At 37.0% G+C, this 288,358-nt stretch overlaps 2 protein-coding genes and 1 pseudogene across 8 annotated transcripts in view; all 3 read right to left on the reverse strand.

Moving 5' to 3' along the window:
• Positions 1–11,883: 11,883 nt before the first annotated feature.
• LOC137249768 (zinc finger protein 34-like) lies at positions 11,884–167,275 on the reverse strand. 7 transcript variants are annotated; one of them, XM_067781655.1, is made up of 6 exons: positions 167,094–167,275; positions 166,804–167,030; positions 166,635–166,742; positions 123,458–123,568; positions 116,253–117,238; positions 11,884–12,324 (listed from the first exon to the last, which is right to left on the reverse strand). In XM_067781655.1, exons 1-5 carry the CDS (start codon positions 167,101–167,103, stop codon positions 116,258–116,260), a joined length of 1,437 nt encoding a protein of 478 aa, XP_067637756.1. In that variant the 5' UTR covers positions 167,104–167,275; the 3' UTR covers positions 11,884–12,324; positions 116,253–116,257. The 7 variants fall into 7 exon arrangements, with proteins under 7 accessions (XP_067637756.1, XP_067637754.1, XP_067637751.1 ...); XM_067781653.1 differs by having other exon boundaries at positions 116,262–117,238; positions 166,804–167,275; XM_067781650.1 differs by having other exon boundaries at positions 166,804–167,275.
• Positions 149,532–152,492, reverse strand: LOC137247589 (uncharacterized; annotated as a pseudogene).
• Positions 167,276–232,050: 64,775 nt separating the features above from the next.
• The window catches only part of LOC137248501 (zinc finger protein 11-like), a 151,691-nt gene continuing 95,383 nt past the window's right edge, over positions 232,051–288,358 (reverse strand). The window contains exons 12-13 of the mRNA XM_067779455.1: positions 243,718–243,780; positions 232,051–240,651 (exon numbers count right to left, since the gene is read on the reverse strand). Of these exons, the coding sequence (XP_067635556.1) occupies positions 239,698–240,651; positions 243,718–243,780 (1,017 nt within the window). The 3' untranslated portion in view covers positions 232,051–239,697. The remainder of the gene's footprint in view (positions 240,652–243,717; positions 243,781–288,358) is intronic.

Below are 288,358 nucleotides of genomic sequence, written 5' to 3' on the forward strand. Positions count from 1 at the left end.
CAAAATTATTGACTAAACATTTGTAAGTTTACATGAAGACTTTTAAAAACTGCGAATTTTTTCGAAATTCGTTTTGGTTATTCAAGTTTTGTTTTTAGGTTTTAAATAAACGAAAACCAAATTAATTATAAATAAATTCTTGTAACAATGGGAATGCTGGCGTCCTCTTTTATTTAGAAGGCACTTAGGCACACATGTAAGGGACCACCGAAATACAGGTGCGTCGGTGGCCATGGATTTGAGGGTGGGTTAAAGCACCGGGCGTCGCAACAACACCCGCGGCGCCCCTCTATATATTCGGCCCATTTCCGTTTCTTTTCCTTTTCATTTTCAGCTTTTTTTTGTATTTAGTAACCGGTCATGTCCGTTTCGGTAATTTTTTTTGCGTTTCGTTTTTTTGAAGGTCCTTTTTTTTGAATTTTAAATTTTTGAATGTTTAACGGTCTGTCCGTGGCATCCGGTTCGACCTTAATTTGAATTTCAAGCGTTTTGAGTCGTCTCTGCGCTTTTTTGTCAGTTTTTGACGGTTGTTGTAAAGGCATGATATGACTTTTTTTTTGTTATGGCGCAGGAACAGTAAGGTTGGCAAGGACCCCGCCCAGCCGACATGACTAGCCACAGAGCACCCCAAGATCATGCCGACTGCCTTCCTTACTGCTCCATCATAGATGCGAATCCATAACAGCATACCAATCATATTAAGTTCGTTATTAGATAGTTGCGATATTTCAACTGTGGTATGCTGAGTGCCAAATAATCCGCATTCTACATTTTCGAATGCTGTTGTTTCCATATTATATTTTTTTATTATTTATTATGTTTTATTAAATATTATATTACAAAAATTCATGAAATAAATGATGTAAAAGGGGAATGAGTATAAACTTATCTTCGTTTGAAATTGAAAAAAATTTATAACAAATTTCATCTTTTTCAACTGTGGAAATAGCCGTATCAATGCAACGGCAGCATATTATTCCTAGTGCTCTATCCGATTCTACTGGACTTACAAAGAAATCTTCTACCTGTTGGAAAAAGTGCCCTGTAATAACCTTTTTTCTGCTATTTCTTCCTCTCCCATGCATTTGAAAGCTCCTCTATTTCGAATATAGCAAAACGAATTTTTTTCTTTTTTATGATTCACTTCAAATGATCCCAGTTTCTTAAATAAAAAAATAAATATAAGGCGCGATAACCTCCGAAGAGATCTAAGGCCGAGCTTCTCTTCCAATTTGCGTCGTGCTCCTCTTGATTTTGCCTATAAATTGGCCGGACGGGACCTACATGTTTTATGCCGACTCCGAACGACATATGCAAGGCAGATGAGTTTTCACTGAGAGCTTTTCATGGCAGAAATACACCCGGAGCGCTTGCCAAACACTGCCGAGGGCGACTCCGCTAAGAACATTTTCTTCTAATTGAAAAACCTTATTTCTAAAATTTTGATGTTGCTTTGCCCGTGGTGTGAACCCATGGCATACGGTGTGGTAGGCGGAGCACGCTGCCATCACACCACGGTGGCCCAGCTTCTTATGACTTTTTAAATTGAAAGGAACTTCATTTCTTTCATATATCCTGGCTAATAATTGTTGAAGTATATGATTGGGCTTTTTTCAATTTTTTGATGTGCTGCATATACGTAGTTCTCAAACTTATATGCCGAAAAGCTGTCAAGTGGACCATATTGTTCAGCGCAACCACTTATATGCAACAAGCATGCATATTAAATGTAATCGCATGGTCGCCAAATATCTCAGACACCTTCTTCACAAATTCATGTAACATTTCATTTGCAATTATTGCTTCACGCTTATAATCTTTTTCGCAAGACAATAATTTTGTGAAGCAAGAGGAAAACATAGTAAATGTCCTCGTCTACATAACCTTTAAGAACGAATATACCAAGATAAAGTAAAAATTGCCTGAAGTCCGTAGCTTTCCACAATTTAACATATTCTAGAGATCTACATGATCGGCCAAACTCTGAGGGAGTATATTTTGCTACAAGTTTTAATTTTTCGTTTAAAGCACTCTCATTGCCCTTGTTAATCACATCGAAGATGAATCTTTTTACCACGCCGAGGTCGATAAGATATATCGGATCAAGTGGAAATTGAGATACCATTCCTATATTACGTGTTTCCAGTATGTGAGCTTCATTATGAAACTTTAAGCTATGATGCACCTTCTCTCTTCTTGCCTGGAATGTCAAGTCAGTCCTCAGCTCACACACTTCTTGCTGAAAATAAATTTTCCTATATGGATGCGAGTAACCTGCTACTTGTGTATACTTAGGACAGTTTTTTTTTCCCCAGAATGTGATTGTACGCCAGTAACGAAAGCCCCTGCTGGTGAATTGCAATCACCGAATACTGAATTTTTTAGAGATTTGGATGAACCGACTTCAATCCCAGTTTCCAAAAGAGATGAAACTTCTTTGCAAAATTCTCCCAAATACTCTTCAATGTTGCTCGGTTTTCCTTCTCCACTAAAACAACCTATTAAAAAAGGACTAATATTTGGAAACCCAACAATTGCTCGTAAAATCGGCCAAAGAACCTTTTTTGAGCTTTTAAAAATACCGAGCCCATCTATTCCAATGTCAAGTGAAACTTCTTGCGAGGATGATAAAAAAGCAAACGACTGACAACTAAGCCAATTTTGTATGCCTAGATATGCAAGCTTGGCGGCCACCGTGGTGTGATGGTAGCGTAGTCCGCCTACCACACCGTATGCCCTGGGTTCACACCCCGGGCAACGGGACATCAAAATTTTAGAAATAAGGTTTTTCAATTAGCAGAAAATTTTTCTAAGCGGGGTCGCCACTCGAAGTGTTTGGCAAGCGCTCCGGGTGTATTTCTGCCATGAAAAGCTCTCAGTGAAAACTCATCTGCCTTGCAGATACCGTTCGAAGTCGGCATAAAACATGTGGTCCCGTCCGGCCAATTTGTAGGGAAAGTCAAGAGGAGCACGACGCAAATTGGAAGAGAAGCTCGGCCTTAGATCTCTTCGGAGGTTACCGCGCTTTACATTTATTTTTTATTTTTTTTAGATATGCAAGCTCGCCAGATTCAATTTTGGTTATTTTAATTTTGTCCAAATGATTTTTTGTCTGTAATAATTACCGAGCAGTTATGGGCAAACCATCAACACCTAAGAATTTAAGCAACCCTAACAAGTCGTCGAACTGGCTTTGAGGAATATTGTTACGCATTGCGTACAATATAACTTGTCGAATATTGAAGTCAGTTTTTTCTGAACTTTCATTTTCAAAATTTTCAAGTGACATAACTGAGGAGTCTTCTATTTCCAGAGGTCTATCTGAACATGTTTCCTCTTCAAAATCTCCTAACTTCCCTGTTTTGATTTTCAAATTTAAATCTGCTCTTGATAAAGCTCTTTTTTTTTTAAACTAAATTTTGTATTGTCTTATTATTCATTATACTGTATTATTTTATATATTTTAACGTTTATATCCTGCAATATGGAACTTTATCAAAACTTTTTATTTTTTGATGCATCTTAACCATTGTCAGGGCACAGTACTTTAAATGTTTAGAGCATTGAGCATTTCACTACCTCTAATCAAAGTTATTTATTATAACTTTTAACGCTCACAATATGTAGCTACCAAAATCTAATGAAAAGCTTCTTCAAAAAACCGCACACTTTAAAAAATGTTTATGCGGATTGAGTAACTTCTAAGTAGACACAGTGCCAAATTTTAAGATAAAAGCTGCATTGGGTACTGAAAAAACATTAAAAAATTTAATGGTAACATGTGAAAATATAATATGTGCCCAACTATGGTATTAACTTACGAATACAAAGAACGAAATAGATTGATCACGCCTTTTGCTGAAGTAGAGAACATTTTTTAAACGGTTTTATTTAGGTTGACTTGACAGGCTGCACGGCTGCACCGCCGTTGTGAACGAATTTTGTAATTAACATTTAAGTAACTTCCCGATAAGCTACAAGCTTGAAACTTAGAATATAGTTCAGAATCCGATGACAATGCAATAATAAGAAAACAAATCACCGCTAGGTGGCGCAAGGATCGAGATATTCACAAAAATCTTATTTGTGGTCCGATTTGACTCATATTTGGAACACATAATACATACAAGAATAGAAAGCGACCTATGAAAAAAATTCTCCGCTAGGTGGCGTAAGGATCGAGATATTCACAAAAATCGTATTTGTGGTCCGATTTGGCTCATATTTGAAACACATAATACATACAAGAATAGAAAGCGACCTATGGGAAAAAATGCCGCTATGTGGCGCAAAGATTGAGATATTCAAAAAATCGTATTTGTGGTCCGATTCGGCCCATATTTGGAACACATAATACATACATGAATAGAAAGCGACCTATGATGTCCGATTTGGCTCATATTTGGAACAAATATTACATACACTCCGGTAGAATTGACATCAAAATATTTTGGATTTGGAGGAGGGGCAAGCATACGTGGCGCAGAGTCGAGTAAAGTCTTTGGAAGGATTATATATTGAGGACTTAGATTGTAACAAGTTGTCAGGAGAGAGTCCTTGTAATAACGAGTCACTAAATGAACTAAATTGAATGAGAAATAATAAGTAATTAAATAAAGACTAAAAACTTGAAAATAAAATAATTTAAAAAAAATTTTAAGTTAAACGGTTTTATTGAAAACAATATTTACATGAAGTAATAATAATACTAAAAGCTAGAAAATAATTAGGTAGGTTCTAGGTACTAGTCATCACACTCCTCATCAACCTAGGGCGTTGATGAGACAATTAAATAAAAGCGTTGGGCGCGTGAAATTTCTATTGATAGTCATAAGTAAGACCAACTGAACCTTAATCAGGTTATGCTACGCCTCACATTTTTAAAAATTTCACGCTCCCAACGCTTTTATTTAATTGTCTGATCAACGCCCTAGATTGATGAGGAGTGTGATGACTAGTACCTAGAACCTACCTAATTATTTTCTAGCTTTTAGTATTATTATTACTTCATGTAAATATTATTTTCAATAAAACCGTTTAGCTTAAAAAAATTTTTTTTATTATTTTATTTTTAATATTAATTTTATTTCGCGCACTGATTAAATGACTTGAACACTATACATACCTCTTTAATTAGTCCACGTTAAACAATCTGTATTACTCTTCACAAGTGAATGAAAATGTATGAAAGGCAAATTGATCGTTTTTCATATAGCCTACTACTATGTAATATATGTTTCCAAATATTCTTGTAATTACAAGTAAAATACTTGAAAAATATCGACTTTGTGATACGTATTTTTTGTCGTATTTATTATGGAAAGGTACCGAAACTTTACCTAAAACTTCTTATTCACAGCTCACAGTATAAATTGAAGAAAACCAGTAAAATACTTGTAAGATTCCTAAAAATTACTGAAAACATACCTCAATTGTAATTTGGTAATTATAATGGATGGCTACTAAAAGTTTACCAAATGCTTATTTACTTTCTTTTCATTGGTGTTAGTCAATTAGAAATTTTTATGATTTCATTGGTAGTTTCATTAGTCGATGTTTGCAGGGAAATGCTTTTTGATGTCTGTTTTTCATTTCGTTTCAGACATTTTTCCTTTTGTTAGGTTTTAATACCATTTCTCTGCTTGAGTCTGGATTTGACTATTTTGGCAACATTTCTAATTGGGGATGGAACATTTTTCTCCAACTGGGCGCTTGATGATTCCTTCGGGCCTCGATTTCTTGGCTTGTCCTTCAATAAGCCTTCCTTGAAGTTTAAAACCGTGCTTGGGGCATTGTCATATGATAATCCTGTGAGCTTTGTCAACTTTTCTAACTTTGGGATTATTCGTCCAAATTTACATTTCTTTACTTACGTAGCTCCTCCTTACTCATTGTTGAAGGTGTGACTTCAGAAGCTAATATATTTTTAATGTATGAAACACCAATTCATAAATAATTAATTCAAAACCCACTATGTGATTACTAAAGAACTTATTGTTTTTATTTCCTTGATACCTATCTTTGACATTTCTGTTAAGTAAATTACAAAAACAGATATCGCTCCTTTAGGAGCATAGGGAAAAAACGAGTTCTCTCCACAGAGTTCTGTAATGGGCTAGTTTCTTGACCTCTCTCCACGACCCTTCCCATCGACATTCGGCGTGAACAGTTCTAATCCATGTCGTCCGTGGTCGTCCCCTTTAGGGAGTTCTAAATTTGCAGAACTTTCTGAACAGTCCTTATATGCCATTTTTTAATTGGTGTACTTTTAGCGACCATCGGGAAGAAAAATGTCTGTTTCCTTTGAAGTCGAATCATTGAGATTTGCAACGTCTAAAGAAGGCTGTACTTTACCAGGAAAAGAGGATTTCCTGTGGCTTGAAATTGATACTTTAAAGCCGTTTACATTGATCAATTTTTGAAAATTGAATGGTATAAACGGTCGTGCGATAATTGCATGCAACAGAGTTGGTAGGCAGCCTACTTTTAAATTCATTGAATTTTTTTTGGTATAATCCTGCATTTGCTTTCGTTTGAACATTCGTAAACACTATTTTATCAAATTAAAATCAAAATAATTTTTTCAAACTCTTACATAAACTCTGTAAAAAACTTTATTCAAAGTAATAAAACTTCAATATTTGGACTTAAATTTTAGCATATTTATTTCATTAAATATTGATTTGTACAGAAAAGCATGATACAAAAAATGGAGGTAGTTCCATTAAGTTTGACGTTAATTTAATTTAATTTATTTATTTATTTACGATCTTGAATATCTATATAATTTAATAAGGTACAAAGTATTTTTAATGTTTACATATTTGTTTCAATTCATTTAATTTCTTTGACTTCAACTATATAATAATCTATAAAATTATTTACTAAAAAAATTTAACTACTTTACAGGTAGCGCCTTACAGTAGCTGTATAATAACTTTCTGAATTTTTTGGTATTATTACAGTTTTTAATATCAATTGGCAGATCATTATATTCTCTAATTCCTTCGTAGTATATACTTTTTTTATCGAATTCGGATCTCACTACCGGCAAGTAAAAGTTGTTATTGTGTCTTGTTTGATAGCTATGGACCTCTCTGTTTAGTCTGACACGTTCATTTAGGTAATTCGGCAAGTTTCCCAACTTGATGTTGTGTATAAACTTCAATGTGTAGTAAGTGATGTTCTGTTTTACACTAAGCCAGTTTAAGCTGTCTAGTAAATCTTTAATTGGGGTATCATACCGTTTTCTTAATATGAAACGCAAAACTTTGTTTTGCTTAATTTGTAGCCTGGATTTTTGCGAATCAGCTAATGCGAATAGGATTGTAGGACAGTAAATAAAATGCGGCTCGATAATGGATCTATAGACCATTATTTTGTATTGCATACTAATATGCCTGCATGATCGAAACATGAACCCTATTTTTTTGGAAATTTTCCCTTCGATGTATTTTAGATGTTCATCAAATTTTAATTTGTCATCTATAATTATTCCCAGGTATTTTATTCGGGTTACTCTTTCTATAGGGGATTTGCTATTTTTAGCGACACATCATCTTGAGTCACTCTAGACCCCATTATCATCCATTTTGTTTTTCTATGTTTATTTTAAGCATATTTTGGCACAACCACTTATATATTGCTTGTAGGTCCGATTGTATTTTTGAGGCTGCCTCATCAATTGTGTTACCACTTATAGTCAAAAGTGCATCATCAGCGAATAATCTTATTTTGCAGTATTTGATACAGTTTTTAATATCATTTATGTAAATTATAAAAAGAATTGCTGCAAGCACCGATCCCTGTGGCAATCCTATTTCAATGTCCACTTCGGGGGAAATCTTATTTCTTATTACAATTTTCTGCTTTCTTCCACTAAGGTAACTTTTGAACCAGTTAAGCGCTATGTCTCTAATGCCAATTTTATACAGTTTTCTTATAAGAATATCTCTGTCTACTGTTTCGAAAGCTCTTTTTAGGTCGAGGAAAACTGAAATTGTAAATTGTTTCTTCGTTCTACTTTCTTTCCATTCTGCAATTACCAGGTTAAGTGCAGTTTCACACGAGTGTTTTGATCTAAACCCCGACTGCTTCTTTATAATAATTTCGTATTTATTTAAGTAATCCAGCAATTGGTTCTTAACTACAGTTTCTATTATTTTCTCATCGCTAGGTAAGGTATTTATAGGTCGTATCTCCTCTGGTTTAATTGTTCCCTTTACTTTTTCCACAGGTACAATTACTGAGGTCTTCCAGCAGTCTGGAAATACATCAAATTGGAAACTTTCATTAATTACACATGTGTAGGTATATCCTAAGTACTCCATGCTGTCTTTTAATACACCTTCCGTTACTAATTTTTTTCCTCCGTACTTGTTTTTTAATTTCGTTGTAACTCTCATAATTTCTTCAACATCTATTTCCTTCAATTTAAACAAGCTTCTGCTTATCTCCATTTGATTTCCACCTGCTTCGAAGATTTCAATGCTATCTCTGATTCCGATTATGCTCTCATTAAAGTAACGGTTTAATTCAGTTGCTATTTCATAATCATCTTCAATAAGTGCACCATTTATAGAAATTTTTTGAATTTGTGTTACCTCACTACTCAAATTTATGGCGTCTTTTAGACATTTCCACATTAACTTTTGGTTATTAGTATTTCTTGAGATTTTGTTTTCCATAAATGTTTTCTTTTTTATTTTAACTGCTTTTTTGTAATATCGTTTTATTGTAATATAGTTATCCCAATTATTGGTTCTCTCTGCTATTTTAAATTGTTCATACTTCAGCTTATTCAACTCTGTTAGTTCATGGTCGTACCATTTATTAATGAATTTAACATGTACTCGCTTTTTATATGTTAAAGTGGCCATTACGTCATTAAGGATGTTGTTTATTCTTTGGACCTTTAGGCTAACTTCGCAGTTGTTTAGTTCAGCTAAGTTGTAAGTTCTAAGGATATTTACTAAGTGGTCTTTTGCATAGTTATTCCAACACACGCGGTTTTCATAGATTCTCATTTGGTACTTCTTTTGAATTGGTAGTTTGAATGAAATAGTTTCATGATCCGATATTTTATGCGAATCCAAATTCGATTCTATTCTCGTTTGCGTTGTTTCTGTTATTCTTGTATTGAAATTAATTAATTGATACATTGCTAGTGATTCGAATGTCCTAATTAGCTGTCTCGAGTATGTTGTGTGTGTATTGACATTTATATTAAAGTCGCCAATAACGATATTGTTGCCGCTTTCAGAAAAGCAATCTCCCATCACCTCATTAATATGTCTTATGAATTCGGCATCACTGGTGTTTGGTGAGTGATATAACGCACAAACCCTCCACTTAGTTATACATCGTATTGTTTCAAACACAATACACCATATATTATTACCTATGCTCCTATTGAATATAACTTTGAAATCAATTTTCTTATGAATATAGGTTAAGACACCACAGGTGTGACGACTATGCGAGTCGCATCTAATATGATTGAACCCAGCAATCTCCAGTTCCGAGTCATATACATCCTCCGTAGTATGTGTTTCTGCACAAAGTACAATATCTGGATTTTCTTCCTCGATCATTATTTCAACTTCATTTTTGTTAGCTGTGATACTATTTGTGTTAAGATATATACATTTTAGTTTATTTTTGGGTTTCTTGAATTTGTCATTATATATTTTTTGTGAGCTTTCTGCATCTTCATTTAGTTGCTAATATCCTAATTTTTGTTTTTTTATCTCTAGTTTATTATTGTAGCAGTGACAGTTCCTGTCAAATGTATCATGATTTATGTCTAAAGCTAGGTTTAAGTTTGTGTTCGCTTTTATGCAATGTAGACACTTGTTAATTGGATTTTCTTCACATGTTTTATCGTTGTGTTTTCCGTGGCATTTGTGGCAAGCTTCTTCGTTTTTACAGTCGGCTGATTTATGATTAAATCCTTTGCATTTGTAGCACATTAGTACATTAATAGCATCGAAGACTTTACATCTATCCCACCCGATATTTATTCGCTCTGCGGCAAGAACCTTTGTAAAATCCTCTTTATCTATTTCGATGATTGCATTATACACCTTTATGTTGCCTCGATTTCTTTCAAACTGCTTCAATACTTTTAATGAGCCTTGGATCAGGTTGATATTTTGCTTCTTTATTGATTCTATTAAATCGCTGTTTTCGTATTTAAAATTCATTCCTGCAATTAAAAAGCTTGGACGAATTGAATTTGGCACTTTTATTTCATATTCCTTGCCAATGTTTTTTTCAATGGCATCTTTGATTTTTTTGCGTTCATCATTATTTTGACTATGAATCACCATTACACCATTATTTTTTGATACAATTTTCGAAATATTCAAATCTTTGGGATCAACTTTGCTGTTCAGGTCTATTTTCGTTTTTTCAACCGCTTGCTTCACTTTGGGTTTCACAATTATTGCAACATCGTTTTTTAACTCTGGCAATGCCATTTTCTTTATATTGTTTTTAATAGTTTCTGCATATGACATTTGTATTTCATTAGTGTTGTTGTTCAGCTTTTTGATTTCACTATGCACCTTTTCGTTGTCTTTGCCGATTGTTTCAGTTTTGTTTTTTACTTCTTCAACCATTTCATATAAGTTTTTTACTTCTCCAATTTTTTTTTCAAATAATTTCTGAGATTTTTCCATCATTGCAATACGCTGTGTATACCGCGTTTCAACTGTTTCCAATAATGACTTTATCTCATTTTGGCTTTTTTTCATAGTTTCTTCGAATTCGCTCTTGTATTCATTTAATATAGAGTTATTTTTTTTTACACTCATCTGCATATCTTGTAGCACCAGGTCGACGTTTTGTATGTATGTTATACATTCGTCACACATAAATCGTATCATGTTGTTTTTTTCACCAATAATTTTTGCGCTATATTTATCTACTCCTGAGCATTGTAGGGTCTCATGGTACACTTTCCTACACACTCCTTCACATGCTATTCCACTTTCCCCTCTTATTGTGGAATTGCATTTTGCACACACACCCATTATTGCCGTTTATTTATCCGTGTATATGATCTATGTTTATAGTTTGTATAAATCTGAAAAAATTTATTTTTTTTCAATATAAAATAGTTAATTTTGGAGTTTTGTTCACTTTATTTGTGATTACTAGAACACAAATTCGCTTATTGAGTCTCTACCTCGCATTTGACTTTTGCGGGGACAATGACAATTTCACCAAAAACAAGCTACCAGACTGAAAAATGTTACGAATTTTTCTAATTTTGATGGATTTCATCTTAAAGGATACGATTAAATTACTTTCAGTTATTTTAAATAAAAAGAACAAAAAAATGAGCCGCATACCTTGGAAATATTTAAATACGGAACATCAGCCTAGAAAAGAAAGTTTGTAATAAGATTTTCGAGCTCCCGAAAATTGCTTTGGTGGAAGAAACTTGGATCGAAGCATGATACAAAAAATGGAGGTAGTTCCATTTAGTGTGACGTTAGCCACTTGACTTTTGCGGGGACAATGACAACCCTACAAGACAGGTACCCGTTACCTAATCGATTACTTAATCGTCACCAATAACTTGGTCTTAATGACTTTTACATTGCTGTCGTAAAAAGGGTAACGCACGCGCTCTCTCAAAATAGTGTACGTGTGACTCTCTTTCTCGCTCTTACCTATTGTGTTTTCGACATTCCTTCTCGCTCGATGTTATTTACATTTTTAAGTTACTTCATTAGGTATGTTTTCGTTATCGCTAACCAAGGCATATGCAACAACAACAACACAGGTAACTGGCCTATCGGTTACCCGTACCGGTTACCTTCTGTCAAATCGCTTTTTGGATGAATGAAACGCGTCCTTTTTGTTTAAATAATATTTAATTATTAATAATTCATATTTACAATGTTTTTTTACAATTTAAATTATTTCCTTATTACTCTAGTAAGCTTTACATATGTGTATAATGATATGTACAAGCTACATAAACACATTAACGTCTATTTATAGTCGTGCCCTTTTTGAAACCTTTTTTCGAAGCTCAGAGTGATGCTGCTCAATTTTCCCTGCGCTGGTGGTGTCATTCAACATCAGTTTGCAGAACAATATGAGTTTTGTAGGTATAATACCGGTAATGTTGAGCCTTTGGTCTTGACCCTTTCCCATAATATACTTGTTACGGCCTTATATGTGGTACTAAAAAGTCGGATGGATAGTTGTCGCAGTTTTCGTGTAATTTGAGCAAATGTATGTTCTTCTTACAGCCACAGCTTGAATATTTGGGATATTGCTATGCGCACATCGTCAAAATCAAATTAACTAGAATGAGGAAGAAACTAATATCAGTAAGGATAGATTAAAAGTTTTTAATATACATATGTAAACTGAAAAGTTTCCTATAAATAGGGCTCGACAATTAGGTATTTGCTGAGAGGCCAATGGCACAAGGGACTCAAGGAGATTTCAGATAACCAGAATCAGGGGTACCCGAAGATACTTCGCTATTGCATTTATAGAGAACATAAAATTCTAACAAGGGATAATTGATTGATGTTACGAAGTAAATTAGACGTGCTACAAAAACAAATAAATGCAGATGACGACTGTTTAATAAATTATCTGAAGTCCTTGAATGGATATTCAATTTTAAAAAGGGCAGAGTACCGCTAAAACTGCTTTCCCCGAGTAACACGGGAACGAATTGATATGACTACGCCTATCCTTCTTTAGTAGCAGGGTCGAGCACCAGTTCCGTGTTGGACATGAAAATAAACGTTTGGTTGTCTCCAAGTTGATCATATCCTAGTACAGAATATACTTGTTTGGTGCACCACCGAAAGGATTCAAGGGCTACTAGCGCAATTTATAGCTTCTCTTTTCTGTTTCTTTGGCAGACCAGGCTCTGGCGACCCCAGGTTCCTGATGGAACTAGGGGGTGGTCGGGATGGCTAAGAAAGTTCAATGTGGCCATGTTAAATCGCTCTCGAGATGGTTGAGATTGCTTCTCAATGGTGCTTGTTACTGGGACGGACCAGATATATATCTGGCAAAGGATCATCAACATCGATAAAACTTGAACCTTCTATATTATCCCACCCTAGGTTATCCAACTAAATCCAGGCGGCAGGCCACGGGGCGCGCACATTACCATTATATACCGTCTCCCATTACCATCATCGGCAAAGAGGTTGAAAAAGCCATCAAACTTGCTAACCATCTAAAAAATAGTGGCTAAAGGGGATCCAGTTGTTGTTGTTGTTGTTCGGGACTATTGTTGTGGTGCTGGTCTACCTTCCGATATTAAAAGTCGTTGAATAGTGTAATCACGTAGTTAGTTACTCCCACGACTACTCCCGCATCTAGTGCCACGATTACTGAAATCAGCGAAGTGTAATTATTACATTTGAAACGCTCATTACCACATACAAAGCAATTGGCCAGCCGTTTGCGTGCTACGCGTCCCCTATATGGTCGCCAAGCCTAAAAACCACCCACTGGAAGAAGCTACAGGACTACCAAAATACTGCGCTCAGAACTGCCACGGGCTGTCTTCTTATGTCCCCAGAACACCATCTACATAATGAGGCGAGAATACTCCCCATCAGGGAGAGAAATGAGATGCTAACCAAACAGTTCCTGTTGAATACCCAGAAACCTGGGCATCCCAACAGACATCTGATTGATGAGCCAACACCGCCTAGGGACTTAAGGAAGCATGTTGAGGAAATACGGCACCTGAGAACTCAGCCATATGAAGCAAAAAAACACAAGCAGGTCCTTGGTGAACTCCACAAACAGGCGTCGGACCTTTATGCCGGGAATTGCCCGGTGAATCCAGTACTCAGGGAACAGTACCCAAAACTTGCGGAAGAGGAACGCATACTCCCCAAGGAAACGCGAGTCACTCTGGCTCAACTTCGTTCTGGATACTGTAACAGGTTAAACTCTTACATATCCACAATCAACCCCGAGATACAAAATGTATGCCCCGCTTGCAATGTGTCCCACATCACACCAACCATCTCTTTAATTGTAATGTGGAACCAACGCCTCTAACACCCCTTTCATTATGGTCCACCCCTGTCGAAACAGCTAGTTTCCTTGGACTCCTGTTAGAGGATATTGATGACAATTTGTGATCGGTCGCAGCTTTTAAGTGGGGCGAAACATTGCTAAAATAACAGCAACAAGGCGCTTAAGTTACATTTTTCAAGCGGAGAGCCATAAGTCAGTGCGCTAAGATGAACCTTCAGCGCGGGTACTCCCATAAAACAATTGTCAAACTCAATTGGGGCGTTCGAAATAAATTCAGCACTGGTCCTTGAGTGCATAGAAAAGCTGAATCAATTAGGAGCACACAACGTAGTACTGTTGGCCTGGGTCCCAGGCCATAGGGGAATAGAGGGTAATGAGCAGGCGGAAAACCTGGACAGAGAGGCAGCAACTGCACGACCCATCTATTCCGGGCCGTTCCTAGTTGTTGGCTCACATGTGCATTTATTAGTAGAGGAGAGGGAAAGAGAAAAGAACACTGGCGCAATACTGTTAGGAGCTTATAGCACAAGTCGTTACACGGAAATAATAGGCCTCTCGAAGGAAAACGAAAGAATCCTAACAGTTATTTTACAGGACATTGTAGAACTGAACGTATGCAGAAACTGGGCATACTATCGAATAGTACATGCTGATTTTGTGATCCATATCCTCCTGGAATGCGACGCAATCTCAAGACGTAGGGCTAAGTTTATGGGCCCACCATGGCCAGATCATTTCCACATTCAATCCCTCAAGACAAGAAAACTTCTAGGGTCCATCAAGGAAGTAGGCTTGGATGAGGTACTGTGAAGGAGATGAGGGCTTAATAGACGAGTGGTTGTTGTTGTTGTTGTTGTTGCAAAGTGCTTCGCCCTATCCAATAGGTGCGACCAATCTCAAATTGTCATCAATGTCCTCTAACGGGAGTTCAAGGAACTTGGTGTTTCAACAGGGGTGGACTATAATGAGACGTGTTAGAGGCGTTGGTTCGACAATACAGTTGAAAAGATGGTTAGTGTCATGTGGGGCCACATTGCAAGCGGGACATACATATTGTATGACGGGGTTGATTCTGAATAGGTAAGAGTTTAATATTTTACAGTATCCACATCGAAGTTGAGCTAGAGTGACTCGCGTTTCCCTAGGGAGAGGGCGTCCTCTTCTGGAGTTCTTGGTATTTTCTTTAAGAACTGGATTCGCCGGCCAATTCCGGCATAGAGGTTCGACGCCTGTTTGTGGATATCACTGAGGACGTGCTCGTTCTGTTTTGCACCGCTCTGGATTTTCGGTACAATTGCGGTTGCATCCTCTCCAAAATGAAGATCCTAATCGAACATCACACCCACATTTTCCTTGACTTGGACAATTAAGTTAATTGTTCATCATCATCATCATCCTCCTCAACTCCTATTGGAGCACCTCGACCACCGACTTAAATCTTATTCTGTTAGGTGCAGTTCTTGTGATGTCATTCCTCGTATATCCTGCGTCTTCGAGTTCTTTATCCACAGTTCTGCGCCAAGTTTTCGCAGGTGCACCAGGTCGTCGGCTTCCTTGTGGATTCCATCGCAATGCTTGTCTGGCTATATTTACTGGAGGTCTTCTGAGAGTGTGACCAATCCACGACCATTTACGCTTGGTTATTTCTGTGGTAGCCTTAGGTTGATTTGTTCTAGACCATAAGTCGTCATTTGAAATTCTTTCCGGCCATCGAATTTTCAGGATTCGGCGCAGACATTTATTAATAAAAACTTGTAGACGTTTCTGAATTGAAGTTGAGCTTTTCCACGTCTCGCAAGCATAAAACAGTACTGATTTAACATTCGAATTAAACAGTCGAAGCTTCGTTTTTAAAGATATTTGGCTGGACCTCCACACGTTTGCCAGTTGCCCAAAAACCATTCTTGCTTTGTTTATGCGAGACTGAACGTCCTCATCTGCACCGATCTTATTTGAGACAATACTACCAAGATAAACAACGGACTCTACACCTTCGATTTCATTTTCGTCAACCGTAAGCGTCAATGGCCTTGATGAAATACTATAGCCGCATCTTATGACTTTGGTTTTCGCTGTATTGATGCTTAGTCCGGCCTCCTTTGCATGTGTGTTGACAGCTTCTAAATTGTGTTGAAGGTCAGTACTTCTGTGGCTTAGCAGACAGACATCGTCTGCATATTCTAAATCCCCTAGCTGAGTAAAAGGCGTCCACTGTACACCGTGTCCACCATTTTCTGCGTTCCTCATAATCTCGTCTAATGCCAAGATAAACAAGAGCGGCGAGAGTATGTATCCCTGTCGCACCCCGCTTTTAATTTCGAAGGGTTCTGAGAGGCGCCCATCGTGACTGACCCGGCACTTAAATTCGGCATACATTGCCTTTATAATGTTGATTATTTTATTGGGCATCCCTCGTTTTCGTAGTATTTCCCAAATATATTTCCTGTCGAGACTATCAAAAGCCTTTTTAAAGTCGATAAAAAGTAAATAAGCTGATGTTCTGTATTCACAGCATTGTTCAACAATGATTCGGACGGTATTTATTAGATCAACACAGGATCGGTTTTGTCTAAAGCCAAACTGATTTTCTCTTAGAGTTCCATACACCGCCTCTTGAATTCGGGACAGTAAGATCGTGGAGAACACTTTGCTAGGAATCGAGAGTAAGGTGATACCTCTGTAGTTGTTACAATCAGAGGTATCTCCCTTTTTTGCGACTTTTACAAGTATGCCTTCATTCCACTGACGAGGGTAGGATTCTTCTTCCCATACCTGACGGAAGATTGGAAGTAAGGTTTCAGCTGCGGTATCTGGATCTGCTATGAGGTATTCAGCATATATGTCATCAGTTCCTGGGGCCTTGCCCTTTTTTAAGGACTTGATTGCTGAAATTATTTCATTTTTCGTAGGGGGCGCGCTGTTTACCCCATTGAAGTGGGGTTGGCTGTTGTAGTTTGCAGCAATAGTGTTGGAATTTAAGGTCGCTTCACCTACAGGATTATTTAATACTTTCTTGAAGTGTTCCACCCATACACTCATTTGTTGTTCGCTTTCAGTAATAAGATTTCCGTTTAAGTCTTTTACTGGTTTTTGACCACTCCTGTATTTTCCGGTGAGTTCCCTACTAATCTCATAGAGTTCCCTCATATTATTTAATCTGGCTGCCGTTTCAGCTCGACTTGCTAATGTGTCAGCCCATTCCCTCTTGTCTTTTCTAGCAGACTTCTTAATTTGCTTGCATTTTTCTTTATACCTTGCGGATAACTGCCTTGCTTCCTCCGTGTCATTGTTAATAAAGTTTTAATTGTTTTACAGTCGAATAGTCGAGGAAACGATCTTGACTAAAAAACTAATCGTGACATTATTTAATTCTTAGTCACAAAATAGGTTAAGTGATTATGTTGCTATCTCGGTATTAAATATAATATGCAACTTTTTTACTTTCACCAACGATATGCATATGCGATAGATGTTTAGACTCACCAGTCAATTGTTAGTATAACATCACCATCTGAAAATTTCTCTTGTACAGAGTAACTAATAGCTTCGGCCGCTTTTCCAATTTGATTTTCTACGTACGTATTCATGATCTTGCATACATTCTCTTTCAACTGTAAGTACAAGTATAATAACCACGTTATTTACGTTATTACCAGATATTTACGCTTACATCAGATTCCCATTGATCAGTTGGCACATAGTGTACTTATGCACAATGAGCTGGCAGCTGTGTCAATATATTCAGTCGACGGTCTTGTAAATGTTCAACACTATTTGTTTTCATGAATGATGAATGCGTGTTCTTTACTCCTGAATACCTTATTATGATGATTAGTTCTTATACTACACAATCATAAAAATTTTGAAGGCAGCTACATATCTTTTTTTGATTTCGAATTCAAAACTCATTGCCTGCATAATATGGCGGTATGGTCTAGAAGGTTTAATATGCTCATGCTAATCTTTCCCGAGATGGTTGGGCTGGTACCTTAATGGTGCTTTATTCCCGGAACATACCGGATTTGTATTCGGCAAAGGCCATCAACATCGATAACACTCCCTAAAAGGTTCGGCTAGCTTCAAAGCAAAGTGAACGTTGGATAGCTGATCAGGAAGAAGAGTTTAAAGCTTCTTTCTCTAGGGAATGTAGTAAATCGAAAAACATATGAAGATTTAAAACGTCAAGAATTGCTGTAAACATTCAAGATTTTACTTTAATGATTTTGCTTTTATGTTATCTATAATACGAGTATTAAATTCACCGTTCTAAGGTTTTTAGTTAAATTGCTCTAAATTCAGTTTCAATCCTAAGGTATCCAAACAGGTAAGTGGTAGCGTTGCGTTGTTGCGTTTCTTTCTGCTTTCTCTTTGAACACATTTCATATCCAAGGGAAATTCTGGAATGAACAGCATTAGACTTTGCCATAAATGCTAATATTCACTATTTCATACCTGATAATGTGAACTTGGCCTAAGCGTACAAACGCCTGTTGTTGTTGTTGTGGCGATAAGGTTGCTCCCCGAAGGCTTTGAGGAGTGTTATCGATGTGATGGTCCTTTGCCGGATACAGATCCGGCACGCTCCGGTAACACATTAAGGTGCTAGCCCGACCATCTCGGGAACGATTTGGTAATTCTTTACGACAGCGTGACACTGCTAATACGCTTCCAAAAATATTGAAAGAGGTATCAAAGGACGCGTCTTGGTAATTGTTTACTTTAGCTCACAACTGCAAAAATCCGACCAAAAATATCGGGAGATGTGTCAAAAGACGCGTTTTGATCCCAGGACCTCGAATCCGAGAGCGGAAATTCAAAGTTTTATTTCTGTCACAAGTTATTTCCAAAAAAACGAAAAATGGCCCGCAGCGCTCCGAAACCGGGGATGGTATATATAGTATTTTTGCGCAGAACACCTTTCTGCGTTGGTGGCCTTCGACCGCGCTTATAAAAAATGGTAATAGTCTAGTTGAGAGGTCGACTGCTAATACGCTACCAAGAAAAATTTTATCTATGTCCGGAGATATTTGCAGTCGAAGTTGGCGATTTTCATGTGGTTGTTGCTGTGTTTGTACCCACAAAGAAAATTGTGCATCACCAGTACCACGGTTATACCACATAGTCGGACTTGGCATGGCGTAGCCCAGGGTTATTTTTTATAAGCGCGGCCGCGGGTCTTTTTTCGGTTTTTCGTTAATATCTTTTGAACGAGTTAATATTTTTATTTTCCGCCTTCGGATTATTAATACTGATGTCAAAACGTGTCTTTTGACACCTCTCTCGATATTTTTGGTAGCGTATTAGCAGTCGACCCCTCAACCAGGCATGCTTAACCAACGAACCGATATCATTTCGTTACGATAATTAACGTTAGTAAACGAAACAAAGTCATTTCGTTTCGTTTATTAACGTTAAGAACGTCAAATTAACGAAATGATTTTGTTTCGTTTTCTGCCATATCAAAACGAAATCAAATCGTTTATGTTGATTATTAATTTCAAACTATGCTGGCAATGCTATATTATCCATTTTGATGGCGTAGTCATTAAAGGTGAAAGCATTGGCCAAGCTGATTGCAACTTTTCTCATGAATTTTGACAGTACGAACATTTCTCAGAGTATTTTTGACATTACCACAAACGAATTACACAAACAAATTGTATGGAGTTTGTGTGTATGTCCGCTCGCTGTTACCACCTTACGGCTTCACCATTGGCTATAGCATTGCCAGCACAATTCAAATATAAAGTATCACGTTTTTGTTAACGTTTTTAACCTTAACGAAAGGTTTTTGTTTCGGTTAAAAACGAGATACAATTTATCTTGATAATTTCTTTATCGATAATATTTAGAAGTGTTTCAACGGAAACGGTGGAAATTTTTTGATAAACGATTAGCTTAACGTTAAGGTGCATCCCTGCCCTCAACTAGCCTATTACCGATTTTTGTGGCCACATTAAACCTTCAGGACATCGCTCCCTCTCCACCACCAAGTTCCATGAGGAGCTTGGGGTCACCAGATCCTCGTCTATTAGTGAAACAGACACACAGAATTTTTTCTTTTATAGTCAAGGGATGCTTGCAAATCCCTTAACACACCAGGTTAAGAGAGAGCTGCCGATCTATACAATGGGTCTGAACTTCTTTTTTATCTTATTAAATTTATAATCGAAAATTACGCGTGTATAGTAGTTTAAAATGAGATAAAACAATATAAATTCACACAAAATAAAATAAAGGTTTTGCGGAATAACTTCTGAACTGTCATTAAAAATTACACTGTCATTTCGATGACAGTATGGAATGTTACATGTGTTAGTGGAGAGCGAAAAAAGCTTTGAATGTGTGGGTGAACTAGTTACCACCGTCTTGTAGGGAATTAAACCAAAAACAAGCTATCAGATTGAAAAATGTTACGAATTTTTCTAATTTTGATAGATTTCATATTAACGAATACGACTAAATAACTTTCATAGTTATTTTAAATAAAAAAAATAAAAAAAATGAGCCCCATGCCTTGGGAATATTTTAATACGAAATATCAGCCTAGAAAAGAAGGTTTTTAATAAGTTTTTCGAGGTCCCGCAAATTGTTTTGGTGGAAGAAACATGGATCGAAGTATACAAAGCAAAAGATATAGCCTTAAGTGTCCGTACTATAGTGTTAACTATTTTGTACTCTTTACTTTAATTTTTAAAATAATTTTTAATTGAGTTTTCGTGTTAACTTAAAATTTTTGAATAACTTCAAAAAATGAAAATTCTAATTAGTTGGAAAATATTTAAACTCAAAAATAAATAACATAATATTTTTAAAAAATAAAATAAATATTTGGCTTATTACCAAATATACTGGCGATTCTACCAACGGACCTAAATTTTTATATAAGGCTATATGTGAACAATTACTGAATGTGACGCTTTAGTATCGCAAAGCTATTGACCAATAAAATACCGCAAATAAAAGTGCAACTAAGTGACGTGCTATCAAAGAAAATTTGTTTTAGTTACCTGAACCAAATTCAGAAGATAATATTTAATTGGATGTACATATATATTACGTCTGATGGGTCAAGTAAAAACACCATCATCACAATACATCAGTGCTATGACAAAAACCCTCACCACTAACAAAGCTCTAACAAACAAATGTGTGATTTGTAAATTAATATACTAAAAAATAAAATAAAGCAGATTTAATATCTATAAGAATTATTCAATGCAAAACTCAATGAATTTAAATTAAACTGCCACTTAATTTTAATAAAAGAGACCAAGAAATTGTGTACCTAAACGAAAATCGTGTTTATTAATAACAAAACTAAGAAGCTTAAAATAATTTTAAAGAACCGCTGACCCATTGACATTATATTTTCACGTCCTATCTGATATTTAAATCAATATTGAAGAACTGAAAGAATATGCGAAAATGTTTGAATTAGATTAACATCATTTGCTGTCGTATATATTAAACTTAAAATTCATTAAGATAATACCGCTAATTCCTCCCTACAATTCATTCATATATCGAAGTATTTTAATACTCAACGAAACATCGTCATTTTGTATACCATTTGTTGGAATCACTCGTAACCTTTAACGTCCTCTTCACTAATTACAACGCCATTGCATAACAAAGCCATTGCATAGACAGCAACAACGATGTATTTAATTGTCATCACGTCAAAAAAACGCAATTGATTCACTTAAAATCTTTGCAATCATCAATCAACTACTTATTAATTTTAATATTTTTTTTTATTAAATTTAATTTTATGTAAGTATAATTTTTATTTTAATATTAAATTTAAAATTTTCAATTATAATTCAAATTAAAATTTTAAACCCTTTAAATTTTCAATTTATTTTAAGACTATTTTTATATCTTAAAAATTTTAATATAAGTTATTTAAATTTACTTATTTTTTATATAAAATTAAATATTGTATTTAAATTTTTAGCTCCCTTTCCAAAAAAATTCTTAAATATTTTCTAATTTTCAAATTTTTCATTTAAATTTTTTTTTTCATATGGTTCTACGTTCACCAATACGAACCCGTAATTTTACAAATTCGGAAAATCGAAACAACAACTATACAAATAACACAATGACTCAGAATACAGCTCAAAATTCTAACATTAATACAACACAAAACAACATCTCTAATATAACACGAGATACTTCAACACAAAATAACTTTACAAATGTTTCTTCTACTAAATCTATTAAATTACCACAATTTTGGCAAGAATCTCCCTATGCCTGGTTTTTACTTGTTGAAGGACAATTTGAAATTAATAATATCACTGATGATAATTTAAAATTTCAAAATGTTCTAATTACCCTTCAACGAGATACTATTTCTAAAATTTTTGACATCATTAACCCTCCTCCTCTTTTCAATAAATATGATACAATCAAAAAAATTTTATGTGAAAGATTTTCTCTTAGCGAAGAAAAACGATTAGAACAATTATTTTCAAAAACTGAACTTGGTGATCGTTCACCATCTGAATTATTCAGATTTACGAAATCACTTTTAGGTACTGACTTCAATGTAAGTCAAGAATTACTTTTCAAATTATGGATTCGTACATTGCCACAAGAAATACAAATCCATTTAACTTCTAGTAACAATAAAAATAAAGATGAAGTAATTATTTTAGCTGACAAACTTTTTGATTTAATCAACAAACCTCATTCTTCTAAATCTCCTATAGTTTCGAGTATAAATAATAATATTTTAGAACAATGCGTTAAAAATTTAACTGAATTAACTACGGCTATTTATCAAAATTTAAATAAAATTTCTAATGATATTAATCAATTACAAATCCGTTCAAGATCTAAAGATAGAAATAGATCTAAATCTCGAAATTTTTCAAGATCAAGAAATTTTTCAAACAATAGTAATTTTACTTCACAAACAAATATTTGTTGGTATCTCAAAAAATTTAAGAATAACGCTCTTAAATGTATATCCCCATGCAATTTTAATCAAAATCACAATTCAAATTCCGAACAAAATTTAAACTGAAACGATCCATTAGACGGTGACGGATAATGGAACTATTATTAAACCTACTCGTCGCCTATTCATATTTGATAAATTCAATAAACTTAATTTTGTTATCGACACCGGCGCAGTTGTATCAGTTATTCCTTTTTCTAAATTTAAAATTTATAAAAGAAATTCGGATCTTACTTTGACTGCAGCAAACGGTTCTTCAATTGAAACTTTCGGTACAAAACTACTTAAAATTGATTTAGGTTTAAGAAGAGATTTTGAATTTCCATTCATTATTGCGAACATTGATACAGCAATTTTAGGAGCAAACTTTTTAGAAAAATTCGGAATTATTGTCAATATAAAAAATAAAGAAATAATGGATTCCACTACAAAAATTAAAGTTGCTGGATCTTCTGGATTTTCTGATATTTTCTCACTCAAAATTCCTATTGTCGAAAATAAGTTTTCAAAATTACTTAATGAATTTCCATCTATTACCTGCGAACCAGATTATACTAAAAAAGTTAAACACCATACGGTTCACAGGATAGAAACAAAAGGTATATTTTACCATTTTCGAAACCCAGACGTCTTGATCCAATCAAACTTAAAATTGCTAAAACTGAATTTGAATTTTTAGTTAAAACTGGTATATGCAGACCCTCAAATTCTCCTATTGCATCTCCACTTCATCTCGTTCATAAAAAAGAACCAAATGATTGGAGACCTTGCGGAGACTATCGAAGACTTAATTTTATTACTACACCAGATCGGTATCCTTTACCACATATCCACGATTTAACAATTGATTTAAAAAACAAAAAATTTTTTTCCAAAATTGATCTTGTGCGTGCTTACCACCAAATTACAATGGCAGAAGAAGACATTCATAAAACTGCAATAACTACCCCTTTTGGAATGTTTGAATTTGTAAGAATGCCTTTCGGTTTACGAAACAGTGCTCAAACTTTCCAACGCTTTATTAATGAAGTGTTTTCTGATTTCGATTTTGTATTTACATACATTGATGACATTCTTATTGCCAGTGATAATGAAGATCAACATATAAAACATTTGAAATCAGTTTTCAAAAGACTTGAAGAATATAATTTAAATATCAAACCTTCAAAATGTACTCTCGGTGTAAATAAATTAAATTTCTTAAGTTACGAAATTTCAGGCGAAGGTATTAAACCATCTTTAGATAGAATTGAAATCATAACAAATTTTGAAAAACCAATTTCTATAAATAAATTACAAAAATTTTTAGGTATGATAAATTACTATCACAGATATATTAAAATGTTAGCAACAGAACTTAGTCCTCTGCATGAAATGTTAACACATGCAATTAAAAACAAACTCAAACAATTAAATTGGACAAATGAAACCACAACAGCTTTCGAAAATGTTAAAAGCTTTTTGCTAAAAATACTTTACTTACACATTTCGACAAAAATGGTACTTTATCATTGGCAGTAGATGCATCAAATGTTGCTATTGGAGCAGTTCTTCAACAAACTAGCAATAATATACTAGAACCCTTAGCTTATTTTTCAAGAAAATTAACCACAACAGAAACTAAATATTCCACATTTGATCGTGAACTTTTGGCAATTTATAATTCAATTAAACATTTTAAACATTTTCTTGAAGGTAGAACTTTTACAATTTATACTGATCATAAACCTTTAATTCATGTTCTAAATTCTAAAGTAGATAGATCTCCTCGTCAACTACGTCATCTTGAATATATTGCTCAATTTACAAATGATATTCAATATATACGTGGAAAAGAAAACATAGTTGCCGACACACTTTCCCGTATTCCAGAAATAAATGCAATTTCAACTCAAGATATAAATTTAGAAACTTTATATAAAGAACAACAAACTGATATATTTTTACAAAAAACCATTTCTGATCAAAATTCTAAAAATAATTTGAAAGAAATTCATATTCCAGTTACTAATTTAAACATATGGTGTGATGTTTCTCTACAACCTTTTCGACCTTATGTTCCACATTCTATGAGAAGAATTATATTTGACAAAATTCACTCATTATCTCACCCAAGTATAAGAACAACTAGAAAATTAATTCAAAATAAATATTATTGGCCTAACATGCGTAAAGTAATTAACGATTGGACTTCATCTTGCATCAATTGTCAAAAATCCAAAATTTCAAGACATACTAAATCTCCTATTCAAAAAATTCAAATACCATCAGGTCGTTTTGAACATATTCATATGGATATTGTTGGACCTCTTCCAGTTTCAAATGAAAATTGTTATATTTTAACAATTATTGATAGATTTTCACGTTGGCCTGAAGCTTATCCACTTAAAGATATTTCAACAAATACTATAGTAAAAACGTTTATTCAAAATTATATAGCACGATTTGGTATACCATTAAATATTACAGTAGATCAAGGTTCACAATTCACTTCAAAATTTTTTTACGGAATTAACTAAACTTTTAGGTTCTCATAAAATTCATACATCTCCTTACCATCCCCAAGCAAATGGCATGATAGAGAGATTTCATCGAACTTTAAAAGCAGCAATTATAGCATCAAACGACTCGGTTCATTGGTCTGACATTTTACCATTCATTCTACTTGGTTTACGAACTTGTATTAAAGAAGATTTAAAATGTTCATCTGCTGAACTTGTTTATGGCCAAACACTTAGAATACCTGGTGAATTAATTATTTCAAATAGTAATAAAGAGTATGATTTTTCTAATGACGCTCTTCATAAAATAAGAGAATATTTTTCGCTTGTTCGTTCAAAGTTTTTCATCATAACAAAGAAAATTTTTTCGTTCCTAAACAATTAGAAAATTGTGAGTATGTTTTTGTTAAAGTTCTTCGTAAATCTAATTTAGAATCACCTTATGAAGGACCTTTTAAAATTATCTCTAAGAAACATAAAACATTTACAATTCAATACAAAAATACTATTAAAAATATTTCAATTGATTTACTTAAACCAGCAAACATACTTATTAACACTAATTTAAATACAAATACATTAAACAACAAAAAACAAAAAAGGTTACATTTAATATTAATTAATAATTTGTTTGTTTCAAATTTTCTTGGAGGGGGAGTAAATATAGTGTTTACTATTTTGTACTCTTTACTTTAATTTTTAAAATAATTTTTAATTGAGTTTTCGTGTTAACTTAAAATTTTTGAATAACTTCAAAAAATGAAAATTCTAATTAGTTGGAAAATATTTAAACTCAAAAATAAATAACATAATATTTTTAAAAAATAAAATAAATATTTGGCTTATTACCAAACGTACGTTTGCTCAGAACATTTTGACAAAACATACAAATTTGTCAATTGCTTGCTCAAAGGAGGTCCTTATAAACCGACAACGCAATTGCTTGATAAATTGGCTACAAAGCCACATTTTTTATTTTTTTATTTATTGTATAATTCAAGCGTTGCGCTTTAGGAAGGAATTGTTAAACCATTTCTTAGGGAGAATATTACCCTGTAGCTCTGCAGGTTAGCCACTAGTTATTGCCCGTTGTACCAGGGGTCACCTTGGGGCAGCCCCGCCTATACACATTCTGAGCCCTTTTAGCATTGACATAGATGTGCAGACTTATGCACTTTTTCTGAACATGCCTTGAGAAATATCCACTGTAGGGGCATGATAATAGGGCCATGCTAGAATAACAGGATTTTTCGTGTATTTTTTTTTCTGTCTAGGGGTCAAGCTACCATAAAGATATGAGTCGTTAACCAATGTATGAGTAATTATCCACTATTTTTCAATTAAATTGCATGTTTTACTGTATTCTCAATCGATATATATGCACATAAATGGTGCTAAAGCATATTATTATTGTCTCAGATGACCATTGCGATTTCGTCCTAAAGGAAATTTCCACCTCGAAAAACCACAATTTCGCCTTAAACACTAGCGGTATGGCAACGCTTTTGGCAAAACAACAAACATTATGAAACTTTAAAAATCCCCAAATACGTCAAAATTTTTTGAGTGGAACTACCTTCTTTTCATGGATCGAAGTATACAAAGCAAGGAAATATAGCCTGCTTAAGTGCCTGTACTTTTGCTCAGAACATGTTGACAAAACATACACGTTTGTCAATTGATTGCCCAAAGGAGGTCCTTATAAACCGATACCGCAATTTCTAAACAGTTTATCATACATAAACGCAATTTTTATGAAATGGTGATAAATTGGCTACAAGTCCACATTTTTTATTTGCTGTATTATTTAAGCGTAGCGCTTGAGGAGGGAATTGTTAAACCATTTTTTAGGGAGAAAGTTGCCCTGTAGCTCTCCACTAGTTATGAGAGTTTGTTTGCCCGTTGTACCAGGGGTCACCGTGGGGCAAGCCCCGCTTATATACATGCTATGTCCTTTTAGCATTGACATGGATGTGGCGTCCCACAAACGTAACAAATTAAACACCTACTACTCACTGCAGACTTTGGAGGTACACTTTTTCTCAACATGCCTTCGGAAATATCAAGTGTATAGGCATGATAATAGGGCTATGGTAGAAAAACAGGATTTTTCTTGTATTTTTTCCTGTTTAGGGATCAAGCTGCCATATATATGTGAGTCATTAACCAATGTATGAGTCATTATACACTATTTTTCAATAAAATTGCATGTTTTACTGTATTCTCAGTAGATATGTATGCAAATTAATCGTCCTAAAGCATATTATTATTGTCTGAGATGACCATTGCGTTTTCATCCTGAAGGAAATTTCCATCCCGAAAAACTACAATTTCGCCTTAAACTGTAACGGTATGGCGACGCTTCTTGCAAAACAACAAACATTAAAACTTCAAAAATCTTCAAATATGTCACAACATTTTGAGTGGAACTACCTTCTTGTTTATACCATGCAGAAAAGTATACAAATTTCCATTGAAGCGTGCACACACATATCTAGTTCTGCTGTGTGAAGGAATATATACAGTGGCTCACAGCTTATTTTGTGCAGCTACAAAACAAACATTTTGAACATGGTAGCAAAAATATTAAGCATGGTATGGAAATAATTTGAATGTAAATTTCAACTTTATACTTATGGAATTACATACTTAATAAAGTTTAAAATATTAAGGCTCCTTTTTAAAAATTGTCAAAAAAGTATTTCTAAGAAAAAAAGCTCACAGCTTATTTAGTGCAGTTTCCTTAAAACTTATTTCGGTGGGACACGCTGTAGGGTACTGTATTGTTCTTGTTATTTTAACTTTAATACAACTTAACTCATGTTTCACTTTGAATTGTTTTAATATTTATCAAGGTGTTTAAATATATGTCGAATCTTCCATAGTAATTATTTTTCTCTATATATCAGATATATAGCGATACGCCGGTGGTTACACTTTTTTTATTATTCTCCGCGTATACGACTTGTGTACGCACTTTTAATTTAGAAACTGTCCTAAAACACATTTTGCTTTTCAAAGCTTCCTATTCACTTTTCCTAGCTCACTATGATTTTAATTTACAATATTGCGTAGTTTCTTTTCTCCAACAGGTATTATTTGACAAGTGTTTTTCCGAACAAGTGTTTTTCCAAACAAGTGTACCACCATTGTTCCGTACTGGCAATACATTATTGCCAGACATATCATTAAGGATTCCGACACGGCCATTCTGACAAGTCACACGTCCTCGTGTGGCTCTGTTCGCACTCGGTCAGTCTTGACCGAGGTATCTAAACTAAGAAGCCGTCCAATTTCTTGCGGCCATCCTACCATGTCACACGTCCTCGTGTGACGCCCTTTGTCTTCACACGCCTCCATCCAGCAATAGTGGATCCAATGCATTTTTTTGTATACTTACTCATAACTAATAACTCATATTCAACGCTTTTTCTCAAATATATTCTTATGAGATGCTTCCTTCCAGCATATACACGCATAACACTGGTCGACGGCCAAAATTTACCAGAGACGCCGTTATGAAATTCGTATGTAAAACCACCCCCTGATTTCGAAAATCGAGTTCATTTTTGATTCTATGGTACCGTTTTTGAGATATTAGCAATTTACCGTTATTCGAAAAAACCAAAAAGATGGCTCCCTTTAATTACGTATGTCTCACGAACGGGTCAAGCAATTGCAAAAAAGTTTACAGAATCGGAAAGACGATAAAATTTGCTATTAATGCATTATACATATATTTTTGCTCAACCAGATAGTTTTCGAGATATTAGCTTATCATTTCAGATTTTTGTTTTTTTTTTATGAAAAAATATGAAAAAATACTCTTTGCGAGGGCAGCATTCCAAAACCACAACTTTTTTTCCAGATATTTTTTAAATTTTTTGTGTTATATCGGCCTACTGATTTGTAAGATCGCGATATCAGATATTTTTTCTTTACGTAAAGCTCTGTTTGATTAGAAAAAAGATAAGCTATCATCGAAGAAAATCGATGCAAAACTACGTAAGCTGTAAGCGATCAAATAAAAATACCCAGGTTGCGCAATTTCAACGTATACCTCAAAACGTATGTATGGTATAAAGAAGAGTGAAATATCTAGCTATGCTCTGTTTCTATTTAGTTAAAAGTTCAATTTATGAATGAAATAACCTATATTTTTAACTTTTTTTAAAATTTATTTATGTTTGTACTATATTCTAACAATCTTTATCATAATTTGATTTTGCTATGTAGTCGAAATAATTATGTGTTCTACTTTGACGCTTATTCAGTTTAGGATCGGTTTCTCTTATGAGAAACCAGCAGTAATCACCCATCATTGCGACGTCCCAGAATCCTTGATATCGATTCTCAATTAATTTCATTTGCTGATGAACCTTTCGCCATGTTCGTCACTTTCGTCGCCAAGATTTGCCGGAAAAAAGCTCAAATGTGAGTGCAGAAAGTGAATTTTTAAGGACATATATACGCCTGGAAAGAAAATATTAGTTATGTTTAAGCCGCCTACATTATCAAATTAAACGGCGGCACGCGCCACCCTCACGCGCAGCCGTACGCGGCGAACTGGAAGGCGCCAACACCGACGAGGGGCCATCACTATCAACCAATGCACGAATCGGACAGTCTTGTACTATCAACGGACAATCGCGGACGCGCTCCTTTATACATGAATATACTTTTATATAACTGCTTCGAGTTATCCAAAGTCTAAAATTAAATTTTTGAAGCTGAAGTTTTAAAACTTTTTACTGCGGATTCCCACAAGCCGCCCATATGAGGGGGCTGGGTGGAATATATTGCCAGTTTATTCCCTGGGGGCATATTTCTGCACAATGTCCGCAGAGCATTCGTTAAGAAATTTAACGAAGTCGCGTTCGAGTGCGCGCTGAGCGCCAATGAACGTTTTACCATTGTCGCTCATCATGTTTGAGGGATAACCTCGTCTGCTAACGAATCGGGCGAATGCTGCGAGAAAGGCTTCGGTGGTAAGGTCGGAGCATACCTCGAGGTGTACAGCCTTTGTGGAAAAATAGACGAATACAGCCACGTACCCTTTTATGATAGTGGTCGACCTCAAAACCGATGCTTTTATTTGGAATGGACCTGCAAAGTCTACTCCTGTTGTGGAAAAGGGGAGTGAGAAATTGCAGCGCTCAGGTGGTAGAGCTGCCATTATTTGCGTGCGCGTTTTCTGTTTGAAAAGCGTGCAAGATTTGCATTGAAAAATGCATTTCTTTATAAGAGGCTTTAGTTTTGGTACGAAGTACTCTTGCCTCACCATTTGGAGCATTAACCGCATTTCTGCATGAAGAAGCAGGCGGTGTAAAAACTGCAGATACAACTGGCAGAGCCTTGAATCCGGAGGAAGGATTACTGGATGCTTCTCGTTGTATTGCATTGTAGAATGTTCCAATCGGCCACCGATACGTATCCGTATCCATCCAGAAATGGATCAAGAGCCAGAAGGGAACTCTTATTGCTTATTGGCATTTTGTTTTGTAAGGCGCTCTTTTCCGCCCCGAAATGGCGAGATTGTGCCATTGCCACAAGCCGCGTTTTCACATGTTGCAACTCTTTGTATGTCAGATGGGGATTATGTGTTGTTGCCACCGATTTGGATTTGTTGCAGGCATTGTTCGCAAAGCGGAACACGTATGCAATCACACGGAGAGCTCGAGAGTATGAGGAGAAGCGTTGGAGAATATCGTCCTCTTCCTCGAGTGCGTGATATGCTTCGACCTTGCGTTTCTCGGGTGGAGAAGCGCTACCTGCTTTCGGCTTTGGCCATGCCGAAATGTGGCGAGAAAGCCATTGTCCGTGCCACCAAAGTGAAGAGCCTATCAAATCATGCGGCTTGCAACCACGTGTGCCAAGATCAGCAGGGTTGTCTTGGCTAGATACATGGCGCCAGGTGCCGCTGGGAAGATATTCTCGAATTTGAGAGTTGGCCACATAAGTCTTCCAGGTCGATGGAGATTTCTCTAGCCAGGCTAGTACAATCTCAGAATCTGACCATAAGAATATGTTGCATGCTTGTAAGTCGAGCTGTTTTCGAACAGTTGAAGCCAGTCTTGCGAGTAGGACTGCACCACATAGCTCTAAGCGGGGTAAGCTTACAGTTTTTATGGGGGCAACTTTGCCTTTCGCAACCAAAAGAGAAGATTTTATTTGGTTGCCCACATGTGTGCGGATGTAAATCGCTGCGCAATATGCTTTTTCCGGGGCATCACAGAACCCGTGGATTTGGGTGTCTTGCCCTGGAGCGACATTAACCCATCGAGGGATTTCGATGTGGCAAATATCTGGCAGATTTTCTGCGAAATGTTGCCATTTTGATAATGTCGCGGTTTCATCCCAATCGCTTCCATCCAGCCAGATTTCTTGGAGAAGCATCTTGGCCTGTATCATAACTGGCGACAGCCAAGTTAGGTAAACAAGTTATAGAATTTTGGGAAATTAATTTTAATAAGCCTTTAATATTTACCCATTTTCGCATAATTATTTATTAAGTCGTTCACTATCTGCTCGTAGTTAGGGCTTTTGTGTTTACCGAGAAAAGAAGCAACGACCTTTTCAAAGGATTCCCACGCTGCTGCCTCAACTGATGAGAGTAGTCCTTTGAATTGATTATTGTTGATCAACTTTTTTATTTGTGGTCCAACAAAAATACCTTCCTTTATCTTGGCTTGAGAAATATCTGGAAAAATTGTTTTCAAATAGTCGAATGCTTCGCCTTCTTTGTCCAAAGCCTTAACAAAGTTTTTAATGAGACCGAGCTTGATGTGTAAGGGTGGAAGTATGATTTTCTCTTTCTTGACAAGAGGGGTGTATTTGATGTTATCCACACCAACGGTAAACTCGACTCTTTCCGGCCAATCCTTTGTGTCGTAGTGGTTCTTACGAGCTCGGCTATCCCACTTGCAGAGGAAGCAGCAGTGGTTGGTGTAGCCACTTGGTAGACCGCATAGCATTGCAACGACTTTGAGATCAGAACATATTTTCCAATCATGTCCTTCATATTTTATAAATTTGAGTAGTTTTTGCATTTCCTTGTAGGTTTCCTTTGATTTACTGCATGTGCGATCGGCATAGAAGGCTTTTTGTTACCAATATGCAATAATACAGCCTCAAACTCAGTTTATTGCTGTCTATGAACAATCGCCACTCTTTTGAATCATATGTTTGACCAAACTCTTTGAATAAACCAGGAATGTCGTTGCAGTAGCATATACTGTCTTTCTTGGTATAGTGTTTGGAAAATGGTTCGTGACGAGTTCTACAATATATCATCTTAACATCGGATGACACAAATTTAAATTGTTGCATACGAGAAGTGTGGATCTCGGCCTTTTCCTTGGATAGTACCAAATCTCTTATCCAATTATTAAGTTGTGTTTGTGACAGAACGTTTCTCTCGTTCCCATGCGAAATTCAGTCCAACTTGATTCCCCGCACTCAGTTATTACTGTTGACAATGGAACTGGATCCGCAACTGCCGTTGAATGTAGTACTGGTAATGTCACTGTAGGTACGCTGGCATAGGTTACTCTTCTTGATCTTCCAACGCCAAGTACTTTTGTTTGACAAATATAACACTCTATTGAATGGCAAGTAGGTTCTCTCCATATCATTGGTGTATCAAATTTTATTTGTTGTCCTGATTCCGACTGAATCCATTCTACTCGACACGATGTACACAAAGTGTTCGGTGTCCATGGTTTTTCAGCATTTTTAGGCTCAATGCCAAAATACTTGGAGTATAAAGTTTTCATATGATCTGAGAACACATGAAACAGAACATATCTGAATCGTTATTACACTCAAATTCTCGCGTCCTTTTACTCATTTTATTTTTTTTAATAAATCACGGTTTTGAAATTTGACTTATGAACTGAACTATCTCCGGCGAGCCCATTAACTCATATTTATACTCGGCACAAGAATAAAATTGAAAAAATCAAATCTTACCTAGACAGAAAGGTTCCTTTTTATACGAAGCCGGGAAAAGAAAATACTACCTGCTTTAGATGTAGGCTTTAAAAATTTTCTGTGTCTTATAATTTAAAAAAATCTACCTGCATACTTACCCATAAGTGACGGAAATACATGTTTATAACTACATGCCTACAGCAGGTTTCGAACACAACCACTCTTCCTTTCGATGCAACCACTCTACCTACTATAAAACAATTCGAGTATTAAAAGTACTATTTGATTTATTTAAAGAAAAAGTATTATCATTGTTATGGTGTTATTCGTTTATCCGGATAATATCCCATTTGCACTTTATACATTTAATATATGTATGTATACATACATTGAAGTTGCGCAACCTGGGTATTTTTATTTGATCGCTTATAACTTACGTAGTTTTGCATCCATTTTCTTCGACGACAGCTTATCTTTTTTCTAATTAAACAGAGTTTTACGTAAAGAAAAAATATCTGGAAAAAAATTGTGGTTTTGGAATGCTGCCCTCGCAGAGTAATTTTTTTTCATATTTTTTTATAAAAAAAAAAAAAAAAAAATTTGAAATGATAAGCTAATATCTCGAAAACTATCTGGTTGAGAAAAAAACAATGTATGATGGATATGCAATTGCTTGACCCGTTCGTGAGATATACGTAATTAAAGGGAGCCATCTTTTTGGTTTTTTCGAATAACGGTAAATTGTAAATATCTCAAAAACGGTACCATAGAATCAAAACTGCTCAATTTTCGAAATCAGGGAGTGATTTTACATACGAATTTCATAACGGCGTTTCTGGTAAAGAGAAAAAGTTGAAATTCGTGGTCCTATGAGATGCTTCCTTCCAGCATATACACGCATAACTAATAACTCATATTCAACGCTTTTTCTCAAATATATTCTTATGAGATACTTCCTTCCAGCATATACACGCATAACTAATAACTCATATTCAACGCTTTTTCTCAAATATATTCTTATGAGATGCTTCCTTCCAGCATATACACGCATAACTAATAACTCGTATTCAACGTTTTTCTCAAATATATTCTTATGAGATGCTTCCTTCCAGCATATACACGCATAACTAATAACTCATATTCAACGCTTTTTCTCAAATATATTCTTATGAGATGCTTCCTTCCAGCATATACACGCATAACTAATAACTCATATTCAACGTTTTTTCTCAAATATATTCTTATGAGATGCTTCCTTCCAGCATATACAGGCATAACTATTTTTTCTTTGATTTTTAAGGTTTTTTCATGACCTACTTAAAAAAATTTCATGTATACCCTGTCCGACTCAAAATTGTCCGCTAAAAACTTTGGCGATAACAGTTTTTTGAAAAAAAAAAATATATATTTTTTGGGTTTTGAAGAGTGTTTTGGTGAAAAAAATTTTTTTTTCGCCATTTTTTTTAAAGGGTTTCTTCAGAAACGTGCAAAAGTGTTGCCGATGAAAACAAATTTGTCTCATTGTTCCTATCCCACTTAAAATTATGCGATAAAAACGTTGGCATTAACAGTTTAAAAAAGAAAAAAAATTTCGGTTTTTGGACCTTGTTTTGGTCGAAATCGATTTTTTTCATTTTCAAGGCTCCAAATCATTTTTTATGTATATGTTTCCGTTAGATTTTTTCAGACAACAATCTATGCCCAGTACGTAAGCTTGTGGTAAAATTTGTTGTTGCTAGGTGTTAAAATGAGGCAGAAATGGCGAAAACCCTCTTATTGAACAATCGATTATATGGGAGGTATATGCTATAGTGGTCAGATCCGGTCGATTCCGACAAATGTCAAATAATCAAAATTAAAATATGCCTGCTTACCAAATTTCATCAAGATATCTCAAAAATTTAGGGACTAGTTTGCGTTCAAACAAACGGACAGACGGACGGACGGAAAGACGGACATGGCTAAATCAACTTACATAGCTCGTCCCCTGATCATTTTGGTATACTTATTGGTGGGTCTAACGGAAACATATACATAAAATGATTTGGAGCCTTGAAAATGAAAAAAATCGATTTCGACCAAAACAAGTCCCAAAAACAAAAAAAAAAAATTTTTTTAAACTGTTAATGCCAACGTTTTTATCGCATAATTTTAAGTGGGATAAGAACTATGAGACAAATTCGTTTTCATCGGCAACACTTTTGCACGTTTCTGAAGAAACCCTTAAAAAAATGGCGAAAAAATAAATTTTTTCACCAAAACACTCCTCAAAACCCAAAAAAATATTTTTTTTTTCAAAAAACTGTTATCGCCAAAGTGTTTAGCGGACAATTTTGAGTCGGACAGGGTATACATGAAAATTTTAAAATCAAATGAAAATTTTTTAAGTAGGTCATGAAAAAAACCTTAAAAATCAAAGAAAAAAAGTTAAAAAACTCAAATTTTGCAGGCTCGAAAATATTATTTTTTTTGGTATGCTTAGTTGAACTTTTTTCCTGAGCCCAAAACCTATCGAAAAATCGATGGCGCGATATAGGTTAATAAATCGACCCAGCTTAATATACACGCATAACTAATAACTTATATTCAACGCTTTTCCCAAATATATTCCTATGATATGCTTCCTTCTAGCATACACACTCATAACTCATATTTACTCATATTTTAATATATTCTTATGAGATAAATAAACATATTAAAATTGTTTTTTTTTTTATTGTAATCTTTATTAATCGCTTACATCTTCTATTTCCATTTCACCATCAGGCATTTTGCGTAGACGGTCATGGGAGTATTTATAACTTCTCTTCGAGTTCAGAGCAGAAAGAATATATCTATCGCCATCTGAAATTTCAATAATTTTAAGGACCTTTATATTTAGCGTCAAGTCTCGTGTTTTCAGTCCTCATTTTGAAGCAAAACCAAATCACCAATAGCAAATTTATTAACTTTAGATTTACTTTGATCAAATTTAATTTTATCACTATTAGCATCATTTTGAATATTAATTGAGGCATTTTGCCTTACTTCGTAAATGTCAATGTCTTGTTCAGGTCCATTAAATAACATTAGATCGGACGGTCTAGCAACTTTACTATCATGAGTTCAAGCGGACTAGATTTTACTACGCGGTTCATAGTACAATTCAATGCAAGTTGTACATCAAGTATTGCATCCTGCCATGTTCGTTCTTTGCTTGTTTCCACGGCAGTATGTATATTTTTTAATGTACTCATCACCCTCTCAACTTGCCCATTAGCCCGTGAACTACCGGTTGCTATTAGATGGAGGTTTATACCCATCATTTTACAAAAATCACAAAATTCGGAAGACGCGAAACATCTACCTTGATCGACTATGATACGAACAGGTGCACCGAATAAAGATAAACTATATTTTAAGGCCTGAATACTGTTAGTGGTGTCAATATGTGATGCATGGTGCAGTATGACATATTCTTTAAATGCATCAATTAATACGAATACATACTCTTTATCGTTTTTGCCGCTGAGCTTTCCGGTCGCATCCATATGCACTGTATGCCAAGGTGTGGGAATTTTCGGTATTGGATGAAGCTCTGCTTGTATTTTCCCACTATGGGATTTAGAAATTTTGCATGTGATACAATTATCAATAAACTTTTTTTTGTAAATTTCGACATATTCTCGAACCAATACATTTCATATAACTGTTCGAGGGTCTTTTCCCACCCAAGATGAATCAAGGACTTATGTGTTGTATTTATTAAAAACCACCTAAGAGCTCTAGGGAAAATGGGTAAACACATTGTCCTACCATGGCGTTGTATCCTACGGTACAAAATTCCGAAGCGCAACTCATACGTTTTAGACAAATCTTTGTTGAGTTTATCGTCTTTCAAGTCGGATATCAATTTTGAGATTTCAGGATCACGATGTTGCTCAGCTAACAGCCAATTTTTAGAAATATCTGTAAAATTGACCTCTTTCTGTTCCACCTTTACTATATTTGGTGGTGGTGGATTCCTCGAAAAAAAATCTACATGGCGCATTCGATTTCCGTTTCTGTGAACAATATCGAAGTCAAACGAGTGTAAAAATGCCCACCATCTATATACCCTAGGTGTCAGATCCAATTTAGTGCGAGATGACTTCAATGAGTTACAATCCGTTACTACCGTAAACCTACGACCATGCAAATAGTGTCTGAAATGTTTAATTGCATTAACTACTGCCAGAGTTTCCAATTCATAAGAATGGTATTTTGCTTCGGTTGCTGTAGTACTCTTACTAAAATATGCAACTACAAAAAGTTTACCATTATTTTTTGCATAAGCAGTGCACCATATCCTATCGAACTTGCGTCAGTATACAGTTCAATTAGGATCGGATTAAGTAAGAACCGGTGAACTTGTGAGTACAGAAATTATTTTATTTCTAATTGTCTCATGAGAAGGTTTCCAATCAAAATGTGTCTTGTGACTACTTGTTAAACTATATTTATTTATTTTAACAACTTATTAGCAACTGCCAATCCAATAAATTGTCTCAATTGAGTGACCGATTGCGGGGGAGGTAAGGCAACCAATGCTTCAATTTTCCTCGGTTTCGGTCTAATTTCACCTTTGCTCACTTCGAAACCTGGATACTCAACCTTCTGTTTCATAAAAGCACAATTTTTGTTATGGCCTTGGCAAGCGTATTCAAGACTATATCTAACCTACGTAAGCTTTCATCTATATCTTCAGTACCTAAACCAAGAATATCATCCATATAAACTACTACATACGTGTAAGCAAGTTCACCGAGAACTTTCATAATACTACGTTGGAAAACCGCGGGAGCATTGCGTAACCCGAATTGCATTGCGAGATATTCAAAATGACCTTCAGGCGTTACAAATGCAGTCTTTTTTTCGGGATGAACTGGTATTTGATGGTATCCACTAGCCATATATAGCGTTGTAAAATAATGGCATCCATGAAGTCTGTTAATTAGATCCGAAATTAAAGGTAAACTGTATTATCATTTAGTTCGCGATAATCGACACACATTCGGTCAGATCCATCCTTTTTCTTAACTAGAAGAATAGGACTCGAAAATGGTGAACAACTGGGTCGAATTACATTTGTCTGCAAGAGTTCATCAATTTTATTTCGTACGATCTTTCTTTCTTCTGGACTTAATCGATAAGGCCTTCTTGAAACTATTTTGTTTGGATCTTTGAGCCGTATTTCCATGGCTTCTACATTGGATGCACTACAAGGAACGCTTTCGGTGAATCTATCTTTAAATGCTTCTAATATTTTCAACAATTTAGGTTTGAACTCAGTGGGGATATCTGTGTCAATGTCTTCAAAACTGAAATCGGTACGCGTAACCAACCGTACATGAACTTACTTCGACACAATCTTCCTTACAAATTGTAACGTTTTTGAAGACATTTTTACACATATATTTTGTGCCAAAATTTCACAGCCTATCATAATGTCATGTTTTAAAAAATTGTCACTAAAATATGAAAAATAATTTCTAATTTAATTTCGTCAATCACTACAATTGTACAAATTTGTAAAACACTATTTACACTCGCTCGACCTATTCCCGACATTGTTACAACACTATGTATTCGTTTACCACAAAATTTAGAACTTATTGACTCTTTCATTAACGAGCATTCTGCCCCTGAGTCATAATAAAACAAGTATCGCTCACCTGAATGTTGCAAAACACCTGAAGGTGCGTTCAATACACAAATATCTACACGCCGACTTGAAGAACTATTCGGCATTATTTGATTCCTTCTCCTTTGAAACTGTTGGGCATCGTGAAGCATAGGGACCAATTTGACGACAACGAAAGCATGTAACACCCACTGGAGACGATGAGAAGTTCTATCAGCAGATTTCTTGATTGTTGTATTTTTTTGGGGATTTTAATTATTGTTGAGTCGACACACTTCGGCCTTATGACCATACTTTCCACAATTATAGTACTTGAAATTATTGTAGGCAATTTTTTGTCGCTTATAATTTACGCCATCGTAGTCGTTCACAACTGGTGCAAGCTTCCTTTTGATCGACGACATCGCTTTCAATTTCCGTGTTAACTGATTTCTCGAAGAAATATTTGTAGTAAAAGCAACACGTTGAATCCGTGATTCGAACTGCGCTTAATGTGCTAAAACTTCTGAGACTGCGATTTGCTCCGTTGTTAACTTGTCTAACTTCAACATTAGATACGTCATTAGACCAGCTGCATAAGATGACAAGCATTCACCATCTTTTGGTTTACTGTTTCGCATATTAGTCACAAAAGCAGCTGGAGTTTCTGAGATAGTGAATCTCGAAATGAATAACTCCTTAAAATCATGCCACTTCATTTGGGGAAATGCAACTTGCGATAGCCATGTTGCTGCTGGCCCTTTCAAAGCTTGGCTAAGCGATGCCATTAAAGAAGAACCGTTTAAAGTATGGTCTTCCATGACTATATCTGCTGTTGATATCCATGCGCGTGCGTCCACATCTACTACATCTGGGTTATATTCAGGTAATCGCATTTTTTCTTTGTTAGGAGTCTTGAGAATTTTCACCAAACTGTTTATTTTGTTATTCAAACAGCATCTTCCAATTTTCGTTATTTTTTTCAGATTCATCCATTTGTAAGGCGCTGGTATTCTCCACTTCTGATGTCGAATCTTCCATTGTAATTATTTTCCTCTTCTGATATGTAGCGATTCGCCAGTGGTTACACTTTTTTTATTATTCTCCGCGTATACGACTTGTCTACGCACTTTTAATTTAGAAACTGTCCACACATTTTGCTTTTCAAAGCTTCCTATTCACTTTTCTTAGCTCACTATGATTTTAATTTACAATATTGCGTAGTTACTTTTCTCCAACAGGTATTATTTGACAAGTGTTTTTCCGAACAAGTGTTTTTCCAAACAAGTGTTTTTCCAAACAAGTGTTTTTCCAAACAAGTGTACCACCATTGTTCTGCTCTGGCAATACATTATTGCCAGATATATCATTAAGGATTCCGACATACTATATATTTTCAAATTTTTCTTCAAACAGGTATTATTTGACAATTGTTTTTCCGAACAAGTGTCTTTCCAAACAAGTGTTTTTACAAACAAGTGTACCACCATTGTTCTGCTCTGGCAATACATTATTGCCAGATATATCATTAAGGATTCCGACATACTATATATTTTCAAATTTTTCTTCAAAAATTTTCATTCTGTGGCGAAACTCAAAAAAAACATAATTTTAGGAGTTGTAAAAATAAAATTACTTTTTATTAAAATAAAATAGTGGTAAATTTAATAACCACTAAGTACACACGCTCATATAGATTAGAGATTATTTCGAGCAAATTATTTACATTAAATTTAACGTGAATAGCGCATCAAAAAAAGTAGGGCATCATTTTTGGAAGATGGGCAAACGTGAAAGCATAGAAAAGCGTGAATTGCTTTTAAATCGTTTCATAAAGGGGGAAAGCCAACGAAAAATCGCCGAGGTGGTAGGACTGAGTTCCAGTACCGTTCAATACATTATACAGCGATTTGTGAGTGAAAATCGAGTCGTGGATAAAGCGCGAGTTGCACCAAATAAAATCTCCACAGACGCTCACAAAAGAAAAATAGTGCGGAAAATTAAGAATAACCCAAAACTTCTCAGTCGTCTGTTGATAGCCGATCGTGTATCACGTACTCTATTATCTCGCAGTGACAATAAATTAAAGCTACATTACTAATAATTAAAAGCAGCAAAATTCTAAAACGGCACGCGACTTTAGAAGATGTAGACACAATGTCCTCATCCAAATCTCGTAAAACTGGTGCGGATAGCAGCCGCAATTATTGGACACCTCTCCAGGCGCTAGCCGATAATGATGGCTCCGACTCAGAAGCCACTATGGAAAGTGAAAAAGTGAAAGAGTTGATATCTCCTATTAAAGTTATTGCTAAAACTGGCGAATTCATTCATAATATTCCAGCCAAAAAGGCAATAAATCATTATTGTGTTAAAAAATTATCAATTGGAACTAAAATAGTTTGTGAAGACATGGAAACTTTCAATGCTATAAAGGTGATTCTCACCGAAAACAAGTGTCAATTCTATACACATGATCAAAAAGAAGACCGCGTGTTCAAAGCAGTGTTGTTGGGACTCGATAACAAAACACCGGAGAGCGTTAAAAATGAACTCTTATCTCTTGGGCTAAAATGCAAAGAAGTTAAAATCGTCACAAGAACATATGGCAACTTTACAGACTACATGTATATTGTAAGTTTCGAAATTGGCTCGTTAAGACTAAATGATCTTCGGAAAAATGTGAAATCCATGTTTCGTACAAATTTTAAATGGGAGTATCAAAAAAGGCTGAAGTCCAGACTATTACAGTGCAGAAATTGCCAAATGTATAGACATGGCGAACGCGGTTGTAATATAACAACAAAATGTATGAATTGTGCAGGTATACACAAAACAAGCGAGTCACCTGATAAAATTCGCTGTGCAAATTGCAACGGGATTCACAAATCATCCGATTCTGCATGTCCAAGCCGTGCTGCTTTTGTACAAATTAAAGAGAAACTAAGCAAAACACCACGTCATCTGAACTCGCCAAAGAGATCATTTGCTTACGAATCAAATCATTTTCCCTCGTTGCCAATGAGAAAAGCAAATGTAAACCCGCATAACTCTATAAATACCGAAACTCCTACTCGTGTTTGGCCAGCGACGCGGGCAGAGGAACAACAACGCCCTATCAAAAATAATAACACCAAAACACCATGTACAATAGGTACAACCAGTCATCACAACTCTTCATTATTTCCCGAAGATGAATTTGCGAAACTAACAATGGAAATGTTAACTAGATTAAGAGAATTCAACTCTAAAGAGCAGCAATTTAATGTCATAGCTCAATTAGCTATTAAATATTTGTATTCTAAGTAGTGTCAGTAGCACATCTTAACATAATATTTTGGAACTGTAGAAGTATCCGTAGTAAATATATAGAATTATTCACTCTTCATACAAGAGAGAATATACACATCTGTTTGCTCTCAGAGACTTGGTTAAACAACCGTATTAGAGTATCACACCCGGTTTATCATTGTGTAAGACTTGACCGAGAAGGCACTGTTGGTGGTGGAGTAGCAATTCTAATCAGAAAAAGCTTACTTTTTAATAAACTGCCGAAAATAAATACCGATGTCATCGAAAACGTTGGAATCGAGATAAATATAAACGATAACGTAAAGCTTAAAATAATTAGTGTATATTTCCCAGGTGGTCGAAGTACGCCCATCATTCGAAATAAATACAAAAGCGACCTTCGTAAATTGACAAATACGAACGGAAAAGTTATTATTTGTGGCGATCTGAACAGTAGACACAGCTATTGGGGATGCACACGTGCTAATGCTTGGGGAAATATATTATCAGATTTCTCATCTCGGTTACCTTTTACCATTAGCCATACAACTACTCCAACCTACATCCCGAAAACCGTCTCAGCAAATCCGTCAACTCTCGATTTAATTATTTCAAACGTCCCTTCGCATATTAGTCAACCAATAACGTTGAACGAGCTTAGTTCTGATCATTTTCCAATAAAGTTTGGTCTGAAAGCCCATGCTGGTCAATTAGATGAATCAATTCTTGATTTTAACAGAACCGACTGGAACAAATATAAAACTAGTTTAAAGCTTTCACTACAAAAAACGCCCATGGTACTTGCCAAGGTGACCAACACAAATCAAACAGACGAAAGCATTGAATTTTTAACAAAAAATGCTTTAAAATCGGCCACGTTATCCACTCCTAGAATTTTCCTAATAAAAACTATCTAACGCTCCCTCCCTTTATTATAAATATGATAAAAACCAGAAACCATCAGCGCAACTGGGTAAGGTTTCGACAAATTGGAGACTTTAGGTTATTAAGTTCCTTAAATGTAATAATTCGCAATGAAATCTTCAACTTTAAAAACAGGAACTGGAATCAAAAGCTTTTCAAATTTGAAAAGTGTTCGAACCCCTTCTGGAATATAACTAAGATTGTGAAAAACAAAGCAAAACTGATTCCCCCGATTAAATTCAACAACGATATACTTTATTCCACAGTGGACAAAGCTGACGCATTTGCTAGCAAATTTCTTAAATACTACGTGGGCTCAGATAATTTAAGCTCGCCAACACATCAAGCTACGGTCAGCTCGGCGGTTATACAGCTCGACTCAATATCCAGTCAAACCGAGGAGTCGGCTTATGTTACTTCAGAGTATATACAGGAGCAAATTCATGATTCGTACCAAAAATGCCGTCGGGCTTGATCTTTTAACAAATGCAATGCTTAAAAAATTTCCCAAAATTGCTATAAATTTCTTGACATTCGTATTAAACTCTTGTTTAAAGCATCAGTATTTTCCTAGGTCTTGGAAATCACCGCGAGTAATACCAATTCTAAAACCAGGCAAGCCTAATAACGAATGCAGCAGCTATCGTCCTATTAGCCTGCTTAGTACTTTGAGTAAAATCTTAGCGCAAGTGCTGAAGGACAAATTATGGCGTTTTATAAATCAAAAAAATGTGATTCCCGACGAACAGTTCGGCTTCAGGAAATTCCATAGCACAACTCATCATGTCAAACGAATACATAACCACGTTAAAAGTAATTTTCATTCTAAGAAATCCACTGGCTTACTGCTAGTGGACATTGAAAAGGCGTTTGATACCGTTTGCATTACGGCCTGATTTTTAAACTAATGAACAACAATTTCCCACAATTTCTCATTAAAATTATTAAAAGTTACATTTCGGATCGCTATTTTTGTGTCGCCATAAACAATGACTATTCAGATCTTAAACAAATTCCAGCCGGAGTGCCTCAAGGATCGAAAATTGCTCCAATTCTCTAGATAATTTATTGTTCTGATATACCTAAAGTAAGTACTTGCGAATACGCATTCTATGCAGATGATACCGTAATTTTCTGCTCACATATATTTGCCCAAAATATAATAAATGAATTGCAGAAATCGCTCCACAGTATCATAGCCTTTTTCCACAAATGGACAATCAAAATAAGTACTGGAAAAACCCAAGCTATCTTTTTCACGAAAAAAAGAAGTCCTTGCTTTTTGCCAGCTTCCAAACTATCCATTAATGGAGTAGAAATTCCCTGGTGTGATAATGTTAAATATCTTGGAGTATACTTGAATCGTAGTTTGACCTTTGAGGACATCATTAATAAAGTCAACATCGCTATAAGAATGTTATATCCCTTAATAAACAGACAGTCAGATCCAAGTCCTGACAATAAAATAATAATATTGAAAGTAAAATATCACGCAATAATACTCTATGCATGTCCTGCATGGGGAAACTGCGCGAAAACGCATATTAAAAAACTACAAGTTTGTCAAAATAAACTTTTGAAAATGATGTTGAAGCTTCCATGGTTCTTCTCAACCAAAGTTAGCCAGGTTGAAGATCGTATCTCAACAATAACAGCCCAGTTCCAACTATTATGTGGAATGTCCGATAACGAGCTAATTTCTGCACTTTCTTTAAATTAGTTAAAATTAGAAAATCTAGTCACTATGTATAAAATTTAGGCTAAGCTAATCATTGAAGGTTTTTTCTATTGGTATGTTTTTCCTTCTATATATCTATATTCACAAAGTCATCTTTTTTCCCCACAATATGTATATTCCAGTAGTAAGGTACTTAGTTACCATCTCTGCTAAAAAATTTATATTTTAAGAATTATTGTACGAATTTAAATTTTCATACCTCAATAAATGCAAATTACTACTAAAACAAAAACCCAAAACTTTCGGCTCCGAAATAGGTGGTGGAGATTGAAAATTAAATGGGGAAAATATGTTGTGCCGAAACTGTCCGCAGTGTCCTGCGAGAGCATGATTGCAATGGCCGAGAAGTTCGGAAAAGGCCGTTCATATCAAAAAAAAAAAAAATATATATATATATATATAAGTCGGATATGCCCAGGAACATGTGGCTAACCCTTTCAATTCTGGGAAGACATATTTTTTGCTGTTGAATCAAAATTTAATATCTTTGGCTCGTATGGCATGAATTATGTGTGGAGTAAACATATATCATATCAAAAAAAAAAAAAATATATATATATATATAAGTCGGATATGCCCAGGAACATGTGGCTAACCCTTTCAATTCTGGGAAGACGTATTTTTTGCTGTTGAATCAAAATTTAATATCTTTGGCTCGTATGGCATGAATTATGTGTGGAGTAAACATATATGTAATACTCCTATATTGCTATAAAAGGCTAGGTACATTCCCAAACATCAGTGTGTGTTGTTTAAACGTTTCTGTTTTTGTATTCCATAATCGAATGTATGTACATAAATTTAAAATTTTTCTTGTCTTGTTTTGATTTTGAATTCAAAACACATTGCGAGCATTTTTTATTAGCAATATAGGAGTATTACATGATTCAATCACAAGAGGTTTGCTCGACAGACACATTTTTTGACAATTGCAGCCATTTTGCTCCCAAATCGAATTGAAATCCATTAACTGTGTTGTTTCTTTGCGAATTTTCGAAAAATATTAGTAGTAGAAATAGGAAGCAATCAGTTTACAAATACCGGATAAGTACTAAACTGCTTAGTTCCTTAGAACATTTTTTTTAATTTTAAAGCGAATTTATTAACTATGCCTCGATCCATTAGTATGGCTGAACATTGAACATAGGTAATTTTATGAAAAGTGATTCTATGAATATACGAAACCTAAACCAATTCAAAATTCATCGTTCAACGTCAAAACCTCGACTATTAAATCGATTCACGTAAAAATCGCATTAGTAAATAATGGAGATGCCATAACGAAATGTACTCATTGGGCATGTTAACTTATTCAGGTAAAAGTCTAGAACAGAAGTCTACTGCTAATACGCGTCCAAAAATATCGAGAGAGGTGACCTCGACAACAATAATCCGAAGGCGGAAAAACAAAAGTTGTACCTCTGTCCGAAGATATATGCAGTTGAAGTTGGCAATTTTCATGTAGTTGTTGTAATGTTTTTGTGCACTGAAAAAGATTTTGCGTACAAAAGGATTTTGCACGCATTTAATTTTGATCCCACCTCATTGGTGGACCGGCCAGGGTAATTTTTTATAAGCTCGACTGAAGGCCGCCAACGCAAGCATGGGTCAGTTTTCGTTTTTTCGTCAATATCTTTTGAACGAGCTTAATATTTTATTTCCGCCTTCGAATTATTGTCACCGAGGTCAATACGCGTCTTTTGACACTTCTCTCGGTATTTTTGGGTGCGTATTAAAAGTCGACCTTCTGTTCTATTAATTCCGTATGTTCTGAACATTCGTCTCCATTTAAGAATTTGGAGAATCGGTTTACATTTGGAATGTTATGTATATACTTATTTGATATATTCGGACCTCGTGAGGTAGTATCAAATGAACGTATTCCGGATATTCTAAATTAACGGTTTATCCGGAACGCTTCCATGAATACTTTAACGGAAAAGAGCGTTCTAAGACAATAAGCCATTTTTTATATTTGTTTTTGTCAGTTCATCGCGTCTGCGTATCACCCCATGTCGGCTGCCTGTTCAAAATCATGCTATCTCAAAATATTTTTCAAAAATTTCCCAATTCAGGATTTGTCACAAAACCGCCATTAGAGTTACAGCTGAATTCAGTAAGCCGTCTGTAGTCACTATTAGAGACTATTTGGGGTGAAAATCACTTTTGGGACAATTTGCCATTCTGTAAGCTGTCTCGCGTCTCCAGCCTCACAAAGGCAATCACTAATTTGTGAGCTGGGCCGGGGCAGATCACAAACGTGAAAATTTCAGAAAAAGTTATGTTGACAAAATGCAATGCTATATTATTTGTTCAATGTATGAGTAAATTGTCATTTTGGTGAATTTCGTTGATATGGTGAATTGTTTTTGTGACTTTCGTTTACTGAATACCGAAATCATCTCAAGTCACAAAAATTGTCTCTAAAGGAAAATCTCAAATTTAGAGACTTGAGATGAGACTGAATTACAGAATTCAGCCGTTAGATTGAAGAGCGCTTCATCTCAGAATGCTTTTCATTAACTTCCTCTTATGTCCAAATGCATTGAACTTATGCTCAGATGGGAGTTTTTGAAACAAATTTTGGGATAGTGCATTTTTGAATAAAATTCTAACGTACGGCGTTTTTCAAACAATTTCTGAAAGAATGACCAAACCAACCAAACTTTATCAATTCACGAAATATTTAGTAGAAAATGAGTTATTTCCCCAAAAACTTTTGGCATTTACAAATTTATTATCACTACTAATATACTACCAAAGATACTTTTCTACTACAATTTTCACTGAAGGGGATTGAATTATTCCCCGTTTTTAGTACTTCGTAAAAGCAACCCGACCAGATTTTTCAATTTGGGAGTGTCAAAGATCTGTCATGGTTGGAGAACAAACCTCTAGCAAAGAGGATAGATATAATAAGAGCCGTCGCTCGTTATTTTTTAGGCATTTACTCGATGTAAACTGTGAGGTAGTCGCTACTTTTTGTTTGGGCGAGATGTTTATAAATGTCTTCTATACATTTTCGTGGGGTATTTGTGTATATTTTTCCGACTGTATTTAATTAATTATTTAATTCTCTTTCCAAAAATCACGTTTGCATAAAGTGCCTACACCGCATGGATAAATGGGAGGCAATTCAAAAATATCCCTCATAGAAAAAAGTAGCGACTACCTCACAGTTTACATCGAGTAAATGCCTAAAAAATAACGAGTGACGGCTCTTATTATATCTATCCTCTTTGCCTCTAGTAATTGAATCATGGGAGTATTACATATATGGGAGTAAAGCAAATACAGAGCACCAAAATAAAAATTTGAAGGCACTGCGGTGGAAGTGTGATGGTTTGGGCCTGCATGGCTGCCTCTGGAGTTTTCAAAATTTTCATTGACTTTCATTAATGGTACAATGGACAAATATTTGTATTTGACCTTACTAAAGGTTACAAAGTGCCTCTGATTTAGGAATACGTGATCGATTTCGCTTTTACCAAGATAATGACCCTAAACACAATTCCGGGATCGTGTAATCATGGGATATATGGAACTGTCCACACATCGTGAATCCGCCTCCACAATCACCCGACTTGAATATAATTGAAAATTTGTCGGCAATTTTGGACTCGAAGATACGGAAAAGGCAGATTACTAACATTAACGAACTTAAAACTGCTCTTGTCGAAAAATGGCATAAGATACCCCTCGAAACGACTCATAAAATTAGTTGCATCTATGGAACATCGTCTCAAAGATGTTATTTAGCAAAAGGGTGGTCATACAAAATATTAAATTAAATAACTATACAATTTTTTCTAAAGCAGGGGCCAGTGCACGAAAAAAAGCTGTGGCCTTAGTTTTTGATTTAATTTCAGTTTTAATTAAATAATTAACTCAAACATGTAAAGATATGAAATTCAAAGTGTATTTAACAAAGTGTGATTGGTTTTGACAGTTCTCTCATTAAGAACCGGACTATAATGTAAAAAAAAATGTTTAAACCTTTCAGAAGATTCTTTTAAATTTTTAAATTTGTGAAATTTAAAATTTCTTAATAAAAAACACCACCATTTGCGATTAGAACATGCCAATAACAGTGTACACTTATAATATTTCGCGGCTTACAAACCCATGTTGTTGTTGTTATAGCGATAAAGACACTCCCGGAACGAAAATCGACACTAATGATGGCACAACACCGAAACCGGTTTGTCTCAAAGCCAAATTTGACAAGGGATGACAGAAAATCGTTCAAACATACATCACACTCCCGAAGGTTTTGTGGCATGGGCCAGCACACTAATTCTAAACGATGGCGACGGGATTTAGCCGTACATCTGTTGATCTCAGCCTCCACGAACTAACATACTTAACTGGACGATTATGTTCAGCTAAGCTGCAAGGAGCTACAGCATTTTTGCTGACGTTAGCAAGTTATGTAAGATTATCTCTGTGTAGAGGTTAGCAGGCGGAGGAAGACTTGGTCCCCTTGTTGCTCCCAATGTGCGTTAGTTATCGCGAAACACAAAAATCGATTTTAAAACAATTCGTAACAACATTCCAACTTTCGGCTTTGAATTTTGAAGCAAGGTGGATCGTTAAAAAATTAAATTTTCATTGCGGAGAAAAAAAAATATAAGAAATTGAATAAATTGAAATTGTTTTTTATTTGTTCTTCTTTTGTGATATACATATGACCGATTTTCTGGGAAAGTAAACCAAGTATTTTTTTTTTTTTTTGTCAAATATTGCAAGCACTGGGGTCTTGCGGGGTTCATGACATATTATAGTAGCTGTTGAAAATAGTGTCATTAAATTTTAGTCGTTTTAAATTAAACTTTTCGCTCTTTTTATAAAACCTTGTTAATAAAAAAAAATATGGTCGGAAGTAGTTCAGCAAACAAAAAGGTAAATATAACGTGTTTGTTGCGACTAAATTTAGCCGTTCACGTTTTATCTATTGGAAAATTAGCTATAATATCATAACACGTAAAGTTTTAAAAAAGTTATGTTCCAACTAGCAGTTACGTGAAAAATAAATGTGCCGCAAAAATCGTATGTAACGTTAGCAGTGCAAAACCAAAAAAGTTTTTTTAAAACATGTTAAAATACGTTTTAATTTAATTTGTTTATATATTTTCTTAATACTATACGTATATCTCACGTTCCAATTAAAAAAAGTTAAATTTCCAAAGATTTGAAGACATTGTTAGCTTAAATAATATGTAACGTTAGCAGTGATTTTTTATTTAAAATAAAATTGTTCCTTTCCGTTCTCTTACACAGGAGAGGAAAGCTCAGCAAAATAAAAAATATAAAGAAAACCTGAAGAACTTGCCTCAATATGGGGACTACGAAAAAAAAGCAAGCGGCATTAATGAAGACATATAGGGAAAAAAGAGAGCAGATGTGAAAAAATTACCACTGAAAGCCATGAATGAAATTCAAAAAGCAAATCGAGAAGCTGTTCGTGAGAGGGTAAGAAAGTGTCGGGCAAGAATGAGATTGGCTAAAGTCAATCATGAAAATGTAGCTGTTAGCGACGATGATAATAGAGTGAACGGCACACGGCCTACAAATCTGTGCAGTCGCCGGGAAAGGCTGTCTCTAAAGCAGTTCAAGCCCTTCCACGTTCGCCAACGAAAAAAACAGAAGTTCTTTCGAGAATAATTTAAAGTTTGGAAAACTGGGAAAAAAATAAATTGTCGAGTGAGCTGATTCCTCAAAGAAAACCTATTCTCCAAACGTGGAAATCATATAGAAGCCGTTACAACTTTATGTAAAAAAGTTCAAAACATACCTAATTATAACAATGGTTTTGTTAACCACTTTCTGTGCAAAGAGTCCTCGATAGCGTGCTGGTATGGTAATTGTGAAAAATGCTCTGGAAAAAGATGTTTCAACGAAGCGTGAGAAGAGCGGAACTATGGATGAGTTAATTAATTATTTAAATAAGTTATGGCCACAGTTTTTAAAACATAGCTTTAACAAACGTGAGCAGGCGTTAATATTCAATGAATTTGATCGGCCGAGAGCTTTAAGCACGGCGTTAGTTGGCGAAGGTCTTTTTCAAATAGATTTCGCCGAAAATTATGTTTTTGAAGCACAGGACGAAGTACAAAACGCTCATTGGAATCAGCGTCAACTTACTTTATTTACAAGTGGTTTTTACTATAACAACGCCTTTCAGGCAAAAGTTTACGTTTCTGATAACCTAAGTCGTACCAAAGATACTATAATTACTTATCTAGGGAAATTACTTTCAAGTCTACCACCATCGCTTAAAATTTTAAAAATTTGGAATGATGACCCCTCTTCTCAGTTCAAAAACAAGTTCATTCCGTACTTGGAAATAAAATTTGGAATAAAAATATTTTGGAATTATTTTGCTACCTCGCATGGCAAAGGCTGTGTGGATGGAATAGGGGCTACAGTAAAAACCGTTGTAAGAAAACATGTCATAGCCCGAAATATAATCGTTAACTGTGCAATAGATTTTGTAAATCTTTTTTAATTGACGACATCCAAAATCGTGGTTGAAGCAGTAAAGAACGGCGAATTTGTTAGTTAATATAAATAATGATATCGAAGAAGCTCAGTTGTTTTCAAAAGCCAAAAATGTACAAAATATTTCAAACGCCCACCAAATTCAAGCAATAAATCGCAAAGTTCGTACTTTTCCTACATCCAAACAAGGGTATATAAAAAGAATTATAACTATTTCATACACTTTTATTTATAACCAAATAATATATATAATCAGCAATAAAATTAAATTTCCAAAAGCTATAAAATTATTTATCTTTATTTTTTTTTTACTCAATTTTCGTAACTGTAACGTTCCATGCTTTGTGTAATGCAATCACAACCAGCCTTGTCACACCCTTGCGATATATCATAAAGTAAAATTAGGATGGAGGTCTCAATGAATCTTCCAAACATTATCCATTTCCCTCTAGTATTTAAAGAGATATCTCCGAAACCATTCGAGATATTGAATTTAATAGAATTACTTATTGCAGCACTCTTCAGCACCTTTTATTTAATACCCATATTGTACTACACATTTTGGATCACCTTTGGTCCACATATTAGTCGATAACTCCAAAACTGGTTGAGCTATCGAAATAAGGGATATCTTAAATCTTAAAGTAGACATCTAGTAATGCAATTACTATTCCATCATTCCAATTTGTAGTGACCCGCGCACAAACATAAGGACAAACAGACAGTCAAACCAACAGAAATTTTAAAAACTGTTCATTTGGATTCCACTGGGTCCTTTTTTTTATTTTCTGTATATCTGCGATGTACAGAGATTAACGGTTACAATTTTATTATGTGTAGAGATACTCAGTTTTCGCACGTGTAATACGTTTGATAAAGCGGTATGCGATGACCTTGTGACATCCAAACATGATCTGTATATTGATCTCACTTCCAAATGATGTAACGTTAGCAGTGCGTTTCACGCGCTTATAACTTTTACGGTATGGTAGCCATCAAACTAATTTTACTCTTAAAATGAAGGTTTAGGTCTACCTGATAGCATAAGTAGCAGAACCTTGGACGTTTCTAACATTTGTGTTATTATTTAGTATAAACTAAATAAAAACTTCATGCGAATGTAACGTTAGCAGCCGGAAAATTGGCCATATGTATACTGATTTTTTAGTGTTTCTTTGCATTGATATCATTTACTAAACTAATTTTCGCGATTTGTGTGTTGATTTGGTGAGTTATATGGTGTATTTTTTATTGAAGGCTTATCCTCATTCTGTGGATATCCTTGGTAATTTCTATATTGTTTTTTGTTACATTTTTTGTTTGATTTGTTTTAGAAATTAAAAATTTTTGATATTACAAATTTTTAAAATTAGTTTTTAAAGCCCCTAAAAAGGGCAAACGTGTTATGACGTCGCCGTCTCTAAAGTCGATGGCGTCCGTTGCTGATGTAGTAGATGGTGCTAGTCAGTCAAAAAAAATTTAAATTAATAATGTCACAAATGTGTAAAATTTTTATGAATTATCAAAAAATGGTCTAATAAAATTTGGTAATAATACTGATTTACAGCCAAAATGCACCGGACACACCATTATGAAATTCCTATGTAAAATCACCCCCTGATTCCGAAAATCAAGGTTATTTTTAATTCTATGGTAATTAAATTGGGTCCACTTAATCATATATATCTCAAGAACGAATTTAGCAAACACGGTTTGAAGCTTTTAGAAGGCAATAAAATTTGTTATAAACTGTGCATACAACACTTTTTGCTAGACCCTGGAGATTCAAAGATAACGAACAATCATTACGGATTTTTTCAATTTTTTTTGTAAAAATATAAAAAAATTTGTACTTTGCGAGGAAGGATCTGGAAAATTTTTTATTTTTTTGCAGATTTTCTAAGCTCTGTTTTAATAAAAAAAAAAAAATAAGCTTTCATTCAACAAATTCGATGAACTAATACAAAAGTTATAAGCATTCAAATATATATATCCATATAGTAAAACTTAAGTACCCTACACATAATAGCATATGTACATATGATTCTGTCTTAACTCTATAATTTTATTTTATAATTGAAAAAGTTATGTGTCTTGTTTTGACGCTTATTTAGATTAGGATCGGTTTCTCTTATGAGAAACCAACAGTAGTCACCCATCATAGCGACATCCCAGAATCCTTGATACCGGCTTTCAATCATTTTCATTTGCTTGTGAAACCTTTCGCCATGCTCGTCACTTTCGTCGCCAAGATTTTGTGGGAAAAATTTAAATGGGAGTGTAGAAAATGAATTTTTAAAGACATATTTACTCCTGAAAGAAAATAAAAAAGTATATTAGATAAATAAATTAGTGACACATTAGTATATAATTTTCTTAGGCTGGATTTATCTTTCATTAGAACAAATTTTTTGTTTACATTTTTCTCGTTCTTGTTTGTTCGGAACTGGACGATGGATTCAGATTTAAGGCTATATATACTCATGTAAATTAAAAATTTTCATACACATTTTTTGTTTATCGGGCAGATAGGTTTTAAAGTTGACTGAGAAAACGGTCTTAAATACGTTTTTTTATTTACCCATTTCCGCATAGTTTTTGATTAAGTCGATCAAAATCATCTCGTAGTTAGGACTTTTGTGTTTGCCTAAAAAAGAAGTAACGACTTTTTCAAAAGAATCCCACGCTGCTGCCTCCACTGGTGACAATAGTTCATTGAAATGGTTATTGTACATCATTTTCCTTATTTGCGGTCCCAAAAAAAACCCTCCCTTTGCTTCTGAAATCTCTGGAAAGATTGTCTTCAAATGATGAAACGCTCCGCCTTCTTTGTCCAAAGCCTTGACAAAATTTTTTATAAGGCCGATCTTGATGTGGAGCGGAGGTAGAATTATTTTTTCCTTCTTTATAAGTGGGGAGTATTTTATGTTATCCACCCCAACTTGAAACTTGATTCGTTCTGGCCAATCCTTTATGATATAGTGGTCTTGACGAGCTCGGCTATCCCATTTGCATAGAAAGCAACAGTATTTTGTGTATCCACATAGCATTCCAACGACTTTAAGATCGGCACATATTTTCAATCATGTTCTTCGTACTTGATTAATTTGAGCAATTTTTGTATTATCTCATACGTTTCCTTCGTATTTACTGCATGCGCGATCGGGATAGATGGCTTTTGGTTGCCAATATACAATAATACGGCCTTTAAACTTAATTTATTGCCGTCTATGAACAATCGCCACTCTTTTGACTCATATGGTTCACATAACTGTTTGAATAGACCAGCAATGCCTTTGCAGTAACAAACACTGTCCTCCTTCGTATAGTACTTGGAAAATTGTTCGTGACGAGTTCTATATTATGTTACCTTAACATCGGATGAAACAAATTTAAATTTTTGCATATGAGAGGCGTGTAGTTCGGCCTTTTCCTTTGACAATTCCAAATCCCTTATCCAATCATTGAGTTGTGCTTGTGACAAAGAGTTTCTTTCTTTTTCCGTTTGAAATCCAGTACAACATGATGCCACGTAATCAGATACTGCTGTTGACAATGAAACTGGAGCCGGAACTAAAATTAAATTTGATTGTGGCAATGTAGCTTCTGTTGAATTTAGTTCTGGTAATGACATTGTAGATACGCTCGCATAGGTTACTTTTTTGACTTTCCAGCCCCAAGTACTTTTGTAGTACAACTATAGCAGTCCGTTGAATGGCAAGTTGGTTCCCTCCACTTCATTGGTGTAATAAATTTCATTTGCCGCCTAAATAGATAGTTTCAGAAATTAGTCAGCTATGCATTAAAAGGGAGCATATTCCTAATTTTTACAACGCACCTTTATGTTTCGGTTTCCGAAAAAAACAATTCGACTCGACATGTGGTGCACACAGTATTCGGTGTCCATTTTCATTGTTTTTAGGCTCAATTCCAGAATACTTATAGTATGTAACTTTCAAAGGATTTGAAAACACACGTCGCATCCTTTTAACCATAAATTGACCGAAGATGAAACAGAACATATCTGGATCATTTGTACACTCAAACTCTCGCGCCTTTTATTCATATTATATTTTTAAGTAAATGACGGGGGTTATAAATTGCTATTATAAACTGAACAGTATCCGGCGGGCCTTGCAGATATTATGAAGGAACAAGGCGCATGTACTATTATTTATACTTAGATCAAGTAAAAATGCAAGCCTACCTAGACAAAAATGTTCCCTAGTTCTACAAAGAAAACCCTACCTGCCTTAAAAATATGCTCTTGCTTGAAATGTACCTAGGTTTGAGAAAACGACACTAACAGTTTTTTATATCTAATAACCCTTCGAAAATCTACCTGCTAACTAACTGATATACGTATACTAAACACATATGTACCAGTAGAGTACTTAAGTAAAAAAAGGATATATTTACTTGAATGCTTATAACTTTTGTATTAGTCCATCGATTTTATTGAATTAAAGCTTATTTTTTTGTTTTAAAAAAAAACAGAGATTAGAGACAAAAAAAATCTGCAAAAAAATAAAGTTTCGAGATCCTTCATCGCAAAGTACAATTTTTTTTACATTTTTACAAAAAAAATTGAAAAAATCCGTAGTGATTGTTCGTTATCTTTGAATATGCAGGGCGTAGCAAAAAGTGTTGTATGCACAGTTTATAGCAAATTTTATTACCATTTTGGAATTGCTCAATTCGTTCTTGAGATATATATGATTAAGTGGACCCAATTTTTTTTTTTGGAAAAAACCCGTTATTCGTAAATATCTCGAAAACGTTACTATAGAATTAAAAATAACCTTGATTTTTGGAATAAGGGGGTGATTTTACATAGGAATTTAATAATTACGCCTCTGGTGCAGAAAAAAATTGGAATTTGTGATCCAGTGTAATCATATATGTGATTCACTGAGGAATTCAGCAGCTATGGAGAATAATATCTATGAAAAAGATATTGATATTGATATTGATGTAGCTAGTCCTATCAATTCTGTTTATGATAACTCTGCAATTAACAATACTGTTATTGATGTTAATGAAACTACTTTTGTTGATAATAATATTTCTAATTTACCTGGTGAAGAAGTAATTAGTAATGATGATGTTCCCTTATTAATTTTATATCCTCCATCTTTTAAAAGAGATGTTTTTGTTTTAGTGGACAACTGAAAATTGTCAAATTAAAAGTCTGAGGTTTTCAGATATAGAAACTATTACTGCAGTAGGGAAATCTTTGCATAAGGTTTTCTTCAAAGATACGTATGCTGCTAATACTTTTGTAAAGGATAAAAGACTATTGAAGAAAGATTTAAAGCCCTTTATTCCAAAATCAGCATTAGAGCTTTATGGTGATATTAGTGGTGTTCCATACTGTTATAATGAAATGGACATTTTAAAGGATGCTATTTCTGCAGTTCCGATAGTTTCTGTTCAATGATTTTTGCGCAAAAATTAGAAGAATGAAAATTGTCCTACTACCTCTGTTAAGATAGGTTTTTCGGGAGATCAGCTACCCAAATTCATAATTTTTGAATACACAAAATTTGAGGTTGATTTTTATAATCCTCCTTTGAGACAATGCTTAAATTGTGGCAGGTGAAGACATACTCAACTAAGATGCAAAGCTAAAAAAGATGTATTATTTGTGGCAATAATGAATGTAATAGTTCTACATGTCAAGCCAATGTTTACATATTATGTGGAAAGTGCGATCATAATGCAAAAAATAAAGATAAATGTGAAACTTGGTCGAAAGAAGTTATGATTAATCAAGTCAGAACCATGAAGAAGCTTTCTAGAAAGGAGGTTTTAGATATTTATTATCCAAAGTCTAATAGGTCTAAAATTTTAACTGTTGATGAAGAAGTTTTTCCAGCTCTAACCACAGAAAATGTTATGATAATATTAATAACTCCAGAGGTAATCATTTTTTTGATTTAGTTCAACAATCATTTCAAATTCTGAATGATGGTAACTTTACTTTTTTTAAAGCTTTTAAATCAACTACTGGTTCTATTCTGGATCTTGATTTTTCAAATAGTAATATAAACTTCAAATTTTTTGTTGATGGTATAAGAATTAGTGGTAGTCATCATATGCAAATTATAAGTGAAAATAATATTGCCAATAACTTGAATACATTTTTGGCTAGTAACAAACTTTTAAATTGTCTTAGTAAGCTTGAAATTGATTTTAATATAGATGATTTTGAAAGTAAAATAAATAATGAAATTAACTGTGCTACTTATACAGTTAGTCATTTGAAAATTCCAAAAGCTTGGTGGACTGATGAAACTGCTGAAGCTTTTAGATTTTTAAAATTGCTTATGAGAAAGTGAAACTTATTCCTAGTCCTTCAAATTTTTATGAGTTGCTTCAACAACAAAAAAATTGGAAACAGGTTGTTAAAAAAGCTAAGAAAAATCATTTTAATAGTAAAATTGATGACATTAATAAAGGTATTGGTAAAAGTGCTTGGCGATTTGTTAATTCATTAAAGGGTGAGTTCAGTGTTAATAGAAACTCTGTATGGTGTAATGATAATAATTTAAGTTTTTTGAATATTGTTACGAATATTAGCAAAACTAAGGAGTGCTGCCAGCTCTAAGCCGATCTAAGCAGTGACGTGAATGCACATCAATAATTCAATCATTATGTATCTACATAAACGAATCAATAATTGCGTCTACACATATGTACACATTCCGACGAGCAACATTTACATACAAGGCAGCGAGAGATGAGATGTCACACACCGATGAATTTACTTATACGCTTATGTGTGTGCGGGAGACTGTAAACTACAAACACATGCATATACCTTATCTGAGTTGTCACAAGAGAGAGCAATAATTTGTGCACGTAGTTGTGGCTGGCGATTTTGTAGCCGAAACAACTAGTAACTTCTGGAAATCGAACAGCCTAGAAGTATGCAGCGTAAACTATAAAAGCGATGCAGGCGAGTAAGAAGTAATTCAGTTTGATTTGAGTTGTCAAGCAGTTGCGATTAAGACGATATCTAGCGAGCAATAGCAGTATTATTTTGAATAGTAGAGTTTCATTGAGCTATCAATCAGTGTGGTTATTAAGGAAGCTATTCGTTGCATAGTTGAGTGTATTGTGAAGTACTTTAATAAAGGCCATTTTGCATTATTACAAATTGGAGTTATTTATTCAACAGTTTAGCGATACGATCCTAGCAAAAGGGCAAATAAGAGGATTTGCAAATAAAAATTCGTTACAATTGGTGTCAGAAGAGGAATTGTTGAATAAATTCCAAAGATTGGGAATACAACTTGGACATGGCAAAGTTCAGTGAATTGAAGATCCAGCAACTGAAAAAGGAGTTGGAGAACCGTGGATTAAATACAACCGGCAATAAGATCGAACTTCAAGCACGGCTACGAGAGGTAATGGAGTCGCAAGGAATTGATGTGGACGAGTTTGTCTTTTATCCTGATGGGGACGAAACAACGACAAAAATTGAGGAGAAAGGCGAAACATCGCAGACAGTTACGAGCACGGACTTGAACGTGTTATTGGCTGCAATAACTGCTCAAACATCGACAGTGGCATCTCAGCTGGAATCGCAGGAGACACGTTTAACATCGAAGATGGAAGAACAGAAGACATATATGGCATCCCAACTGGAATCACAGGAGGCAAGCATTTCAGAAATGTCGTCACAAATGTCATCTCAACTGGAATCGCAGGAGACACGCATAACATCCAAGATTGAAGCACAAGAAACGCGTATGTCAGAAATGTCGACACAGATTACATCAAAAATGGAGACACAACTGAAAGCACAAGAGGCACGCATAACAGTACAACTCGAAGCACAAGAGGCGCGTATATCATCAAAACTCGAAGCACGTATGGACGAGAAAATAACGCAGTTTGAGGAAAAAATCGAAGCCGAGGTGGATGCTTTGAGAGGTCGTATACAAGAGTTGCAATTAAACCGCCCAGCTGTTTCAGCAAGCAATACAAAGGTAAAAACACCATCCTTTGACGGTTCTGTTCCTTTCCAGGTCTTTAAGCTACAGTTTGAGAAGACCGCAGCAGTGAACAACTGGAATTCGGAAGATAAAGTTGCTGCACTATTCGTGGCATTGAAGGGGCCAGCAGCGGAAATTCTACAGACGATTCCCGAAGGAGAGCGGAACAATTATGAAGCATTGATGGCTGCTGTAGAACGACGTTATGGAAGCGAGCATAGGAAACAGATATTCCAAATTGAGTTGCAAAACCGCTACCAAAAAGCAAATGAAACATTGCAGGAGTTTGCTTCAGATATTGAAAGATTGGCTCATCTTGCAAATGCGGACGCACCCGTGGAATACACTGAAAGGGTAAAAATCCAGAGTTTCATAAATGGCATACGGGACGTGGAAACGAAGCGAGCTACATACGCAAACCCAAAGCTGACATTTTCTGAAACGGTATCACATGCATTGACTCAGGAAACGGCCTCACTATTGAGTAAACCAGCATACAAAGCTCATCGTGTAGAAGTGGAAAGACCAGATTGGGTAGACACTATTTTGGAAGCACTGAAGGGATCACAACAGAAAAATGCCGGAGTTATTAAATGTTTCAAGTGCGGCAGCCCAGGTCATATTGCACGACATTGCAGCAGCGGTCCCAATAGCTCCAACAATGTGGGTGGTCGTAAACGCAGAGCAGAAGGTGATGAGCAAATATCCAAGACCACTCAATCGTTAAACTAAATCGAGTCAGCCGCAAGGGGCGACAGCTGGCTCCCGCAATTGAATGCCCCATAATCTCTATCTCGCAGATTGGAAGAAGATCGAGCAACCTTACTGTTGGAGGACATGTGGACGGAAAGGAACGGTTATTGACTGTAGATACGGGTGCATCTCATTCCATCATTCGAGCGGATTTAGTCAACAAAAAGATAAGGCCATTGCTTGGAGCAAGATTACGTACAGCCACGGGAGAGGACACCCAGGTAATTGGAGAAGTAGAATGTGAAGTCGCAATTGGGAACGTCATGGTAGTACACAATTTTATAGTGGCAGAAATTGTTGATGAAATCATAATTGGAGTGGACTTCTTAACCGACCAGGGCATCAAGATCGACATGCAAAGCAAGACGATGCGATATAAAAACATGGATGTACCACTTAATTTCGGCTACGAGAGAGGCTACAGCAGTAAACGAGTGCTGGTGGAAGAGAGTCAGCAAATACCACCAAAATCCGAAGCAGTCATCTGGGCAAAGGTTGATGGAGATTGTGGGACAAACAAATTGTGGGTTGTCGAAGCAGCAAACAAATCAGCACTAAACATACTTGTAGGAAAAACCCTGGCTATGACAAAACAAGATGGACGTATTCCGGTAAGAGTACTCAATGAGTTCAAGTCACCACTCAAACTGACTAAAGGAGCTATTTTGGGAAGATGCCAAGAGGCTGAAGTGGTTATTAACTGTGAACAGCTCCAGGAACACGTTTCACCTAGTAATACTGATCTTTCAAATAACATCACGGCATGGATGCAGGGACTAGAGGAAGCATATCAGAGTAAGGCAAAACAACTGCTCCTAAAGTACGCGAACATATTTGACCAGGATGATTCTAAACCAGGCCGCACCAACGTTGTGAAACATCAAATTGACACTGGAGATGCGAGACCGATCCGTCAAGCTCCACGTAGTGTTCCACTGGCGAAGCGGGAAGTTGTGAGTCAAATCATTCAAGAAATGAACGACAGCGGCGTCATCGAACCATCAGCTAGTCCATGGAGCTCACCGGTAGTACTTGTAAAAAAGAAGGATGGAAAAATGAGGTTTTGCGTGGACTACCGGAAGTTGAATGACGTAACGAAAAAGGATAGCTACCCATTGCCAAGAATTGACGACACTCTGGACTCGCTATCTGGTACGAAATGGTTTTCCACGCTGGACTTGAAAAGCGGCTACTGGCAAGTGGAGGTGAAGGAGGAAGATAAAGAGAAAACAGCCTTCAGTGTCGGTGATGGTCTTTGGCAATTTACAGTGATGCCTTTTGGACTTTGTAATGCACCAGCTACTTTTGAGAGACTCATGGACCAGGTACTGAAAGGACTACATTGGAAGACATGCTTGGTGTACCTGGACGACATCATCGTATTGGGCAAGAACTTTGATGAACATCTTAAGAACTTGGAGGAAGTTTTCCAGAGAATAGCTGGCGCTGGTCTGAAGTTAAGTCCCAAAAAGTGTGCGCTGTTTAAAAAGGAAGTCAATTATTTGGGTCACAAGGTAACGACAGAGGGCATCTGCACTGCGAAGGAAAAAATAGAGGCTGTACAGGATTGGCCAAGACCACAGAATCTACATGAATTGAGAAGTTTTCTTGGGCTGTGCACATATTACCGCCGATTTGTACCAAATTTTTCCAGCGTAGCCCATAGCCTCCATGAGCTTACAAGAAAAAACAAAGCTTTTGAATGGAAGAAGGAGCAAGAAGTGGCTTTCCAAACATTGAAGGAGCGTTTGTGCACTGCCCCAATGTTAGCATATCCGATTCCAGGAGCAACATTTATTCTAGATACAGATGCAAGTGGATATGCTATAGGAGGCGTTTTATCACAACTGGTCGATGGACAGGAGAAGGTAGTTGCATATTACAGCCGTTCGATTGGAAAACCAGAGAGGAACTACTGTGTTACGCGGAGAGAGCTGTTGGCATTGGTAGATTGCATTAAACATTTTCACAAATACCTCTACGGCCAGCGATTCCATGTCAGGACAGATCACGCAGCATTGAAATGGCTTCTGCAGTTCCGTAATCCGGAAGGACAATTGGCACGGTGGATCGAGCGACTTCAAAGCTATGACTTTTCCATTGAGCATCGAAAAGGTAGTACCCATGGAAATGCCGATGCAATGTCACGAAGGCCATGTAGTTTGGAATGCAAGCACTGTTCAAAGGCCGAGGCTAAAGAAGACATTATAGATGTCCGGCTAATGACTATAACGTGTACGGATGAATGGGACAAGGAACAACTAAGAAAGTGTCAGCTAGAAGATACAGATCTGTCACATGTTATGCAAGGGCTCGAACGAAACGAAAGACCAAGCAGAGAGGATATGTCAGCAGAGAGTCCCATTGCGAAGTCATATTGGGCACAGTGGAACAGTTTGGAATTGATATCCGGTTGCTTGAATCGAGTATGGGAGAGTGAGGATGGTCAGTGCAAGAAGAAACTTATAGTTGTTCCCAGAAAGAGGATTCCTGACGTGCTCAGCGAGTTGCACAATGGTCCAAGTGGAGGCCATCTTGGAATCACGAAGACACTCGAGAAAATTAAGCAGAGATTCTATTGGGTTGGTTGCCGTCAGTCGGTCACCGAGTGGATTGCCAATTGCGAGGTATGCAACAGAGCGAAAGGGCCCAAAACCCGAAGTCGTGGCCAGATGAAGCAGTATATTTCAGGAGCACCATTTGAAAGGATCGCCATGGATGTCGCAGGTCCATTTCCTACTAGCAACCGCGGAAACAAATACGTACTGGTGGTTATGGATTATTTCAGTAAATGGCCAGAGGTATACCCAATCCCAAACCAAGAAGCAGAAACAGTAGCAGAAGTGGTTAAAAACGAATGGGTTGCAAGGTATGGTGTACCAATGGAGTTACATTCTGACCAAGGCAGGAATTTTGAATCAGCTGTGTTCCAAGAACTGTGCAAGAAGTTGGGCATTCGAAAAACACGGACAACTGCATTGCATCCTCAGTCCGATGGTATGGTGGAACGTTTCAATAGAACATTGGAGGAGCATTTAAGGAAAGTAGTCGACAAGTACCATAAGGACTGGGATACACACATATCATTATTCTTGATGGCCTACCGATCGGCAGTACATGACACAACGGGCCAAACTCCCGCAAAGGTAATTTTTGGCAATGACCTTCGACTGCCAGCTGATTTGAAGTATGGGATAGATGCCGATGCGGAGAGGAATGTCAAGAAATCCACTGATGTCTTAGAAGAAGAGCTGAGAGAGATACACGATCTGGTAAGGCAACGAGCAAAGATTATGAGTGACAAGATGAAAGCGAGGTACGATAAAGCAATTAATTCGGAAGGGTTTCAGGAAGGAGATTTGGTGCTGCTATACAACCCACAACGAAAAAAAGGTTTGTCCCCGAAATTGCAGTGTAACTGGGAAGGCCCATACAAAGTTGTAAAACGGATCAACGATGTAGTGTACCGCATACAAACCACTACCAAACCACGAACCAAAATGAAAGTGGTTCATTTGGAGAGATTAGCAGCGTTTAGATCGAGAGATTTGTCTGATCGGGACGATCAGACTTAGGTGGAGGGCAGTGTTACGAATATTAGCAAAACTAAGGAGTGCTGCCAGCTCTAAGCCGATCTAAGCAGTGACGTGAATGCACATCAATAATTCAATCATTATGTATCTACATAAACGAATCAATAATTGCGTCTACACATATGTACACATTCCGACGAGCAACATTTACATACAAGGCAGCGAGAGATGAGATGTCACACACCGATGAATTTACTTATACGCTTATGTGTGTGCGGGAGACTGTAAACTACAAACACATGCATATACCTTATCTGAGTTGTCACAAGAGAGAGCAATAATTTGTGCACGTAGTTGTGGCTGGCGATTTTGTAGCCGAAACAACTAGTAACTTCTGGAAATCGAAGAGCCTAGAAGTATGCAGCGTAAACTATAAAAGCGATGCAGGCGAGTAAGAAGTAATTCAGTTTGATTTGAGTTGTCAAGCAGTTGCGATTAAGACGATATCTAGCGAGCAATAGCAGTATTATTTTGAATAGTAGAGTTTCATTGAGCTATCAATCAGTGTGGTTATTAAGGAAGCTATTCGTTGCATAGTTGAGTGTATTGTGAAGTACTTTAATAAAGGCCATTTTGCATTATTACAAATTGGAGTTATTTATTCAACAGTTTAGCGATACGATCCTAGCAAAAGGGCAAATAAGAGGATTTGCAAATAAAAATTCGTTACAATATGTTAAAAGATCAAGTGCCTCAAAATTCTGCGAGTATGTCTTTAAATTAATGTGTTGAAATTGATATCAATTTGGCTTTTTCTTATGATGATATAGTTGATGTTTTAAATAAGAAAACTAAAGATTCTGCTGCTGGTTTAGATAGATTTTTCTGATAACACTTTAAATAATTTTAAAACTGCACTTTCTGATATTTTTCTCAGTAATAATATTCCAGATAATTGGAGAAACATTAAAATAGTCCCTATTCCAAAAAACAATAATATACTAGTAATTTTCGTAATTTTAGACGTATAGCTCTTATTTCTATTCCACTTAAAATAATTAATGCTTGTGTTAAAAATAAAATATATAATTTTCTTGAGGTAAATTCTAAATTTCCAAGTACTTCTTTTGTTTACGGGAGCTTCCATGAGAAAGAGAACCTCAGATCAAAAATTTGTTTTTTATTAAAACTAATAAACCCTTGCAAAAAACGCTGTTAAATATATTAACGCATCCGAAAAGTAACAAATTTTAACATTAAATACACTTTTAATGACTTTTTAAAGTAAAGTATTTGGCCCGCATTTTTTGTAAGGATGAATAAGGTAGTTTTTTGAAATAGCTGTCAAAACTGTGTGTGGAGCTCGTCTTTATTTAATAAAATTTAGATTTATCTCACATTGGGTAAGTTATTACTATTTTTTGTACAATAAATAAAACAGCATCGGCCTTGTCACCTCCGTGACAAAAAAAAAAACAAAATTTCTTTTTTTCCTTAATTAGTGATGAACCGTTTTTTTTTTGTGTTTATTGCCTAAAACTAGAATTATATTGCGAATGTATACCCCAATTGGAATTTCGTTTCTACAAAGTTATTTAAGAGATATACAGTAGTGAAATATGTCCCACCCGTGACAGATATGGGTGGGACAGATTTTACTGAAAACTATAGCGTAATAATGCAAGATGAGATTCAGTCTGCACATTGGTGGTATTTTTTCGCCATTTCCCATGGAAAATGAGCAGTGGATGGAGTTGGCGCCGTTGTGAAGAGGTCGGTGTGGAGTCAAGTACGGCAACGTAAGGCTGATATCAATAATGCTGTAGATTTCATGTTAACTGCTAGAAAGGTTATAAAGAATATTGAGACTATGCATTTATCTGAAGAAGAGGTTGGAGCTAACATGCTTGACCGAAGATGGAACGATGTACTCGCTATTAACAAGGTTCGGTCACACCATTTCTTGAAAAGATGTAGTTAAGAGGATCATTCTATGGGACTTACATTCAAGGCAAAACTTACTAGTCTTAAAGTATTAAAACTTAACGTAAATAAAATTGATTCCGACGATGATGAAAGTTCATGGAACGAGTACGACTCTGAACCTTTGGTATCTTTAATTTATGGTAAATCATCGAACGAGTTCGATTCTGAACCTTTGGCATCTATAAATTATGGTAAATAAGCTTTCAAAGTACTTTCAGTTCGAACGTGTCCCACCCGTGACACTACAATTTTGAATTATTATAAAAGTAGAAACTGAAAGTAAGCTATTTTTATGTTATTATATTCCGCATATGTCAGTGCAAATGGAGATATTTAAATAAAATTAATTACTTTTGTAAATTCGCAGTTTAACTAATACTTTATGTGACTAGAGAATAGCTTCTTTTTTCTGTCCCACCCGTGACAATTTTTAAAATTAAATTTTTTCCAAATTCGTGGTAATTTTACGGTTCGTTTTTTAATTTGTGCGTTAACAATTGACGATATTTTCCAAAATCTATATTTAAACTAGGAATAACTTGTAAAATTTATTGAAATCCTTTAACAAACATATAATTATGCGTACAAGTGTCCCACCCGTGACGATGGAATACTCCTTACAGGAAAAATATGGCAAAAATAAGTCAGTAACAATGTGTACTAATCATATATGGTATATTTAAAAGTCAAAATAAAATTATCGTTGGCTTAATCTGAAAATGTGCTAAGTCACTTTTTACGAATTTTACAGGAGACGAAAAAAACTGAATAATTTTTGAAATAACCTTTTTTTCAAAACTGTGAATGAAGATACCTTAGTTGCAATACTTTTGAGTGTAGAAGCTTTGAAAAAGATAAATAAAAATCTTGTATGCTAACCCAGCAGCTATTTTATGACTTAGCACAATTTCCTCAATCAAAACAAATTTTTTCACCTGACTTAGCACTTTTTACTCAATATGTTTCCCCATCACTCCTCCCCTTTAATGATTGAAATATAACATTAAAACTATATATTTCACAAAAAATACTATTTATTTGTCAAACTATTTCTAACTATTGGCGGCCACCGTGGTGTGATGGTAGCGTGCTCCGCCTACCACACCGAATGGCCTGGGTTCACACCCCGGGCAAAGGAATATCAAAATTTTAGAAATAAGGTTTTTCAATTAGAACATTTTTCTAAGCGGGGTTGTTGTTGTTGTTGTAGCAATGTAAGCGGGGTCACCCTCGGCAGTCTTTGGCAAGCAGTCCGAGTGTATTTCTGCCATGAAAGGCTCTCAGTGAAAACTCATCTGCCTCGCATATGCCGTTCGGAGTCGGCATAAAACAAGTAGGTCCCGTCCCGCCAATTTGTAGGAAAAATTAAAAAAAGGAGCACAACGTAAATTGGAAGAGAAGCTCGGCCTAAAATCTCTTCGGAGGTTATCGCGCCTCACATTTATTTATTTATTTTATTTCTAACGGTTCTGATCTGGACTCTTTTGCCGGATGGTGCGCAGACAATAACTTATTTTTTAATTCAAACAAATGCTGTGTTGTGTCTTATTCCATAAAGACAACTGTCACATACTTTATCTACAAACTTAATGCTAAATCTTTTAATTGTTGTCAAGAGAGTAAAGACTTGGGTGTAATTTTTGACTCTAAACTCTCTATTTCTAGTCACATTGATTTCGTTGTTTCAAAATTTGTTGCAATTGTTGGGTTCAGTAGACGAAACACCAGTGACTTTAAGGATAGGGTCCTTGAGGACTTTAAGGGTGGGGACGTTGAAGGCACTTTATATATCCTTGGTCAGAAGTGGTGTTGAATATTGCTCAATAATATGGAACCCTTTCTATGAATCTAACTCCTATAAAATTGAGAGTTTCAAAAAATTTTACAAAATTGCTTTACGTATGCTTCACTGGCCAGACGGCCTGCCATCATATACCAGCAGTCACAAATTGCTTGGTCTTCAGGCTTTGTATGACAGAAGAACTTTTATCTCACTCATGCTTGCCTATAATGTAATAAACTTTAGCAAGAATTGCTCTGATTATCTACTATGTTCATTCCATATATTCCACTGCGTGATCTTCGGCATAGTAGATTATTTATCGAAATAACTCATAAAACGAATTATGCTATGAATGAACCTATAACTAGGACTATATATCTAGCAAATCGATTCAGTAGTTTTCTTAATTTTAATAACAGCTTATATAAGTTTAGGCTTGAATTGTTTTCTATTTTTAACTAGTCTGTAAGAAAACATGTAGTTATCGACATGTAAGAATTGAAGTAGATTATAGTCAGCGCAAAGCATTTATCATACACCAAAGGCATGTCTCAATTGGGTAAATCCAATTTCAAGGGGTTGTGTTCGCAACTCTCTCAAGGGGTTTCCAGCACAAAATATAGCTTCTCCAACCCAATTGTCAACTCACCTTACCGTGGCGAATCCTGTTTCTTTGACAGCCGAGGCTCTGGTGACCCCAAGTTCCTCATGGAACTAGGGGGTGGGGAGGGCGGGATGGCCTAGAAGGTTTAATGTGATCATATAAATCGTTCCCGAGATGGTCGAGCTAGTAGTACCTTAATAGTGCTTTGTTACCGGAACGTACCGGATCTATATCCGGCAAAGGGCCATCAACATCGGTAACACTCCCCAAAGCCTTCGGGGAGTGTCTTTATTGTTAATACAACAGCAACAACAAAGCATGTACTTTTAGACTGAATGAATTAAATAAATAAATAAAATGCGCGCACAAAGAAATAACTAGTAATTCAGATTAATATTATTGACAGGTTGACTTTTCACATCATTGCCCACAGCACGTAAAAATGAAAAATTTAAATATTTTTTTTGTGATCGATGTATTTTGAATTCAGTTTTAAAACTGCATTAAAATACAATTTTTCAAAAAAAGTGACTTAGCACATTTTCACATTAAGCTAACGATATTATTCTTTGTTCGACTGATTCTAGTAATGCCTATAATTGTGTTGATATTAGTATTCTTAAAAATTTATTGTTTGAGTTTGATATTGAGGTAGGATATATTAATTGGATTACTAACTTCTAAGCTTTCAAAAGACTTAAAATTAATAATATTGGTGTTGAAATTTTTGATGGTTTACCACAGGGTAGTTGTTTATCTCCTATTTTATTTAACATATACACTGCTAAATTTTATGATTTAAATGAATCTAATACTTCCGTTTTTCAATTTGTTGATGATTTCTTTATTTTACCTGCTGGTAACAAATTCGAAAATGCTAATTTAAATCTTCAAGATAAATTAAATAAATTTCCAAATTTACGTTCGTATAAGTAAAGGTTGTAAAAAGGATATTAATGTTGTGGTTACTGGTACTACTGTATCTCAAGTCAATTCTATTAAAATTCTTGGTCGTATTTTAAATGAGTCTCTTTCTGTAAATGATCATTATGATAAGATAATAGTCAAAAATTCAAGTGCAAATATAAATTTATTCAAATATTTAACTAATATTAAGTCTGATCCTCAGAAGGCGCTGAATTTATACAAATCTCTAGTTAGATCACTCCTTCTACGCCTATTCATACTATTTATGCTTAATCAAATGAATTACCGCCTATTGAACGTTCTAAGTTCAATATAAGTAAATTTTTGATAATATTGATATGATTATTCATGATTTCTCTCGATCGAGTTTGTTAATTATTGATAAAACTTTACCTAAGAAAAAATCGTTATTGCCAAATAATATTATTAAATATCATTATAATGCAATTTTAAATGATTTTTAAAATTTTTATACTGATGCTTATCTTACTGATGATAATACTGGTTGTGGAATTTTTTAATTTAATACTAGGTTCAAACAGAAAAATAAATTGAGGCAATTTCGATTTAAATGTTCATAGAACTCAATTTAGCTTAGACAATAGTAGTTTTATAGCTGGCTGGCTCGTCTCTTCAGCAACAACATAACTATGTTGAGACTGTCAAAATGTGCGTGTTGGTATTAGGCGAATGTAATGGAATGAAAACAAAACTTTGAAATTTTTGTATGTTGTAAGAAAATGTGTTCCAATGTTTTGGTTTCATTTTGAGTTTGCCATCTTCTTTTGACAATCCATACTCCAGGGAAATGAAAATACATAATCAAATCAGCTGATGAGATGAGTCAGCCATACAGTTGAGCCCTGCGTAACTGACGTTTAAATCTAATCAATAAACACACTTTGCAAGGTTGCATTTGCAGTTTGAAACAATTTATTACGCACTTTTGTTTAAATTGGCAATTTATTATTACAATTTATGATATGATAAATGGCGTAATAAATTGCCCAAATGGTACAAATTGCCAATTTGGTGTATGTTTGTACATAGTATAAATGATGGATTAGAAGTTTGTTTTAATTTATCATTTAAAGCTTCTTCTTTTGGTGAATTGTTAGCCATTGAAGAAGCTATTGATGTTGCCTTTGTTAATAATTGCTCTAATGTATTTATTTTTACTGATAGTTTAGTTTTATGTCACATTTTAAAAAATAATACTGTTAATTCTATTGCTATTAGAATTCATAAGACAATTACACAGGCCGACAAAATGAGACCGATTTTTTTCACCATAAACCAGACCATACTTTCCTAAAGGTTTTCGATGCGCTGAATTCAAATCTGGACGCAGAATTGCTCTATCACGTCAGGATTTTGAGATATCCTAACCTAAATGTGCAAAAAACACCGTTTTTGCTTATTTTTGAGGTTATATATAAACGACAGATTTTTTTTTTTAAGCACACATAGCATCTTAAAGAAGAAGTCTTTCTCTTACGAATGGCGTTGAGTTTGCGCAAATATCTTTTTTATACACAGTTGAGCAGAGCTCACAGAGTATATTAACTTTGATTGGATAACGGTTGGTTGTACAGGTATAAAGGAATCGAGATAGATATAGACTTCCATATATCAAAATCATCAGTATCGAAAAAAAATTCGATTGAGCCATGTCCGTCCGTCTGTCCGTTAACACGATAACTCGAGTAAATTTTGAAGTATCTTGATGAAATTTGGTATGTAGGTTCCTGGTCACTTATCTCAGATCGCTATTTAAAATGAGCGATATCGGATAATAACCACGCCCACTTTTTCGATATCGAAAATTTCGAAAAATCGAAAAAGTGCGATAATTCATTACCAAATACGGACTAAGCGATGAAACTTGGTAGGTGAGTTGAACTTATGACGCAGAATAGAAAACTAGTAAAATTTTGCACAATGGGCGTGGCACCGCCCACTTTTAAGAGAAGGTAATTTAGAAGTTTTGCAAGCTGTAATTTGGCAGTCGTTGAAGATATCATGATGAAATTTGGCAGGAACGTTACTCTTATTACTATATGCCTGCTTAATAAAAATTAGCAAAATCGGAGAACGACCACGCCCACTTTAAAAAAAAAAAAAATTTTAATTCAAATTTTAAAAGAAAAGTTTATATCTTTACAGTATATAAGTAAATTATGTCAACATTCAACTCCAGTAATGATGTTGCAACAAAATACAAAAATAAAAGAAAATTTCAAAATTGGCGTGGCTCCGCCCTTTTCCATTTAATTTGTCTAGGTTACTTTTAATGCCATAAGTCGAACAAAAATTTACCAATCCTTGTGAAATTTGGTAGAAGCTTAGATTCTAGGACGATAACTGTTTTCTGTGAAAAAGGGCGAAATCGGTTGAAGCCACGCCCAGTTTTTATACACAGTCGGCCGTCTGTCCTTCCGCTCTGCCGTTAACACGATAACTTAAGCAAAAATCGATATATCTTTACTAAACTCAGTTCACGTACTTATCTGAACTCACTTTGTATTGGTGTAAAAAATGGCCGAAATCCGACCATGACCACGCCCACTTTTTCGATATCGAAAATTACGAATAATGAAAAAAATGCCATAATTATATACCAAATACAAAAAAGGGATGAAACATGGTAATTGTATTGGTCTATTGACGCAAAATATAACTTTAGAAGAAAACTTGGTAAAATGGGTGTGACACCTACCATATTAAGTAGAAGAAAATGAAAAAGTTTTGCAGGGCGAAATCAAAAGCCCTTGGAATCTTGGAAGGAATACTGTTCGTGGTATTACATATATAAATAAATTAACGGTACCCGACAGATGATGTTCCGGATCACCCTGCTCCACATTTTGGTCGATATCTCGAAAACGCCTTCACATATACAACTAAGGGCCACTCCCTTTTAAAACCCTCATTAATACCTTTAATTTGATACCCATATCGTACAAACACATTCTAGAGTCACCCCTGGTCCACGTTTATGGCGATATCTCGAAAAGGCGTCTACCTATAGAACTAAAGCCCACGCCCTTTTAAAATACTTATTAACACCTTTCATTTGATACTCATATTGTACAAACGCATTCTAGAGTCACCCCTGGTCCACGTTTATGGCGATATCCCGAAAAGGCGTCCACATATAGAACTAAGGCCAACTCCTTTTTAAAATACTCATTAACACCTTTCATTTGATACCCATATCGTACAAAAAAATTCTAGAGTCACCCCTGGCCCACCGTTATGGCGATATCTCGAAAAGGCGTCCACCTATAGAACTAAGGCCCACGCCTTTTTAAAATACTTATTAACACCTTTCATTTGATACCCATATTGTACAAACGCATTCTAGAGTCACCCCTGGTCCACGTTTATGGCGATATCTCGAAAAGGCGTCCACATATAGAACTAAGGCCCACTCCTTTTTAAAATACTCATTAACACCTTTCATTTGATACCCATATCGTACAAAAAAATTCTAGAGTCACCCCTGGCCCACCGTTATGGCGATATCTTGAAAAGGCGTCCACCTATAGAAATAAGGCCCACGCCCTTTTAAAATACTCATTAACACCTTTCATTTGATACCCATATCGTACAAAAAAATTCTAGTCACCCCTGGTCCACCGTTATGGCGATATCTCGAAAAGGCGTCCACCTATAGAACTAAGGCCCACGCCCTTTTAAAATACTTATTAACACCTTTTATTTCATACCCATATTGTAAAAACGCATTCTAGAGTCACCCCTGGTCCACGTTTATGGCGATATCCCGAAAAGGCGTCCACATATAGAACTAAGGCCCACTCCTTTTTAAAATACTCATTAACACCTTTCATTTGATACCCATATCGTACAAAAAAATTCTAGAGTCACCCCTGGCCCACCGTTATGGCGATATCTCGAAAAGGCGTCCACCTATAGAACTAAGGCCCACGCCCTTTTAAAATACTTATTAACACCTTTCATTTGATACCCATATTGTACAAACGCATTCTAGAGTCACCCCTTGTCCACGTTTATGGCGATATCTCGAAAAGGCGTCCACATATAGAACTAAGGCCCACTCCTTTTTAAAATACTCATTAACACCTTTCATTTGATACCCATATCGTACAAAAAAATTCTAGAGTCACCCCTGGCCCACCGTTTTGGCGATATCTCGAAAAGGCAGCCACCTATAGAACTAAGGCCCACTCCCTTACAAAATACTCATTAACACCATTCATTTGATACCCATATCGTACAAACAAATTCTAGAGTCACCCCTGGTCCACCTTTATGGCGATATCTTGAAAAGGCGTCCACCTATAGAACTAAGACCCACGCCCTTTTAAAATACTCATTAACACCTTTCATTTGATACTCATATCGTACAAACAAATTCTAGTCACGCCTGGTCCACCTTTATGGCGATATCTTGAAAAGGCGTCCACCTATAGAACTAAGGCCCACGCCCTTTTAAAATACTCATTAACACCTTTCATTTGATACCCATGTCGTACAAAAAAATTCTAGAGTCACCCCTGGCCCACCGTTATGGCGATATCTCGAAAAGGCGTCCACCTATAGAACTAAGGCCCACGCCCTTTTAAAATACTTATTAACACCTTTTATTTGATACCCATATTATACAAACGCATTCTAGAGTCGCCCCTGGTCCACGTTTATGGCGATATCCCGAAAAGGCGTCCACATACAGAACTAAGGCCCACTCCTTTTTAAAATACTCATTAACACCTTTCATTTGATACCCATATCGTACAAACAAATTCTAGAGTCACCCCTGGTCCACCTTTATGGCGATATCTTGAAAAGGCGTCCACCTATAGAACTAAGACCCACGCCCTTTTAAAATACTCATTAACACCTTTCATTTGATACCCATATCGTACAAACAAATTCTAGAGTCACCCCTGGTCCACCTTTATGGCGATATCTTGAAAAGGCGTCCACCTATAGAACTAAGGCCCACGCCCTTTTAAAATACTCATTAACACCTTTCATTTGATACCCATATCGTACAAACAAATTCTAGAGTCACGCCTGGTCCACCTTTATGGCGATATCTTGAAAAGGCGTCCACCTATAGAACTAAGGCCCACGCCCTTTTAAAATACTTATTAACACCTTTCATTTGATACCCATATTGTACAAACGCATTCTAGAGTCACCCCTTGTCCACGTTTATGGCGATATCTCGAAAAGGCGTCTACATATAGAACTAAGGCCCACTCCTTTTTAAAATACTCATTAACACCTTTCATTTGATACCAATATCGTACAAAAAAATTCTAGAGTCAACCCTGGCCCACCGTTTTGGCGATATCTCGAAAAGGCAGCCACCTATAGAACTAAGGCCCACTCCCTTACAAAATACTCATTAACACCATTCATTTGATACCCATATCGTACAAACAAATTCTAGAGTCACCCCTGGTCCACCTTTATGGCGATATCTTGAAAAGGCGTCCACCTATAGAACTAAGACCCACGCCCTTTTAAAATACTCATTAACACCTTTCATTTGATACTCATATCGTACAAACAAATTCTAGAGTCACGCCTGGTCCACCTTTATGGCGATATCTTGAAAAGGCGTCCACCTATAGAACTAAGGCCCACGCCCTTTTAAAATACTCATTAACACCTTTCATTTGATACCCATGTCGTACAAAAAAATTCTAGAGTCACCCCTGGCCCACCGTTATGGCGATATCTCGAAAAGGCGTCCACCTATAGAACTAAGGCCCACGCCCTTTTAAAATACTTATTAACACCTTTTATTTGATACCCATATTATACAAACGCATTCTAGAGTCACCCCTGGTCCACGTTTATGGCGATATCCCGAAAAGGCGTCCACATATAGAACTAAGGCCCACTCCTTTTTAAAATACTCATTAACACCTTTCATTTGATACCCATATCGTACAAAAAAATTCTAGAGTCACCCCTGGCCCACCGTTATGGCGATATCTCGAAAAGGCGTCCACCTATAGAACTAAGGCCCATGCCCTTTTAAAATACTCATTAACACCTTTCATTTGATACTCATATCGTACAAACAAATTCTAGAGTCACCCCTGGTCCACCTTTATGGCGATATCTTGAAAAGGCGTCCACCTATAGAACTAAGGCCCACGCCCTTTTAAAATACTCATTAACACCTTTCTTTTGATACCCATATCGTACAAAAGAATTATAGAGTCACCCCTGGCCCACCGTTATGGCGATATCTCGAAAAGGCGTCCACCTATAGAACTAAGGCCCACGCCCTTTTAAAATACTTATTAACGCCTTTCATTTGATACCCATATTGTACAAACGCATTCTAGTCACCCCTGGTCCACGTTTATGGCGATATCTCGAAAAGGCGTCCACATATAGAACTAAGGCCCACTCTTTTTAAAATACTCATTAACACCTTTCATTTGATACCCATACCGTACAAAAAAATTTTAGAGTCACCCCTGGCCCACCGTTATGGCGATATCTCGAAAAGGCATCCACCTATAGAACTAAGGCCCACTCCCTTATAAAATACTCATTAACACCTTTCATTTGATACCCATATCGTACAAACAAATTCTAGAGTCACCCCTGGTCCACCTTTATGGCGATATCTTGAAAAGGCGTCCACCTATAGAAGTAAGGCCCACGCCCTTTTAAAATACTCATTAACACCTTTCATTTGATACCCATATCGTACAAAAAAATTCTAGAGTCACCCCTGGCCCACCGTTATGGCGATATCTGGAAAAGGCGTCCACCTATAGAACTAAGGCCCACTCCCTTTTAAAATTATCATTAACACATTTAATTTGATACTCATATCGTACAAACAAATTCTAGAGTCACCCCTGGTCCACCTTTATGGCGATATCTCGAAAAGGCGTCCACATATAGAACTAAGGCCCACGCCCTTTTAAAATACTCATTAACACCTTTCATTTGACACTCATATTGTACAAACAAATTCTAGAGTCACCCCTGGTCCATCTTTATGGCGATATCTCGAAAAGGCGTCCATCTATAGAACTTAGGTCCACGCCCTTTTAAAATACTCATTAATACCTTTCATTTGATACTCATATCGTACAAACAAATTCTAGAGTCACCCCTGGTCCACCTTTATGGCGATATCTCGAAAAGGCGTCCACATATAGAACTAAGGCCCACGCTCTCTAAAATACTCATTAACACCTTTCATTTGATACTCATATCGTACAAACAAATTCTAGAGTCACCGCTGGTCCACCTTTATGGCGATATCTCGAAAAGGCGTCCACATATAGAACTAAGGCCCACGCTCTCTGAAAATACTCGTTAACACCTTTCATTTGATACTCTTATCGTAAAAACAAATTCTAGAGTCACCCCTGGTCCATCTTTATGGCGATATCTCGAAAAGGCGTCCATCTATAGAACTTAGGCCTACGCCCTTTTAAAATACTTATTAATACCTTTCATTTGATACCCATATCGTACAAAATAAATTCTAGAGTCACCCCTGGTCCATCTTTATGGCGATATCTCGAAAAGGCGTCCATCTATAGAACTTAGGCCTACGCCCTTTTAAAATACTTATTAATACCTTTCATTTGATACCCATATCGTACAAAATAAATTCTAGAGTCACCCCTGGTCCACCAGGCCCACGCCCTCTAAAATACTCATTAACACCTTTCATTTGATACTCATATCGTACAAACAAATTCTAGAGTCACCCCTGGTCCACCTTTATGGCGATATCTCGAAAAGGCGTCCACCTATAGAACTTCGGCCCACTCCATTTTAAAATTATCATTAACACATTTCATTTGATACTCATATCGTACAAACAAATTCTAGAGTCACCCTTGGTCCACCTTTATGGCGATATCTCGAAAAGGCGTCCACATATAGAACTAAGGCTCACGCCCTCTTAAAATACTCATTAACACCTTTCATTTGATACTCGTATCGTACAAACAAATTCTAGAGTCACCCCTGGTTCACTTTTATGGCGATATCTCGAAAAGGCGTCCACATATAGAACTAAGGCCCACGCTCTCTTAAAATACTCATTAACACCTTTCATTTGATACTCTTATCGTAAAAACAAATTCTAGAGTCACCCCTGGTCCATCTTTATGGCGATATCTCGAAAAGGCGTCCATGTATAGAACTAAGGCCCACTCCTTTTTAAAATACTCATTAACACCTTTCATTTGATACCCATATCGTACAAAAAAATTCTAGAGTCACCCCTGGCCCAGCGTTATGGCGATATCTTGAAAAGGCGTCCACCTATAGAACTAAGGCCCACGCCCTTTTAAAATACTCATTAACACCTTTCATTTGATACCCATATCGTACAAAAAAATTCTAGAGTCACCCCTAGCCCACCGTTATGGCGATATCTCGAAAAGGCGTCCACCTACAGAACTAAGGCCCACGCCCTTTTAAAATACTTATTAACACCTTTCATTTCATACCCATATTGTACAAACGCATTCTAGAGTCACCCCTGGTCCACGTTTATGGCGATATCCCGAAAAGGCGTCCACATATAGAACTAAGGCCCAATCCTTTTTAAAATACTCATTAACACCTTTCATTTGATACCCATATCGTACAAAAAAATTCTAGAGTCACCCCTGGCCCACCGTTATGGCGATATCTCGAAAAGGCGTCCACCTATAGAACTAAGGCCCACGCCCTTTTAAAATACTTATTAACACCTTTCATTTGATAACCATATTGTACAAACGCATTCTAGAGTCACCCCTGGTCCACGTTTATGGCGATATCTCGAAAAGGCGTCCACATATAGAACTAAGGCCCACTCCTTTTTAAAATACTCATTAACACCTTTCATTTGATACCCATATCGTACAAAAAAATTCTAGAGTCACCCCTGGCCCACCGTTTTGGCGATATCTCGAAAAGGCAGCCACCTATAGAACTAAGGCCCACTCCCTTACAAAATACTCATTAACACCATTCATTTGATACCCATATCGTACAAACAAATTCTAGAGTCACCCCTGGTCCACCTTTATGGCGATATCTTGAAAAGGCGTCCACCTATAGAACTAAGGCCCACGCCCTTTTAAAATACTCATTAACAACTTTCATTTGATACTCATATCGTACAAACAAATTCTAGAGTCACGCCTGGTCCACCTTTATGGCGATATCTTGAAAAGGCGTCCACCTATAGAACTAAGGCCCACGCCCTTTTAAAATACTCATTAACACCTTTCATTCGATACCCATATCGTACAAAAAATTCTAGAGTCACCCCTGGCCCACCGTTAGGCGATATCTCGAAAAGGCGTCCACCTATAGAACTAAGGCCCACGCCCTTTTAAAATACTTATTAACACCTTTCATTTGATACCCATATTGTACAAAAAAATTCTAGAGTCACCCCTGGCCCACCGTTATGGCGATATCTCGAAAAGGCGTCCACCTATAGAACTAAGGCCCACGCCCTTTTAAAATACTCATTAACACCTTTCATTTGATACCCATATCGTACAAAAAAATTCTAGAGTCACCCCTGGTCCACGTTTATGGCGATATCCCGAAAAGGCGTCCATATATAGAACTAAGGCCCGCTCCTTTTTAAAATACTCATTAACACCTTTCTTTTGATACCCATATCGTACAAAAGAATTCTAGAGTCACTCCTGGCCCACCGTTATGGCGATATCTCGAAAAGGCGTCCACCTATAGAACTAAGGCCCACGCCCTTTTAAAATACTCATTAACACCTTTCATTTGATACCCATATCGTACAAAAAAATTCTAGAGTCACCCCTGGTCCACGTTTATGGCGATATCCCGAAAAGGCGTCCATATATAGAACTAAGGCCCACGCCCTCTTAAAATACTCATTAACACCTTTCATTTGATACCCATATCGTACAAAAAAATTTTAGAGTCACCCCTGGCCCACCGTTATGGCGATATCTCGAAAAGGCATCCACCTATAGAACTAAGGCCACGCCCTTTTAAAATACTCATTAACACCTTTCATTTGATACCCATATCGTACAAAAAAATTCTAGAGTCACCCCTGGCCCACCGTTATGGCGATATCCCGAAAAGGCGTCCATATATAGAACTAAGGCCCACGCCCTTTTAAAATACTCATTTACACCTTTCATTTGATACTCATATCGTACAAACAAATTCTAGAGTCACCCCTGGTCCACCTTTATGGCGATATCTTGAAAAGGCGTCCACCTATAGAACTAAGGCCCACGCCCTTTTCAAATACTCATTAACACCTTTCTTTTGATACCCATATCGTACAAAAGAATTCTAGAGTCACTCCTGGCCCACCGTTATGGCGATATCTCGAAAAGGCGTCCACCTATAGAACTAAGGCCCACGCCCTTTTAAAATACTTATTAACGCCTTTCATTTGATACCCATATTGTACAAACGCATTCTAGAGTCACCCCTGGTCCACGTTTATGGCGATATCTCGAAAAGGCGTCCACATATAGAACTAAGGCCCACTCCTTTTTAAAATACTCATTAACACCTTTCATTTGATACCCATATCGTACAAAAAAATTTTTGAGTCACCCCTGGCCCACCGTTATGGCGATATCTCGAAAAGGCATCCACCTATAGAACTAAGGCCACGCCCTTTTAAAATACTCATTAACACCTTTCATTTGATACCCATATCGTACAAAAAAATTCTAGAGTCACCCCTGGCCCACCGTTATGGCGATATCTCGAAAAGGCGTCCACCTATGGAACTAAGGCCCACTCCCTTTTAAAATTATCATTAACACATTTGATTTGATACTCATATCGTACAAACAAATTCTAGAGTCACCCCTGGTCCACCTTTATGGCGATATCTCGAAAAGGCGTCCACATATAGAACTAAGGCCCACGCCCTCTTAAAATACTCATTAACACCTTTCATTTGATACTCATATCGTACAAACAAATTCTAGAGTCACCCCTGGTCCATCTTTATGGCGATATCTCGAAAAGGCGTCCATCTATAGAACTTAGGCCCACGCCCTTTTAAAATACTCATTAATACCTTTCATTTGATACTCATATCGTACAAACAAATTCTAGTCACCCCTGGTCCACCTTTATGGCGATATCTCGAAAAGGCGTCCACATATAGAACTAAGGCCCACGCTCTCTAAAATACTCATTAACACCTTTCATTTGATACTCATATCGTACAAACAAATTCTAGAGTCACCGCTGGTCCACCTTTATGGCGATATCTCGAAAAGGTGTCCACATATAGAACTAAGGCCCACGCTCTCTTAAAATACTCGTTAACACCTTTCATTTGATACTCTTATCGTAAAAACAAATTCTAGAGTCACCCCTGGTCCATCTTTATGGCGATATCTCGAAAAGGCGTCCATCTATAGAACTTAGGCCTACGCCCTTTTAAAATACTTATTAATACCTTTCATTTGATACCCATATCGTACAAAATAAATTCTAGAGTCACCCCTGGTCCATCTTTATGGCGATATCTCGAAAAGGCGTCCATCTATAGAACTTAGGCCTACGCCCTTTTAAAATACTTATTAATACCTTTCATTTGATACCCATATCGTACAAAATAAATTCTAGAGTCACCCCTGGTCCACCAGGCCCACGCCCTCTAAAATACTCATTAACACCTTTCATTTGATACTCATATCGTACAAACAAATTCTAGAGTCACCCCTGGTCCACCTTTATGGCGATATCTCGAAAAGGCGTCCACCTATAGAACTTCGGCCCACTCCATTTTAAAATTATCATTAACACATTTCATTTGATACTCATATCGTACAAACAAATTCTAGAGTCACCCTTGGTCCACCTTTATGGCGATATCTCGAAAAGGCGTCCACATATAGAACTAAGGCTCACGCCCTCTTAAAATACTCATTAACACCTTTCATTTGATACTCGTATCGTACAAACAAATTCTAGAGTCACCCCTGGTTCACTTTTATGGCGATATCTCGAAAAGGCGTCCACATATAGAACTAAGGCCCACGCTCTCTTAAAATACTCATTAACACCTTTCATTTGATACTCTTATCGTAAAAACAAATTCTAGAGTCACCCCTGGTCCATCTTTATGGCGATATCTCGAAAAGGCGTCCATGTATAGAACTAAGGCCCACTCCTTTTTAAAATACTCATTAACACCTTTCATTTGATACCCATATCGTACAAAAAAATTCTAGAGTCACCCCTGGCCCAGCGTTATGGCGATATCTTGAAAAGGCGTCCACCTATAGAACTAAGGCCCACGCCCTTTTAAAATACTCATTAACACCTTTCATTTGATACCCATATCGTACAAAAAAATTCTAGAGTCACCCCTGGCCCACCTTTATGGCGATATCTCGAAAAGGCGTCCACCTACAGAACTAAGGCCCACGCCCTTTTAAAATACTTATTAACACCTTTCATTTCATACCCATATTGTACAAACGCATTCTAGAGTCACCCCTGGTCCACGTTTATGGCGATATCCCGAAAAGGCGTCCACATATAGAACTAAGGCCCAATCCTTTTTAAAATACTCATTAACACCTTTCATTTGATACCCATATCGTACAAAAAAATTCTAGAGTCACCCCTGGCCCATCGTTATGGCGATATCTCGAAAAGGCGTCCACCTACAGAACTAAGGCCCACGCCCTTTTAAAATACTTATTAACACCTTTCATTTCATACCCATATTGTACAAACGCATTCTAGAGTCACCCCTGGTCCACGTTTATGGCGATATCCCGAAAAGGCGTCCACCTATAGAACTAAGGCCCACGCCCTTTTAAAATACTCATTAACACCTTTCATTTGATACCCATATCGTACAAAAAAATTCTAGAGTCACCCCTGGCCCACCGTTATGGCGATATCTCGAAAAGGCGTCCACCTACAGAACTAAGGCCCACGCCCTTTTAAAATACTTATTAACACCTTTCATTTCATACCCATATTGTACAAACGCATTCTAGAGTCACCCCTGGTCCACGTTTATGGCGATATCCCGAAAAGGCGTCCACATATAGAACTAAGGCCCACGCCCTTTTAAAATACTCATTAACACCTTTCATTTGATACCCATATCGTACAAAAAAATTCTAGAGTCACCCCTGGCCCACCGTTATGGCGATATCTCGAAAAGGCGTCCACCTATAGAACTAAGGCCCACGCCCTTTTAAAATACTTATTAACACCTTTCATTTGATACCCATATTGTACAAAAAAATTCTAGAGTCACCCCTGGCCCACCGTTATGGCGATATCTCGAAAAGGCGTCCACCTATAGAACTAAGGCCCACGCCCTTTTGAAATACTCATTAACACCTTTCATTTGATACCCATATCGTACAAAAAAATTCTAGAGTCACCCCTGGTCCACGTTTATGGCGATATCCCGAAAAGGCGTCCATATATAGAACTAAGGCCCGCTCCTTTTTAAAATACTCATTAACACCTTTCTTTTGATACCCATATCGTACAAAAGAATTCTAGAGTCACTCCTGGCCCACCGTTATGGCGATATCTCGAAAAGGCGTCCACCTATAGAACTAAGGCCCACGCCCTTTTAAAATACTCATTAACACCTTTCATTTGATACCCATATCGTACAAAAAAATTCTAGAGTCACCCCTGGTCCACGTTTATGGCGATATCCCGAAAAGGCGTCCATATATAGAACTAAGGCCCACGCCCTCTTAAAATACTCATTAACACCTTTCATTTGATACCCATATCGTACAAAAAAATTTTAGAGTCACCCCTGGCCCACCGTTATGGCGATATCTCGAAAAGGCATCCACCTATAGAACTAAGGCCACGCCCTTTTAAAATACTCATTAACACCTTTCATTTGATACCCATATCGTACAAAAAAATTCTAGAGTCACCCCTGGCCCACCGTTATGGCGATATCCCGAAAAGGCGTCCATATATAGAACTAAGGCCCACGCCCTTTTAAAATACTCATTAACACTTTTCATTTGATACTCATATCGTACAAACAAATTCTAGAGTCACCCCTGGTCCACCTTTATGGCGATATCTTGAAAAGGCGTCCACCTATAGAACTAACCCCACGCCCTTTTAAAATACTCATTAACACCTTTCTTTTGATACCCATATCGTACAAAAGAATTCTAGAGTCACTCCTGGCCCACCGTTATGGCGATATCTCGAAAAGGCGTCCACCTATAGAACTAAGGCCCACGCCCTTTTAAAATGCTTATTAACGCCTTTCATTTGATACCCATATTGTACAAACGCATTCTAGAGTCACCCCTGGTCCACGTTTATGGCGATATCTCGAAAAGGCGTCCACATATAGAACTAAGGCCCACTCCTTTTTAAAATACTCATTAACACCTTTCATTTGATACCCATATCGTACAAAAAAATTTTAGAGTCACCCCTGGCCCACCGTTATGGCGATATCTCGAAAAGGCATCCACCTATAGAACTAAGGCCACGCCCTTTTAAAATACTCATTAACACCTTTCATTTGATACCCATATCGTACAAAAAAATTCTAGAGTCACCCCTGGCCCACCGTTATGGCGATATCTCGAAAAGGCGTCCACCTATGGAACTAAGGCCCACTCCCTTTTAAAATTATCATTAACACATTTCATTTGATACTCATATCGTACAAACAAATTCTAGAGTCACCCCTGGTCCACCTTTATGGCGATATCTCGAAAAGGCGTCCACATATAGAACTAAGGCCCACGCCCTCTTAAAATACTCATTAACACCTTTCATTTGATACTCATATCGTACAAACAAATTCTAGAGTCACCCCTGGTCCATCTTTATGGCGATATCTCGAAAAGGCGTCCATCTATAGAACTTAGGCCCACGCCCTTTTAAAATACTCATTAATACCTTTCATTTGATACTCATATCGTACAAACAAATTCTAGAGTCACCGCTGGTCCACCTTTATGGCGATATCTCGAAAAGGCGTCCATCTATAGAACTTAGGCCTACGCCCTTTTAAAATACTTATTAATACCTTTCATTTGATACCCATATCGTACAAAATAAATTCTAGAGTCACCCCTGGTCCACCTTTATGGCGATATCTCGAAAAGGCGTCCACCTATAGAACTTAGGCCCACTCCCTTTTAAAATTATCATTAACACATTTCATTTGATACTCATATCGTACAAACAAATTCTAGAGTCACCCCTGGTCCACCTTTATGGCGATATCTCGAAAAGGCGTCCACATATAGAACTAAGGCCCACGCCCTCTAAAATACTCATTAACACCTTTCATTTGATACTCATATCGTACAAACAAATTCTAGAGTCACCCCTGGTCCACCTTTATGGCGATATCTCGAAAAGGCGTCCACCTATAGAACTTAGGCCCACTCCATTTTAAAATTATCATTAACACATTTCATTTGATACTCATATCGTACAAACAAATTCTAGAGTCACCCTTGGTCCACCTTTATGGCGATATCTCGAAAAGGCGTCCACATATAGAACTAAGGCCCACGCCCTCTTAAATACTCATTAACACCTTTCATTTGATACTCGTATCGTACAAACAAATTCTAGAGTCACCCCTGGTCCACCTTTATGGCGATATCTCGAAAAGGCGTCCACATATAGAACTAAGGCCCACGCTCTCTTAAAATACTCATTAACACCTTTCATTTGATACTCCTATCGTAAAAACAAATTCTAGAGTCACCCCTGGTCCATCTTTATGGCGATATCTCGAAAAGGCGTCCATCTATAGAACTAAGGCCCACTCCTTTTTAAAATACTCATTAACACCTTTCATTTGATACCCATATCGTACAAAAAAATTCTAGAGTCACCCCTGGCCCACCGTTATGGCGATATCTTGAAAAGGCGTCCACCTATAGAACTAAGGCCCACTCCCTTTTAAAATACTCATTAACACCTTTCATTTGATACCCATATCGTACAAAAAAATTCTAGAGTCACCCCTGGCCCACCGTTATGGCGATATCTCGAAAAGGCGTCCACCTATAGAACTAAGGCCCACGCCCTTTTAAAATACTTATTAACACCTTTCATTTCATACCCATATTGTACAAACGCATTCTAGAGTCACCCCTGGTCCACGTTTATGGCGATATCCCGAAAAGGCGTCCACATATAGAACTAAGGCCCACTCCTTTTTAAAATACTCATTAACACCTTTCATTTGATACCCATATCGTACAAAAAAATTCTAGAGTCACCCCTGGCCCACCGTTATGGCGATATCTCGAAAAGGCGTCCACCTATAGAACTAAGGCCCGCGCCCTTTTAAAATACTTATTAACACCTTTCATTTGATAACCATATTGTACAAACGCATTCTAGAGTCACCCCTGGTCCACGTTTATGGCGATATCTCGAAAAGGCGTCCACATATAGAACTAAGGCCCACTCCTTTTTAAAATACTCATTAACACCTTTCATTTGATACCCATATCGTACAAAAAAATTCTAGAGTCACCCCTGGCCCACCGTTTTGGCGATATCTCGAAAAGGCAGCCACCTATAGAACTAAGGCCCACTCCCTTACAAAATACTCATTAACACCATTCATTTGATACCCATATCGTACAAACAAATTCTAGAGTCACCCCTGGTCCACCTTTATGGCGATATCTTGAAAAGGCGTCCACCTATAGAACTAAGGCCCACGCCCTTTTAAAATATTCATTAACACCTTTCATTTGATACTCATATCGTACAAACAAATTCTAGAGTCACGCCTGGTCCACCTTTATGGCGATATCTTGAAAAGACGTCCACCTATGGAACTAAGGCCCACGCCCTTTTAAAATACTCATTAACACCTTTCATTTGATACCCATATCGTACAAAAAAATTCTAGAGTCACCCCTGGCTCACCGTTATGGCGATATCTCGAAAAGGCGTCCACCTATAGAACTAAGGCCCACGCCCTTTTAAAATACTTATTAACACCTTTCATTTGATACCCATATTGTACAAACTTATTCTAGAGTCACCCATGGTCCACGTTTATGGCGATATCCCGAAAAAGCGTCCACATATAGAACTAAGGCCCGCTCCTTTTTAAAATACTCATTAACACCTTTCATTTGACCCATATCGTACAAAAAAATTCTAGAGTCACCCCTGGCCCACCGTTATGGCGATATCTCGAAAAGGCGTCCACCTATAGAACTAAGGCCCACGCCCTTTTAAAATACTCATTAACGCCCTTCATTTGATACTCATATCGTACAAACAAATTCTAGAGTCACCCCTGGTCCACCTTTATGGCGATATCTTGAAAAGGCGTCCACCTATAGAACTAAGGCCCACGCCCTTTTAAAATACTCATTAACACCTTTCTTTTGATACCCATATCGTACAAAAGAATTCTAGAGTCACTCCTGGCCCACCGTTATGGCGATATCTCGAAAAGGCGTCCACCTATAGAACTAAGGCCCACGCCCTTTTATAATACTTATTAACGCCTTTCATTTGATACACATATTGTACAAACGCATTCTAAAGTCACCCCTGGTCCACGTTTATGGCGATATCTCGAAAAGGCGTCCACATATAGAACTAAGGCCCACTCCTTTTTAAAATACTCATTAACACCTTTCATTTGACACCCATATCTTACAAAAAAATTTTAGAGTCACCCCTGGCCCACCGTTATGACGATATCTCGAAAAGGCATCCACCTATAGAACTAAGGCCCACTCCCTTATAAAATAGTCATTAACACCTTTCATTTGATACCCATATCGTACAAACAAATTCTAGAGTCACCCCTGGTCCACCTTTATGGCGATATCTTGAAAAGGCGTCCACCTATAGAACTAAGGCCCACGCCCTTTTAAAATACTCATTAACACCTTTCATTTGATACCCATATCGTACAAAAAAATTCTAGAGTCACCCCTGGCCCACCGTTATGGCGATATCTCGAAAAGGCGTCCACCTATAGAACTAAGGCCCACTCCCTTTTAAAATTATCATTAACACATTTCATTTGATACTCATATCGTACAAACAAATTCTAGAGTCACCCCTGGTCCACCTTTATGGCGATATCTCGAAAAGGCGTCCACATATAGAACTAAGGCCCACGCCCTCTTAAAATACTCATTAACACCTTTCATTTGATACTCATATCGTACAAACAAATTCTAGAGTCACCCCTGGTCCATCTTTATGGCGATATCTCGAAAAGGCGTCCACATATAGAACTAAGGCCCACGCTCTCTAAAATACTCATTAACACCTTTCATTTGATACTCATATCGTACAAACAAATTCTAGAGTCACCGCTGGTCCACCTTTATGGCGATATCTCGAAAAGGCGTCCACATATAGAACTAAGGCCCACGCTCTCTTAAAATACTCGTTAACACCTTTCATTTGATACTCTTATCGTAAAAACAAATTCTAGAGTCACCCCTGGTCCATCTTTATGGCGATATCTCGAAAAGGCGTCCATCTATAGAACTTAGGCCTACGCCCTTTTAAAATACTTATTAATACCTTTCATTTGATACCCATATCGTACAAAATAAATTCTGGAGTCACCCCTGGTCCACCTTTCCACGCCCTCTTAAAATACTCATTAACACCTTTCATTTGATACTCGTATCGTACAAACAAATTCTAGAGTCACCCCTGGTCCACCTTTATGGCGATATCCCGAAAAGGCGTCCACATATAGAACTAAGGCCCACGCTCTCTTAAAATACTCATTAACACCTTTCATTTGATACTCTTATCGTAAAAACAAATTCTAGAGTCACCCCTGGTCCATCTTTATGGCGGTATCTCGAAAAGGCGTCCATCTATAGAACTTAGGCCTACGCCCTTTTAAAATACTTATTAATACCTTTCATTTGATACCCATATCGTACAAAATAAATTCTAGAGTCACCCCTGGTCCATCTTTATGGCGATATCTCTAAAAGGCGTCCATCTATAAAACTTAGGCCCACGCCCTTTTAAAATACTCATTAATACCTTTCATTTGATACCCGTATCGTACGAAATAAATTCTAGAGTCACCCCTGGTCCACCTTTATGGCGATATCTCGAAATGGCGTCCACCTATAGAACTAAGGCCCACTCCCTTTTAAAATACGCATTAACACCTTTCATTTGATACCCATATCTTACAAACAAATTCTAGAGTCAGGCCTGGTCCACCTTTATGGCGATATCCCTAAATGGCGTCCATCTATAGAACTATGGCCCACTTCCTTTTAAAATAATCTTTAATACCTTCCATTTGATACACATGTCATACAAACACATTCCATGGTTACCCTCGGTTCTTTTTACAACATGGTGATTTTCCCTTACTTTGTCTCCACAGCTCTCAACTGAGTATGTAATGTTCGGTTACACCCGAACTTAGCCTTCCTTACTTGTTTTTCGCTAAGATTGAGCAATTATCGTAAGACTTATCGTAAGAGGTATGTGTTCTACTGCATTGTAGCGTCATGTAGTGCCAGCCAACTAAAAACTAAAATAAAACTAAAAACTAAAATAGCTGGCATCACCCCCACATGCAACCATGCATGTATGTACTTGGTGTTACTGGGTGAGAGAGTCGAATGACGGAGAGAATTCTGATTGGCTGAATCTTCCGTTACTCGACTCTATCACGCCACTGCATCATGCGATTTTACCGCTATGCACTTTTGGCATAGCGGCAGGGCTGCTTTGAAGCGTCAGCAGTTTTGAGTTTTTGGGCAGAGTTTGAAGTGAACCGGCTGCCGCAATACACGCGAGAAAGAACGGCGTAGTTAATAAAACTAAGAATAAAATAACTAAGGACTAGGTTTATTAAAACTAAACATTTATTGTGCAAATAAAACTTAAAGCAACTTAACAAACAAACATAAGAGAACTTTAATAAAAAAGTAACTAAAATTAAAGCAAGTGCGGTGTTTATTTATTTTGCGTGTGTGGGCGCGCGAGGAGCTGTATGCCCAAAATTAAGTGGCATCGAAATGCCACTTTACATGGCGACCGTGACATGCGTTCGCAACGAAAGAATTTTTTTGTTAGAATAATGCGATTCTTTTCCATGTTTTAACTCGGAAAAAATAAAAACGGTTGTGTAAGAAAATCGCCAAAACTTTTTATTTCAAAGTGCAGCATATTTTAATATACATACTAATTTTCTACGCTTCGCGTTAATAACCGAATGACGGTGCCGAAAATCCACGAAACGGGATATCAGAAGACAGTAGCAGTGAAAATAATTGTGCCTAACGTAGTACAGTCCCATAGGGAGTTGATACCGTTTAATACCAAAAAGTAGGCGTGGAAAAACGTAAATTGATTGCGAATCGCAGAAACAAAAGATTTCCAAAAATAATTTTTGCCATAAAAATATGTTGAACATTTTTTTAAATATCAACATTATCACAGTGATGGTTTCTCACCGAATAAAAGTGAAGGTGGTGAGAGTTTGCTACGTTAATATGGGAAAAATGACGTTTCAATTCCTAAATTGCGGTGTCGTTTTAGAGCTCCGAAATTACGGTGCGACATTGTACATACATAATACAGTTTAAACGAACTCAAGTGTTAAAAAGGAAAATCTTCAAAAAATACAAAACCTACAAAAAAAAAATTTGTAAACTACACAATTACACAAAATATGCTTAAATCAACAAAATATACAAAGATATGGGTGAACTGAACTAAAACTACAAAAATAATCCCAAAAAAAAAACATATATGTATATATACTATATATAAAATCTACAAAAAAGTACAAAATCTAGAAATTGAAAAAACTGGAAATAATACAAAAAAATCAAAAACTGAAAAATTAAAGCAAAAAAAAAAAAAATTTTCAAAATTACACAATCACACAAAAAAAAAAAAAAAAAAAAACAAAACAGATTTCAAAGCGAAGAAACTGAATTAATGGCAACAATAAACATTTACATTTAAAAGAAATCTACGAAACACATACATGGATTCTAAAATTTTTCAACAAAAAAAAAATCATCCAAAATTCATCACTTGCCTGGAAACAAATGAAAATTACATAAAGGCAGATTATCATCACACTTCGAAAGGCGTGGAACACCCATTAGCCATACAATTAAAAGGTACCGGTGAAGATGTCAACCTGCAGATGAACCACGAAATATCAAGGGAAGGAGCAAAGTATGTATTTTATTTTCAAATACTTGTTTTAATCGCCATACAAAGGTTTATGTACTATTTTTATGTAGCCTAGAAATGCTGAAAATCAACCGATTGCGGTTTTCAAAAATTAAATAAATATAACTTTTTCCAAATATTTCTCAAATGCTTTCAAACCATTAATAGTATTTTTTGTAAACATTTACAAGTAACATTTCACAGTTTAAATACGTAGAAACATATCCCCTCAATACAAAAAAAAAAGTCTTAATACATTACATACACTAATACATATATAATGATATGCCATAAAATGAAATTTTTGCCTTTATATAACACATGAATTTAATATGAAAAAAAATAAAAAAAATTTTCATTAACTACAATTTTAAACAAAGCGTTTCGTTTGCTGTAGAAATTATATATATACATGTTCTCGTGAAACAGTTTGGAGATTTTATTAATAGCGGTGCGTCCGCAATATAATAGAAGATTGATAGAAAGCAGTGCGTCCGTGATACAAACTACGTTTTTCATACTTTCAATATAAAGCGATGTGGACGTAAACATCGCCGTATATTCGAAAAAAAATAAAATTTTGGTTAGGCTTGTGGAAACAAGTGCGGTTTTTTTATATTTTTTTCCAATAGTCCGAAAAAAAATATACCAGCCTGTTTCGGTTTTTACAAAATAAATAAAACCGGAACACGCTTGCCTATTTCCTTTTGCAAAGCCCATTCTGGGGGGCGAGAAACCACAGACCAAGTGTCCTTTTTAGGACAACCTGTCCATTGGTTAGCTAGCGGGGCTAACCTAATGGGGGACAGTCGGTAAGTCCGACTAAGTTCGGCACGGAAGGGGGGTAGGCATTTCTCTAGCCTATAATTTAGAGAAAATCCGCAGACCGGATGTTCCTTTGTTTAAAAAAAAAAAAAAAAAAAAAAAAAACAAATTATATAATTTTCTTAACCAGACTTACCATTTTATAAAATTCATACCAAACGCGACAAATATTAACAGGATTTTCAAATAATACTCGGATTTACAAAATTCTTACCTGATTTACAAAAATTTTTTTTCTTTCTTTTAAAATAATTTTCAATAAAATTACCCTGTTTCAAACACATGTCCGATTCTGAGGGCAATTCCAGCGATAAATCAAGCCCTAAAGGAAGGTGTTCACTAGCTCGTCAAGAAGATTTTTTAGGATTTAATGACTCAGATATCGCAGAAAATAATACTTCAAATTTTCAGTCAGTAACTAATATTATAAACACTCAGCCTTCAGCAAATTCGTCTAATAATTCAGACAACCTACTAACTAGCACTTCCAATTTTCAGTCAGGAACTGACTTTTCCAATTCTCACTCTACTTCAAATTCTTCTAATTTGCCTTCAACAAATAATTCTTCAGATTTACAATCGAATAACAATATTTCAATCATGGCAACCTCAGAACAGAAAAAGGTGTTCATTACCAGTTGCGCCTCAATTATTAGGGACAACTACAGCGGCGATCCACTGGCATTAGAATCTTTTATCGACAAAATAAAATTAATTGAAGTCTTCTCAGATGAAAATTTAAATAGTACTTTTATTGCATTTTTGAAATCCAAACTTGAGGGAAAAGCACGCGAAGCATTACCAACCGTAATAAATTCAGTCGATGACATAAAGACTGCCTTGAGAAATAGAATAAAACCCGACAACTCGAAAGCTGTTTCTGGTAAAATCGCGTCTTTACATGTCATCAATAATAATTACTCAGACTTTGCTAAGCGCGTTGAAGAACTATCCGACGCATTGGAACGTTCTTTGATTATTGAAGGTATGACACAAGCCAAGGCACATGAAATGGCCGTAGAGCAAACAGTGAATGTGTGCAGGTTGAACACTCGTTCAGAATTGGTCAAATCCATCCTGGCTTCAACTACCTTCAGTGATTCAAAAGACGTAGTTGCAAAAATGATAGTCGAACGTAATAATGAGGTAAAAGAAAGACAAGTACTAGCATTCCGTACTCGTGGTAATTGGCAAAATAGTTTTCGAGGAAATTATAGAGGTAATAATTTCAATAATAGATACAACAATCCAAATGCGAGATTCAACAATAAAAATAGAAATAATTACAACAATAATAGTTACGGGTACAGTAATTCTAATAGAGGTAATAATGACAGATATAGCACTAATAGAAACAATCAGCCTAGTAGTAGTAACGATATGGCTAATAATAATAGACGTTCAAATTCACGAAGTAATGCCAATGTACGCGCTTTAAACGTGAACGACCCTCAGGAGCGAACACTGGGGGATCGGAATCACGATTTAGACAATTAAACGAATCTTCTTCAAAAATATTAAAATCCATCTACTGCTTGAACCTTAATTATTCAGATTTTATTGAACTTCAATGTAGCGATTCCTACAAACCATGTACTTTTCTAGTAGATTCTCAAGCAGATATTTCTTTAATCAAAATTTCAAGTTTATCTCAAAATTGTAACTTTAATACTAACGAAATAACAAACATAACAGGCGTAACGCCTGAAACAATTTCAACTTTAGGAACCTTAAAAACCAACTTAATTGCATATAAATCCTTAATACCGCATACTTTACATGTAGTTAACGACGATTTCAATATACCTTCAGACGGAATACTCGGCAAAGACTTTTAAAATTTAATAAATGCATTATTAATTACGCAAGCGATAGTATAACCATTAATACCGGATTAGATAACGCAAATATACCAATTTTACACGGCACAAGTAACGATTCTTTAGTTATTCCTCCGAGATGTGAAGTTTATCGGTTATTTAAATTACCAAAATGCGATAATCCTGTTTTTGTAGACTCGCAAGAAATCTGTAATGGTGTTTTTACGGCAAAGTGCATTGTTGACACAAATAATCCAGTTATAAACATTTTAAATATTACTGACGAAGTAAAACATGTCAACAATTGCAATATCGTAACGGAAGATATCACCAACTACAATGTCTACAAAATCAATGAAACTTCAAAAGATCAAAAACGCTTAGAGGAATTAACGAAAATTTTGAAAAATCAAATGCCGGGTTATGCTCAAAAACAATTACTAGATTTATGCTTAAAATATGCCGATGTATTCGCTTTAAAAACTGATCGTATGACTTTAAATAACTTTTACGAACAAAAGCTACGTTTAACTGATAAAAATCCAGTCTATATAAAAAATTATCGTTTACCATATACACAACGTGAAGAAATTAATAAACAAGTCGAAAATTTAATGCGAAATGATTTAATAGAACCCAGCTTTTCTAATTATAACAGCCCTTTAATTTTGGTGCCGAAAAAGGATCCTACAGGCCAAAAGTCTTACCGTATGTGCGTTGATTTCAGAGCAGTCAACAAAAAGCTTATCGCAGACAAATTTCCGTTGGCACGCGTAGACGACATACTCGACAATCTTGGCAGAGCCAAATATTTTTCGACTTTAGATCTTTTTTCTGGTTTTCACCAAATACCACTTCATGTTAATTCTAGAGACGTTACATCTTTCAGTACAGATCGAGGAGCTTTTCGTTGGAAAGTTTTACCTTTCGGTTTAAATATAGCACCAAACTCTTTTTCACGTATGATGTCATTAGCATTTTCAGGCATTTCGCCAAATCAAGCTTTTATGTACATTGACGATGTTATCGTCATCGGATGTAGCGAGACACATCACCTCAAAAATTTAGAAAAAGTTTTCGAAACTTGCAGAAAATTCAATTTAAAGTTAAATCCCAACAAATGCAATTTCCTTCGTTCTGAAGTAACTTTTTTAGGCCATAAATGCACCTCCAAAGGCCTGCTGCCAGATGACTCAAAAATAGACGCAATTAAAAAATACACTAAGCCAAAAGACAAAGACGCTGTTAGGCGATTCGTTGCATTTGCAAATTATTATAGGCGTTTTATACCTAACTTTGCGTCACTGGCAGCCCCTTTAAATCGTCTAAATCGGAAAAAAGTTGAATTTGTTTGGGATGATGCTTGCGAAAATGCTTTCGAAAAATTAAGATTATCATTAATGTCTCCTCAATTATTACAATACCCTGATTTTTCAAAAGAATTTATTATCACTGTAGATGCATCTAAGAGTGGTTGTGGCGCTATATTAAGCCAAAAGTATGGAGATAATGACTTACCGATTTGCTTTGCATCAAAATCTTTCAATAAAGCCGAACAGAAAAAGGCAATCATAGAATTAGAACTTTTAGCAATACATTTTGCTATAAAACATTTTCGGCCGTATGTCTACGGTACACATTTCACGGTAAAATCAGACCATAGACCATTAGTTTATCTATTCAATATGAAAGATCCTTCCTCGAAACTCTCTAGAATCAGATTAGATTTATCAGAATACAATTTTACAATTGAATATATTAAAGGAAAATCGAATGTTGTGGCTGATGCTCTTTCGCGTATAAGTATAGACGAGATTAAAGATTCGACAAAACATGTTTTAGCCGTTAAAACGCGATTACAAACTAAACAACAAGAATTACAAAATGAAAAAAATTAGTTTAAATGATACGACCTCTAACGATAATAAAGTACAAGTTTATGATAAATTTTCATACGATTTTTCAAAAAAGATACCGCGAGTAAAATCAACAATACAATATAATAAACATAAGGAGATCTCCAATTTACAAATTTATGCGCATTTAAAACATAAAAAATATAATTTACTTAATATCGTGACTGCTAACGAAATAACGAATTTAGATGAGTTACTTTCGAGGCTGGAAAAAGCAGCCGACAATCACAATATTAAACAATTAGAATGGCCAAAAAATGATATCTTTTTCAATAATTTTTCAATTACGAATTTTAAAATCCGCGGAAATGAAATTTTAAAATCATTACAAATAATATTGACGGACCCTGTAGAGACCGTAACAGACAATGAACAGAAACAAAAACTTATGACAATTTATCACAAAGATCCACTGTTAGGAGGCCATTGCGGAACAAAAAGGTTATATGCCAAATTAAGAACTAAATATTACTGGAAAAACATGACACGTGATATAGCGAAATTTGTGAAAAATTGCAATAAATGTCTTTTAAATAAAGTGAGACCAAAAACAAAAGAAAATCTTGTCCTTACTCCAACACCCTGTAAACCATTTGACATAGTGATTATCGATACAATAGGTCCACTTCCAGAATCAAACTATGGTAACAAGTTCGCTGTTACTATGATTTGTGACTTTTCTAAATACCTGGTAACAGTAGCTGTACCAGATAAATCAGCAAAAACTATCGCATGTGCTATTTTTGAAACCTTTATATTAACATATGGTACAATGAGAGCCATTAGATCCGATTTAGGGACGGAATACAAAAATGAATTATTCTCGGAATTAACAAAACTTTTAAAAATTAATCATGATTTCTCAACAGCTTATCACCACGAAACTGTTGGTACTGTTGAAAGAAACCATAGAGTCTTTAACGAATATTTACGTGCATATCTAGATGAAACGTATTCAGATTGGGATACGTATTTGAAGTATTTTACATTTTTACATAATACTACAAGTAGTTCGGTTTTTGATAATAAATTTACTCCTTTCGAATTAATATTTGGCAGAAAATCTACAATGCCACATGAATTACAAAAGGAACAAATCGATCCGATCTATAATGTAGAAAATTATACAAAAGAACTAAAATATAGAATGCAAAAATCTCATAAAATGGCAAGAAATTTGATTAATAAACATAAAATTAGAAATAAAGAATTATACGATAAAACGGCTAAGCCTTTAGAAATTAAAATTAATGATAGGGTTTTAGTGGAAACAGAACCGAGAAATAAACATAGAAATATATATCAAGGTCCCTACATAATAAAGAATATCGATGGACCAAATGTAAAAATTTTTGATGAAATTAATAAAATTGAAAAAATTGTACACAAAAATCGTATACAAAAAATTAATTAAATTGATAGCCGAAAATAATCTTTAAATATAAACCTACTTTAAGAACACGCCAATGAAGGCCAAACTAAACAAACTATTAATGTTAATTCTTAATACGGCCTAATGTACAAAATTCATATGTTAGATTGAAATACTTAATAAATATATATTTACTCAATTTAATAATAAGCATATAAATAGTAACGGTTCACTTCAAACTAAAAACATTATTTTTTACATATTTCATTTTCTTATAAATTTATATCTTAACCCTAGTAAAGCCTAAAGAAGAATGTGGCAAGACTGATCACCTTGCCAAATTCTTCTTTTCCAAAGGGGGATGATGTAGCGTCATGTAGTGCCAGCCAACTAAAAACTAAAATAAAACTAAAAACTAAAATAGCTGGCATCACCCCCACATGCAACCATGCATGTATGTACTTGGTGTTACTGGGTGAGAGAGTCGAATGACGGAGAGAATTCTGATTGGCTGAATCTTCCGTTACTCGACTCTATCACGCCACTGCATCATGCGATTTTACCGCTATGCACTTTTGGCATAGCGGCAGGGCTGCTTTGAAGCGTCAGCAGTTTTGAGTTTTTGGGCAGAGTTTGAAGTGAACCGGCTGCCGCAATACACGCGAGAAAGAACGGCGTAGTTAATAAAACTAAGAATAAAATAACTAAGGACTAGGTTTATTAAAACTAAACATTTATTGTGCAAATAAAACTTAAAGCAACTTAACAAACAAACATAAGAGAACTTTAATAAAAAAGTAACTAAAATTAAAGCAAGTGCGGTGTTTATTTATTTTGCGTGTGTGGGCGCGCGAGGAGCTGTATGCCCAAAATTAAGTGGCATCGAAATGCCACTTTACAGCATCATACCTACGTTAATTCAGTGGTTTTTCAGCTATAGGAAAATTAGCAAATTTATAAACTTTAAATTGCTCTATCTTAGCGAAAAAAAAGATATTTGAGCAAACTCAACGCCATTCGTAAGAGAAAGACGTCTTCTTTAAGATGCTATGTGTGCTTTAAAAAAAAATCTGTCGTTTATATATAACCTCAAAAATAGGCAAAAACGGTGTTTTTTGCACATTTAGGTTAGGATATCTCAAAATCCTGAAGTGATAGAGCAATCCTGCGTCCAGATTTGAATTCAGCGCATCGAAAACCTTTAGGAAAGTATGGTCTGGTTTATGGTCAAATTTCTTGTCGGCCTGTGTTATTGATAGTAATTTTGATAACATACATATTATTTGGACACCTAGTCATGTTGGCATTTATGGTAATGAGAAAGCTGATGAATTAGCTAAAAAGGCTATTTATGACGATGTTTTTAAAAATGTTAAATTCACTGTTGATGAGGTTAAAAAAATGTTAAGAAATATGATTTTTGATGTTTTTATTCAAATTTTTTAAATTATTCAAAGGATCTCCCAAATTTGTTTGCTTCAATTTTTAATATAAGGAAAGACTTTTGTTGGTTTCGTAAAATTAGTATGTCTCCTTATGATATTAAAAGAATTAACCGAATTTTAACTGGTCACACATATGATAAATCATATCTACACAAAATTTGAGTTTTCAGTTCTCCTTATTGTAGGTGTGGTTTGATTGATGATGTATATCATAAGACTTTTGTTTGTCGTTTTTTGAATGAGATTAGAAGTTCATATGATCTTTTTATTAATAATTTTTCTTTAATAATATTTTTATTAATATTGTAACGAATTTACTGAAATTCCGCTTATTTACAACCTTCTACTAACGTTCGTATCGCTAAACTGTTGAATAAATAACTCCAATATTCAATAATGCAAAATGGTCTTTATTAGACTACTTTGAAAATACTTCACAATAACACTTATACTTCGCAATCAATAGCGTGCTTCAATCAAACTGATTGCTCATACCTCAGCTTGTGCTGCTTTTATACTTTTCGGTTTCATCGTTCGCATACTTCTAGGCGTTTCTTCTTCTAGAGCTTACTACTTGTTTACCAACTATACATTACAGATGCACGTTTATAGCTTCTCATATGCGCGTGTATATGTGAGTGATACTTCGACCGATGATTGCATACTTTGTTGAGTATCTCAGATATAAGCATGTGTATATGTGAGAACTACTTTGTTGATGATTGCATACTTTTGTGAGTATCTCAGATATATACATGTGTTTGTGCATATCTCTCCGCTTCATGTATGTATGTACTTATGTGTAGACATAATGACTGATTTGTTTATGTAGATACAATGACTGCTTAGTATCGGCTTAGGGATGATAGTATGCCTTAATGTTGCTAATATTCGTCACAATATGAATCTTACCAAAGTAACTCAATTGGTTAACTTCTTTAATGAAGCAAAAATTGATTTTTAATAAATGATAGTATTATTCTTTTTTAACTTGTTGAGGAATTTATAAAATGTTATCTTTCCTTTGTCGTATCCACCTGTTTCTTTTCATTTATCCGATTTTTTTTTTGTTTTTTGTAAATAATTAAATATATATATCGTTTCGTTTATTAACGTTGATTATAGTAACGAAATGATATCGTTTCGTTGGTTAAGCATGCCTGATATGTACATATATATAAGTAAAAAAAAATTGAAGGGCCAACTTCCCCTGGATATAAAAACAAGGAAGAAGATTTACAAGAAGAATATCGAGCTTGCAATTTTCGTCAGGAACTATTTCTATAACTAATATAAGAACACAAGAACATTTTTAAATTTACAAGATTATTCGAAACATATCAAGATTGGAATTTTTGTCAAGAACTAATTCTACAATAATATTTTTGAATTATTTGTCAAGTTTGAAGAATTAACTGCCAGTGGGATCAAACTTTCCAGCCATTATATCAAATCTCAAAAAAAAAAAACTCCATTAATATCATACATTTTTATTTATTTGGCATTTAAAAAAAGTGAAAAATGACAAACCAACACATATCGTTAGCTTAATGTGAAAATGTGCTAAGTCACTTTTTTTTGAAAAATTGTATTTTAATGCAGTTTTAAAACTGAATTCAAAATACATCGATCACAAGAAAAAAATATTTTAATTTTAAATTTTTACGTGCTGTTTGCAGTGATGTGTAAATGTGCTAAATCGTCAACTGTTCAAAAAAATGTGCTAAGTCAAACAGTCAGTAATATCAATCTGAATTACTAGTCATTTCTTTGTGCGCGCATTTTATTTACATATTTAACTCATTCAGTCTAAAAGTACATGCTTTGTTGTTGTTGTTGTATTAAAGATAAAGGCACTGCCCGAAGGCTTTGGGCCGATGTTGATGGTCCTTTGCCGCATATAGATCCGATATGTTCCGGTAACAAAGTACTATTAAGGTACTAGTCCGACCATTTCGGGAACGATTTATATGACCACATTAAACCTTCTAGGCCATCCCGTCCTCTCCACCCCCTAGTTCCATGAGGAACTTGGGGTTGCCAGAGCCTCGGCTGTCAATGTAATAGAATTCGCCACGGGTAGGTAGGTTGGCAATTGGGTTGGAGAAGCTATATATTGTGTTGTATATTGGAACGATTTTCCGTCATCCCTTGTCAAATTTGGTTTTGAGACAAACCGGTTTCGGCGTTGTGCCATCGTCAGTGTCGATTTTCGTTCTGATCTGTTGTTGTCGTTTGTCCTGTATTTATAGTTCGTAGGTATATGAGCAGGTATTGTCAAATTGATGCTTGTGTATATTTAGTTATGTGTATGTGCTGTGTGCTCATTCAGAACCGAGGGTGGTTTACTAATCGATTTGTGTGGCTGACTGGGGTAGGTAGAAATCTGTGATTTTAGTCGTTTGACCTTCTTTGTCGGTTTTTTGTTTTGGTGTGTTAATTGTTTTGTGTTTATTTGTTGTTGTGTGTTTGTCTGTTGTACCTGTGTGATTAAGTTGTTTCCTGTAAACAAGTTTTAAAGGCTCGAATATTGTGTCAGAAATTGTGTTTATCTGTTCGTTTATTATTCTACCGTCGAATGTTTTCTGTTTGTAGATTTCCACGTTTTCGAGTACGTTGAGACGTCGGCCCTTTTCCTGTATGTGAAGAACCCTAACTGTTTTATTGATGTTTGCTGGGGAACATTCATTCTCGACCATGTGATTCGCGAAGTTAGACTCGGGTATAATGTTTGGATTCCGTGTTTTTTTGTTGTAATCTCTAATAAGTTCTCTGAACCTCGTTCTTATTTGCCGTCCTGTTTGTCCTATGTAACTATGCTGGCATCCGCAGGTAAGCTTGTATACGCCGTGGCTGCTAAACGGACCCTCTGATTTAATGTTAGTTCTAAGTTTTCGTTCTAGATTGTTCGATGTTTTGAATGCTGTGTTAATGTTGTATTTTTTAAAGAAGTTTGCCAATTTTATATATTGTGCTGGAAACCCCTTGAGAGGGTTGCCTACACAACCCCTTGAAATTGGATTCACCCAATTGAGGTGTTTGATAAATGCTTTGCGTTGACCATAATCTTTTTCAATTCTTACATGTCGATAACTACATGCTTTGTTACAGACTAGTTAAAAATAGAAAACAATTCAAGCTTAAACTTATATAAGCTGTTATTAAAATTAAGAAAACTACTTAATCGATTTGCTAGATATATAGTCCTAGTTATAGGTTCATTCATAGCATAATTCCTTTTATTAGTTATTTAGATAAATAATCTATTATGCCGAAGATCACGCAGTGGAATATATGGAATGAACATAGTAGATAAATCAGAGCAATTCGTGCTAAAGTTTCTTACATTATAGGCAAGCATGAGTGAGATAAAAGTTCTTCTGTAATGCAAAGCCTGAAGACCAAGCAATTTGCACCTGCTGGTATACGATGGGAGGCCGTCTGGCCAGTGAAGCATACGTAAAGCAATTTTTGTAAAAAATTGTTAAACGCTCTAAATTTTATAGGAGTTAGATTCATAGAAAGGATTCCATGTTATTGAGCAATATTCAAGACGACTTCTGACCAAGGATATAAAAAGTGCCTTCAACGTCATAGGCTTCTTAAATTCACTGGTGTTACGTCTACTAAACCCAGCCATTGCAACAAATTTTGAAACAACGAAGTCAATGGCACTAGAAAAAGAGAGTTTGAAGTTAAAAATTACACTCAAGTCTTTACTCTCTTGACAACGATTAAGAGATTTAGTATTTAGTTTGTAGATAAAGTATGTGGCAGTTGTCTTTTTGGAATAAGACACAACACAGCATTTGTTTGAATTTCAATATAAATTATTGTCTGCGCACCATCCGGAAAAAGAGTCCGTTAGAAATAGTTTGACAAATAAATAGTATTTTTTGTGAAATATATAGTTTTAGTGTTTTATTTCAATCATTAAAGGTGAGGAGCGATGGGAAAACATATTGAGTAAAAAGTGCTAAGTCAGGAGAAAAAATTTGTTAAGAGTGCGGAAATTGTGCTAAGTCATAAAATAGCTGCTGGGTTGGCATACATGCCTTTTATTTATCTTTTTCAAAGCTTCTACACTCAAAAGCATTGCAATTAAGGTATCCTGATTCACAGTTTTGAAAATAGAAGGTTATTTCAAAAGTTATTCATTTTTTTCGTCTCCTGTACAATTCGTAAAAGTTGACTTAGCACATTTTCACATTAAGCTAACGATATTTTGGTTATGTTTCCTTTGGTTTGGTATTTCCACAAAGTTTAAGACTGATTTTAAAATTTTTTTAAAAATCCAAAAACCGTTATGGCCGAAGAGAGAGAAATAAGATGTGAGCCACTGTATATACAATTTACTGTTCCTTGCAGCGCGCACGTTTATTTTTAAATGGTTATAGCCTGGTTCTCGTGTCGATTCCACAGCCTATGTTTTTACATAGTAAGATGTAAACAAATATAGTTTGAAATTAATGTGCTGTCGACGGAGCACTGGAAACATTTTTCATCTTTATCGCCTTCGTTTATGTTGCCTGCAGCCTTTAGCGCATATGATGCTGGAGTGACGATAGGTTTTTCTCGTTTATCTGCCATAAATAGGGAAACATTTAAAAATTTTATGAAAATATTTAGTTGAAATATTTTTTTTTCTTTCTTTTTAGTAACACTTCATTCTTTCAAAATAATCGATCAAGGTAAACGGGTGGCTCAACTTTTTATTATAAATTTTGTCCTGCAATAGAAATTGAACAATGTCAGCACCCCCTTTAAATAAAAACAGGAATACCATTCACCAAGTAAAGTTATTTAAATTATTGCAAATTGAGATCTCGAAATCGCGGGATTCTAATAAATGTCACCCCGAAATCCCGGGATTCGGGAACGGAATTCCTGGGACTCGATGCGTTGGTACCGCATTGATCAGTGCACGATGGCTGATGTTGTGTTTGGTGTGGTGACTAGGTTTTTAATATAGCATGGTGCTGTTGGCAGTGTCTCCAAAACATTTCTTACAGATGTTGACTTCGTAAACAGCAGCATGAAGATCATGAAGACATGGTATAAGAAAACCGTTTAAAGCAGTTGTCGGTGACCGTATTAACTACCTGATAGTTAAACATATTAAGACATCTCGTGCTTCTATCTCAACTAATAAAAAATCTTTCGTATTTTATTTGGTTTCGAAAATTATTGCAATTTTAGTGGGCACTGCAAGTTCTGAGAAATTTGTCGCAAAATTAAAGTTATATGCACGGTTTAATCATAAAAGGTTACCCACATTGTGGATAAAACAAGTGTGATATCTTATCCGTCAATTGCCTGACAGGTTGTTCAATATGGCGACGCATAGTGCCGGTTATGTTCAGCGGGTGATAGAAAGATATAGAGAATGGGACCACGATAGTCCATTAAAAATCAGGTGATCGGTTCTATTTACAATTTGTATGTCTACGCAGAAGTTATAACACTTGTCTTATCCACAATGGTTATCCATGTAGCACTATGTTACCCTGTACTTTTGGCATTCCAAAAAAATTAATTGTTATATTTTTCTTTAATAGTACTATAGTTTTGATTTTCAGGGAAATTTTGTTAATTGGGTACAGATTGGGGGAGATTAAAAGAAAGCGGGAGGTGCACATTGTCGACCAAACGGGAAAGCCGTGGGTTCAAGCGCGGGGCTGTAAAGTGTCGAAGAATATGTGTAGGTCTTACAACCTTAAACTAACAAAGTTGCTTCTATCATTAAAAAGAGAGGACTGTATACTCATGACGGGTATTCTGTCTGCACACTGCCTTCTGGCTTCACATGCCTTTAAATTAGGCTTGGTCAGTGATAGCAGATGTAGAAAGTTCGGGTTCGCTCCCAGCGGGTTAGGGGGTCAGAATATACCCACGGTAGATCAGCCTGTGGGAGGATGCGACTAAAATACCAGATTCAGGGGCTGTGTAGCGCAACCCTTCAGGTTGCCAGCGCAATATATAGCTTCACCAAACCCAATTGTCAAGCTCACCTATCCGCGGCGAATCCTGTTTCACTAACAGACTAGGCTCTGGCGACCCCAAGCTCCTCATGGAACTTGGGGGTGGGGAGGGAGGGATGGCCTGAAGGTTTAATGTGGCCATATAAATCGTTCCCGAGATGGTCGTGCTAGCACCTTAATGGTGCTGTGTTACCGGAGCGTACCGGATCTGTATCCGGCAAAGGACCATCACAACGATAACACTCCCCAAAGCCTTCGGGGAGTAACCTTTTCTAATATTTGCCAAGAGGACGGAGTTATTTTATAACATATGTAGGTCCTGGTTTTTGGTAAGGGTTTTCAGTTTGGTCGTTAAAATAAACTTCTGGTAACACTATGGACTCATTCAGTCTATGTGAGAGTTCAACCAAACCTAACCTTAATTAACACCCGCTGAAAAAATAAATAATTTTGCTGCAAAATATCCTGTAACTTATAAATTAAAATGCAATTTTTAATAATTGCCGTCTCTATGTGCACCTGCTTCTTGCACGGGCACTGCATTGCTTTCCACATCTAAGACAATCTAAGACATTTTCTCAAATATATCTTTTTTGGAAAGTGTGCGACTTGTGGTTTTTGTAATTCTTTACTTTATCTCACAACTGCTAAAAATCTCCCAAAATATAGGGTCTCGAAAGACGCACCTTGGACACAGGACAACGAACGAGAGATATTTGCAAACAAAATTGAAAATTTGCATGCGGTTGTTGTAGCTTTGATGATTTTGTCGTACCCACAAAAAAAACAACGGTACGGCCGAAGGCCGCCAATGCGGACAGGTGTTCTGCGCAAAAATACTATGGATACCACCATTTTTCGTTTTTTTGGAAATATTGTTTGGTCCAGTTTTTAGCTAAAGTAAAGAATTACCGCGGTCTTAGCCGTCTGTCGATAGAGGCTTGAGTGTACAATTCATATACATACGTAGACAGTTTGTGCATGTAGGTCTTGAGTGTGACTAAATTACGTTGCTTCTGCTGAAGCTCTCCTGTGTTAAGCTGAGTGCGCCTGGCTGCCTATTGGATTACTATGAGAAGCGGAGTTGGCCAGGACAGCACCTTCACGGGATTTCCAAATGCAACTATTGTGAACTGTGTTTTCGAAGAAAGCATAAATCACCAAATCTCTTCATTCGAATGCACTCTGGATTACTATGAAAAGGAATCCTGCCCAAGTTGTATTCTCTACGCATATTTTTACCTGATCCCTTAGTTTACAATATTCCCCATAGCTTTCGTAACCAATGATATTGACCTAATAGTAGAGTAGTCCTTTATTCCTATATGGTCTTTGAAAATGCTCTTTTCTTCCTCTTCCTTTCATTGGTGCAGTGCTTCGCCCGTCATCGGATTTGGTTTCACGATGATATTCAAAATATGGCGACCTATCCTAATAGAAAGGTCGTAACTTAAAAGTTTTGTTAACAAGGACGCATATCATACATTCTGTTAATAAGGCCGTATCGCGCGAAGTCGTTAATAAAGTCGTATCTCAGGTTAGGTAAGATGGTTTATGTCCTGTGGGGACACAATTACATGCAATACATATATTGCGTATGTCAGGGTTGCCTCTGGATAAGGAAGTGTAACTTAATACGTATCTTTTGCTCTTCTTCATGTCCTTGAGATATTTCCTGTCTCCCCATAATTCTTAGTTCCTAATCCTGCTAAACAAATTTTGGATACAGGTTAAAAATAAACAAATGCAAGGCACGATAACCTCAAAAAAAAAAATGTTTTCAGCCGAACTCCTATTCCAATTTGCATCGTGCTCCTTTTAATTTTTCCTACAAAACAGGGACCTACATGTTTTATGCCGACTTCGAGCGGCATTTGCAAGGCAGATAAATTTTCTCTGTATTTTGCATTAATATACTTACTATTTTAAACATATATACCGTCAGTTCAAACTCGCACTGAAAAACCGGGCTTATGGCTCCAGTTAAACTTCACTAGAATTCAACGTTGCTATTTTGGTGCTTAGGCTAAATTTTTTTGTGTGAATACCCTGCTAGACAGCTATCAGTCATTTGAGGCATCAATGGCTGATGAAAATTTACATCACAGCGTAAAGCAAAGTTTCTATCAGGTTGTTAGAAGCGACTTGATGTAAACATTTTGTATACGTGTATGCATACACATACATACCATGGTTTTCATGGGAATAACAGGAAAAATGTATGCGAGTGTATTAGTGATCTCAAAAATTCTGTTAATGTGTTGGAGTTTCCGTCAGCTCTGTCTAGCAGGGTAGTTATAAATATATGCCACTATTACGGTTTACAACTCAACTTAGTTGTGTTGTAATCAAAACAACTCAACATTCAGACAACTGAACTCTTGTTTGGTATTACGAATTACAACTTATTTCAGTTGAAGTTGAGTTGATGTTGCCAACCTAAAAGACTGATTATTTGACAGATAAATGAACAGCTGATCAATTTGTGGCTAAAATTTAAGCATTTGCAAATGATTTTTTTTATTAATAGCAAAATGGATATTAGCATAGATTTATTTTATAACGACGAAAATGTTGGTGACAAAATTGACATGTTTCAAGGGATTCAATGGGTTGTGTAGCGCAATATATAGCTTCTCCAACCCAATTGTCAACCTCACCTTCGAGCGGCGAATCCCGTTTCACTAACAGACGAGGCTCTGGCGACCCCAAGCTCCTCATGGAACTTGGGGGTGGGGAGGGAGGGATGGCCTGAAGGTTTAATGTGGCCATATAAATCGTTCCCGAGATGGTCGGGCCAGCACCTTAATGGTGCTGTGTTACCGGAGCGTATCGGATCTGTATCCGACAAAGGACCATCACATCGATAACACTCCCAAAAGCCTTCGGGGAGTAACTAATCGCTACAACAACAACAACATGTCGCGAATAGGGAAACAATACGCGTGATCACTCCAATCCCTTGGTACTACCAAGCACGACGTAAGAAAACGTTTTAGTGACAAATTATGAGCTTCTAATGAAGTTATTTCGCAGATTTCTAAATTATTTTCGGTTAAGTAAGGAAACATGTTGTTTCCCGCAAACGCATTCTAGGGACGGCTGTATCCCTATTTTAAAATTATGCGCTGCATTCTGATTAATTGCTGACGGCAGCTATCAAAAATGCTGTGGAAATGATTTAAGTGTTGGACTAGAAAACATCCACATTTTTTATATAGGTTTTAGATATTATTGAGGAGCATATTTGTGCGAAGTGGATTAAAACCCAAATGACTGCAGAGGAGCAAAATAGAATTTCCAGCAGTAGTGGGTAGTATCGATGGGACTCACGTTCGCATAATTTCACCTATTTTGGCTGCATCCGAACTGCGGCTTGCCTCGTCCATCTTCTGGATGTCACTCCATAAGGTCGTATAAGTTTTTCAATATAATCCTTCGTTGAAACCTTGTTTTTTTCAATAAATGTGTATACAATTGTCTATTATAAAATTTGTTTAAATTAATTTTAAATGGTTTAATTACCCGCTTTCAATTTTTTTATATTTTTCCAAACAACTTCAAATTTTTCTGAGGCAACTGGTAGTAATCAGTTGTCAGATTTTGATGTCTTTGACAACTACACCAACACAAAGTTGCAAACGGTAATGCCACAAAAAGTTGTTAGACTAGACAACTTCAACCGACATTTTTTTTGACAGGTTGAGTTGTAATCTGTAATACCAAATTGCAAAATTTCAACTGAAACAGAGCTGAGTTGTAAAAGGTAATAGGGGCAATTAGTCTGAGCATTTTTTTAAACATGTGGGAAGATTCCTTTAAGGTTTTGAGATATCTTCATGAGATTTAGTTGGAGTGGTGATTAAGTTGGAACGCAATTGATAGGGATAATTGTGTGACTGAGCAATTAATTTTATAAATAATAAGATTTAAAAATTCTGCAAAGAAATTGCAATGTCTTGATTATCGTTAGATATAAAATGTCGGTATTTCATAAGTCAAGGGAACCCTTTTTACGTTGCGTTTGGAGTTAACGAAACTATAAAAAGACTTTGTTTTGCGGATAATATTATTTTTCGTCTTACAGATATAAATAAGCCTTATCATTTATATTATTTCTGATTGCTGATTTTATGTACAGGTCCCTTTTTCCGTTTTATTGGGAATCCAAATCTATAAAGTTTTGGTTGTAAAGATGGAGATTCGGGCTATTAGCGAGCTTTGGGCAATATTGGTCGTAGTGCTCTTGTTTAGCTAATTTTATTAAAATAATTTGTTAAAAATTAACGATTGTGAGCACACAAAGAAATCTATTTGTACTATGGCACTATTGTGAATATTTGCACTGCATTACCGGCATTTGCTATCATTCGCCAGATTGCAGTGTAAGCTGTAAGTTTTAATTGATTGATAGAACAGCTGATTTCTGTTGATATTTGATAAGAGACTTTTACATTTATTGCGCAAGATGCGCACAGGTCCGGCTCGTAAGTTATAACACTTTTTATTCAGTTCAAAATACTTCTGCGGTAAAATTGAATTTTGCAATTAGTCTTTGCTTAAATCTGATTTTTTGTATAACTTAAATGGACGTTTATTTTTTATTTTTTAAAGCTTCAAGTATTTTATAGGGTTTTCTTTTCTGGCAAAACTGTTACGCTTTTTGTACGCTGCGCAAGGGTTGTAAATATAATTTGCTCTATTCCAGACGTCCGCAAATAGTAGAACAATTGTGCACACTCAATTCACACGTATTTTTATTCTCTTTAGTTCAAGGCCGCGGCACAATGACATTTTTCATATAGATGCGTTTAACACAAGCTTATACATTCCAATAATATCGCCACAATCAACCAAGATGTTGCGTTTGTAAATATGAAGGAACTTCAGACTGGGCAATTGAAGTTTATTTCACCTTACTCATTCACATACAAAATTTCGCGAAGCACTGGTATAAACATTCTCCCTATACAATACAAATACTTGCTAACATATTTTGTGTCGTATTCATTTGTTATATTGCAGTTTTTACTTGCGAAATATCTTATCCGACCACTGCCTGACAGGATGTTCAATATGGCTTCTTTTTAGCGTTTTGGCAGCGTTTTGACAAGGTGTTCAATATGGCGGCGCATAGGGCCGGCTATCTTCAGCAGGCTATAGAAAGAGATACAGAATGAGACAGCGATAAGCAATTAAAAAGCAGGTCTATGTAGAAGTTATCACACTTGTCCTATCCACAATGCATTACACTTTTACCCTGCATAAAATGACGGTGTGGCAGTGTACGTGATCGTGACAATTTATTTTCGTAACTTCACAAGTTTTTAGCGAAGATAATTTAAATGAAGGCAATAATTTCTAATGAATTGTTATTATTATTGACAACGCGCTTGTGAGAATCAGCTGATACACGGGGTAGCCATTTATGTTCTTTTCATGCACTATAAAAGTTAACACTATTGCTATGGGTTGTTTCAACATAGGCAGATTTACTTCTCAAATATGCCTTAAATGGTATTATTAAAGTGCGAGACGTGACGTTTGGTTCTATATCTCTACTACGTGAATTTAGATAGTTCACGGTTTAGTTTTTTTAAGTTGAAATTGGAAAAATTGAAGTTAAACCCAAAATCTGAAGCACACAGATTAGGAGCGCAGTCTTTAAGGTTTTTTATAATTTCGTAAACTGTCTCTAAAGAAGGATGGTATCTAGGGGTCTTCTCATAAGACCAGAGGATCACAACGGTTCAAAGAAAATTTAGATGTGTCGTCAACGTATGCTAAATCTAAAATTCTTCCAAATTTGTTAGGAATAAGATTAATCTAGTTAAGGCAGAGATCGGTCATATCGTCCAGAAAATCGTTATATCCTATTTTGGATGAAACTGGAAAGATGCTTCTACTAAGGATACTCCAATAAACGTGAGGAAGGTTCAAGTCCCCCAATACAATAATAAGTCACAAGGTTTCATCATCAAATTAATAGTTTTAAGCAGAGATATGAGTTCATGTGCATCCGGCAAAGGACCATCAACATGGATAACTCCCCAAGGCCTTCGGAGAGTGTCCTTATCGCTACAACACCAACAGTAGAACACCACCTCCGATTTTGTCTGGGGGATCATTTCTGAATACTTGGTAATAGCTAGAAAAACTTTCAGAAATGTTTGGTTTTAACCACGTTTGTGTGAAGGAAATTATCTTATAGTCACAATGATAAAGATCAGTTAGTTTTGTATTTAGGCCTCTTGCATTTTCGTAATACACAATTAGGTCAGATTTCAAACTTAGTTTTTTGACTCGGCGTTCTGGCGAGGAACTGAGGCTTTATTACTGGAGTTCGGGTTTGGCCTGCATTCAAATTCGCGGGCAAAAGCTCCAGACAGCTAAAACGAGAAATTTAAAAGTGGTTTTTAATCTTTTGGGCTTACATCAATTCTAAAAGAGGAAACATTTCGCGGTAGGTTGAAATTAAATTTTCTAATTGTTATGTGTCCTCTGCTTTAATTTTAGAAGCTATGTAATACTTCAGAAAACATTGCTTTTTTTGTGGTACTCCAACCAGCTTCCTAGGTATTTGGATAGAGTATTAGGTGAAGCCGCCGTGGTGTGATGATAGCGTGCTCCGCCTACCACACCGAAGATCCTGGGTTCACACCCCGGGCAAAGCAACATCAAAATTTTAGAAACAAGATTTTTCAATTAGAAGAAAATTTTTCTAAGCGGGGTCGCCCCTCGGCAGTGTTTGGCAAGCACTACCGAGTGTATTTCTGCCATGAAAAGCTCTCAGTGAAAACTCATCTGCCTTGCAGATGCCGTTCGGAGTCGGCATAAAACCAGTAGGTCCCGTCCCGCCAATTTGTAAGAAAACTTAAAAAGGAGCACGACGCAAATTGGAAGAGAAGCTGGGCCTAAAATCTCTTCGGAGGTTATCGCGCCTTACATTTATTTATTTATTTTTTACTAGGTGAAGCCAAATCGATAAATTCAGTTATTTGGAGAGAAGGAATATTCGAAATTCGGTTTGAAGTCAAAGTACTAGAGGAAATGTTAGGTACAGAAGAATTGTGAGGAACTTTTGAAAGTGGATCGATAGTCATAAAAAAGGAGGAGTACTCATTTGAATCTTCAAGTCGTTTACGATTAGTATTTCTATTTTCCTTATTTAAACCCTGCGGTAGATCATCCAAATATTAGAAGGACTTGAATGAGGGGGTTATAGTCAGGGTTTGAATTAGAGGTTTACGCCGATCACTTTATCGGCGGCGGCGGTGTATACTCTATTATATACCGGCGGCGACGGCGTGCCGGCATACGCCGGTGTTCTTACTTTAAAGAGCTTGATTTTTTCTATTTAAAAAAATAATATTTAAGAAAGGATTTGTTTGTATGTATTTAAGGAAATCAATGTGTTGGCCATTTCGGAAAGATCGGGGGTTTTGCCTCAAGATCTCGCACACCGTTCAAAAATTTTCAGGAGTAGCTCCTTGCGGAAGGATTGTCCCTAATTCACCTACTTCAGAGACTTCGAATCTAACACCGGTCTTTGGAGTAAGTACTGCTGCGTCTGCTGAAGAGAAATAGAGATACATAAAATGGTCACACTTTTGTCTGTGTATCTCGTGCAAAGCGTAGTTTCACCTGGGGTTAACTTCTAATAATCGTCGCGAACACAATTTCTTTAAATCATTTGTGGCTGTTTGGCGGTCACGCACAAAGGTGACGTACGGTTGCTATTAATGGTCTATTAATACTCATGACTCTCGTGGCACGGGCGAATCCAGTTTTTTCGAGCTACCATCCCCGATGATTAAGAGCTACAATTCCCGATGTGCGAACAGTAGCAATCCCGACCACCAGTCGCTACCACGCCTCCTGACCCTCACACCATATGCCATCACAGAAGCTATAGGACTGCGGCTTCGAAATCATATGTACCTTCGTCGACGTCAGTTTCCTAGAAGCTCTAGGTGTAGCTCCGAAGACTTTCTAACGTATGTTTTTGTCGCGCTATGCTGCCGAGCTACACCAGAGAAACACCTTGAAACACGTTAGGGAGTGATTATTCGGCCAAGGATGCCGGCCTCGAAATCATAAGCAGTCTAAGTGGATGTCATTGCGTAACTCATGGGTGAAAATCGTATAATCTTCGGTGCATCTACATGATTAAAATTTTACAAGGACTCTGGATAAAATTTTTAAAATGTAGGCTAAAGTTTGTAGACGTTTATGTTCACAACATTGATTTCAATAGTCTTCCTTAAATAAAAACGATATTTTAGAATGAAAGTCGACCGATTTTAAGTTGAAAGATGGTAACTGCTGTTTTCCGGCTTTATGATATAAGAGCTCATTGTGGATGGCCGCGTAGTTAAGTTTTCAGACCAGTTCGACTGTCCACTACCGTTGGGGTAGTAGCATACACGGTTATTAGTTCGACTGTCTTGGGAAAGCTTTTGCTTCACCACTTTGAGTGTTCTTGCGAAGGACAAAAAACCTGATAACTATATGATCCTACGTATTCACATTTGTAAAAGGAGCCGTAACGTGTAGGTGATATTTAAACTTGGTTGACAGGCTATAATCAATATTATTCACTCCAAGGTACTAGTTTTGGATAGGGCCCCCAACTTTAGGAAATGTCAAAACGGGATACTTGGGTGTTGAAGGATGAAGTGTGAAAATCAAAATTAACATTTCAGACGCTATTGTATAGTTTCACAAATAAACAACAGTTGTTTGAATGCAAGCCCAAGTGATTTTTCAAACCTTCTCATACGTACAAATATCCTCAACTTAAGTATGAGGTAAGAATCATTTCTAAGGGGTGTTTATGCCCCTAGAACCTACTAAAGGATTTTGCATCACTGATTTCGTTTATTCTTTCTTTTTTTTAAATCGGCACTTTTTTTGGGTAATTTGCTTTTTTTAACAACTTGAGGACAATTTGAAAACATGCCTTGGGTCATTTTATTTGAATTCATTGTTCATTATTAATTTTTTGAAAAAAAAAAAAAAAAAATATGCAGTGAGCATATAAATTTATTATATAACCTTTCTTTTAGTGTTTTGTTTTAATAACTTGGTGAATTGGGTGATGCAAAGTCCGTGTTAAAGTGCCATCGAAAGCGCTTGTTTTTTTAAATAACTTGTGAACAGTTAGAAAGAGTTAAATTTCGCAATTAGTTTCTTATAACTGGCAGTGATGCGCATCCCTTGATACCCCTTTCGACCATATCCGCCCGATTTTCGACATGAATAATAAATGGCCTAAACAGTCTTAACCGAGTAGAAAATATAGTAACGCGCCGGACGCCGCCGCGCCGATATTTTTGACATTCGGCGGCGGCGTGCCAAAAACGGCCAAAATCGGCGGCGTCGGTGGCGTTTATTGGCGGCGTAAATCGCTAGTTTGAAATGCTTATTGAAAAATAGTAAAGTTTTAAAAATTTTGGCTTTGCCAGCAATGATTTTTTTGTCAACTTAAAACTTTTTTTGCAACTTTCTTTTACGTTTGCAGAATATTCCAGCAACAGAAAATACGCGAGGCAAACAGTTTTTTTTATTTTACTTCAGATCAAGGCGAATTCAGTACCAGGTGTTGTTATTCCAGCAGTTGATTGCTTCCTCTTGATTATTTTCCATACAATGCCTTGTACAATAATATGTCAGTTAATCGAAATCAATGAACATTTTCTTTTGATTTGACATTCTTCTGCACGACGAATTGGTTGAATTCGCTTTGCCATCACCTTGTAAAGATTCGCCTTGCTTCAGATGTAACTGTAATTGATAGGAGCTGGCGTCGTCAGCAGGAAAAAAAACTTCAATATTTTACTGTGCTGTGAAGCTACATGTATTTTATAATACATTTTTTTTAAGTTAAATTTTTTAAGCAAGTGAAAGAAGCGATTTGCTCCGAAGAGATTTTAGGTCGAGCTTTTGTTCCAATTTGCGTCGTGCTCCGTTTCGAATTACAAACAATACAACAATTGTACGATATTTTGACGTAATAGCCTTCATTTTAATAAAAGAAGAAAATAAGAAGAATAACATACGTGCCTAAAAGATGTGACTATGATAGTAAAAGCTTCTAAAGGTAATCTACCGAGGAGTTTGAGAATTGCATAATAACACCAGAGTAAGGTACATACGGCAGCCGCAGTGATATGGCAGTAACGTACTTGCCTACTAAACAGAAGGACCTGGGATCAAGTACCTAGAAAATCAACATCAAGTTTTTCTTATCAGGGGTCGGTGCTCATAAAACAATGGAAAAATTACTTATGGTAAACTAGTTTAGTGCTCATTTTAGCTTCAATGTCCCGTGATGCCTGCAAGGATCTGATGGGACATGGACGGATTCGGCAGAGTACCCTTTGTCTGATCCTGAGAATGCACTTTCCGCGCGCTAGTGATGAAGTAATGACTGAAGGGAGACTCACACTGATGAGCCGTATGAGGGGAGGTTCATTACTATGGGTAGAATTAAACGGGCTTTAATGTCGTTCAAGCCCTTCAAAGCACCAGGGCCGGATGGATTGGCCCCGGTACAATTCCAGCAAACAATCGGGCTGAGTTCTTTGTGGTTGTATAACATCTTCAAAGGAGTTTGTGCTCTTAACTATATTCCACGGGGTTGGAACGATTCAAGGGTCACCTTTACTTTCTCCACTTATATGGGTTGCCACACTAAATGAGGTCTTGGTTCTTCTTGAGAAGGACGGATGCAACAAGGTGATCACATATGCAGATGACCTTGCGCTGTTAGTTAGCGGGAAGTTACCGCAGACACTATGCGATATAATGCAAACAAAGCTGAGACTGGTGGAGAACTGGACCAGGAGTAAAGGTCTATCGGTCAATTCCGCCAAAACTGAACTGGTGCTGTTCACCAGGAAATATAAGATACCTGCGCTGCAGTTGCCGGTGCTAGCGGGTATGACCCTGATGCTGAGGGACTCTGCCAAATACCTAGGAGTAATTTTGGAAAGGAAACTATCCTGGAGGGAAAACGCTCAGGAGCGTGTGAAAAAAGCTACGGTGACATTGTACAGCTGTAGGGGAGCTGTTGCGCGAAGATGGGGATTATCACCGGATACATATTACCCTGTGGCTCTACACCGCTGTGGTTAGACCAATCCTCTTATACGGGGCAGTGGTCTGGTGGACGAGCTTAGACACTGAATCAAACCTACGGGTATTCCAGAAGGTACAAAGAAGTGCTCTAATCTGCGTGGGGGGGGTGCTCTGCGCACCACCCATGCGGAGGCGCTGGACACAATTTTTAATGTTTTGACAGTAGATTTAATGGCCAAGCAATGTGCGGCCTTTTCTGCTCCGCGACTGCGAGAGTTATCCGGATGGATAGACAACGTGGATGGCCATGCAGCTATCCTTAAGTATCTGGATTCGCCTTCGTCGGACTATTGCGCTCCGACTGTATTTTTCAATATGAAGTACGCGGTTATTATCCCGGGTGGGGATTATTGGTTGAAGGACCCGCCGGACCTGAGCGATAGGCTGCAGATATATACTGATGGCTCCAAACTACATTATAAGGTGGGTAGCGTTGTCTTTGCACCTCACCTAGGAAGGGTGGAATCTAACATTTAGCCTGCCCGATCATTGCAGCGTCTTTCAGGCAGAGGTGGCTGCTATAAATCAGGCCGCCGATCACCTGGGAAAGGCTGCTCACGGCTAAAACCAAATTTGTATTTACTTTGACAGCCAGGCTGCACTAAAAGCACTTGGATCGGTCACATGTAAGTCCAGGACAGTAGAGAAGTGCCGCAAATCTCTTAACGAGATCGCTGAGCAAACTTCCCTCAGTCTGGTATGGGTGCCTGGACACTCGAATATACTGGGCAATGAGATGGCTGACGAACTTGCAAGAGGGGGCACATCCGTTCCGCTTTCGTCGTCCTGGAAGGGATTGAACATGCCGCTCGCTACCTGTAAGCTCATTTTGAAAGGGACTTTCTTTAGGGAAGCGGGCGTGAGATGGAGCAATCTTGAGTCCTGCTACCACTCCAAGCTCGTGTGGCCTGAATGGGACGCGAGACGCACAAAAAGTCTCCTTCTTCTTGGTAGGGGGCATATATCTGGTGTTTGGACTTATAACCGGTCACATAGCAATCGGGAGGCACGAACAACGGCTGGGTTCTCCCTATAATGATTACCACAGAAGCTGCAAAGACGAAGAGGAGATAGAAACAGTCAAACATTTTCTGTGCGATTGTCCCGCGCTTTGGCACAAGAGGAAGAAATCTCTGGGATATCCCTTCTTTCAAGATCTTTGTGATCTGGCTAAGTTGGAACCTAAGAAACTCCTGACGTTTCCTGTATCGAGCTGTTGGTTTGAGTAGGGGAGGGATCCACGTGGTATCACAATGGGACCTATTTGGGCCTAAGTGCACTGGTGCTCGCACCGGTGGCCACTCTAACTTAACCTAGCTTCAATGTTTAAATTAGAAAGATTAAACTAACTGCATTTTCTGCACTGTTGTATCTTAAGTACTGAATTACTTATGTTAAGTGTAATTTTACCTTATTTACTTTAGATTATTATCGGCAGAATTTGTGTTCCATATTGTACCGTGTGACTTCATGTGTCCACATAAGCCGGCAGCTTGGGCAAAACGTTTTCCGCAAATTTTACAAATATATCTCTTTACACTGTCATGGATACGATTGTGCTGAGTTAGGTGTTTCCTACTTTTAAAAGCCTTTTCGCATACTTCGCATATATAGTCTCGCACTTTTTTATGACTATTCTTATGCTCTTTAAGCGTTGGTGGCGAGTAAAATGCTTTAGAACAAATGTCACACTTGAAGCGTCTTTCCTTTTGATGTGAACGCATAATGTGATCTACCAATGATGATGACTTTGCGTATTTTGTGCCACACACATGGCAAACATAAGGTTTTTCGCCAGTATGTGTACGCATATGAAGTACTACTTCTTGTGGTGTTATGAACGCTTTACTGCACACGTCACAATAAAATCTACGGTCCCGTTCATGCCGACGCAAATGTCGCGTCAAATTAATTCCCACCCGAAAGCCGCGCCCACATATATCACATTTGAATGGCAGTGAACCATCATGTGTCGCTTCGTGCACTTTCAGCTTGCCTAAAACACGGTGTTGTTCTCCACATATTGAGCATACAAATGGTGCCACATCGACCTCGAGATATTCAATGTAATTATAATATTTACATGATGATTTATGTTCTTTTTTATTTTGACTGCATATGATTTTTTGCTTCTTTTCATATGAACAAATTTTACGTAAACGTATTACTTCTATCTCAAAGTTATATTCGGTCAAATTCAATCCTGTTTTTTCGTTGAATTCGTCCCGTGCAGATGCCAACGCCTCTTCACGTTTATTATTGAAGCGATATGAAATGTCCTTTTCATTCCAAAGACATGTATGTTTTTTATATACTTCAGCCAAAATAATACATTGAGAAACATCTATGTTAGCATCTGTTATCTTAATATCTCTAGCTCTCGGTTTATAGTTGCGCTGCGAAAAAAAAGCATAAAATCAAATTGAAACTATTTAACAAAATCTTACAAGCTGAATTGTTAGGACCTTTCAGAAGGAGCTCCAACAACTTTATTTAAGGCGTTGGCTTCCTTATAATCATTATAAAAAAAAAGAACTTCATCAAAATACAGTCGTTCTTGCATAGTCAACCCTCGCTAAAGTGAAATCCGAAATACGTTAAAATATGGGCCAAAAGTCAAAGTCAAAGTCAGGAAGCATGAAGGTCAACATCTATTTTCGATTTTGTTAATAAACAACCCGCCTATGGAAGCGGAGGAAGAGGGTGGCCCCTACTCCGCTACATGGGCCAGGTGGCAAACGATTTAACGATTCCCCTGGTGTGGCCAGTGGGCAGAGAGAAGTAGCGACTGGCGCGCCTTGTTGTACTGTGGCATTACCAAAATACAAGATATTTGTATTTATGTAAATGCCAGAATAAGTCTAGCTTGTAATGCACAACCAAATGAATTTCACTTTCGACCACACACAAATAACTCATAGCGAGATAGTCATAGCGGCATAGATAAGTTATATTGAACCCAGCGGGGAGCCGTATCCGTTTACAGTTGTTTAACCCATATGCGCCACACTGACTAGCTCACGTATCGATCAGCATGCCTGATCGACAGCGTCGGCTTGTCAGTGCGACTGACCAAATATTATTACATAGTTAGGTAATAAGAATATTCTGCTGACTAGGTATATAGAAATAGAATGTAGTTATTCTTATTGTGTAAGTATTGTATGTAAATGCTGTAATGGTATTTTAAGTAATTTTACTATAAAAGAGAAAGTATTCATGAATAAAGAACAATCAGATTTCTGCTCTGAACATTAGCGCCAGCAAAATCTATTTTGTTTTAATTTCAGTCAATATATTATAGTACGGCCATATCCGTTTAAACTGTTAAGCGCCAATTAAGTAAGTAAGAAACATTCATTTGCACATTTCTAATTTGGTTGAACTGGCCAGCCAGTAATAACCCCATATAGACCTCGCGATATCATCAGCTGAGTTTAATTCATTAATTAATAGAATAGAAACATACATATACTTAATTAATAATTAGGAGAAGTGTGAATCCGTGATATCAAATGTGTTTGGGTGACAGTTGAAACAATACATTGCACGCCTAACAAAATGCTTTAAATGGATCGTCGGGCACCGATTCAAACCAGCCACTTTACTCTTCCTCTTCCTAACAACTTCTTTGTTAATGTTGTTAATGCTTTTTCTTTGCAGCGGACATAAAAATATGCTGAAATATTCCATACTATGACTTCTGAATAAATTCTTATTTTTTTATTACACAGTCCAACAGTTACAACCAGTGTTGCCATTTTAGCTTTTTTCAAACTAGATTTAGCTTTTATTTTCTCCGTTTAGCTTGAAAAATTGCGATTTAACTTTAAGCTTTTTTCAGAATTTGTTTAGCTATTTTTAGCTTTTTTCAAAGTTTTACAAAAATTTAGGTGAACAGTTTTGTATACCTCTACAAAAAAGCACATAGCAGTTGTTGCTCCATTTTCAATTGGAATGGTCCTAGTACTACTATTGCCACGAAGCGAGCAGAACTAGCTAATGCGATTTACGAAGCTTCACACACAGGTGTTCGTTCTTATTTATTTATTCATTTATTTAATTATTTATAGTCAACTAACAAGAGTGGTCGACTAACAAAATACAAAGGAAAGTAACATAAAAAAGATAGCTTAGAAATATATACAAGTATAGAATTAAAAATGGAATTAATTAAAAATTTACAATTTTGTTTAACGTTGAACAAGAACTAAAATTAAACTATCCTTACACATTAAACAAGTAAACTTTAAGATATCAGTTGATACTGAAAAGTATAGCATTGAGTAAGGCAACAAACGAACATTCAATACTAATGCAATTATAGAAGTCGTTATAGTACGAGCACCAAACATGTATAGGATCATTTTTGCCAAAATTTATACGACACAGGGGTAAATGGAAGGGCACGTAGTGTCTGGACACCCTAGCAGGACCATTTATCAATAATTCAAAGGATTTCGTTCCACGATAGTGCAATAGCAACAGAAATAAAATTGGCTCGATCAAAGTACAGTGCTTTAAATAGAAATGTGCTGTCCATATTTTAAAAAGCGATTAATATCCGAAATAGATAACAATCCCTTTTGCTTAATTATAGATGAGTCCACAGACGTAAGCGTTAATAAGTACCCCGGAATAGTAATAAGATATTATAGTTGCAATAGTAATTCAATTGTTAAAACATTTCTTAACCTATCAGCTATCGAGGATTGCACGGCAAAGGGATTGACTGCTTCAAGTTTAAGAACATTGAATTTGGGTTAGATGTTGAACATTTGAGGGACTTTGGAACAGATAATGCTAGCGATATGGTAGGCATAAATCGAGGCGTAGTAACTTTATTAAAGCAACATCAACCTAAAATCATTTTAGTTCCTTGCGTCTGCCATTCGATTCAATTGGGTGTATCATCTGCTTTGAAGCTACTTCCGAATGAAACTGAATTTTTGATTGCAGAAACATATAACTGGTTTTCTGGGTCCGCAGGTAGACAATGCTATATGCTGCCATAAACGAAGGACTCGAGCCATTGCAAATTGTTAGGGCACGCTCAACTCGGTGGTTGTCCATCGAGGTAGCCGTAAAAAGAGTGGCGAATCAATGGCTAGAGTTGAAAACCCACTTTGGTATTGCTGCTGTCGCGGATTCGTGCCATAAAGCAAAGCCTACTAAAAGAGGTCCAAACCATGAATAAGCTCTTTGAGAGCAACTCTGCAGATCCCCTTCAAATATTTAGTGATCTTAAGTATTTGCTTTCAACCCTCTGTTCACTTGTAACATTTCACTCAGACACTTTTGATCCGGTGTCCTTTAACGCCGTTATTGGTTCCTATGCCCAATTTTCATTACTCCTATGAGGACTTTTTAAAACCAAAGTTAATTATGCACATTCGCGAAAAATTATACGAGAAAACTGCCGTAGTTTCATTATAAAATTAATAGAGCAACTACGGCAACGGCTGTATAGTTATATAGACTCTTTAAAAGATATACATTTTTTTCTCTTTGTGGTCAAATGACTGACTTAACATTTTTTTTTTTTTTATATAACACAGATTGCATCTGTAAATTATTTTATTTATTTGTTATGAAATCGGAGTACAAATTAATTTAAATTTTTTGCTAGATAGTATATGAAATGTTTATACGGTAACACACCCTAGCTTTTATATGTACATATATACTGCAAGCAGTGAAATAGTTGTAGCAGTAGTAGAGTAATTGACTTTAAAAAATTTTTATAAAACACAGATTGCATCTGTAAATTATATTTGGAGTAAAAATTAATTTAAATTTTTTACTAAATGTATAAATGCTTAAAATGCGTTTTTTTTTGTCCATTTAGCTTCATTTCTGAAAAAGTTCTGGCAACACTGGTTACAACACACGCAATAAAGTCGGAAAAATTGGTAGGGTGCTCAATAAATGTATGCTTTTTTGAATTGTGCAAACTATGAATGACGAGCCAGCAAAACAAATAATGGCAACAATATGGGCGACGTTGTGAAAAAGTATACCTTTAACTCTCCAGTGTATGGCAGGACGCCTTTACTGTAAGGGCAAAGACGTGATATTTCTCAAACAAGCTGATTACAAGCCGATAAGGAATGCAATACCGAAGGACACAACGTAAAAGCCAAAACGATGCGATTGTATTTGGACTTTAATAGTTTAAAAAGTTAATAGCGAGGCACGGGGCCAAAATCCTGGGATTCAAGGGGTTGTGTAGCGCAATATATAGCTTCTCCAAGCCAATTGTCAACCTCACCTTCGAGCGGCGAATCCCGTTTCACTAACAGACGAGGCTCTGGTGACCCCAAGCTCCTCATGGAACTTGGGGGTGGGGAGGGAGGGATGGCCTGAAGGTTTAATGTGGCCATATAAATCGTTCCCGAGATGGTCGGGCTAGCACCTTAATGGTGCTGTGTTACCGGACCGTACCGGATATGTATCCGGCAAAGGACCATCACATCGATAACACTCCCCAAAGCCTTCGGGGTGTAGCCGTATCGCTACAACAACAACAACAAGCCAAACACGTTCTTAGTGAAATCTATACGCCGATTATAAATATGCATCAAATGTGCAAAAAATATTCATGAAATGTGCAAAAAATATGCAACAAATATGAAAATATACAAAAAGAAGGCAAATATGCAAAACACATCAGGGATATATTAGTCCTTCTGACACAAAACGTAACTTGGTCTGGGGTTCCTACGATCTCAAACAAAAACATGCATTTGCATACGAATCCGACCTCTGGTAATAACAATTTTTAACAAAAGCCTCATTTATAAAACATTCAGTACTAAATAGCTTTAAGGAGAGCCAAAGATATTCGTTACTTATGCGTCGTTTATTGTACTTTGGTGATTTATCACCTGTTCCTTGTATAATAATACAGGCCGACAAAATTTAACAAACACTCAGACCCAGAAACAAGACTATATATTTCCGAAGGTAGCTCTGGTTTTCGAGATATCCTAACCTAAAACTGCAAAAAAAAACCGGTTTTGCCCATACTTTAGGTTATGTAGCCCTGCAGATGTTTTCTTTCACCAAAATTAAAGGATGGCATCTTTAAATACAAGTCTTCTTCTTTCAAATGGCGTTGAATTTGCTCAAATGTCCTTTTTTTCGCTGAGATATCGCATTTTGAAAATTTCATGTTTCTAAATTTTCCTCGTTTCTAGGGGTTAGGGGATACGGGAGTTGATAGGTTATATGGTGGATGATGTGGTGAGTTAGCACACTTATGGTGTGAGACAAAATTTTAAGAAAAATAAGACTCAATTCAAGAAAATTAGTAATCGACTATATCACGTCTATGTTATCTCAATCGGTTTTCAGGTGTAGGAAAATTTAGAAATATGATATCTCAGCGAAAAAAAGTTGAGCAAACTCAACACCATTTGAAAGAAGAAGACTTGTATTTAAAAATGCCATCCTTTAATTTTGGTGAAAGAAAACATCTGCAAGGCTACATAACCTCAAATATGGGCAAAAACGGTGTTTTTTTTACAGTTTTAGGTAAGGATATCTCGAAAACCAGAGCTGATAGAGCAACTTTGAGGCCAGATTTCTATTCATCGCATCAAAATCCTTCTAAAATGTATAGTCCGGAATTTTGTTCTCGCGGATTTTTTTATTCCCGCAGAAAAATTTCTCCAATTCTTTTCTCCTAGGGACTAGGCGAATTCAGTACCAGGTGTTGTTATCCTAACAGCTGATTGCTTCTTTTTGATTATATTCCATACAGCGCCTTGTACTTTAATGTCAGTTAATCGAAATCAATTAAAATTTTCTTTTGAATTGACATTCTTCACCTGGTATGGATTCGCCTTGCCTAGGGAGAACAATAATTGGGAATAAAAGCTTCGAATTTTCGAAGTCAGCTGTTTTGTCAATTGAAATTTTGTTGCGCATTTCTATTTTTGTTTAAGAAATTTAGAAGTTTAATTATTGTTGCAAATTTTTTTAACAATGCACCGTATTGCATTTTATATGGTATTGCCTGAAATTAGTAATGAATTAGTGCCACAGCAACATCAACAGAGGAGCATGAGAAGAAGACGGCGCGAAAACACAAATCCCTAGAGTTGTCTGCTTCCATTCAGTAAAGCAATTTCTGGCGGCCAAACCGAGTTTAGTTCGTCTTTTGTCACATGAAAAATCTATTTAAACCTTCTTAAAAATCACTGCGCAATTTCTGGATGGCTGCATCAAATTTACTAAGAGCACTTCCGTTGCGTGTTGTCGACCTAAATAAAGAGTATTGTGGTAGAATATTCATGTATTTTACCAGAAACTTGTACAAATTAGGGGTTTTGCCTAAAAAAAAAACTATTTAAACTATTCCCTTTAATTTAATACATACTTTTCTCCATTAACCGGTTTTCGCTTTTTCGAACATTGTTCAGAATAAGAGGAAGGGGAGAAGTAAAAAAACTCGAAAGGATTTTTTATTTAGAATAATAGGAATTTAATAAGGGAAAAAACTTGCAAGGCAATTTTGTTTAGAATCGGGCTGAACAATAATAACTATAATAATAATAATAACAATAACTATAATAATAATAATAAAAATAGCAATTATAATAATAACGTACTTGTGGTTTCTTTCTTTGAGAGTTCTCTTTTTTCTGAGTAATTTCTGAATCCGATGTCAACTTTTCTTCATCACTTGTAACAACATTGTTTATTTCCATTTGGCCAGTGATCTATTAATATACACAAAGAGCAGGTCAAATAAGGCATAGATCTAAATTGCTTCATTGTTGTTGTCATGTTTAAAGCTAAATTTTTTAATATGGTAACTGGTATTTGTTTTGTTAATTTTTCCCCATTTAATTTTTGCGCGCACCCCCCACAAATCGTCATCCATCCCGCAGCTCCTCGCAACGGGATTGCTGCATAGGACGGTCACACTCTTGCCAGTGTGTCACGTACAAGAGATGGTTGCACCGCACGAGGTGTTCTGGGCTAGATCCCAACATCGGTCGATCCCCACAACAAGTACCCGCTGCTGCTCGCTTCCCACGGCGCCACTACCTTACACGGGCAGTCCAACCCATAACTGCAATCTCCGAGCATCAGCCTCTGACCCCGCTTTATCCCCCTATTTCCGGCACTAACACACGACTAGGTCAAAGAAACAGACTCTTAGCCCCTATCACCTGTAATGAACCAGGACGGAAATTGGGCCTTGGTGAGTCTTATTCCCCCCGAACATAGATCCTTAGGAACTCAACCATACACCAGGACACCCACCAATCAACCACCTGAGTTCTCCGAGTGCGTATAGGGTTTATAATACACTTCCACCTTGCGCACTTGTGTGTATTGAGCTTAGTATGCAACTGAAAATATTTGGATTTTTCAAATGCACAGTAGGCGAGGTGAAAAAATAATTTGATGAGTTTTTTAGAGTTTTGGAATTTGAATTTGATGTTATCGAACGGAAATAAGCGTGTTCATCTTATATGCAAATTAACTAACAAATTTTAAAACATATTTTATTTGTTAAATAAAATATTAATATAAACATTTACTAAAAATACGTGTATGTGTGTTACTCAATTAAAACGTAACATGTGTGTATATTGGTGCATAAATGCACGTAAGAAGACACTCTTTTTATGGAGACTTCATATGGCGACCGTGGGCCGGAGCCCTACAATGGCGGCCAAGAATGGCAAATTATTGAAAGGGAAATTTTTAAACATATAAATATGTGGATCTTTTAAACTATTCATTTACGAATTAAAAATGTAAAAAAAAAAATTAAAAAAATGGTAAAGTGATGAATTGATTTGCAATGTACATGTGGTGTGGTGATATAAGATTTTATGTAGAACACTGAATATCATCGTTAATTGAACATGATTGTTTTGTTTTTGCATATTCATGCAATAAAACTGAAAACCGTTTAACAATAAAAAAGTGTTCAAATTAATATGAATACTAAATGAACTTTCAAACGACGTAAAAAAAATTAAAAAAAGAAGAAAGAAAATGAACTTATTTTAAAATATATTTTATCATCATTATTTATCCGTAATAACAGTCACTTGTAAATAGCGGTGTGGCAAGATAAATTCACACATTTACATATGTACATATGCGGTATGCTGAAAATAATATTGTGTTTTGACAAATGTGGTGCGCTTACAGAAGCAGAGCAGAGAAAGAAAGCAGCAGAGCATTAACAACAACAGATAATAAACGAAAATGGAAGGAAGGAAGTAAATGAAAAGTATCAACAACAAATTGTATCTGCACAACAACGTCAACAACAGATTCAGCATTGACAACAGAAAAGCAACAAAAGTATCAACAACAAATTGTATCGCTACAACACATTAACAACAAATTCAGCATTTGGTAAAGCGCACATAGTGCGAAATATGTGGGTAAATATGTATTAATTAACATTTGTTTTTAATTGTAATTTATGTATCACCATACGCACTTTGATTAAATAAAAATTAAAAAAAATTTTTTTTATTATTCAAATCTTACATTATATCATATATATATTACACTATATAAATATATGTTTGGCATAGTGACAATTGGCCAGAGTTCGGCAAATATTAAAACATTCTGCTATGTGAATATGAGATATTCATCTTAAAGCATTTGCGTACGAAATATTAAATTTGATTAAAAATGGTGCGTCCATTATTCAACAATAAATAAACAATTTGACTAAAAACGGTGCGTCCGTGATGCAGTAATTAATTGAGAATTTTTATACAAAGTGGTGCATTCGTGAAATGTAGTCGTATATGTATATGAAGGTTTTTGGAATTATATTTTTAGATTTTGAAAATTTTATTTTCGTACAATAAATTACACGGAAATTCTTTCAATATTACAGTTCCAAAATTCAATTTAGATATAACAGTTTGATTTTGTTTTGTTTTTCTTTTACATGTACGATTATAATAGTCCACATACATCTTCAAATGCCACAATAGAATTTAGTGCTGCTAGAGATTCTTTATTTGAAGACTTTTTAGGGTTTAATAACACAAATCATTCTACACAAACTTCATCTTCTAGTTCGATTTCTAATTTTGACGTAACTTCAAATTCTAACTCTTACTTTACTTCTAATACTACTTCAAATTTTAAAGATTTAAATATGGCAACACTTGAGCAAAAGAAATCATTCATTAGTACTTGTGCCTCGATTATTCGACAAAACTATAGCGGTGATCCTTTATCACTTGCCTCGTTTATAGATAAAATTGATTTAATAGAAGATTTAACTGATGCATCTTTAACTCCTACATTTATAGCATTTTTAAAGTCGAAACTCGAAGGCAAAGCTCGCGAACCTCTACCAACGCAAATAGATTCGATTAGCCAGATTAAAGATGCATTATGTAGCAGAAATAGGCCAGATAACTCGAAGGTTGTTGCGGGTAAAATTGCGGCCTTAAGGGTAAACAATAATAATTTTGCTGATTTTTCAAAACAAGTAGAAGATCTTTCTGATTCGCTAGAACGCTCTTTGATTATTGTAGGTATGACACAGTCAAAAGCTCATGAGATGGCGGTTGAGCAAACTGTTACTGTTTGTAGGTTGAACAGCCGTTCAGATATGGTGGTCTATCCTTGCATCAACAACTTTTAAGGATTCTAAGGATGTTGTTGCTAAAATGATTACTGAGTGTGAACAGAAGGTAAAAGAGCGGCAGGTGTTAGCGTATCGGTCACGTCCGATAAGATCTAATAGTTTTCGCGGGAATTTTAGAGGTAATAATAATTTTGGATATAATAACAATTTTAGATTCAATGGTAATGCAACTAGACCTAACAATAATTTACATTTTCGAAATACTAATTATAATAGAGGCAATAATAGGTCTAATAATTACAACAACAATTACAATGGAAATAACAATCGGTCTGCAAATAACAGTAATTCAAATAATCAGCGTTTAAATAACAGAAATTCAGTCAATGTTCGTTCTTTAAATGCCGAAGCCCCTCAGGAGCGAACACTGAGGGAGCAGGTGCTATTGGATTAAATTCTTTTAAATCAATATATTGTCTAAATTTAAATTATTCTGACTTCATCGAAGTCAACTGTAGCGATTCTTATAAAATATGTTCTTTTCTTGTAGATTCTCAGGCAGATATTTCACTTATAAAAATTTCTAGTTTAGCAAGTGACGTAATAGTAGATAACAGTAATGTAATAAATATAACAGATGTAACAACAGACACAGTAACAACTTTAGGCACAGTTAGTACGAACATAGTAGTTTCAAATATGTTTTTTCCTCTGACTATTCATGTTGTTGATGACAAGTTTAATATTCCTTCGGATGGTATAATAGGAAAAGACTTTTTAAAAGCAAACAAATGTCGAATGATACAATAACGATAGGACTAGGGAAAGAAAGAGTTAATATTTCAATTTTGCATAGCACTTCAACAGATACTCTTGTAATTCCACCAAGATGTGAAGTTTTTCGTGTTTTTAGTTTGAATAAATCGGAAAATCCAGTTTTTGTCGATTCTCATGAACTTTGTAGTAGTAGTGTTTTTACCGCAAAATGTGTCATTGATACGAAAAATCCTATTTTAAAAATTATTAATACTACTGATGAGTGAAGTATGTTAAAAACTTCAATATTCAAACTGAGGACATAGAAAATTTTGATATCTATCGCATAAACGAAACATCTGTTGATTCAACACGCATAGAAGAGCTTAAGTCAGTTTTAGTAAAACAAATACCTTCGTATGTAAAAGATAAATTACTTGACTTATGTTTGAAATATTCAGATATTTTTGCTCTAAAAACATACTTAATGACGACTAATAATTTTTACGAACAAAAATTAAGACTAACGGACAAGACACCAGTGTACATAAAAAATTATAGATTTCCATATTCACAGCGTGCTGAAATAAATAAACAGGTTTATAATTTGTTAAACAAGTAAGGAAGGCTGACTTCGGGTGTAGCCGAACATTACATACTCAGTTGAGAGCTATGGAGACAAAATAAGGGAATATCACCATGTAGGAAAATGAACCTAGGGTAACCCTATTAAAGAGTATTTTAAGAGGGCCATAGTTCTATAGGTGGACGCCATTTAGGGATATCGCCATAAAGGTGGACCAGGGCTGACTCTAGAATTTGTTTGTACGATATGGGTTCAAATGAAAGGTGTTAATGAGTATTTTAAAAGGGAGTGGGCCTTAGCTCTATAGGTGGACGCCTTTTCGAGATATCGCCATAAAGGTAGAATTTGTTTGTAAGATATGGGTATCAAATGAAAGGTGTTAATGAGTTTTTTAAAAGAGCGTGGGCCTTAGTTCTATTGGTGGACACCTTTTCGAGATATCGCCATAAAGGTGGACCAGGGGTGACTCTAGAATGCTTTTTTACAATATGGGTATCAAACGAAAGGTGTTAATGAGTATTTTAAAAAGGAGTGGGCCTTAGTTCTATGGGTGGACGCCTTTTCGAGATATCGCCATAAACGTGGACCAGGGGTGACTCTAGAATTTGTTTGTACGATATGGGTATCAAACGAAAGGTGTTAATGAGTATTTTAAAAGGGAGTGGGCCTTAGTTCTATAGGTGGACGCCTTTTCGAGATATCGCCATAAAGGTGGACCAGGGGTGACTCTAGAATGCGTTTGTACAATATGGGTATCAAACGAAAGGTGTTAATGAGTATTTTAAAAGGGAGTGGGCCTTAGTTCTATGGGTGGACACCTTTTCGAGATATCGCCATAAACGTGGACCAGGGGTGACTCTAGAATGCGTTTGTACAATATGGGTATCAAACGAAAGGTGTTAATGAGTATTTTAAAAGGGAGTGGGCATTAGTTCTATGGGTGGACACCTTTTCGAGATATCGCCATAAAGGTGGACCAGGGGTGACTCTAGAATGCTTTTTTACAATATGGGTATCAAACGAAAGGTGTTAATGAGTATTTTAAAAGAGAGTGGGCCTTAGTTCTATGGGTGGACGCCTTTTCGAGATATCGCCATAAACGTGGACCAGGGGTGACTCTAGAATTTGTTTGTACGATATGGGTTCAAATGAAAGGTGTTAATGAGTATTTTAAAAGGGAGTGGGCCTTAGCTCTATAGGTGGGCGCCTTTTCGAGATATCGCCATAAAGGTAGAATTTGTTTGTAAGATATGGGTATCAAATGAAAGGTGTTAATGAGTTTTTTAAAAGGGCGTGGGCCTTAGTTCTATGGGGAGACACCTTTTCGAGATATCGCCACAAAGGTGGACCAGGGGTGACTCTAGAATGCTTTTTTACAATATGGGTATCAAACGAAAGGTGTTAATGAGTATTTTAAAAGGGAGTGGGCCTTAGTTCTATGGGTGGACGCCTTTTCGAGATATCGCCATAAACGTGGACCAGGGGTGACTCTAGAATTTGTTTGTACGATATGGATATCAAACGAAAGGTGTTAATGAGTATTTTAAAAGGGAGTGGGCCTTAGTTCTATAGGTGGGCGCCTTTTCGAGATATCGCCATAAAGGTGGACCAGGGGTGACTCTAGAATGCGTTTGTACAATATGGGTATCAAACAAAAGGTGTTAATGAGTATTTTAAAAGGGAGTGGGCCTTAGTTCTATGGGTGGACACCTTTTCGAGATATCGCCATAAACGTGGACCAGGGGTGACTCTAGAATGCGTTTGTACAATATGGGTATCAAACGAAAGGTGTTAATGAGTATTTTAAAAGGGAGTGGGCATTAGTTCTATGGGTGGACGCCTTTTCGAGATATCGCCATAAACGTGGACCAGGGGTGACCCTAGAATTTTTTTGTACGATATGGGTATCAAACGAAAGGTGTTAATGAGTATTTTAAAAGGGAGTGGGCCTTAGTTCTATAGGTGGACGCCTTTTCGAGATATCGCCATAAAGGTGGACCAGGGGTGACTCTAGAATGCGTTTGTACAATATGGGTATCAAACGAAAGGTGTTAATGAGTATTTTAAAAGGGAGTGGGCCTTAGTTCTATGGGTGGACACCTTTTCGAGATATCGCCATAAACGTGGACCAGTGGTGACTCTAGAATGTTTTTTTACAATATGGCTATCAAACTAAAGGTGTTAATGAGTATTTTAAAAGGGAGTGGGCCTTAGTTCTATGGGTGGACGCCTTTTCGAGATATCGCCATAAAGGTGGACCAGGAGTGACTCTAGAATTTGTTTGTACGATATGGGTATCAAATAAAAGGTGTTAATGAGTATTTTAAAAGGGAGTGGGCCTTAGTTCTATAGGTGGACGCCTTTTCGAGATATCGCCATAAAGGTGAACCAGGGTTAACTCTAGAATTTGTTTGTACGATATGGGTATCAAATGAAAGGTGTTAATGAGTATTTTAAAAGGGAGTGGATCTTAGTTCTATAGGTGGACGCCTTTTCGGGATATCGTTATAAAGGTGGACCAGGGTTGACTCTAGAATGCGTTTGTACAATATGGGTATCAAACGAAAGGTGATAATGAGTATTTTAAAAGGGAGTGGGCCTTAGTTCTATAGGTGGACGCCTTTTCGGGATATCGCCATAAACGTGGACCAGGGGTGACTCTAGAATGCGTTTGTACAATATGAGTATCAAATGAAAGGTGTTAATAAGTATTTTAAAAGGGCGTGGGCTTTAGTTCTATAGGTAGACGCCTTTTCGAGATATCGCCATAACGGTGGGCCAGGGGTGACTCTAGAATTTGTTTGTACGATATGGGTATCAAATGAAAGGTGTTAATAAGTATTTTAAAAGGGCGTGGGCCTTAGTTCTATAGGTGGACGCCTTTTCGAGATATCGCCATAAACGTGGACCAGGGGTGACTCTATAATGTGTTTGCAAGATATGGGTATCAAATTAAAGGTATTAATGAGGGTTTTAAAAGGGAGTGGTGGTAGTTGTATATGTGAAGGCGTTTTCGAGATATCGACCAAAATGTGGACCAGGGTGACCCAGACCATCATCTGTCGGGTACCGCTAATTTATTTATATATGTAATACCACGAACAGTATTCCTGCCAAGATTCCAAGGGCTTTTGATTTCGCCCTGCAGAACTTTTTCATTTTCTTCTACTTAATATGGTAGGTGTCACACCCATTTTACACAAAATAAGAGTAACGTTCCTGCCAAATTTCATCATGATATCTTCAACGACTGCCAAATTACAGCTTGCAAAACTTCTAAATTACCTTCTTTTAAAAGTGGGCGGTGCCACGCCCATTGTCCAAAATTTTACAAATTTTCTATTCTGCGTCATAAGTTCAACTCACCTACCAAGTTTCATCGCTTTATCCGTCTTTGATAATGAATTATCGCACTTTATCGATTTTTCGAAATTTTCGATATCGAAAAAGTGGGCGTGGTTATAGTCCGATATCGTTCATTTTAAATAGCGATCTGAGATGAGTGCATAGGAACCTACATATCAAATTTCATTAAGAAACCTCAAAATTTACTCAAGTTATCGTGTTAACGGACGGACAGACGGACGGACATGGTTCAATCAAATTTTTTTTCGATACTGATGATTTTGATATATGGAAGTCTATACCTATCTCGATTCCTTTATACATGTACAACCAACCTTTATCCAATCAAAGTTAATATACTCTGTGAGCTCTGCTCAACTGAGTATAAAAATGATTTAATTGAAGGAAGTTGTTCAAATTATAACAGCCCATTGATTTTAGTACCGAAAAACGACCCAACTAGACAAAAAACATATCGAATGTGTGTAGACTTTAGAGCAGTCCATAAAAAACTTATTGCAGATAAATTTTTTTTGGCACGTGTTGATGATATTTTGGATAACCTTGGTCGAGCTAAATATTTTTCAACTTTGGATATTTTCTCGGGCTTCCATCAAATTCCATTACATAAAGATTCGAGAGATATAACATCATTTAGTACAGATCGTGGATATTTCCGTTGGAAAGTTTTACCATTTGGACTAAATGTTGCTCCTAACTCGTTTTCAAGAATGATGTTAATAGCATTTTCCGGCATTGCACCTAATCAAGCCTTTATGTATATAGACGATATTATAGTCATTGGATGTAGTGAGACCCATCATTTAAAAAATTTAGAGAAAGTTTTTGAGACATGTAGAAAGTTTAATTTGCGGCTTAATCCTAATAAATGTAATTTTCTTAGATCTGAGGTAACATTTTTGGGGCATAAATGTTCAGCAAAGGGTTTGTTACCCGATGATTCAAAAATAGAAGCAATTAAAAAGTATCCTAAGCCGCGTGACAAAGACGCAGTTAGAAGATTTGTTGCATTTGCAAACTATTATCGGAGATTTATACCTAAATTTGCTTGTTTAGCGGCACCTTTGAATCGTTTGAGTCGGAAAAATGTTGAATTTAATTGGGATACCTCGTGCGAGCGGGCATTTGAGAAACTAAGACAAAGTTTAATGTCTCCAAAACTTTTGCAATATCCAGATTTCACTAAAGAATTTCTAATAACAGTTGGTGCTTCGAAAATTGGGTGTGGTGCGATATTAAGTCAAGAGCATAATGGTAACGATTTACCAATTTGTTTCGCTTCAAAAGCATTTAGCAAGTCTGAACATAATAAAGCAATTATCGAATTAGAACTTTTGGCAATATATTTTGCAGTTAAGCAGTTTCGGCCATATGTTTATGGTAAACACTCTATAGTTATATCAGATCATCGGCCGTCAGTTTATTTATTTAATATGAAAGATCCTACGTCAAAATTGTCTAGAATACGTTTAGAGTTATCTGAGTATAATTTTACTATAGAGTATATAAAAGGTAAAGCAAATGTAGGTGCAGATGCTCTTTCTCGTATAACTATAGATGAGTTCAAAAATTCGACAAAACATATATTGGCAGTACAAACAACGTCAATGACAAAGAAAAAAGAGGAAATACAGATACAAAACGATAACCGGCAAATACAGACAGAAACATTACAAGTTTACGACAAATTTGCTTATAATTTTTCAAATAAAATCCCGAGAATAAAGTCGAATATAAATTATGATAAGAATGGTGATATTAGTAATATAAAAATATGTGCGCACTTAAAACATGAAAAGCTCGAGCTACTTAATTTTGAGATTGTTAACAAAATAGCGAATTTAGATGAGCTACTTTTGAGGCTGGAACGTAATGCCGGCAATCACAATATTAGGAATATTGAATGGCAGAAAGATGATAATATTTTTCATCATTTTACTATTGCAAATTTTAAAGAAACCGGGAATAAAATTTTAAAACATTTAATAATTATATTGACAGAGCCAGTAGAGACGGTAAGAAGACACGAAATTAAAACTTATGACAGTTTATCATAATGATCCAATATCAGGTGGTCATTGCGGAAATAAGAAGTTAAACGCGAAAATACGTAAAAAATATTTTTGGAAAAATATGACACGCGATATTGCTAAATTTGTGAAAAATGCCTGTTAAACAAAGTTAAGCCCAAAATAAAAGAAAATATGGTGCTTACACCAACACCTTGCAAGCCTTTTGATATAGTTATAGACACGATAGGACCTTTGCCTGAGTCGAATAATGGGAATAAGTTCGCAGTTACCATTATGTGCCCCTCACTAGGGTAGGCACCTTGTCGTTGGTGTGAGGGCTTAGCCGAACTCCATAGCGCCCGACTATGAGGCGGAGCTGTTTAGGACTGACATCTACGCCGTTTCGCCTCATAGGAGGGCGGCGGGATGTCGGTGACCAAGAACTGCCAACCCCCTAATCCAGGGTGTTATGCGGACCGTGCCTATTGGACGATTTGCAGCCAGGGGATAAATTCGGCTGTATTCGAACGGAGCCTTCCCGATACCGGGCCATCTCGGGAAGTAGTTATGGCCTTACCGCAGTAAGGGGCGCTGCTGTGGCGGACGGTTCTTTCCCCGTATATAATACTGGACCGCTGAGCCCGCCTTGTCGGGCAGGTGGTCGTACGACCAAGATGAACAACTCATTACCTGAATGTAATAAGGAGGATGTAAAGAGGAGGACTGAGTCGCAATCCAAGGACGACAAATACGAATTAAGCGATGCGTCGGACTCGGGGAGCGAGAGTAGTGCTGATTCAATGAACTCCGTGTTGGAGAAGCACACAAATGAAAACGGAGTAGAAGAGTGGAGAAGGGTACGGAGCAGAGGAAGTAAAAGAGCTCTCTCGCAGTACCGTGCAGCACTAAGAATTGTACAACGCTTGGGAGCAGTGGTCGACCCAACAGAAGTGGAGATCGAGCGCTTGGAATGGGCCCATGAAGCGGTAGAAGTAGGTCGAAGGCAGTTCAAAAGGTTTGCTGCGAGAAACCCTCGGTTCTGCAACCGGTACGAGGAGGAAGAAGCGTCGAATGGCAGAATGAAGAGGCAACGTTCGGCAGAAGGCGACAAGCCTGCTTTCAAGAGGCAGAAAGGACCCAGTCCTAGAGCCGCGAGGCAGGGCAGTCGCATAGACAAGACAAGTAGGCCCAAAGCTGTAAGACAGATGGGTTCCAATAGCAAGGTAGCAACTACCTCGAAAGCTGCCAGTCAGAGGGAAGTTCCAACTACGGAAGTAGGAGATAAGCCAAAGGGAGATAACGCTAAGACTCCGGCTTTCTCGGAGGCGCTAAAGGGAGTTAACGCGAAGACTCCGGTGTTCTCGGAGGTTCCAAAGGGAGATAACACTAAGACTCCTGCTTTTCCCGAGAAGATGAGTGATGTGGCAAAGCAGTCACTGACTGTGGCGCTGGTTGATCGTAGCAGTCCGTTCGGACAAATGACTACTGAAAGGTGGAGATCTGTGGAAAGGGAGCTTATTAGCTTAATGCTTAAGATGATGCGGGAACAACCAAGTAAGCCCCTTCCAACCTTTGATTCGGGGGGATGGTATAATGGTGTGAAGATGATAGCGTGCGACAACATCGCGAGCCTGCGGTGGCTGGAGGAAGTCGTTCCAAACCTCCAAAGGCAAGGCACGAACGCGCGGTTTGAGGTGGTGGATAAAGCGCAAATCCCCACGGTACCAAAAGTTAAGGTATGGATACCATGCGTGATGAAGTCGGAGGATACACTGCGACTTCTGCAGAATCAGAATCCGAACATACCGACACAGGATTGGAAGGTACTTACTGTATCTCGGCCTACCGAGGATGGTCAGTTCTACATCTTCCAAATAAACAAGCAGGCGGAGGATATTTTGTACACGCAGCTTGGCAAAATGTCCTTTGGCACTGGCAAAATTTACATGCGACTCAGGAAAAGAAGTCCCGAGGATAAAAATCCTAACACGCTGGAAGTGGGCGAAGTCGAAAAGGACCTCAGAAGCCTAAGGGAAAAGAGACAGGTGGAGGTCCCCGACGTCACCACGAACGTGCTAGAAGAGGACCAACCGCTAAATGGTGCTGTGACTCGCACAGAGGAACACACGGCACAACATTCACGAGGGGCTGAAGGGGGCCTCGCATACTCTAAACCAAAAGGGCAAGAGGAGGACGACGACGTCAAGACGAAGGTGCTGGAGGGGGACAAACAGCCCAATGGTGCTGCGAGTCCTACAGATAAACCTCCAACACAGTAAAGTGGCGTCGAGCGAACTCCTCCTAACCCTTGAGGAGGGTTCGTTTGACGTGGCGCTGATCCAGGAGCCGTGGCTCTCATCGGGAGGAAAGGTTTCTGGACTTAGCGCGCGCGGGCTTGGCGTTTACTACGCACAAACGGAAGGACGGGTGCGAGCTGTAGTAATGGTAAGGAAACAGCTGCATTCATATATGCTGCCTAATTACACCACCGAGGATCTCGTAGCGGTGGCCGTTGAGCAAAAGAATAAGCAGGCATTTATCCTGGCGTCCTGCTACATGGCCCATGCTGCGGAGGTTCCACCGATGGAGTGCAAAAGGCTAGTACAGGAGGAAGGGCGCAAAGGGCGGTTGGTCATAGGCGCAGATGCAAATGCGCACCACAATGCGCGGGGAGGAGCACATATGAACGAGAGAGGCGAATCTCTATTTTGTTACATCCTGCAAACCAATTTGCAGATAGCCAACAGGGGAAATGTTCCTACATACATTGGTCCAACATCCAGCAATGTTCTGGATATTACATTGAGCTCCGAGCGTGATATATCAAGGTATGATTGGATGGTTCTCGATAGACCATCCTTCTCCGACCATGCGTATATAAGCTTCAGCATCCCACTAAAGAGGGTAGAGAAGGGAGGAACCTTTAGAAACCCTAGGGCAACGAATTGGACTAAATTCCAGAAACATGTAGAAACGAAACTGGGACAACCCAAAGAGGTTGCTAATGTAGAGGAACTGGAGGAGTCGAATGAATTCCTAACAAGGACGCTTATGACTGCGTATAACAAAGCTTGCCCTCTAAGAAGATTCAGAGGAAAAGCAAAGCCGCCATGGTGGAGCAATGAGCTCAGTCTTCTAAGAAGACAGGTAAAAGAAATGTTTAAACTCGCAAAGACCGCGGAAAGCGAAGCGTGTCGGGACGAGTACAGGGATCTACTGAGGATCTACAAGCGTGAAATTACCAGGGCGAAGAGAAACTCATGGAAAAGTTTCTGTACGGACATAGAGTGCTCCAGTGAAACAGCACGGTTGAAAAAAGTCCTAGCAAAGGGAAACAAAGTCCAGGGACTAATAAAGAAAGAGAACGGGGAATGGTCACGTGATAGTGAGGAATCCCTCGAGGTGCTTCTCGATACACATTTCCCATCGGGAGACGGTTTAGAAGAACCAGCAGACATCACTCACACTTCGATCACGGAGCTAGTGGTGCCGGGCTTGGTGACCGATACCAAGATCGAGTGGGCAGTGAAGACGTTTTCTAAGTTTAAATCGCCGGGCCCAGATGGTATATTCCCGGCCATGCTACAAGTCTCAAGTAGGGCGGTCGTGGAATGGCTTAAAATAATATTCAATGGGTGCATAAGACTGAATCATGTACCGCACTCTTGGAGAACTGCTCGTGTAGCTTTTCTACCAAAGGCGGGGAAGATCGGTCACGTGTATCCCAAAGACTATAGACCCATTAGCTTAACATCATTTCTGCTCAAAACCTTTGAGAGGCTGATAGATGTGTACATAAAGTCCAACGTGGATGAAAAGCTGCTCTCCACAACACAGCATGCGTACACCAAAGGCAAGTCGGTAGACACCGCATTGCATAGGGTGGTAATAAGCATAGAGAAATCCATGGAATATAAGGAGTATGCTCTAGGAGTCTTCTTGGACATTGCCGGGGCTTTCAATAATGTTGCAAAATGGGCGTTATGGATGGTCTTAATTACATTAAAGTACATCCTGCCTTAATCAGATGGATCGGCTGCATGTTAAATTGCAGAAAGATTACATCACAATGGGGATTGTACGAGGCCACGAAATCAGTGGACAGGGGCACGCCGCAGGGAGGGGTGCTATCACCTCTGCTGTGGACACTGGTCATCAACCAACTGCTCAAGCAATTCGATGAGGGACCCGTAAAACTTACGGCTTACGCAGATGACGTTGCAATTGTCATAAGTGGAAAATGCCTTCCAACGATTAGTTCTTTGATGGATCGGGCGCTTCGGGATATTCATACCTGGGCATCTAATGTCGGGCTGAAAGTCAATGCGGAGAAGACGGATATGGTCTTGTTTACAAAGAGGTACAAGGTCCCAAATTGGACCAGGCCTAAGTTAGGAGCGGTGACCTTACAGGAGAAACCTTGCACAAAATATCTAGGAATCATCCTAGACAGTAAGCTGTCATGGAAGCTCAACTTGGAGGAGAGGGTCAAGAAGGCCTCAACGGCACTCTATGCATGTAAAAGAATGCTGGGGTGTACGTGGGGCCTATCGCCCTCTCTTTCTCATTGGGTTTTTACAGCGATTGTAAGCCCTATTCTATACTATGGAGTTCTTGTTTGGTGGAAAGCCACACAAAAAACAACATACCTCAAAAAATTAGAGGGGGTATGCAGACTATCGATGCTTTGCATTACGGGAGCCCTGAAAACAACCCCGACGGCTGCACTGTATGCCATTCTGCACATTCCACCTGTAGACCTGGTAGCAAAGAACAAAGCGTTAACGACCGCAACCAGGCTCGATGCTTCGGGGCAGCTTGAGCGCCGACCATATGGCCATAGTAGTATAGCGTCCTCAGTCACAAGACGAACAGACTACATGATTCCCTACCTGCACTTTGAGGGAGATCTTAAGGCCACAATAGAGGTGGACGGTTGGCGCAAGGGTGCGCAAATGGCGGACGAGGCGATACATGTGTACACCGATGGTTCCAAAATAGTGGAAGGAGTAGGGTCTGCGGTATACTGCGCTGATCCGGAATTAAGCAGATCCTACAGGCTGCCGGATTACTGTAGCGTTTTCCAAGCGGAAATATTAGCCGTAACCAAAGCAGTAGAAACCCTGAAAGAGAATAGCTTAAGCTGCAACCGTGTTAACTTTTATATTGTCAGTCAAGCAGCAATTAAGGCAATAATCTCGCATAGCACAGCATCTAAATGCGTGTTAGAGTGTAAGCAGTCTCTGGAGAGAATCGGGACAGGGAGAAGCATACATCTATATTGGGTCCCAGGGCATATGGGAATAGATGGGAATGAAAAAGCGGACGAATTAGCTAAAAAGGGCGCATCCCTTGAAGCTTGCTCCGTAGACGTCCCAATTAGATTGGGCGAGATTAAGCGAATGCGAGAGGTGCACATGATCGACCAAGCAGAAAAGGCGTGGGTTCAAGCGCGGGGCTGTAAAGTGTCGAAGATTATGTGTAGGTCTTACAACCTTAGACTAACACAGTTGCTTCTATCATTAAAAAGAGAGGACTGTAGACTCATGACGGGTATTCTGACTGGACACTGCCTTCTGGCGTCGCATACCTTTAAATTAGGCTTGGTCAGTGATAGCAGGTGTAGGAAGTGCGGGTTGGAGGAGGAGACGATCGAGCACGTTCTGTGCTCGTGCCCTGCACTTGCCAGGCTAAGACTCCAGATATTAGGAGTGATACAGCTGTCAGATCTAGAAGCAGCAAGTGGCTTAAGTCCTAGGAAGCTTCTAGTATTTGCCAAGAGGACGGAGTTATTTTATAACATAGATCCTGGTTTTTGATAGGGTTTTTCAGTTTGGTCGTTAAAACAAACTTCTGGTAACACTACGGACTCAATCAGTCTATGTGAGGTCCTCATGGACCGGCCAGTTCAACCTACCTACCTACCTACCATTATGTGCGGTTTAAGCAAATATTTAGTTACAATAGCTATTCCAGATAAGAGCGCAAAAACAGTTGCATCTGCAATTTTTGAAAGTTCTATTTTAATTTATGGAATAATGAAATCTATTAAATCAGATTTAGGTATTGAATTTAAAAATGAAATTTTTGCGGAATTGACTAAACTTTTGAAAATTGAGCATAATTTTTCAACACCTTATCATCATGGAACTGTTGGTACTATTGAAAGGAATCATCGTGTATTTAACGAATATTTAAGAGCTTACCTTGACGATTCATTTCCCGAATGGGACGTTTATTTAAAATATTTTACATTTTTGCATAATACAACAACAAGTACTGTTTTTGATAATCTATTTACACCCTTTGAATTAGTATTTCGTAGAAAAGTTACTTTGCCAAATGAGTTAAAGAAGGAAAATATAGATCCAATTTATAATGTTGAAAATTATGCAAAAGAGGTAAAATATCGTATGCAAAAGTCACATATACTTGCAAAAGAATTAATTAATAAACATAAAATTAGAAATAAAAATGTTTACGATAAAACAGCAAAACCTTTGACTATTAATATAAATGATAGAGTTCTAATAAAAAAAGAACCTAGAGATAAACATGCAAAAATATGTATATCAGGGCCCCTACACAATAACAAAAATTGATGGAGTTAATGTAACAGTTCTTGACAGGGATGCACCTTAACCTTAAGCTAATCGTTTATCAAAAAATTTCCACCGTTTCGTTGAAACACTTCGAAATATTATCGATAAAGAAATTATCAAGATAAATTGTATCTCGTTTTTAACCGAAACGAAAAGCTTTCGTTAACGTTAAAAACGTTAACAAAAACGTGATACTTTATGTTTGAATTGTGCTGGCAATGCTATAGCCATGGTGAAGCCGTAACATCGTAACAGCGAGCGGACATACACACAAACTCCATGTAATTTGTTTGTGTAATTCGTTGGTGGTAATGTCAAAAATACTCTGAGAAATATTCGTGCTGTCAAAATTCATGAGAAAAGTTGCAATCAGCTTGGCTGATGCTTTCACCTTTAATGACTCCGCCCTCAATCAGCTTAGTCAGCATAGTTTGAAATTAATAATCAACATAAACGATTTGATTTCGTTTTGATATGGCAGAAAACGAAACAAAATCATTTCGTTAATTTGACGTTCTTAACGTTAATAAACGAAACGAAATGACTTTGTTTCGTTTATTAACGTTAATTATTGTAACAAAATGATATCGGTTCGTTGGTTAAGCATGCCTGGTTCTTGATGACAAAAATAAGAAAAGGAAAATAGTTCATAAGAATAGACTATATAAAATAAAATAAATATTTATATATGTACTTGTAAAATAAAATATTTTAAATTAACTTTAGTTAGATTTAGTTTTAAATTAGCAAATAATCAAAAGTTAATTTATTGAAACACAATTTAATTTATAATCTAATAATTTAGCAACTAATGTCTAGAATATAAGCTATTAATTATTAGTAATAATTTCATTTAATTTATTAATTTTTAATATTGATATACACTTAATTATTAGCAATAACTTAATTATTAGCAATAAATGAATTATTAGTATTAACTTTATTATTAGTAGAAATTTAAAATAGTAATAACTTTATAAGTTAGTTAATAAGATTTTCCAACTAATTTTTTTGGTTAATTTGCATTTTTATAGGCAAGAAGGATATGGCAAAACTGATCATTTTGTCACATCCTTCTTTTCAAAAGGAGGGTGATATAATACACTTCCACCATGCGCACTTGTGGGTTTTGAGCTTAGTATGCAATTGAAAATATTTGGATTTTTCAAATGCATAGTAGGCGAGGTGAAAAAATAATTTGATGAGTTTTGTGGAGTTTTGGAATTTGAATTTGATGTGATCGAACGGAAATAGGCGTGTTCATCTTATAAGCAAATTAACTAACAAATTTTAAAACATATTTTATTTGTTAAATAAAATATTAATATAAACATTTACTAAAAATACGTGTGTGTTATTCAATTAAAACGTAATATGTGTGTGTATTGGTGCATAAATGCACGTAAGAAGACATTCCTTTTATGGAGTCTTCATAGGTTCAAAGAGCGGGTACTCTGTTTGCTATTACCAGCTAGTCTTCAGCGAATGAGGGTGGGAGCTTGCTCATTCACTGGCTTTTTTTCGGCTTCACATAAAAATGTCAAACAGAGATTTAAAAAATATGTATTTGGGCTAAAAAGGGTTACATTTGCTAAAAATTAAACTTGCCTAAACCTTACCAGATCCTACAAACACAAAGTTACCAACCTGCCTATCGCCGTCGTCATACCATTTTCCTGGGTTAAACCCTTCCGGCCGCGCCTTGGAAGGCTGAAGGTGTGTTGCCCTTCCGTCATAACCCACCCAACCTGCTAAAGAAATCATATACGTTTGCTCTTTTTAGCCCAAAAGAATACCTACCATTGCCTCAGCAAGCAACTATAAAAAAAAGATTTACACCATCATATCCATTTTAAAATTCTCAACTTAAATTTATTACAAAAATGAATTTCCGATCCCTGATTTCATTCTACACAACTTACTACTCAATATACATAGAGATGGGAAAGGCGTAAATGCCCAAATTGGTTATATATTGTAACGAATTTAGTGAAACTCCGCTTATTTTACACCTTCTACTAACGTTCGTATCGCTAAACTGTTGAATAAATAACTCCAATATTCAATAATGCGGCCGCCGTGGTGTGATGGTAGCGTGCTCCGCCTATCACACCGAAGATCCTGGGTTCACGCCCCGGAAAAAGCAACATCAAAAACTTTAGTACAGGTTTTTTCAATTAGAAGAAAATTGTTCTAAGCGGGGTCGCCCCTCGGCAGTGTTTGGCAAGCACTCCGAGTGTATTTCTGCCATGAAAAGCTCTCAGTGAAAACTCATCTGCCTTGCAGATGCCGTTCGGAGTCGGCATAAAACAAGTTGGTCCCATCCCGCCAATTTGTAGGAAAAAAATTGGAGCACGAAGCAAATTGGAAGAGAAGCTCGGCCTTAGATCTCTTCGGAGGTTATCGCGCCTTATATTTATTTATTATTTTTTTTTTTTTATTTATTCAATAATGCAAAATGGTCTTTATTAGACTACTTTTAAAGTACTTCACAATAACACTTATACTTCGCAACCAATGGCGTGCTTAAATCAAACTGATTCCTTACTACCTGCTTGTGCTAATTTTATACTCTCTGCCCAAGTGTCTAGACGTTTCTTCTTCTAGAATTCTCTACCTGTTCACCAGCCCTACGCGCGCGTATTTGTAGTGTGTAACCATATGCGTGTGTATATGTGAGTACTACTTCGCTGATGATGATATGCGTTTGTGAGTATCTCTCTGCTGCTTGTATGTATGTGTGTACATGATGATTAATGTGTTTATGTAGCTTGCTTTAAGGTTTTTGTGTTGTGCACTTATCTAGTGATGTGAATATTCGTCACAATATGGAAAAAATGGGTAAATACCTAAATATTTACCCAAAAGAAGGGTAAAAATAATCTTTTGGTAAATATGGGAAAGAAACACACAAATTCAGTCAAATGTACCCGATTTGTAATGTATTGGTGGGTAGTTATCCATTGCGCTATCGGTTGAATTAGTTTTATCCAGGGTTTTTAATATATCTTTACCCGATTATGCAGTTGCCCAAATTTTAGTTAACGCAGTAAAAATTTTAAGTCAAAAAAGAGGCCGAAACCAATGTATTTCCCTTCCTGCTATAGAATCCTATATGATGCTTTTAAAGTATATCATTTGAGCCTAAATAAGAGTCCGACATGAGTGTTTAAGGCGTTTAAATAGCTCACATTATACTCTACTGGGAACACGTTCCGGCATCATTATAAACTCCGATTATATGACATCTATTTGGCCTGTTTATTAGGCATTATCAGCGCTTATTGGGGCATATATAGTTCGGCACACCAGGGAAGAACGTGGCAGCTTTGCTTACTTACTTACTTAATTGGCGCTTAACCGTCTAAACGGTTATGGCCGTCCAACAAGGCGCGCCAGTCGCTCCTTCGCTCCGCCAACCGGCGCCAATTGGTCACACCAAGGGAGTTTAAATCGTTTTCCACCTGGTCCTTCCAACGGAGTGGGGGCCGCCCTCTACCTCTGATTCCATAGGCGGGTTCCGATAGAAACACTTTCTTGGCCGTAGCATCATCTTTCATTGGCATAACATGGCCTAGCCAGCGCAGCCGCTGCACTTTAATTCGCTGGACTATGTTGATGTCTGCGTATAGCTCGTACAGCTCATCATTAAATCTTCTTCGGTACTCGCCATCGCCAACGCGTAGAGGTCCATAAATCTTTCGAAGAACTTTTCTCTCGAACACTCCCAAAGCCGCTTCATCTGCTGTTGTCATGGTCCATGCTTCTGCCCCATATAGCAGGACGGGTACGATAAGTGACTTGTAGAGTATGATTTTCGTTCGCCGAGAGAGGACTTTACTTTTCAATTGCCTACCTAGTCCAAAGTAGCATTTATTGGCAAGATTGATTCTTCGCTGGATTTCAGTGCTGATGTTGATGCTGGTTCCCAAATAAACGAAGTCTTTTACTATTTCGAAATTATGGCTGCCAACAGTAGCGTGGTTGCCAAGGCGCATATGCGCTGACTCTTTGCTACATAACAGCAGGTACTTCGTTTTGTCCTCATTCACCATCAAACCCATCTTTACCGCTTCTTTTTCCAGTTTGGAGTAAGCAGACCTAACAGCGCGGGTGTTTAGGCCGATGATGGTGGCAGCTTTGCGGTCACATTAAAAATGCCGAGAAGCATCCATGAGCAGAAAAACGTCGATGCTTATACAAAAAAAGAATAGCAAGAGTAACAATAATGTACAAATGTAATTAATTTTGTATATATGGTAGCTGGTCAATTGAATTCAATATTATGTATATAAATAGGCTATATCGGACCACAAATTTGCTTTAGTACAAAGTAAATGACAAACTCCACTATTTCGGTAATTCATTTTGTATTAAAATGGAAAATTGTTGTAACAAAATATCAATATTTGTTCCAAACTCGCAGATAATTGATCATTTTTGCATGCTAGGTTAGGAGCTTTTAGGCCGCTAAATAGAAACGTGCGTTGTTTAAATTTTTCCCAAATTATTAAATAAATACTAATTTCATTTCTATCTTACCCTTATGAGAGATTTATCACAACAATTTTCTCCCTATGTTTTGCGGTCAAAAATTCTGCTTTAAAGACCTGAAATAGTGTCATTAAAAACACAAAATTAGCAGTATATGAAGCCAATAAGGCTCATATATGATATCGGATGGAGGCCTATGTAAGACTTACATTAGAGGCAGAATATGAGCGTGCTAGAATTCATATAACATTCACTTCAGGCTCCTAAATGAGTTCATAACGAGTGCAAACGATCCAAACTTTGGACTCCTTTCAAACTAATTGTTGACTCCGAGTGTTTGCTGGGTTGTTTCTTTAAAATCAAAAGGAATTTTTTTTAGTTTCAAATGACGTATACATTTAATTGCTGAATTGTAATTCCAAGCAGCCTCAGCCTCGATTCAAATGATTTTTAAATATCCAAAAAAGATACAAAAAAGGAATATTTCGGGTATTTCCCGGTATTTACCCATAAAAATGGTAAATACCCGGTACAATCCCATCTCTAAATATACACCTATATACATTTTTAACCTAATATTTCAAATTCGGAGTTTGAAAATTTAAAGTATTTAACTGTTCATATTAGTTAAAACGCCAAAACTGGCAGAATAAAGCTAGCTAGCAAGCTTTCTTTTAACTGTAGTTTAAATTCGCACTGAAAAATCGTTTGGTTTGTAAAGGTCGATTTATGGTCACTTTATATAAAAATATATGATTATAACACCATTATTCACTTGACGAATGCTTTTGAAATTCAACAGCAGACCCGACCCCAGCCGTTAATTTGGAACCAACGGTATAAACGTGTATAGTATTGTAACGAATTTAAACACAAATCTTGATAATTCTGCAACTTCTGTTATCGTTTGAATCACTGAACTGTCGAATAGATAACTCAAATTTTCAGTTTGTCACAATGTTCTCTATTTACAACACTACCATGGTAGCAGTACTTCACAATTTTATTACTCGTGTTCTTCACTAATAGCGTTTAAAAAACAACTGCTTTCTTCAACTGCGAGTTTCGGAAAAACTGGCATTTATTGACGTATTACTTCGCCGACTCATGGTGGACGAGGCTGAGGGCCCGTTTATATTCGTCAGGTTCAAACGCCTGTGTTCTCATGCGCCGCATTTCTTCATAGTGCTGCGTAGATTACTCATTATGCCCCTGGAAGGCGGGGCCTCCTCTACCGATATGCTAGGATGCCTCGGTTTCTAAGCATTTAACTTTTTCGCTACTATAGGGACACTGTTATCCCACAGCATGTTCAGTTTACCCTGAAACTTGCATTTTTCATTTGAAACTCAACGAAAAAGCCCCATTCAGTAGCTGTAAGCATAGTTACAATTTATCGTTAGCCCCTATTGTATACAATTTACGCGTGAATTTCATAAAATATTTGCCCTAATACTGGTAAGTGGAAATATATTGTGACGAATGTTAACATCACTAGGCTGTTAGTAAATAGTCACGTAACAACAAAAACATGAAGCAGCTTCCCAAGGCAGCCTGTTCTATGTACCGGAGCGACTCGGGATTTTTCCCGACCAAGGACTGTCATTTCAGTGTAACCCTATTTAATTTGTTGCGTCCTTGGTCGCACCTATTGGATGGGGCGAAGCACTGCTACAACAACAACAACAGCCACTCTTATGTACATGTACACACTAAAGCTAGCTACACTGGTGTACATCAACACACCAATCATCATTTATCCACATGCATAGAAGGCGACGAAGAGATAACTCACTCACGGACAAGTAGTCGTCAGTCGAAGTTGTTACTCACACATACACACGCATATAGCTCAATTACCAAGCAGGAGATACATGAGTTCTAGAAGGCTAAACGTCTAGACCTTAGTAGAAATATTCAGATGAGGCAACAGAGAGGATAAAAGTAGCGCAACCTGAGGAATGAATAAACAGTTTTGATTTAAACAAGCTATTGGTTGTGAAGTACTATCCCAAAGTAATCTAAATAAAGACAGATTGCAATACTGAATATTGGAGTGAGACATTCAACATTTTAGCGATTCGAACGTTAGCAGAAGGTGCATAAATATCAGAATTTGTTACAATTGGTGTCAGAAGAGGAATTGTTGAATAAATTCCAGAGGATAACAAGGACATGGTCAAGTTGAGTGAATTGAAGATTCATCAACTAAAAAGGAGTAGAAAAAAAATTATCGTTCTCTCGCCGCGTACCGACGTGTTTTTAATCGCTCTCTTATTTTCTCATCTTCTTATATTTTCTTTCGTTTTAAATTGCCAAAATGGATGAATTTTGCGGAAAGTGTAATAAACAATTTTCCAGAACTGGTGACAATAGTCTAGTGCCGTGTAATGGGTTTTGTAAGAGGATTTTCCACAGAGCCTGTTGGGACATCTCTGACTAAGAAGTAAAGCTAATCAAGTCTAACCCGCATTTCCTTTACTTCTGTAAGAAGTGTGTTAACATGCCGGACAAGCTCGCTTATATTTTGAATGGTATTCTAGTGGCTAAACAACACGGTTTTTGCCTAATTACAAGTGCTGTGAGAAAAAAATTCGATGATTTAAAAAATCAGATAATGAACTCTTTGAAGCCAACAACAACTTAAATGTTGCTCAGATATATGGTTGTCTGAGTGCCAGAAATAGTGCGCTATTTATTTCTGTCTCCCCATAGTGCATCCAACAACTACGATATAATCCAAAGCAACCTTATTGAATTTCCCGCTACCCCGCTTGGCACGGAGTTCACTAATTCTCCTCTCTGTAATCACACAGTTAATGCTTCGTCAACTGCACCTACTACTACTCTTACATCTAAACCTAAAACTGTTGCTATTACTCAGAGGCACACATCAAAAACTCTCTCTACTAGTTCTACTACAAAGAAAACTTCTTCACCTACATCTACATCTACATCTACATCTTCATCTAAAAACACCTCATCTTCTAAAGTTTCACATTCGTCCGAAACTACATCTACATCTGGATCTACTTCTACATCTAAAATTGGATCTACACCATCCTCATCTAAATCCACTAAAGCCGAAACTATCACACATAAAACTAAATCAAATGTGCCCTCTGATAATGCCAATAAGTCTAATGCTCAAAAGGTTGTCAACAATGTGACAAATACGAATGCAATGTCGCGATCTGCTGGCACTTTATCGTATGCTGATGCTGCAGCTAGCGCAGTTAATGCAAATGAGCCGTCTGTTGATGTTTCTGACAGACCATTGTAAATCTTACCAAAGTAGCGCAACTAACAGCTGATCGGTGAAAATTCGCACATTCACACGCACAGTTGTCGACCCAGTTTCAAAAAAAAACTTTAGATTATTTAGCTCTAATTTTAAAGTGAGATAATCCTTACGAATTTATGTATATAGAATATATAAGGCGTTTTTGTTGTTACTAAAACAATATTTTTATTTATATTAAAGCTTTTATCATTTTTTTTTTTACCTTCAAAAAACTCCGAACACCATTCGTTCATTATCTGTCATTCGACTGCCTATTGCACTGCCTTCCACTCTATTCGCAACATAACCCCAATTTAAGCAGCCAAACCATGATGTAATAAAGCCAGGTGTTCTATGTAGTGACAGCTCATTCTGAAGACTCCCACATAATACGAATTATGAGAGAAAGGGGAAGAACAGAAGAGGCCGTTTTATAAAATAGTATTAAATTTGATACTTTTTTGAATAAAAGCATTAAATCCTTGATGGTAACGAAAATGGATTTTTTTTAGTGTTTAGATTAAAATATAACTTACATTAATCTTAAAACTTAAAATTTTTCCTTTTTGTATATTTATATATTCAGTACTACTCTGAATCGCTTCAACCGATTTGGATGAAATTCGGTATATGAATAATGTACTATTTATATATGTAATACTCCTATATTTCTAGTAAAATATGCTCACGATGAGCTTGAAGGAGACTGATAATTAAATGCTTCATATCCGTAACAAGATTTGAAATATAAAATGGGATATGTTCGAGCGGTTTTCTACATGTATGCCATATCTTCCTATTTACTTTCAAAATCGACATAAGTAACTTGCACGACAATTTTGAATTTTAAAATTAAGACTATGTTCAACTGTGAAGGAGTCATTTCATTCACACTGCACAACAACGACTAGCGCTTTCAAATTTTTTTTCATTGAACTCATTTGTAAAAAAATATAGAAAATGCTGGATTTGGTATGCCACGTCGATTTATAGAAAAATTCGAAAAATATCTCTTGTTATTAGCAGGGACGGAAAATAATTATTATTTATTTTCGGAGGCGAAAAAGTCCGGGTCAAAAAATTGTCCTAGGTGAAAATGTTTGAGTTCTCAGGTATCCCTATAGCAATATCATGTCGAATCATGCATCCTTTTTATTTTTCGAACTTATTCCATAAAAGTCCACATATAAAAGTAAAATCTGTATTTTTATTTTTTGAGTCCGATAGAACTAGTTAAACTCGGCCTTTAAAAATAAAAGTCCGGAAATAAAAGTTAAATCCGGACTTTTATTTTTTAAGGCCAAAATAAGTCCGGCTTGATAACAAAGAAACGGCTTATCGGAATTAAAATTTGTTTTTATTTCGGTTAAGCCGTTTCTTTGTTATCATGCCGGCCTTTTATTTTGGACTTAAAAAATAAAAGTCAGGATTTAACTTTTATTTCCGCACTTTTATTTTTAAACGTCCGATTTTAACTAGTTCTATCGGACTCAGGTAATAAAAATCCCAAAAAAAAATTTTATATTGATTCAAATATATTAAAGGCCAAAATTAATAGTTTTGCAAGGAATTATATTATAAAAGGAATAACAGTTTCCGCCCCTGGTTATTAGAGTTTAAACTCTGTCGCCCGGTTTTTCAGTGCGACTTTGAGTTAAATAGGGTTTAGCATTGTCACTTTGGCCCTTTAACTTAAAGGAACAGTAAAATTCTAATGCCTAGGACCAAAACAGTAAAGTTAGATAGAAAGCAGTTCTCTGCCGAAGCTGCCCAGCCCTGCTCTAAAGTGAGATCGACTGTTTTAATAGGAGTTTGTGTGTTATCTACAAAATAGTCTAAGAAGTTCAGTGACTTTTAATTTTTCAACTATTTTAGTTAAAAATTTTCGATTTATATATTTAAGTTGTCCTTTAAAATAATATTTACAATTATATTAATTATATATTATTTATTATTATTTATATTAGAGGTGTCAAAAGACGCGATTGATTCCAGGACCACGAATCCGAAAGCGGAAATTAGAAATTTTATTTCTCTTCGGAGATAATTGCAAACAAAATCGAAAATTTTCATGTGGTTGTTGTAATTTTGGTTGTACCCACAAGAAAAACTGTGGGTAAAAGTGTTTTGCGCGGATATAGTTTTGGTCTCCAAACCGGTGTTGGACCAACACAGGGTAATTTTTTATAAGCGCGGCCGAAGGCCGCCAATGCAGAAAGGTGTTCTGCGCAAAAATACTATGGATCCCACTCCCGGTTTCGGAGCGCTCCGGGGCCATTTTTCGGTTTATCTTTTCAAAGAAATAAAATTCTTAATTTCCGCTTTCAGATTCGTGGTCCTGGGATCAAGACGCCTCTTTTGACTCCTGATATTTTCGGAAGAGTTTTAGCAGATGTACCCTAAGGTAAACAATTACCCAATTTACGTACGACTAAGCTTCGTCATTTGCTTCGTCGTTACTTTCTGCTGTGATAGTTTCTGGTACCAATATATACTTCATATTCAGATCTGTTCACCTCAGTGGCATTGTTTGGCATATACATTAGATAGATAGATAGATAATTAATTGAGGATCGCACTGCGACCATTGGTCTATTGTGCCCTCAACTGCTTCACAACACCTCATCCAAGCCGACATCTCTGATGAACCCTAGCAGTTCACCTGGCTTGAGGGATTTGATGTGAGAATGCTCCGGCCATGGTGAGCCCATAAACTTAGCTCTACGTCTTGAGATTGCATCACACTCCAAGAGGATATGGTCCGCCGTCTCCGCTGATCGATCACAAAATCGGCATGTGTTGTTCGATATTATACCCAGCCTTTGCATGTGACTGTTCAGTCTACAGTGTCCTGTAAGAATAGCTGTTAGAATTCTTAGGTTATTTTTCGAGAGGCCTATAAATGCCCTGTATCGAGTTGTGCAGTAACCCCCTAACAGTAGCTTAGATTGCCTCAGGCCTGGCATATTACGCCAGTGTTTTTCCCTGTTTTCCTTTTCTTCTGCCAATAGATGCCCCCTAATTTCCTGCGGGCCTACTGGCAGGAACGGCTCAGGACCAATAGGTCGTATCGTTGCTGCCTCTCTGGCCAGGCTGTCCGCCTGCTCGTTTCCCTCGACTCCCCTGTGCCCAGGAACCCAGGCCAACAGTAGTTCATTGTGTGCTCCTAGTTGATTCAGCCTTTCCACGCACTCAAGGACTAGTGCTGATTTTATTTCAAATGCCGAGATGGCCTTGAGGGCGGCCTGGCTGTCACTGAGTATGGCAATTTTCTCATTGGAGTATTTTCGCTGAAGGCATATACATTACTCTATGCGAAGGATGTACTTTGCCTAGTAAAATTTTGTCTTTATATGTAGCACGTGAAACGTATGTTTCACCTAATTCCGAATAACCACCGACCACAGCTCCACAGGTACATGTCCATTTAAATCGGCCACCCATTTATCTTTGAAATTATTTAGTAACTCGACGTTTTGACTAAAACATTACTGCTATGTGAAGTGTGTCCGACACCTTTTGCCGATACATAGGCGGCAGGCAATAGATCTCGAAAATAGACACGTGCTGCATATGTTGGATTACCATCTGAATCTGTTCCAGTTTGTACAGCAACAGATGGTTCAGGTGGGGCCATTGGTACATTTCTAGATCCATTTAATTCTAATTCGAAAAGTGGTGTCCACATCGGCATATTGGTATATGTACATATCAGCCGCATCGGAATGATATATGTAATTTCTTATCCAACTCTGACCGTTCTCCGTAGGGTGCACCCGGTTGCGTGTGCATGGTCGTCTACATTCTGGACAATATTTTCGATGATTTAATGCCGCGAACAAGCAACGATTGGGAAATAAATGACCACGGGTTACTGAATATATTCGATCGGTTTTCTCATAGAACTAAAAAAAATGGCAAATTTAAATGTTTTTGTTGAAAAAATAATGATTTTTTTGAGAATTGTCACTAGTTTGAGCTATAGAAAAGTCAACACAAAATAGAATTGGAGAAAAAAAGTGATGCTGTTGCATACTTTTCCAGGAAAGTTGATTTGTATGGGTTTTACTACAATTTTTCCTCTGAATGAAAAAGCAGTTTCGCAAAGAGGCAAATTGAGTTTGAGAGTGGGAGTTCAAGATGGCGTATTAGAAAGAGAAGCTGCCATCGTCAGTCACCTTGTAATTACATCATGAGCCAAACTATATAGTAAACAATGTGACAGACAACGAAAGAGTGCATCAAAAGAAATTACGCAAAAATCGCGTCTTGTTGTTAGTGGTAGCAATGACAATGCTGAATTAGATGTATTTGTCAAGTATTGTCAAATACATCTCTGATCACTTTGATATGCTCCTTCCAATGTCGCTTGTTTTAAATAAGTAAAGAGAGATGTCGACATCAACTCTTTAGTGAGAGTCTTTTTTAATGTTCGAGTGATTGAAAATGAATATAGCAAACTTTGCAACGCTTCTCTTTGGCCCAGTAAACCCTTCCGTTTTTTTTTTCGAAAATACGTAGAAATGGTATGGCTTGAAGGTTTAATGTGGCCATATAAATCGTTCACGAGATGGTCGGGCTAGCACCTTAATGGAGCAAAGGACCATCACATCGATAACACCCCCCAAAGCCTTCGGGGAGTAACCTTATCGCTACAACAACAACAACGTCCAGTGGTACTGCCTGAGTATGCTTATCATCCAGCACTTTCAATAATAAAACTCGATCGATTGGGTTTTCCATCATGGAAGGAAGAACGTAAACCGTTGTGTTTAACAATTACTTGTCTAAATTCATCAAGGTATCTTCTGGAGCTCCACAGGGCAGTCACCTTAGTCCAGTGTTGTTCCTGCTCTTCATTAATGACCTCCCAAATGTTTTGAAGCGCTGCATACCGCTGATGTACGCTGACGATGTCAAACTGGTTATGCCCATTCGCTCACCTGAAGATAGGGCATTTCTTCAATCGGATCTGAATAACCTAGTTGAGTGGTGTGATGTGAACGTCATGCCACTAAACTTACCGAAGTAAAAGTTTATTTGTTATACGAGGAAATGTTTTAAATCCCATCATAGGCGATTATATCATTAAGCAAGTCACAAACTTTACTGATGTTGGCGTTATACTGGACCCCAAACTGGACTTCAAATTACATATCGAATAGTGTGTTAATAGGGCTAGAGGGACTTTGGCTTTCGCAAAAAGGTGGTCAAGGGAATTCAATGACCCCCATGCCACTAAAACTATTTTTCTATCGTTAGTAAGACCTATATTGGAATATGCTTCCATTATCAGATTCATAGCGAAAAATTGGAATCGGTCCAAAAGCAATTTTTGCTTTAAATCATTTGCCCTGTGATCCATCAAGGAATCTACCGCCCTACTGCAGCCGGTTAAAACTTTTACAGCTGCCTTCACTACAAAGCCGTAGGGAGATGCTTGGCGTTGTATTCATGGTAAAACTATTAAGAGGGATGATAAACAGTCCATTTCTGCTTGGCAAGATGATGTTTAATGTCCCTTTTAGGCCCTCTCGGTATTTCCAACCGCTATATTTAATTATATGTAGATCGAGTTTTGAAATGCATGAACCTCTTCGTTGTCTGTGTCAAGATTTCAATAATCACTGCAATAATATTGATACTTATGACACACTTTACAGTATAAAAAAATATATACTCACTGCCTTGAACTCATAACTGTTTCAAAATTAACATGTTAAACTAAATCTGTTACCAGCTCCAGTTGGCTGCTCCAGTTGCGGCTGTCCGGTGAGGACGAGCTGTTAAGGTTTCAGCTCTGACCGACCCACACACAAAGGTTGCCCAGATCAACCTGCACCATGCTAAAGCTGCTTCGGCAGTAATAGCACGCAGGTTCGCCTCGGAAGATCTGGGCATAGCACTCATCCAAGAACCTTGGGTGTATAAGGGTCAGGTGAGAGGACTAAAAGAGAGAAATAATAAGGTAATTTGGGATCTTTCTCAGGAAAGACCAAGAGCGTGTGTAGTGCTTAACAATTCCATTAACTACTTTTGCATTACAGAGTTTATGAGTCAAGACCTCGTAGCAGTTCAGGCGGTGATGGAAATACAGGGAGAGCCAAGGAACATCGTCTTCGCAGCGGCCTATTTTGCGGGAGATAACCACGAGGTCCCTCCAGAGGGTGTGAAGAAACTGACGGAATATTGCAGACGGGCAAAATTACCGTTAATTATGGGATGCGACGCCAATGCGCACCACGAGGTATGGAACAGCTCAGACACCAATTCAAGGGGTGAGTGCGTTCTTGAATTTATTATTAGTAATGACCTAAGTATATACAACGTTGGGAATTCACCAACCTTCATCACTAGGTCTAGAGAGGAAGTCCTGGATATAACCCTGGGTAACGATCTGGCTGATGAGCTGGTCTCGGGATGGGGGGTTTCCTCTGAACCCTCCATGTCGGACCATCTTATTATCCAGTTTGTCATCGGGGCTATACCTCTAGAAGGACCACCAAAGCGAAATCCCAGGAACACAAACTGGGATATGTTTAGAAATACAATACAGGAAAATCTTGCCACTATAAAGAATAGGAACAGAGGAACAAGTTATATGGAATTAGAGATCAGGGTTAACAACTTCAACAGTGTGATTATTGAAGCGTATAACTCTAGCTGTCGTGAATCAAAGGGCCCAGGGAGTAAAACCCCCTGGTGGTCGAGGAAGCTCTCGGAAATGAGGAAAACCGTGCGCAAACTCTTCAACCAAGCAAGACGCACGGGAAACTGGGAGCAGTACACAGCAAATCTAACAACATATAACAAAGAGATTAGGAAAGCTAAAAGAGAGAGCTTCAGGAAATTTTGCGAGGGCATAACAGAAGTTCCAGAGGCAGCAAGGCTTCATAAAGCCCTAGCCAAGGACCAAAGGGAGACGCGATTATCGATGAAACTCCCCGATGGAACCTATACAACGACAGAGGAGGAAAGAGCACATGCCCTGCTTGCAGCGCACTTCCCGGACGCATCCTCGGAAACCTCGCCGGAGGAGGTTCGAGAGGTAAGACCGACACCCACAGATTGGAACCTCGCCAAAGAACTCTTCAGCGACAGCACAGTTAAGTGGGCAGTAAGGTCTTTCCAGAGCTACAAATCTCCGGGAGTGGATGGCATATATCCAGCCTTTCTGCAGCAGGGAGAGGAATTGATCCCACACCTGGCCAGGATTATGAGGGATAGCCTCGCACTGGCATACATCCCAACAGTGTGGAGAAGAGCAAAAGTGGTCTTTATACCTAAAGTGGCAAAAAATGACTACTCTAGCCCAAAGTCCTTTAGGCCTATAAGCCTGACATCCTTTGCTCTGAAAGCAATGGAGAAAATTGTAGACCACGAGATCAGATCAAAGGTTCTCGATAGAATGCCACTACATCGAGATCAGCATGCATATAGGACAGGCAGGTCGACAGAAACTGCATTGTATCAACTGTCCACAGAAATCCAAAGTGCGATCGAGTGCGGGGAGATAACGCTATGCGCATTTTTGGACATAGAGGGGGCTTTCGACAACACGACACACGAAAGTGTGAATCGGGCACTCGAGAGAAGAGCGATACAACGTCCAATCCGTATGTGGATAAACGCCTTATTGCGTACGAGGACTGCCGAAACCTCAAGTGGGGACGGTACAGTAGAGATCAAAACAACGAAAGGATGTCCGCAAGGGGGCGTCCTGTCACCCCTGCTGTGGAGCCTGGTAGTAGATGAACTTCTACAGAGGCTCTCAGAAAACGGAATCCGATGTCAGGGGTACGCGGATGATATTGTTATCATTGTAAGGGGCAAATTTGAGAGCACCCTTTGCGACATAATGCAAAGGGCATTGAGGCTAACGAAAGAATGGTGTAATGAGGTAGGGCTAAGTATCAACCCTAACAAGACATCCATTGTGCCCTTCACCAGGAAAAGAAAACTGGAAGGGATTAGTCAAATCACAATGGAGGGAGTACAGATGGAGTACACGACTGAGGTGAAATACTTGGGAGTCACGTTTGACTCTAAGCTCTTATGGAGGAAACACGTCGACAATACCATATCAAAGGCTACAAGAGCAATAATGGTGTGCAGACGTATTGCAGGAAGATCCTGGGGATGCAGCCCAAAGATCCTAAGATGGATGTAAACTATGATAGTGAGACCTATCATAGTGTACGGAGCAGTTGCGTGGGCATCAAGGACAAACATGGTGACCGTACAAAAATCACTCACGAAGCTTCAACGCTTAGCGTGTGTCTGCATTACGGGAGCTATGCGAACATGCCCGACGGCAGCAATAGAGGTGCTGATTGAGTTAACGCCTCTACATATAATAATTGAGCAGGCAGCCAGGAGAACTTTAGTAAACATAGCTAAAGAGGGATATGGAAGAGGCAAAGTGATACAGTCACGGAGCATGGCGAAGCTGCAGGAGCAGATTCCACTTATCCAACTTCCCAGAGATGATACGAGGAAGATAATTAAGTTTGAGAAGCGCTTCAAAATAGAGCTGGGGAACAAATGTACGTGGGACACTTCCAGGATTGAAGCGCTTCACCAGGAACACACCATAATATGGTACACCGATGGCTCGAAGACACCGGAGGGCATAGGAGCGGGGATCGTCGGCCCCCGAACCAAAATATCCCTACCACTCGGAAAATATCCGAGCATCTTCCAAGCCGAAGTTGTTGCCATAAGCCGGTGTGCAGAGATAAACTTACAGCGGGGATATACCAACGAGAAAATCGCTATACTCAGCGACAGTCAAGCTGCACTCAAGGCATTATCATCAGTTGAGATTAAATCATCAACAGTCCTTGAGTGCGTAGAGAGGTTAAACAGTCTAGGAGTTAATAACACCATCAGTCTAGCATGGGTGCCTGGACACAGGGGAGTGGATGGTAACGAGCGAGCGGACGAGCTTGCCAGGTTGGCAGCGGCCGGAAAGCCAATAGATCCCGAGCCTATGGTCCCAATAGAGTCACATACAATAAGGGAGGAATTTAGACAAAAGGAGGCGTGCCTCAGAGAACAACACTGGCGTGAAAGTCCAGGACTTCGGCAGGCAAAGGCACTAATAGGAGGGTACAATTCAAAGCGATATAAGGCTATGATTAATCTCCCAAAAATTAGCCTTAGGATTTTAACAGGTAGACTCACAGGTCACTGTAGGCTAAAGAGCCATATGCATAAATTGGGTATATCGGCTAGTAGCCTCTGTCGATTCTGTGATGCCGAAGATGAGTCTGCAGAACACATCCTGAAGGAATGTGATGCAGTCGCGAGACGAAGGCTTAGGATCCTAGGATCATCCAAATTAGAAAATAGTCACATACATTCTCTGAAGCCAAGAACCATTCTGGATTTTATCAGAGAACTCGGCTTGGATGAAGTGTTGTAAAGAGAATGAGGGCACAATAGACCAATAGGTCGCAGTGCTTAACCTCACAACATCTATCTATCTATCTACCAGCTCCAGTTACTTTGGGCGAGTGGCTTGGAATCCCGTCCTTTCCAACCTCCCACACATAGCAGCACTACTTGTTGTGTGTTAAATATATATCAACTGTTCGAAATCACGTCCATTCCGCCAACTGGTTTAATAATATATATACATATCTTATAATATAATTTTGCTCACTATGTATGCGTCTGTAATTTATTCTGTAATCCGTAATTATATTTAGTCTGATTAATTGAAAATTTGTAGACTAATAAATAAATAAATATAAAAAGAAAAAAGCCCGTAGATTGAATACTACCGGCAATAAATCCGAACTTCAGGCACGACTAAGGGAAGCTATGGAATTGGAAGGAATCGACGTTGATGAACACACCTTTCATCCTGATATGGAAGAGGCAACAACTAATATGGAAGAGAAAAACGAAACATCGTAGACTGTTACCAGCACAGACTTGAACATGATATTTTCTGCAATATTTGCACAAACATCGACAGTAACATCCAGATTGAAGCCCAGGAAAGACAAATGTCATCTCAACTGGAAGAACAGAAAACATATATGGCAACTCAACTGAAAGAGCAAGAGACACGCATAACAGTACAACTTGAAGCGCAAGAGGAGCGTATATCATCAAAACTCGAAGCGCGTATGGACGAGAAAATAATGCAGTTTGCGAAAAAAATCGAGGCTGAGGTGGATGCTTTGAGAGGACGTATCCAGGAGTTGCAACCTAATCGCCCAGCAGTTTAAGCGAGAAATCCAAAGGAAAAAACACCATCTTTTGACGGTTCTGTTCCTTTCCAGGTCTTTAAGCTACACGAGAAGACGTCAGCAGTGAACAACTGGAATGCGGAAGATAAAGTTGCTGCACTGTTCATGGCATTGAAAGGGCCTGCAGCTGAGATCTTACAGACCATTCCCGAGGGCGAACGGAACTAATATGAAGCATTGATGGGCGCTCTAGACAGGCGATACGGAACCGAGCACAGGGGACAGATATACCAAAAGGAGTTACTGAAACGCTTCCAGAGAGCTGGTGAAACATTGCAAGAGTTTGCGTCGGATGTTGAAAGGCTGGCACATTTAGCGAATGCTGACGTGCCCGTGGAATACACCGAAAGGGGAAAATTCAGAGCTTTATTAGCGGAATACGGGATGTCGAAATGAAGCGAGCGACATACGCAAACCCAAAACCTAAATTCGGAGAAACACTATCACATGCTCTGATTCAGGAAACAGCATCGCTTCTGCGTAAGCCAGCTTTCAAAGCATGCCATGTGGAAGTAGAAAGGCCAGACTGGGTGAACACGATATTGGAGACACTGAAAGGATCGCAAAAGCGGAGTGAAGGAGTTATCAAATGCTTCAAATGTGGGAAGCCAGCTCACATTGCACGTCATTGCGGTATTGACCCTAGTGGTTTTAACAGCATGGGTGGTCTTAAGTACAAAGCTGGAGAAGATAAGCAAGAGCGAGCCTGATGTAAAGATCGAGAACTTGCTCCAGCAAGTGAATGTCCTGTGATATCTGCATCACAAATCAGGAGAAAATCGAGCAGTCTTACCAACAGAGGAAATGTGGACGGCAAGGAGCGTGTACTGACTGTAGATAAGGGCGCGTCTCATTTCTTGATCCGATCTGATTTGGTCAACAGGAGAGTAAAGCCATTACCTGGAGCAAGATTGCGTACGGTCACTGGCGAGTATAACCAAGTCCAGGGAGAAGTGGCATGTGAAGTCTTACTTGGAAAGGTCACGGCTCTACACTCATTCGTTGTGGCAGAGATTTTTGATGAAGTCATATTGGGAGTGGACTTCTTAGTTGACCATGGCATCAGGATCGACATGCAAAGAAGGATTATGCGCTATAAGAACAAGGATGTGCCACTTAACTTCAGTTTGGAGAAAGGGTTTAGCAGTAAGCGAGTGCTTGTGGAGGAGAAAAAGACCACAACACCCAAAGGCAGTAGATCGGGCAAAGGTTGATGGAACGAATGGACCAAACAAATCAAAATCAAAGGTACCTGCGAGTAAAACACTGGCATTAATATTCCCTAATGGACGCACTAAAACCAACGAAACAATTTACCAGAATGCAAGGGTGGTTGCAAGTCAGGGCGCACTACTATTGTGAAACGTCAGAACGATACTGATTATGTCAAGCTCAACCTCTTCAAAGTAGTCCAGAGACCAAGCAACAGAGTGCGAGGCAACGAGCCAGGTTAATGAGTAGTAGGATGAAACACAGATACAACGAGAACAAATCGAAGGGTTTCTTGGAGGGAGATTTGGTACTGTTATGCAACCCTCACCGGCGGAAAGGTGTTCCATCCAAATTTTGGTGCAGTTGGGAAGGCTCGCACAGAGTTGTTTAAATCAGGCATGCTTAAGCAACGAAATGATATCATTTCGTTACGATAATCAACGTCAAATTCGTTTCGTTTATTAACGTTAAGAACGTCAAATAAACGTTAACACGAAAACTCAATAAAAATTATTTTAAAAATTAAAGTAAAGACTACAAAGTAGTTAACACTATACCAGGCATGCTTAACCAACGAAACGATATCATTTCGTTACGATAATCAACGTTAATAAACGAAACAAAGTCAGTTCGTTTCGTTTATTAACGTTAAGAACGTCGGAGACGCCCCCACACGGGGATTCAAGGGGCTGTGTAGCGCAATATATAGCTCCTCCAACCCAATTGTCAACCTCACCTTCGAGCGGCGAATCGCGTTTCACTAACAGACGAGGCTCTGGCGACCCCAAGCTCCTCATGGAAATTGGGGGTGGGGAGGGAGGGATGGCCTGAAGGTTTAATGTGGCCATATAAATCGTTCCCGAGATGGTCGGGCCAGCACCTTAATGGTGCGGTGTTACCGGAGCGTATCGGATCTGTATCCGACAAAGGACCATCACATCGATAACACTCCCCAAAGCCTTCGGGGAGTAACCTAATCGCTACAACAACAACAACAACAACACGCCCCCACACGTATGGTAGGAAGCAGTCACAGTTCGCCAGATATCTCAATCGTGAGCGCAGAACTCGTAAACTACGTCAACTGGCAGCCGATGGTAACATTGGCATCCGACCACCTGCCTATACTTATTTCGCTCGAGCGTACCGCCGACTTCATCGTCATCGAAAAACGGACTTTCATAAACTTTAAAAGGAAAAGTGGGAAGAATATAAATCTTTTACAGACAACCTCTTTGCTGCCCTCCCTATCCCGACTGATGCCCGCCAAGGGGAGCGTGCCTTCCGCAAGGTCATTGAATCCGCCTCGGCACGTTTCATTCCCGCCGGGAGAATTCCCGAAATCCGGCCCCACCTCCCGGCAGAGGCGGCAAACTTAGCGAGAGAACGTGACCTTATAAGGCAGCTTGATCCAGGCGACCCCCAAATAAGGGATATAAACCAACGCATCAGATTGCTTGTGGATGAACACAAGCGGGCGAAATGTGAGGAGCACCTAAGAGGTTGTAACCTCTACCGGTGTGGGTAAACTTTGGTCCACCGTAAAGTCCCTATCGAATCCGACTAAGCACAAAGACAAAGTTTCCATCGCCTTTGGCGACAAAGTGTTGTCGGACGCGAAAAGATGCGCGAGCGCTTTCTGCCGACAATATATAATGCATCCTACGGTCGACAAAGATAGACGGAGAGCCAATAGACACGCACATAAACACAAATTCAGCGCGTCACCAATCACCATCACCGCTAAAGAGGTTGAGGACGCCATTGGTCGCGCTAAACCATCCAAAGCAGTGGGCCCAGACGGCATACCCATGCCGATGCTTAAAAGCCTAGGGAAAGAGGGTTTCAAATATTTAGCGCAGGTCTTCAACCTGCTTTCCACTTTTGTCATACCCGAGAAATGGAAAATGGCCAAGGTGGTCCCGCTACTAAAGCCTGGTAAACCAGCTAACATAGGAGAGTCGTATCGTCCGATATCTCTCCTATCGCCAGTGGCAAAGACGCTCGAAGCCATTTTGCTCCCTTATTTCCAAGCAAATTTGCAGCTAGGCTCTCATCAGCATGGCTTCAGAAAACTCCATAGCACTACCTCCGCGCTAAATGCCATTAGAACCCAGATAAATTGCGGTTTAAGTCAAAACCTCCACCATAGAACAGTACTCGTAGCGCTAGATCTATCAAAAGCCTTTGATACGGTCAACCATGGCTCGCTACTGCAAGACCTGGAATGGTCCACCCTTCCCCCATGTCTCCAGTTTTTTCGCCTCGCGAAACCTAGCATTATCACCGACTAAATCTTCCGCGACCTTATTTACAACATGGACGTCCCAAATGTCGACCATTTTGAACATCCACGTCGATGGCACTACGCTACCGACTGTCCTACACCCCAAAATCTTGGGTGTGACGTTTGATCAGGATCTACATTTTGGTGAGCACGCAGCCGCAATTGTTCCGAGAATTCAGAGCCGTAACAAAATCCTCAAATCCCTTGCTGGCAGTACCTGGGCAAAAGATAAAAAAACGCTCATGACTACATACAAAGCAATTAGCCAGCCGATTACGTGCTACGCGTCACCCATATGGTCGCCAAGCCTAAAAATTACCCACTGGAAGAAGCGGGCTGTCTTCTTATGTTCCCAGAACACCATCTGCATAATGAGGCGAGAATACTCCCCATCAGGGAGAGAAACGAGATGCTGACCAAACAGTTCCTGTTAAATACCCAGAAACCTGGGCATCCCAACAGACATCTGATTGATGAGCCAGCACCGCCTCGGGGCTTAAGGAGTCATCTCCGTAAGCATTTTGAGGAAATAAGGGACCTGAGAACCCAGCCGTATGAAGCGAAACAACACAAGCAGGTCCTTGGTGAACTCCACAAACAGGCGTCGGACCTTTATGCCGGGAATTGCCCGGTGAATCCAGTACTCAAAGAAAAGTATCCAAAACTCGCGGAAGAGGAACGCATACTCCCCAGGGAAACGCGAGTCACTCTGGCTCAACTTCGTTCTGGATACTGTAACAGGTTAAACTCCTACCTGTCCAGAATCAACCCCGACATACAAAATGTATGCCCCGCTTGCAATGTGTCCCAACATGACACCAACCATCTCTTTAATTGTAATGTGGAACCAACGCCTCTAACACCCTTTTCCTTATGGTCCACCCCTGTTGAAACAGCAAGTTTCCTTGGACGCCCGTTAGAGGATATTGATGACAATCTGTGATCGGTCGCGGCTGTTAGGTGGGGCGAAGCACTGCTACAACAACAACAACATCACAAATTGTCCTACTAAATTTCAATACGCATTATACTCAGATGTAACTGAAAAATGTGTTTATGTTTCACCCTGTACACTAATTCTATGTATTCTATGTGTGTCCACAATTCATCGCAACCGATTCAGCTATATGTTATACCCTATGGCCATCAGAGGGTTGTGTCTCCGCTTTTCGGTAAACCCTGTGATGTAGCTAGTTATTTAACCTCTGCCGCTAGATGGGTCTCCTAAGCATTATCTAAGCGAGGATAAGCGTTTTTTTTTACGTGCTAACGTAAACGTATACGCGTGTGTAAAAAAACACGGCTATTGTGAAAATGCCGGGACATAGAATTTCCCGGCGGGACACTTTAAAATTTGTGAAAAATGCGGGATGTCCCTGCCAATACGGGACATTTGGCAACGCTACTACAGATATACATACATGTATATATCTGGTAACTAACCAAGCATGAGATACAACTGTTCGCGACATTACCTGGACATCCAAACAGACATCTGATTGATGAGCCAACACCGCCTAGGGGCTTAAGGAGTCATCTCCGTAAGCATTTTGAGGAAATACGGCACCTGAGAACCCAGCCGTATGAAGCAAAAAAACACAATCAGGTCCTTGGTGAACTCCACAAGCAGGCGCATACTCCCCAGGGAAACGCGTGCCACTCTTGCTCAACTTCGTTCTGGATACTGTAACAGGTTAAACTCTTACCTATCCAGAATCAACCCCGACATACAAAATGTATGCCCCGCGTGCAATGTGTCCCCACATGACACCAACCATCTCTTTAATTGTAATGTGGAACCAACGCCTCTAACACCCCTTTCATTATGGTCCACCCCCGCAAGTTTCCTTGGACTCCCGTTAGAGGATATTGATGACAATTTATGATCGGTCGCGGCTGTTAGGTGAGGCGAAGCACTGCTACAACAACAACATTACTAGACCTTACAATAAATGGGTGAACGAGGAAAAAAAAAAACAGCGCAAGCTGAGTAATAACTAATCAGTTTTATTTAAACACGCTATTAGTTGTGAAGTACTCCCAAAGTAATCTAAATAAAGACCAGTTTGCCACACTGAATATTGGAGTGATTTATTCAACAGTTTAGCGATTCGAACGTTACCAGAAGGTGTATAAATAATCGGAATTCCCCACAATTCGTTACATTAAATATGAATACTATTTCCAAAAATTATGTTATTATGCCGTCTTAACGCCCGCCATTCATTGTACAAGTACATGATTCAATGACGAGAGGAGAATTCCCGAAATCCGGCCCCACTTCCCGGCGGAGGCCGCGAGCTTAGCGAGGGAACGCGACCTTATAAGACAGCTTGATCCAGGCGACCCCCAAATAAGGGATATAAACCAACGCATCAGATTGCTTGTGGACGAACACAAGCGGGCGAAATGGGAAGAGCACCTAAGAGGTTGTAACCTCTCTACCGGTGTAGGTAAACTTTGGTCCACCGTAAAGTCCCTATCGAATCCGACTAAGCACCAAGACAAAGTTTCCATCGCCTTTGGCGATAAGGTGCTGTCGGATGCGAAAAAATGCGCGAGCGCTTTCTGCCGACAATATATAATGCATCCTACGGTCGACAAAGATAGACGGAGAGCCAATAGACGTGCACATAAACACAAACTCAGCGCGTCACCAATTACCATCACCGCTAGAGAGGTTGAGGACGCCATTGGTCGCGCTAAACCATCCAAAGCAGTGGGCCCAGACGGCATAGCCATGCCGATGCTTAAAAACCTAGGGAAAGAGGGTTTCAAATATTTAGCGCATGTCTTCAACCTGTCTCTTTCCACCTTTGTCATACCCGAGAAATGGAAAATGGCCAAGGTGGTCCCGCTACTAAAGCCTGGGAAACCAGCTAACGTAGGTGAGTCATATCGTCCGATATCTCTCCTATCGCCAGTGGCAAAGACGCTTGAAGCCATTTTGCTCCCTCATTTCCAAGCATATTTGCAGCTAGCCCCTCATCAGCATGGCTTCAGAAAACTCCATAGCACTACCTCCGCGCTAAATGTCATTAGCACCCAGATAAATTGCGGTTTGAATCAATATCCCCACCATAGAACAGTACTCGTAGCGTTAGACCTATCAAAAGCTTTTGATACGGTCAACCATGGCTCGTTACTGGAAGACCTGGAAGGGTCTACCCTTCCCCCATGTCTTAAAAGGTGGACCGCAAATTATCTGGGTGGTCGGCAGGCATCGGTGCAATTCAGAAACGAAACATCAAAACAAAGGAGAATTAAACAAGGGGTGCCACAGGGTGGTGTCCTATCCCCGCTTTTGTTTAATTTCTACATATCTAAGCTACCTTCACCACCGGAAGGAGTCACAATCGTTTCCTACGCCGATGACTGCACAATAATGGCCACAGGCCCAGGCCCAAAGATCGATGAGCTATGCAATAAAATAAACGGCTATCTCCCTGATCTCTCCAGTTTTTTCGCCTCGCGAAACCTGTCACTGTCACCGACTAAATCTTCCGCGACCTTATTTACAACATGGACGCCCCAAATGTCGACCATATTGAACATCCACGTCGATGGCACTACGCTACCGACTGTCCTACACCCCAAAATCTTGGGTGTGACGTTTGATCAGGATCTACATTTTGGTGCGCACGCAACCGCAATTGTTCCAAGAATTCAGAGCCGTAATAAAATCCTCAAATCCCTTGCTGGCAGTACCTGGGGAAAAGATAAAGAAACGCTCTTGACCACATACAAAGCAATTAGCCAGCCGATTACGTGCTACGCGTCACCCATATGGTCGCCAAGCCTAAAAACCACCCACTGGAAGAAACTACAGGCCTGCCAAAATACTGCTCTCAGAATAGCCACGGGCTGTCTTCTTATGTCCCCAGAACACCATCTGCATAATGAGGCGAGAATACTCCCCATCAGGGAGAGAAATGAGATGCTGACCAAACAGTTTCTGTTGAATACCCAGAAACCTGGGCATCCCAAAAGACATCTGATTGACGAACCAGCACCGCCTAGGGGCCTAAGGAGTCATCTCCGTAAGCATTTTGAGGAAATACGGCACATGAGAACCCAGCCGTATGAAGCGGAAAAACACAAGCAGGTCCTTGGTGAACTCCATAGACAGGCGTCGGACCTTTATGTCGGGAATTGCCCGGTGAATCCAGTACTTGAAGAAAAATATCCAGAACTCGCAGAAGAGGAACGCATACTCCCCAGGGAAACGCGTGTCACTCTTGCTCAACTTCGTTCTGGATACTGTAACAGGTTAAACTCTTACCTATCCAGAATCAACCCCGACATACAAAATGTATGCCCTGCTTGCAATGTGTCCCCACATGACACCAACCATCTCTTTAATTGTAATGTGGAACCAACGCCTCTAACACCCCTTTCCTTATGGTCCACCCCTGTTGAAACGGCAAGTTTCCTTGGACTCCCGTTAGAGGATATTGATGACAATTTGTGATCGGTAGCGGCTATTAGGTGGGGCGAGCATTGCTACAACAACAACAACAACGAGAGGTTTGTTCTCCAAAGGTGACAGTGAATGATGATGTGACTGAATCATGGTACAAGTATAGTTTTTTGATGATGTCATAATTTACAACCATAATAATACAGCATTGCCTTAAAATTTTGTTTTTGGAGTTTTGCTTTAAGTATATATAATACCAATTTCGCCAATTTTTCTTCTTCAATACTTTTTAATTCGATAAAGAAAGTTTGGTAATTCTATACGACAGCATGACACTGCTAACACGCGTCCAAAAATATCGAATGTTAGTGTATCCACAGAAAAAAATTGTGAACATAAGTGTTTTGCGCGGATATAGTTCTGGTCTCCAAAACGGTGTTGGGCCCGCCCAGGGTAAGTTTTTATAAGCGCGGCCGAAGGCCGCCAATGCAGAATGGTGTTCTGCGCAAAAATACTATGGATTTCACCCCCGGTTTCGGAGGGACCAGCGGGACATTTTTCGGTTTTTCGCTAATATCTTTTGAACGAGTTAAAATTTTTATTTTCCGGTTTCGGATTATTAATACTGAATTCGCGTCTTTTGACACCTATCTCTATATATTTGGACGCGTATTAGCAGTCTCATGCCGTCGTATAGAATTACCAAAGTTTTTAACTATTCTTTCGACAATTTTTTTTTTCTACATATCGTACGGATCCCACCAGATCAGCATCCGGTAAAGGACCATCAACATTCCATAAGACTCGCCAAAACCTTCGGGGAGTGTCTTTATCGCTACAACAACATTGCAACAACCACATGGGAATTTACAGCTTCAACTGCAAATATCTCCCGATACCTTTACTAAAACCAACTCACCAACTCATTGTTTATGGTTTGTGATAATTCTGCCTTAATCTCCACATCATTTCGGTCGAGTAGTACTGTTTCAAAAAAATTGGACATAATATGTGTATCTCCCGATTCCTGCAAACATTGGTTTGTTCAGTTTTTGAATAATAAAAAAAAAAAAAACAGTGCAGTTTACCTTATGTGATTCTAACATTTCCAAATTATCATATAGTTTATTCTGTATGCAACAATCCAAATCATTTTCACAGTAATCTGGTGGTGAGGTTGTTTCTTGCTTGATGACGATGCTTGGAAAGTGCGTCAGGTGCTTATCATAAATGTGCTGGATAAAGTTGTTCAGCTGATGATATTTGGCACCGCAAAACTCACAACTTAGGTAAAATTCGTTTTTACTTTCGAGCACTGAAGCAAAAATTTCCCCACATTTCCATAAATTGCTGGTGTATATATCGTGTTTATGCAAACCTGTAGCCATTATATTTGCGACAAATTTTGTTATAGGTGACTCCTGAAAACAGGTTTGTGAACTTTTCAAGCAATATCGATCTTTTGTTTATGCTTGCCCACCAACTTCAAATCCAAAGATGACATCAAATCAATGAAAACATTTACAATGGAAAACATGACAAATTTTATATAGGGGTGAGTGTAAGTAATCACATGATTACTAAATCGATAATCAGAAATCGAACCATCTGAATTGCACACCAATATCAAATGCAAAGAAGACAACAGTTTCGTTCCAATGACGCGCGAACCAAATACATTGTGAATGATGTCAAAGTGTGTTATCTTATCTGTCAACTGCCTGGCAGGCTGTTCAATATGGCGGCGCCTATCTTCAGCGGGTGATAGAAAGAGATACAGAATGGGACAGCAATACTCAATTACAAATCAGGTGATCCAATCACTTTGGTATTTTGACGTTTATGCAGAAGATATCACACTTAGTCATCATTCACAATGAACAAATACAGATAGAAATTCAACTTGCAAATCCAACAACAGCGTTGTGATCATTAAGGCAAGGTGCACACGAGGCTACGCGTCATAGACGCTGCAGGCGAAATTTGTACGCTTTGATGCCGAACACATGTATTTGAATGGAGAGATGCATACGAGGCGTTAGCTGCATGAAAACGACAAAGCATGAAATTTTCGTGTAGCTAAGCGTACAGCAGTGTTGGTCGCTGAGCGTACGTACGCTTGAAAAAAAGGAAGAACATACGTTTTTTTGTATGCAAATTTGGTAGTTAGTTAAAAATGTTACTTTAGTTAATAAAAGTGCGTGAAAGGTATATTACCACAGCGAAAAAGAGTATTAAACACCACAAAAGCTTGGTTAGACATTGAAGCGTTTAAAAGGCTAAAAAGTGTTGGAAACTAGAAATCACCCTTTTCTCTAGTCCGCGGTGGTTTAAAATTGCCTTTCATATTTTACAAAGGCACGGGGATGCAAACAACGTTTAATACCTATTTTCCTTTGGTTTCGTGGACGGATATAGCTGAAGAAATTTAATTTTTTATTTTTTTCAATAATTGTTTGCTTTTTGTAGCGACGCTCGAAAGTAGCTTCGTGTGCAGATCTTGAGGCGTAGAGAAATTGTAGCTATATGAAATATCTTGTACGCGTCTTTGACTCGTAGCCTCGTGTGCCCCTTGTCTAACTGTGTTTTTTTCTCATGCTTAAACTTTATATGGACTGCTAAGCGACAAACTTTAAATACACCTCTGAAATTGCTACGCATAAAATTAGTACTACTAAATTTCAATGCGCATTATACTCAGATGTAACTCAAATATGTGTCTATGTTTCACCCTCTGCACTAATTCTTTGTATTCTATGCGCGTCCACTATTTATCACAACTGATTCAGCTATTTGTTATACACAGAAATACAACAGAGGGTTGTGGCTCCGCTTTTCGGTATACCCTGTGGCTGTAGCTAGTTGTTTAACCATAACCGCTAGATGGGTGTCCTAAGCATTATATAAGCGAGGATAGGCGTTTTTTTCACGCGCAAACGAAACGTATACGCGTTTAAAAAAAAAACACGCCTATTGTTTACCATATCGTCGCCCACTAACCAGAAGGATGAATGTGCAATTTTTCTGATTTTGCGTTATAGGCGTCGTTATATTACCCTTTAGATTATCTAGGTTCTACTTAAATCTATAGCTTCCTATGCACATGGAAACCCCAATAATTTGCAGTGCCATTTTCATGAATGTACAATTCAATCACACAAAGTTGAGCCAGAAAAATGAATGTAGCACATTCATGTTTCTGGCTGGCAAAAAGGTAATGATTTTCCTGTTTGTATGACACGTTCGTTGATACGGCTAAACAGTTTTTGAAAAAAGTAAGAACAGCGCACATTCGTCTGTTCGCATGTTCCTGTATGTTGGGCACCAACTCGTAACTCACCAAAACTTTTCGAGGTTCACACACAATTGTATGACGATTTTTTATTTATAATTATTTTACTCAGGGATCTATAAAACTACCCATGCGATATATATGCTAGTGTATATACACAAAAGATGAGCTGTATAAGGTATTCTTCATAAAAAATTATACCGATGAAGAATTTTTAGTAGCTGAATATCCGAAAAAAAGGTAGTTGTTTAATTGAAGACAAACCGATTTATTCGAAGCCGTTGCCTCTTCTCGAATCAAAACTAAAATATTTGAAAAAATTGTGTGAAAAACTGGTTATATCAAAATAATATCATTCTTTTTATAAAAATCTTGAGGGCAACGCTTTGAAAGGTGTCCATTTTAGACACCATTAAAATTGTTGTGCACACACACTCGCTGCTATTGTACGCCACACTTACTTTTTTCTTTTGTTTCTTTTTAAATAAATAGATAGATGTTGTTTTAATATTTTAGAATATAGTTTTTCTTTATTAAATAACTAAGTTCTTCTTAACACTTGTTCTTTTCAAATTTTCACTCAGTTTTTAATCTACCTTTCTTTTAACACGACTGCCCTATTTTTCTTACCGCAACGAATTGAATTCGATTCCCATTTTCTAAAGCGGCAATTACCCACCGACGTGTGCCGTACGTACGGACGTTTGTCGTACGAAACACGTTTGACCGAGCCCTGAAGCCCGTACGAGTCAATGTGTGCGTTTGTGTACATGTACATAACATATTTGTGTATGTATTGTTTACAGATACCCTGCAAAATTGTTGGATTACGTGTTCCATTTTTTTCATGTTGGAGTACTCTAACAATACTCCTTTACAATGCGTTTGCAGACCACCATCAGCCGATCATTGCTTGTTTTTTAACGACTGTAATCACGACACGATGACGATCGAACAGAGTTACCAAGAGTAAAATATTGCATACAAATAACTGATAATAAAATTTACTATGGTAACTCTGATAAAATGCAATCGCGCAACTGGTTTTATGTATACATACTATAGTATAGAGAAATATTCCATTTGAAAACCAAATTGTTTTAATTCGCATTTTCACGGTTACTATTAAACATATATACGACACTTAATTCAAAAATATAATACTATAACATAATATTTACATATATCTACCAAATAAAATACAAATACATACCACCTACACCCGAAGACAGACATACATATAGTTAAAAAACCAACCACCAAAATTGCAGATATGTAAAGCTCGCGTAGGAGTACTTTGGCATATGATCCTCTGTGGGTGCTCCATAGAGTACTACAGTGAAAGTACTTTGGAAAGTACTCTCACGTATGTACTCTATGGAATACTCACAAACAAAGCGAGAGTGGGATCACCTACTCCTCTCCTAGGACATCGCAATGTTAATTGGAGCACGTTTTTTGTATGAATTCAGATTAGTTTTGGAATACTCCTATACTCCTAAAGGAGTATTCCTTACATTATTTATGGAGTACTCGCGTTTTTTGAAGGGTAAGCACTGTTGCCATTCACAATTTTGCATGCATGCTTATGGAAATATCAACTTTTTCCAATTTAATTTTTGATGTTGTAAAAGGCTGGAATCAATATTAAATAAATATAAATAGATTATATATTTATAATCTGCACTTCTAAATAATTATTTAGAATTATTTTCACAATTTTTCAAACATTAATTAGGTATTTTTGCATAAAACTGCAAACGGTCAAAAATTAGCGCACACAAGTTTACTAGGCAACTCTGTCTAGTGAGGGAGCGATCAGCTGACACGTTCTTACGGAAAAAATCAAAATTGTTTTGATTTCTACGTTCCGGGCTACGTACGTACGGGCATTGCACGTCGGTGAGTTTTCGTTTACATTGCACACTCATAAGATAGGTCGTGTCAGCTGACACGTTTTTGGTACGTACGTTCGTGAGTAACTGCCGCATAACTTCGCTGAATGCAATTGCCACTGCTGAGTGCAATTGGCATTGCTGTTCAGCAACAGCTGACAGCGATGCCACTTGCACGCAGGGGTGTGTTTTTTTTGCGTAAAGGCGGGTAACGCAGTGCGGTTATACCACCCTTCCTTAGAAAAAGAAGAATCTGACAAGTTGATCAGATTTGTCATATTGTTCTTGTTCCCATGACTTTTAAATTGTTTTGGTTGAATGAATGTATGATATTAGGGTGTTCCTCCCCTTTTTTCTCATTCGTTCAATCAGAACAATTTTTCCTTTTACATATGAAATTTTGTTAACATTAATTCAATTACTTACATGTTAATTGTTTTCTAATTTCTATTGCACTAAATTAATGTATTATATATATTTATTACAAATAGTGAGTGCATATTAATATTTGGTTTTATTTACATGCAAATTGAAATTTTTGTTTTCGTACATTAATATAAATTTTAATTTGAGATTTCATGCTTCAATAACAGAGTAATGAAAATTTAAAATTAGTTACAAGCTAGTTTATAAATTTGTATGAAGAAAAGTTTAGTTTACCTTATTGATTCGGTTTTTGTGAACGGTTTTTTCCTTTTTATTCATTTCATCTAAAACCGTGACATTAACTCCATCAATTTTTGTGACTATATATGGTCCTTGGTAAATACTTTCGGGTTTATTTCTAGGTCCTTTTTGTACTACTACCTTATCGTTTATATTAATTGCTAACGGACGCGCCCTCTTATCATATAGATCCTTATTTTTAATTTTATGTTTATTAATTAAATCTTTTGCTATTTTATGCGTTTTTTGTAGTCTATATTTTACTTCTTTTGCATAATTTTCAACATTGTAAATTGGATCGATTTGTTCTTTTTGAACTTCATTTGATAACGTAACATTTCTACCGAATACTAATTCGTATGGAGTAAATCCATTATGAAAAACTGTACTAGGAGTTGTATTATGCAAAAATGTAAAATATTTCAAATAAACGTCCCATTCGGGGGAGTTATCATTTAGAAAAGCTCGTAAATATTCATTAAACACCCGATGATTTCTTTCAATTGTACCTAGGGTTTCATTATGGTAAGCTGTAGAAAAATTATGTTCGATTTTTAGGAGTTTAGTTAATTCAGAGAAAATTTCTTTTTTATATTCGGTTCCTAAATCGGTTTTAATTGATTTCATTATGCCATAAATGAGGATGAAGCCTTCTAAAATGGCTGTTGCGATTGTTTTCGCTGTCTTATCAGGGATTGATATTGTAACTAGGTATTTGCTTAAGTCGCACATAATGGTAACCGCGAACCTATTCCCATTATTTGACTCAGGTAAAGGTCCTATTGTATCTATAACTACGCCATCGAAAGGTTTGCAGGGTGTTGGTGTAAGCACCAAATTTTCCTTGGTTTTTGGCTTGACTTTATTCAAAAGGCACTTTTTGCAATTTTTGACATATTTGACAATATCACGGGTCATACCTTTCCAATAATATTTTATACGTATTTTTGCGTAAAGCTTTTTATTTCCGCAGTGGCTTCCTGATATCAGGTCATTGTGGTAAATTTCCATTAATTTAAGTTTTTTGTCGTTGTCCGTAACTGTTTCGACAGGTTCTATTAATAGTATTTTTAAATTTTTTAAAATTGAATTCCCTGTACTTTTAAAATTTGAAATAGAAAAATATTTAAATAACTGATCATCTTTTTGCCATTCTGCTTGCTTAATACTGTGTTTACCAGCTTCTTTTTCAAGATTCAAAAGTAATTCATCTAATTGCATTATTTTGTTAGTACACACAATATTAAGTAACTCGAGTTTTTTATTTTTTAAATGCGCATATATTTTTAAATTGATTTTATCATTATCGTTGTCATGGCTTTTTATCCTATGGATTTTCTTGGAAAAATTATATGAAAACTTGTCGAATACCTGTAATTTGACATTTTCTTCGTTTATGTCTTCAGCCGATTGTTGTAATTGTTCGTGACGTTTCGTCATAGACCTCGTCTGTACCGCTAAAATTTGATTATTGGAATTTTTAAATTCTTGAATTGAAATTCGCGATAATGCGTCTGCACCCACGTTAGATTTTCCTTTAATATATTCTATGGTAAAATTATATTCGGACAATTCCAAACGGATTCTGGAAAGTTTCGACGACGGATCTTTCATATTAAATAAATAAACTAGTGGACGATGATCTGATTTAACTTTGAAGTGAGTGCCATAAATATATGCCCGAAATTGCTTTATTGCAAAATATATTGCCAAAAGTTCTAATTCTATTATTGCTTTATTTTGTTCCGATTTGCTAAGGGATTTTGAAGCAAAACAGATTGGCAAGTCGTTACCATTATGATTTTGACTCAGTATCGCACCACAACCTAGCTTTGAAACATCAACCGTAATTAAAAATTCTTTGGTGAAATCTGGATATTGTAATAGTTTTGGAGAAATCAGACTTTTTCTTAGTTTTTCGAAAGCTAACTCGCATGCCGCATCCCAATTAAATTCAACCTTTTTTCTACTCAAACGACTCAATGGAGCTGCTAACGAAGCAAAATTTGGAATGAATCTCCTATAATTTGCAAATGCCACGAATCTTCGGACAGCGTCTTTATCGCGTGGCTTAGGATACCTTTTAATTGCTTAAATTTTTGAATCGTCTGCTAGCAACCCGTTTGCTGAGCATTTACGCCCTAAGAAAGTTACTTCAGGTCGAAGAAAATTAAATTTTTTTGGGTTAAGTCGCAAGTTGAACTTCCTACAGGTTTCGAAAACTTTTTTTAGATTATTGAGATGATGTTCTTCGCTACATCCAATTACTATTATATCGTCTACATACATAAAGGCTTGGTTGGGTGAAATACCAGAAAATGCAATTGACATCATTCTTGAAAATGAATTTGGAGCTACGTTTAGACCAAATGGTAACACCTTCCATCAGAAAGCTCCGCGGTCAGTACTAAAAGATGTTATGTCTCTTGAATCTTTGTGAAGTGGAATTTGGTGAAAACCCGAAAAAAGATCTAAAGCAGAAAAGAATTTCGCACGGCCAAGGTTATCCAAAATATCGTCTACACGTGCCAAAGGAAATTTATCGGCAATTAACTTTTTATTTACAGCCCTAAAGTCAACGCACATTCTATACGATTTTTGGCCATTTAGGTCTTTTTTCGGTACCAAAATCAAGGGACTGTTATAATTCGAACAACTATTTTCGATCAGATCGTTTTCCAATAAGTTATTAACCTGTTTATTTATTTCTTCGCGTTGAGAATACGGTAGGCGATAATTTTTAATGTATACTGGCGTCGTATCGTTTAGTCTTATGCCCCTATTACCGTTTACAACTCAACTTAGTTGCGTTGTAATTAAAACAACTCAACTTTAAGACAACTCAACTCCTGTTTGGTATTACGAATTACAACTTATTTCAGTTGAAATTGAATTGAGTTGCCAACTTCAGAAAGTGATGATTTGACAGATAAATAAACAGCTGATCAATTTGTGGCAGAAATTTAAGCATTTTCAAATGTGATTTTTTTATTAATATTATATGAAATCTATTTTATAATGACAAAAATGTTGGTGATTGACATTTCGCGAATACGGAAAACATTCGCCTGATCATTCCAATCCCTTGGAACTACCAAGCACCAAGTAAGAAAATGTTTAAGTGACAAACAAATAATGAGTTTCATATGAAGTTATTTTGCAGATTTGAAAGGAAGCATTTTACTCAGTACTAAACAAAATTAAGGACCATTTCCGCATACGCGTTCGTATTTTAAAATTATGCGCCATACTCCGATTCCTTGCTGACGGCAGCTATCAAATATGATGTGGAAATGATTTTGGTGTTGGACTGGTTTTAGATATTATTGAGGAGAATATTTGTGTGAAGTAGATTAAAACCCCAACAGAAAAAACTGTATTTTACTCAAATAGGATTCCCAGGAGTAGTGATAAGTATCAATGGGACTCGCATATTTATTTCACCTATTTTGGCTGCATCCGAACTGCGGCCAGCCTCGTCTAACTAAAGTCAAAAAGTTATTCAATGTAATTCGTTTAAACGTTGTTTTTTCTAGAAATGTGTACAAAATTGTTGATTATTGTTTGATTAAAAAAGGTTTAACTACCGGCTTTAAATGTTTTGCTTTTTTTTGGTAACGTTTTATAAGCCCGTGCACCATCTAACTCTTATCAAAAGTGGTATCAAAAGACGGGTTTCCATCTCCGTTTTTAGGATTCGAGAGCGGAAATTAAAAATTTTATTTCTTTTGAAAGATATTTATAAAGACCCACAAAATGGCCCGAGAGGGTACGAAATATGAGGCCCGTTCCACAGTTTTTTTGCACAGAACATCTTTCTGCGTTGGCGGCCTTGGGCCGCGATTCGTAAAAATAACTCTGGTTGGGTCCAACACCTTTCTGCATAGCTGCGTACAAAAAATCTGGCAAAATACAACAACCACATGAAATTAGATTTTATTAGAAATAAAATTTTTAATTTTTGTGGTAATTCTTTACGACAGCATGACACTGCTAATACGTGTCCAAAAATATCGAGAGAGGTATTAAACGATGCGTCTTGGCATCAGTATTAATAATCCGAAGGCGGAAAATAAAAATTTTAACTCCTTCAAAAGATATTAAACAAAAACCGAAAAAAGACAACAACATTACAACAACCACATGAAAATCGCCAACTTCAACTACAAATATCTCCGGACAAGAGATAAAATGTTTCTTTTCCGCTTTCGGATTATTGTTCTCGAGATTAATACACGTCTCGATATTTTTGGACGCGTATTAGCAGTGCCATGCTGTCGCAAAGAATTACAATTTTTGTTTTCGGATTCTTAAATCGGAGGTCGAAACGTGTCTTTTGATATCAACTTTGAACATCTTTGTTAAAAATTAGGTGGTGAACCGTCTTCTAAAACGTAACATTTTTTCAAAACAACTGCAAAATTGCATGAGACAACTGCTAGTAAGCAGTTGTAAGATTTTGACGTCTTTGACAACTACACCAACACAAGGTTGTAAACGGCAATGCCACAAAAAGTTGTAAGACTAGACAACTCAACCGAAATTTTTTTTGACAGGTTGAGTTGTAATCTGTAATACCAAATTGCGAAATTTCAACTCAACCAGAGTTGAGTTGTAAACGGTAATAGGGGCATTAGTTTTTGTTCATAAAAATTGTTTATTGTCATTTTATCATTGTCTAGCGCAAAAATATCGGAATTTTCAGCATAATTAGGTATTTTTTTTTCTAAAATGCTTTTAAGTTCTTTAATGCGACTATCTTGTTTTACTGGGTTATTGATTTTATAAACGTAATAATTAGAAAGTTTTTCTGTTTGAATGTTGCAGTTATTTACGTATTTTAGGCTATTTGTGGTGTTTATTACTTTAATGATCGGATTACTAGTATCAACTATACATTTCGCTGTGAAAACACTGCCAGAAATCTCTTGAGAATCCATGAAAAGTGGTTCTGAGTCTTTTCCAAGGCGAAAATTCTATAAACTGCGCAACGAGGCGGTATAACAAATATATCGCTTTCCATTCCGTGAAGGATGGGAAGGGCGATATTTTCATTGCCTATCCAGAAGGAAATGCAATTTCGTGCATAGCTGATATCGCATTTATTTGTTTTTAGGAAATCCTTACCAAGTATTCCATCTGATGGAATGTTGAAATCATTGTCTACCACGTGCAACGTATGTTTGATATAAAAATTTGAAAAGTGTAAGTTAGTTGTAAAAGTACCTAATGTAGAAACTGTATCTGTAGTTACTCCAGTAATATTAATTGTATCATTGTTATTAATTGACAGATTTTTATTGAGAGAAGAAATTTTAATTAACGAAATGTCGGCTTGTGTATCGACTAGAAATGTACAAAATTTGTTAGAGCTAATTATATTTATTTGTATAAAATCGGAATAATTTAAGTTAAGACAATAAACGTTTTTAGAAGAAAAACTGTGAGCTGGATCAGTTAGTAATTTGTCTCGTCCTCCCTCAGTGTTCGCTCCTGAGGGGCTTCCCTGTTTAAAGCCCGGACACTTGCATTTCTACCTCTATTATTGGAAGTGTTAGAACCGTTATTATTGCTAGTACGACTATTGCTGCTGTTATTATTATTAAGCTGATTCCGATTTCCGCCGCCGGAACGGAAATTTTGCCTTTGATTGTCGCGATTGAAGTTGTTGCCATAGTTACTGTTACTAAAGGATGGTCCATTTTGTCTATAATTGTTAAAGTTACGACTTTGATTTTGGAAGTTTCGACCTCGGTTATTACTTTGAAAATTTCTAAAATTGTTATTGTTCCGCGCCCTAAATGCTAAAACTTGGCGTTCTTTTATTTCATTTGATTGCTCTACAATCAGTTTAGCTACTACGTCCTTGGAATCAGAAAAATTGGTTGAAGCGAGGATTGATTTGACTAAACTGGTTTTTGCGTTCAATCGGCAAACGTTAACTATTTGCTCGATGGCCATTTCATGGGCTTTGGCCTGAGTAATCCCTTCGATAATGAGCGAACGCTCTACAGCATCAGAAAATTCCTCGACTCGTTTTGCAAAATCGGTGTAATTATCACACATGTATTTGTATATGTTGCATTTATTTGAGGTAGCCGCACTTATCGCACATATATTCGCATATGTTGGATATAAATCTATGTGGCTGCACTCACCGTTTATGTAGTCTCAGTTATTAGCAAACCAGACAGAATGTCCTGGTTGCTTTACCTCCAAAGCCGAAAGTTCGTGGTGGAGGACGCCGCCTCCAAATGGTAGCTTTGTGGGTGCCTATGTTGGTGGAATGCCTCGTAGGTCACCTACATCGGTTGGAATTTGCAGTTGTGCTGCTTTCAATAAAAACTCGCGTTTCAACTTTATATTTTAAATATGTATACACTTTATTAAAAACGAAGTACTTCTGCGCGCTAAGTGTGCGAGTCAATTTATTAATTCCTTTTCTTTCTACTCGATATTGGCTGCAACACATCTGTGTTGTCAATCAATAGCGATGCCATATGCATTTGTATTAAAGCTAAAGGCCCGTTTATAGGTATGGTGAATATCTCCTTACATCATCCTTCCTTATAAAAAGAAGAATTTGACAAATTGATCAGGTTTGTCACATTCTTCTTTTTATACAAATATGTTAAGCTGCCTCGATTGAATGAATATGTTTACATTAGGGTATACCTTCCTTTTTTTGTTATATTCGTTCATTCGGAGCAACTATACATTTTTAATGTTAAATGAAATTTCTTTTAGCCTTTAAAGTTAATTACAGTTACATTAGTATATTTTCTGCTTTACAAGTTATATTATGCCTTTGTGTTTTTATATACAAAGTTTAATTATAAATTTTCATTTTCCTAAATTTATATTAAAATTTATAGGTACAATATGGGAAAATTTGTTTGTTTGTTTTTTTTTTTTGACATCCAAATTTGTATATTTTTGTTTTACATTTAAATTTGTATTATTTTTGTTCTACCTTCTTGGCTGTTTGAAAAGAATATTAATATATATGAATATAATATAAACAAGTAGTTATTAATGTATTTTAGTAATTCTATTTTTGTGTACAATTTTTTCTTTTCTCCTAACTTCATCACAAATAGTTACATTAGGTTCGTTAATTTTAGTTATAGTAAACGGACCTTGATATATATTCTCGTGTTTGTGGTGGGGTTCTTTCTGTAAAATTACTTTATCTCCGATTTTGACAATTAATGGTCGTGCCGTTCTATCGTACAGATTTTTGCTTTGCAATTTATTTTTATTAATTAGGTTTTGTGCTATTTTGTGCGTTTTCTGCATTCTATACTTAACTTCTTTGGCATAGTTTTCGGCGTTATAGATCGGGTCAATTTTTTCTTTACTTAATTCATTTGGCAAAGTTGCCTTTTTCCCAAAAACTAACTCGAAAGGGGAAAATTGATTGTCGAAAACTGTGCTACTCGTAGTATTGTGTAGGAAAGTAAAGTATTTTAAATAAACATCCTAATCAGAAAAAGTATCTTTCAAATATGCACGTAAGTATTCATTAAAGACTCTATGATTACGTTCAATCGTGCCAACAGTTTCGTGATGGTATGCAGTTGAAAAATTATGTTCAATATTTAAAAGCTTTGTTAATTCTTCGAATAATTAATTTTTAAATTCAGTACCTAAATATAATTTTATGGCATTCATTGTGCCGTAAGTTAAAATGAATCCTTCAAAAATTGCTGAAGCGATTGTTTTTGCCGATTTGTCTGGCACAGCGACTGTTACCAGGTATTTAGTCATGACGCAAATCATGGTAAGTGCGAACTTGTTACCATATTTGGACTCAGGTAGGGGTCCTATTGTGTCAATTACTAGTATATCGAATGGTTTACAAGGAGTTGGTGTTAAAACAAGTTTTTCTCTTGTTTTAGGTTTAACCTTGTTTAAGAGACAATCTTTGATATATTTCGATATATCGCGAGTCATGTTCTTCCAATAAAATTTTGTTCGCAATTTTGCTTAAAGTCTTTTCATTCCGCAATGTCCACCAGAAATGGGATCATTATGGTAAATTTTCATAAGTTTTAATTTTGTATCTTCATCTTATACTGTCTCCACTGGATCTGTTAATATAATTTCTAATGATTTTAAAATTTTATTTCCAATAATTTTGAAATTTGTAATGGTATAATGTTCGAACATAATATCGTTTTTAGGCCATTCAATTTGCTTAATTTTGCGTTTGCCGGCTTCTGATTCAAGCCTCGAAAGTAATTTCTCTAAAGTCATTATTTCGTTAACAAGCTCAAAACTAAGTAACTCGAGTTTCTTATGTTTAATATGCGCAAAAATTCTTAAATTTGGTGTTTTATTATTTTTATCGTAAGTAATTGCAGATCTTATTCGTGGAACTTTTTTCGAAAAATTAAATGAAAATTTGTCGTAGACATGTAAAGTAAGTTGTCTTTCGTCGTTTTTGTCTGTTTTAATATGAAGATTATTGTCGTTCTGCCGTTTTGTCATTGATCTTGTCTCATCGATTGTAATACGCGATAGTGCATCAGCACCAACGTTTGATTTTCCCTTTATGTAAACTATAGTAAAGTTATATTCTGCTAACTCTAATCTTATTCTTGAAAGTTTTGAAGATGGGTCTTTCATATTGAATAAGTATACTAGAGGTCTATGGTCTGATTTTACACTGAAAAGGGTGCCATAAACGTATGGTCGAAATTGCTTGATTGCAAAGTAAATAGCTAAGAGTTCCAATTCTATAATTGGTTTTTCTGCTCTGCTTTATTAAAGCTTTAGAAGCGAAACAAATTGGTAAATCACTACCTTGCTGTTCTTGACTCAAAATAGCGCCACATCCAGTTGTGGAAGCATCAACGGTAATAATGAATTGTTTAGTAAAATCTGGATATTGAAGTAATTTTGGTGAAAGTAACGCTGCTTTCAAAGATAAAAATGCTCTTTCGCACTCTACATCCCATACAAATTCAACTCTTTTTCTGCTTAATCGATTTAGAGGCGCTGCCAGATACGCAAAATTAGGTATAAACCGTCTGTAATAGTTTGCAAACGCGACGAATCGCGTACCGCGTCTTTATCAGTCGGTTTTGTATATTTTTTAACTGCGTTTATTTTAGAGTCGTCTGGCAACAAACCTTTGGCTGAACATTTGTGACCTAAAAATGTAACTTCTGGTCGTAAAAAGTTGCATTTATTTGGGTTAAGTTTGAGATGGAAAGACCTACAAGTATCAAAAACTTTTGAAAGATTTTTAATGTGGTGTGCTTCACTACAACCTATGACAAAAATATCGTCGACGTACAAAAATGCGAGATTGGGTGGTATACCCGAAAAAGCTATGGTCATCATTCGTGAGAATGAATTTGGTGCTATATTCAAGCCGAATGGAAGCACTTTCCATCTAAATGCGCCACGGTCAGTGCTGAAAGACGTAATGTCACGAGAGTCAGGATGCAAGGGGATTTGATGAAATCCTGAAAAAAGATCTAATGTGGAAAAATACTTTGCTCTACCGAGATTGTCTAAAATATCTCTAGCTAGTGGGAATTTATCAGCAATGAGTTTTTTGTTTACTGCACGAAAATCTACGCACATACGATATGCTTTTTGACCATTTGTATCTTTCTTTGGGACTACAATCAGAGGACTATTGTAATTCGAATAACTAGGTTCAATCAAATCATTGTCTAATAATTTATTTACTTGGCGATTTATTTCTTCGCGTTGAGAGTATGGCAATCTATAGTTTTTAACATATACCGGTTCTTTGTCTGTCAGTCTTAATTTTTGCTCGTAAAAGTTGTTTAAAGTCATTTTGTCCGTCTCAAGAGCGAAAATGTCGGCATAATCTATGCAAAGGTCAATTAATTTACTTGGAGCATGTTGAGGTATTTGATTTTTTAAAATCGAAATTAGTTTTTTCGTACGTTTGTCCTCTGTTTCTGTCTTGTTAATTGTATAAACATTATAATTTGAAAGTCTTTCTGTCCGAATACTTTTTCTTTTCACATACTTTATATCATCCGTGGTGTTAATGACTTTAATTATTGGGTTACTGGAATTAACAATGCACCTAGCTGTGAAAACACCTTTTTCGATTTCCTGCGAGTCCATGAAAAGTGGCTCGGGTGAATTTCCTAAATCAAAAAGTCTGAATATTTCACATCTAGGAGGAATGATACAACTATCGCTTTCTGTTCCATGTAGGATTGGCATCGCGACTTTTTCATTACCTACCCAAAAGGAAATACTATTTCTTTCATAATTAATAATGCATTTGTTAATTTTCAGAAAATCTTTACCCAGTATACCATCGGATGGAATATTTAAGTCTTCATTTACTACATGTAAAGTATGTTTAATAGAAAAGTTAGAAAAATTTAAATTTACGGCAATTTTACCTAAAGTAGAAACTGAATTTGAAGTGACACCGGTAATTTAATAATGTCGTTTGTATTTAATGAAATATTACTGTCTAAACATGATATCTTTATTAAAGAAATGTCTGCTTGAGTGTCTACTAGGAAAGAACAAAATTTGTGTGACTCGTTAAGTTGTAATACTATGAAATCAGAGTAGTTTAAATTTAAACAATAGATGGCTATATGTGAGGGGAATTCGCTTACTCGCTTAATTCGTCCTCCCTCAGTGTTCGCTCCAGAGGGGCGCTGGCGTTTAAAGCGCGAACGTTTGCGTTTCGACCTCTACCGTTTGAAGATCTTGAATTGTTGCTTCTATTGTTACTATTATTTGTATTTGAATAGGAATTTGTATTTGGACGCGTATTATTACTGTTGTTATTCTGGTATCTATTTCCGTTATAATTCCTATATCTTTGATTATTATTGTCATTATATTTGCTGTTGTATGCAAATGAATTATTGTTTCTATAACCAGTATAGCCGCGGTTTGGGTAAAAGCCACGATAACTACCACGTGAATTTCTGAATGTACTGTTACCACGTGTTCGAAAAGCTAGAACCTGACGTTCAGTTACTTCGTTGTTTTGTTCTACAATTAATTTTGCTACCACGTCTTTCGGTCAGTAAATGCCGTTGAGGCTAAAATGGTTTTTACTAAATTGGATTTTGTATTTAATCGGCACACGTTAACAGATTGTTCGACTGCCATTTCATGGGCTTTCGCCTGAGTGATCCCTTCAATAATAAGAGACCGCTCAAGTGAGTCAGCTAAATCTTCAACTTTTTTGGCAAAATCTGTATAATTGTTTCCGTTAACGTGCAACGCTGCAATTCTCCCTGCTACAACTTTCGAGTTGTCTGGTTTGATCCTTTACGTAGAGCTGTTTTAATATCATTTACTGAAGTTACTTGTGTTGGTATTGCTTCACGGGCTTTACCCTCTAATTTTGATTTTAAGAACGCTATAAAAGTATCGGTTAAATCTGCAGTACCGAATTGTTCCAGTAATGCGATTTTGTCTATAAAAGAATCAAGTGCTAGAGGATCACCACTGTAGTTTTCTCTAATAGAATTAGCACATGTGTTAATAAAAATTCTCTTTTCCTCAGGTGTTGCCATGATTTGATCGTTAAGATCTGAAGCTAGATTAGAAGGTGAGGCCACGTTTGTACTATTTGGATCGTTAAGATCTGATTTTAAAGTAAAAGAAGTTGAAGTTAGTTTTGCACTATTTGAATCGTTAAGATTTGAATCTAAATTAGAAGTTGAATTTTTAATGGAAGAATCTTCGAAGCCTGGAAAATCTGTTAACAAAGAAAATCTATTTTCCTGGTTTGTGACTGCTTCTGTCGAGGATGAAGCTAAACTTTCGTAGCTTGAGGCTGAATTATCGGAATCGGATTCTCAGTCTGAATTTTTTTGCACTTGCTTACCACGTCTAAGGTAGTTATCAGAATAGCACAAATAGTTCAGTTCAAACTATGAAATTAATGAAGTACTTATTTGAATGTCTGAATTTATATTTGAAGTTGAATTGTTTTTGGAAAAAGAGAAAAAAAATTGTAAAAGTGAACTGATTTACAGGTGAATAGTCGCTAAAGAAGTATTTAACAATTTATTTGGAGAATTAGTTAACTGTAGTAAACTTGTATGAAAAATCTTTAAGGTGTAATTGAATTTAAACTTTGCACAAAAGTATATAGGTATTAATTGGTAACAATCTCAAAATTGTTGTAACTTGTTCAAAAGATCCATTTACATTCACGTGTTGTAAAAGCAAAATTCGTATATTTTCACGGACGCACCGCTTTATGTAAAAATAAATCTCACTTGGCTTTTCACGGAGCCACCGTTTATATCAAAACAATTTTAGTTGGTTTTTCTTGGAACCACCGCATGTATTAAAAAAATTAATTAGTTTTACATAATTATTATTATTAACTTGCAAAGCTGTAATTTTTCCGGCCACAACTTTGGAGTTGTCGGGTTTTATGCGGTTACGTAGTGCTATTTTTATATCATTAACTGAGAGTATTTGAGTTGGTATTGCTTCTCGAGCTTTACCATCGAGTTTGGATTTAATATATGAAATACAAATGCCAGTTAAATTTTCGTCGACAAATTGTTCGATTAACCCAATTTTATTAAAGAAAGATTCGAGACCCAGGGGCTCGCCGCTATAATTTTCACGCATAATACCAGCACACATGCTGATAAACGTCTTTTTTTCTTCAGGAGTCGCCATATTTGTATCGGAATTAGGAGGATTTGAAATATTTGTTTCGGGCAATTCCTCAAATCCGTGAAATTCTCCGGACAAAGAAAGTCTAACAAGGTTTTGATTGTACTGGGCGAATATGTGGTTGAGCCTTCGGAAACTGGGCTTTTAAAATCAAGATTTTCGGAATCGGAACTTTCGGAATTAAAATTTTTGGAATTGGAATCTGAATTTTTGGAATTTTCGGAATCTGAGTCTTGTTCTGAAATTCTGGGAACTACTTTTTGGTTTCTAAGAAACATATGTAGTAGGAAGCAAAGAAGAAATATTTAAACTGATTAAAGTCGAATTTGTAGAAATTGCTTACGAAAATTTAACAGAAATTGAAATTGAATTGAATGTTGATGTGAAATTGAAAGAATTATCCGGCAATTTAATGAAAGACTGAATATTTAATGATAAATTGAATGTATATTGAAGTAATTTAATTTAATTTGATTTCAAAGGAAAGTATTTTATTTTGGTATAAGGACTTGGCTGTTGATAACGGACCCACCGCTTTATTAAAAAGATCTCAATGTGTTTGTGCTATTACGGACGCACCGTTTTTATTAAAATTGTATGGTTTTATTTTTATAGATACGGGCGCACCGCATCTTTTCAGATTTGTAATACGAATATCCTCGGACGCACCGGGATTAAAAAAAATTTTTCATTGGTTTTGTACGGAACCACCGTTTACGCAAAAAAATTATGTATGTTTGTTTACGTACGCACCGTATTTCCAAAAAAAAAATCAAAATCTCATATTTGTGTTGCCATGAAAGGTTGGCGAAATAAATTGTTACACTTGAAACGTAAGTACGTATATGGGGTAGTTGGGCAAAAACCAAAAAAAGTTTTTATAAAGAGAATGTTACAAAGTTATGTTTTTGTGAAAGTTTACAATGATTAGAATATTCATAAATTGGATTATAATCAACGAGATTAAATTTTTACATATTTATGAAGTTGTGATTAAGACAGTTGAAATATACTGAATGTGAAAAGGTCGAAAAAAGAGTCTTATTTGATTAGATGCATTAATTGGAAAATTTTAGGTTTGGTTTTGTCCAACTGTGACCCATATTATTTAACAAAAGTTCATAGAAAATTTTTATAAATGTATTTGTGTTGTGCATTCCTCTTTTTTTGTATTTTTTGTAATGTTTTACTAATAATAAATTTTGTTTGAAAATAGTAATAGTGATCACATAGATGATGTTGATGTTTGGTATTTATAGGAACAATTAATTATAATATAGTAAAATGATAGGAGATTATGAAAATTCAAAACTACAATCTTTTTTAAAGAAACAAGTTGAAAGAAAATTTTAATAGTCTACTTTTGTTTTGTGCACACTGTGCGCCATACCCGTACTGCAAATTTCTCTGAAGCCGCTATTCGTTGCCGGTCGAATAATATAATGATCTCTGCCGCTGGTAGTCTGCCATATTATACCCTCTTCTGTATATAATAACCTCCTCTGCTAGCGTTCTGCTGCTGCTGACGTTTGCTGTAGTTTTCGGCGTTATGTATAGGTATAGCTGTACATATAGCCGTAATTTTTTGTGGCGTGTTCTCACTATGACCGTTATGTGGTATTTGAGGTACAGTACCCCTTATGTAGTTTTAGGTTTTATATTATTTTAGAATTTATCAATTTCGCAAATTATTACCGTATGTATGTATAAATTATCTCCGTTATGTATTAAATTTGTCGATTTTTCTATTTTTAATAATTTGTAGTTTACCTCTGTTGTTGTTAGTTTTCTAGATTATGTTGTATTTGTAGATCTTCTGCGTTTTTCTTTACAAAAAAGTTATGTAGTTATTTCGCTTATTTTTATTATCTCCGAATAAATTAGTTTTACATATTATTATTTGCACTCCAAATACCACCCTATGTAACAATTTAAAAGTTTTTGCAGAGAAAAATTATTTTTATTTAATTCAGTTGCCTTTCCGCAATTTTGTTTTGTAAAATTTTTGAATATTCGTATATTTTTTTGTAAAGTTTTTCATGTTTTTAATAAAAATTCTCTTTTCCTCAGGTGTTGCCATGATTTGATCGTTAAGATCTGAAGCTAGATTAGAAGGTGAGGCCACGTTTGTACTATTTGGATCGTTAAGATCTGATTTTAAAGTAAAAAAAGTTGAAGTTAGTTTTGCACTATTTGAATCGTTAAGATTTGAATCTAAATTAGAAGTTGAATTTTTAATGGAAGAATCTTCGAAGCCTGGAAAATCTGTTGACAAAGAAAATCTATTTTCCTGGTTTGTGACTGCTTCTGTCGAGGATGAAGCTAAACTTTCGTAGCTTGAGGCTGAATTATCGGAATCGGATTCTGAGTCTGAATTTTTTTGCACTTGCTTACCACTTCTAAGGTAGTTATCAGAATAACACAAATAGTTCAGTTCAAACTATGAAATTAATGAAGTACTTATTTGAATGTCTGAATTTATATTTGAAGTTGAATTGTTTTTGGAAAAAAGAAAAAAAAATTGTAAAAGTGAACTGATTTACAGGTGAATAGTCGCTAAAGAAGTATTTAACAATTTATTTGAAGAATTAGTTAACTGTAGTAAACTTGTATGAAAAATCTTTAAGGTGTAATTGAATTTAAACTTTGCACAAAAGTATATAGGTATTAATTGGTAACAATCTCAAAATTGTTGTAACTTGTTCAAAAGATCCATTTACATTCACGTGTTGTAAAAGCAAAATTCGTATATTTTCACAGACGCACCGCTTTATGTAAAAAAAAATCTCACTTGGCTTTTCACGGGGCCACCGTTTATATCAAAACAATTTTAGTTGGTCTTTCACGGAACCACCGCATGTATTAAAAAAATTAATTGTTTTTTTTTTTTTACGGAACCACCGCATATATCAAAAAAGAAATTTAATTGGTTTTTTAACAAACCACCGTTTATAAAAAAATCCAAACTTTACCGATTACACGTAAACTATTATCTAGTTCACTCAGTTTTATATGGTGATATTTTGTTGGAAAATGAACGTATTAAAGAAATTCTACCTGGAGTAAGAGAAATTTTAAATGGAAGATTTGCGAAATGTTTTGAAAATTTGAAAGTATGAAAATTTGTAAAATGAATTGAGAAATTTTTAAAATATAAATTTGAAAATATGAAAAATTTGAAGAAATTGTAAATTTGTAAAAATGAGTTGAAAAAAATTTGAGAAAAATAGTGCAAAAATTTAAATGTTGAAGAAATGGTTAGAAAATTTTAAAATTGTTGAAAACTGAAAAAGTATTAATAGTTAAGTTTAGACGCACGCACTATTTTAGTAAAAAAAATCCAAGTGTTTTATATGAACGGACGCACCGTTGTTATCAAAAAATGTATCATAGTTAATGCGGATATTTAATAGAAATTGTAATTTTCGTATACATATACATATGTAGTAAAACTTGTAGGTAAAATAAATTTTTATTAATACATACATATATTAATACATATGTATACTTATGTTGCCAATGGCGTTAAAGCTGTGACTCCTGCTGACGGTTTCCGCTGTTGCTGCTGGCTTTCGCTGCCGATGGTGTTTGCTGCTGCTGGGCGTCGCTGCTGAGGGTGTAGGTTGCTGCTGACGTTCGCTGCTGCTGGCGGTGGTACAGTTTGCGGACCCGTTATTTGAGTGGCGTGCTTTTTTGTTTTTTCTCTATGCCGTTATTTGGGATACATTAGACGGAGACGTGGTTAACTCTTCCAACTCACCCTTAAAATTGTATGCCCACATCCAAATTTCAATTTAATTTCCGGGCAAGGGTAAATGTGATGGTATATTTGGTTTTTGTAGGTTGGGTTTTAAAAATGCGTGTAGTATTTGGTCACCGCCCCTGTACCACCGTCACGGTCGCCATAACACACATGTATTTGTATATGTTGCATTTATTTGAGGTAGCCGCACTTATCGCACATATATTCGCATATGTTGGATATAAATTTATGTGGCTGCACTCACCGTTTATATAGTCTCCGTTATTAGCAAACCAGACAGAATGTCCTGGTTGCTTTACCTCCAAAGCCAAAAGTTCGTGGTGGAGGAAGCCGCCTCCAAATGGTAGCTTTGTGGGTGCCTATGTTGGTGGAATGCCTCGTAGGTCACCTACATCGGTTGGAATTTGCAGTTCTGCTGCTTTCAATAAAAACTCGCGTTTTAACTTTATATTTTAAATATATATACGTGTGCGAGTCAATTTATTAATTTCTTTTCTTTCTACTCGATATTGGCTGCAACACATCTGTGTTGTCATTTGTATTAAAGCTAAAGGCCCGTTTATAGGTATGGTGAATATCTCCTTACATAATTATTATTATTAACTTGGAAAGCTGCAATTTTTCCGGCCACAACTTTGGAGTTGTCGGGTTTTATGCGGTTACGTAATGCTATTTTTATATCATTAACTGAGAGTATTTGAGTTGGTATTGCTTCTCGAGATTTACCATCGAGTTTGGATTTAATATATGAAATACAAATGCCAGTTAAATTTTCGTCGACAAATTGTTCGATTAACTCAATTTTATTAATGAAAGATTCGAGACCCAGGGGCTCGCCGCTATAATTTTCACGCATAATACCAGCACGCATGCTGATAAACGTCCTTTTTTCTTCAGGAGTCGCCATATTTGTATCGGAATTAGGAGGATTTGAAATATTTGTTTCGGGCAATTCCTCAAATCCGTGAAATTCTCCGGCCAAAGAAAGTCTAACAACAAGGTTTTTGATTGTACTGGGCGAATATGTGGTTGAGCCTTCGGAAACTGGGCTTTTAAAATCAAGATTTTCGGAATCGGAACTTTCGGAATTAAAATTTTTGGAATTGGAATCTGAATTTTTGGAATTTTCGGAATCTGAGTCTTGTTCTGAAATTCTGGGAACTACTTTTTGGTTTCTAAGAAACATATGTAGTAGGAAGCAAAGAAGAAATATTTAAACTGATTAAAGTCGAATTTGTAGAAATTGCTTACGAAAATTTAACAGAAATTGAAATTGAATTGAATGTTGATGTGAAATTGAAAGAATTATCCGGCAATTTAATGAAAGACTGAATATTTAATGATAAATTGAATGTATATTGAAGTAATTTAATTTAATTTGATTTCAAAGGAAATTATTTTATTTTGGTATAAGGACTTGGCTGTTGATAACGGACGCACCGCTTTATTAAAAAGATCTCAATGTGTTTGTGCTATTACGGACGCATCGTTTTTATTAAAATTGTATAGTTTTATTTTTATAGATACGGGCGCACCGCATCTTTTCAAATTTGTAATACGAATATCCTCGGACGCACCGGGATTAAAAAAAAAATTTCATTGGTTTTGTACGGAACCTCCGTTTACGCAAAAAAATAATGTATGTTTGTTTACGGACGCACCGTATTTCCAAAAAAAAAATTAAAATCTCATATTTGTGTTGCCATGAAAGGTTGGCGAAATAAATTGTTACACTTGAAACGTAAGTACGTATATGGGGTAGTTGGGCAAAAACCAAAAAAAGTTTTTATAAAGAGAATGTTACAAAGTTATGTTTTTGTGAAAGTTTGCAATGATTAGAATATTCATAAATTGGATTATAATCACCGAGATTAAATTTTTACATATTTATGAAGTTGTGATTAAGACAGGTGAAATATACTGAATGTGAAAAAGTCGAAAAAAGAGTCTTATTTGATTAGATGCATTAATTGGAAAATTTTAGGTTTGGTTTTGTCCAACTGTGACCCATATTATTTAACAAAAGTTCATAGAAAATTTTTATAAATGTATTTGTGTTGTGCATTCCTCTTTTTTTTTGTATTTTTTGTAATGTTTTACTAATAATAAATTTTGTTTGAAAATAGTAATAGTGATTACATAGGTGATGTTGATGTTTGGTATTTATAGGAACAATTAATTATAATATAGTAAAATGATAGGAGATTATGAAAATTTAAAACTACAATCTTTTTTAAAGAAACAAGTTGAAAGAAAATTTTAATAGTCTACTTTTGTTTTGTGCACACTGTGCGCCATACCCGTACTGCAAATTTTTCTGAAGCCGCTATTCGTTGCCGGTCGAATAATATAATCATCTCTGCCGCTGCTAGTCTGCCATATTATACCCTCTTCTGTTATATAATAACCTCCTCTGCTAGCGTTCTGCTGCTGCTGATGTTTGCTGTAGTTTTCGGCGTTATGTATAGGTATAGCTGTACATATAGCCGTAATATTTTGTGGCGTGTTCTCACTATGACCGTTATGTGGTATTTAAGGTACAGTACCCCTTTTGTAGTTTTAGGTTTTATATTATTTTAGAATTTATCAATTTCGCAAATTATTACCATATGTATGTATAAATTATCTCCGTTATGTATTAAATTTGTCGATTTTTCCATTTTTAATAATTTGTAGTTTACCTCTGTTGTTGTTAGTTTTCTAGATTATGTTGTATTTGTAGATCTTCTGCGTTTTTCTTTACAAAAAAGTTATGTAGCTATTTCGCTTATTTTTATTATCTCCGAATAAATAAATTTTACATATTATTATTTGCACTCCAAATACCACCCTATGTAACCATTTAAAAGTTTTTGCAGAGAAAAAATATTTTTATTTAATTCAGTTGCCTTTCCGCAATTTTGTTTTGTAAAATTTTTGAATATTCGTATATTTTTTGTAAAGTTTTTCATGTTTTTTAAATTTTTTTGTATGGGTTTTGAATGTTTTTTCTTTATAATTTTTATAGTTTTTTAAAGAACATTTTTTTTGTATAGTTTTTGGAATTTTTTAAATTTTTGTGTAAAATTTTTACATGTTTATATATTTTTTTTGGATTTTTATTTGATTTTATGTTTTTTTTTGTAGATTTTTTTTAATTTTAAACTTTTTTTTGTAACTTTTTTCTTTTTGTATATGTGTATTTTGTTAGTATTTCATTTCAATATTGTGTAACCTTTTGTGGTTTTTTTTCCCCACTTAATCGGTGGTACACCCACGCATGTTGAGAGGTTTGCCTCCTTTTGGCCACTCGCCATATATGCAGGCGTTCGGGCCACGGTCGCCATGAAAGGTGTCCATTTTAGACACCATTAAAATTGTTGTGCACACACACTCGCTGCTATTGTAGGCCACAATTTTTTTTTTTTTGTTTCTTTTTAAATAAACATCTATCTAGTTGTTTTAATATTTTAGAATATAGTTTTTCTTTATTTAATAACTAAGTTCTTTTTAACACTTGTTCTTTTTAAATTTTCACTCAGTTTTTAATCTACCTTTCTTTTAACACGACTGCCCTCTTTTTCTTACCGCAACGAATTGAATTCGATTCCCATTTTCTAACTTCGCTGAATGCAATTGCCACTGCTGAGTGCAATTGGCATTGCTGTTCAGCAACAGCTGACAGCGATGCCACTTGCACGCAGGGGTGTGTTTTTTTTGCGTAAAGGCGGGTAACGCAGTGCGGTTATAGCTTTACCCAAACCCAATATTTCAGAAGATTATGGTTCTGATGAGAATAAGAACTAGTTTTAAGTTTGAATAGAATGCGTAACTTTTTCATTTACATACATACTTTCGATAAGTCAAAGCCGCGGATGTTTTCCCAAGTACTGTGATGCTCCGAATCCCAATCCGCCAACAGAATTAACCTAGCGGGTATTGGCATGGCCCTAACATTATTTAAAAATCAATCTGCAATGATTTTTTTACGTGTTTTGAGGTTAAGGCCATACCATGACCCCTTGGGCTAATTCTTATAGCGTATTTGGATTCAGCGCATCAAAATGTATAGAAAACATGAGTCGCATTATCTGATCCGCCTACTTTTAAATTTTTTGTATAGCTGTGTTAACAAAAAATTAGACCAGTTTTTAAAAATGCCAGAAAAATAAATGTGTGTTGAATTAATCGAAGGATTTCCAATGTCGCATAAATTAATTTAGCCAAATAAGAGTTGCAGTATTCATTCGCTTTTATTAGAAAAGAGTACTTTACAAAAAGACCGATATATACATAACTGGATCAACTAACTGAACTAACTTACAGCGCAAAAACCTTCTGTGTCATATATATGTATGTATAAAAAAGGGGTTGCCATATAATATGAGATTGTATTTGACAGTGATATCTCAACACTTCCACTCATTGTCTAATACAATTTCATCTATATTTTAAAACTCCTTGTTAATCAAATGTTATATTCATATATTGGCACAAAAGTATCGGCACATACTTATTTAATGGCTTTGTAAATATATCTGCAATTTGTTCTTCGGAACAAATATATTCCAAGTCGAAATAGCCTTCTTCAAATTTTTCCCTTATGAAGTGATATTGGAAATCAATATGCTTCGTTCGTTTGTGGAATACCGGGTTTTTGATTAGTCGGATCGCGCTTATATTATCGACGCATAGCTTGACCTTGAAATCGTTTTTCCCCGACAGCTCGGCCACAAGTAAATTTGACCAAACTAGCTCTTTAACTGCTTGACAGGCGGCTACATACTCCAATTCTGTTGAAGAAGTTGATACTGACTGTTGCCTGATTGACGCCCAACTAATAACACCCGAACCAATATGGAAGACATAACCGCTCGTTGACTTTCTAGTATCTGTGGCTCCAGCGTAGTCTGCATCGCTATAACCAACAAAATCAAATTTACTGTCGCTTTTGTAAAGGAGATCTGTACTTAACGTACCCCTTATGTACTTGATGATTCGTTTTACAGCATTAATATGTGCTGCAGTTGGTCGCTCCAAATATTGGCTCACGACACCTATAGCATAACTGATATCTGGCCTTGTTCCGATTGCCAAACACATCAGACTGTCAACGGCTTCTCGATATGGAAATGATTTTTCATGCTTGTCGTTTACAAAATAACTAAGCTGTTGATTGCAGTCCATCGGAGCTGATACTGCTTTACAATCCATCATGTTAAAACGATTTAAAACTTTCATGGCATATGCCTTTTGGTGTATATGGATTGAATTATCGGATAACTTTTCAATTTCAAACCCGAGAAAATATTTGGCTTCAAATACTTTTACCTCAAAATATTGTCGTAAGTATGAAATGATCACATCAATTTCGCTCTCTTCGTTTTTTGCTAACAATCCATGATCCACATAGATGGCGATAAAGGTTATTTCATTGTCCTTCTTACGAAAAAACACACATGGATCTGAACTGCTAGGTCTGAAATCGAATTTGCGAATGAAAAACGTGAATTTTTGGTTCCAGCATCGCGAAGCTTGCTTAAGTCCATATAGGCTTTTGATTAATTTGCATACGCGCCCACTCTTGTTTTTATAACCAACTGGTTGTTTCATATAAACATTTTTCTTTAGTTCACCGTACAAAAAATCTGTTTTAATGTCGAACTGAATTAGCTTCATTTTTTGACTCGCTGCCAAAGCCAAAATTAATCGAACTGACGTATATTTCACTACTGGACTAAAAGTTTCTTCATAATCGACACCATACTGTTGTGTGAAACCACGAACAACTAAGCGCGCTTTGAATCACTCTATTGTGCCATCTGGGTTTTGCTTCACTTTGAACACCCAACGGTTGTCAATTACCTTTTGATCTTTCGGAGCATCAACTAGTTTCCAAGTGCCATTAAGCATGAGGGATTCATATTCTTCGTCCATCGCATGCTTCCACTGTTGCACTTCTTTTGAATTAATTGCCTCCTCATATGATATTGGTTCACACATTAACCCCGAATAACCTGATTTGATCAGTCGACTTGGTGCATTAACTTTTGGTCGAAAATTATATCGCTCGTTTTGTCGCGATTCATGATCATCACACGTCTCCTCATCATTTGTCAAAACATTTTCTTCTTGGGAAGTGATTTCATCTTTATGTTCAGACTCTTGCTCACAATTGTTGCTGACCTCGCTATCTTCAATTTCTGATTATTCGTGAATCACATACTTGACAGGTTGCTTCTCGTTGAATCGAATGTTGCAACTCATAAAAACCTTTTCGCTACATGGATCATACAACCGGAAATTTTTATTTGTGGACTCGAAACCAATTAAATAAACCTTTTTTGCTTTTGGGTCCCATTTCTTACGACCCGTTTGTTTCGGAATCTGTACAAAGCATTTGGTTCCGAAAATTTTTACATGACCCAAATGTGGTTTGCGATCAAACCATTTTTCATATGGCGTGCTTCCAACGCAATTGCTGTTTGTTGTGCGATTCGACAAATATGTTGCTGTGCGTACTGCTTCCGGCCATAGTGATTTCGGCAAACCACTTGCAATGAGCATCGTTCTCGCACTTTCTTGGGCAGTAAGATTGTCACGTGCGATGCGACCATTTTGTTCGGGAGTGTACGACGCGATGCCTTCAAGCTGAGTACCTTCATTTCTTAATAAGTTTGTCAATACTTTTCGATTGATAAATTCTTTTCCATTATCGAATCGAAAATGCTTGATTTGTGTACCATTCATATTTTTAACAAGTGGTAATAATGACTTCAAGTGACTATAAGCCTCATCTTTTCACTTTAGTAAAAACACAAAACGAAACTAGTGGCTTCATCTTTCACTAACATAAAGTAACGAATACCACCTACTCCATTAATTTCACTCGGGCCGCACAAGTCTACATGCATATATTCGCCTCTTGCTGACGCTCGCTTAACAGACGTTTTGTGTGTTGCTCTGGTCATTTTACCATATACGCAATCTTCGCAAAAAAAAACTTTCATTATCAGACAAACTGACACCAGTAACTAGACCATTCTTACACATTTGCTTGATAGCGTCAGCATGCACATGTCCCAAACGACGATGCCAATGCTGCAATAGCTATCATCCGGTGGCAAAATCTTGAGCCAGATAAATAATTTTGCATGTAAATGCAACAACAACGATTTGAGCCAGATAAATCCAGATAGAAATCTGATTCAATTTGTGAGCCAGATAATTTGTTAATTACTTCTTTTTAGGTTGGCAATGCGGCCTTTAATATACCTACTTTTTCAAAAATAGATGTCGCTGCTTAGCCTTTCGCCGTATGAGTTAAATGAAAAACAGCGGCGACATCTGCCTATCACATTTCACGCGTGCGAAAATTTCACGACATCTGCTTCTCAAGTCTCTCAATGATCCAGAGCATTCCCGTGAGAATTGAGCGTGAGCCGGAGCTGTAAAACTCACTGAAAGACGGCAAATGAAACAGCGGCAACGTTTGCATATTCATCAATATGTAATCGAAAACTCATTTTAATTTGATTCAGTTCGTTGCGTTTTCCTACGGCAACAATTTTGTTCAATTGGTCGACAAATTTACAACCTTCTTTGTCGATTATCACTGTGATACCTTTATCTGTTATCATGCTTGTTGATAGCAGATTTTCGCTGAGTTCCGGAACGTACAATACATTTTCTAGACGAACTGACTTCCACTGATTGTCTACTTTTACATCAATTAGAATTGTTCCTATTCCTTCGATTTGTAAGCAACTATTATTTGCGACTTTAACTTTGCTACCGTTTGTGTGCTTTCGTAGCGTAGAAAATAATTCTTGATGAAATGTCATATGTTTTGTTGCTGCAGAATCGACGTAACAACTATCAGATTCCTTACCTGGTAATTCCATTGTTTGCTGTACGGAATACCATGCCATTTCACCACCTTCTTTGCTGGTTTTGCCTGTAGATTTTCTTTCATATTTTGGACAGCCTTTATCTCTAGCCCAATGGCCTTTCTGCTCACACGCATTACACCTCGTTTTTTGCTTCAAATTATCAATTTTTGATTTCGGATTTGAATCTTTTCGCTTATATAGTTTCGGCTTAGTTTTTTCTGAAAACGCTGCGCTAAAACCAGCTGTTTCTTCTCCATTTAGTCGATTCAGATTTTCTTCTTCCAACTGTAAAGATGACATCAATGCATTAATCGTTCGATTTTCTTTACTGTTGTACTACACTGTTTTGTAATTATTAAAATTTGACGTCAAACCAGTAATGATACGTGCCATCTTTAATCTATAGGATAGTTTTTCATTTTGCTGTTCGATTTCTGACGCTAGTTGATTAACTCGAGCTACATAACCTGCTACCGATTCATCATCTCGCATTTTCACTGTAAAAAATTCTTCGTATAAAGTCATTGCTCGGATATCGGAATTCTTTTCATAAATGCTTCCCAGATTTTCCATCATTTCTTTTGAAGTTTTACATGTTAAAACAAGATTTCCATGCTCAGCATCCAACGACTGGATAATAGCATTCATGGTTTTTCCCTCGTTTCGCTCAAAAGTATTCTTCACTTCTTGAGTTTCAGTTGTGGCTGGCGCTCTGCCTTCTATATTATCAGTTAATGCACGTGATTTCATGTAGGCTACAACTTGAAATTTCCATAAACGATAATTAGAGGAATTTCTTAAAATGTGGCCTGTGAAATTGTTCTCGTCTTTTCTGTCGCTGAATGAATCCATTTTGAATGCTTGACCAATACGCTATGATAAGACGACTGTGGTTGTTGCAATTTATTCTTGAGGTGGCTAAATTTCTTTTTTATTGTTGAAGTTTATTAGACAAATTTCCTGGGCCCATAACCTGTTAAATTAATCCAAGGATTTCCAATGTCGCATAAATTAATTTAGCCAAATAAGAATTGCAGTATTCATTTGCTTTTATTAGAAAAGAGTACTTTACAAAAAGACCGATATATACATAACTGGATCAACTAACTGAACTAACTTACAGCGCACAAATCTGCTGTGTCATATATATGTATGTATAAAAAAGAGGTTGCCAATATAATATGAGATTGTATTTGACAGTGATATCTCAACAATGTGCTAAATCTCGGAAAATAGCAGGGATGCAGAGCAATTATCTCAGTTGAAAAAGCATAGTGTGAATATAATATATAGATACACTTTTACATTAGAAACTAACTTTTCTAATTTTGAGGGAGCAATAAACTTTGAAACTCGATTTCCCAACATTTTCATTTTGGCACATTCATGCTTCTGGCAAGCGGGCGACGATACAGTTGGCAGCTTAAATTGAGATTATGTTGCGAATAGATTGAAAGGCAGTGGAGTAGGCAGTCGAATAACATATAATGAAGAAATGATGTTCGGAGCTTTTTCAAAATACACCAAAAATCCTGAATCATAAAAGGGAGTGTAGTTAAGTACGAAAATGAAAAAAATGTACTTAGGTTTTGCTCCTTGTTTAGCATTAGATTTGCATTTTAAAAATGTAATATACAAACCAATGTTCATTCTATTACTTCTTTAGCAGGAGATTTTCATTTTAAAAATGTAATATATAAACCAATGTTCATTCTATTACTCATTTTATCTATGAGGCTTCACATATACTTTATAATAACATGATTTTTATTTTTACGATTTATTCCTCAATGAAAATAAATGAAATACATTTAAATGTAGTCATTAATCATGTTTTTTACTTCTTACTTTATGTTAAAAAATAACTCTGTGTTAAAAATAGCAGAACTAAAATATCTATGTCATACTACTTTTATATAATAAAAATGATTTTATGCATGCTGTAGCATTATACGTCATACCCACTGTAATGTAGCATTATGCTTCATACCCACTGTAACACATTTGCAATAATACGCATCATGAACTCCAAATATATTTTAGTAATAATCATATTACAATATTTTCCAACATAAATTATTGAACTAACCCAGACGGTTAACTAACTTCAATGGAATGCCGAATATGAAACCCTTATCCGTTCACAGCCAATAAATTGCTTAGTACATACAAACCATTATGGGAACCAACTAAAAAGTACTCGCATCGATATGCCAACAGGCGTACAAACTTACATACTTACGTGTATGCATAGCCTTAACCAAAGTACTCACATTGATCTGCCGACGTTGCTAAATAACATATACAAAACTACATGTATAGAGTCAATCATACTAAACTACATGTATACAAAGACTGTATACAAACATACATGTACTCATACCCCATTTTCAATGTACATATTTTTAGTTATTAGTATTAAGATATTTATGAATGTACAGGTTAAGTAAATTACTATATAAGACAAAGAATTTATTGAATAAACAGAGATTTAATGTTTGCACATCGAAGTCGCAACTCCTTTTAATTTCCAAACTTTTCAATGCAAGCATTTTATACTTATGCATTATATCTTAAATTTTCTCTAGCTTTTCGTTTTGGTGCTGGCTAATTTTTGCTTTCCGTATGAACACCTTCTTGTGCTATATAAGATAAAAATTCCAGGGGCCGTTTTCGCCATCTTCGGTGAACGCAAACAAGCACTATTTGGAAGAAATCCTTCAGTGATTTGTCAAATAAAGTGTCACTTTGAAATAACGGACGTTAAAAGTTTCCCTGTGACAATGAACGCAAAAGAAAAAGTCACGTTTTGATTTTTTGTCATGATGAAAAATGAAATACAACTATTTTTATAACATGAAGATAGATCGAAAATTTATTGGGAACTGCACTGCGACAATTGGTCTATTGGGCCCTCATAAGATTGTGTCGCGCTGCAGGACGATATGCTCCGCCGCCTCCGCTGATCGATCACGACATCGACATGAATACAAAATTATGTTTTTTATTTAGTTGAACGGCGATAGAAACTCGGTTTTTTTTTCTAAAATGCAAGAAACTTCAAGAAGAACGTAAGTTTTGAATTATTTGTGTGTTGCTTTGACGTTGGCGTTGCGTTGCTTATGGATTGAAGCAATTAAAGCGCGTGTGTTCAAAGTCAGATGTAGACGCAACGCAAGTGACGCAAAAGTTACCTTAAGCGTAGTTGCTTTACGTTTTATTTATCATTATTAATTAAAAATGTTCGATCTCGTAAAAAGTTAAACTTAGGCAAGATACACACGAGACGTTGCATCGTATAAAAATAAAAAAAATTATATTCATGTACATGTGGCAGTTGCTTACATACTACTATTTCATTATTAAAAAAAAAATAAGTTCTGAAAAATGTAACCTTGTGATATGCATTCTCAGACACGACTGCCACACCATGTTTTCATTTGGGAATAAAATACTGTGACGAATATGAGTGACACTAAGTGAAGAAAGATTAAACTAACTGCATTTTCTGCACTGTTGTATCTTAAGTACTGAATTACTAATGTTAAGTGTAATTTTACCTTATTTACTTTAGATCATTATCGGCAATTTTGTGTTCCATATTGTACCGTGTGACTTCATGTGTCCACATAAGCCGGCAGCTTGGGCAAAACGTTTTCCGAAAATTTTACAAATATATCTCTTTACACTGTCATGGATACGATTGTGCTGAGTTAGGTGTTTCCTACTTTTAAAAGCCTTTTCGCATACTTCGCATATATAGTCTCGCACTTTTTTATGACTATTCTTATGCTCTTTAAACGTTGGTGGAGAGTAAAATGCTTTAGAACAAATGTCACACTTGAAGCGTCTTTCCTTTTGATGTGAACGCATAATGTGATCCACCAATGATGATGACTTTGCGTATTTTGTGCCACACACATGGCAAACATAAGGTTTTTCGCCAGTATGTGTACGCATAATAAAATCTACGGTCCCGTTCATGCCGACGCAAATGTCGCGTCAAATTAATTCCCACCCGAAAGCCGCGCCCACATATATCACATTGGAATGGCAGTGAACCATCATGTTTCGCTTCGTGCACTTTCAGCTTGCCTAAAACACGGTGTTGTTCTCCACATATTGAGCATACAAATGGTGCCACATCGACCTCGAGATATTCAATGTAATTATAATATTTACATGATGATTTATGTTCTTTTTTATTTTGACTGCATATGATTTTTTGCTTCTTTTCATATGAACAAATTTTACGTAAACGTATTACTTCTATCTCAAAATTATATTCGGTCAAATTCAATCATGTTTTTTCGTTGAATTTGTCCCGTGCAGATGCCAACGCCTCTTCACGTTTTTATTGAAGTGATATGAAATGTCCTTTTCATTCCAAAGACATGTATGTTTTTTATATACTTCAGCCAAAATAATACATTGAGAAACATCTATGTTAGCATCTGTTATCTTAATATCTCAAGCTCTCGGTTTATAGTTGCGCTGCGAAAACAAAGCATAAAATCAAATTGAAACTATTTAGCAAAATCTTACAGGCTTAATTGTTAGGACCTTTCAGAAGGAGCTCCAACAACTTTATTTAAGTCGTTTGCTTCCTTATAATCATTATAAAAAAGAACTTCATCAAAATACAGTCGTTCTTGCATAGTGAAACCTCGCTAAAGAGAAATCGGAAATACGTTAAAATATGGTCCAAAAGTCAAGTCAGGAAGCATAAAGACCAACATCTATTTTCGATTTTGTTAATAAATAACCCGCCTATGGAAGCGGAGGAAGAGGGTGGCCCCCACTCCGCTACATGGGCCAGGTGGAAAACGATTTAACGTTCCTCTGGTGTGGCCAGTGGGCAGAGAGAAGTAGCGACTGGCGCGCCTTGTTGTACTGTGGCATTACCACAATACAAGATATTTGTATTTATGTAAATGCCAAAATAAGTCTAGCTTGTTATGCACAACCAAATGAATTTCACTTTCGACCACACACAAATAACTCATAGCGACATAGTCATAGCGGCATAGATAAGTTATATTGAACCCAGCGGGGAGCCGTATCCGTTTACAGTTGTTTAACCCATATGCGTCACACTGACTAGCTCACGTATCGATCAGCATGCCTGATCGAGAGCGTCGGTTTGTCAGTGCGACTGACCAAATATTATTACATAGTTAGGTAATAAGAATATTCTGCTAACTAGGTATATAGAAATGGAATGTAGTTATTCTTAGTGTGTAAGTATTGTATGTAAATGTTGTAATAGTATTGTAAGTAATTTTACTATAAAAGAGAAAGTATTCATGAATAAAGAACAATCAGATTTCTGCTCTGAACATTAGCGCCGCAAAATCTATTTTGTTTTAATTTCAGTTAATATATTATAGTACGGCCATATCCGTTTAAACGGTTAAGCGCCAATTAAGTAAATAAGAAACATTCATTTGCACATTTCTAATTTGGTTGAACTGGCCAGCCAGTAATAACCTCATATAGACCTCGCGATATCATCACCTGAGTTTAATTCTTTAAATAATAGAATAGAAACATACATATACTTAATTGATAATAAGGAGAAGAGTGAATCCGTGATATCAAATGTGTTTGGGTGACAGTTGAAACAATGCATTCCACGCCTAACAAAATGCTTTAAATGGATCGTCGGGCACCGATTCAAACCAGCCACTTTACTCTTCCCCTTCCTAACAACTTCTTTGTTAATGTTGTTAATGCTGTTTCTTTGCAGCGGACATAAAAATATGTTGAAATATTCCATATTATGACTTCTGAATAAATTCTTATTTTTTTTATTACACAGTCCACAGGCATAAGCGTTAATAAGTAACCCGGAATAGTAAAAGATATTATAGTGGCAATAGTAATTCCATTGTTAAAACATTTCTTAACCTATCAACTATCGAGGATTGCACGGCAAAGGGATTGACTGCTTCAAGTTTAAGAACATTGAATTTGGGTTGGATGTTGAACATTTGAGGGGCTTTGGAACAGATAATGCGATATGGTAGGCATAAATCGAGGCGCAGTAACTTTATTAAAGCAACATCAACCTAAAATCATTTTAGTTCCTTTTGTCTGCCATTCGATTCAATTGGGTGTTTCATCTGCTTTGAAGCTACTTCCGAATGAAACTGAATTTTTGATTGCAGAAACATATAACTGGTTTTCTAGGTCCGCAGGTAGACAATGCTATATGCTGCCATAAACGAAGGACTCGAGCCACTGCAAATTGTTAGGGCATGCTCAACTCGGTGGTTGCCCATCGAGGTAGCCGTAAAAAGAGTGGCGAATCAATGGCTAGAGTTGAAAACCCACTTTGGCATTGCTGCTGTCGCGGATTCGTGCCATAAAGCAAAGCCTATTAAAAGAGGTCCAAACCATGAATAAGCTCTTTGAGAGCAACTCGGCAGATCCCCTTCAAATGTTTAGTGATGTTGTTGTTGTTGTAGCAATGCTCGCCCCACCTAATAGCCGCGACCGATCACAAATTGTCATCAATATCCTCTAACGGGAGTCCAAGGAAACTTGCCGTTTCAACAGGGGTGGACCATAAGGAAAGGGGTGTTAGAGGCGTTGGTTCCACATTACAATTAAAGAGATGGTTGGTGTCATGTGGGGACACATTGCAAGCGGGGCATACATTTTGTATGTCGGGGTTGATTCTGGACAGGTAGGAGTGTAACCTGTTACAGTATCCAGAACGAAGTTGAGCAAGAGTGACACGCGTTTCCGTGGGGAGTATGCGTTCCTCTTCCGCGAGTTTTGGATACTTTTCTTTAAGTACTGGATTCACCGGGAAATTCCAGGCATAAAGGTCCGACGCCTGTTTATGGAGTTCACCAAGGACCTGCTTGTGTTTTTTCGCTTCATACGGCTGGGTTCTCAGGTGCCGTGTTTCCTCAAAATGCTTACGGAGATGACTCCTTAAGCCCCTTGGCGGTGCTGGTTCATCAATCAGATGTCTGTTGGGATGCCCAGGTTTCTGGGTATTTAAAAGGAACTGTTTGGTCAGCATCTCATTTCTCTCCCTGATGGGGAGTATTCTCGCCTCATTATGCCGCTTCCCAAGGCAGTCGGTTCTATGTACCGGAGCGACACGGGATTTTTCCCGACCAAGGACTGTTATTTCAGTGTGACCCCATTTAATTTGTTGCGTCCCTCCCACAAATTTTTAGTGATCTTAAGTATTTGCTTTCAACCCTATGTTCACTTGTAACATTTCACTCAGACACTTTTGATCCGGTGTCCTTTAACGCCGTTATTTGTTCCTATGCCGAATTTTCATTGCTCCTATGAGGACTTTTTAAAACCAAAGTTAATTATGCACATTCGCGAAAAATTATACGAGAAAACTGTCGTAGTTTCATTATAAAATTAATAGAGCAACTACGGCAGCGGCTGTCTAGTTATATATAAACTTTAAAAGATATAAATTTTTTTCTCTTTGTGGTCAAATGACTGACTTAACATTTTTTTATATATAACACATCTGTAAATTATTTTATTTATTTGTTATGAAATCGGAGTACAAATTAATTTAAATTTTTTGCTAGATAGTATATGAAATGTTTATACGGTAACACACACTAGCTTTTATATGTATGACGAATTCAAAAGAATATTTTTCGGTGTACCTTGGCCCTCTTCCATTATTTTCAATTAATTGATTGCTCACCGAGCAAGGCCAGACAACGAATTCCCGAGTGCTGTTGGTTTCACGGTTCATTTGGTACTACCCCTGTTTTTCTTCGCCAAGTGTCTATTCATTGCCGACAACCATTTGCAGGTTGAATTCGCCGCAAGTGTTACACTTGTTATTGTCCTGCTCACTCAACAGCAATCGGGACTACGTTCAGCCACCGCTCAGTGTTGTCTCTTGCTACCACTCATTTATTTGTATAGTGTATGCACTCTCCCAAAACCCATTAAATAGAATAATCCCATTTACACACAAAGGATAGCAAATCAACAGGAGTAAATAGAAGAAAAACCGAAACAACAGGTTGGCACACAAGTTAGTATAAGTCTGCACAGAAAAACTGCACTGAGAAAAATTATATATTCCGACACGGCCATTCTGACTTTTACACATCCTCGTGCTTAAGTTCGAATTTTAAAAATTAAAAGGTAATACTTTATCCCTTTTATTTATTCACATTTCATTATTTTTTTTTTTTTTTTTTAACTATTAAAATAATTATTTCATACAGAATATTTTATTTAATTATTTTCAACTCAACCACCGCCTCCAACAAATACCACTCATCTGACACACTTGTCAGTGTTCGCATTCGAACACTCATCGTCACATCTGACGGATAACTCTTCGTCCCCCTTAGACGGATAACACATCGTCCCATTTGGACGGATCACTCACTGTTCCTTCTGAACAGATAACTCTTTGTCGTTACAGGACAACCCGCCACTGCTCTCACCTGAGCTCTTATGAGGATTTAACTCCTTTTCATCAATGTCCAATTCACTCGGAACTTGCCCGCTTGGCATTTTTCTTATGTCTTCATGACAGTACTTATAAGTTCGTTTTGTTTGCAAAGACTTTAACATATAGCGGTCTCCATCCAGAACCGCAACCACTAACAATGGACCCCTGAATTTTGCATCCAATTTCGTTTGATGCCTCTCTTCGTTTTTTAATAACACGTAATCGCCAACTTTGTATCTTACAACGCTAGCTTTGCCCTTATCGAATCTGATTTTGTCGTAGGAAGCGATAGTCTTCATGTTTTCAGTTGCCACATTCCTAATATTTGCTACATCCACCTAAATCTCTGTGTCACAAGGTGGTATCAAACCAAGAGGACGAGCTTCCTTTCCAATCAGCAACCCTAGAGGACTTGCAGCAGTGGAACGACCAATTGTACAATTTAGAGCGAGCTGCACCTCACCCAAAGCATCTTGCCAAGATCGATTGCTAGATTCGACTGCAGCCAACAAGTTCTTTAACGTGCTCATCACACGTTCTACTTGGCCATTAGCGCGGCTTGCCCCGGTAGCAATTAAGTGAAGTTTTATATTTTGTGAAGAGCAGAATTCCGAAAATTTAGAACTGGTAAAGCATCGCCCCTGATCAGCAATAATACGGTTGGGAACCCCAAAGAGAGAAATTGAAGTCTTAAAAGCTTTCACACAACTTTCAGTATCTAACTTTAAAGTGTGGAATAAATAAACGAATTTTGTAAATGCATCAACTTGTACTATCACATACTCTTTAAGGTCACTTTTACCACTTAGCTTCCCTGTAATGTCAACATGAACTGTATGCCAAGGTATGCTTGTTTTAGGAATGGAATGGAGTTCAGCCTGAATTTTCCCCGACGAACCCTTAACGGTTTTGCACGTTATACAATTGTCAACAAATTTACGAACGTATTTATTCATCTTGTCAAACCAATAATACTGATAAACTTTGTCAAGTGTTTTCTTCCATCCTAAATGCATGATAGATTCATGCACCTGGTTTATCACCGACCATTTGAACGCACGCGGAACGACAGGTAAACAGCGAGTTCTATTATTCCTTTGAACTTTCCTAAACAAAATACCTTTCCTTAGCTTATAAGTTTTAGCCAAATCTTCCGCAAGCTCATTTGACTCCAACTTGTTTACAATATCAACTATTTCTGAATCTAATCGCTGCTCTGCAAGAAGCCACTCACATGATATCTCGGCTAAATTTACTCGCTTCTCAGGGATTTTGCATACAACTGAATCAGAGTTTGGCTGAATGGGATTTCTTGACAAAAAGTCAACGTGACCCATGCGTCTTCCCTCACGATATTGAATATCAAAATCAAATGATTGTAAGTATGCCCACCAACGATTTACTCTCGGAGTCAGATCTATTTTAGTACGCGATGCCTTTAGCGAATTACAATCGGTATAAACTACGAACCTTCGACCAAGCAAATAATGACGAAAATGTTTCACTGATTTCACAACCGCCAAAGTTTCCAATTCATAGGAATGATACCTAGACTCAGCGGGAGAAGTAGTTTTGCTAAAATATTCGATTAGATGAGGACAATTGTTAATTCTGTGAAAAAGCATTGCGCCATAACCACAAGAACTCGCATCTGTATGTAATTCTATAGGATGTTTTGGGTCAAAAATTACAAGAACTGGCTCGTTAGTGAGAATGTCAATAATTTTCGTTCGAACTTCTTCCAGCTCTGCATTCCACGCGAAACAATACTTTTGTGAAGTAAGAGAATATAAAGGTTTCATTAACTGAGAAAATCCGGGCACAAATTTCCGAAAGTAAGATGCCAACCCAATGAATTGTCTCACTCCAGTAATAGATTGTGGAGGAGGCAAAGATTTTAAAGCAACTATTTTACCCAGATTTGGTCTTATCTCACCTGCCCGTATCTCATAACCTAAATACTGTACAGCCGTTTTAAGAAAACTACATTTAGTTATATTAAAAAAAAATCCCGCCTTCGTTAGAACATCTAATACAATTTTAAGCCTTTTAAACCCCAGTTCCTTTGTTGGAGACACGACCATTATGTCATCCATGTAAACAATTACGTATGAGTGAGCAAGATCTCCGAGAGCGTTCATAACTGCACGCTGAAAAACAGATGGCGCGTTTTTTAGACCGAACGGCATCGTCAAAAATTCATATTGTCCCTCAGGTGTTACGAAGGCAGTGTATTCAACGGAGTCCGGGTGGATGGGGATCTGATGGTAACCGCTAGCCATGTCTAAGCATGTGAAATAATTCGCACCACATAGTCTTGCAATTTGGTCACTGATAAGAGGCAAAGGGTATTTGTCAGAGACTGTGTTGGAATTAAGCTCTCTATAGTCGAAACAGAGTCGATCTGAACCATTTTTCTTCTTAACGAGTAAGATAGGGCTAGCAAAGGGAGATGAACTCGGTCGGATAATATGACATTTCAGTAACTCGCTTACTTTAACGCGAACGATTCCTTTTTCATCAGGACTAAGCCTATATGGTCGCCTTTGTACCGTTTTATTAGGGTCTACCAACCGAATTTTCATCTCGCCTGTACTAACCCTTGTACACGGAGTCCCAATTATAAACGATTCAGCATATTGTTCAATTAATTTAATTAATTCATTTTTATCATTACCGCTTAACTCGGTATTGATATCTTTCAAGCTGCTAGAAGGCTGAGACATTTCACAACTATTTACATGTTTTGATTTTAAAACTTCAAATTTATCAAAAGACAAAATTACATCAAATCCCTGATTAAGAATCTCTCGCCCAATTACAATGTCATTTTTTAAATGATTGTCCTGTACTACATGAAATAATATTTCAACGACATTTTCGTTAATAGTAACATTACTTAAGATTTGCAAAGTACTATATATTCCCCCATCACCAATCTCTTATAAGTGAACACTCTGCGCCAGAGTCAAAACAAATTGGATAGACCTCACCTCGTTGTGTCATACTTCCTTGTGGTTCTGCCGCAAAACACTGATTTATGCTCTTTTGTTTAATCTCGCCCTGTTTAGCTGCATTTCCATTCTTTGAACATTGGTTTGCGAAATGACCAGCTTGACCACATCGATAACAAGACACGCTTGACTTGTCCTTCTGATTCTTAGTATCTCCCGCTTGTCGCATCTTTAATCTGCACTCCGCTATCCTATGTCCCGGCTTTTTACAAAAATGGCACACCCCAACAGACATCTTTGCTTTTTTATTATTAGGTCCAGCACCTTCAGTCATACTCGCACTACGTTTCTTATCGAAAGTAAAAGCTTTTAATTCCAACTGTAGTTTGCTTCTTGTTCTCACATTCGTTGTAAAAATGATTCGTTGCAAACGGCTATCAATATTCGCCATATGCGCCAGAACAGTTGAAACAGCAATCTCTTCAATGCTCATGTTGCGCCACTTTGTTACTAATGACGTCACCAAACGACTACCAAAAACAGCATGACATTCTCCAACCGATGGGCGACTATTCAGCAAATTCAAAAACATGGCTGCTGGCGTCTCTTCACTTTCATAACGTTGTGTGAACAGTTCTTTGAACTGTTCCCATTTAATACCAGGGTAGGAAATCTGCGTTAGCCACTGCGAAGCGCCACCCTCCATACAATTGCTCAGTGCCATCACAAGGCCACTTCCCTCAAGCGGTTTCTCCGATAATATTATGTCAGCAGTACTACACCATTGCGATGCATCGACACTCATTGCTTCGGGGTTTAATTTTGGCAATGTGACCGTAGTGTTATGTTGCTGTACCTGTGTCGATGTCTGCATAGCTTTTGCAAGAGCAATGAAGTTTCGATTTTGCATATCGAGAAAAATACGCCATTGCTCTTCAGAAAATGTAGGAGTCGGTTCTGGTCCCGCTTCTGATGACGAATTCAAAAGAATATTTTCCGGTGTACCTTGGCCCTCTTCCATTATTTTCAATTAATTTATTGCTCATCGAGCAAGGCCAGACAACGAATTCCCGAGTGCTGTTGGTTTCACGGTTCATTTGGTACTACCCCTGCTTTTCTTCGCCAAGTGTCTATTCATTGCCGACAACCATTTGCAGGTTGAATTCGCCGCAAGTGTTACAGTTGTTATTGTCCTGCTCACTCAACAGCAATCGGGACTACGTTCAGCCACCGCTCAGTGTTGTCTCTTGCTACCACTCATTTATTTGTATAGTGTATGCACTCTCCCAAAACCCATTAAATAGAATAATCCCATTTGCACACAAAGGATAGCAAATCAACAGGAGTAAATAGAAGAAAAACCGAAACAACAGGTTGGCACACAAGTTAGAATTAGCCTGCACAGAAAAACTGCACTGAGAAAAATTATATATTCCGACATGTACATATATACTGCAAGCAGTGAAATAGTTGTAGCAGTAGTAGAGTGATTGAGTTTAAAAAATTTGTATAAAACACAGATTGCATCTGTAAATTATATTTGGAGTAAAAATTAATTTAAATTTTTTACTAAATGTATAAATGTTTAAAATGCTTTTTTTGTCCATTTAGCTTCATTTCTGAAAAAGTTCTGGCAACACTGGTTACAACACACGCAATAAAGTCAGAAAAATTGGTAGGGTGCTCAATAAATGTATGCTGTTTTGAATTGTGCAAAATATGAATGACGGGCCAGCAAAACAAATAATGGCAACAATATGGGCGACATTGTGAAAAAGTATACCGAAAAGTAAGACGAAATAAAATATTTATTAAAACAAAATGACTTCCCAGACAACATTATAAACTCCCTAATTAAAAGATCAAAATACAATATTCAGCATCAAATTCAAGACAAACCCAAACTATTCAAATCGGTAACTTACGTACCCCATTTATCTGAACGCTTAATGATGTCAGATTGCTACGACAAAGAGAAAATAAAAATATCTCACAAGCCTACAAGTACCCTTAAAAACATATTTAACAGAACTAAGTCAAAAATACCGGAAATGGACAAAAGTAATGTCATTTATAAAATCCCATGTAATGGAAACCAGAAAGAGCTGTGCAACAAGGTATACGTTGGTACAACCAAATCAAAATTAAAAACGCGATTGGCACAGCACAAATCAGACACGAAACAACGCCAAAATTCTTTTACACATAAAACTGCGCTAATTGCACACTGTGCATCGAGCGGACACTCTCCCAATTTCGCTAAAGCATCCATCTTACAGCAAGAAGCAAATTATTCCAAGCGTTTCTCACTTGAAATGTTACACATTATAAACACTCCGCCAAATATACGACTGAACTACAAGACTGACACGGACAACGTCGCGCATATTTACAGACATTTAATTACAAATAAAGTAGTAACAAACTCCACGCCTAAGCAAGAGGACATGTAAATTAATGTATGTCATTTGTTGTTACTGTTTCATCAATATTTTGTTTATATAATGTTATTTGTTTGTATAGATTTTGCAGTTTATATCCCTGAGGACGGTTACCGCTGAGTAACCGAAATATATCGGATTTTTAAAGAAAACTTGTGTTTATTTTTTAATTGACCTCGAGCCGGCAAAAATATATATTAAATATGAAAGGTCGCCAAACAATTTACTCTCGAAAAAGTATACCTTTAACTCTCCATTGTATGGCAGGACGCCTTTACTGTAAGGGCAAAGACGTGATATTTCTCAACCAAGCTGATTACAAGCCGATAAGGAATACAATACCGAAGGACACAGCGTAAAAGCCAAAACGATGCGATTTTATTTGGACTTTAATAGTTTAAAAAGTTAATAGCGAGGCACGAAGCCAAAATCGTGGGATTCAAGGGATTGTGTAGCGCAATATATAGCTTCTCCAACCCAATTTTCAACCTCACCTTCGAGCGGCGAATCCCGTTTCACTAACAGGCGAGGCTCTGGCGACCCCAAGCTCCTCATGGAACTTGGTGGTGGGGAGGGAGGGATGGCCTGAAGGTTTAATGTGGCCATATAAATCGTTCCCGAGATGGTCGGGCTAGCACCTTAATGGTTATGTGTTACCGGACCGTACCAGATCTGTATCCGGCAAAGGACCATCACATCGATAACACTCCCCAAAGCCTTCGGGGAGTAACCTTATCGCTACAACAACAACAACAAGCCAAACACGTTCCTAGCGAAATCTATACGCCGATTATAAATATGCATCAAATGTGCAAAAAATATTCATGAAATGTGCAAAAAATATGCAACAAATATGAAAATATACAAAAAGAAGGCAAATATGCAAAACACATCAGGGATATATTAGTCCTTCTGACACAAAACGTAACTTGGTCTAGGGTTCCTACGATCTCAAACAAAAACATGCATTTGCATACGAATCCGACCTCTGGTAATAACAATTTTTAACAAAAGCCTCATTTTTTAAATATTCAGTATCAAATAGCTTTAAGGAGAGCCGAAGATATTCGTTACTTATGCGTCGTTTATTGTACTTTGGTGATTTATCACCTGTTCCTTGTATAATAACACAGGCCGACAAAATTTAACAAACACTCAGACCCAGAAACCAGACTATATATTTATGGAGGTAGCTCTAGTTTTCGAGATATCCTAACCTAAAACTGCAAAAAACACCGATTTTGCCCATACTTTAGGTTATTTTGCCCTGCAGATGTTTTCTTTCACCAAAATTAAAGGATGACATCTTTAAATACAAGTCTTCTTCTTTCAAATGGCGTTGAATTTGCTGAAATGTCCTTTTTTCGCTAAGATATCGCATTTTGAAATTTTCATGTTTCTAAATTTTCCTCGTTTCTAGAGGTTAGGGGATACGGGAGTTGATAGTTTAACAGTTGGTCGGTTAGCCCACTTGTGGTGTGAGATATCTAGATAAAGAAGACTTATTTTAAGAAAAATACGCGAGTAAACGCTGTTCCTAGGGTAAAGTGGGTTAGCCTCCTTGCGATATGATAGGGGTGGTTTCTAGGGGTTGCGGCTGTGTGTGACTCGGTACCCGAGGGTGAGATAGTGTAGGGGTGTGGTGAGTTAGCACACTTATGGTGTGAGACAAAATTTTAAGAAAAATAAGACTCAATTCAAGAAAATTAGTAATCGGCTATATCACGTCTATGTTATCTCAATCGATTTTCAGGTGTAGGAAAATTTAGAAACATGATATCTCAGCGAAAAAAAAGTTGAGCAAACTGAACACCATTTGAAAGAAGAAGACTTGTATTTAAAGATGCCATCCTTTAATTTTGGTGAAAGAAAATATCTGCAAGGCTACATTACCTCAAATATGGGCAAACACGGTGTTTTTCCACTTTAGGAAACCAGAGCTGATAGAGCAACTTTCAGGCCAGATTTCGATTCATCGCATCAAAATCCTTCTAAAATATATAGCCCGGTTTCTGGGTCTGAGATGCTGTTGGCCTGTGTAATTAGCCCGATTCTAAATATTCCTCCGGAATTTTGTTCTCGCGGATTTTTTTATTCCCGCAGAAAAATTTCTCCAATTCTTTTCTCCTAGGGACTATGCGAATTCAGTACCAGGTGTTGTTATCCTAACAGCTGATTGCTTCTTTTTGATTATTTTCCATACAGCGCCTTGTACTTTAATATGTCAGTTAATCGAAATCAATTACAAATTTCTTTTGAATTGACATTCTTCACCTGGTATGGATTCGCCTTGCCTAGGGAGAACAATAATTGGGAATAAAAGCTTCGAATTTTCGAAGTCAGCTGTTTTGTCAATTGAAATTTTGTTGCGCATTTCTATTTTTGTTTAAGAAATTTAAAAGTTTAATTATTGTTGCAAATTTTTTTAACAATGCACAGTATTGCATTTCATATGGTATTGCCTGAAATTAGTAATGAATTAGTGCCACAGCAACATCAACAGAGGACCGTGAGAAGAAGACGGCGCGAAAACACAAATCCACTAGAGTTGCCTGCTTCCATTCAGTAAAGCAATTTCTGGCGACCAAACCGAGTTTAATTCGTCTTTTTTCACATGCAAAAATCTATTTAAACCTTCTTAAAAATCACTGCGCAATTTCTGGATGGCTGCATCAAATTTACTAAGAGCACTTCCGTTGCGTGTTTTCGACTTAAATAAGGAGTATTGTGGTAGAATATTCATGTATTTTACCAGAAACTTGTACAAATTAGGGGTTTTGCCTAAAAAAAAAAAACAATTTAAACTATTCCCTTGAATTTAATACATAATTTTCTCCATTAACCGGTTTCGTTTTTTCGAACATTGTTCAGAATAAGAGGAAGGGGAGAAGTAAAAAAACTCATAAGGATTTTTTATTTAGAATAATAGGAATTTAACAAGGGAAAAAACTTGCAAGGAAATTTTGTTTAGAATCGGGCTGAACAATAATAACTATAATAATAATAATAACTATAATAATAATAATAACTATAATAATAATAATAACTATAATAATAATAATAAAAATAGCAACAATAATAATAACGTACTTGTAGTTTCTTTCTTTGAGAGTGTAGGGTTCTTATTATCTTTATTTAACTTTGTATTTTAGTTACTTTGAATTTTTAAATTTTTAAATGTATTATCAATATTTTAAATTTCAATATTGATTTTCAATTTTCAAAAATTTTCATTGTTGTGAAAAAAAAAAAAAATATTGACGTATACTTTTAGGCGAATTAATAAAATATATTATAAAGTTTAAAACGTGGTTTCAATCTCCACACTGGCGATCTTGCTTTAGTGATAAAGTGAACTTTTGTGAAAATTTAAAAAAAAAAAGACAAATATGTGCGAATTGTAATAAAATCATAACAGATAACGAACAAAAAAAGTAAATTGTGCAAAATGAGAAGAATCTCTCAAACAAAGAATAATTAACAAAACAACAGGCATTCATTCCAGTTTACATCGGTCAAAAAGCATACACGCCGAATTGGAAATAGCTTAAACAAAAGCAAAAACCAAAAACAAATATTTAATCAACAAAATATGAATATTTTGGTGAAACACTCGGACACGTACAACTGAACAATTACGCCTTTATCAGCCATAGCATCCAAGAAAATATTACAATCAATACGAAACGAATTTCGTATATCGTTACCCGAACGTTTACCTCACATAGAACCAATATCTAATGCAGAAAGTTTCATTAATTTCAACTCAGTACAAAGATTTGTAACATCGTACGAATTCCCATCAAGACCGTATATCCGGATTGAACGTGTATCAACAAGAATTTGTAGAATAATGTGCAGTTTTTCAAGCTGATCCAAATCACTACTTCGGTTGCTCTTATTAAATGCGATGTTAAATAACAACAACAAAACAAAAATTAACTCATCAATATTGTATCATCCAACTATATTGAGGACACACAATCTCAACAAAGCCATTGCATAAACACAACTGTTATTTTTGAGTTCCCTGATTGAGCAGCTAAAACATCAAAAGCCATTGCATTAACAGCAACAAACTGCATATTCACAGCAAGTATTTTGGTGAACAGTTATATTTATATTATATGTGTTTATGTATGTATACTAATATATAGATATATTATTATTATTGTAAACTCTCTCTTTATAGAATTACTAGTTTATTTTACTGTTTTGTTAGTTAACTCTCTTTTCATTTAATTCATTATGATTCGTTCACCACAACATAATACGCAAACATCTACATTTACTAACAATTTAAGCGACACTTTGATAGATTTATCACATGACACTTCTCAACAACAAATTACAAATCCATATGCAAATGTTACTCAAAATGAAATTTTGTCAGTTTCAGTAAAACTTCCACAATTTTGGACTAATTGTCCGGAAGCATGGTTTATTCATGCCGAAACACAATTTAGTACTAAAAACATTACACAAGAAAACACTAAATACGAACCCATCATTACAGCACTTCCGCAGGAAGTGATAATAACTATTTTGGATTTTATCCAAAATCCCCCCATTAATAACAAATTTACTGAACTTAAAAAAGTGTTGATAGAAAGACACTCACTTAGCGAAAATTCGAAACTTGATAAAATTTTAAACGATACTGAGATGGGTGATCGTAAGCCATCAGAATTTTATCGCTCATTAATTATATTAGCCGGATCAAATTTTAGCGAAAATATTTTAAAGAAAATTTGGATGCGTAAACTTCCTAAAAATTTGACTATGATTTTAGCTAGTTCGAGTTCTAATAATATTACCGAATTAACAAAATTAGCAGATAATATTTGGGAAGTGATAAACAAAAATGAAGTATTTTCGGTTAATAATTTTTCGGATACAAAAGCACAAAATTCTGTTGTTGAAAACTTGGTTAAAACCACCTCTTTGGTGAGTGAAAATTTTCAGAAACTTTCTTTGGAGTTAGGTGAAATTAAAACAGAAATGTATCGGAATCAATCTAGGTCGCGTTCCAATTCTAGGAACAATTTTAGAAATTCTTTTAGGCGTCGTTCTAACTTGCGTAATAATCCAAATTGGTTGTGTAGATTTCACTACAAATTTGGAAATAATGCTAGAAGTTGTGAACAACCTTGTTCTTATAACAAAAAACAAAGATTCAACAAACTAAATTCTTCCGTTCTTGCAGCGACGAACAGCGGAAATTTACAATTTTCGACGCGTCGCTTATTTATTTTTGATAGAGAAAACAAACAAAATTTTTTAATTGATAGTGGATCAGAAATTTCGGTATTACCCGCATCTAAATTTCCTCATACGAAACGTTCCGACATAATTCTCACTGCAGCTAATGGCTCAACAATTGCCACTTACGGGAAAAGGTTTTTAAACGTAAATTTGGGTTTAAGACGTGAATTTCCCTTTACATTTTTGATTGCGGATATAGCCAAGCCAATAATTGGCGCTGATTTTCTTTGTAAATATGGTCTTCTTATAGATATTAAACATAAACGTTTAGTAGATCCATTAACCAATCTCTCAGTTAATACAGTATCCTACTTTTGTGATATTCCATTACCTAAATTATTTGTGGTTGACAATAAATTTACAAAATTATTAAAAGAGTTTCCGTCACTTATTTCAGAGCCAGATTATACTAAACCTGTTAAACATACAACAGTACATCGACTTGTAACAGAAGGTAGTCTTCCATTTTCTAAGCCAGATCCGGTTAAATACAAAGTCGCGAAAACGGAGTTTGATTTCTTAGTTAAAACAGGCATTTGTCGGCCTTCAAATTCTTCAGTAGCATCACCACTTCACCTTGTACCTAAAAAAGAGTTGAATGATTGGCGTCCATGTGGTGATTTTAGAAGATTGAATATTGTAACTGTTCCCGATCGTTATCCCTTACCTCACATTCAAGATTTTAATATGAACCTTCATAATAAAAATATATTTTCAAAATTAGATTTAGTTAGGGCATATCACCAAATTCCTATGGCTGAAGAAGATATTTATAAAACTGCTATTACAACTCCTTTCGGTATGTTTGAATTCATGAGAATGCCTTTCGGACTTAGAAATTCTGCACAAACCTTTCAACGATTCATAAATGGGGTAGTAGGTGACTTAGATTTTGTATATGCTTACATCGACGACTTACTTATTGCAAGTACAGACGAAGAACAACATTTAAAAGATTTACGTATCCTTTTTCAACGCCTTACAGAGTACGGTTTAAACATTAAACCAAGTAAATGTACTTTTGGTGTAACGAATATAGATTTTTTAGGACATAACATTTCTGGAACAGGTATTCGACCTTCCGATGAAAAGGTATCAGCTATTCGCAATTTCGAACGTCCAAAATCAGTTAAGCAGGCACAGAAATTTATTGGTATGGTAAATTATTATCATAGATACATTCCAAAACTAGCAGAATTTACAAACAAAATTTATGATCTAATTAACAAAGTAAATAAGAAACGTGACAAAACTTTGGTATGGGATGAGAATTCGAATGAAGCTTTTGAATGCATTAAAGATAAATTTGCATCTACGATATTGTTAAATCATTTTAACAAAGATGCTAAATTATCTTTAACAGTAGATGCATCTAACACAGCGATTGGGGGCGTTATACAACAAAATTACAATAATAAAATTGAGCCCATTGCATTCTTTTCTAAAAAACTTTCTCCAACTGAAATTAAGTATAGTGCTTTTGATGGGGAATTATTGGCGATTTATTTAAATATAAAACATTTTAGATATCTTTTGGAAGGACGACAATTTACAGTTTATACGGACCATAAACCTTTGACTACTGCTTTAAATTCAAAAACAGAACGAAGTCCTAGACAAACGAGACACTTGGAATTTATAGCACAATTTACTGATGACATACAATACATTAAAGGAGAATCCAATGTTGTAGCAGATACGCTATCTAGAGCTTTTGAGGTTAATGCAATATATAATACAGAACTGAATTTTAAAATTTTACAAACTGAACAACAAAAAGATGATGACTTAAATCAACTTGTATCTGATTCTCAATATCTAAATTTAAAGTTAATTAATATTCCTATTTTAAATTTTAATATTTGGTGTGAAATTTCAGGAGAAACTCCTAGGCCATTTGTACCGAGTAATTTGCGAAAGACAGTATTTGATATTTTACATGGAATAGCACATCCGGGTACAAGAGCTACACGACGGCTCATAGTTAAAAAATATTATTGGCCTAATATGAATAAGGATATTAATATTTGGTCAAAAGAGTGTCTTAATTGTCAAAAGTCTAAAGTTTATCGTCATACAAAATCCCCTGTTGTCAAAATTCAAATTCCCAAGAATAGATTTGAACACATCCATTTAGATATAGTTGGACCATTACCTATTTCAAAAGGACATCGCTATATTTTAACGATTATTGAAAGATTTACTCGTTGGCCTGAGGCATATGCATTAAAAGATATTTCAGCAACTACAATTGCAAATAAGTTTTTTAGAGAATATATTTCTCGGTTTGGAGTTCCGTTAAAGATAACAACTGATCAAGGTAGCCAATTTACATCGAAATTGTTTTCAGAGTTAACTAAATTACTTGGTAGTCACCAAATTACAACATCCGCATATCACCCTCAAGGAAATGGTATGGTTGAAAGGTTCCATAGACAATTAAAGACTACTATAATAGCTAGAGAGGACACAAATAATTGGTATGACGAGTTACCTGTCATATTACTTGGTTTGCGATCTATTTAAAAAGAAGATATTTCGGCTACACCAGCGGAAATGGTTTTCGGTCAGAATTTACGGTTGCCAGGGGAACTTGTTGTGCCATCAGCTAAAAATTTCTCATCAACTGAAGTTTTAAGTAATTTACGTGAAAATTTTCGAAATGTTAGATCAAATTTAAGTCATCATAAAGATGCTGATACTGGAATTTATGTTCCAAAAGATCTTCAAACTTGTAAATTTGCATTCGTTCGAGTCATTAATAAACATTCATTACAACAACCATATGAAGGACCTTACAAAATTGTGGAAAAAGACCAAAAATGTTTTAAACTTGAAATAGATAATAATATTAAAACTATTCCTATTGATAGATTAAAACCGGCAATAATTGAGACAACAGACACAAACAACACCAAGAATTTACATAAAAAGAGAGTTACATTCAATTTGTTTAATGATAAATTTTCTTGAAGGGGGAGTAATGTAGGGTTCTTATTATCTTTATTTAACTTTGTATTTTAGTTACTTTGAATTTTTTAATTTTTAAATGTATTATCAATATTTTAAATTTCAATATTGATTTTCAATTTTCAAAAATTTTCATTGTTGTTGAAAAAAAAAAATATTGACGTATATTTTAGGCGAATTAATAAAATATATTATAAAGTTTAAAACGTGGTTTCAATCTCCACAGAGAGTTCTCTTTTTTCTGATAATTTCTGAATCCGATGTCAACTTTTCTTCATCACTTGTAACAACATTGTTTATTTCCGTTTGGCCAGTGATCTATTAATATACACAAAGAGCAGGTCAAATAACGCATAGATCTAAATGAAGCAAAGTTTAAAGCTAAATTTTTTAATATAGTAATTGGTATTTGTTTTGTTAATTTTTCCCCATTTAATTTTTTGCGCAAATTATTGAAAGGGAAATTTTTAAACATATAAATATGTGGATCTTTTAAACTACTCATTTACGAATTAAAAATGTAAAAATATTAAAAAAAATGGTACAGTGATGAATTGATTTGCAATGTCCATGTGGTGTGGTGATATAAGATTTTATGTAGAGCACTGAATATCATCGTTAATTGAACATGATTGTTTTGTTTTTGTATATTCATGCAATAAAACTGAAAAACGTTTAACAATAAAAAGTGTTCAAATTAATATGAATACTAAATGAAATTTCAAACGACGCAAAATAAAAAATTTAAAAAAAAGAAAATGAACTTATTTTAAAATATATTTTATCATCATTATTTATCCGTAATAACAGTCACTTGTAAAAATAGCGGTGTGGCAAAATAAATTTACACATTTACGTATGTACATATGCGGTATGCTGAAAATAATATTGTGTTTTGACAAATGTGGTGCGCTTAGAGAAGCAGAGCAGAGAAAGAAAGCAGCAGAGCATTAACAACAACAGATAATAAGCGAAAATGGAAGGAAGTAAATGAAAAGTATCAACAACAAATTGTATCTCCACAACAAGAGCTGTATTTCGTTGCTAACTAGTACAATTAAAACACTAGCTAGCTTACCGAATTGCATGGAAAGCAACAATAAAAAGTAATCGAGTTGAGTTGGCTAAGCGCTTTCAGTTGAAATCGCTTAGGTAATTGTCGACCTAATTGATAGTGTTGTATAGTGTTGCATATTCAAAAATAGGGCACTATTGTGAACGAGCGAATGAAATGAACATACGAATGTGCAGATAAACAAAAATAACAAAATAACAGCGTGGCGGCATACATACAAACAAACACACGCATTTCATGTATTTTGTTTTTGCAATTCTCTGGTTGAGTGTCAAAAACATACTGCGCTAGAAGTAGAAATGTCATAGCAGCAAAAAAGTAACAATTAGCTGATAAACCTCCACCATCTGTATGGTATTGGCATAATGAAACTGTTTAGCTAGTTGAACGTTTTTTCCACGCTCGCTTAAAAAAAAACACCTAATGTCAACAACAGATTCAGCATTAACAACAGAAAAGCAACAAAAGTATCAACAACAAATTGTATCGCTACAACAAATTCAGCATTTGGTAAAGCGCACATAGTGCGAAATATGTGGGTAAATATGTATTAATTAAAATTTGTTTTTAATTGTAATTTATGTATCACCATACGCACTTTGATTAAATAAAAATTTAAAAAAATTTTTTTTTTAAATGTTCAAATCTTACATTATATCATATATATATTACACTATATAAATATATGTTTGGCGTAGTGACAATTGACTGAGGCTGATTGACTTTGCCGGTGCTCAAACATGGTCAAATCAAGCACGAGGTTCATGCATAAAAAGATACATCAAGCTACATGGCTGTCTCCTGATCGAAATACTCGCAATCAGATCGATCACGTTGTGATAGACGGACGGCATGCCTCCAGTGTTTTAGATGTGCGAACGATCCGAGGACCTAACATCGATTCGGACCATTATCTCGTTGCAGCCAAAATACGCACCCGCCTCAACGCGGCTAAAAACAAGGAACAAAAAACACAAGGAAAGCTAGACGTCGAAAAGCTTCAATCACAACAGACTGCCAATGATTTCGCAACTCGACTCTCACACCTGCTCTCTGAGGGCACAACTCATCCTGAAGGAATACAGGAGCAGTGGGAGCATATCTCCAAAGCACTTCATACTGCCGCCGAGGAAAAAATTGGTTACCGGCGGCCACGAAAAAACAACTGGTATGATGAAGAATGCCGCATTGCAACCGAAAGAAAAGACGCTGCCTACAGGGCTACGTTAAAAGTGAGCGCGACAAGAGGAGTGTGTGAACGCTATCGTGAGTTGAAAAGGGAAGCGAGACGCCTTTTCAGGAAGAAAAAAGCAGAAGCAGAAAGGCGTGAGTGCGAGGGGCTTGAGCTGCTAGCCACCAGGAATAACGCCCGAAAATTCTACCAAAAAATACGGCGACAGACGGAAGGTTTTAAGACCGGGGCAAACTCCTGTAGGAATGAAAACGGCGACCTTGTAACTGATGTCCAGAGAGTGCTTAGATTATGGAGGGAACACTTCTCTGCTCTCCTAAATGGAGGCAGCAATTCACCGCACAGAGATGAAGAACCCGATCCCGCAATCGATGATGATGGAATATATGTCCCCCCGCCCGATTATGACGAAGTTAGAATAGCAATAACCAGATTGAAAAACAACAAGGCCGTGGGCGCTGATGGATTGCCTGCGGAGCTATTCAAGTTCGGCGGCGAGGAGTTGGTAAGGCGCATGCAGCAGCTTCTTAGCAAAATATGGGCGGACGAAAGCATGCCCGACGGTTGGAATCTAAGTGTTCTTTGCCCAGTCCACAAGAAGGGGGATACTGCAAAATGCACCAACTATCGTGGAATCAGCCTTCTTAATATCGCATATAAGGTCCTTTCAAGTGTATTGTGCGAAAGATTGAAGCCCACCGTGAACCGGCTGATTGGACCTTATCAGTGCGGCTTCAGACCTGGTAAATCTACCATCGACCAGATTTTCACAATGCGCCAAATCTTGGAAAAAACCCGTGAAAAGAGAATCGACACACATCACCTCTTCGTCGACTTTAAAGCCGCCTTCGACAGCACGAAAAGGAGCTGCCTATATGCCGCTATGTCTGAATTTGGTTTCCCCGCAAAACTTATACGGCTGTGCAAAATGACGTTGAGCAACACCATCAGCTCAGTCAGAATTGGGAAGGACCTCTCCGAGCCGTTCGAAACTAAACGAGGTTTCAGACAGGGTGACCCCCTATCGTGCGATTTCTTTAATTTGATGCTGGAGAAAATTATACTAGCTGCAGAACTTAACCGCACTGGAACAATATACTATAAAAGCGTGCAATTACTGGCATATGCTGATGACATTGATATCATCGGCCTAAACACCCGCGCTGTTAGATCTGCTTACTCCAAGCTGGAAAAAGAAGCGGTAAAGATGGGTTTGATGGTGAATGAGGACAAAACGAAGTACCTGCTGTCATCGAGCAAAGAGTCGAGTCAGCGCATATGCGCCTTGGCAACCACGCTACTGTTGGCAGCCATAATTTCGAAATAGTAAAAGACTTCGTTTATTTGGGAACCAGCATCAACATTAGCAACAACATCAGCACTGAAATCCAGCGAAGAATCAATCTTGCCAATAAATGTTACTTTGGACTAGGTAGGCAATTGAAAAGTAAAGTCCTCTCTCGGCGAACGAAAATCATACTCTACAAGTCACTTATCGTACCCGTCCTGCTATATGGGGCAGAAGCATGGACCATGACAACAGCAGATGAAGCGGCTTTGGGAGTGTTCGAGAGAAAAGTTCTTCGAAAGATTTATGGACCTCTACGCGTTGGCGATGGCGAGTACCGAAGAAGATTTAATGATGAGCTGTACGAGCTATACGCAGACATCAACATAGTCCAGCGAATTAAAACGCAGCGGCTGCGCTGGCTAGGCCATGTTATGCGAATGAAAGATGATGCTCCGGCCAAGAAAGTGTTTCTATCGGAACCCGCCTATGGAAGCAGAGGTAGAGGGCGGCCCCCACTCCGTTGGAAGGACCAGGTGGAAAACGATTTAAACTCCCTTGGTGTGACCAATTGGCGCCGGTTGGCGGAGCGAAGGAGCGACTGGCGCGCCTTGTTGGACGGCCATAACCGTTTAGACGGTTAAGCGCCAATTAAGTAAGTAAGTAAGTAGTGACAATTGGCCAGAGTTTGGCAAAAATTAAAACAATCTGCTATGTGAATATGAGATATTCATCTTAAAGCAATTGCGTACGAAATATTAAATTTGATTAAAAATGGTGCGTCCATTATTCAACAATAAATAAATAATTTGCCTAAAAACAGTGCGTCCGTGATGTAATAATTAATTGAGAAGTTTTATACAAAGTGGTGCATTCGTGAAATGTAGTCGTATATGTATATGAAGGTTTTTGGAATTATATTTTTAGATTTTGCAAATTTTATTTTCTTACAATAAATTACACGGAAATGCTTTCAATATTGCAGTTCCAAAATTCAATTTAGATATAACAGTTTGATTTTGTTTTGTTTTTCTTTTACATGTGTGATTATAATAGTCCACATACATCTTCAAATGCCACAATAGAATTTAGTGCTGCTAGAGATTCTTTATTTGAAGACTTTTTAGGGTTTGATAACACAAATCATTCTACACAAACTTCATTTTCTAATTCGATTTCTAATTTTGACGTAACTTCAAATTCTAACTCTTACTTTACTTCTAATACTACTTCAAATTTTAACGATTTAAATATGGCAACACTTGAGCAAAAGAAATCATTCATTAGTACTTGTGCCTCGATTATTCGAGAAAACTATAGCGGTGATCCTTTATCACTTGCCTCGTTTATAGATAAAATTGATTTAATAGAAGATTTAACTGATGCATCTTTAACTCCTACATTTATAGCATTTTTAAAGTCGAAACTCGAAGGCAAAGCTCGCGAACCTCTACCAACGCAAATATTTTCAATTAGCCAGATTAAAGATGCATTATGTAGCAAAAATAGGCCAGATTACTCGAAGGTTGTTGGGGGTAAAATTGTAGCATTAATGCATTCTGATTTTTCAAAACAAGCAGAAGATCTTTCTGATTCGCTAGAACGCTCTTTGATTATTGGAGGTATGAAACAGGCAAATGCTCATGAGATGGCGGTTGAGCAAACTGTTACTGTTTGTAGGTTGAACAGCCGTTCAGATATGGTGAAGTCTATCCTTGCATCAACAACTTTTAAGGATTCTAAGGATGTTGTTGCTAAAATGTTTTTTGAGTGTGAACAGAAGGTAAAAGAGCGGCAGGTGTTAGCGTATCGGTCACGTCCGATAAGATCTAATAGTTTTCGCGGGAATTTTAGAGGTAATAATAATTTTGGATATAATAATGGTAATGCAACTAGACCTAACAATAATTTACATTTTCGAAATATTAGTTACAATAGAGGCAACAATAGGTCTAATAATTACAACAACAATTACAATAGAAATAACAATCGGTCTGCAAATAACAGTAATTCATATAATCAGCGTTTAAATAACATAAATTCAGTCAATGTTCGTTCTTTCAATGCCGAAGCCCCTCAGGAGCGAACACTGAGGGTGCAGGTGCTATTGGATTAAATTCTTTTAAATCAATATATTGTCTAAATTTATTTATTCTGACTTCATCGAAGTCAGCTGTAGCGATTCTTATAAAATATGTTCTTTTATTGTAGATTATCATGCAGATATTTCACTTATAACAATTTCTAGTTTAGCAAGTGACGTAATAGTAGATAACAGTAATGTAATAAATATAACAGGTGTAACAATAGACACAGTAACAACTTTAGACACAGTTAGTACGAACATAGTAGTTTCAAATATGTTTTTTCCTCTGACTATTCATGTTGTTGATGACAACTTTAAGATTCCTTCGGATGGTATAATAGGAAAAGACTTTTTAAAAGCAAACAAATGTATAATCAACAATGCGAATGATACAATAACGATAGGACTAGGGAGAGAAAGAGTTAATATTTCAATTTTGCATAGCACTTCGACAGATACTCTTGTAATTCCACCAAGATGTGAAGTTTTTCGTGTTTTTAGTTTGAATAAATCGGAAAATCCAGTTTTTGTCGATTCTCATGAACTTTGTAGTGGTGTTTTTACCGCAAAATGTGTCATTGTTACGAAAAATCCTATTTTAAAAATTATTAATACTACTGATGAAGTGAAGTATGTTAAAAACTTCAATATTCAAACTGAGGACATAGAAAATTTTGATATCTATCGCATAAATGAAACATCTGTTGATTCAAAACGCATAGAAGAGCTTAAGTCAGTTTTAGTAAAAGAAATACCTTCGTATGCAAAAGATAAATTACTTGACTTATGTTTGAAATATTCAGATATTTTTGTTCTAAAACCAGACTTAATCGACGATTAATAATTTTTACGAACAAAAATTAAGACTAACGGACAAGACACCAGTGTACATAAAAAATTATAGATTGCCATATTCACAGCGTGCTGAAATAAATAAACAGGTTGATAATTTATTAAAAAATGATTTAATTGAAGGGAGTTGTTCAAATTATAACAGCCCATTGATTTTAGTACCGAAAAACGACCCAACTGGACAGAAAGCATATCGAATGTGTGTAGACTTTAGGCAGTCAATAAAAAACTTATTGCAGATAAATTTCCTTTGGCACGTGTTGATGATTTTTTGGAAAACCTTGGTCGAGCTAAATATTTTTCAACTTTGGATCTTTTATCGGGCTTCCATCAAATTCCATTACATAAAGATTTGCGGCCACCGTGGTGTGATGGTAGCGTGCTCCGCCTATCACACCGTATGCCCTGGGTTCAACTCCCGGGCAAAGCAACATCAAAATTTTAGAAATAAGATTTTTCAATTAGAAGAAAATTTTTCTAAGCGGGGTCGCCCCTCGGCAGTGTCTGGCAAGCGCTCCGATTGTATTTCTGCCATGAAAAGCTCTCAGTGAAAACTCATCTGCCTTGCAGATGCCGTTCGGAGTCGGCATAAAACATGTAGGTCCCGTCCGGTCAATTTGTAGGGAAAAATCAAGAGGAGCACGACGCAAATTGGAAGAGAAGCTCGGCCTGAGATCTCTTCGGAGGTTATCGCGCCTTACATTTATTTTTTTTTTTAAAGATTCGAGAGATATAACATCATTTAGTACAGATCGTGGATCTTTCCGTTGGAAAGTTTTACCATTTGGACTAAATGCCCACTCTCAGCACAGTGGGCTGCTAGTGCTGTTTTATGCGCGGAATTTGATTTTAAGCATTTAATATCTGATCTATGTCCCGCTATTCTAGTTTTGAGCTTATTTTTCGTGGTGCCAACATATTCTTTGTTGCATCTGTTGTTTGCATCTCCCGCACAACGTATCTTGTATATGATATTATTTTTATCCATCTTATCAACTTTGCTTTTCATGTTGTTGAAAAATATATTTGTATTTGTTGGCTAGTGCGCTATTCCAATTCTACCTTTGTCATAAATATGAGAGCCTTGTAACCTTTCTGAAAAACCCGGTATATATACAATAGATTTGTATATAAGTGGACTTTTTGGAATAGCGCACAAGCCAAAGAACACAAATAATATATTTTTCAACAACATGAAAAGCAAAGTTGATAAGGTGGATAAAAATAATATCATATACAAGATACGTTGTGCAGGAGATGCAAACAACAGATGCAACAAAGAATATGTTGGCACCACGAAAAATAAGCTCAAAACTAGAATAGCGGGACATCGATCAGATATTAAATGCTTAAAATCAAATTCCACGCATAAAACAGCACTAGCAGCCCACTGTGCTGAGAGTGGGCATCAACCTGACTTCGACACTGTGAGCATACTACAGCGAGAGCAACATTATAACAAACGCTTTACGTTGGATATGCTCCACATAATTAATACGAATGAGGACAATAGATTTGAGGAAACGGCGAACGGAACAAAGCAAACTTGTGCAACAACAATTTCGACGACGAAGTGATGTGCAATAATTGCAAAAAATGTTGTTGCAATGGGCGTGGAAGCACATCTGGATCCCAAATTGTTAATCATTCGGTGAGGGCTAAACATAGGAAGTCACCCTACATTCTGAAGGTCCACTTGGAGAAACAGTACTAAAATGTTACTCGTGTGGCGTACGTAATGTACTTCTATTAAGATTAATTCCAGCACAGGCTGATTCTGTTGTAGTGTTGTTATGCCGGTAAGCTGAAAATGGAGTAAATATTAAAAAGTGTATCTATTAAACGAATAAATTTAAATTTTAGTGAACCATGTGAAGCGCAAAACTCTTTGAAAGATATGAATTGGGATCAGGAACAATGGAAGCCACTTATAACTGGGGCCCTATTCAGTAACTATGAGTTTTGAAATGTACATTTTTCTTTCATACAAATTATATGAAGAAAAAGTGTACATTTTAAAACTTAGAGTTACTGAATAGGGCCCCTGATCGTTCGGTTTTGCCGTGGTTGGTTAAGGTGCCTACCGAGCAAGAGCAGTTGCGTGCACGACAAATATCAGCAGCACAAATAAACAAATTGGAGGAATTATGGAAGGAAAATATTGATGCAACATTTCAGGATTTAGAGAAGTCAGGTATAGACACTGAACCATCACAAGTGCTATTGCGTTATGATGATGGTTATCAATACGAGAAAGTTTTTGGTCCACTTGTGCGCCTAGAAACAGAATACGATAAAAATTTAAAAGAATTGCAAACACAGGAGGGTATAGAAATAAGATGGGATGTTGGCTTAAACAAAAAAACAATAGCACAGCTTGCTAAAACTGATTCGGACATGAAACTAAGGTAACGTTTTACAAGACCTAATTTTTATCGAAGTTTCTCAAAAAATAAAAAATAAATGTTAAGGCGCGATAACCTCCGAAGAGATATAAGGCCGAGATTCTCTTCCAATTTGCGTCGTGCTCCTCTTGATTTTCCCTACAAATTGGCCGGACGGGACCTACATGTTTTATGCCGACTCCGAACGGCATCTGCAAGGCAGATGAGTTTTCACTGAGAGCTTTTCATGGCAGAAATGCACCCGGAGCGCTTGCCAAACACTGCCGAGGGGCGACCCCGCTTAGAAAAATTTTCTTCTATTTGAAAAATCCTATTTCTAAAATTTTGATGTTGCTTTGTCCGGGGTGTGAACCCAGGGCATACGATGTGGTAGGCGGAGCACGCTACCATCACACCACGGTGGCCGCCAAAGTTTCTCAAAGGTGGTAACAAAAGCCCAGTCTAGACCTCCGTTTTAAGAATGCGAAAATCAAAAATTTTATCTCGGTCAAGTTATTTACAAAAAACCGTAAACGACCCCGGAGGGCCGGAATATGGGGCCCGATCCACAATTTTTTTGCATAGAACACCTTTCTGTTGGCGGGCTTCGGCCGCGCTTATAAACAATTACCCTGGGCGGATCCGACACTGGTTTGGGGATCAAAACTAAATGCGCGCAGAACACCTTTCTGCATTAGTGTGTGTGTACATCAAATGTGGCAAAAAGAAACAACCACATGGAAATTTGAACCGATTTTTTGCTTATATCCTTTGACAGAAACAAAAATTTAATTTTCGTTTTCGGATTCTTAAAACAGAGGTCGAAACGCGTCTTTTGATACGACCTTTGATAAATTTCGATAAAAATTAGGTGGTGCACCGTCAGGGCCGTAGAGAGAAAATCCGGGCCGGGACTAAACAATTTACGGGCCCCCTATAAAAAATCCACTAATATATTTGATTAACTTGTGATCAGTCGCAGCTGTTAGGTGGGGCGAAGCACTGCTACAACAACATTTACTTGAATTAATGACGTCTCATTCATGAATCGTTATTGATAAATTACATCAAAAAAATATTTTACCACATCAACTAAATGATTTTTGGAATAAATATGACAATAAAATTAACACAGAATATTTACTTTTTATACTATTTTATTGTAACGTAGAAATAAAACTCTTTTTTAACAGCCACATATTGTTTACTTACTTACTTAATTGGCGCTTAACCGTCTAAACGGTTATGGCCGTCCAACAAGGCGCGCCAGTCGCTCCTTCGCTCCGCCAACCGGCGCCAATTGATCACACCAAGGGAGTTTAAATCGTTTTCCACCTGGTCCTTCCAACGGAGTGGGGGCCGCCCTCTACCTCTGCTTCCATAGGCGGGCTCCGATAGAAACACTTTCTTGGCCGGAGCATCATCTTTCATTCGCATAACATGGCCTAGCCAGCGCAGCCGCTGCGTTTTAATTCGCTGGACTATGTTGATGTCTGCGTATAGCTCGCACAGCTCATCATTAAATCTTCTTCGGTACTCGCCATCGCCAACGCGTAGAGGTCCATAAATCTTTCGAAGAACTTTTCTCTCGAACACTCCCAAAGCCGCTTCATCTGCTGTTGTCATGGTCCATGCTTCTGCCCCATATAGCAGGACGGGTACGATAAGTGACTTGTAGAGTATGATTTTCGTTCGCCGAGAAAGAACTTTACTTTTCAATTGCCTACCTAGTCCAAAGTAGCATTTATTGGCAAGATTGATTCTTCGCTGGATTTCAGTGCTGATGTTGTTGCTAGTGTTTATGCTGGTTCCCAAATAAACGAAGTCTTTTACTATTTCGAAATTATGGCTGCCAACAGTAGCGTGGTTGCCAAGGCGCATATACGCTGACTCTTTGCTCGATGACAGCAGGTACTTCGTTTTGTCCTCATTCACCATCAAGCCCATCTTTACCGCTTTTTTTCCAGTATGGAGTAAGCAGAACTAACAGCGCGGTTGTTTCGGCCGACGATATCAATGTCATCAGCATATGCCAGTAATTGCACGCTTTTATAGTATATTGTTCCAGTGCGGTTAAGTTCTGCAGCTAGTATAATTTTCTCCAGCATCAAATTAAAGAAATCGCACGATAGGGGGTCACCCTGTCTGAAACCTCGTTTAGTTTCGAACGGCTCGGAGAGGTCCTTCCCAATTCTGACTGAGCTGATGGTGTCGCTCAACGTCATTTTGCACAGCCGTATAAGTTTTGCGGGGAAACCAAATTCAGACATAGCGGCATATAGGCAGCTCCTTTTCGTGCTGTCGAAGGCACACATATTGTTTTCATATAATGTTTCAAATAATTGTTCTAGTTATTTGGTAGCATCTTAATACATTTCTGATAAATTTAATGATGATTATAAATTTTAATTATTCTATATACAAAGTTCGGATATCAAACAGTGGATCTACTTGCTTTTTTCGCTGAAAATTTTTATAATAATATCAAAATTTAAATGTCTTGCCAAAACGGATTCAACACAAAGCGTGGCAAGTCCGGAAACTCGCTCTTGAGATGAACACGATCTATGAAAGTTTTTGATTCTTGAAAGGACGCGGAGGGAACGTTCTGCACTAGCTACAGTGACAGGTATAGTGCAAAAGATACGTAAAGCAACACAAATGTTGGGGAAAATCGTATACAGAATTTGAACATATGTAGATGACATTTCGCAATTCCAATGGTGACAAACCTTTATCAAAATTAGTTGCAAGTGAATTATTTCACATTCTAAGCTTTGAGAAATGTCCGACTTGTATTTTTCGACAAATTTTGCTGCGCTCGCCCGAAACGTAGTTGCATCCATGTCTTAAAATTGCCACAAAAAGGAAAACGTCTCGTTCAAATTTCTCATAACTGCAAATCATTCAGTAATGCCAGTGATTACCGAATCAACGATCACCACGAATGTATTGGTTTTAAAATCAGACTCTGAATCATCCGTAATCATCTCATTTAAATTATCTTCAGAACTTCTTTTGGGTTTTCTCTTTCGAATGCCCGGAAACTTTGGCGAGATGTTCAATTGAATAGCAACTGTTTTGCATTCATTTAAAATTGTTTCCCATTGGTTCCTGATCAACTTCAAACCAGCTAATAAGGCATCTAGATGTCGGGCCTCAGCATCTATGGTGGCGCCTTTAGCTTGGAGGACCACGTTTCTTTCATTAATGGTAGTCAGTATTTTGAACCAAATTGAGGACAGCAAGATACATTCGAACTTGTTGATGTACTTAAAAAAGCCGGTAATATCGCCGTATGCTTGCGCAGTCAAATTTGGCTTTTGGCTGAAAGACTATGAACAGAGCTCGTACATTTTTTTTGAGGATGTCCCATCGTTGTGGAGTGCTGCTGAAAATAGTAAAACATTTTTGTACAACTCCGAAGAAAGTAATTGCATCCGTACAACATTCTGCAGCATCAACACCACATACATTGAGGCTGTGGGTTGTACGAGGCGAGTAATCAGCATTCGAGTTTTTGTCGAGAATGTGACGTGTGCTCCGTTGTAAGCTCCTTTCATATTGGCACCGTTATCGTACCCTTGTGCCCGAAAATCTTCAATCAAGTATGGCAAATTAGATCAGCGATTTTCTGACCAGTTTTTTGGTTACAATTCACGAAAGCTAAACACCGTTCTTGAATTGTAAAATTTGTTGCTTTCAAATTGAAATGGAGTCAGCGCAAAATGAGCGTAGTCAACGTGACTAGCATCAGGCATAGCATCAACGATAATAGCAAAATACTTGGCTTTCTTGCCTTGATCTATATAGTTTCCCTCACGTGCTTTGCACAAATTTCTATAAACTCGTTCTGAATGTCTGGGGAAAGTTAGTGAACTTGTTAACGTGTGTACTGCTGTTGTGAAATCCTGACTTTCTCGAAATGATCTCTAAGTATCGGATCATATTGGCTTATGAGATCTTAGATGCCCAAAAAATGTCCATCGTTTCGTTCACCAAGATATATACCTTCGCCTTGGAACTAGATTTCTTTAACCCAAAAATAAAATAGTGTCCAAAATTATATATAAAATTTCTTTCCACTTTTGATTTTCAGTGATTAGCTGTTCATTGATAAGTGTATCAATTGTAGTCTCCTTTTGAATTAGATTTTGTAAAAATCGCCATTGAATATAACATTTAACGTGATCTTGAGTATTTTCGTGTGATGGCAGTTTTCGTATAGCTTCTTCCATACCTGGAATTTCGAATATCCGCACAACAAATTTTAGGTCGATTTAAAGTAACAGACGACATGATAGGCAATAAAAAGCATTGCTACTTGCACTGCACACTAACCAGTGACGTTCCACTTTCTCTGCATTTGTCAAGATTCTGTTTAACAACGAGGTAGGAAATGCCTCGTCATGACAATCACGTGGAAAAATAACAGGGCACTTTTGATGACCTCGACGAATTATTTCGTTGACTTCTTCAGATCGCAAAAACTCATTATTCACGGTACCGATATCGAAGTCGTTTAAATAATCTGGATTTTGATACAGAGTTGGTGGTGTTGTTGGAAGAATTTTTGAAGATGAACCTTCATCAGTATCACCACGAAAACTTTACGATTTCGGATTCATGTAAACATACATTTTTGTTTGATGTTTTTATTGTCTCCTCAGGCCCAGGCAAAAAATTATTATCAATATTCGTTGATTTTAAAATTCGGCTTAAAATTTGCACATGGAACAACTAAAGACTCCCCTGAATTAAAAAAAAATGTCTTAGTGCCTCTAAATGGGGGCCCCCTGAGAAACACATTTTTGTTTGATGTTTTTATTGTCTCCTCAGGCCCAGGCAAAAAATCATTATCAATATTCGTTGCTTTTGAAATTTGGCTTAAAATTTGCACACGGAACAACTAAAGACTGTCCTGAATTAAAAAAAAAATGTCTTAGTACCTCTGAATCGTGGGCCCCCTGAGAAACACATTTTTGTTTGATGTTTTTATTGTCTCCTGAGGCCCAGGCAAAAAATTATTATAAATATTCGTCGCTTTTGAAACTCGGCTTAAAATTTGCAGATGGAACAACTAAAGACTCTCCTGAATTAAAAAAAATGTCTTAGTACCTCTAAATCGCGGGCCCCCTGAGAAACCCCGGGACCGGGGGAACCCCCATTCCCAATATGTATATTTAAATAAGCAGAATTTAAAGTGATGAATCCATCTTATACAGAGATAAATATAATATTAACTAAATATAAACAACAAATTAATTATGTCTAGTGGCTTAACTATATAACTATTATTCTATAAATAGTTGTCATTGTATTTATTACATATACGAATATTATATCTAAATGGAATTATCTGACAACTGTAGTAAATTTTTCGATTTCTTTTTTAATAATCAATTAAACAGCAACAATTATCATTTTTCTGAGGCAGATCAGACAAGGGAATAAAACTATAAATCATTTCTCAGGAAGTCTATATAAATCCATACCCTTGGCGAATTCCGTAGCCCCGGAGGTTATCTCTCGCATAAGTAGAGTTCATAACATGAAAAAGCTTTGAAACCGTTAAAAGCGCAGCTCATTTCTTGATTCAATCCCAAGAGGCTTGCTCGGTTGACAAAATGTTTCACAATTGCAGCCAACTTGCTCCCAAATCGAATTGACATCCATCAACTGTGTTGTTTTTTGTTTTTGCAAATTTATGAATTTTTTTTTTTTATCATTTTAGTAGTAGAAATAGGAGAAATAGAATAGCAAACAATTCACCATTGCCAGATAAGTACTGAACTACATAATCCCTTTGTATTATTTTTCTGATCTTAAGGAAAATTTATAAAATTTTATGAAAACTTCCTTAGTACTTTTCTCTGATTTTATGGTAAATTTATTTAATATGCCAGAATCTAATAGTGTGGCTGAACAAAGGAAATTGCATGAAACCTACGGAAACTAAGGAATTGTGTACTCGCGTAAACCAACGAACATCCAAACCTAAACCAAAATTAAAATTCGTGGTTAAACGTAAAAAAGTCGACTTTCTACTCATGCAAAAATGCCATTAGTTAATACTAGAGATGCTATAACGAAATGTTATACTCGGACCGAGTGAGGTGGTATCAACGGATTGTGTTCCGAATATTCTAAGTGAACGGTTTATCCGTAACGATTCCAATCCGGAAAAGAGCTTTCCGAAGTTTCAAAATACATGGGTGAATGCTGTCCCTATGTCGCAAGACCGGACCTAAACTGAACTCTAGTGTCAAAGTCAAAGCCTGAATTAAAAGATCTAAGAAAATCAGCCTTTTTTTTGCGAGATCTTGTCGAGTGGAGTATCACCTTGCGAGCGCGCTTTATCTCAAAATATTTTTCAAAAATTATTTTAGCGTTTGTTTCAAAGACGTACTATCTCATAATTTGGTTGAAGAACGCTCCATTTCAGAATTCTTTTCATACACCCATCACATGTCAAATGTATTGAACTACGGTGTTCTTCAAACAAACTCTCTAAAATAACGAAAAAACAATATCTTTGTAATTTCACGAAATATTTCAAAAAAATTAAAAACTTCCCCAAAACGTTTTGGCATTTACAAAATTAGTGACACTACTAATATACTACTTAAGTTACTTTTCTACTACAATTTTCGTTGAAGGGGATTGTTTCGTAAAAGCAACCAGTCCTGGGGGTCAATTCACGTTTTATGAAGTCGTGAAGTGAAAGCATTTTTCACCACTTCAGCTGATATGCGATTCAGTTTCAAAAAAGTGATATTTATTGTCAAATTTTTTTCATTTAACGAATATTTTTTCACCGTTGAAGTTGCCCGTGATAAATCTGTATATATAAAAGAAAGTGGTGTTAGTTACACTATAACTCAAGAACAGATGAACCGATTTGGCTGAAAATTGGTACGAGAGGTAGCTTAGAACCAGAAGACGGACATAGGATACTTTTTATCCCGTCTGGATGGTTTTCCGAAACCGTCCGGGATCCCGTCGGGGTTATTTCGGGAAATTCTCTGTATCCTTCAGGCATCATTTCTGGATATTTTTCAGGATCCGTCCGGGATCCCCTCAGGGTCATTTCTGAACATTTTTGGGCTAATTCGGGGTCTTTTGGGGACCCTTCTGGTATCATTTCTGGATGGTTTTCGGCATCCGTTCAGGGTAATTTCGGGACTATTTCGGGACTCTTCTGGCATAATTTTTTGATAATTTTCGGAACCCGGTCAGGGTCATTTCGGAACTTTTTCGGGACTATTTCGAGATCATTTTGGGACCCTTCTGGGATCCCGTCGGGATCATTTCTGGATGGTTTTCGGGATCCGTCCGGGATCACGTCGGGGTAATCTCGGGATAATTTAGGGACCTTTCCCGGATGGTGTTTGGGGTCCATCCGGGGCCCGTCAGTGTCATTTCGGAACTTTCTCGAGACTATCTCGGGATCATTTGGGCACCCTTCAGGGATAAGTTCTGTGTGGTTACCTGGATCAGTCTAGAATCGCGTCGTTGTCATTTCGGGACTTTTTCGGGACTATTCTGGGACCATTTGGAGACCCTTCCGGGAGCATTTCTGTATGGTTTTCAGGATCCGTCCGCAAAACCGTCGGGGTCATTTTATGGCTTTTTCTGGATAATTTTTATCATTTGGGGATCCTATCAGGTTATCAGCTCATTTAGATATTTTTCTTACTCTATTACAAAAATGAAATATATTAGGCAGACAATTTTTTTAAAACAAATAAATTGATAAGCAGGTTAACGTGAATAGTCCATATATTTTATTTTCTCCTTGCGGACGAGGCTACGGGTAAAGGCTAGTATAATATATATAGTAGTGATGCATACCACTCGAGGTAAACCCACTTATTGAGAATGTTCCCTATCCGACAAATAAGAACAGATACAAGAATACAGATAAGGGTAGAAAAAGCATAGGAATAGGAGAAGGAAAAGGGAACGGTAACGAAAATTAAAAAGTATAGGGAAAGGGAAATGGAGAAGAGTAAGAGATCGGGAGAACTAACGAGAGAGACTGAGAAGGAGAGGGATAAAAAGATGGAAGAGAATGAGAGGGGGACGGATATGTAAAGGAGAAGGAAGGGAAAAGGCGAAGGGGAAAAAGGGGAAGGCAAGAACGAAAAGGAAAGGAAACAGAGAAGGAAAAGGAAACGAAAAGAAGGGTAGGAGAGAAGAAAAACGGAACGGAAAAGGGGAAAGAGGGAAAAGAAAGGGAGGAGAGGAAAGGCAGAGTGAGAGGGGGAGACCGGGGGAAGGAGAATGAGAGGGAGGGATATAAAAAGATGGAGAAGAGGAAGAGCCATAAGAATGAGGCTAAAGAGATGCTAAATGCCCAAACAGAAAAAAATAATAAATTAGACGCACTAATTGCCAAAATTCTTTAAAAAGTTGTTTATTACGCACTAGGGGATCCACTGATATGGGCTATGGGCTTTCTGACTTTGGACACTCTAGCCTTCGACTTTATCCCTGACAGGACGGACTATTGTATGCCGATAATTGCTCCCTGGGCAACCTTCACCCCTTTCATTCCCCGGGAGAGGAATATGGAAGAGGACTCATCCATGGATGGGTGCTATGCGAACATGACCGACGGCGGCAATAGAGGCGCTGCTTAAGTTAACGCTTCTACACATAATAATTGAGCAGTCAGCCAGGAGTACTTTAGTAAACATAGCTAAAGAGGGATGCGGAATAGGCAAAGTGAAACAGTCACGGAACATGGAGAAGCTGAAGGAGCAGATTCCACTCATCCAACTTCCCAGTGATGAGACGAGGAAGCTAATTAAGTTTGAGAAGCGCTTCAAAATATTGCTGGGAACAAGTGTACATAGGATACCTCCAGAATTGAAGCGCTTCACCAGGAACACACTATAATATGGTACACCGATAGCTCGAAGACACCGGAGGGCATAGGAGCGGAGATCTTCGGCCCCCGAACCAAAATGTCCCTACCAATCCAAGCAGAAGTTTTCGCCACGAAACGGTATGCAGAGATAAATTTACGGCGGGGATATAAAAACGAGGGAATCGCTATACTCAGCAACAGTCAGGTTGAGCTCAAGGCACTATTTCAGTTGAGATTAAATCATTCAACAGTCCTTGAGTGCGTTAAGAGGTTAAGCCGTCTAGGGACCAATAACACCATCCGTTTAGCCTGGGTAACTGGACATAGAGGAGTGGATGGTAACAAGCTTGCCTAGTTGGCGGCGGCGGAAAAGCCTAAAGCCCGAGCCCATCATACCGATAGTGTCACACACAATAAGGGAACAGTTCAGGCAAAAAGAAGCGTGGCTCAGAGAACAACACTGGCGCGAAAGTCCAGGATAGGAGGATAAGCGATATAAAGCCATGATTAAGCTCCCAAAAAGCAGCCTTAGAATTTTAACATGCATACTCACAGGTCACTGCATGCTAAAGAGCCACATGGATAAACTAGGTACATATATCGTCTAGTAGCCTAAGTCGATTCTGTGATCGCGAAGATGAGACTGAAGAACACATCCTGATGGAATGCGATGCAGTCGCGAGAGGGAGATGAGAATTCAATGAAATCAAAAGGCGAATATTCGACATTATCTTCTTTTCTTATTGAAAAGCTGAAAATATTTACTACTTTCATTAATAAATTTTTTTTTTTTTGACAAAAAATATCATTTTTTTTTTACTCACCACAGTGCTCGTTATTAGATTTTCACAACGAGTATTGCAAAGAACACGAATCGCCTAATATGAAAAAGTGATGTGATAAAATGAAAAAATGTATTTTATTTCTCAGCGAGCATGAATTTTCACTTCATCACTTCATAGAACGTGAATTGACCCCCAGTTTGAGAAAAGAAGTTATATTTATTGTCAAATTTTTTTCTTTCAACGAATATTTTTCACCGCTGAATTTGCCCGTGAAAAATTTAAATTAAAACAAAAAAAATTTTAAATGGCCAAATTGGCGCACATATTGGTGTGATCTAAGGTAGTATTTTATGCTATTATTAACATATTTGATTTTAACTAACGGATCTTTCTATTTAGACAAAATAGCCGCTCCAAGTATTTGGCCATTAAGGAAGCAGAGCTCCACAGTGACATTAACAGCTCACGGCAAAGACCCTTGTCCGATATGGAGGAGAGAATCCTAAAAATTGGACATCAGGCATCCGTGGATGGGGACCATTCCCAAGAAGTGGGTTTACCTCAAGTGATATGCATCACTCTTTATCACTACTATATATCTAATAGGACAGTTCACGATCATGTGCAAAGGGTCTTGCATCGTTGCGCTATGCGCATTTTTGGACATAGAGGGGGCATTCGACAACACGGCCCACAAGAGTGTGAATCGGGCACTCGAGAGAATAGAGATACAACGTCCAATCCGTATGTGGATAAACGCCCTACTGCGTACGAGGATTGCCGAAACCTCGTGTGGGGACGGTACAGCAGAGATCAAGACAACGAATCGATGCCCGCAAGGCGTCCTGTCACCCCTGCTGTGGAGCCTGGTAGTAGATGAACATCAACGGAGGCTCTCAGAGAACGAAATCCGATGTCAGGGGTACGCGGGTGATATTGTTATAATTGTAAGAGGCAGATTCGAGAGCACCCTTTGCGACATAATGCAAAGGGCATTGAGGTTAACGAAAGAATGGTGTACGAGGTGGAGCTAAGTATCAACCCTAACAAGACAGCCATTGTGCCCTTCACCAGGAGAAGAAAACTGGAAGGGATGAGGCACATCGCAATGGATGTAGTACAGTTGGAGCACACGGCCGAGGTGAAATACTTGGGAGTCACGTTCGACTCTAAGCTCTTATGGAGGAAGCACGTCGACAACACCATATCAAAGGCCACAAGAGTAATATTGGTGTGCGGACGTATGACAGGAAGATCCTGGGGATGCAGCCCAAAGATCCTAAGATGGATGTACACTACTATAGTGACACTTATCATAGTTTATGGAGCAGTTCTGTGGGCATCAAGGACAACCCTTGGTGACCGTACAAAAGTCACTCACGAAGCTTCAACGCTTGGCATGTGTCTGCATTACGGGAGCCATTCGAACATGCCCGACGGCGGCAATAGAGGTGCTGCTTAAGTTGACGACTCTACACATAATAATTGAGCAGGCAGCCAGGAGTACTTTAGTAAACGTAGCTAAAGAGGGATGCGGAAGAGGCAAAGTGATACAGTTGCGGAACATGGAGAAGCTGAAGGCGCAGATTCCACTCATCCAACTTCCCAGTGATGACACGAGGAAGCTAATTAAGTTTGAGAAGCGCTTCGAAATATAGCTGGGGAACAAGTGTACACAGGATACCTCCAGAATTGAAGCGCTTCACCGCGAACACACTATAATATGGTACACCGATGGCTCGAAGACACCGGAGGGCATAGGAGCATGGATCTTCGGCCCCCGAACCGAAATGTCCCTACCAATCGGAAAATATCCGAGCATCTTCCAAGCCGAAGTTTTCGCCATGAGCCGGTGTGCAGAGATAAATTTACAGCGGGGATATACAAGCGAGAGAATCGCTATACTCAGAGACGGTCGGATTGCGCTCAAGGCACTATCTTCAGTTGAGATTAAATCATGAACAGTCCTTGAGTGCGTAAAAGAGGATAAGCAATCTAGGGGCCAATAACACTATCCGTTTAGCTTGGGTACCTGGACACGGAGGAGTGTATGGTAACGAGCTTGCCAGGTTGGAGGCGGCGGAAAAGCCAATAGGACCCGAGTCCATCATGCCGATAGTGTCACACACAATAAGGGAACAGTTCAGGCAAAAAGAAGCGTACCTCAGAGAACAAACAACACTGGGGCGAAAGTCCAGGATAGGATACAGCTCAAAGCGATATAAAGCCATGATTAACCTCCCAAAAATCAGCCTTAGAATTTTAACAGGCATACTCGCAGGTCACTGCAGGCTAAAGACCACATGGATAAACTAGGTGTATCGTCTAGTAGCCTCTGTCGATTCCGTGAACGCGAAGATGAGACTGCAGAACACATCCTGATGGAATGCAATGCGGTCGCGAGAGGAAGATGAGAATTCAAAGAAATCAAAAGGCGAAGATTGGGCATTTTCTTCTTTTCTTATTGAAAAGTTGAAAATAATTACTACTTTCCTTTAAAATTTTTTTTTTACGGAAAATATCATTTTTTTTTTTACTGACCACAGTGCTCGTTATTAGATTTTCACAACGAAAAGTGAAAAAGTGTGATAAAATGAAAACATTAATTTCACAGCGAGCATGAATTTTTTTTTCACTTCATCACTTCATCGAACGTGAATTGACCCCCTGATATTTAAATTTAGAAGTGTCAAAGTTCTGCTGACATTAAGAACAAACTTCTAGAATCACGATTTCTTCTTAAATTATCGCAATTTTTTAATTTTCTTCAATATGTTTTTGAATGAATTATTTTATTAATAATTATTTTGTTTTACTACAAAGGTGCGAGCCAATATCAGTGCATTGCTATTCACCCTGTTAGCGTGAAACGTCATCATTCCAACTGAAGATGAGCCTACTCCAAAGGCAATAGCAATAATATTGGCAATTCGATGACAGCCACAGGTGCAAGGTAACATTACAACGGTTTTCATAGTTGTCAACTGATTTGTTTCCGCTTGTTATTGTTGGCCCATGTTTACATATTTTTTACATTTCATCATGACCGCTTTCCTTATAAGGTCATTCCACCGGCAAGAGTCTGTCAAGTACCCAGCTTCCTCAAAATTTGTAAATGTATGGAGTTAGCAGTTGTTTGAAATTTTTTTGCATTGCAGATTTTATTTTTAAAATGCATCGGTAGTTATTTATTTAACGTTATGAAATTTGCAGTCGACCGTGTTGCTTCATGTGCCCACTTAGGCCCGCTGCTTGCGCAAAACGTTTTCCACAAATTTTACAGGCATATCTCTTCACGCTGTCATGAATACGACTATGCTGAACTAGGTTCTTCCTACATTTAAATCCCTTTTCACATATTTCGCAAATATGGTCGCGCACTTTTTTGTGAGTCTTTATGTGTTCCTTTAGCATTGATGGTGCGCAAAAGCCTTTAGAGCAAATGTCACACTTGAACCGTCTGTTATTCTCATGTCGCATGGTATGATCTATCAATCCTGAAGACGTAACAAATTTCGCCCCACACACATAGCAAATAAATGGTCGTTCGCCTGTGTGAGTTCGCATATGAAGTATTAATTCTGTTGACGTTATGAACGCCTTATTGCACACTTCACAATTAAATCGGTGATCTTGTGCATGCCGCCGCAAATGTTGTGTCAAATAAAGACCTAACTGAAAACCACGTCCACATATTTGACACTTGAATGGTAGTGAACCATCATGTGTCGCTTCGTGGATTTTCAGTGCACCTAGGGAACGATGTTGATCCTCACATATTGAGCACACAAAAGGAAGCACGTCGACTTCGAGAAATTTAATGTGATCATAATACATGCATGATTCTTTATATGGCAAATTATTCTGTTTGCACATTATTTTTTGTTTTTTCTCATATGTACAAATTTTCCTAATTCTTAGTACTTCTCGCTCAAACTCGTATGTTGTTAAATTCAATCCAGTTTTGTTATTAAATTCCTTACATGCAGAGCCCAACGCATCGCTACGTCTGTTAGTGAAGCGATATGTAATGTCGTTTTCGTCCCAGAGGCATCTATGCTTTTTGTATATTTTAGCCAAAATAATACATTGAGAATCATCTATAATGGCGTCTGATATCTTAATGTTTGCAGCTTTTGGCTTGGATTTCTTCTGAAAATAAAACAATGGCACTGGAATTAAAAAAAATTTGCGAAAAAACATGGGCTGCAAATTCCAATAGTGCTCCACTAATCATTCCGATCAAAATATGAGACTTTTTTACTACGAAATTCTTAAATTACACTACATCATAAGTAATTTACTAAATTAATTTCATTTTATGCATTTTCATAACCAGATGATTTTCCCTTAGTCCACTTTGGACCACTTTGGTCTGAAGTTGGGAGTGAAAGGATATTAAGGAAGTCCGAGACGAAGCTTATAAATCAAAAAATAAATACAATTTTATTTAATCATTTGAGTTTAATTTCAAGTTTTCTTTTAATTTTTAAGATTAGGCTAACTAAGTATTGACCACTAGCTTGATATAGTGCAAGATAGACTTCACTATTACTTACTTACTTACTTAGATTCTCAGGGGCATTCAATAAAAGTATTCATAGTTACAGCCCTCGATTTTGTTCGTACATTTTCAAACAGCCCAGATATTCGAGAAATGAACTCCCACCTGAAGAAAACTCGAAAAATTAATTTCCAAAAAACAATTATTTTTGATTCATTTCGTCCAAATTTAAATTTGTTGGCTTTTTAATCGTGGTTATACGTCATTTATCGGAGGTGGAAGTTGCTCGGTTACTGAATGTTGTTAACGTAGGTTACAGTCAACATGCAGTTGCCGTGCATGTAGGTGTAAGGCAATCCGTAAGTTTGATCGAGTGTAAGAACAAAACAGCTGGCTGAATCAGATTGGGTCTTTGTATGGTTTTAGTGGACACATTCAACTGTAAATAGCACACTGAACATAAGTGGTTTCTTAAATTTTTTCGATCCAGCTCATGCACCATCAAAAGTCCTTTTTTGTTGCACTTTCAAAATCATATGACAAAAAAAAAATTTTTTTTGAGTGAAGTAATGGCTAGTTGTAAAATATATTTCATTCAAGCTCTTGAAATCCATGTTTAACTTTATGTGCGATCATTGCTTGCTGAGATATCGATAATCAAAGACAAAAGGATCATTTCTATATGAAGGCCGATATCTCGGCCAGGTATGAATCTAGTAAGGCGTATAAAAAACTAAATTTAAGCTAAACGAACAATAGCTGTGTTTTTTTTTACATATATAGACTTTTACGCTTAAACTTTATATGGACTGCTAAGCGTCAAACTTTAAATACACCTCTAATTTCCAGCGCATAAAATTAGTACTACTAAATTTCAATACGCATTATACTCAGATGTAACTGAAATATGTGTATATGTTTCACCTCTACACTAATTTTATGTATCACCTCTTAAAATGGTGCTTGTCCTCAATTCATCGCAACTGATTCATCTATATGTTATACATTATGGCCATTATGGACACAACCATCTGTCTTCGCTTTTTTGGTAAACCCTGTGCTGTAGTTAGTTGTTTAACCACTGTCGCTAGATGGGTCTCCTAAGCATTATCTAAGCGAGGATAAACTTTTTTTTTAAGCGCAAACGTAAACGTATACGCGTGTAAAAAACACGGCTAATGTATCCAATCCCTATAGTGGTTTCAAAAATTTTAATTTGTTTATTGCTGGTTTTTCTAAGATGACTCAAAAACCGCAGAGACTACAAAATTTTAAAATCTTTAAGTCCTAATCCTAAAACAGTTACAAGGTTTAACTGCTGTTGAGGTCAGTTTACTTTGGTCGCATCCGTTGAATTTTACTGCTCATCACAGTTAAAGTGGCAAAATTTTTTATTTTTATTCAATACTAACAGTATGTACTGTAACCGACCACTGCTCCTTAGTATCCTCCTTTTGCACTGGCGTTAGAAGCACTGTTATGCTAAAAAAACAGATTCTGTAATGGCTTCTGTAGAAAGTTGTTTATTTTCCTACTCCTATTTTTTTAAAGGTGGTAAAAATTGGTGCCTCTTTTGGCCGTTGAAAATACACCCGTGCCGTTTCAGATAGCGTACATCTTGTCTTTTTCTATTTACTTCACCTGTTGACTCCACTATGAGGTTTACTCTATAGTTATTTAGGACTAGTTTCTGTCTATTAAAACTTATTAGGATAAGCAGGACAATGAATTGTAGTAAACATTAGGCAGTTTCGTGCACTTTTCGCTAAAAATCATATATATTATTTCTAATTGCTGTTTTTATGTACGGGTCCCTTTTTCGCTGTTATTTGGAATCCAAATCTATAAATAAAGTTTTGGTTGTAAAGATGGGGATTCGGGCTATTAGCGAGCTTTGGGCGATTTTGGCGTTGTGCTTTTTTTTTTTGAATAATTTGTTAAAAATAAACAATTGTGAGCACACAAAGAAATCTATTTGTACTATGGCACTATTTTGAATATTTGCACTGCATTACCGGCAGTTACTCCCATACGCCAGATGGCAGCGCAAGCTGTAAGTTTTAATTGATTGATAGATCGCTGATTTCGGTTGATATTTGATAAGAGAGTTTATATTTGTTGCGCAAGATACGCACGGGCCCAGCTCGTAATATGTAAATAAACCAAAATTCAAAAATCAATCCTAACTATGCTATTTTGGGTCTCAAAAGCTTTAATTTAAATAAATAATTATACAAATTGTATGAAAAATTAGGAATGTACACCGTTATTAATATTGAACCACTGTTGGGCGAAGCCAACAGTAAAACTAATATGGTTCGTTTCCCATTTCATCATTATAAAATTTGAGTTGGAATCCAAATACATACATTCAACTACATAACTACATTAGAAACATCCTTAATTTATTTGGAATTTTTTTATATTTTCATGCCGTTATTTTCGAACTTTTGACTTTTTTGCAAATATCTCGAGATTTTGAGGGTGTACTGGCAAATCTGACAAAAAATTCGGAATCAGCGATCAGGGTCTAGTCCCATATACATGCATACCACTTTCTTTTTTGTGTGCCGGTGTTATAAGCATAATCCAACAAATAATGGCTATATAATGTTGACATTCTCTACCAACCCGCTTTTCTACTTTGTCAAGCGTGGTGCACTATTGGAAAATTTTACCAGAACTTAAGGAAGTATTAATTAAAACAAACTTACTTGGTGCTCGTCCGGAACTTTCCTTTTTCTATCAACGGCGATTTCTTCCGTACTACTGTTCGTCTGTTTTGAAAACAAATATAAAATTAGTTTCAGAAAAATAATGGATCATCCCTGAAGCACTCACAGCACCCAGCTCTTTTGCTTACAGGCAAATATTCAAATAAAATTTAATAGTTTTAATACAAGTAATAGTTGAAATTTACATTTAATTCGCTTCGACTTTTAAATAAATTTAGTACCTGCCCTGCTAGACATCCGTCAGTCATTTGAAGCATCAATTGACAGATATGGCTGATGGAAATTTACATCAGGGCGTAAAGCAAAGTTTCTATCAGGTTGTTAGAGGCGACATGACAAACCTGATGTAAACATTCTGTATACGTGTATGCATACACATACATACCATGGTTTTCCATACGAATAAAATGAAAAATTTATGCGAGTGTATTAGTGATGTCAAAAAGTTTGTTAAATAGGTGTAGTAGTTTCCGTCAGCTCTGTCTAGCGGAGTGGGCATTGTGAATTTATACAAGTGGCGAATGTTTGAAAAAAACGTTCACAATAGTAAACAGCCTGGCTCACCTGTTGAATCGCTGTTCGATTACTTAAAATATTTGCTCAATAGTGTTTTTCAAACATTTTTATAGACGACTGGTACATTGCGCTACTCACATATTTTAAAATGTTTGCTTAGCTGGATGCTCATATTTCCTCTATAAACTAGATTTTTTAAATCAATATTAATTTGTAGTCTCATTTTCTGTACTCATGTAAAAGAAAATTCGTTTGAAACATGAATGTACAATTCCTGGCACTTTATTAACCGCGAGCAAAAAACAAACCTTTCTTTCATTCTCTGGTCATTCGCGACAGCCGTTCTCCCTGTCAGCAATGGAGGAATGGAAAGATTTTTCACTTGTACGAATTCACAATGTACCTGGGTGACCAAGCTTAGCTGCGTGACTTAACTTAAAATTAAAAAAATGTTGTTTCACGATATTCAATCACTACAGCAATTTACAACAATTATTCGTTTGAAGAAGTTAATTTGAATCAGGGCACTAAATTTTGATTGCATTACACTTGCATTCAAATAAAAAAAAAAAAATGCACAACGTGATATACCTCCGAAGAGAATTTAGGCTGAACTTTCTTTTAAATTGCGTCGTGCTTCTTTTAATTTTTCTACAAATTGGGTGCACGGGATCTACATGTTTTACACCAACTCCGAACAGTACCCGTAAGGCAGATGAGTTTTCACTGAAAAGCTTTCCATGGCAAAAATACACTCGGAGTGTTTGCCAAATCATGAGGTTTCTTTCAAATTTAATGTATGAAAATTACTGAGCTTAATACCAACTTCACACATAAACATAATCGAATCACATTATTTGTTTAATGTAATAATGAAAGGTAGCCACTCGCTTTACTTTAGCTCAGAGCTGCTAAAACTCGTTCAAATTTTCAATATTGGAAGAGGTTAGAGGTTTACGCCGATCACTTTATCGGCGGCGGCGGCGTAGGTACTATAATATACCCATCCACGCCGCCGCCGACGCCGCGGCATTCTTACTTAAAAAAGCTTAATTTTTCTATTTAAAAAAGGAATTGTTTGTATGTATTTAAGAAATCGACGTTTTGGCCATTTCCGGGGTTTTTACCTCAAAGTCTCGCGAATCATTCCAAAAATTTCAGGAGTAGCTCTTTGCGGATACTGTTCTTCGTTCATTTACTGCAGGGAGCGAACCTAACCACCGGTCTAAGGGACTGGTACTGCTGCGTCTACCAAAAAAATTCAAGTACTTAAAATGGTCACACTTTTTTCTGTATGACTCGTGCAAAGCGTAGTTTCACCGAAGGAGATGTTCTGGGCTAACTCCTAATGCTCGTTGTCGACACGATTTCTTTACATCATTTGTGGCTCCTTGCTGGTCACGCACAAAGGCGCCTTACGGTTGCTAATAATGGTCTTTCAATACTCATGACTCTCGTGGCACAGTTTTAACGATTAGCACCAACGCTGGCCTATTGATGAACGCGCCTAACTGTTTTTTCGACGGTTTTAAGAACTATAAATCTCGATGCTTGAACAGTAGCAATCCAGTGTACCACCAGTCGCTACCACGCCTCCTGGCCCTCACACCACATGCCATCACAGAAGCTATAGGACTACGACTTTGAACTCATATCTTCCTCGACGTCACTTTTCTAGACTTACTAACGAAATTTTTTCGCGCCATGCTGCCGAGCACTACCAGAGAAACACATTGAAAAGTTAGGGAGTAACTATTCGGCCAAGGATGCCGCCCTCGAATTCATAAGCAGTCCAAGTGGATATCATTGAGTAACTCATGGGTGAAAATATTATAATCCTACATAATTTAAATTTTCAAGGACCCTGGATACATTTTTTTAATTGCAGACCAAAATTTGCAGACCTTTGCGTTCGAAACATTGATTTAAATAGCCTTCGTTAAACCAAAGCGTCATTTTAGAATGAAAGGCGATCGATATTAAGGTTATATGCCCAGTTCAAACTGTTGTTTTTCGGCCTTTTGATACAAGAGTTCATTATGAATAACCGCGTAGCTTCAGTTTTCAGACTTGTTCGACTATCCCCAACGTTAGGGTAGTAGAACACCACTTTTGCTTCACCAATTTGAGTGATATTGCGAAGGACAAAGCCTCGCCTAGTAAATATATTGTGGCGAATGTTGACATAACTAGGCTGTTAGTAAATAATCGCAACAACAAAACACAGCAAGCAGCGACACTTATGTAGAAGGCAAGGAAGACATATTTCACACACACAGACGTAGTCATCAGCTGGAGCAGTTACTCACACACATACTCACGCATATGGCTATAAGAAAAGCATCAACTTCAAATAGACATGTATATAGATGGTAACCAAGCATGAGATACAAAGGTTCTCGAACTCTTCGCGAAATTACTAGACCTTAGGAGAAATAGGTGAACGAGAAAACTGAGAGCATAAAAGCAGCGCAAGCTGAGGAATCAGCCATCAGTTTGATTTAAATACGGTATTAGTTGCGAAGTGAAGTATAATTGTACTACTCCCAAAGTAGGCTAATAAAGTCCATTTTGCAATACAGAATATTGAAGTTATTTATTCGACAGTTCAGCGATTCGAACGTTAGCAGAAGGTTTCAAATAAGCGGAATTTCCCAAAATTAGTTACAATATATACCTACGTATTCACATTTGTAACAGGAGCCGTAACGTGTAGGTTATATTTAAACTTGGTTGATAGGCTAGAATCAATGTGATTCGCTCCAAGTACCTAGTTGGGATATGGCCGCCAACTTTAGGAAATGTCAAACCGGGAGATTTGGGTGTTGAATGATGAAGTGTTAAAATCAAAATTAACATTTCAGACGCTATTTTAAAGTTTCGCAAACAAACAACAGATTTTTGAATATAACGCGAAGTGATTTTTCAAACCCTTCTCATACGTATATATATCTTCAACTTAAGGTTGAGGTAGGAATCATTTCAAAAGAGCGTTTAAGCCCCTGGAACCTACTAAAGGATTTTTGCAGCAGTGATTTCTCTTATTATTTTAGCCAATCGGAATATAGATTTTTTTGTGAAAATCTGTTTTTTTTTCGGGTAACTTGCTTTTCAACAACTTAAGGACAATTTGAAAACATGCTCGACTTGGGTCATTTTATTTGAATTCATTGTTCTCTATTAATTTTTTGAAAAAATTATGCAAACTGAGCATTTACATTTTTTATATAACTTTTCTTTTAGTGTTTTGTTTTAATAACTTGGTGAATTTGGTGCTGCAAAATCCGTGTTAAGCCCGCATGCAAAGCGCCGGTTTTTTATACTCAGCGTGCTTTGCACACAGAGTATATTAACTTTGATTGGATAACGGTTGGTTGTACAGGTATAAAGGAATCGAGATAAATATAGACTTCCATATCCCTTGAAGCTTGCTCCGTAGACGTCCCAATTAGATTGGGCGAGATTAAGCGAAGGCGAGAGGTGCACATGATCGACCAAGCAGAAAAGGCGTGGGTTCAAGCGCGGGGCTGTAAAGTGTCGAAGATTATGTGTAGGTCTTACAACCTTAGACTAACACAGTTGCTTCTATCATTAAAAAGAGAGGACTGTAGACTCATGACGGGTATTCTGACTGGACACTGCCTTCTGGCGTCACATGCCTTTAAATTAGGCTTGGTCAGTGATAGCAGGTGTAGGAAGTGCGGGTTGGAGGAGGAAACGATCGAGCACGTTCTGTGCTCGTGCCCTGCACTTGCTAGGCTAAGACTCCAGCTATTAGGAGTGATGCAGCTGCCAGATCTAGAAGCAGCAAGTGGCTTAAGTCCTAGGAAGCTTCTAGTATTTGCCAAGAGGACGGAGTTATTTTATAACAGAGGTCCTGGTTTTTGATAGGGTTTTTCAGTTTGGTCGTTAAAACAAACTTCTGGTAACACTACGGACTCAATCAGTCTATGTGAGGTCCTCATGGACCGGCCAGTTCAACCTACCTACCTCCATATATCAAAATCATCAGTATCGAAAAAAAATTTGATTGAGCCATGTCCGTCCGTCCGTCCGTTAGCACGATAACTTGAGTAAATATTGAGATATCTTCACCAAATTTGGAGCACTGGCTTATCTGGACCCAGAATAGATTGGTATTGAAAATGAGTGAAATCGGATGATAAGCACGCCCATTTTTTGTATATATAAAATTTTGGAAAACACAAAAAACCTGATAATTTAGTAAATAATACACTTAGAATGTTGAAATTTGACATGTGGACTGACGTTGAGAAATTTTTTTAAAATGGACGTGGCACCGCCCACTTGTGATAAAATCAATTTTACAAATATTATTAATCATAAATCAAAACCCGTTAACCTATCGTAACAAAATTGGGCAGAGCGGTTGCCTTTACTATAAGGAATGCTTTGAAGAAAAATTAATGAAATCGGTTAAGGACCACGCCCACTTTTATATAAAAGATTTTTAAAAGGGTCTTGGACGAATAAAATAAGATATATCTTTGCAAAAAAAGCTTTATATCAATGGTATTTCATTTCCCAAGTGTATTTAATAAATAGGAAAAACTTCAAATTGAAAAAATGGGCGTGGCACCTCCCCTTTTATGACTAAGCAATTTTCTGTTTCGGGAGCCATAACTCGAAGAAAAATTAACGGATCGTAATAAAATTGGGTACACAAAATTTCCCTATAGCAGGAAATATTTCTAGAAAAAATGGACGAGATCGGTTACAGACCACGCCCACTTTTATATAAAAGATTTTTAAAAGGGCCGTAGACGAAAATAATAAGCTATATCTTAGCGAAAAAGAGCTTTGTGTCAATAGAATTTTACTTTCTAAATTGAATTATAACATTTAATCGGAAAACACTACAATTATTGAAAATGGGTGTGGCACCGCCCCTTTTATGACTAAGCGATTTTCTATGTTTCGGGCGCCATAACTCGAAAAAAATTAACACATCGTAATGAAATTGTCTACACATATTTTCCTTATAGCAGGAAATATTTCTAGTAAAAATGGACGGGATCGGTTAAAGACCACGGCAACTTAGATATAAAACAAGTTTAAAAGGGTCGTAGACTAGAATAATAAGCTATAACTTAGCTTTGAATCAATGATATTTCACTTATCAAGTTTTACTGTAAGAGGAAATGGGGAGAATTTTTTTTTTAATTTATTATTTCTGTCAAAAGATATTTCCGAAAAATGGCACCGGACCGCTTCGAAAACGGGGGCGGTATCCGTAGTATTTTTGCGCAGAATTATAAAAAACTACCCTGGGTGGGTCCAACACCGGTTTAGAGATCAAAACTACACTTGCGCAAAACATTTTTACCTTATTTTTTTTTTTTTTTGTGGGTACAACAATGTCATCAAAATTACAACAACCACATGCAAACTTTCAATTTTGTTTGCAAATATCTCTGGAAATAAATACAATTTCGGATTCATGGTCCTGGGTGCAAGGCACGTCTTTGGACACCTCTCCCGATATTTTTGGACGAGTTTTAGCAGTTGTGAGCTAAGGTAAAGAATTACCGTTTTGAAGAAGCCATATTATCATAGTAAATTTTACCAAGTAGCGCAACTAACAGCTGATCGGTGAAATTCGCACATTCACACGCACAGTTCTCGACTCAGTTTCAAAAAAAACTTTAGATTATTTAGCTTAAATTTTAAAGTGAGATAATCCTTACCAATTGATATATATATAGAATATATAAGGCGTTTTTGTTGTTATTAAAATTATCTTTTCATTTATATTAAAGTTTTTATCATTTATTTTTTAACTTTATTTTAACAATTTCATGCGATTTTAAAGCATTTTCGTGCATATAAATACAACCATGTGCATATACGTTTTGACATTACATTTCATACACGTTCGTATTTGCCATTCTCATTGTTTCTAAATTCGTTAAGAATGACTGCGGATATTCTGTGTGATTTTTCGAAAAAATTTATTATTTTTAAATTTTAAATATTTAACGAGCTCGAGGCCATATACATATATATTCAGATTAAAACCCGGATAGATTTTATATATATGTATATATTTTAAATTTTATTTAGTCGATATTTCGACCTCAATCTGAGGTCATTCTCAAGACTGTAAAAACAGATTGAGGTCGAAATATCGACTAAATAAAATTTAAAATATATACATATATATAAAATCTATCCGGGTTTTAATCTGAATATATATGTATATGGCCTCGAGCTCGTTAAATATTTAAAATTTATAAATCTAAGGCCGAAAATAATCAGAAGATAATTTATTATTTTTGTGAAATTTTATACTTAATATGTGGTATTGTGGTGGTCAAAAAGTTTTATGCAAAAATACTTAGCCTCACAACGCGACATGGTATTTCGCAGGGATGCACCTTAACGTTAAGCTAATCTTTTATCAAAAAATTTCCACCGTTTCCGTTGAAACACTTCGAAATGTTATCGATAAAGAAATTATCAAGATAAAGTGCATCTCGTTTTTAACCGAAACGAAAAGCTTTCGTTAACGTTAAAAACGTTAACAAAAACGTGATACTTTATGTTTGAATTGTGCTGGCAATGCTATAGCCATAGTGAAGCCGTAAGGTGGTAACTCCATGTAATTTGTTTGTGTAATTCGTTGATGGTAATGTCAAAAATACTCTGAAAAAAGTTCGTACTGTCAAAATTCATGAGAAAAGTTGCAATCAGCTTGGCTAATGCTTTTACCTTTAATGACTCCGCCATAAATCAGCTTTGCCAGCATAGTTTGAAATTAATAATCAACATAAACGATTTGATTTCGTTTTGATATGGCAGAAAACGAAGCGAAATCATTTCGTTAATTTGACGTTCTTAACCTTAATAAACGAAACGAAATGACTTTGTTTCGTTTATTAACGTTAAGAACGTCAAATTGACGAAATGATATCGGTTCGTTGGTTAAGCATGCCTGGTATTTCGTAATGTCGAAGTACTTATATGTATATGTATTTGATGTGGAACCTTGCATTTGAGAACACGGTTGCCACTTAAGTCCGTTCCCTTCCACCCCTATATGGTCAATTGGTCCCTTTTTCTCAATTTTGGTTCTTTTTCGGCACGGTTTTGGTACTTTTATTTCTTTTTCACTGAAACAAAAATTAAAAACACTGCTAAAAAATTGCCGCAAATCTATTACCCACATATAATTTTCAATTTACTCCAATGGAATTCTTACCACGAAAATTGATCTATCAATAAAATGTAGCAGAACAATGACATTTCACTTGGGAGATAATTTAGGCGAGGCATTAAAAATGAAGTGTTGAATGTTCGGACAAACACATTGTCATCAATTTTTGATGAAACAACGCACTTATCAGAAAAATACTTGTTTTAGTGTTTAGATATTTCGATCGGTATTCAACTATTATACAGTTGAAACTTTTAAGGCGCTTAATTTATAGTCTGAGTTCAAAACTCACACTTAATGAAAACCTAACTGCGCTATACATTTTATTTCATTGCAATCAAGCAAAACTAGGTTCACAACGTTAGATTGGTGAAAGACATAGTATTATCCTAAAAATTTGAAAATATGATACCTAAAGGTACACTTTATTTTTGTTTGTGCAGTTTGAACTAAAGCCAAGTGTCTCCTTTATTAAAATTTTATATAGGACACCCCTGAAACATCCTACAATTTTCGATTTTTACAACAAATACGATACTCTAGTAACTTGCCGAATTGTTTGTATACCAATAAAATAAAACTAAAATTTGGTCGTTTTTTTGAGGTCTGGTCCTTTTTTCGATAAATTTTTGTCCCAAATGACAACATGGTGTGGCAACCGTGTTTGAGAATGCACGTGATAGGGTTGCATTTTTCCGAACTAAATTTTTTTTAATAATGAAATAGTAGTACGCCAGCGACTGCCATAGTACATGAATATTATGAACAAAGTTTAAAGCTAAAAAAAATTTCTTTGAAATATAATCTAAGAGATGATGGACACGAAGCGTAGCTTCATAGACGTGTATTAGGCACAGCATAAGCAATCTTGAGGTGTAGAAAGATCTTAGATGCATGCCATATTTTGCAGGCGTCTACGAAGCTATGCCTCTTGTTTATCTTGCCTAAGTTCAACTTTTTAGAAGATCTAACATTTTTAATTAATATTGAGAAATAACACCTAAAGCAAATACGCTTAAGGTGACTTTTGCGTCGTTTTGGCACTTGCGTTGCGTCTACATCTGACTTTGAACACACGTGCTTTAAGTGATTCAATCCATAAGCAACGCAACGCCAACGTCAAAGCAACACACAAATAATTAAAAACTTACGTTCTTCTTGAAGTTTCTTGCATTTTAGAAAAAAGCCCGACTTTCTATCGCCGTTCAACTAAATAAAAAACATAATTTTGTATTCATGTCGATTTCGTGATCGATCAAGAGAGACGGTGGAACATATCCTCCTAGAACGCGACGCAATCTGATCAGGGCACAATAGATCAACGGTCGCAGTGCAATCCCCAATAAATTTTCAATCGATCTTCATGTTATAAAAATAGTTGTATTTTTTTCCTCATGTGATAGGGGAACTTTGAATGTCCTTTATTTTAAAGTAACCCTTATTTGACGAATCACTGAACGATTTCTTTCAAATAAACTGTTTGTTAGCGTTCACCGAAGATGGTGAAAATGGTCCATGGAATTGTTAGCTTATATAGCTTAGAGAAAATTTAAAATATAATGTATATGTATAAAATGCATGCAATTTATGAAATCATTTTTATTATATAAAATTAGTTTGACATATCAGATTTGTCAATATTATTTTAGTCCTGCTACTTTTAACACATTTGTAATATTTAAGAAGAACATTTAAGAAGTAAGAAACATGATTAATGCTTACATTAATACGTGTTTCATTTATTTTCATTGAGGAATAAGTTCGTAAAAATAAAAAGCACGTTTTTATAAAGTGCATGTGAAGCTCCATAGATAAAATGAGCAATAGAAGGAACATTGGTTTATATATTACATTTTTAAAATGAAAATCTCCTGCTAAAAAAGTAATAGAATGAACATTGGTTTGTACATTACATTTTTAAAATGAAAATCTCCTGCTAAAAAAGGAGCAAAACCTAACTACATTTTTTCATTTTCGTGCTTAACTACACTCCCTTTTGTGATTCAGGATTTCGGGCAAATTTTGAAAAAACTCCGAACATCAATTCCTTCATTATATGACATTCGACTGCCTAGTCCACTGCCTTCCACTCTATTCGCAACATAAGCTCTATTTAAGCTGCCAAACTATATAGTAAACAATGCATATTATCTTTTGCTGAAAATGCAGTGAAAATAAGTGGTTTACTAATCGATTTGTGTGGCTGACTGGGGTAGGTAGAAATCTGTGATTTTAGTCGTTTGACCTTCTTTGTCGGTTTTTTGTTTTGGTGTGTTAATTGTTTTGTGTTTATTTGTTGTTGTATGTTTGTCTGTTGTACCTGTGTGATTAAGTTGTTTCCTGTAAACAAGTTTTAAAGGCTCGAATATTGTGTCAGAAATTGTGTTTATCGGTTCGTTTATTATTCTATTGCCGAATGTTTTCTGTTTGTAGATTTCCATGTTTTCGAGTACGTTGAGACGTCGGCCCTTTTCCTGTATGTGAAGAACCCTAACTGTTTTATTGATGTTTGCTGGGGAACATTCATTCTCGACCATGTGATTCGCGAAGTTAGACTCGGGTATAATGTTTGGATTCCGTATTTTTTTGTTGTAATCTCTAATATGTTCTTTGAACCTCGTTCTTATTTGCCGTCCTGTTTGTCCTATGTAACTATGCTGGCATCCGCAGGTAAGCTTGTATACGCCGTGCCGAGTATTATGTATGGATCAAGATCATTCAACAATTCCGCTAGGTGGCACATACGTTTTTTCGGTTTGTGTTCTGGCAGATCTTCCGCTAGGTGGCGCATAAGAGAAAGCTTAGTGGTGTATAAGAAAAAGTTTAGAGCTTTTTACCTTTAGCAGAGCTTTGCCGTAAACATGACAGCATATAAATTATATATATATATATATATATATATCAACAAACCGCAAAATACATACCGACACAGACACACCCATCCATATACATACATTTAGATAAGGCTACTTGTCTCAATGTATATACGTTGGACATCTTTTGAGTAAAAAAATGAGGATCGTTAAATGGGGGGCCCTACATGTTTAAAGGGCCGCAAATTTTTAAATGTCCCCTCATATTTCTAATGAGTCCTAGACTTCACCCGAGCCGTTTTAAAGAGTCCCATAGATTTCTAATCGAGCGACTGCTCCCCAATCCCCCACCCCCCCTCTTTTTTCTCGTCTACAAAAAGTAGCAGTTGCACACCTGCAGTACCGCCCAATCCCAACCCCCAACCCCTTTTGTTCTCGATGGACATTGTAGTACCGCCCCCTTTTTTTCTCGTCTGCAAAACGGGCCTGTCGGGCACCCGATCAGGGGCAGATTAATATATCAGTTATTGGTGCATTAAACTAAAAATCGTGAGAACTTCATAAAAATTAATAAAACGTAAAAAATTAGAAACATATACAACAAAAAATAAGTCTCTTAGTCAAAACGTATCCAAAACAATAATAAAATCTACAAAAAGTTAATAAATTCTCCAACTCAAATATTAGCGATACGAATGTTAGTAGAAGGTTGCAAATAAGAGGAATTACAGTAAATTCGTTACAATTGGTGTCAGAAGAGGAGTTGTTGAATAAATTCCAGAGGACAACAGGGACATGGCAAAGTTCAGTGAATTGAAGATCCCGCAACTGAAGAAGGAGTTGGAGAGCCGTGGATTGAATACAACCGTCGTCACAAATGCTATCTCAACTGGAACCGCAGGAGACACGCATAACGTTCAAGATTGAAGCACAAGAAACGCGTATTTCAGAAATGTCGACAAAGATAACAACCAAGATGGAAACACAGTTAGAAGAACAGAAGACATATATGGCTGAGCAGTTGAAAGCACAAGAAACTCGCATATCCTCGCAGCTGGAGGCACAGAAAGCAAGGGTATCATAAAAACTTGAATCGCACTATGCAAAAATCGCACATTTTCAGGCAGAAGTCGATGATTTAAAAGGTCGTATGGAGCAATTACAACTAAATCGCACGGCTGTTTCAGCAAGCAATCCGAAGGTAAAAAATCCATCCTTTGACGGATCTGTTCCTTTCCAGGTCTTTAAGCTTCAATTTGAGAAGACATCAGCAGTGAACAACTGGAATGCTGAAGATAAAGTTGCTGCACTGTTCGTGGCATTGAAAGGGCCTGCAGCTGAAATCTTACAGACTATTCCAGAGTACGAAAGGAACAGTTATGAAGCATTGATGGCCGCTGTCGAGACGTTACGGAAGCATAGGAAACAGATATATCAAATTGAGTTACCAAATCGCTACCAAAAAGTGAATGAGACTTTGCAGGAGTTTTCGTCGGATGCCGAAAGACTGGCCCATCTAGCAAATGCGGACGCACCCGTGGAATACACCGAGGGCAAAAATCCAGAGCTTCATAAATGGCATACGAGATGTGGAAACGAAACGAGCTACTTATGCGAACCCAAAACTAACATTTGCTGAAACGGTATCGCATGCACTGACTCAAGAAACAGCCTCACTTTTGAGTAAGCCATCGTACAAAGCTCATCGCGTGGAATCGGAAAGGCCAGACTGGGTAGACACAATTTTGGAAGCACTGAAGGGGCCACAACAGAAAGATGCTGGAGTTATGAAATGTTTCAAGTGCGGCAACCCAGGTCACATTGCACGTCATTGCAGCACCGGTTTTAATAGTTCCAACAATATGGGTGGCCGTAAACGCAGAGCTGAAGGAGATGAGCAAATCTCCAAATCTACTCAATCGTTAAACTAAAGCGAGTCAGCCGCAAGGGGCAACAGCTGGCTCCCGCAATTGAATGCCCCATAATCTCTATCTCACAAATTGGAAGAAGGTCAAACAATATTACTGTCGGAGGACATGTGGATGGAAAGGAACGTTTACTGTCTGTAGATACAGGTGCATCTCATTCCATCATTCGAGTGGATTTAGTCAACAAGAAGATAAGACCATTGCATATAGCAAGATTGCGTACAGCCACTGGAGAAGACACCACGGTTCTAGGAGAAGTATAATGTGAAGTCGCAATTGGAAACGTCACGGTAGTACACAATTTTATAGTGGCAGAGATTGTTGATGAAATCATAATTGGAGTGGACTTCTTAATCGACGAAGGCATCAAGATCGACATGCAAAGCAAGACGATGCGATATAAGAACATGGATGTGCCACTTAATTTCGGCTACGAGAGAGACTACAGCAGTAAACGAGTGCTGGTGGATGAGTCAGCAAATACCAACAAAATCAGAAGCAGTCATCTGGGCAAAGGTTGATGTAGATTGTGGGACAAACAAATTGTGGGTTGTCGAAGCAGCAAACAAATCAGCACCGAACGTACTTGTAGGAAAAATCCTGGCTATAACAAAACAAGATGGACGTATCCCGGTAAGAGTACTCAATGAGTTCAAGTCACCACTCAAACTGACCAGAGGAGCTATTTTGGGAAGATCTAGGCATCTAACTGAAATAATGATCAATTGTAAACAGCTCCAGGACGCTTCCCAAGGCCGTCGGTTCTATGTACCGGAGCGACTCGGGATTTTTCCCGACCAAGGACTGCCATTTCAGTGTAACCCCATTTAATTTGTTGCGTCCCTCCCACAAATTGTCATCTTCCCAGCAGCTCCTTGCAGCGGGAATGCTCCATATTCTCTTGCTCTGGGAAGGCATCGAACCCAATCCGGGTCCGTCTCCTGACCCCGGTCCTGAGAAATGGTTTTGCTGCATCTGCCGGAAAAGAATCTTTTTAGGACGGTCATACTCTTGTCAGTGTGTCTCGTGTAGAGGATGGTTGCATCGGACAGGTTGTTCTGGGCTAGACCCCAAAACCAGACGTCCACGTAACTTTTATAAATCTTTTGTGGCTCCTTGCTGTTCACGTCCTAGGACGTCCTGTAGTCTGCGAGATCGCGAGAGCGGAAACGGAGGCGGCCTCGCGTTTATCATACACCACACTGTGCAATATTATATATTTGATCCTGGCATCGACCGCAGGGACAATGTCTTAGAACGTCAAGGATTATCTGTCCGGTCAGGCGATGCAAATCTAGAAATCATCAACATCTACATCCCTCCTGTCACCTGCTGCCCCTGTGGATACCGCCCTGATATCAGCGGCGTACTCACTGGAAACAATCGCATTATCTTAGGCGATTTCAATGCCCAGCACGATCTATGGCATTCAAACTTGCGGGTGGACAGTAGGGGTGAGATGTTAACGGATCAAATAGAAGAAACGACGTTCTGCACTATAAAAGGAGACGCCCCACACGTATGGTAGGAAGCTGTCACATTTCGCCGGATATTTCAATCGTGAGCGCAGAACTCGTAAACTGCGTCAACTGGCAGCCGATGGTAACATTGACATCCGAACACCTGCCTATACTTATTTCGCTCGAGCGTCCCGCCGACTTCATCGTAGCAGAAAAACGCACTTTCATTAACTTTAAAAAAAGAAAGTGGGACGAATACAAATCCTTTACAGACAGCCGCTTTGCTGCCCTCCCTATCCCAACTGATGCCCGCCAAGGGGAGCGTGCTTTCCGCAAGGTCATTGAATCCGCCTCGGCTCGTTTCATTCGCGTAGATAGAATTCGCGAAATTCGGCCCCACTTCCCGGCGGAGGCCGCAAGTTTAGCGAGAGAACGTGACCTTATAAGACAGCTCGATCCCGGCGACCCCCAAATAAGAGATATAAACCAACGCATCAGATTGCTTGTGGATGAACACAAGCGAGCGAAATGGGAGGAGCACCTAAGCGGTTGTAACCTCTCTGCCGGTGTAGGTAAACTTTGGTCCACTGTAAAGTCCCTATCGAATCCGTCTAGGCACAATGACAAAGTTTCCATCGCCTTTGGCGACAAAGTGCTGTCGGATGCGAAAAAATGCGCGAGTGCTTTCTGCCGACAATACATAAGTCATTCTACGGTCGACAAAAATAGACGGAGGGCCAACAGAAACGCACGTAAACATAAGTTCAGCGCGTCACAAATTACCATCATCGCCAAAGAGGTTGAGGATGCCATCGGTCATGCTAAACCATCCAAAGCAGTGGGGCCAGACGGCATAGCCATGCCCATGCTTAAAAGCCTAGGGAAAGAGGGTTTCAAATATTTAGCACATGTCTTCAACCTGCCTCTTTCCACCTTTGTCATACCCGAAAAATGGAAAATGGCCAAGGTGGTAACGCTACTAAAGCCTGGGAAAACAGCTAACATAGGAGAGTTATATCGCCCGATATCTCTCCTATCGGCAGTAGCCAAGACGCTTGTAGCCATTTTGCTCTCCCACTTCAAAGCAAATTTGCAGCTAGCCTGTCATCAGCATGGCTTTAGAAAACTCCATAGCACCACCACCGCGCTGAATGCCATTAGCACCCAGATAAATTGTGGTTTAAATCAGAAGCCATAGAACAGTACTCGTAGCGTTAGACCTATCAAAAGCTTTTGATACGGTCAACCATGGCACGTTACTGCAAGACTTGGAAGGGTCTACCCTTCCCCCATGTCTTAAAAGGTGGATCGCAATTTATCTGGGTGGTCGGCAGGCATCGGTGCAATTCAGAAACGAAATATCAAAGCCAAGAAGAATTAAACAAGGGGTGCCTCAGGGTGGTGTCCTATCCCCACTTTTGTTTAATTTTTACCTATCAAAACTACCTTCGCCACCAGAAGGAGTTACTATCGTTTCTTACGCCGATGACTGCACAATAATGGCCACAAGACCGGGCCCAAAGATCGATGAGCTTTGCACCAAAATAAACGGCTACCTCCCTGATCTCTCCAGTTTTTTCGCCTCGCGAAACCTGGCATTATCACCGACTAAATCATCCGCGACCCTATTTACAACCTGGTCGTCCCAAATGTCGACCATTTTGAACATCCACGTCGATGGCACTACGCTACCGACTGTCCTACACCCCAAAATCTTCGGTGTGACGTTTGATCAGGATCTACATTTTGGTGAGCACGCAGCCGCAATTGTTCCGAAAATCAAGAGCCGTAATAAAATCCTCAAATTCCTTGCTGGCAGTACTTTGGGAAAAGACAAAGAAACGCTCATTACAACATACAAAGCAATTGGCCAGCCGTTTGCGTGCTACGCGTCCCCTATATGGTCGCCAAGCCTAAAAACTACCCACTGGAAGAAGCTACAGGCCTGCCAAAATACTGCGCTCAGAACCGCCACGGGCTGTCTTATGTCCCCAGAACACCATCTACATAATGAGGCGAGAATACTCCCCATCAGGGAGAGAAATGAGATGCTAACCAAACAGTTCCTGTTGAATACCCAGAAACCCAACAGACATCTGATTGATGAGCCAGCACCGCCTAGGGACTTAAGGAGTCATCTCCGTAAGCATTTTGAGAAAATACGGCACCTGAAAACTCAGCCGTATGAAGCCAAAAAACACAAGCAGGTCCTTGGTGAACTCCACAAACAAGCGTCGGACCTTTATGCTGGGAACTGCCCGGTGAATCCAGTACTCGGGGAACAGTACCCAAAACTTGGAGACGCGAGGCCGATATGTCAAGCTCCTCGTAGGGTTCCACTGGCGAAGCGGGAAATTGTGAGTCAAATCGTACAAGAAATGAGCGACAGCAGCGTCATCGAACTATGAGCTAGTCCATGAACTAGTAGTACTTGTAAAGAAGAAGGATGGAAAAATGAGGTTTTGCGTGGACTACCGAAAGTTGAATGACGTTACGAAAAAGGATAGCTACCAATTGCCAAGAATTGACGACACTCTGGACTCGCTCTCTGGACTTGAAAAGTGTACAGTGGACTTGAAAAGCGGCTACTGGCAAGTGGAAGTGAAGGAGGAAGACAAAGAGAAAACAGCCTTCAGCGTCGGAGATGGTCTTTGGCAATTTACAGTAATGCCCTTTGGACTATTTGGACTATGTTATGCACCAGCTACTTTCGAGAGACTCATGGATCAGGTATTGAAAGGACCACATTGGAAAACATGCTTGGTGTACCTGGACGACATCATCATATTGGGCAAGAACTTTGATGAAAATCTTAAAAACTTAGAGGAAGTTTTCCAGAGAATAGCTGGTGCTTGTCTGGAACTAAGTCCCAAAAAGTGTTTAAAAAGGAAGTAAATTATTTCGGTCACAAGGTAACGACAGAAGGCATCTGTACTGCGAATGAAAAGATAGAGGCAGTAAAGGATTGGCCAAGACCACTGAACCTGCATGAATTGAGAAGTTTCCTTGGGCTGTGCACATATTACCGCCGATTTGTGCCAAACTTTTCCAGCGTAGCCCATAGCCTCCATGAGCTTACAAGAAAAAATAAAGCTTTTGAATGGAAGAAGGAGCAAGAAGTGGCTTTCCAAACATTGAAGGAGTGTTTGTGCACTGCCCCATTGTTGGCATATCCGATTCCAGAAGTAACATTTATTCTAGATACAGATGCGAGTGGATATGCTATAGGAGGCGTTTTATCACAACTGGTCGATGGACAGGAGAAGGTAGTTGCATATTACAGCCGTTCGATTGGAAAACCAGAGAGGAACTATTGCGTTAAACGGAGAGAGCTGTTGGCATTGGTAGAGTGCATTAAACATTTTCACAAATACCTCTACGGCCAGCGATTCCGCGTCAGGACAGATCACGCAGCGTTGAAATGGCTTCTGTAGTTCCGTTATCCGGAAGGACAATTAGCACGGTGGATCGAGCGACTACAAAGCTGACTTTTCCATTGAGCATCGAAAAGGTAGTACCCATGGAAATGCTGATGCAATGTCACGAAGACCATGTAGTTTGGAATGCAAGCACTGTTCAAAGGCCGAGGCTAAAGAAGACATTATAGATGTCCGGCTAATGACTATAACATGTACGGATGAATGGGACAAGGAACAACTAAGTGTCAGCTAGAAGATGCAGGTTTGCCACATGTTATGCAAGGGCTCGAACGAAACGAAAGACCAAGCAGAGAGGAGATGTCAGCAGAGAGTCCCATTGCGAAGTCATATTGGGCGCAGTGGAACAGTTTAGAATTGATATCCGGTTGCCTCCATCGAGTATGGGAGAGTGAGGATGGTCAATCCAAAAAGAAACTGATAGTTGTTCCGAGAAAGAGGATTCCTGACGTGCTCAGCGAGCTGCATAGTGGTCCAAGTGGAGGTCATCTTGGAATCACGAAGGCGCTCGAGAAAATGAAGCAGAGATTCTATTGGGTTGGTTGCCGTTAGTCGGTCTCCGAGTGGATTGCCAACTGCGAGGTTTGCAACAGAGCAAAAGGGTCCAAAACACGAAGTCATGGCCAGATGAAGCAGTACATTTCAGGTGCACCTTTTGAAAGGATCGCCATGGATGTCGCAGTTCCATTTCCTACTAGCAACCGTGGTTATGGGTTATTTCAGCAAATGGCCAGAGATATACCCAAACCCAAATCAAGAAGCGGAAACAGTAGCAGAAGTGTTTATAAACAATTGGGTTGCAAGGTATGGTGTACCAATGGAGTTACATTCTGACCAAGGCAGGAATTTCGAATCAGCTGTGTTCGAGGAAATGTGTAAACCATTGGGCATTCGAAAAACACGGACAGCTGCATTGCGTCCTCAGTCCGATGGTATGGTGGAACGATTAAATAGAACATTGGAGGAGCACTTAAGGAAAGTAGTGGACAAGTTCCATAAGGAGTGGGATACACACATATCATTATTCTTGATGGCTTACCGATCGGCAGTGCATGAGACAAAGGGCCAAACTCCCGCAAAGGTAATTTTTGGCAATGACCTTCGACTGCCAGCTGATTTGAAGTTTGGGATAGATGCCGATGCGGAGAGAAATGTCAGGAAATCCACTGGTGTCTTGGAAGAAGAGCTGTGAGAGATACACGATCTGGTAACGCAACGAGCCAAGATTATGAGTGACAAGATGAAAGCGAGGTACGATAAAGCAATTAATTCGGAGGGGTTTCAGGAAGGAGATTTGGTGCTATTATACAACCCACAACGGAAAAAAGGTTTGTCGCCGAAATTGCAGTGTAATTGGGAAGGCCCATACAAAGTTGTAAAACGAATCAACGATGCAGTGTACCACATACAAACCATGCAAACCATGAACCAAAATGAAAGTGGTTTATTTGGAAAGGCTGACAGCGTTTAGATCGAGAGATTTGTCTGATCGGGACGATCAGACTTAGGTGGAGGGCAGTGTAACGAATATTAGCAGCACTAAGGGATACTATCATCTCTAAGCCGATGCTAAGCAGTGACTTGTATGCACATCAATAATTCAATCATTATGTCTACAACTATGTACGTACACAGCGAAGGAGCAACGCACAAACACATGCAGATATCTTATCTGAGATGCTCCCAAAAGTATGCATTTATAATTGAGGAAGTGTCGCTCACAAATACACGCGCATATGAGAAGCTATACACGTGCATCTGTAGTTATAATTATATAGCAGAAACGTAAGTATATTCTGGAAGAGCCTAGAAGTATGCAAACGTGAAATCAAAGAGTATAAAAGGCCAAAACAGTAGAGGCGCGACAATCAGTTTAATTAAGCAAGCTATTGGTTGTGAAGTATCAGTGTTATTGTGAAGTACTTAAATAAAGGCCATTTTGCATTATTGAATATTGGAGTCATTTATTCAACAGTTTAGCGATACGAACGTTAGTAGAAGGTTGCAAATAAGAGGAATTACAGTATTCGTTACAATATACAATATTAACATAAAATTAATGTTACAATTAAAAATAATTAAATACAAATGTATATATTAAATTCAACCTTCATATGTATGGAAGAAAGTACAAAATATCAGGCCAGACGTGAGAGTATTGAATTATGGAACGCGTAAAACGAACATTCAAAGCTGATACAGTTATAGAAGTTGTGGTAGTGCGAACACCAGTTACGCAGTGGATTATTTTTGGCAAAATTTTGCCGGCAAAGTGGTAAATGAAAAGGCACGAAGTGCCTAGACGTTTTACCAGGAACAACAAAATTTATTGGACATTACCCCGAGTAAAGTTCTGCGATTTTCTAAAGTTGGCCTATTTCTATACGGTGGCAAATGCACACTTGAATCCGAGTTAAAACCACGTAGTGCAAATATAATAAATAGCTTCTGTATCGACTCAATACGCTTTATAAAGTTTTGATACCCTGGCCACCAGACACACGAAGAATACTCTAAGATTGGTCGTGCCAACGATGTGTAGAGGGTCTTAGTCAGATACGGATCATTAAACTCCTTAGCCCATCGCTTCACGAAACCGAGTATACCCGTTGCTTTGCTTACCATTGATGAAATGTGCGTATTAAAAGTCAGTTTTGGATCAAAAAGAACGCCTAGATTACTAGAATATACGCTCCAAAGGCATTCTGTTTAACGTATACGACGTCAAACTTGGCTTCAATCGGTGAAATATCATTAGTTTGCACTTCGAGCAGTTCAAAACTAGTGAATTTACGATATACCAACATTGAAATGAGTTCAAGTCTGTCTGAAGAAACAGCAATATATCGGCACTTTGATGTTTGTGAGTGTACCTAACCTGTAGCAGAAATATAGGAGTACATATGACATATTTCGTATTTTGTATGGAAGATTGAACTCAATAAGCGGTTTTATGTATAAACTTGCCTAATTATTTATTTAAGCCTCTGTGTGAAATTGGTATAACACCGGTTTGTAATAAATGATCAAATATTCATTTATTATTCTACTCTTACACAAACTTGACCGCTTAGGCTTTCCTCCTTTACTTCTCTCTTGGGTTTCTTCTTATTTGAATAAACGTAAACAAACAGTTATTTTTAACAACTGTTGGTCCAAATTTATCAATGTAACTTCTGGTATTCCACAAGGTAGCCATCTTGGACCAGTGTTTTATATCTACTGTTCATTAATGACCTACCAAGTGTTTTGAAGCACTGTAAGCCGTTGATGTATGCGGATGACGTGAAATTTATTATGCCTATTCGCTGACCAGAGGATAGAGCACTCCTTCACTTGGATCTGAACAGCTTAGTTGTATGGTGTAGTGTAAACCTCATGTCACTGAACCTTCCGAAGTGTAAGTTCATGTGTTTTACACGGAAAACCTTTAAATCCCATGACTATGTGATTGGAGATTATGTTATTAAGCAAGGTATCAACTTCACTGACCTAGGTGTTACAATGGACCCTAGACTGACTTAGTCCCCATACAAAAAAAAAAAGGTGCTAATGTCCGCCCCTAAATTTGAAGATTATGTTGGGAGGGTTTCGGAAAAAATTTGTTTAATTTTTTTTGATCCTTCGAAATACAGCCAAAAAGGTTTTTTCGTTGTAACTTGGTAATTTGACGTCCTATTTTTAAAATTGATATGTCATTATTTTGGCCTTGAGAAGCTTCACATTTCCGTTTAATGTCCTTTTAAGCTATGAAGTCGTTTTCACATGATTAGGTCAGCTAACAAAATTTTCCTTACCAAACGAAAGTACTTAAAAATTCAAGAAAATGTTTCTTTGAAACCATATTACTAAAATAATAAACAAAGAAGTTATAGCACTTTCAATATTTATTGCAACTGTTATTTTACCTGATTCTTATTATACTTAGACCTGAAACTCATGATATTTTTGGAGGAAAAATTGCAGGGTTTGCATTGAAAAGTTAATAAAGATATGCCAAATATCATGAATAGGGGCAGTCAAAGTAAATAAGTGAGTCAAAACTGTTGTTTCGTATTTATAATAATAACACTATGCGACAAAGTCAACTTTTTTTCTGGGTATTGGACAAACCCACTTTTTCGTAGAGATTGAGGCTTAAGTTAGCAAAGTACTATCTCCGTTTTTCGAACTTAGCCTCCAAAAAATAGATATCGGCTAACGAAGTTTGAAGTTCGAAATTCTACATTTCGAAATTTTATTTTATTTTTTGTTAACGCGTTCAGAAAATTGAACAAGTACAAATGTGGGCGTGGTCCGCCATTTTCCCTTCTTACAAGGGCTGGATTCTTTACGAGGTGAAAAGTCAGACTCAGACTTCTGAATACAGTCAGACTCTGACCTTTTTTTTTTGGCTGTATTTCGAAGGATCAAAAAAATTTAAAAAAAAATTTTCCGAAATCCTCCCTCTCAACATAATCTTCAAATTTAGGGGCGGACATTAGCAACTTTTTTTTTCGACCCAGTCTAATGGACCCTAAGCTTGATTTTAGATTACATATAGAAACTTGCGATAATAGGGCTAAAGGTACTTTGGCATTCGTGAAAAGTTGGTCTAAGGAATTTAATGATCCGTACGCTACTAAAACTCTGTTTACATCATTGGTGAGGCCAATATTGGAATATGCTTCGATAATGTGGAGCACGTGTTATCAGATTCACTGCGATAAATAAACTGGAATCGGTCCAAAAAAAGTTTTTGCTTTGAAACACTTGCCATGGGAAACGTCAAGGAATCTTCCGCCGTACTGCAGCCAGTAAAAACTATTACAGTTGCCTACATTGAAGAACCGTAGAGAGATGCCTAATGCCTTATTTATAGTAAAACCTTTAAGAGGGATGATAGGTGGCCCATTTCTGCTTGGCGAAATTAAGTTCAATGTGACAGTCAGACCGTCTAGATATTTTCAACAACGACATATAATTACATGCAGATCGAACTTTGAAATGCATGACCCACATTGTCGTGATTTCAATAATCATTGCAAAAACTTACGATGCTCGCGACCCGATTTTCAGAATTAAAAAGTACCTGCTTCCTACGTTAAATATGTAAGGTGTAATCCCTCATACCTCTGTGCGTCTTTTCGACTTTGGATTTGAATGATTTAATAAGTATACAGAATATTTTTTTAATTATTATTTAAATGTATTTAAGTCGCCAAGACTTTTTTTTAACAACTCCTTGTATTATGTAATTATTATTATTTTATTTTACTCAGCTGAGCAGAGCTAACAGAGTATATTAATTTTGTTCGCATAACGCTACCTCGTAACGGCAGAAATATAGACTTCTATATATCAAAATGATCTGGGCGAGAAAAGAAATTCATTTAGCCATGTCCGTCCGTCCGTCCTTCTGTCCGTGAACACGATAACTTGAGTAAATTTTGAGGTATCTTAATGAAATTTGGTATGTAAGTTCCTGGGCACTCATCTCAGATCGCTATTGAAAATGAAGGAAATCGGACTATAACCGCGCCCACTTTTTCGATATCGAAAATTTCGAAAAACCGAAAAAAGTCCTCTAATTCATTACCAAATATGGATAAGGCGATGAAACTTGGTTGTTAGGTTGACCTTATGACGCAGAATAGAAAATTAGTAAAATTTTGGACAATGAATGGGCATTGCACCGCCCACTTTTAAAAGAAGGTAATTTAAAAGTTTTGCAAGCTGTAATTTGGCAGTCCTTGAAGATATCATGATGAACGTTACTCCTATTACTATATGTGTTCTAAATAAAAATTTGCAAAATCGGATGACGAACACCCACTTTTACAAAAAAAAATTGTTTAAGAAAAATTTTAACAAAAAATTTAATATCTTTACAGTATATAAGTAAATTATGTCAACATTGAATGCCAGTAATGATATGGTGCAACAATATACAAAAATAAAAGATTTCAAAATGGGCGTGGCTCCGCCCTTTTTCATTTAATTTGTCTAGAATACTTTAATGCCATAAGTCGAACAAAAATTTACCAATCCTTGTGAAAATTGGTAAGGGCATAGCTTCTATGACGATAACTGTTTTCTGTGAAAATGGGCGAAATCGATTGAAGCCACGCCCATTTTTTATACACAGTCGACCGTTTGTCCTTCCGCTCGGCCGTTAACACGATAACTTGAACAAAAATCGATATATCTTTACTAAACTTAGTTCACGTACTTATAAGAACTCACTTTATCTTGGTATTAAAAATGGGCGAAATCCGACTATGACCACGCCCACTCTTTCGATATCGAAAATATCGAAAAATGAAAAATATGCCATAATTCGATACCAAATACGAAAAAAGGGATGAAGCATGTTGATTGGTTTGGTTTTTTGACGCAAAATATAACTCTAGAAAAAACTTTGTAAAATGGGTGTGACACTTACCATATTAAGTAGAAGAAGTTCTGCAGGGCGAAATTAAAAGCCCTTGGAATCATGGCAGGAATACTGTTCGTGATATTACATAAATTAGCGGTACCCGACGATGCTGTTCTGGGTCACCCTGGTCCACATTTTGGTCGATATCTCGAAAACGCCTTCACATATACAACTAAGGCCCACTCTCTTTTAATATACTCATTAACACCTTTTATTTGATACCCATGTCATACAAACACATTCCACGGTTACCCCAGGTTCATTTTCCTGCATGGTGATTTTCCCTTATTTGACAAAGGATGAAGGAAAATCGTTCCAAAAAACGCCACCCTTACCATTTGTATGTATCCATGAAAAAGACAATTTTGTCTCCAAAGCTCTCAGCTGAGTATGTAATGTACGGTTACACCCGAACTTAGCCTTCCTTACTTGTTTTATTTTTTATTTTATGTCGTGTAGATATATATAAATAAATAAATTATATTTTTACTGTAAGATCATAAATGCAACCATGTCAACTAATTGATAGAATAAGCTAAAATACATCACTGTAAAGGAAGAAAAGAGCACATGGTGGACTTCCGGTTCATTATTGATGATTGACGACTGAAGAATAAAGTATTAAGATAATTAATCCGAACGTTTCTACTGTTTTGTTAACCATCGAAGGTAGAAATTACATTTCAGGTGTGTTAACGAACCGCGCGCATTATAAACAACTATTTTGTAAAATGGATGCTGGAGAAGGCATTATTAAAGTTTTAATTGAAAATAGTGTGGATTTTCCTCCTACTGCCAACATTATAAAATTACGCAGATTACTGCAAAATAAAGTTGGCGTGGGAGATAATAGCTCCGCAAATACGATGAATAGCACTCCGAACACAAATATATTGGAGAACATTCCGGACGAAATGATTGAGATAAACGCTGCCGTTTCTATTGAGTCCTCTACCGCCAATGCCGTTACCGCCGTTCATACTGCCGCCACTGCCTGTACTACCGATGTTTTGGTTGAATTCAATTCAACACCTGCTGTTCACGATGTTTTTGCTGCCGCCCCATCAAACTCTGCCCCAATTGACGCAAGAGCCACAATCATAAGTGTGGTTGACGAACTGGTGGCGCTACGAAAACGTATGGAAATGTTAAAATTAATGAAAGAAATCGACGAGCTAAGAGCTAGTACTGGGGTACAACAGAAACGTAGACTGGATTTTGCCGATATAGGGCATAGCATGCTGTGATGATATATCAGTGACGGTGGGACATTTTCTTCACGATTTCGAAGAAGTAATGGAGTCGTCAAGAGTAGACGAACGATTTAAATTGCTGGCTTTTCGTCGCTGCCTGGTGGGAACAGCCAAAGTTTTACTTACCACCACCAAAGCGTTAAGCTATGCCGAGTTAAAAAAGGCCATTACGACGGAATTTGACGTGCCGATACAGAGGAACGAAGTTTATAAGATGTTGGCAAGACGCAAGTGGGACAAAAAGAGCGAGTCATTACATTGCTACGTTCTATTGATGCATGCAATAGGAAAACGGGCAAACATATGCGAAACAGAAATCGATTTCATAATAGACGGCATAGGCAATGTAGTGCCAAATGTACATCTACTGTTACCGGCCAAAACACTTGATGAGTTGAAGGTATTAGTGAGCCGTTTTCAAAGAAAATATTTCACAGTAGAACCATGATGAAATGAATACTCAGGTGTTCTCATCCCGTTGACGTTTTCCCTTATTCTGACAAGTTCGCCATGCATAATTTAGAGGGTTGTCTATCATACAGAACTGCTTTTGAGTTCTACTACGATCGTAGTAGATTTTCCTATACGTTTAGAAATATTATAACTATATAAGCCGTTACTAGAATTGTTTAGCCAAAAAATTTACGTAACTTTGTATTCCCTAACAGAAAATAGACAAAATTTTGCAGAAAACTAATTTATTTGAAGAATTTGTACGAAAAATTAAGCAATCCAAATTTATTACTTTTGAAATACACGTAAATACTGGTAATTAGAGCTGCCGAAAAAGTGAGGTTATGTTGTTGACATCAACTTCATTATTACATCATGAGTAGAACCAGACTAATATTTGTTAGAAATTAAGTTATACTGTATCGAGGTCGATTACAGTGTCAGATTGGCCGGGCGGTAAATCTGAATACAAATAGCGAATTGTATTAGATTAGGTATTAGATTTAGATTAGGTATTAGATTAAGAAATGTACGATAGTGAAGATAGAAATTAAGTTATAATGTGTCAAGTTCAATACAATGCGAGCTGTAACTCTGAACACAAATAGCGAATTGTATTAGATTAGGTATTAGATTTAGATTAGGTATTCGATTAAGAAATGTACGATAGTGAAAATAGAAATTAAGTTATACTGTATCAAGGTCAATACAGTGCGAGCTGTAACTCTGAACACAAATAGCGAATTGTATCAGATTAAGAAATGTATGACAGTAAAAATAGAAATTAAGATAATGTATCGAGGTCGATACAGTTTCAGGCTGGCCGAGTTGTAAGATCATAAATGCAACCATGTCAACTAATTGATAGAATAAGAAAAAATACATCACTGTAAAGGAAGAAAAGAGAAGATGGTGGAGTTCCGGTTCATTATTGGATTGACGACTGAAGAATAAAGTATTAAGATAATTAATCCGGACGTTTCTGCTGTTTTATTAACCATCGAAGGTAGAAATTACATTACTAAGAAAACCGCACGCTCCACCACTACATGACGGCTCTTTCATTAGCATAACACTATATTTGAAAACATTTCTTCAGAAAATGGCCGGATATCTTCAACCAACCACTCGGAATATGCCGTCATTAGTCCACTTTTAGCATCGGTATTGGCCCTGCCAATAAAATAACTTCAAAATTGCAACTTGGGTGAAGAAAATGGTGGTTTAAGAACAGAGTTTTATCCCATAGACACAAATAACTAAATGCGCACAAGTACTCAACACTTATTTTCGCTCATTCGTACATACCGTTATAACGGTCTTTAGGAAATGTGATCAAAAAGTAAATTCACCTGTGTGTTACAATAGGAAGACAAAAAAAAATTTTAAAATAACATTTTATTTTTCGTGCGAAAAATGTATTCTCCCATCATCACTTCCATAGGATCCTCCACTACATCCTAAACTTGAGATAATGCTTGATTTCGCTCAGCCTGTGTTGTTTGATGTAGCGAAAGTAAAATTTTACCAAGCTGAAACGTGTTATTGCTATTTTATTCCCAACGTACACAAAGCAAATGTCGACCATATTGGACATCCACGTCGATGGTATTACGCTACCGATTGTCTTACATCCCTACCTTCGATGAGGACCTACATTTTGGCGAGCACGCAGCCGCAATTGTACATAAAGTCCAGAGCCGTGACAAAATATCTTGCCGGTAGGGCTTTAGAAAGATAATGAAACACTCATAACCGCTTATAAAACAAAGCCAAACGAGAAACACACTGGAGGCAACTGCAGGCCTGTCAAAACACCGCGCCCAGAACTGTCTTCTTATGTCTCAGAACAGAATACTCACTAACCTAGACCTCCAAACAGACATCTGAGTTAACACTCCAGTAGGCGCGCGTTCTACAATAGTAGAACGCTTGTTCATTTCGTTGAATATTCTCGCTTACCTTATGTCACACACGCACACAACCTTATTACTCTTCTATTACTAGACAATACACTTTTTTAGTGTCATTGCGGTGAGCGATGCGTGCGCATCTTGGAGAAATTTGACGGCAAAAGTTCATTTCTACAATTGTAGAACGCGCCTACTCGTGTGACATTTTTTTATACATGTGACAAATGGATTTGTCCTGATCATCAGGTTCTTCTGTGTCTGGACTGCGCTAAATATGAAAAATGGGGGTGGAATACATGACCGAATAAAAAAAAATGAGTCTTTTATTATTATAAGTTAAAATTTTGTGTTTTTTTAATTATGTAAAAGAAGTCTGATTTTTGGTTCCTAATGTGTTTAAATTGGTTATATTTTATTTAATAATTTGGGAAAAATTTAAACAACGTGACATCAGGACGGACAAGGCGATAGCTATTTCGATTATACCTTGTAAATCTCTTCAAAGCCTTTTCTCCCGGGAGTGGGAGTCGAACCCGCAATCCTACGATAGTTGAAATGGTTACAAACGCATTCAGCTACGTCATTGCCTTCTTTTGCATATTTTAATCTTTTACACATTGCATACTTCGTATGCAATTATGTGTTAAAGCTATGCTTGTTGGTACGGCGGTTTTCAAAGAAACTTTGGAATCGTTGCTGTTTTTGTTCTATTTATAGAACTACAGCGAATTAACCAATTTTGTATGTTTGTATGATTTAATCGGGGATTGCCCGTATTGCTTTTTTAAATGAATGAAAACAATTATTTGAAGCAATTTTTAATTTTTATAATTCACTTAATAATTTGAGAAAAATTTAAACAACGTGACATCAGGACGGACAAGGCGACAGCTGTTTCGATTATATCTTGTAAATCTCTTCAAAGCCCTTTCTCCCGGGAGTGGGAGTCGAACCCGCACTCCTACGATAGTTGTAATGGTTACAAACGCATTCAGCTACGTCATGCCTTAGCTGTTGTAAAGTTTTTCCCAATTGACTTCTTTTGCATATTTTAATCTTTTACACATTGCATACTTCGTATGCAATTATGTGTTAAAGCTATGCTTGTTGGTACGGCGGTTTTCAAAGAAACTTTGGTATTGTTGCTGTTTTTGTTCTATTTATAGAACTACAGCAAATTAACCAATTTTGTCTGTTTGTATGATTTAATCGGGAATTGCCCGTATTGCTTTTTTAAATGTATGAAAACATTTATTTGAAGCAATTTTTAATTTTTATAATTTATTTAATAATTTGGGAAAAATTTAAACAACGTGACATCAGGACGGACAAGGCGACAGCTGTTTCGATTATATCTTGTAAATCTCTTCAAAGCCTTTTCTCCGGGAGTGAGAAAGCTACGTCATGCCTTAGTTGTTGTAAAGTTTTTCCCAATTGCCTTCTTTTGCATATTTTAATCTTTTACACATTGCATACTTCGTATGCAATTATGTGTTAAAGCTATGCTTGTTGGTACGGCGGTTTTCAAAGAAACTTTGGTATTGTTGCTGTTTTTGTTCTATTTATAGAACTACAGCGAATTAACCAATTTTGTCTGTTTGTATGATTTAATCGGGGATTGCCCGTATTGCTTTTTTAAATGTATGAAAACATTTATTTGTTATATTTTATTTGTTTTAGTTTTATAAGAAAATCCTTTTTATTATTACCAAAAAATAATTTTCAATTTATAAAGGATCGCTTTGAAAACCTTCTATTAAAAATGTTCTACATAAGTAGAGCGCGCGACTACTAATGTCCCAAATAGGGGCGCGCCTACTGGAGTGTTAAAAGGCGCCTCCCAGGAGCTTAAGAAGTCATGTCCGTAAGCACTATGATGAATTCAGCCGTATGAAGAAAAGGAGGATAAAAAGGTCCTCAGACACATCCACAAAAAGTCGTGGAATACTTTGCCAGAGATTGCCCGATGAACCCCAATCTTAAAGTAAAATACCCGGAACTCGCACTTGAGGAAGCACGTCATTCTATCTCAACTTCGCTCAGTATACTGCAATAGGTTAAACTCTTACTTCAAAAGAATCAACCCAGGAATACCCAATGTATGTCCTGTTGTTGTTGTTGTTGTAGCGATTAGGACACTCCCGAAGGCCTTGTGGAGTGTTATCGAGTTGATGGTCCTTTTCCGGATGCAGATTCGGTACGTTCCGGTACCAAGCCCGACCATCTCGGGAACGATATGTTATGACCATAGGTGACCTAGGCCATACCGCCCTCCCACCCCCTAGATCCATGAGGAGTTCGGGGTCGCCAGAGCCTCGTCTGTTAGTGAAACAGGATTCGCCACGGATAGGCGAGGTTGAAAATTGGGTTTGGAGAAGCTATGTATTGCGCTGGGGGACAATGTATGTCCTGCTTCCAACATGCTGGGGGACAATGTATGTCCTGTTTCCAACGTGTCCCCACATGACACCAACCATCTTTTCAATTGCAATGTGGAAACAACGCCTGTAACACCCTTATATCTCTGATCCAACCCTGATACAGGAAGTATCTGTTGTTGTTGTTGTATTAACGATAAAGGCACCCCCGCAGGCTTTGGGGAGTGTTATAGATGTTGATGGTTCTTTGCTGGATACCATTAAGGTACTAGCTCGACCATATCGGAAGCTATTAATATGACCACAATAAACCTTCTAGGTCATCAGGTGATGTTGACAATTGGGTTTCGGAAGCTCTGAAGCTATAAAGCTTTGTTTTGCGCTTATCAACCCCACTGACTCTCTAACGGGATATTGGTGACAATTTGCACCTTCACTGCTACAACAGCAGCAACATTTTATTGCTACCCAAGACTGTTCTTTATAGTTCTCGATGGCTGCTTCGAATGTTGTGTCCCTGTTCACTATGCCAATGCTGGAACGGTCAATCCCCCGTGATTCTAAAGGCAACTAGTGAGACTATAAAAGTATTACGTCCAGGATGTATAACCGATTTAAAAAATAAGGATCTTGTTCCGACTTTTCAAAATACTTAGTTGTTCAGTCAAACTTCTATCGTCTTAACCAGCAATGCCATAATCTACTTAGCCAGTTGTAAGCTTAAAATTTGTAACAACCCGAAACTTGAAAAACTTGAAAATTTCCGTCTATTTCGCTTATGGATGTAAAAACGGTCTTATGATATTGCCAGCTTATTTCCTGAATTTTTTATTCGACCTATTCATCTGAATTTTTTCAATCGGATCTCTATCCGTATAACTAGACAGTTTTATTTGCATTCTAGACCATGTCATAGACTTACAAACTGCTCTCAGAAGTCTTCTGGTGTTGAAACCGATTTCTTCCTCGGGTTCAGATGGTGTGCCAAACTGTGTGCTTCAGTTCTGCGCTGTTAATTTATATAAGGCATTCTTAAAACTATTAACTATTTAAACTATTAAGGACAATCAGATTAATGCTGTTGACAGTCTTGAAAATAATCACAATATACTAAAGGCAGTGGAGGTGGAAAGGAACCTCGAGAACCTGGAAGTAGTATCAAATGACAATTGTATTGCCGTAGGGGCGGCGGTGCTGGAGTAGATAAGCAGCTCAACGATGCTGCGCGACTTAAAAATAAGCATAAGACGCTACGATCAGAAGAGATGGAAACTGAGCTCTAGAACCTGAAATCAGCTGCAAAAATCCATTGCGTGAGCGCAGTGACGGAGAATTTCGAGAGAGACAAACAGCTCAATTGAGTTGCGAGTCTTACAGATAAACCTCTAAGACAGGAGTGGCGTCGAGCGAGCTCCTCCTGATGTTGAGGAGGGTTCGTTTGAGGTGGCGCTGATACAGAAGTCATGGCTCCCATCTGCGGGAAAGGTTTCTGGACTCAGCGCGCGCGAATTCAGCGTAAATTACGCAAATACTTTAAGCATGGTTAGAGCTGCAGTCATGACGAAGAAACACCTATACTTATCCTGCTAAATGGCCCACAATGTGGAAGCCCCACAAGAAGAGTTCAAAAGTCTGGTGGTGGATCAAGAAGGGCGCAGAGTAATGGCGCAGATGCGAATGCGCATCACAGCTTATGAAGAGGGAACGATACTAAGGAAAGAGGTGAGTGAGTCCCTCAGAAATATGTAGCAGGAAGATTGGGGGCAGCCTTAAGAGGTTACCACCGTATAGGAGTTGGAGAAATGCAACAACTTCTTATCAAAACCGCTGACAACTGCGTACAACAGAGCTTGTCCTCTGAGAAGATTCTAGATGAGTCTTCTTAGAGCGCAGGTAAAAGAGACTTTTGCGCTGGAAAAAATTGCGGAAAGCGAGTAGTGCTCGGACGAATATAGAGATCTGTTGAGGATCTTTATATGTGAAATCAACAGGTCGAAGAGAGTTTCATGGAAAATTTCTGTGCGGACATAGAGTGCTCCAGCGAAACGGCGAGACTGAGGAAAGTCCTATCTATGATAGATGCAGTCCAGGGGCTGAAAAATAAGGACGACAGCGAATGGTCACACAGCAATAAGGAGTGCCCTGAGGTGCTACTCAGCACACACTTCTCAACGGGGGACGATGCTGAAGAATTGTGCAACAACATCTACAATCCAAATTCAGAGAGAGTAGTACCAGGATTGGTGACAAGTACAAAAACTTAATGGGCGATAAAAACTTTTGTGAAGTTCAAATTACCGTGCCCAGATGGGCGATTCCCTGGTATGCTGTAGATGGCAGGTGTAAGGATTGCAAAATAGCTTAGAGCAATCTTTGAGGGTTGCATAAAAGTGAGCCACACACCGCAATCATGGAGAACGGCTCGAGTAGTATTCATACCGAAAGCGATAAGAACCAGTCATCTGCACCGAAAGCCAAATGCTCTCTAATGTAGGGCGAACAAACTACATGGTCCCGTGCCTTATCTTCGAAGAAGATCTTAGAGCCATAATACAACCGGAAGGTTGACGCAAGGGTGCTTGAAATGGTACTATACACGTGTATACCGATGGTTCGAAATTAACGGAGGTTCGGGTCTACTGTTTACTGTGTCCAAAAGGTTCAATGTGGGCATGTTTAGTCGTTCTCGAGATGGTCGGGTTTGTACCTTAATGATGCTTCTTACCAGCAAAGGACCATCAACATCGATACCACTCTCCAAAACAACAACAACAACAGAGACTTCGCTCAGACCGGACCATAGATCTGTACTGGACTTCCGGTCATAAAGGGATAGAAGGTAACGAAAATCTCGATGAGTTGGCTAAGGAGGGTGCAGCACTCGATGAATCGACAGTAGACGTCTTAATCAGTTTTGGAGAAATCAAAAGGAGACAGGAGTTGCATATCATTCATCCAGCATGAAAGGCGTTGACGAAGCGCAGGATCATGTGCAAATCCTGCGACGTTAGACACACAAAAATGCTTATATCTCTAAAGAAACAAGACTAAAAGATCACGATGGGCATTATAACTGGACATTGCCTCCTGTCGTCATACACTTATAACAGCGGATGAGCATGTTTATGGGTTCGTGCCCTGCGCTCCAACTCATAGAGGCGGCAAAATTGCCAGATTTTGAGGCAGCAATTAAGCCAGGTCCTAGAAAACTTCTAGTATTTGCCAAGAGGGCGGAGTTATTCTATAAGTCCTAGTTGTTGTTTTTCCTTCTGATCGTCAAACAAATTCTGGTAACACTATGGACACACTCAGTCTATGTGAGGTCTTTATCGACCGGCCAGTTCAACCTAACCTATCTGTGGAATCTTTTTTACTTCCATTAACTCGGAAGCAACCATTTATTATTCCTTTACATAAAAAAGGTTAAATATTGAGAACTACAGGGGCATAGCTAAACTTTCGCATTGTACGAGTTTTCTTTGGCAGCTGTCTGACTGGAACTGAGCGAATTTTGTTCAACACAATCTTTTTGAGTTGATGTAAGTAACCTTTGGCGTTCTTTTTGATGCGAAACTGAGTTTTAACATGCATATTTCATTTATCAGAAACAAGGCAACGGGTGTACTCGGCTTTATTAAACTATGGGCTAAAGAATGTGATGATCCCCCAGCGGGTTAGGGTCAGAATATACCCGCGTTAGGTCTGCCTGTCGTAAGCGGCGGCTAAAATACCAGGTTCAAGAGGTTGTTTAGCGCAACCCTTTCAGGTTGCCAGCGCAATATATAGCTTCTCCAAACCCAATTGTCAACCTCACCTATCCGTGGCGAATCCTGTTTCATTAACAGCCGAGGCTCTTGCGACCCCGAACTCCTCATGGATCTTGGGGACGGGAGGGCGGGATGGCCAAGAAGGTCGCATGTGGTCATAACAAATCGTTCCCGAGATGTTCGGGCTTGGTACCGGAACGTACCTGATCTGCATCTGGCAAGGACCATCAACATCGATAACACTCCCCAAAGCCTTCGTGGAGTGTCCTTATCGCTGCAACAACAACAATAACAACAACAACATCCTTATCTAACCGATACTCTAACACATCTTTAGTACCCCTAGGGATGCAAACGATACATCGATGTTTTCCCCATTAATATCGATGTTAACATTGATTTTTTTCTAGACGATACATCGGATAAAAAATCGAGAAACATCGACATCGTCCATTCCTGACTATAGAAGAAAAAACGCGATTTGGAAATATGAATTGAATATGAACCATGACTCACGTTCTGTTTCGAAAAATGCTGGTGAAACTGAAGTTCATATGTACCTTTCGTCTCCTGTTACACCAACAAAAGCAGATGATATTGAAATTTGGGAGGATATGACATCGGTGTTCCCAAAACTTGCGAAGATTGCAAGGATATACCTCCCCATCCTCGCCATATCTGTGCCAAGTGAACGCCTGTTCTCGGAAGCTGCCGAAACAGTCACTCAGGATAGGGATAGGCCTTTGGGAAGTACATTGTCAAAGCTTATTTTCCTAAACTCGATCTCAAAACTTTTTATGTAATTAAACAAGTAACATTTGTATCTGTGCACTGTGCATCACAATTATATTGATGAGTGCAATTAATGTTAAAAGTTCGTTGAAGGAAATTCCTAAAAATACATATGTATATAAAAACATTCCTATTTTATTAAGAATGTATGTGTTGTTTTTAAACCCATTGGCTTTTTTTTTTGTGTATTTATACACGGTCTTTAAGACCTAGTTTAAATTAAAAAAGAAAAATTTCATTACAAATTTAATGATTTACCATATAAAAATAATGTTTCTTATTAATATTTTCACAGCCTTTTATCTCATTTGGTAATTCATTATACATTTTATAACCTATATATTCTAAAGTCTTTTTAGCGAACTCAGTTCTTATACTACTTCTAGTTTCATAGTTGTGAATCTCATGATTAAAATGAATTTCACTGTAAAGTAACTTATGGACTGTTTTATACTAAGCCAATTTAACATATTTAACATTGTACTTCTAGGTGTTCTATTCGAGCATTTTAAAATTAACCGCATTGCCTTGTTTTGCTGTATTTGAAGTTTTTTATCTGTGTATCATTTGCTAATAGTAGAATTGTAGGACAGTAGATAAAATGTTGTTCAATGATGGATCTGTATACTAATATTTTATGACGTTGGTTAATATATTTACATGTTCGGTACATTAAGCCTATTTTCTTTGCAATTTTAGCTTCTAAATTTCTTATATGATCTTCAAAGTTCAAGTTCACATCAATCAAGACTCCTAAATACTTCATTTTGTCGACTCTTTGAATTTCACTGTTCCTCATTTTTAAGACAACATTGCTCGGATAATTGATAACAGTGGTACTTATGTTTTTCGAAAATACCATAAACTTGGTTTTATCCACATTTACTTTCAACTTTCTTAGGCACAGCCATGTGTATAAGGTTTCCAAATCCACTTGCATCTTTGACATAGCACAATCCGCATTCCTTTCACTGATGGTAATCAATCATCATCCGCAAACAAACGAACTTTACAATGTTTTAAACATGATTTAATATCGTTAATATATATTGTAAACAATATTGGTGCCAGTACTGAGCCTTGCGGTAGGCCAATGTTTACATCAACAACCGATGAAATTGAATTTCCAATTATCGTTCTTTGCTTCCTGTTACTCAAGTAACTTCGGAACCATTCCAACTCTTTTCCCCTTATACCAATTTTAAACATGACATCCAACAGAATATTTCTATCAATTGTTTCGAAAGCCCGTTTTAAGTCTAGGAAGACCGATAACACAACTTTTTTATCACTTATATCCTCTTTCCATTCTGCAATTACCATATTCAGTGCTGTTTCACAAGAATGACTTCTCCTAAACCCAGATTGCTCAGGTATAATTACATCGTGTTTTTCTAAGTATGCTACTACTTGATTTTTAACCACTGTTTCCATTATTTTTCCATCTGCAGGTAACGTATTGATTGGACGTAGCTCCTCCGGCTTTACTGTATTTTTAACTTTTTCCACAGGAACTGTTGTAGATATTTTCCAGAAATTAGGAACAATGCTGTTATTCAATGAATCGTTTATGATTTCTTTGTAAAAGTGAGCAGTGTATAGCATGGCATCTTTGAATACACCTTCTGACAAAAGCTTTTCCCGCCATATTTGTTTTTAAATTTCTTAGTGATATTTATTATATCATCTAATACTATGTCTGTGAATTCAAACGCTTCTATTTGGTTATTTACGCTTATTTCGGCAGCATAAGGAATTATTACAATGCTTTCATTAATTTCGACTATGCTCTTAACAAAGAAATTGTTCAGGGCATTGACTATATCACATTCCTTCTCAATGCATTCATCATTAATTATTATTTTGGTTATTTGTTTTTTGTTATCAGTCATCTCTGCGAGATCCTTCAAACACTTCCACATCCGTTTCATGTCTCCATGATCATAGAGCACCCTATCTTCCATATCTTTCTTCTTTTTATACTTGATAGTTTTTTATATGTTATTTTAGCTGTATTATAATCATCTCAGTATCCTGTGTTTTTAGCAACATTTAAGAGTCGAGTTTTATTTTGTGCAATATTCGCAGCTCCCGGTCATACCACTTATTTCTTAGCTGTATTTTTATTCTTTTCTCATACGTCAATGCTTGCATGGCTTCAGCTAGGATATCGTTCAGTTGTATAACTCTATTTTCTACTCCAGTATTATACAAAGAGCTTAAATCGCTTGCTCGCAGCAGACTTACCAGATTTTCCGCACTATAGAACTCCCAGCTAGTTACGGTGTCAAATTTCCTCATTTTGACAAATTTTATTGTTGGTATCTTGAAATGTATTGTCTCGTGATCTGGAATTCTATGATCACTCAAATTTTTAGTTAGTATTTGGTTGTTATTACTAAACAGTGTTACGAGATAGCAACTTCAGCAATTTTGAAAATAATGAAATTTTTAGTAGGCGTTAGAATTGAAAAATAATTGATGGAGATTGAAAATATCGTTTTTGTTAATATTCATTACGTTTAACTCGGAAATAATTTTATATAATGAAATGGATTAAAAATAAATATTTATATTAAACATACTAATTAAAAAATAATTAACAAGCACCTTTTCAGAGTAATACTAGTTTCTTTAACAATTCAGAAGTGGTCGGGAAAGCCTTCGCGCAAACGCTTACGAAGTGTACCTATACGCATATATAATACGACCATAAATGTTTGGTTACTCATACGCAACGGATGATCTGTTTATGTATAGTATTCAATTTATCTACAATAGCAGAGTTTATGCGGTTTTAATAAATTATATTAGATGTAACGACGGATTTGAGTGAAACGTACAATCTCTCTCAAATCGCAACGATATTAACGGTTTACTGACGCATTGTATACATTCAAACGGTGAACACTCAGGTGTAAAACGCGAAAACGAACCAAATACGTATAAATAAATTAAAAAGCAATAACGAATTTGTGGCTAAAAAAAAATAAAAATGGTTAAAATTAGCGATTTATGTATTGATGCAATAAAACAAATATTGCATGATAAGAATCTTCCGACAAGTGGTTCAAAAGCTGAACTAATTCAAGTTTATATAGAATTCACAGACACAGACGAAGTGCAAGATACAAATAATAGTATGCAACAGCAATTAAATGAAATGCGTAAAATGATTGAATCTTTGACAACCAAAATTTCTGAAATTAGTGTGGTTTCACAAGTGTCGGTTAATAATACATCACAAGATGCAACTGATCTCGAGTTAAATCGAATCGCGAGTTCAGTGTCGACGGGATCAGTACGTAGTTTATATTCTGTTAAAGAAATTGCAGAGTCTATACCAGAGTTCGATCCGATGGACATGCAATCAATAACAGTTGAACATTTTGTAGAACGGGTAAACGCGGCAGTTAATGCCTATAAATGGGATGAAAAAGGACTCATGTTGGCAGTGTTTGGTAAAATGAAAGGTGCAGCGAAATGGTGGTTAGATGCATCTAAAGTTATATATTCGAATTGGGTAGATTTTTCTCGAGATTTAATAAGTGAATTCGGCTTAAATTTAAATGAGGCTGAAGTGCACTATCGAATGTCTGCTCCGCCGCGTCGATATAATGAAAACGTTATTGACTATTGTTTTCGATTAAGCTCATTAGGTAGGCGTTTTAACTTGAGTGAGCAAGCTATAATAAGATATATACGTGACGGTTTACGACATCGCGATTTACAAACTGCTATTTCGGCAATGAAATTTCGGTCTACAAAAGAACTTCGTGAACATATAACAGAATTTTTCCAACATAATCCGGGTAACTCCAGAGATACGTGTGTAGTCAAATCGAAAGTTGATAATGTGACTAACAATTTGCAGACCATCGAATCAAGATCTCCAGTGAAGTGTTACAACTGTGGAGAAGCAGGACATATATCATCTAAATGTACCAAACCACCACGTCGTCCACGTTGCATAGATTGTGATAAGGTTCATGCTAAAGATGAATCTCAGAATTGTGGAAAATCTAAAGCAATTCGGCAAATTATGTGTGATGACATGGAAAAAGTTTTTGAAAAGATTGTGTATATAAATAAACGCGAACTTATTGCATTTGTGGATACAGGTAGCCATTGCTCGTTAATGCGTAAATCGGTTGCGGATACGTTAAATATAAAACAAGAGTCGTGTGTATTAAAAATTAGTGGCATTTGTGGCGGTGAACGATTAGCAATAGCAAAATCTGAAATTAAAATTAGTATCGATGATGTTAGCATATCAATACATGTTTATATAGTTGATGATGAAATTTTAACTCACGACTTGTTAATTGGTCAAAATATTTTTCGTGATTTAAGTTTTACTGTCGAGAACGGAATGGCAAAATTTGAGAATAGCGGGGCAATGGAAAAATTGCAATGTAAACCAGAAAAACATTTAATAAATAATACAGACATAACTTTCGGAATCGGTGATGAAAATGTGCAAAACGATGTAATTAAATTAATTAATGAATATCGAGATATATTTGCTTGTGGGTTGCATGAAATAGGTAAAACGAATGCAGTGGAAATGAAAATTACTTTAACAACTAACGAACCTGTAGTGCAACAACCATATCGTGTTTCGGAACCAAAACGTGTTATCGTGTCGAAAATGATTAACAAATTATTAGAAAATGATATAATACAAAAGTCGGAATCGGAATATGCTAGTCCAATTACACTCGTGAAAAAGAAGAATGGTCAAGATAGACTTTGTATCGATTATCGTAAATTGAATAATTTTACAAAAAAAGAAATTTTTCCAATGCCTAATATAGAGGAAACTTTACACGACGCGAAACGGTATCGAATATTTTGTGCGTTAGATTTAAATAGCGGTTATTATCAAGTGCCGATTTCAAATGAAAGTAGAAAATATACTGCATTTGTGACAACCGAAGGATTATACGAATTTAAACGCATGCCGTTCGGGTTAAAAAATGCACCAGCAGTTTTTCAACGTTTGATGGCGAAACTTAAGGAAAGAACTGAACCAGGTGACATGAGCCATTACATGGACGACATTTTAGTTGCTGGTAATACCCGTGAAGAAATTATGCAAAAGTTGAGGCGCGTCTTTATTGCCTTACGTGAGTTATTCCTAACACTCAATATTGGTAAGTGCACTTTCTTTCAAGAAACCATTGAATTTTTGGGTCACCAGATTGTTCCTGAGGGTATAATTCCTGGTAAATTGAAAACTTTAGCCATACAAAATTTTAAGCCACCAACAAATGTTACAGAAGTTCGGAAATTTTTAGGCCTTAGTGGCTATTTTAGAAAATTTGTGCCGCGCTATGCTATATTATCAGAGCCAATTCGATTACTTTTGCGCAAAGATCAGCCGTTCAATTGGGGGTGCGAGCAAAATAAAGCTTTCGATAAATTAAAGTTAGCACTTACTTCACAGCCTGTTATTGCTGCTTTTCGACTTGATGCTGAACATCAATTACATACAGATGCTAGTTCTGTTGGCTTGGCTGGTGTATTGCTGCAATGTGAGGGTAATGATTGGAAACCTGTAATATATTACAGCCGATCGACCACTAACGCAGAGAGACGGTATCATAGCTACGAGTTAGAGTGTTTGGCTGTAGTTGAATCTTTGGAGAGGATGAAATACTATATTCAGGGTAAATCAATAGTTGTTGTGACAGATTGCAGTGCTATAAGAACAGTCATGACAAAGCGCGAATTAGTGCCACGCATTGCAAGGTGGTGGCTACGTATACAGGATTATGAAATTAAAATTGAACACAGAGCGGGAAACTTGATGTGTCACGTTGACGCATTGAGTAGGGCTCCTGCCGAACCATCACAGGAAAAAGAAACAGCTTCGTTAAGAATAGGTAAAGTCAACGTCGAAAGTGAAGATTGGTTGTTCAGTTTGCAACTTCAGGACGATAAAATTAAAGCAATTATCGATTCGATGAAGCAACAAAATATTTCGGAAATGGATGGTTATATTCTCGAGTATGATAGACTTTACCGGTTGGATAATAAAAAAAAGCTTTGGGTAGTTCCAAAATGCGTTCGATATAAAATTCTTCACGAATCTCATGATAAAGCTGGTCATATGGGTTTAGATAAAACCATAGACAGGATTAAACAAAATATGTGGTTCCCTCGTATGCGAAATTTTGCGAAATCGTATATTAGTTCCTGCGTGGATTGTGCATACAACAAAAAGTCTGGGGGAAAAACTGAAGGTGAATACCATTATTCCGAAATTGAACCAGTGCCGTTTAAGACAATTCATTTGGATCATTTAGGCCCTTTTCCACGAAGTAGCCTACGAAACGAACATGTTCTTGTTATCGTTGATTCTTTTACAAAGTTTACCGTTGTTCGGGCTGTTAAAACTACAGCGACAAAACATGTAATCAACGTTTTAAATGAAGTTTTTAGCTATTTTGGCACACCAAGCCGAATGATTACGGATAGGGGTACTGCTTTTACCTCAAATATGTTTAAAACATTTTGTTCTGATAATGATATTGTTCATACATTGAACGCTGTACGTACGCCAAGAGCTAATGGACACGCAGAACGTGTAAATCGTACATTATTATCTATGTTGCGTACAACTACAACAAATGACAAACGATGGGATCTACATATGCGAGATTTACAATGGTCTCTCAATACAATGAAAAATGATACCACGGGTAAAACGCCTCAGGAGCTACTGTTTGGTATTCAAATACGTGATACGTTGCGCAACAAAATTATTCTTACACTTCAGTCTGAAGAATCACCTGTCACTGTAGATTTTGAATCCATTAGGAAAACCGCTATTGAAAGAATTGCAGTTCAACGTGAAAAGTCAAAACAAAGATTTGATCGTCTTCATAATAAACCAACTGTATATAAGAAGGGCGACATTGTCTTATCTGAAAGCGAGTTAAGTAGCACGGGCGAATAACGAAAATTAGAACCACGATTTAAAGGACCTTTCATTATTGACAAAGTACTTGGCAATGACCGTTACGTAATCAAAGATCTTTGTGTAACTTGCAGAACCAAGAAAACACATTCTACAGTATTTTCATCAGAGAAGTTAAAACCGTTTAATTCTATGATTCCCGACGATGATAACGAAAGTATTGATGATACAAGCAACAATGAAATCTGATTGAGGACAATCTGAAATGCAGGAAAGGCCGAGTTGTTACGAGATAGCAACTTTAGCAATTTTGAAAATAATGAAATTTTTAGTAGGCGGTTAGAATTGAAAAATAATTGATGGAGATTGAAAATATCGTTTTTGTTAATATTCATTACGTTTAACTCGGAAATAATTTTATATAATGAAATGGATTAAAAATAAATATTTATATTAAACATACTAATTAAAAAATAATTAACAAGCACCTTTTCAGAGTAATACTAGTTTCTTTAACAACAGTAAATCAATTTTTGTAGCTGAGTACTCTGTTATTCTCGTATTGAAGGTGATCCTCTGCCATTTGTGCAAATAAACTTGCTAGCAGATTTGAGTATGTTGACGATACATTCATATTTATGTTAAAATCCCCCATCATTATATTATTTTCTGATTCCTTTACATATTCAGTGATGATGTCGTTGAGATATAAAATAAAGTCGGCATCACTGCTGGTTGGTGAGTGATAGAGTACAACTATTTGCCATTTTAATGCACATTTCTTGATTTTTATGATAACATACCACACATTCATATTGATGAATTTATTGCACACAATGTCAAATTGTACTGATTCGTGTACATATATTACAACACCACCAGTATGTCTACTGTGGGATAATTAGATCTGTTGTACATGTTTCCGCACACAGCACAATGCTTGGTTATTTATTTCAACAAGATGTTCTAATTCTAGTTTATTTGCTGTAATACTATTAATATTAAAATATATACATTCCAAGTGTACTTTGTTATCGAAATTTGTGTGAGTTTTTGACTTAGTGTTTACACTTGCCTTCGTTGTTGCTAGTATCCAAACTTCCTCTTCTTTGCCGTTAGCTTTTGTTGATAAACAGGACAATTTTATCCAGAGAATCATGATTTTCATCTAGTCCCAAATTTAATTCTTTATTTGCTCTGATACAATTAATGCATTTGTTTATTGCTTCTTTATTGCACAAAGCATATTTGTGTTCTCCCAAGCATTTTGTGCATACTTCTTTTTTTGCACTCCCTTGCTTTATGATTAAATGCTTTGCATTTGAAGCAACACAGAACTTGCACTGCATCATAGACTTTACAACGTTCCCATCCTACATTGAGCCTTTCTCCGGCTAGTATAGTCGCAAAGACATCAGCCTCGACTTCCATTACTGCGTTATAGTAAATTTTTCTTTTTTCCTCACTTCGAATTGCTTCACGATTTTAAAATTTGCTATGGCAAGACAATTATTTTGTCGTTTAAGTCTCTGTGTAAGCTCTTCATCATCATATTTGAAATTTATGCCAGTCACCATAATTGTCGGCTTCAATTTTGAAGGAATTTTCACCTCGTAATTATTTCCGATATTGTTTTCGATAGCATTTTTTATTTTCTCCGTCTTGAATATTTGCACTCTCAACAATTACAACTCCGCTTTGTCTTGCTACTATATTTGTAATTTATAGCTCCTCAGGGTCGACTTTCGAATTTAGGTCACATTTGGTTATTTTAACATCTTGCTTAGTATTTGGCTTAACTATTAAAGGGACTTCTATTCGAATTTCTGGCAACGCTTATTTTCTTGGATTTCCACCTTTTATTGCTGCTGCATATGATTGCGTTGCTTCAACATTGACGTTTCTCTTTAGTTCTGTACACAATTTTTTATTCTCCTTACTAATTGCTTCTATCATTTTTTTATTGTCATCTTTACTGTTTTTCAACTCATCGCATACCTGATCGCTGCTGCGCTTGAAGCCTTCTGCTATTTCGCGTATTTTGTTTACTTCCTGTACACTTCTTTCACACGACTTCTGAGCTTTCTGCATAGCCTGAATTCTTTCACTGAATGCAATTTCCACCGCTTTCAGCACTTGTTTTATTTCACGCTCATTTTTTTTAAGCGCGTTATCAAACTCATTTCTATACTCAGCTAGATGTTGACCATTTTGTTTTACCACCAATTGCATGTCTTTTAGGATGTCATCCACATTCTGCACGTATTGCACACAATCGGTGCACATAAACTTCAGCATCTCACATTCTTCAAGCTTATTAACGCTGCATTGATCCAGACCAGAACATTTTGTTGTCAAATGGTAATATTTACCACAAACACCTTCACATCTAATTTTTGTTACTTCTTCACGTATTGTGCTTTTGCACTTTTCGCATTTTTTTCCATTTTACTGTCAACATGAACGACAACGAATTCGTAAAATGCGATTCACAGCTTTTGGTTTAATAAAACTGCTGAACTTTATGCTCCACTTATTAAAGTCACCTGTTTGCGTTATATTATATATTTTTCACAATTTTTAACAACTTTATCTAGTTATAAAGAGACTTTAAATTATGCGCCTATTTATACCGCTTATCACTTTCTCTTCTCTCTTTACCTACCTTGTAAGTATTGATAATTTTACACCGACACTTGCGTAACACTAATGAGCTTTTCCATTCCATCCAAATAAGGTTTTTCGTGTAACGCGAGCTAGTATGGAAAAGCCCGTACTTTCCAAGTTAAAAAGAAACTTCTGGCAATACTTTATATCGGTGCTTTGATTTAAAATGAAAACATCGGAAAACATCGATTTTTTTTTGGCGATGTTGCATCCCTAATTACGCCCAATATTTGAGTATTTTTCTTGTGTTTTGTCCCCGGGATATAAAAATTATATAGATCGAATTGAATCGGTACAGACGCAGTTTCGTATCTTCGCATTGCGTGATCTTAACTAGGAATCAAATCATCAATGATTTTGTTTCGTATTCTGCCATATCAAAACGAAATCAAATCGTTTATGTTGATTATTATTTCAAACTATGCTGGCAAAGCTGATTGATGGCGGCGTCATTAGGGGGACTCATGTAACCGTATAAATGCCTTATAACGTGTGTAAACGTGTAAATTTATTTAGTGCGTAAACGAGCTGTCAAATTTTGTATGAAAAATCATTTACACAATTTGTAGAAATTTACGCGCACATTTCATTGTGTAAACGCGGTAAACTCAAAGGAATGCAACCTTGCAGACATTACAGCAGGCATTTTCATCAGAAATCTCCAACATCAGCAAGTAAAGGCGTTTTAGTTTTGATTTTTCACTTAATCTTGGCATTTTTTAA

This window comes from Eurosta solidaginis, chromosome 4, assembly GCF_040869045.1.
Source record: "Eurosta solidaginis isolate ZX-2024a chromosome 4, ASM4086904v1, whole genome shotgun sequence".
NCBI classification, from domain to species: domain Eukaryota; kingdom Metazoa; phylum Arthropoda; class Insecta; order Diptera; family Tephritidae; genus Eurosta; species Eurosta solidaginis.

Excerpts from the sequence above, each read along its gene's own strand:
- LOC137249768 (XM_067781653.1), bottom strand. The coding sequence starts at position 167,103 with ATGGCTACAGGTTTGCATAAACACGATATATACACCAGCAATTTATGG. Across the intron at positions 166,743-166,803 it reads AAATGTTAGAATCACATAAG|GAATCGGGAGATACACATAT; the intron begins GTAAACTGCACT and ends CAATGTTTGCAG. Across the intron at positions 123,569-166,634 it reads AAACCATAAACAATGAGTTG|ATCACTGGCCAAATGGAAAT; the intron begins GTGAGTTGGTTT and ends GTATATTAATAG.